Raw genomic sequence first — 288,358 nt, 5'->3', positions numbered from 1 at the left:
ATACCTCATTGGCTAGCCTGGGTCAGGTGTCCTGTCTCTCCTTCCTCCCGGACTCCCCTCCTCCACCTGGCTGGAAAAAAACCTTGAACAAAAACACCCTCAAAACATGCTCAAACCATGACAGGGACGTTTCTTACATTTAGTCACTATGAAAGGGACAATATCATATTAACCAAACTGAGAAACTGAAAAGACTGAATGTTTTGAATCATGGTATCTCAGATCATATAAACTTTTCACCTTGTAGGTACCAGAAACGGTTACATGTGTATACATAGGTCATGCTCCAATGAAATGTCCCCTAACTCTCTTCTGTGTTTGAAGAAGTTTAAACTTTAGCAATATTTGGATAGAGAAAAAAATCCCACTGGACTCTGCATCAGATGTTACTGAAGACTTTTAAATTCAAATTTTAATTCTGAAAAGTGCCTTTTTGGGTCACAGTAAGTAAAAAAGAAATAACTATTTATCAAAATAAACCAGGAGGGGCTTCCTAAACTGCATGTGGTCACAGATGATAAGAGTGTGTGGCCTTCTCTCCCAAAATGTTCTGCCATAGGTTTTCTTGAAGTGCATATATGGTTATCTGCAAAGCTTTTCAGGGAATCACATTATAGCACAGGGAGAGATCATAGACTCATTAAATACCATGTTGGAAGGGACCCCAAGGATCATCTGGTCTAACCTTTCTTGGCAAAAGCATGATCTAGACTGGATGTCCTGGCACCCTGTCCAGATGAATCGTAAGTGTCCAGTTTTGTGGAGTCTACCACTTCCCTGGGGAGATTGTTCCAACTGCTGATCATTCATGTTGCAAAAAATTTGTCTCTTATGTCCAGCTGAAATCTCCACAGAGTAACTTGTACCCATTACTCCACATCTTTTACATCTTTTCTGAAGACACCCTTTAAATACTGGAACATAGTGATCTTCCCCAAGCCTCCTTTTCTCAAGTCTGAACAAACCCAGCTCTTTCAACTTTTCCTCACACAGCAAGCTTCCCAGTTCTTGAATCCTGTTTGTGGCTCCTCTCTGAACACTTTTGAGCATTCTACATCTTTTTTTGTATTGCAGGGACCAAAAGTGAATACAGTATTCCAGATGTGGCCTGGCAAAGGCTGAGCAGAGTGGTTTAATGACTTCTTTATCTCTGCTGGTGATGCCCTTGTTGAGGTAGCATGGCTGCTGGCTTTCTTAGCCACAGCTGCACACTGTTCACTTATATTGAGCTTGACAAGTTAAGATGTGCCAGTGAAAACAACCTCCCTATGGACCAGGATGGACCAAGACCTGGCCAAGATCTTGACCCCAGTGTGGACCCAGCTTGGCAGGGTCACATGGCAGTGTGGTGGTGGGACCTGTAGCTCAGGTAGACCCAGGTGAGAGCCTCTCTGAAAGCTGACCCTGACTAAGGCCACCTTGAAACACCCAAGGAGCCTCTCTCCACTTTATCAGTTGTGTCTCCTTGGCCCTAGCCCTTGGGGGACAAACCCCTGGGAGCTGGGTTGTTCTCAGGTCCATTACAGTTACTACTGAGCAAACTTCCCAGCTTTTATAAGAGTTAAGAACGCCTCTTAAAAGAAGAACATTCATATTTCATTATCTCCTGTTCTTTTTATAGTTCCACCTGCAAAGTAGGAATTGATTTAGTTGAGTGTCACTGACTTCAGTACCATCAGCCTTTCTGAGTCAAGAAAAGAGTTGTTGGAGTAAAACTGCTAAGAAATGAAACATCAGCCTAGGTTTCTCTGAGATATTAATAAAGTGCCAGCCTGGGGTCTCGGAGCACTTTCTCTTGTACTGACTGTTCCCTCTCGTCTGGTCAGATCCTTCCTTCACTGTATCTCAGTTTCATTGTGCTCCCTTGGGATTCAATATCATTTTCTTCCCTGACAATGTCTATCTTCCCTGAAATCCTTGCAGTTACAGTTCAGGGTGAAATAAAGTCAAGTCTACTTGAAAACAAAGACAAGAAAAAGTCACAAATAAATAACATCTAAACAAGCAGAGCATTACAACAGCTGCCAGAACGGCTAGACAGGTTTCTGAGATGATCGTTTGCACCTGCCCAGGTCCAGAGCATGTAATTCACCCAGTGGTCCACATTTCACATTCTCCTGCCTTGTTCCTGTGTCACACACTGCTGTAGTAAGGCTGCAGCTGCTTTCCTGGTCTGGTCTCCATATGCTAGTCATGATCTGGCATGTGAGGCAGAAGAGAAGCCACTGCATTGCACCTGAGGTGTTCTCTAACCTCTTTATGCAATGCAGAGTCTGCCGCAAAGCACACTGCATCCGTGAGATACTGTCTTCCAAAACAACTCAGAATACCTACTGGTCACTTAGCACTGTTATGCTCCTACATATTTTTCTTTGGATTGCATTTCTTTATTGCATTCTGTCATGTTTTTTGTCTATTTTTTCTCCTGTCTCCCAATTTGCTTCCTTTGTAGTTAATACTTGTTGAACCTTTAATAGCTATACTCTCACTTCTCTATTTTCCCATTCTTTTGCTACTCTACTCTCACACCTGTGACATTGCTCTCAGAATAATCCTTAGTTCTTCAGACACTCCACTACTGCTTATTCTTGTAAATCTCTTATTGAATAACTGTCTTTCCAAATAGGTACACAAAGCTGTTCCAACCAGAAATCTAAGCAGACCTCAGATAGGATCCTCGCTCCATCTTAAGAGGTCTCATTGAGCTGCTGCAAACACCTCTTCTCAACTTGTCACTCTATTTTGTACTACAAAACACTTTTCTATTTGTTATTTAAAATCTGCCAAATTCCAAAGTGCAGTGTTAAAAAAATTACTTTATCTCTACCACAAAGGCATTGTTCTGAGCAGCTAAGGGCTCAGAGATCAACTGAATATTTTCCATGCAATTCAGTGTTAAAAAGATTGACCTCAACAAAATATAAGCTGTGATAATATGAAAGTCTTATACAGCAGACTCATCCTTTTTCTTTGCTGCTGTCATCTTCTTCATTATCTTCATTGATCTGTTAGAATTTTTCTAGGGTTTTTTTCATTTCTTTCAGCATTCCTGACAAATGAACACACTGTCTGAGAAATCAGAGCACAAGAAATAAACACACTGGACATGTACAACTGTTTTAAAGCAGAAGAAGATGGGATACACACTCCAGTACTCTTCGGGCAGTGTATTTCTTCCAGCTTATTTGCTTTCACATTAACTCTACAAATCATGTCTTCTAAGCCTGAGCACAATAGATAATGTTAGGAAGGGTAAAGAACATCTGAGATGACCTAGCTTGTTGTTAGTTTTTGTAATCTTATTTTTTAAAATACATTTAACAAGGAATATTAATACATAGATCCAAAACTCTGTCAGTGAATGTATGCTAAACAACTTGCTCACATCATTGTTTTCAGCAATTTTTTTACATGTGGATGACATCTGACAGCTTCAGTTTCAGTAATTTTAAAATCCAGTATAGTACCCCTGTCTCCATCAATACTTACTTACTAGCACTGGTAGAATACTCTGTTCTAATATTAGAATTTCAGAAAAAAATGTGACGGACATGGAAAAGATAAGACACAAATAGTGAAACTGGCTATCTGATGTAAGGCCTTATATAGGAGAAAAGTTAAAATCAAAGAAGATTTTTTTCCAACAGGAGAAAAGTTAAAATCTACTGCACTCAGACATGGATGCAAATTAATTAAAGTGAACTTCACTAAAGCGTGAAAATAAAGTTGGCTTTGTGCATGTCCATTCCTAATTTAAGAAAAAAGGATATTCAGTTAAACTAAAACCATATCTAAAAGCAATAAATGAAAATGCTTTGTTACAGTGTGCATAATTCAGCTATGGTACTTACTGTCAAAAGTTAATAGTCAACACTAGGCAGATGGCTAAAGATGCAAATTAGCTCTGTAAAATTCTAGAAATTCAATTTGGTATGAAGACTGAGAATATTTACAACTGTGGATACTAAGTAGGATAAAATAATGGGAATTCAAGGCTTCATGTCTCAGGGCATAAACCAATGACTAGTTAAATATGATATGAAGAAAATGGTCTTCTAAACACATTTTTTTATAATTGTCTATTAAAGTATTTCTTGTATTCGGTAGACTCCGCTGTTGAAGGTAGAATACTATAGCTGACAGATCCAGAAAGCGTATTCAATATGATACTCTTAGGATTTATTTGAGCTTATCTTGTTTTCATTTATTTAAATTACCTTAGTACTAGACAGCTCTTGCAGCTCTCTCACCTATAAAAATTCAGGTCAGCAAGCTTTTGAAAAGTTTAAAATGGTTCTAATTTTTATTGCCAGTTTTGTTAATGTTGATGTTTTAAGCAGTGGGACACTTTTCAGTTGACTGATTTTTTCCACACATATATTTGTTTTACCATTATAGAGAACTTTATAAAAGCAGATAGTTGCTACTAATTATGCAACATCTTTGCATAATTACATTTCTCATCTGCAGAATAAATCCCTTAAATAATTAATATGAGTTCTTCAAAATGTATGATGAATCTTATATCAAAGGCAGATCTGCAGATCTGTTTTAATGTTGTTTGCCTCTCCAATATAATACTGATCTTAACATAAAAGGCCACATCTTCTCTCCACCGAGAGGATTTGTTTTTTCTTAGCTGGAAGTCTTTGTTCTGAATGCTTTATCATGGTGAAATGTACAGTAATGAATATAGCATTTCAGCATGGCTATTACACAGCACATTACCCATTGTCTTCAAGTTGCTAAAAGTCCAAGAATCACATTGTTCAAAGCATTCAAAATGACATCTGCATGTTTTTTTTAATGAGCTGTGTTCCCTTTTAATTTGTTATACATTTATTACAGTGACGTGCATGTACATTGGTGCTTGCTTTTGATTTAGTAAGTCTTCAGATATGGAAGTCACATTTCTCAATGAAGTTTTCCTCATTTAATATTTTAGTAAAAAGGAAACAAAACCAAAAAACAAACCTCTTTGCTTGCTAAAATGTTATGGTGTTTATTTTAAAAACTTTCATATTAGTTTAAAATATTACACAAAGTGTATAAGTCCTAGGAAATTTAAAAGGGAGATATTAACCTTTCGGGTCCAGGCTGCAAATTGTGTTTTGCTAGTTTTTAATAGAGATAAACTATTGACCTGTTCAGTTTAAGCTTCAGTTATAAATGCACTTATTGCCAAATGGTTGCTAACTACAATGCCACCCATGTTTCCAAATACCAGTTGTTTGACAAAACTGAAAGTCCTATAGAACCCGTTTTTTTTTTTTCCCCAGACTTGGAGAAAGGAAGACCTTCCCACTAGGGTCAAAAAATCAGACCAAAATCCCAAGGTTTCCCTTGTTCTTTTTGCCATTTTTTTTCTTCACTATACCAGCTCTGCATGCACAGATTTGGTGTCTATGAAAGCTGTTGTGACTAAATCTCTGGAGAATTAAGTCCTTTTATATAGTCACAAAGAAAACAAAGTGCAAGCAGCACTCTTTCTGGCGCACTTCAACACTGACCTGATGAAATGCAGCTCTAGAGGTGATAAAATACCACTCCCTATTATCCTCTGAGGTGATCTTGCTCCATTGCAATTTATAGGACAGACGCAAATCGGGTCACCTTAGCAAAAGACACACCCCTACAAGCTTAGAAAATAATCAGACACAGTTAGCAACTCTGAAAAAGGAAATCCTATGTCCAGACAGGAAGTGCAGAGAGCTCAGTAGACAAAATATTCACAACACATTCTCTTTACTTAAATATATGATCTTAATATTCTCTGTTCTAATCTTTTATGAACTGCTTATACAGCTCTTCAGAAAGATTTCATACAACATAAATGAAGAACTTAATCTGATTTTTCCTTAGCACTCACCTGGCCTCATCAGGAAAATAACCAAGACCTTCAAACCCCTGGTGTAATTAGCTACAGAAGCACTTCTACAAATAGAGAACTGTGGTTATCATCATACTGTAGCCAGAGAGTTAGTTACAGACAAGGATCTAGGCAACAGGAGTGGGTCCCTGTTAGACTGGGCACCACACCAAGCTAATGTGTTTACAAAGCTGATTATTTCTGAGGAAGTTCATTTGAATAAGAAGACGAATCTTTAAACGGCAATGACGTCTTGTGTAAACATGCTCACTTTCTGCATGTGCAATGGAGTCTACAGAAAACCTATAGCTGTGAGTCTTTCATTATTTCATATCTTACCCTGGCCTCCCATCATATTGACATCATTTGTATTTCCAAAGCAGCACTGTAGATCCTCAAACAAAAAGGACCAGTGCTCCTCAAGAAGAGGATGTTAACTGTGGTCTCTCTCAAGCAGGGTAGCAAGGCAAATGGTCCAAATAAGTTCTCCCACAGTATCCATAGCTGGATAAGATGTGATCCAGTGTGACTAAATACCCCCCTGCATGTATAGGAGAAAGCTGTTTCTCTTCCTTTACAAAAAAAAAAAAAAAAATTCTATTTGTACTATTGTAAGAAATCACTGTATTCATCAATATCCTTCTTGGAGCTACAAACCAAATCCACAAACAAAACAAAACAAACAAAAAAAAACAGACAAAAAGAAAAAAAATACCCAAAACCAACCCAACAAACACAAACCATAATCTTTATTTTTCTTTTGCAGTTTTTAAGAGTCTTCCATTATTTTTGAGGTTTCTCAGAATGTAGGAAATTCTACAGAAGAATTAAGGGTATTTTAATGTTTAAGAATATACAATTGATTATCCTCAAATAATTTAATATACAGTTATATTGAATTCAATTAATATGTTCATATGTTTGTGACTGTAACAAAAAATAGCTGAGCAACGGATTTAGAATTGTGTACTGCTTCCATCAGTGGATTTCCCAAGGATATCATTTGGATTTGATGTCTATGCAGAGACAGAAAAAGATCAACCTCAGCTCAGCCTCTAAGACTAAGCTGTTTGCATGTTACATTTCTCTCTTGACAGTTTTCTGTAGAAGGAAAGGTTTGAACAAATGTCAATATATGCCACTTACATAGGCCAGTGGTAATATTCTACTTTCTTCCCAAGGAACAGTGGACACTGTATTTAAGGTATAATGCACTTCAAACACTAGGCTTTATTCAGAGTTAAGCTCACACTTCAGTTTTTACCTCAATAAAATTGGTGATGCAGTACAAACTGGATGAGCAACTGGAACTCATCTGTCACGGCTCTAATCGGCAGTAAGAAAAATACAGCTTTGGAGAAAAGAATCAGAATAGTATTAGCTTGCAAAACCCACTAGGATATTGAACTGGACAGGACCTCTCAGGTCAGCAAATACTATTCCCTGACATGTTCCAAAAACTTGAGCAGAAATATAGCAAATTTTACCTTAAAGTCAGCTTTTTCTAAGTCTACATCTTTTTACAGTGGTAATTAAAACATTCTAATACTTCTGCCATATATTTATCTTGGTTAGTATGTGTCATTTGTTTTCATACAAACATGTATTTTTTTCATTTTTCTCTCCTCAATATCTCACATGATATTGATCACATGAAAAGTGATGATGTTTCATTTCAGCCTTCACTGAAAATTAAGCAGACCAAGACCTAGCAAGAGAGATGCTCTCCACTGCATCAGCTAAGCTGGATTGCTTCTGTCCTTTAAATATAATCTTTCAACTTGACTGCTCAGATTTGAGCTCAGCATTTTGGTAAGGTGCCTCTATCTCCTTATGTATTAATTCTTCCTTATAGATAGTAGCATACTTAGAAAGTATTCCTTGGAACATTGGAAATACCCCAAAGACTGCATTGGATGTTTTGATAATTGCATCAAACTGCTGCACCTATTTTCATAGTCTAAATGACTAATACTATACTATTTTCCAAAGATGACTTCTAAAAGTAACAGTCAGCATAACTGGCATAATATCCTAATCCTCTTTCTTATCATAAACAAGGCCATACAATATGCCAGTTCCCTCTTCAGCCAACTTTTCCCAACCTTTCTATTTATCCTCTCCACATTTGCTAGTCTTTTTCTCCAGTAACACGACTTCTATCACTTTGCTGAGTTCCAGATAAATGAGATTTGCCATAGTTCCCATGTCTAATAAGTTCAGGTGCCCCATAAGACTATCTAATTAGCTAATAAAGATAGCTCACATTTCATATTTTATTCCAATTAGTACTTTTTTCTCAGCATTTGTTGAAATTTCTATAATGTTTCTGTCTGATAATGTCCTTCCTCACTGTTCAGAAAAGGATGTTAATGCACAGGATAGGATCCTGACATAGTGTAAAACCTGTCAAAACTTGAGTTCTTTGGAGCTTGGTTTGGTCAGTTTTTTATTTTTATACTTCTAGCAACTATTTTGTAGCTTATGTTGCACATAAGGAGCTATTGAACTGAAACAGTGTGTGCAAAAAAAGGATGATATCAGGAAAGTAAGGCAGGAAAGTAAGTCTTTAGATTCAGAGTGGCAGAAAGAGATGAGCTGTGTGAAAACAGATGAGCAAATGCAGGACTACCTGCGGACATGTCAGCAGCAAAGACCATGTGCTAAGTATATAAAGCAGAAGAAAGAACAAAAAATGGAAGGGAGTAGGAAAGAGACTGGGAAATAGAAAATTGAAAAACTGGAACAGAACTCAAAACTTCTTTTTTTTTAGAATCCCAGAATCCCAGGGGTTGGAAGGGACCTCGAAAGATCATCTAGTCCAACCCCCCTGCAAGAGCAGGGTAACCTAGAGTACATCACACAGGAACTTGTCCAGGTGAGCCTTGAATATCTCCAACGTAGGAGACTCCACAACCCCCCTGGGCAACCTGTTCTAGTGCTCTGTCTCTCTAACAGTAAAGAAGTTCTTCCTGATGTTCACATGGAACCCCCTGTGCTCCAGTTTACACCCATTGCCCCTCAGCTTCAATCAGCTGCTAAGGGAAGTCTCATGAGAAAGGGTACTAGGTGGTAAAGGGGCTCAAGATAGTTGGTCAGCACTCAAGGACCACTTCTTCCAAGCTCAGGATCAGAGTGTCCCAATGGGTAGGAAATCAAGTAAGGGAGCTAGGAGACCAGCGTGGTTAAACAAGGAACTGCTGGGCAAACTCATGTGGAAAAAGAGAATCTATGGACTATGGAAGGAGGGGCTGGCCACCTGGGAGGAATATAGGACAGTTGTTAGAGGATGTAGGGAGGCAATTAGGACAGCTAAGGCCTCCTTGGAACTTAATCTTGCTAGTCAGGTTAAGGACAATAGAAAGGGCTTCTTCAAATACATAGTGAATAAAACTTAACACAAGAGGTTGAACGAGGTGGGTGCCCTGGAGACAGAGGATATAAAGAAGGCAGAGGTGCTGAATGCCTTCTTTGCCTCTGTCTTTACTCCTGCAGACTCTCCCCAGGGTCCCCAGATTCCTATAGCCCCAGAAGGAATCAGGACAAAGGAGGAGTTTGCTTTGGTAGATGAGGATTGGGTTAGGGATCAGCTATGCAATCTGGACATCTATAAATCAATGGGTCCGGATGGAATACACCCATGGGTGCTGAGGGAGCTGGTGGAGGTCATTGCTAGGTCACTCTCCATCATCTTTGGTAAGTTGTGGGAAACAGGCAAGGTGCCTGAGGATTGGAGGATGGCAAATGTCACGCCAGTCTATTAGAAGGGCAAGAAGGAGGACTCTGGTAATTATAGATCAGTCAGGCTTACCTCCATCCCTGGAAGGGTGATGGAACAACTTATTCTTGACACCATCTCTAGACATATCCAGGATGAGGGGGTCATTAAGAACAGCCAACATGGTTTTATGAGGGGGAAGTCATGTTTGACCAACCTTACAGCCTTCTATGAGGAAGTAACTAATAAAGACTTGGAAGGAAAAAAAAATAGATAAAGTTTAACATGAAACAGGCAATGTAATATGACATGGGGAGATGCCAGAAAAGGAAAAAATAAATAAAGAGAGAAGTACATAGGAAAACTAAAGACCCCAGAACTAAGGAGTTTGTTCACTGAAATGTAGTGCTTAAACAAGATAAATGAGCTGGATAACATTCAAGTGAGAAATTTTGAGCAACCCACAAAAGTCAGTAACTTTCTTTGCTCTACCAATGTGTGTTAAATAAAATTAACAGGGGTCCCAGTGCTTCTAATGAATTAAGGAGAGTTGTTGAACATTCGGAAAGATGTTTCCCAAGTGATTCATGGCTGCAACTGCAGCCAGTAGCTTGTTCAACACTCCTAAATGATAATGAATTCGGCAGCAGCTGAAGACACTTGGCAACTCATTGGACTAGGCTTTATAGCCTGCAGCAATGGTCATTTTTAGAGCAGTTTCTTTATCAGGAAGTTATAGATCCCTGATAACAAGCACAATATTAAGCATTTGCTTGTTGTGGAGAGACTATGGTTTCTGGCAGCCAAAACCATAACATGTGTGTTCCACCATTTTGCAATAGGAAATGGGACCTCATTTTGCCCTTTGATACTAAAATGTTCACTTTCTCATATAGGTAACTGACCCTTCTATAGGACAGTTACTAAAAAGAGACTAGAGTAATTTAATCGAACACATACTACCATTTGTTGTTTGCTATTCTGTTTAATGCTTTACTTTGACACAGCCACATACTCTAATTCAGAGAGAAGTTAAAATGACCTGCAAAGAATGGCATTGATTTTTCTAAGATTTGGAGGTGTACAGCATTTTGGAAGTGTATGTCCTGAAAAAGGAAATTTCTCAGAACTAGGCTGGGACAGAGGAGGTGGTAAAAATAAGACTAATTCAGTGTTAAGGCTGTGTCTCTAAAATTTCCAAGCTGCTGTGAAATTGAGACATTTTAAGAGAAAGAAACCCTTGGAACTTGCATATAGCTACAATATTTTCCAATATAAGTGTGAGATGACAATTTCTAGCCAGGACTGTATTATGCATATAATCTGAACATAAACATTTAAGGAAACACATATTTTGACAAAGAAAAAGAAAATCCTATGTTTATATAAGGTAGCTGAGATAACAGCATTGCTGGAAAAGTATTTCCTATTTTTAAGCTATTCCAGTTAAAGTCTTACTACTGTATAAAAGCAATCTTAAAATATGGGTTCTTGCTTTAAGATAAAGATGGAAAAAATAAAACATCTGCATTTAATACATCCAATGCTTCAGTTTTCAATTTGGCTTTGAGATAGGACAGTTCATTACATAACAAGTTGGAGGAAACCTTTTGATTATTACAGTTCACAGAAAGTATTTTCTATTCTTGAATTTTAAATCAGCTTGAATTGTTTCTTCTATCTATAGCAATAGCCTATTGCCACCAGATATACGATAACATTTTCACTTGTGTGGAAGATGTTATATACAGTTCAGGAGGAGCTGATGTGTTAGGATGACCTTTGCTGTGTTTGCCCAGGACCATAGGAAGACACAGCTCATGGACATGTACTAACAATAGGTATGTCTCTGCCATAGGGAACTTTGAGTCTAGTTAGATAGAGCAAAGAAAAAGGTTGACAAGGGACAAGCACACGAGGAATAGGAACAAGTGGATAAAGTGGTATTGTGGTTCCTTAGTCTTGCTGGGGAACACTTACTACTGACTCATCTCACTGATAACACTTGTATAATGCATCTGCAGTGTAAAATGGGGTTTCTTGATTTGGCACCAACTCAAACAGTGATCAAAAAGAAGCTATTTTTCTCCTGAAAAATATGGCTTATCTTACTAAAAGAAACAAAACAAGCTACCTTAGGATTTGTCATTCAGCTAACTGAATGGCTTTTTCTGTCTTATCGCTCCATATTTAAGGGCAGAAAAAAGATGCAAACACTCATCACTTCTGGCAGATATAAATAACTACAAAAATAACACATCTTGAGAAGAAGGACAGAACTCTAGAGTAAGTAGAATAATATTAAGAAAATCCAGGAAAATATAACATAAATCTATGGAAACATAGACACCTAAAGCGCACATTTTTTTTTAACTTAGGAGGTTTGGGTGGCATAAGATGAACTTCCTGCTTTAATGAACTTTGATACTTATCATTACTCATATATGTCTCTTATGATTTAATAAATTAGAAATTAAAAATTATTATTAAAGAAATTAGGCAATTGTGCGATGCAATAAGAAAATGCAGCACAAAGCTGACACTTTTGTCACTTTTATAATCATAGAATCATGGAATAGTTAGAGTTGGAAATGGCCTTAAGATCATCTAGTTCTAATCCCCAGATCATCTAGTTCCAAGCCCTGACTTTTGCATTAACAGGAAAATTTAGATAAGCATCAAGACATAAATATTTGATGATGGTTGTAAAACAAGAGGGATGTTATTGCTCTCAAATGTTAACATTTCTGGTAATAAAGTCACTTTTTCTATTATATAAAACTTTTTTTCTACATGTAGTTTTGCTGCCAAGCTCATGTAATAAATAGGTCAAGAAAAGTACTGTTAAATATATGACTATGCTTAGTTACTTTATTAATGTCTTTAATCATTCATTCATTAACTTGTCCAGAGTGTCCATTTTTATAAAGAGTATAAAATGCTATCCCTGACAGTATCCTGCTTCATAAAATACTGCTGCTAACAATTCTATGCAGAAATCCCATGATACATGTTTCTATGAAGTTTTCCCTTGGGTCTGGATCAACAAATCATGCTGTTAGAAGTAGAGAAGCCATTCTCATTATCAGATTTTATTCAGCTTATTAATAACAATATTTCCACATGTTCTTGTGGAACCTTTGCACTAATTTCTTAATTGACAGCAGTGGAGTCATACATCATTATACTGGATTATGTTACACCGAAAGTGGTCCTGTGATAAAATTACTACCACATTTCAGATCTTCTCTCCCTCCTTAATGCTTGCAAGAAAGCCCATGCTAACATTCTCAAATATAGTCCCTTCTCTACATCCTGTAAACTTGTGCCACCTGTGCACAATGTTGAAGTGTAAGTGGAGGTCTTCTACCAAAGCATTTGTACTTTATACATGTGAATTAATAGCATAAACAGTTAGCTGGCCTTTCTTTCTGGAGAATTACAGTTACAATAAACTTTTGAGCATTGGTTTGTAAGCCAGCAAACACATTCTGTCATTAAGATCCACTTATATACATGGTTTATTGTTGACATTAATTTAGCGTATGTTAACTGATCTAATATTGTGTTGGCATAAATGAAAGTCACAGTCCTTGAAACAGGGCTTCTGTCATCATTATCCATGAGGATCACATCTTTGCAGAAACAAATTATGCAATAATCTTTGCATCTTCAGTATTTTTGTTAAATGTTCTAAAGCACAGATAAGTCCTTTTAATAATTTCCAAGTATTGAGCTAACATAATTCCAGCAGTTAATCAACTATTGTAATTAAATTGCATCATTTAGATTTTTGTCTTTACCAGTGGCTGATTCAAACATCTCTGACTGTAGTCTTAGCCTACAAATTAGTAATAGTACTTTCAAATATCTCCCACCTCCTGCCTTATTTTGTTTATGGCATCTTATACTCTTAAACTTTACTTTCAGATCTATGCTTACACATACACTATTGAGCTGCATTCAACTTTACAGAAGAAAACACAATCTAGTATTTTCTTATTTCTTCTTGGTTATATTTCTTTAATTTTCCAAGAAATTGACATCTTGACTGAGAGGTATTACATAGAGGCTTACTAGAACATTGTCTTTTATTTTACCTTCACGCTTGAATTTTATCTTCAAGTTGTTTTTTTCCTCTTTAATTTAATTGCTTATGAGATACTTTTTCTTTATATTTCAAGGCACCAAATTCTAACTGGTCTGAGCAAGGCCGCCTCTGCTGAAATCCTGATCCATTACTGCTAAGGTCAACATGTGGCATTTTATGATGTACTTAATGGCTTCTGATGACAGCACATTTCAATCTAATGTGATCTGGAGAGAAATAAACAGTGTTGCACTGTGGCAGACTGCAAAACAGGGAATACTCAAACGTATGCATTATTTCAGTAGAGGTCAAAGTTTTATGTATCCTAACTCAGAAGTACAAATAATCAACCTTATTTCCAGGAGTCAGCTCAAACACAAGTTAGAGGACGCATTATGTGGATATGCGGAAGATCAGTAACAGAAAGACATAATTAGTACAAATAGGAAGAGCATTTCCCAGAATATGTTTTCTTTGGACATGCTGATAGTTGAGTTTCCTCTTTGTTCATTCTGTGCATGACATCTCCTGCTGAGTAACTAATTCATCCTGTACAATAAGGACCTGTTGTGTGGACACTGTCTCAGAATGTCTAGTTTTCAGAAGGAATCCTGTTTCCCGGAGCTTCACACAGCACTCACATAGAACTGGTAATGATTGTATGATACAACAAGAACTACCATTTCACTCCATTATTTTTGTTGCTGTGAGCACTGTGAATTGTCAGACTTGTCACTACTCATGTTTAAAAATACATTCCTTTCAGATCCTACAAATTTCCATTCTCTCACATACTTTTCAATCCTGTTCATCCAACAGAAGTGAGTATTAAAGTACTTCAAGGTAACTCACATTGGTATTTTCTCATAAAAAGATAGCTGAGTATCAGGATAAACCTGCTTCCATGCAGCTCCCCCACGATACACAAGGAATACCTGCCCTTCCATGGAGTGCCTCCTCTCTGTCTTCCTTCTCCAGCACTGGTGTTTCTCAAAACTTTTTTTCCCTCTTCCTCTGCCTGCTGTGGTATTCCCTTTTCTTAAATACACTTTCCCAGCTGTACCACCATCTTGGCTGAGGGGCTTGGCTCTGCCCTGTGGTGGCTTCATTGGAGCCAGATGGAATTGGCTGTGTCCAGCAAAGGGGCAGCCTCTGGCCTCTTCTCACAGAGGTCACCCAAATGGGTCTATCCAGAAGAAAGACACTGTAAAGAGGATATGTTAATACAAGTTGTTGCAGACAGTATTATTTCCCTATCCTTTGTAATGATAACACAGAATTTCTTGATAGGAAGGAACCAGAACAGAAATATATGCTCAGTATCTTTACTCAACACCTCCAAAAGCAAAGGAAATGGTGGGTTGCTTCCCAGATTTCTGTTCATTTTCGTATAAAACCTTTCTGGCAAACACTGGAGAAACAGAAGTTCCACATTAGTTCTGTGTGCAAGAAAGGGAGAGGCAGAATCTGGAACATTTAAATTTTCTATCAGCCCAGACACCAATAGTATAAAAATCAAACCACAAAGTATGACAGGAAGAGGAGGGATAGGAAAAAAATAAAGTTAAGATTGATGTGATATCTGTTTTTCTCACTCTTGCTCTGAACGGGAATGAAATACAACGAAATCTACATAGCATAGTGTAAAAGTCATTCCTCAGCAGAAGGAAGCAATGTAACTCATAATTGTAAAGGACATAGCCAAGCTGTCTGGCTGGGTTTGGCATTTGGGAACAGTATAAATGGCTATTAAAATATGGGTTTCATTCAAATTCCTATGCAGAGCAATACAACATTACAAGGTCAGGTCATGCCAAATTTCATGGTAGACTTAAGTCTAGCAAGCCAATCAATCATCCAATGCATTTAATATTTTAACTAAACTAAGTTTGAACTAGAGGTCCACAATTGTATCAAAGACAAATGCATGAACAAGTGTTGAAACAAATCATGGAGGAAAAAAGTTACCTATTTTGGCTCCAAAACATTACCAGTTTATTTCAGTAAGAGTAGCCTTGGGAAAGTCAGGCTTCAATACATTTTCACTGCACAAATATCAAATAATAAACACCTGCTAAAAGAATATTTAGCTTATTTTATTTTCTTCATATGTTGTGCACTGCATTGGGTAAGAACTGCTTTGGGCACACAGTTTCTCGGATTAAGTGTGTGAAAAACAGAACTCCAGAAAGGCAAAATTATCAAAAAGGAAGAAAAAATTATTAATGACGACAGTTTGTTTTAAAATTATGCTTATGTATTACACTGAACGTTATGTAAGGATATTGTTTCTAACTAGAACATTTGTAAGCTTTACTGATGCCACCTGTACTCAATTTACTCTATGAAAAATATGAAAAAAAGATTTTAAGATATTTTGTTTGACCTGTATCTCATCCATTTTGTTTTGGTTTTATTTTTTTTTTCTGTAACACAAGAACTGACAACACTGACTGTTTTAAGCCCATGGTGGGCCACAGAGAACAACTTATATGAGGATGCCAGTGTGGTGGGAAGGCTTTCTTCCCATGCATTTGTCTTATAATGCAAATGGCTGTGGCTCTGCCTCAGGCAGATGACAGATGAGAAACTCTTCTGCTGGAGGCTGTGAACACAAGATATTCCTGTTAACATTTTTTTGAGTCTCAGAACTTGAACTTTGGAGACTCTGACAGCTCCGTGCAATCTAGAACTGGATGAATACACAGTTAATATTTTAATTATATGCAATAATATATAATAATAAATTAATAATTATCCTTCCTTGACCTCTTTTTCTCTATTGTCTCTGAAAAGTTTCTGATTTATATTTTTTTTATTTAGCTCCTGATTCATGATTGGCTTGCCTACATATCTTATCTTTGACTAAATGTTCCTTGAAAACCTTTATTGTTTGAAGCCCTCAAATCTATTTCTTCCACTCCATGATAGGATTGTTGGGGTGCCTTTTAGCCACAGGTCAGACCAGCAGAAAAACAGATCTTGTACACATTTCCTGTCTCTGCTTCTGGCTGCAGTGGACTCAGCCCTATTGAAATTAGCTAGGTCTCTCCTTAGAAAGACAAAGGAATGAAAAAAGTCATGTTGATCTACAAATAAGCTAACCCCTCCAAGTCGTGCTTGTTCTCCTGATGAAGACTACTTGCAGGTTATGGGACACATCTCTGTGTACTCTATAACCAGTGTGCACAAGGATATTTTTGGAAGAGAGACTTCCTGACAAACATAAGGATTCTTCTTCATCTGTTAGCAATAATAGCCACATGCCAGAATATTGTTGTTGATTATGAATTGTTATTCTTTCATTGGTTTGTAGTTAGATCATAATAAACAAGGAAGATCCCAAAGAGCTGCTCCTTTCCAAGACAAATGCTATTGTTTTGGTTTTTTACTTAGTTACTGGCTGTTATAATAGTAGAGCTTCTGCTACAGAATGCCTAATTAGGTAATTTGCAGAGTTTTTATTATATGTTGTTCTTTATCAAATGACAGCAGCTACGGAGATTAATAAAGCTGTCAGCTGTGGATAAATTCATAAGTTATCATTTCATTTTTTTATTCTCAAGTGATCCTTATTAGCATATTGTCTTTTTTATTGAGAGAACTGTAATGGATAGATTGAGTAGAATTATCTCTTTAACATGAGGTATCTCAGGTTTTGTTGAATATTGTCTTCCCTAGAGGAAGCTCCAATAGCAGTAGAATTTTAACTAACTGGTAGGCAAAAGGTTATTATTAGTATGGACTACATATGTAGCTGGCAATAAGGAGCATCATAAAGCACACAGAAAAAGAAAGGAGCAGCAATTTTCAAGTATACTTAGGCTAAATATTTGACCAAAATTGAGTCTTTGGCTTCTTACAGCATATAATTAGAAAAGTGGCAGAATTAATTTAATTATTAATATACTTTTAATGACAAGTAAAACGTCGTAAATATATACTATATTATATAATGTATTCCCTTAATGGAAGATTGCAAGCTACAAGTATTTAACTGAAAATGCTCAGTGAATTTATAAACATCTTTTCAAAAAGAATTGCATGATCATACCAAGTGACAGAACAGCACTGGAATTCTTATTGTTGATTCCAATGTTGTTCATCACCGTTGATTCATCTTATCTGTCTGCCTCCATCCTAATGGTCTCTTGTTGGATACTTCTTAATCAGAGGACAGAGACCTCACAATTAAAGGTCTTTATCACAGATTAGATTCATATTTTTGTTTTAAAATATGATTAGCAATTATTGGAAAAACTGAGTTTAATCCCCTTAAAACACTACATGAAGCACTGCTGCAGGATATGCATCTTTTTTTAAATAAAAAATATCATACAATAAAGTCATACAATAAAAAAGTCATGCATTCACCTACTTAAATACAAAACAGAGTATCATATCTTTGTAACATAATACAAACCAAATGTTTACATACTACTGAAGACAATGATTTATCTACTTTATGTACACACACTACATGCATTTCGATTACCTGAAATGCAATAAATAGTTGTCTTGCATGTTATACTTTTTAGATGACAAAACCCACCAAGAATTGCAACAGGCCATTTCTTTCCTTGAAAATAAAAACTTTAGTTCTTTCTTTCAAGTCTCAAAACTTATATTTGGAAGTAGTACCTTATAAAAGTGTTAATTGTGATGACAAGCTTTTTCTCTATACTTTCTTTTTTAAAAAAACTCAGATGATTTAACAATTATTATTATAATAATGAATTAGTTTCCATTACAACAATCACTCAAAAATTAGCTTAAATTCCAGCCACTGAGACTGGTGTACAAGTTTCATCCTACAGTCACAAAAAAAAAGAGAAGATGTTCTCTGGACAATCACTTTAACATTAACATCATTAAATCTTGTACCACAGACCTTGCAGACAACTTGTTAGAGATGCATTTAAAAATAACCCACAGTCAATTAATAAAGAATTTAATAGGAAATTAAACAGTCAACATTTACAGAAAATAGTCTGCTAAACAAATTAGCTTTTAACAAAACTGTAATACATTTCACCACATCTGGATCAAAAGTAAGTATGTTTTTAAAATGTGAATTGTTTAAATATATGGAAGACAGCAAGATAGGTTGATTAGAAAGTTGGAACATGTCGCTGACCAAAAATTTTCTGGTAGGTATAAAAAAAGTAGGTGTAAAGACTAGTGTAGCATAATAAGTGATGAAATGGTATGAACTCAACAATGACAAATAAAAAGGACTTAAGTAAACAGAAAAATACCTATCAGAGCTTTCTGGAAAACTAAGTCCAGATGTAATACCAACAATTCTAGAAATACGTTAATAAGTTAGGAAAAGTATTATTTGAACGGCCACTTGAGAATGATCAGAGGACTGGAAAACATGCCAGCTATGTAGCAAGAAATTCTACGATCTAAATATGTTTAACTTGATGGAGACAGTTAAGTCATAATTTGATTGTTATAAAAATTTCCCATAAACAGTGCTTTATCCAAATTAACTTTATTTACAAATGATTAATAATTTGAGAGACAATAAGCAAAGCAGCACTGGGTGCGCAGGGGAGTCTCCGCTCCACCAACGATGCACGAATGTTCTCCTGGTTTCCATTCTTTTATACACTCTTGTATCCGGTCCACATCCTGTATACGTGTCCTTTCATGGTATCGTTTGAGTCTGTGCCATCCTGTTGCTAGGGGTTTTATTCTGCCTTCTTGAAGGTTCCTCAATGTTCTTTCTCATTCCATGACCTTTAAGCAGCGAACCATATCTTTGCAGCAGTGCTAAGCTTGCACAGGCATTGTCTACATTGCCGGATATCTGCGGTTAGCATAAGACTTAGTTCCACACCTGCAGTTAGTGTAAGGCTTAGTTCCATATGCCCATATGTCCTTATTTAGGAATTACATACTTGTGATTACAATCTTGCATAAGCACATATTAATCTTTTTACACCTAAATAACTGACACGAATCAAAAGTCATTTTCTTCACATGATCAAAGTTTATAAATACTCACTTAGGGAATAGAAAAATGATGATGGAGCACCCCTTAGCCTAGCATGTAAAGGAATAACAAAATCCAAAGACTAAACAAATTTTAGGATAGCAACAAAATGTAAATTTTTATCACTGAGTGCAAGAAGGGGAACATTTCAAAACTGGTTGTAGTGAATTTTCAATCCATTGTACTTCAAAGAAACTTTACATGACATGGTCTGCACTATGCTAGGATTTGAATTCAAATCATCATGACTTTCCCCAAGCCAATACAAGGAACTACATTCTGAATCTACATTAGCAAGTAGGAATGAGAATACAGGTGGCATTTTCATGTTATATATATGAAGCAAAACAAAGACAGAATAATCTACCCTTAAAAATATGCCTACACTTGGAGAAAAGCAATTCATAATTTCTAACAAGTATTTTCTTAAAGCTTTTTAAACTTGCATAAGGTTTAAAGCATTAAAAGATATATTACAGCAAAAATCATTTTTGAGTCATTTTAGAATGTTCCACTTGCCGTTAGGGAGCAAATAACTACTTGAAAGAGCTTCATAGTAAGTGCTTTTTTTGTAATTCAGAGTTGTCCTATATAAATTTGTTTCTTCTTCCCTTCCTCTTTTCACACAAGCCAAAAGCAAAAAAACATTTTCCTTTATCTGAGGCCTTTCCTTCCCTCTTTTATATTGATTTTAGCACTCAGAAGATGAATTTTTAAAAATAGGTCTTATATTAGAGACTATACAAATATCACTGCAGTATCGTGAGCAGGGACATTATCCTACCATCTTTCTTTCCAATAGGCATTGTAAACATTTTAATGTTTGTTTTCATACCTATGAGACTAATAGGCTTTCCTTCATAAGTGTTATTTATACAACTTTGAATACTATACCAATAACATCAGGTATAATTAGTTTTAGCTGGTAGCTGATCTGGCCTATAAATTCTTGTGGCAAACCACTGACAAGGTAGAGCACAAATACTTTTTTTACCACTTAAAAGGAATCTATAAAGCTAGATACAATATTTTTTAAGCCTCTGGAATGAGTAATTGCTAAAGTTGTGGTACTTTTATAGTCTTTGAAAAATGAGTATACAAGTAATTTTTAACATAAATCACAATATGAATCTGAATTATGTCAGCAGGATAAACAGAATTCTCTTGTCCTCTCTGAAAGTACAAAATATTTTTTGTAGAGCTGATCAGGATATGTGTATCGTGTATTTGGAATCACATGCTGTAGATTTAGGAGCCCTGTGGCGTTGTTTTCCATCTTCCATCAGCTAGTAGATCAGAAAAAAATTTCCTGGATTTGAACCATTTGTTGAATCAGTTTCATGAATTCCTTAAAAATGAAGCTATCATACTCACTAGAACAATCAAAGACTGCCTTTCCCATGTATATGTTGTGTGAATGGAGACTTTAAATATAAATTGAAATATTTAATTCCAAATAAATAAGCAGCATAGTAAGCTTTAGAGTTTCAAAATGAAGAAAAAAACTCACCATAACAAAATACTTTGAGGCATTGACCTTAACCATGATATGGCAGAATCCTAAAAACTGAAAATAGTACTCTGACTTGAATTTTATTTAATCCTGATCTGACAGATCCATGTGGGAAGTTAAATGATCCCACGACATAGTCAGCTTGTTTATATATTCAGGCCATCCCTCTGACTACTATCAACTTTATTCTACAAGTGGATTAGAAACAGAAACACATCAAAAAAAGAAGACAATATCATCCCTTCATCTCCAAAAGTATGTGAATAATATCTTTGGCATCTTTACTTTCAGACATTTACTATTTTGATCTGTTAACCCTCATGCTGACAGCCACCAGATGTAATGACCAAAACTTTCATACACTTTTTGGTAGGAATTACAGTAGATTATGTCTATTTTAATACATCTCCATGATGCTAAAACTAAGTCAAAGATATCCTCCTGCTTTCTGTTATCATACTGGTGGGAGAGGTGGGATTCCAACCCCAGAGCAGATCATCAGACTGACTTCTATCTAGTGCCCTAATTAACACAAATCACATATTACTAAAACAGATAAAGAACTTGATTCAGATAAGGTGAATGAAGTCATAGAATCGTGGAATCATTTAGGTTGGAAAAAAACTTTAAGATCATCAAGTCCAACCACTAACCCAGCATCTCAATGTCTTTGACTGAACAAAAACTGAATACAGAAGTGGCCATGATGTCACTGTCCTTCTTGGCCACCTGGGCACAAGCTGGATCACAGCTGGTTGGCTGTCAGCCAACACTCCTAGGTCTTTTTCTGCCAGGCAGCTTTCCAGCCACACTGCCCCAAGCCTGTAGCATTGCATGGGGTTGTCATGATTCAAGTGCAGGACCTGACACTTTGCCTTGTTGAACCAGTTATCATTGGCCTCGGCTCATCAATCCAGCCTATCCAGATCCCTCTGTAGAGCCTTCCTTCCCTCCAGCAGATCAACACTCCTGCACAACTTGATGTTGTAAATGTACCAGGGGCACACTGGATCCACTTGTCCAGATCACTGATAAAAATGTTCCAAAACAATTGGCCAAAGTTTTTATCTGAATAAAACAAATTATATCCATCTCTCTGTAGAGACATAATAACTGTAGAAGATAGAAAGCTTTTTGAAAAGAAGAAGCTCACATACATAGTCCCTACTTTTCCCATTCCCATTTTCCAGACTGGTAATTAAACCTAGTTAAGTTTGCTGTCAACTGTAATAGTTGATAGAATTGTTGAAGCTTAGCAGCCCAGAGCCCTAGTGCATATCTTCAGGCAGCCTTGGAGTTCACACTCAAGTACACCAAGGTTCACACTCAAGTACACCAGGGGGAACACTTAAGTGCTCTACTACAAACGTTTGCCTTGTAGACCTTTGACAAGAAATGTGGTTTGTAGGTTTGATTAATTAGCATTTGTGTCTAACAGTAAGCTAATGAAAAGAACTCAATTACCTGTAGATCTGCAGAAAACTCACTGAAATTCTGCTGTTACTACAACTACAAATAAGGCTGGACTGTATAAATAACAAAGAACAACTTAGAATTCTGGGCTGCCTGTTATGAGACTTTTATTAACTCACTTAGGAGGTCAACTGACTCACTTATGGAAGAGAATTGACCTGGTATACATTTGAGTTTATCTTGCTTCAAATTATTTTCAGATCCTGATTTTCTTAAGGATATTAATTTAGGAGAGAATACATTATTTATAATCAGAATTGTCAAACACATTGGAAGGTTTTGCCTCATTTTTACTCAGTTTTATTTAGGATATTCCATTATGGCCCTTTGTCTCTTCTATACTGATCTGTGATTATGGTTTATACTGTCCTATTAAATATCTGAAGCTTTGAAATGAACAAAAGAAGCATACTTCTCCACACAGCTCATAAACCTGTGGAACTCATTGCCATGAGATGCTGTGGAAGTCAAAACTATAAATGCTTGCAAAGACAGTTACACAAATCATGGATGAAAAGTGTGCTAAGGACTGTTACACAAAACATGCAGCAACAGCTTTCACCTCAGGAAATACATGCACTACAGCTTCTCCAAAGTGAGAGCATTTATCAAGGGAAATACCACTCTATATGAAGCCTTTCCTTATCATCTTTTTCTAGATATGGGTCCTACCAAAGACATGATTCTGAGCTGAAGGGTCATTTATTCTGTTCCAGACACAGCAATTTTTCTTGCTGTTCCTAAGCTGTCTATGGGATCTAGCACCATAGCCACATTTGAATGACTGTAGCTCAAAGGTAAGTGCTCTTCCAAAGCTACTGAAGCAGCTACTGTATCCAAGAAACCCTCCTCAGCAATCAGCAAAATGAGACATCTGTCCAAGATGCCCTGTACTAATCTTTGCTTATGCTTTATACCTCCTATTAAATAAGCATGTGTACGGCAGAAATGTAAAGCACAAAAATCAAGATAAACAATAAACAACATTAAAAGGACATGGAACTGTTAGAACAAGTCCAGAGGAGGGCCACGAGGATGATCAGGGGACTGGAGCACCTCCCATATGAAGACAGGCTGAGAAAGTTGGGGCTGTTCAGCCTGGAGAAGAGAAGGCTGCGTGGAGACCTCGTAGCAGCCTTCCAGTATCTGAAGGGCACCTACAGGGATGCTGGGGAGGGACTATTCATTAGGGACTGTAGTGATAGGACAAGGGGTAACAGGTTGAAACTTAAACAGCAGAGGTTTAGACTGGATATAAGGAAGAAATTCTTTCCTGTTAGGGTGGTGAGGTACTGGAATGGGTTGCCCAGGGAGGTTGTGAATGCTCCATCCCTGGCAGTGTTCAAGACCAGGTTGGACGAAGCCTTGGGTGGTATGGTTTAGTGTGAGGTGTCCCTGCCCATGGCAGGGGGGCTGGAACTAGATGATCTTAAGGGCCTTTCCTACCCTAACTATTCTATGATTCTAAGAAAGTTTCTGACACACAGACAATAAAACTGCTATTGTTCTCTCTCCTAGTTCACTACAAACCTACTGTGCTCAGGTGACGTGTACTGTGATGCTAGGGTGACGTTTAAGTTGTGCTCGTCACATAAAAGATGGCTTTGAGAACTGTTTTAAGTAGAAACAGATTTGGACATGTAAAAAGCTTCTGTGATTTCAGTGAGCCTCTGTGTGAATGAAAGCACCCTCCTGGAGGATGCCTGGGAGAGGCACTGTAAAAGCTTTTCTTACACAGTCAGTCATCTGAGACACAGCAACAGTGTCTGTCCCTTCATGCTAACATGGAAAGGCACTTGCCTTTGTGCAAGTAAGGAAGGAGTTGCTGTTGCTGAATGGCTGGCATTTGCCACTTCTCAGTGGCAAACCAGTCTCCCAGTCCAGAATTAACATAGATTTCAATATGTGGTAGCATAAATTTCTGCAGTTCCCAATTTCAGAGACCTTTTTTTAATAAATCTTCCTGATATGATTTTCAGAAATTAGAATTATCTGGCACTGATCCCTGTTCAAAACATTCAAATTATTTCTCTCAGAATAATTTAGGTTATAGGAACTTGACAGAAAACAGTCTATTCATAAATTCAGCAATACTTGTAAGAAAATAATTCATTTTGTATCAGGACAAAAGTAAACAGTGGTATTTGGGTCAATCCAGTGTCAGTAAAGCAGATACAAAAATTGTTACTTCTTGCAGGTCTGACAGAAACCTGGGTATGAATAAGCTTTAATACCTAAATGCTTACTATGAAATCAAAGCCAGGCAGCAGCCCTCCTTTTAATACCCTTATATATTTTATTGCAATCCCATCCATCCAATATTCACTGAGACCCAAGATACTTAGAATACCTACTTAAATATCAAATAGAAAAATCTACCTAAAGCAGCATCAATAAAAGACATTTAAAGCTATTAACACTATAAACAGTTAAAATTAATCTTTGTAGCCAGGAAACTCAGTCTACTCAGAACACAGTTAATTATCTTTGCTTCATTAAAGCTCTATTTGTGGAAAAGCTCACCTAATTTAAAGCAGTGCTGCTGCAGATATAGCACTGCTGCATTTCTTAGCTTACATCCTTAGCTGGACTTTGGATTTTAATACAAAGTTTCTTATCAGCCCCCGAAGTAATAATATTATGCACATACTATTTACACTTCTAAATGTTCATAAATAAGTAATCCTTTAGTAAGGAACAAAACTCGTTGATTTCTTTAGTTCTGGCTGAGTGATTCCATGGCAGTTCATTTAAGAATAAACTACATTTAGTGAGGTACTGACCTTTACCAGTGTCCATGTACCTTTAAAGCTATCTCTAAAACACAATTCTCCAGGTAGCCAAAGGAACAGGAACATAATTTAATTTTCCCCTTTCTAATCTTGAGGCTCTTTCTCATGCTGCAAAATGGTAAATAAATGTCAACTCAAGAAGCAGCAGCAATTTATATTCTTGTACACTAGAAAGTCAGTTCCAAGCTCTTAAATTTATTTTGCTTTTGCAACTCTTAGATCATACTGCCTTTTTGGTATTTTTAGGATTAAAAAATAGTTCCCAAGGGTCTAGGTTTCTTTGTATCATATTAACAGTTTGCACCATTCACTCCTCAAATTTATCTCTTTGTCTTTTTAAAGATTCCATATTCTGAGCATTAAATATAGAAGAAAATTTTAGTTATGAACCATAAATTACTGACAACAAAGTGGTATTCAAGCCTTGTTCAAAGTCATTTTTTCCCATATGACACTAAAATCAGTGCCATTAAATTCAAAGTGATTTTGAAATTTTAAAACAGATTGATATTTCTCTTTTAAAACAGAAAGACAATTTTAAATGGGTTTCCAGAGCTTCTAGTTGTACAAGAATAGAATACATATTTGTTTCCACAGACATCACAGCTATTGTGTATCGAACATGTAAAAGCATACCTCTTGTGTAGTACCACTGTGACCTGGGTTCAGCAGTAGCAGTCATTTTTCTCCTTAGTAGCTGGTGCAGTGCTGTGGTTTTGACTTTCTGTTGACGCAGGAGTCACGGACAACGCGGAGACAATGTGATCAAGCAATTGCCAAACTTTATCCAGATACAGTGCTCTTCTTATACTCTTACACCCTTATGTAACAGCCTTGGATACTTAGCTCTAATTGGTTAGTCTAGAGGTTACTACTGTTTACAAAGCTAATGTTTATAACTTATTATAATTGCGATTAAATACCTTACTCTAAAAATACAGTGGGAAACTACAACCTTCGCAGAGATCATTCTCTGCATGTGTTCAGTGGAAAATTACAGAGGCCTAACAAGACAATTGACCTTGCTCATGCCTGCCAAGAATCTTCTTAATTTACAGTAACAAGGCTCAGGGTATCGGGATCGCTCACTACGTGGCCTTGGCTCTTTAAGAATTCCCACAACTTTCAGCCTGGGAACAGCACTGATAATACCAATGTTTTTTGTTGTTGCTCAGTAATGTTTACTCTGACCAAGGACTTTCTGAGTCTCATGCTCTGCCAGGGAGGAGGGGAAGTTGAGAAGAAGCAGAGACAGGACACCTGACCCAAACTAGCCAAAGGGGTATTCCATACCACAGCACATCATGCCCACTATATAAACTGTGGGCAGTTACCTGGAAGGGCTAGATCACTGCTCAAGTCGGCAGGTGGTGAGCGGCTGTATTCTCTTCCTTTGTTATTTCCCTTATCATTATTATTATAGGTGGTAGCAGCAGTGGTTTGTGTTATACTTTAGTTACTGGACTGTTCTTATCTCAACCTGTTGGAATTACATTCTTTTGATTCTCCTCCCCATCCCTCCAGGAACCGGGGGAGGAAGAAGAGAGGGAGTGAGCGAGTGTGGTTCTGAGTTACCACCTGGGTTTAAACCATGACACATTGTGAAGAGGATCTTGCCAGCCTCCCTAGGCTTACTCTGCAGGAAGACAAATTGCCCATGCTATAAATATGTACAGAAAGCTTCACTTTCACTGAGAATGAGTTTGTATAGAGTTGCCATCAACTGAAATCAGAAAACAGCTTAGGCTGGTTTCTTCGAAGTCTGACTTTCATTTATTAAAGCACTTATAGAGCATATGAAATGCTCTGGATATGTTCTTACATTTATTTCATACTACTAGAAAGAATCCCAAACAAAAGTGCAGTTCTTCGTTGACGTCAGTCACACATCCTTATTTCATTAGACTACCACTTTCTCCTTCAAAGGAGAAATCCATTCCAGAGGATGATCTCTGAACCAGAGTTGGTCCATAGGGCCAGATGGTGCAGTCTGTAGCTGACTCATGCATTGTGTCAAATTGTGTTTCATTTATAATAGTGAGAAGAATGCATGTGTGGGTGCATGGAGGATTTTGACGAACTTTGGACTTTGCTCTGAGTATTTGGGTATCTCTATTGGGGACATCTAGAAGATACTAATGAATGAATGAATGAATGAAAGTACTTCTTTAAATTGTCACTAATATTTGCCAAAATCACTCACACAGGTTAGTTTTCAAGGAAAAGCTTTTCAATTGATTGAAAGCTTAATTTTCTTCTCCAACAGTCAGATGATACAGATGGGAATCCATCTTACAATTAGTGAGAAGACAGGTATCTATAGGAACAGAAGACCACAATACTATGCTGTTATGGTCCCTACCCAGCTCTACCTATGGGTTTCCTCACCCCAACCATAGCCCAGGACCCCATTCCAGCACCCCTGCCCCAGAGATGCTGCAGCATGACCAGTCTCCAGATCCACACAGCCTTGCCCTGCCCAGCCATGGGCGCCACCAAGCCAGGCTCACCCCTGTGCCCAGATCCCAGACCAATTTCAACTCATCCCAGTTGCCTGGGGCTGTCCCTGTGCCCCCATCTTTCATCCTGGGGTAGGACAGGCCCTGGCTGGTGAAGTCCCTGACCAACTGGCCCATATCAGCCACCCCTGTGGCTCCTGATCACCATCTCCAGAGAACCTCCAGTCCCAAGGTACCCTGACAGTACAATTAGATAACTGGCATAAAATCAAATGTTTTGCATCCTTCTTTATTCTTTCTTCACCTTTTCTTTCCAAATATCCATGTTTTCTAGAATGCAGCAGCCTGTAACTGCTTGTCAGCCCTGACCATCAAAAATGCATCACTCTCATCTCTGCTTTCAGTGCTGGCCCTCAGGTGAACACAATTTGAAGCTCAGTGTTTCATCCTGATCTTGAAAGGCCAGCATGTGACTGGCCTTGGCAACCTAAAGCACGATCTCAGTCTCCCCAGTCACCACTTCCCATGACAACTGCTATCGTTCAGGGATCTGGAAATGACAGACATCAAAGTAAGACTCATGAGCATGGCAGACAGTTTTCTCAGCAGCTGGCTTGTGACTAAGAAATTCACTGTGACAGAGATCAGAGTGACCACAAACAAAATGTAAAGCTCAGATGTTTGACCTAGCTTTCCCAACATCATGGTAAAAGGAAAAACATCCACTGACAAGTGAATGAAGAGGTACATTAAGACCGATCCTCAACTGCTGTAAAGATGTAGTTTGGATATACCCAAAGGAGATGAGGATCCTTAAGCTATGGGTCCTCACATGTACATTACTGTTGCTAGGAAAAGTTCTGTTGGAATATCTGCTTAGTAGAAAATGATGACTTGATGAAATTGAAGGTTTTTGCCAGAGAATATTAATTACTTTTTTTTTAAAGTACGATAAATAACAGAAGTAGCATATTCTGCTGTTGTTAATATGTTTTATTCTGACTCTTTGAAACGTTTTTTAGTTATATGAAGTAAAACCATGTCAACTTTTATGTTAATCTGATGTACTGCAATGGTTAAACCATGTCAACTAGCACGTTATGTTAAGTCAAAGTAATGCAAAGAAATAAAATATGACACTTGCTGTCATAACATCATATTTCCTGGCATGCTTTGATATATTCTATTATTGACATCACAGTCCTAAAATAGAGTAAATTTGAAGTAACATTTTAATTGTTCTTTCACAATGCAACTATTTCAATTTCTAACCCAATTACCAATAAAAACATTTCATCAGTTCCATACAGTCACAATATAAATTCTAGTGTTTCCAGCAGAACAGAAGTTTCAAAATTTTAAACTTTTCTCACATTTGCTTAGATGATCAAATTCTTCAGCGGCAAGTATCACACAAACTCTTGTTTGTGCCATAAACAGCCTTAGCTATTTAGAATGACTGCCAGTGTTTAATCCTTCAAAGATGTTCAGGTGCTAAAATGTATTTAGAAAAGCAAACAAACCAATGGATATATTTTACTCACAGAGGAATGTAACAGTTTTTCCTCTGTAGTTTAAGTGTATATATCTCCCAATTTTCTCTCTTTACAACATGCAGATGATGAAAAATAGCCTTATCACCCTAGGTGATTTTAGATATTCATCATTAAATCTGCATTTATTATACACAGAATCCAGAAGGAGGATTTGTCTCTGTGGTAAAGGCCTGGGTTTTGTAAGGGTTGCAGTAACATCTGTGCAACAGATACACCTGATACACTCTTTACAGTGGCACACAGGCCTGCATGGCAGAATTGTGTTGAGCACTAGGCATTTCAAATAAGACCTGCAATAGTAGGTAAGTGATGTATATAAAAGCTTTGTCTGATCCACTATCCTTTACAGTAGTGACATTATTCTTAATACTTTACCATGAATTAGAGAACACCAGAGACAGTGACATTCTTAGATTCTGGTTAATGAAAAGGCTCTGTTGAAGTGAGCAGCTCAAAGCACATTATAAGCCAGATTTGCAATTGAAGTTCATGTAAGAAGTTCAGAGAAGACATCAAAGGAGGGAGCTTATGTAGGATGGAAGAAGCAATTTACCTCTGCTCTGAGGCTCTTTATCACCAGCTTCACCCACAGGCAAAACTGATGCAGTTATACTCTATATAGTGTAATACTCCAAAGGTGTTACATATAAGCCTACGCTTTACAAGCCCTAGTATCCTTAGAGAAAGAAGACAGCATTCACAGCTTTAATGCTATGTGACTTCATACAGACTTAAGCACTATCTCAGGGTTTACTTGAAAAACTGAGTGTCTCACAGAAGAACAGATTCCAAACCTCTGGTCAATACAGATATGTCTTGCTGGACTAGAGTATTAGAATCAGAGAAATACAAGATAGGGAGAAACTTCCTGGCTTAGGGAATAGTAACCTGCTATCATATCAGTTCTTTTCCTAAATATAATCCTTAATAGCAAAGGTACAATAACCACCTGAAGTACTTGCACAGCAAGAAAAGAATGGGAATTTTAAAAGCATAATTTGAGAATTTAATAAGGTCTTGTAATCTATTGTACTATCAGTATCTTGACATTGATAAGAAAATTAAGGTCTTGATAACATCTTTTTAAAAAATAGTTTAAAACCTTAAAGACAACATCTTGGATCTCCTCCCAGATGAGCCCTCATCCAGTAATTTGAAGAAAACTTTCTAATTTTCGTTACTTGAAGCTGCTAAAAATTACAAGCGAGCATTCTTCTTTACATGTTTTGCTGATGATAAGAGACAGTCAAAAGTTTAGTAATACAGGAAAACCTTGTGCACCTACCTGTTTGCGTCTTGAAAGCTCCTGAAAGTACTCAGAGAAACACTCTTCCCATAGATTGAGGAAAACTTCCTCGTTGACTTTACTGGAAGCATGTCAAAAAACATAAGTGATATCTCCAAGAACTCTTTAATGATAAAGTCTGCTCCTTCCCTATGGCTGCAGCACGCATGATAAAAATAATCTCTACCTTAAGCTATACACTTGAGGTTTTGGGCTGTTTGAGGCTTTTGGTAAAGGACTGAGAGGGTAAGAGACAAAAAGCAGCTGCTCTGTAACCTGAAAGCATACTTTCCCCTTTTCCAGATTTTGAAGATCAGAGAGCAATGTTTGGTGCTTTGGGCTACATGAGACTTGTTCGGCCTCCACAGCTTCTTTTCTTTGCTAAGAGCTACTTCTTAAAACACCTGGAAAACAATCACTGTAACTTATTTATTAAAAAAAAACTGTAACTTCATATGAAATCAATATTTATACAATCTGAAAATAAAAGTAAGAAAAAAGTGTTATGTTCTTATGTGGACAGGAGGCTGGCTTCAATAACCAAACATGTCTGGAGGGGTGCAGGAAATCGTGTTAGGATATAAATTTCCTGCTATTCCATTTCCCACCATGGGGTTTTGCAGCAGGGAGAATAGGAGGTTGGAGGTTTGTAGTCTTGTTTAGCTAACAAAGCTGGCAAAAGTGGTAAGACAATGTGGACTTAAGTACAAGAGGGACCAGACAACTCACAGTTTCACTCATCATTGATTGCCAACTGCCTTGCATGTCTTTAACTACTTAACTGATAAAATAACTTTGCAGATTTTCCTAGCCAGGTTGCAGTTCTTTAGTCTGAGCATTTACTCCACAGTCAGTCTGTTCAAGGAGTTTCCTATCAACATTAAGTTCTTATATAGCAACAAGATTCATGAACATACAAAGCAAAACCATGACTAGGACCACTTAGCATGTTTTTTAACAGTACAATATCTCTTTAGTTATCAAAGCTACAGCAAAAATATGTGTCTTACTACTCTATTCACTGGTTTCTCATGGAAAAGGTCTGGTCTACAAAGTGCCCATTGGCCTGGACTCAGTAATCTAAAAGACCGCTAATGCTTTGGCATGAAATCTGTAATCAGCATCTTTCTAATGAGAAAGAAAGGGGAAAAAAAAAAGAAAGTCAATTGCTGCAGAAGACAATTCTCTCAGGGTCTCAGGCAGAGCTAAGAGTCTCAAAGGCTCATGCAAGTATCAACATTCTCTGACAAAAAGTATCAGGTGAATTTCTGTGACTTTGTTTCTTTTAATAAAAGTCACTCAATGTTGCATCCGTAACAACAACATAAACATACAAATCAAAACAAATACCAAAATAGTGTCCCATAGTCATAATACTTCTTTATGAAGTAATAAGAAGAAAAGACTAAATTGCACATGATGGGAACCAGTGACGTTATTTCATTTACTAGTTTAAGGTACTCACAGACACTAGCAAGGCATCAACAATGTAACAACCAAGACACACCAGGAAAGTCATTCCCACTTGATTAGCTTTCACAGATACTTCCTGTTAGCACACAAGTGCTTCTGCCAGACTATAACTGCTAAGTAATGTTACTATCTCAGGCATATTGGAGGTTTTTGCCCTAAGAAGTTTACAGTATAATTAAAAATAACATGGGGGATATATAGATATATATGTATATGTATATAACATATATATAACTGTATATATATGTATCTATTTCCTGGGTTCAGCTGTAACAGTTATTTATGCAGGTAGCATTTCTTACAAACAAATCTTCAGCTAGAGCATATTAAAAGCCTAATACTTGTATTCAGCATCCAGCTACGCATTAGGACTATGAGATGTTTGAGTACTCTGAGGTATAAACTACAACAGTTCCACACCTGGGGTAGTCAAACAGGCTGCCCAGAGAGTTTCTGGCAGCTCCATCCTTGGAGGTATTGAAAATCCCACTGTACAGAGCCCTGGGCAACCTGCTTTAGGCTGCCTTGCTTGAGCAGGAAGGCTGGACATGACAAATTCCTGCAGTGGTCCCTGCAACATGGGGGGCTTTTCTGTGCCCTTGTGATCTGTTTAGCACTATTGTTACCATCAGCAAAGGGCAGGCTGGGGAGCTGGGAGCCACAAGGCTCAGGGCCAGCAGGACAGAGCCCATCCTGCTCTGCCAGGGCAGGCAGGGAAGCCCAAACTCTACATCCAGGGACTGGGCATCTCCCTGGAGACAGGGACGGGCTGAGAACTCATGGCATACAGGAGTCTCTCCCAGGGCCACCCTCAGCAGCATCAGCTCTGAGCTTCCCCCAAGTCCTGGCAGCCAAGCCCCCTCCATCTGTAAGGTAGGATAGGTCTCCTGGTGCACCCTGAGTTGGTATTACAGAGAATAATCAAGATACACATCCATTTTCCCAGTAGCTAAGTGCCACTTATGCTCCTGAATGCCCATCTCTGCAGTCCCTGAGAAACTGCAGTTCTCAGCCAAGAACAGTAATGGGAATTCACAAGTAATACAAATGTGCTGCAGAAATGAGAAAAAGAGATGGGCTGAAAGAGGGTGAGAGACAGTTCAAGGGTATTATATACTTGACTAGGCAGGTCAGGCTGAGACAGAGGAGTCCCTTAAGTAAAGAAACAAAACCTAACGTGTTTCCTTTCAGTGATAAAGGGCATTTGAAGGAATTGCTCGGGGACACTGAGTGGGCCTGCCTATATACACTTTGGGAAAGGGTAACTGCAATGAAATGAATTCAAATCACTGTGCTTTATGCTCAAAGGTCATATAAGTCAATGCCACAACTTCAAACAGGACTGCAGTTTTTGACTAGAGAAATAATTTCAACATGTATCTTGCTAAGCTTCAAATAGCACATACATAAAATCAAATGTCAAATTGATATGTAAAATGTCAAATGGTAGCAGTGGGCTACACTTACCATTCCAGGCATATATTTTTTTTACTTTTTCCTTTGGAGAAAGATGGCTCCAAAAATAAACAAACAGCAGCAACTATCACTTTATATGCATTTGGAAGAGGTTGCATAGCAACCGGTTCAGAGTTATCTTTCTTCTTCTTGGAAATTTATTACCGTCAGGGTGACTGGTTGGATTAATTACCTGGTTTGCTACCTTTTGTCTTTTATGTACTTTGGAACTCATTTCTGGAAAAAATGGGATTTTTCAAAAAATGTTTTCCATTGCTCTAAAATAATCAGACTTACCCCACTAAATAAAAAGTAGAACACTTATTAGATGTAGATGCCACAAGTGCCACTCTCCACTGATGATTGTAACAGCCAACTCGAACATACAACACTTAGCTCAAGTCCCTGCCATAAGCCTATGACTTTTCCAAATCAGACTAAATTCAATTGACTATTGAATTAGTATAAGAAGGAATATAATTTCCCACAAATGATGCATATGCTACTCATTACTGTTTACACTGTTATGCTATTGTACTTCTGAGTAATATGGAACAGATGTCTCTCACTAAGATTTTCAGCTGAGAAAGCAACCTATCAAAACTGGGAAACAGATTCCATTAATAACTTCAGTTTCAACAAGTTTACAGGTCTTGTGGAAAAAAAACATAATAATTCACTGAAAATTCTTGTCTACTTATTACTGAAGATTCATTCCCAGACTACAGCTGATATTAATCTTCAGTAAACAGAGTGTATATGTGCTTAGCATGGAAAATAAGAGTTTGTTTCTTAATTTCTGGACTGGAACACCAAACAAGTGAATTTATGTTTCTATTGCATTACGTCTATTCCGTTGCAACCACCATAAGAGGAAGATCAACGACGGAGTTTGGGGACTTTAGATCTCCGTTCACATATTGTTCACATGTAGGCATTATTGAAAATAGCTTGTTTATTGACTACAGGAGTTACTGAGAGATACTTAGTTATCTAAAACAAAGAACATCCTTAGGTATACTTAGCAAGACTCAACTTCATCATTCTCAGGCACAACCCTTTGGGAGGGTTTTGTTGTACAGTGCAGAGATTCCTGTGTTAGGTTAGGCCTAACAAGGTAAGTTTTTCTATGAACTATTCTTTATGCCATAGAAAATCCCATGCTCTGGACAGCAATCAATGCACAAAGGATTTGGCCTTTGGTGCTATGCTTAATTGGTTTATTCTCTTTATGTGAATTTTTAATACACAACAGACACAGGAATAAATATTTAATCTTCAGTATCTTTGTATTCAATGATTTTTTTAAAAAGATTGGAGGAAATAAGCTACATATTATGATAATCCATTCATTTTTAAGGACAGACTCACATATGAAGAGAAGCAAAATAAAAAATGAAGGATTAAATCGTGTTTATTAAAACATAGAATTTCAGCTCTAGCCAAGTAATTTTTTTTGTTAGAACCATAATTTGTTGCTGTTGTTCAATAAAGAAAGCTTTATATGCAGCCATCTAGGGCTGTCCCATGAAAGTAAAATATTCCTGATGTAAAGAATCCAGAGACACTGTCAGTCTCCCAGAATTGTATTTTATAAGTTTTCTGCTGTGGGTTGCTAAGGTATGAAAGGCAAACCAATCTCTGTGATTTATTTGGAATAATCCTTCCTACTTTTGCAAGATCAACAACATCATCTATCCATGTCCTGGCTGGTCAGCCACTTGATCCTTTGACTAGTCAAAAGTATATCATTTGTCTGAATCTTCTTGCTTTCACCATTTTTCAAACCAAGCTCTAACACACAGGTTTTGCTTTAACAAGCTTTTCAATGTCATTTCTTAGGCAAGTGTTATCTTACTGCTGACTCCATTCAATACATCTTCTAGGATACTGTTTTCATATTAAAAAGTTCCTCCTGAAGTTACTTCACAGTTCCTTTTTAAATTGTTTTCAGCTAAATACAACTGCACTCTAAATACAGTGCTGTATATCCCTAAGTGCATAGACGGTGGATCAAAGACACAAACTCAGTAGATATTTTCTAACATAACTTTCAAGAAGAGGAAAAGTCTAATTTAGAAAGAAACTACTATATGTATCTGGAAAGGAGCAGTCCTTGTAATGTGGGCAAAGATGCGACAAAATTACACTCAGCTGCAAAAGATAACATAATGAACTGCTTATCCCCCAATACCTTTGAAATTATGTGAAAAGAATGCTGACATTTTCAAAATCTTAAATTAGATTTACAAGTTTTAAATCAGTTTGCATGCAACATATTTGTGTTACCCTTTACGTTTATTTCTTCTATTCTTACAGATCTGCAAGGTTTTATAAGCTAAATAAATTGTGTTTCCTCTCCACAATAGCACTGGAGAACTGACATGGGCAATGTTTAAATGAATAACTTACATTTATAAGTTTCAAAATATGACAGATCTTTCTGATGCATGTCAGTGCCCAGAGTTTGGTGGTTTTTTCCTCAAACTAAACTTTCAGAATTAGGTTAGTGCTGTCACTTACACATTCTGATTAAAAACCTTGTAAATATTCTGTATTGTCACAACTAATCAGAACACTGTCATTAAAAAAACACCGAAAAACCCCAGTAAAAATGGTCTAGTACAATAAAAGTGGTTAGTGGACAAACTGTGAAAGGGTTCATATACTTGGTCTTTCAAATCTTACAAAATTAAGTATGGGAGAAAAGCTGTTTGCAGGATGAGTCTGAAATATGCTTCAAACAAGAACTTTGAGCATTCACACCGCATTGTTCTTTTATATTCAGAGTGACCTGTGAAATGTTGAGAATGCAGGAAAACGAGTTAACATGTTAACCAAAAGATACTGTGGGATAAGCAATGCAGCACTGTCTGATGTGAATAACAGCATACTGCTTCATGCCTGGCATGCTGTTGAGGACAAGTGCCATTGGTGCAATGGAATTCACACACAGAGGTGACTTATTGCAATTATGATTTTATGTTGTAAAGTGTGATTTCAGAAAAATAGTTGTGTATGTTAAGAAATAGGGTTCATAATTACAGCTAATTCTTATGATCACTCATTTTCTACTGTCTATCTTTAATGACAAGCATGTCTGATTAAAATAATACATAGACAGGTCTTCTAAATGTCTTTAAAGAGTATTGTGAATTTTCTTTCCATTTCAATGATAATTTTCCCCTTTTCAAATTGTTTCTTTGTAATATTTTAAAGATTATTTAAAATAATTTCGTGTAGTTTGATTTATAGTCAATTTAAGGCATTATTGTCATTTTGAATTACTTTCGTCTAAGCAGTGGCATTGAGACAGATTATGTCTCCATTCTTCTATGACTACATGTATGTAAACATAGGATATTTAGGCTCAGACTTGAGGTGGTCACCTTCCCTAAGCCATTGAAGCCAACCTTTCTTATTAACCTTGTAACCTTTATCCACACCAAACAGACTCATATTGTGCTTCTTATTTCTTGAGCCTGACTCTGAGCTCTGCCTCAAGTTTCCTTGCAGAGTTTTCCACGTATTAATCTACAAAATACTCACCCTATGTCCCTCCAGATTTCTTTCTGCTCATAGGCAGGAGAAAGAAAAAGAGAAGCACAAAGGGATGCAACTCAAAATAGACAAATTCCTGCAAACCAATTTTTTGTGCTTGAAGACTACTCTCTATCTCTGTAATCTCCAGACATTCTAGAGAGGGAAGGTTTGGGACTAAGCAGTAAGAAGCCAGGCTTATGTTAGAGAGTTCAGCAAAGCCTGAAGGCTCTGAGAAAACTGTCACTGGAGATAATGGTCAAAAATTTAAAAGTCACACTTGAAGGCAAGCTTTATATAAAATGTGGCCTGTATAACATCCTATGGGAGGTGCCTTTATGGCTCACCCCTGACAGATGGCCTGTATATTATGTGGTATGTATATGGGTGCAGACAGTGGATGAATCAAATACAGCTGTTTGCATCTTCCAGAAAGATCATGGAAGAGAAGGAAAGGAAAGAGAAAAAGATACTACTTGAAAAGCAGTATAAAAGAAACATGAAGATCCCCTGTGAGGAGGGATGGAGAGCCAGAGCACTCATGTCTGCCTGGGGGTGTAAGGGTCACCTGCACAGCAATGGGGAGACAGGGGATACAGGTGCCTCTGTGGGTGTGAGCTGTGGGAAGCTGTAAATTGGGTGGATTAGCTACAGAAGGGTGTTCAGAAATGTTTGTGTGCCTAGTACTGCAGTTTGTTTGTGTGAGTTTTTGTTTATCCTGAACGTATAGTTCCGAGTCTCACATAACTATGTCATAAAAAAATCAAATGGTTTTAATCCTCACTTGATATAACTACATCAATTGGGCCACTTTGCCCTGCAACACAGTATATAGTGTGAATCTGTACATATAACCAAACTGAACATGCATTACTTCTGTCAGACTAGCCTGACAGCTGTGTCATCCACATCAGATAACCAGAGGCTTAGCATGCAAACATGATGAGACTGCTAAGCACTGCATCTCAGCCCGTGAGGATTAAAGAAGAGGAAAATAATACATGCTAGAAGGATAGCTGGGAGGAAAGGGGAATTGGGAGTGAATTAGAAGACTGAAAGGAAGGAGAATATATGTGCCTAGGAAGGATTGCAGGGTGGAGGACAAAGAGATGAATGAAAGGCTGTAACAAGAAAGGAAAACAACAGCACTGTAGTAAAAAAAGGAATACACAAAGGGTACTCATCAGCTGTCACTCTAAATGGCTCATGTACTCCCTGAACAAGGCATTCTTACAATAATTATGAATCTGAGGAAGCCAATATATTCAGTCTTTACTACAACTAAGCAGATTTGGCTCAAATGTCTTGTTTCCAAAGAGCTGAACATCCCTTTCTTTTCTGCCCTCTGAAGAATTCCAGAGAAAGGGCTCATGGCTCATTTTCAGAGAAACCCCAAGCTTACTGGTCCAGGGAATCACTATGATATCTGGTGAAATATACTGCTATTGGTTTCCTTGATAGGAATTGTTAAAAGTGTGTGAAAATACATGAGTACTTGATGCTTTCCACTGGTGATGAAGTACTGCTATCACAACCATAGTTTGCTTATTCATGTCATCCACAGACAAAATGCAGTAGGGTAATTATAGATAATGTGCAGAATTTTACTAAGACAGAACTTGCATTCCAGATTCATGTCAGTTGAGATATTGCTTGACTTCATAAGAATGTGTGTCTTACTAGATTAAGCTCAGTTTTGCACATAAAAGGGGATTTCCTTTGGGATATTTAATTAGTTTGAGTATTACTTGAATTACAATAAAAAGTAGGGCAAAATTATTTAGTTATTATATATTATATAGTTATTCAGTTCTATTTCTAGTGTTCTCACAATTCCACCCTGATCCATGAGGTCTACACTGAAATACTCTTGGGCCTGGGACTATGAGTACAGTTTCACTGAATTATAGGTAGAAATATGTGTTTGAATTTATAAAATACACATCTGGCTAGAAAAAGTTCTTTCTGAAACTATGTCTTTATAAACCTTGGAAGGACTCATGAGGACCATTCAGCTGCTTCATGACAACAACTACTTAGCATATTTCTCTACAGATGGAAATTTATGCACTAGCTTGAGTCAAAATTACAAGAGAGACCCCTGGGATGTTCTTTGGAATAGATCTGAATTGCACAGTTACATCAAGCTTTGCATTTAGATCAGAATGATTACTAAACAAGGCATATTTTGTGCATCCAACATAGCAAATCCGTTTTAGATTGCGTCATGAATGCTAAATTTATTGATCCAAAAACTTTGGTAAATAGTACAGTCCCACATAAATTCCATTTTCTTCTATTATTCCTATTACAAAGGGGAGATAAAGAACTGCTTTGAATAAAAGTGATAGAGTATAAATGAAGCAGAATTACACTTAGGCTAATACTATTTTGATTACCCAGAACTAAAACATGAAATATTTCATTTAATGTACAACAGATATGACAAGCCCCTCATGCTTCTACCTCAAAAGCAAACAGGGTGAATTTGTATGTCAGGGGATTTTATACATTCACCTAATTTTAAATGCATAGCACTGGAAAAAAATGAGTATCTAAAAGTCTTCTGAGGAAAATTCCTGGTACTTTAGTCTGCCTACTCATTCTTTAATTCTCATGCAGCTTAAATGAGAGGAGGGATGTTCTTATGTAAATTTAGTTTAATTATATTGCAGACTTTTGACTATCTTTGGTCTTTGTCCAAGGAATTGATGGCCATTACCAAAAGGGTTAGATACAATAATAGCTGTTATTTATTTGAATTGTGAAACTGCAGTTAGTGCCTCATTTCTGCACTAGTGAGGTGTTTTTCCAAAGTGTATGTGTACACACACACACATGCATATATATATATACACATGCAACACTTCAGCTTTCCACAAATACTTACTGCTATTTGCAGTCCTAAAAATGTATATTTATTACCAAAGGAAAATCAATCTATGTAATTAGAAGGTGGTTTAAATAAATCAACCAACACTGGGGGAGTCCACCACTTCTCTGGGGAGAAATAAGACCACTTACATATTTGGCATACCTAATAATACTTGAAGTTTGGGAAATTAGCATTTTTATAAGATCCAATGAATAAAACTTGCTTTCACAGGGTCCTTGTTTTCCTTTCCAATCTTCAGTTTCTTCAATAAGATAATATTTAACAACTCAAAACTTATGGCAAAAAAATAAATGTGCTACTTTCTTTGAAGTTTGATCTAATGTTTGAAGCAATTAAAACAATACATGAATCTTGCTAATTACAGTGTACAGTGTATACATTTAGCTAACAGGTAAATGCTTTGCTGCACATCAAAGCAATATTCATTTTCAGACAAAAAGTAGGATAGCCTGATAGATGCACACACATTTTAATTCCAGTTAATCCATTTGTCCACAGACTTATTCACTGTTAACTCACCATACATAATAAAACATTTTTAACAGCTAGATTGTGAATCCTGGTAGCTGTCCAAGTAAATTAATTTCTCTGTCAACACATCTTAATGAAGAGTGTGACTAGACTTTACTTAAACTTATCAAGTGTGTATTAAACATTGATCTCATGCTGTGCTGGAGCAGATCATGTGCTCATTTAATCAGTTATTAGATTAGCTCTTTATTTTAGGATTAATTTTTTGGACCACTTGAATATGAACTTCACTGTAACTAAGCCATTTGTAAGTTTAGTTTTAAATGGAAGATCAGGCAGCAATATTCTATTGTTAGAGTTCTAAATTATACAACTGTTCTTTATGTACATTTGCACATTTGTGTATGTTGCACATAATCGCAAAAGCACATAATAATATGATGTGTAAAAAAATACTTTGGGATGTAATTGAAGGATCCCATGCTTAAGAATCAGGACTAGCTTAGTGTCAAGACCTTGCTAAGCACACTGAGCATCTGACAAAGGAAAAATAGAAAACTTTCCACAGAAGAGCTCTTACTGTCACAGGGATCATGAAGTATGCCTTAAAAGCTATCTGCAAATAAAGACTCACAGGACTGAGCCTGGGGCTGTTCCGTTGTGTCTGACCAAGCTCTCATCTCCAAGTGCATGTCTTCTGAGGGCTGCTTCTCCCTCTCCCCAAAAGCAGGACGTTTGTGGCAAAAAAATCATCCTACTGGCAGAAGCCTCCATCCAAACTTGAATCTGGAAATCTACTCCCTATTCCTTTCACTTTTCCCCATCACTTTCCCTGCATATTAGAGAATACAAATTGCTGGTTTCCTGGCCTTGAGTGAACTGCCACACTGCACAACTGAGCTGGGTGATACTGGAAGGACAGCACATTGATTAGAGTACTGTAACAAATATGAAATGTTCTTGTTATAAACAACTGGACAGGTATGAAGTATTTTCTGTGGGCTTTGCAATGTAGTCTACTTTAGACTGTTCCAAATTTTTTTGCTGATCATACCACATGGTTACCATATTCATATTTTGTAGCTATTACTTTCTTACTAATTTTCAAATTTATTGCTCAAATCTAACCAATGGGATAGAGGTTTCAAAGATTATAACCCCTTACAAACGAATAAATGCAAAAGACTACTGCTGTCCCCAGTGGAGAAAAATGCTAATGATCTCATTCAGGCCTATGACACTCCACAAAGAGAATTTTCAGTGGTCCTGTTCTTCACAGTACGCCTGTACTTCTCTCAGTTCTCACAGAGTTATTTTTGTTTACCACTCAGGGGGGAAGAAATAAAAAAGGCAGCTCAAGGCTTAAAAACCTTCTTATATGGTATTGTAGCTGTAGATTTAAAGCATCTAATTGGACATCTTCTAAAAGAATGTATTAAACCAGCACTTCAGGAGCCAAAGAGCTTTACCATCTTTTATACCTTCTTGACAGTGGCCTTAAAGAAAGAATCAATGGACTCAAGGAACTAATGGACCTGCTTGAACATCTCTAAGAACCATGATATAGATAAGTGACCAAAGATAATGAAAAGAGTGAAAAACAAAGGCACCAGAGAGAAGAGACCAAAATCTCTTCTGAAGTATTTTAACATTTTCCTTTCTCTTTTTCTGTGTTGTTTATCTGCCTTTGTTTCTTGACTATTAGTTGTAATTCAAACCATTTACCACAATTAACAGAGGTTCCTATAAACTGTGGAACAATCAAGCTTTTTTTTCTCAAGCTCTTGTGCTCAATGAGGGAACTATATTTTTAAGCTGAAAGGCACGGCAATGAAAGTATTTCTTGTGGTTTAACCCTGTGGGCAACCAAACACTGCAGAGCCACTCAACTCACTCCTCCCCAGTGCAATGGAGGAGACAATTAAAAGGGTGAAAAAAAGTGAAAAAAAAAAGGTGGGTTGAGATAGAGACAATTTAAATAAATGGTTTGTGTGCAAGCAGTGCAAAATCAGGAATTAATTCACCACTTCACATTGGCAGGCATATTGTTCAGTCATCTTCAGGACAGCAGGGTTCCATCATACATTAACAGTTATTTGAAAAGGCAAACACCATAACTGTGGCTATTTGCCCTTCTTTCCCCAGCTTTTATTGCTAAGCATGAGGCCAGGTTAGACAGAGCCTTGTGTGACATGGTTTACTGTAAGGTGTACCTGCCCATGACAGGGGGGCTGGAACTAGATGATCTTAAGGTCCTTTCCAACCCTATATATTCGATGATTCTATGATTCTAGACACTGCAGCATTTCCCCCAGCTTGAGGAGCAGCACAAGAAGCCTTGGTCAGCGTTGGTGCAGGCTGGGCCCAATGGCAGCAGCCAGCCAGGGGTCCTACAGCCACAGAGGGGTCGGTGCAACCACCCACATCTTTGGTCCCTTGCCTGTGCCCAGCCCTGCCCGAAGATGCAGGGAGCCTGGAAGAGCCACTCTGCCAGCACAGGGAGACCATGCGAGGACAGGTGGGGGGCCCCAGCACCCAGTGCCAGCATCCCCTGACCCCTCCAGCCCTGGGAACCTGGAGCAAGTGGAAACCACTTGTCTGCCAGGGCCTTGTGTGTGCTCACAGCAAATACAAAGAGAGACTGGATCAAGAAAGCATTGAGAAATTTATTTTCAGAACAAAAGAACAGAAAAGAACAAAACAACAAATCACAACTCTTCTACTTAAAAGTACAACTATTCTATGAAAAAAACCAACAATCTTCTGCAAAAAAAAACAACAATCTTCTGTGAAATAAAACAACTCTTCTATATAAAACTCTTCCACCACCACAAAACCGTCATCTGCATCATCCCTGGAAACAAGCAGCACAAGGTCATTTCAGTGAGGCTCCTGATGGGTCACTGTGTTTGACACAGCCCTGGGACATGCTGGGAAGAGCGGGATTCTGCCATGAGGCTCAGTCCTGGCTGGGGCTGGGAGCCAGGCTCTATGTGATCAGACTTGGCTCTCGTGGCCCCAAGGCAGTGCAGGGCAGCGCAGTGGTGGCACTTGTGCTGCCAGGATGAGACCACCGGGCACCGTGTCCCTGCAGCGGGGCTGTCGCACACAGCTCCAGCCCCAGCGTGGCAGCAGCCGAGCCAACCTCACTGCTGGCAGTGGATGGGGGGCACGTGCTGCCTTACCACTCCTTAGTCCATCTCCATATCCTCCATCTCCTCTACCTCCACATCAACTTCCATGGCCTCCTCCACCTCCAGAGCCATCTCAACCTCCATGGGCTCCTGCTGCAGCCCCCCTTGGGTCCTGCTGGCAGCCTCCTCCTCCTCCAGCTCTCGAATGTGTTGGAACAGCCTAAGGCAAAAGCCAAGCAGAAGAGTTCACTGGTACTGCCCTGGGCAGCAGAGCAGAGCTGTGGGATGAGGCTCTGGGCACCCAGCCCCCTCTCGCTGCCCAGGCAGAGCCATGGGGCGCTGGGGCTCTGGGCACATCTCCAGTGGGAACTGGCAAGAGGCCGGGGGCTCCTTGTCCAGCAGCACCCACCAGCTCTGACAGGCTGGCACTTGAAGCTGGAGGAGCCTGCGCCTTCTGAGCTTCAGCACCTTGCGGGGCGGTGGTGCCTTGAGGACCTGCAGATCAGAGAGGACGGGTGAGCGACCGTGCTCCCTGCCTATGGGACCCGGGCACAGACCCGGCCCCGCGCCTGCCTCAGCAGCCACGGGCTCCTTACTCTGCAGATGTAGGTGCTGGTCTCCTCGCTCCCGCAAGGGCTGCGCTCGGCTGCCAGCAGGACAAGTACAGGCTTCTTAGGGGCCTGCATGGGGGTACAGCGACAGGACCGTGGATCAGGGAAAAGGAGACTGGGGCAGGCAGTAGGTTAGAAGGGTTGGGAGTCAGGCAGCAGGGGTCCAGCAAGGGTCAGAGGGAGCAGAGGACAAGAGCAGGGTGCAGGGGTAAAGGTGTCTCTCTTGTGTGTCTCTCTGGTAACGGGCAGTTGCTGGTGGAACAGGGGCTGCAACACCACAGCTCTGTGACACTGGAGTTCCATAACAGCTGGGGATGAGGACGAGCCCCGAAGGGGCTGCAGCTTCGTGGGGAACATGGGGCAATCCTAACTTTACCTCTTGAGATGACTGAAATACACCCTTGTGCTTAAATAGACAATAAACTGGTTGAATGCTGTGCTGGCTGGCCAATTGCACAGGGCCAGGACCATCTCAATGTCTCTTTCACTGTTCCACCATCACCTTGAGATCAGTCTGAGCAGTGCTGATGTGCTGCAGTTGGCATGCAAAATTATGTGTGAAAAGCATTTGACACTGTCCCACACAACATCCTTGTCTCTAAATTGGAAAGACATCAGTTCGATAGATGGACCATTCAGTGGATAAAGAACTGGATGGATGGCAGCACGAAAAGAGCTGTGGTCAATGGCTCAATGTGACTCTGGAGACCAGTAACGAGTGGTGTTCCTCAAGGATCAGAGTTGGGACCGGTCTTGTTTAACATCTTTGTAGGTGACATGGACAGTGGGATTGAGTGCGCCCTCAGCAAGTTTGCCAATGACACCAAGCTGTGTGGTTCAGTTGATACTCTAGAGGGAAGGAATGCCATTCAGAGGGACCTTGACACGCTTGTGAGGTGGGCTGATGCCAACCTCATGAAGTTACCCATGACAAGTAGCAGGTCCCACACCTGGGTTGGAGCAATCCCAGGCACAGCTACAGGTTGGGCAGAGAAGAAATTCAGAGCAGCCCTGAGGAGAAGGACTTGGGGGTGATGGTCAATGAGAAAATGAACCAAGATGAGGAATTGCTCAAGAAAGTTGTGAATGCTCCATCGCTGGCAATGCTCAAGGCCAGGTCGTACAAAGCCTTGGGCGACATGGTCTAGGGTGTGGTGTCCCTGTCAGAAGGTTGGAACTAGGTGATCGTAAGGTTGTTTCCAACCCTAACTATCCTATGATTCCCAGATTCTATGTGCTATGGAATATCCCTTGGGTCTGTTTGGGTCAACTATCCCATCTTTGTTCCCCCAAACTCCTTGTGCATCCCCAGCTGAAACACAAAAGACCTTGACACTGTGTAAGCAGTACTCAGCAATATTGCCCAGCAATGGCTGAAACACTGGTGTCTTGGCCACATCTTTTTGGTCAGAAATTCAAAACATAGCACCATATAAGCTACTATAAGAAATCCTTGAATCTTTCATCAAGATAAAATGACTTATAGGCCTTCTAGCATTTAGACTTTAATGTCAGGCATAATTTTGTCTACAGAGAAAGAAGAGTGCACTTGTGTTCTCATTCTCTGTTCACAGTAGTTGGATGGAAGTCCAAAACAACACTTGCCTTATAATTAACAGTGACCTATAAGAAGGAAGCTTTTTGCAGAAAATGTGCACCTTATACATTTAGTAAATAGAAGAAACTTTAGCAGTGCAATTTTCAACACTGCCATGTCTTTGTTACTTGTGTTAGTGAATGCTTTAGTGATGGACTTGCATCATCTTCTCTGAAAGGCATTGCTTAAAGTACACTGTACTTCAGGCAAATAAAATGGCATTTTCTGCACTCCAGGAAGCTGCCAACAAAGTAAAGGAACTCAAGCCACAGACAGATTATTTCTGTCACAGGAAAAACAAATCAGCAAAGTAACAACAATCCTGCCAAGATAGAGAAATGCACACTTAGTTATTTCCTTTTTTTATCCACTGAAGAACCTGTCACTACAAATCTTTCTTTCTGGTCTCAGTTGTCATTATCTTATCATTAGCAATGAAGTGCAGCTAAAACATATTCTTGATTAGTTTTAGAATTTGGTCTCTATTAAATACCAGAATATGAAGAGATCATTGTTATTTCTACTCTGATACTCTGTACATTTTAGAACTTTCAGAAGATAAACCCCTTCTCATCTGTATCATCAACTGATCTGAGTTAGATTCAAAGAAAACTTTATTTCTTTTAGATAGCCCTGCACATGCCTTGATTGCATAAAATAGAGTTTCAGGGAAGGAAACACCTTCAAAAAGGCAAACTTTGTACACCTGTCTGCTTTGAATTGGTTTTCCTTTTACACTTCTCAGGCTTCTTTGTAATGATGTCAGGCTAATTGGATTATTTGCTTCCTTGCATCATTCTAACTCTCTCCATGTTATGATTCCAGTATGCAGTCTGTACTGCTGCACAGAACAGAGTACTGCATTCTGCTCATCTGTGAATGTCTCAGGATTTCTACCTGACCTTTTTGCCTTATGTATACATATAACAGAATCAAATCAGACAAAAGATGATAGGATATTATTTCTATTGATAGATTATCTGTACCTTCGAATTTCATTAGTCACAGGACAGAAGACAAACTTGGAGAGCAATAGTAAATGAAATAGGAAAATGGAAAATTACATGTATGGAGCATGTGTAACTGAAAGCAGTAAACTGACATACCTGTGGCAAAACAGGACTAATAGAAATGCAGGCAGGGTATGAGATGGACTTGGCACACCAAATAGAAATTTATCACATAGGAGGAGAGGTTAGAAATAACAAGGGTAAATTTTATTAGACTACCAGCAAAGTGATGGGGGGAGAGAGTGGGAGAGGGAAAATAATGGGTTGAGGTAAAAAGCTAAAATTGTAAACAAAGGACTAAATAAGAAGGAATGAATAGAAATCAGACTGCAACATGAAAAGGCCAAGGACAAAAGCTGACTGGGAGATAGAAGTTAAACTACAAAATATATAATGGGCAAGTAAAAACTAGTAAGAAGAATATGTCTTGTGGGACAGTTAGATAATAAGAGATCTTAAGAAAAAGACAGAGAATGATGCAAAAGAAGGAAATGTTTTTTACCAAAATGAGGGGATGCTAAATATTCTAGGTATTACCTAGGTGTTACACTCTCACCACTTAATGCAGCAATATTCAGACAACATGGATTTGGGGCAAAGCAGAAGACAATTGGGACTAAACATCCAAAAACCACTGAAACAGAAGGTAATGAACATGAATATCCATCTGAGGGAAGTAACTCTAGGAAATTTCCTCCTCTGTCAGGTGTTGATTCAACAATAGGGAATAGAAGGAAAGGGGAAATAAGCTAGAATAGCTGCTAGAAAGGTATTCATATATCTCTTCAGATATGCGAATCACAGATCTTGAAGCTCTAGGGAAACTGGAAATTTTCCTCTTCATACAGGTTTGGGTTATAGCAATGCATTCCATGTATAGGGCATCTGTCAGGCAAAGTCCTTTCATCTTGAAGGCGATCTGAGAATGTAATAGTTACCTACAAGCAGAGGGAAGAGAGCAGACCAGTGCCATACCAATTATATCTTTTCTCAGAGGGATCCATTACAAGTACTTGAACTCCTTCAATTCTGATTCATAAAGGCAGCCTGTGTTAAAAAGCCACTGGTTGAATTCTGAGCTGCAGATCTTCATTCTCAAGGATTTGGAAGAGTGGAATGTGAGTGATGCCTTCCATAGTGATAAAGAATCTTCTTTGAAATATTAACAATCATGCTGCATATCTCATTTTTCTCTATTTGTCCACAATTCATATGCAACATATCTATATGATGGATAAAATATGCAGGGAGAAACAGCTATAGTTATATTTTTTTCCTTCAAAAAAAAAAAAAGAAAAAAGAAAATTCAACTAAAATGTTTTTATACTTCATTTTGAATTTAAATTGGTTTCTCACCCTCCCTGGATTGTGCTCATTAATAGTGATAACTATCTGTCAAAAATTAGGTCTTCATAAACTTTCACATGTCGTTCAACTTAAGGCAAAGTACCACTGGGAATTTTATGTGGGATAATAATCAGTCCTTAGGGGGGGAAGAATCCACTCTGAGGTAGGTAGTAAGACCCCTATTCTGTTATTTCTATTTTCTCTGGAAAGAGATGAAGAGGCCACACCATAGCAGAATAATTTAGGCTAGAGTGGACTTCTGGAGGTCATCTCATCCAAACCCTTGCTCAAAGCAGGGTCAGCTTCAAAATTCAATCACTTTGCTAAGGGCTGTCAAGTTACTCTCTGGACATATCTGAAGATAAGAGTCTCCACAGCCTTGGGCAAGATCTTCCACAGCTTAACCATTCTCTTTGTGAATATTTCTTTCCTTCCTTGAGCTGGATTTTAGCTTGTTACAGCTTGTGCTCACTTCCTCTTGTCCTTTTAGTGTGCAACTCTGAGCCAAGGCTGCCTCCATCTTCTCTTTAATGTCCCTTCAAAAGTTAGGGACAGCAGTCAGGTCTTCCCTTAGCCTTGTCTTTTTCAGGCTGAAAAGAGTCAGTCTTTGTGCATCACATGCTCACCTAAGTATATTGGTAGCCCTCCATCTGAACTGTGTCAGTATCATTCTTGTATGGGGGAGCTCAGAACTGGACACAGCACTCCAGTGGGAAGTTCTCAATACATGAATCCTGTATATGCTCTGGCTACCTGTCTCACTGACACACTACCTTCACATTGGGGTGGGATGATCTGGATATATGCTTTTTCCATGCAGAAAGCTAGAAACAACAATACTTATAAAAAGAACAGTGGTATGGCAACTTTGTCTTGACAAAGGAGACCAAAACCAAGAAAAACCTTCCCCAACATTTAGGCTCTCAAAAATTCATGGCAGGATATTATGCTGTTCTGCTAAAGCTTGGGTCCTGGATTTGGGATTCATATGAAAAAGTTGTAGGGGAGAGTAAGAGCTAAGAAAGGAGAGAACAAGAATGAATTTGAAAGGAATGCAAAAGCTGAAGTGCAGATGCATTACTGAGAGGACACTAAGTGACATGAGGGCTCAATGGTGATAAAATTTGTGTGTGAGGCTCAATGGAGCAGATAAGCTGCTGGGAGATGCACCCAAGCAAGTTAGAACATCTGCCAGTACTAAAGGTCCAGGAGAAGATTTTCAAACACAGTACTTTCCTACAATAGATTATTAAACTTTGCTTCTGGTTTCAGGAATCTTCCAAATTCCCTTTTGCAGAATGTATTGCATTTCAAGGAAAGTCTGCTTAGCTGAAAGGAGAGATGTTTCTTTGACTGTTTGACTGAAAGCAAGGAGAAAGGAGGAATTCATTTTAGCTGCAAGAGTAAGAAGTTATGTTATTTTCCCTTTTTATTCACTGATTATCTCAGTGACATACCTGTCTGTGCCTGAGGAGACACTTTGCATTTCTTCAGGCACAGACCTCTGCTCCAGAATATTGATTGATTGATTGATTGATTGATTGATGGCTTGGCTTTGCAAGCAAAGATTTTGGGAAGGGCTTTAACCAAACTTACTTCAAGCACGAAGATATCGTCTTATACCAATCCAAGTTCTCCAAAGAGCCCTGGCTTGCTATTATTTTCCCTAAGTGCTACCACTGACTATTAAGTAATTGCCCTTGCTCAGACCAGAACCTGCCTTCGCCTGCTGTCAAATTGTGCTGCTTCCTTGAGCCTGTCAACATAGCACTGTGAATGTCCATAGAAATCAGAGACATTACTCTCTTTCCACCAAATTTAGCTTGTGCTCACTGCAGCATCTACCGATCTTTTTCCTCAGCAAGAGAGAGATGCCTTCATCAATATATTTCTTCACTAATTAAAAGCCTAGATTAATGCCAAGTAATAAAATTATTTACCAGGAAAAGCTGCAGGGAACACTTCATTTTTTATGTTCTGTTTATAATTAGTGCCAGAAAGCAAGGGGCCTGGTAGCAGAGAACAGAAATCAACGAGTACCTGAGGCACCACTCTAAATTGCATGCAAATTGATAGAATAAGAATTAAGAGGATGCAGTCATGCTAATATTTTAACAGAGCAACCAATCTATATGGAACTCTATTCTCTATTCTCAGGTGTTGTAGTTCTCACCTCTAGATATCAGCTCTATGTACTTTGCTAACTTTGAGCAGCAGACAAAAACCCCAAAATCTGTTCCTTTGTTACAGACAAAAGCTGCTTGGAAGACAAATAGCTTTATTATACCACACTGAAAAGAGGAGAGCCTGCTTTCCGTATTTTTTTTAACTAACCGCTGTTTAAAATTATTCTTCAAGTGATTTCTTTACTTCTCCATACATAGAAACCTCATGGAGATTTGCTTATCAAAAAACAGTTTTTGCTAAACAATTGACAACAATCACAGTTAAATTTAACCTGCAATTTCAAGTAACTCAAATTATGCCCCAAAGCTCTGTGGCACATTCACTGCTGCTCCATCAAGTCTCATTCCTCATCAAACCTTAAAGTTTTCATTCCCCTTGGACTGCATTTTCCTTTCTGTCTTTTATTGCTATGAACACTTCCAGCACCACAGAAGTAAATAATTTGTCCATTAATCAGCTTCCTCTGAATATCAACATTGTTTCATTATTTCTCTTCTATCTTGCCAAGACAGGATGTTTACTGTCTTTGTTAAAATGCATTTACCTTGCAAATATTTAAAATCAGTTTTGCTGTTCTGTTTTCTGGTCTCACTTTTACATGGTGATACTTCTTGTTGAATAACATGACTGCAATTTCCATAATGAAAATATAAAGACAAATTAAGTGTAATGTGTTAAACATATGCAATATGGCAGCATCCTGCTGACACCACTGCAAAGATGTGGAAGCAATTTAATTATCAAGATGTTATTCTCTCTGTAATTATTGAAAACAGCTAAGAAGTAAGACATACAAAATACTTGAGGAAAGTTCTTTCCTTTCTATTTCACCTTCACAAAAATCACATGCATTTAAAGATTATAAACTTGCAACACACACCAAAAAAGCTTATTCAGCCCTTTGCTAATATAAGTGTTCCATCATGGTGTTAGGAGTGTTATAGGGAAAAAAAAAAATATCTCTTTTTATTCACTAGTTATAATTTCATCAAAAATTAGTTTCCAAATCAAGTTATAAACTCAATAGAAACATTCTTTTTCAATAAAGGGCATACATGAAGTTCAGGAATTATCTCCTGAAAAAGTGAAATCACATTTGTACATTGATCAGGCTGGACGTTAAAGATGAGATCCTAGAGACAAGAAAATATGCAATGCTACTTCTGGCCTGTGACTTACCTAAATGTTCTCAAAAACAGAAGGGAAAAGGTGCAAAGAGTATGCCTACAGATAGTTTTCATTCAGAGAATTTTTTCATCTACCATTTATAGATACGAAATATAGAATAGAATAGATCAGAATAGTTAGGGTTGGAAAGGACTTTAAGATCGTTTAGTTACAACCCCCCTGCCATGGGCAGGGACACCTCACACTAAAACATGTCACCCAAGGCTTCATCCAACCTGGTCTTGAACACTGCCAGGGATGGAGCATTCACAGCCTCCCTGGGCAACCCATTCCAGTACCTCACCACCTTAACAGTAAAGAATTTCTTCCTTACATCCAATCTAAACTGCTCATTTAAGTTTGAACCCGTTACCCCTTGTCCTGTCACTACAGTCCTTAATGAAGTGTCCCTCACCAGCATCCCTATAACCCCCCTTCAGATACTGGAAGAGCGCTAGCATGTCTCCACGCAGCCTTCTCTTCTCCAGGCTGAACAGCCCCAACTTTCTCAGCCTGTCTTCATACGGGAGGTGTTCCAGTCCCCTGATCATCCTCTTGGCCCTCCTCTGGACTTGTTCCAACAGTTCCATGTCCTTTTTATGTTGAGGACACCAGAACTGCACACAATACTCCAAGTGAGGTCTCATGAGAGCAGAGTAGAGGAGCAGGATCACCTCCTTTGACCTGCTGGTCATGCTCCTTTTGATGCAGCCCAGGATACGGTTGGCTTTCTGGGCTATAAGCGCACACTGAAGCTGGCTCTTGTTCATTTTCTCATTGACCAACACCCCCAAGTCCTTCTCCTCAGGGCTGCTCTGAATTTCTTCTCTGCCCAACCTGTAGCTGTGCCTGGGATTGCTCCGACCCAGGTATAGGACCTTGCACTTGGCATGGTTAAACACCATGAGGCTAGCATTGGCCCACCTCAGAAGCACATCAAAGTCCCTCTGTATGGGCCTTAGCTTTACTAAGCTGGTCCCTATCATCCCAGAGAACATATCTGTATTCTTCCCAGGCCACCTGTCCTTGCTTCCACATTTTATAAGCCTCTTTTTTCCTGTGATTTTTTTATCAGCAGCTCCTTATCCATCCAAGCAGGTCTCCTGGCCCTCCTGTTGCACTTCCTTCTACTTGGGTTGCAACACTCCTGAGCTTGTAGCAGGTGATCCTTGAATATCAACCAATAGTCTTGGGCCCCCCTGCCCTCTAGGGCTATATCCCATGGAACCTTACTAAGCAGGTTCCTGAAGAGCCCAAAGTCTGCTCTCTTGAAGTCCAGGGCAGTGAGCTTACTGCGCGCTCTTCTCACTGCCTGAGGATCTCGAATTCGGCCATCTCATGATTGCTGCATCCAGGACTTCCCTGAAGTGTCACATTTCCAATGAGCCCTTCCCTGTTGTTGAGCACGAGGTCAAGCAGGGCACCTCACCTTGTCAGCTCCTTTATTACTTGCAGAAAGAAGTTGTCTTCCATGCAATCAAGAAGCCTCCTGGATTGCTTGTGCCGGGCCGTACCGTTGCCCCAACAGATGTCAAGGTGGTTGAAGCCCCCCATGAGAACAAGGGCCTGCAAGTGTGAGGCTTTTCCTATTTGTCTGCAGAATTCTTCATCCACAAGTTCATCTTTATCAGGTGGCCTGTAACAGATCCCCACAGTAATGTCTCCCATCACTGTTTTCCCCTTAACCCTGACCTACAAACTTTCTGTTAATTGATCACCTGTCCCCAGACAGAGTTCCATACTCTTCAGCCTATCCCTAACATAAAGGGCAACTCCCCCTCCCCTCCTACCGGGCCTGTCTTTTCTAAAAAGCCTGTAAACTTCCATTCCAACACTCCAGTCACAGGAGCCATTCCACCATGTTTCTGTGATGCCTATTATATCATACCCCTGTAGACGTGCACATATCTCTAATTCTTCTTGTTTGTTCCGCATGCTACAGGCTTTTGTATAGAGGCATCTGAGCCGAGCTCCAAATGAAGCCAGGTCATTGCCTGGAGCAGCCGGAATATCACTACATTGCTCAGAGTATTTATTATAGGTGCTGGCTACTGATTGGGTGTGTTGGGATGGAATGATGCAACCCCCCCCCCCCACCCTAACACATCTAGTTTAAAGCATCCTTGAAGATATATAATGAAGATGTACAAGAAAATAATGTCTTCTTACACTACAACAAACATATTTTGGGGAAAAAGCCAATACTCCTAGTTACATTATGATATACAAAACCAGCTTCCTCAGAAAGCTGACTCATATGATTCTTTGTGAGTACAGTTTAAACTAGTTTTGCATTCTTGCTGTCTCCAAAGTCCTGAAGCCAGTCACGCAACATCCATATCATGAAACGGCAGTGATAAAGTAGTAGGTACTGATTCTCTACAACCTTCTGGCCAGCTCCCATTGTTAAGACTATGAAACATCACTGCAAGTTAAAGCTGGCTTCCTACTGTTTGCTAAATGAGATCAATTGGAGCGATATGGATGCTGGATTGGGAAGCTTTTACGCAGTGCACCTCAGGTCTGATTTGGTTGTACACTAGATACAATTAGAGGAAGGTGCTGCCCTCTTTCATCAGTTCTCATGCAATATATCAAGCAAAGGCAAGCAGAAAAGTGTCTGAGAAAAGCATTGCTGAAAAAGAGAATACAGATTTGTGTACATTAACTGACGTGTTACAGGGGCCGACCTTCCACTGGCATTTCAGCCGCATGAACTTTCAATAGCACTATAACAAATTACTTGAGTTCATGATGTACCCCATGATGTTAATACCTGACAACCAGAGAAAAGTGGATTAAAATATGATCAAAGGCATACAGACTCCTAAATCTCTATACAGGTGACTTTAAGTTTAAGCTCAAATTTCCTCATGTGTTTTATCTTCACTTATTTCAAGCACCGCATTTAAAAACAACAAAACATTGCTTAACTGAGATTTTGAATCAATATGGTTATCCAGTTATACTGTAACACAATATACTAAAGAGTTATCTACTTGCCTTTCAAAAAGAAATTCTATCTTTGTTTAAAACTGAAAATATTTTGTAACTGTTAGCTTTTCACACTATATATTATAGAATCATAGAATGGGTTGGATTGGAAAGGACCTTAAAGATATATAGTTCCAACACCCCTGACAAAGGCAAGGATCTCTTCCACTAGACCAGGTTGCTCCAAGCTCTGTCCAACCTGGCCTTGAACATTTCCAGGGATGGGGCAGCCACAGCTTCTCTGGGAAACCTGTGCCAGTGCCTCACCACCCTCATAGTGAAGAATTTTTTTCCTAATATCTAATCTAAATCTATCCTTTATCAGCTTGAAGCCATTTTTCCTTGTCTTAGTAAAAAGTCCCTCTCCAAATTTCTAGTACACCCCCTTTAGGTACTGGAAGGCTGCTATACATAAACATATAAGATGTTTACATTGTACTTGAAGTTTGCTTTTTTTCACTTGAGGATTTTATGTATAAAACTTCAACTATGAATTGCATAAACTTTCAGTACATATCTATAACTATTTGTGATGATACAGTACCAATATTGTATCAATAGTCTAGATATCATACTTGAAGTGTAAACTTTCACATATGAATGGTGTTAACACATAGATTCACAAAACAGAAAAGTACACAGTGGAGGTAAGTGGTTAAAACCAAAACAATTTGCATAAATAACATTTAAATAATGCCTGCAAATTCAAAGCTCTTTCCCCTCCAGAATCCCAACAGCAGTATTTAACACTTGTAAATATATCCTGGTCACTGACTGAAGTAATGTACACCTTTATCTAAGATTTTTTCCATTAGGATATTTCAGAGTTTAAAAACAGACAAAGAACCAACAACAGTAAAAAAACATAGATGGTATTTGAGCTCAAGCAGTTTCTAGCATACCTGTTTTCAAAACGCAGTAAAGTCATAATAAAGTCTTCTCAACCTCCTTGATGAATCCAAGTACCCATCAGAAACCATATTCTTGCATATTTCCCACTCTTTACGCTGTATATAAACAAAACAATACTTTCCTGAAATGGTGTGAAACCTACAGCAGGAGATTGGTTAAATAAGCCAAGTTATCAAGCTAGATATTCAACTGAATCCTTCTTGTGTAATCCTTATTTAAAAGTCAGATTTTTTATCAAAATCTGATCAAGAAATTGCACAGAAAAGTATTCATGATCAGAGAATTAAAACATAGCTTAATTTCATGAAGAGGTAAACTGATTGAAACATAAAATATGAGAAAATCTGACACAATTCAGTCATTAAGCGTGACTCTAAAGTCATGTGGCTGGAGAGAAGTACAGGTGCAAAAAATGCAGAGCTGCAAAGAACAGTGTTTTTCTAAATGTACCTGGAATAAACTTGATTTGAATAATCTGCCCATTACAAGGTATGATATTGAATTTTGACAGATTTCTCACTATGTGACATTACTGGATGCCATGCTAATACTTTAAGGCACAAAGGCTTAAACTCAGCATTTTTCTAGGAAGCATATAGTAGGCTTCAGGAAAATCAAGATTAGATGATATAAGGAAGCAGAGAGATCAGCTACAGTCCCACTATAAGAAAACCTTTCTGGCTAATTATATTTAAGAAAAGGGTGAGAAACTCTGTCTCAATAATGAAACTATGGAAAAAAAATCAAATAGCAAGTCAAAACCATATATTAACCTTTTTTTCCCACTCCTTTGTGAATTAAGTCACTGTATTGACTAAGTTAGAATAATAGTTTTCAAATATATTCTATATATCAGCTGAACTTAGCTTTTGTTTGAACAGGATGCAAATTTTCTTCCACTTGAATCCTCACTTTTAAAATAAATCTGCAGCAGAATTGTGCTCAAATCTAAACTGCTGAGAGATTCATACCTCCTATTATTAACAAAAGTGCCTTATAGTGTAATTCATACATTTATTTTGGAGTCAGAAAAGAATTATTAGTATGTAATTTATATCTGAATTTTACAATTCATCTGAAAACAATTAAGAGAATCTTTGTTTTATTGCATAGTGTCAATAATGAAATGGAAAAGTTATTGGGCTTTTCTCTTTTGCAGTCTTATTTTGGCTCATATGCTAGGAAAATCTGAAAATATGGTCTTTTTATTTAGATAACCTATATTTCCACAACAATGCTTAGTAAAAGTGATGATAATGTTCTTGGTCTGCTTTTTCCAGAGAAAAAAAAGAAGTCTGATATTTCAGTACATACCAAAAAATGGCCTTGGGAAACTGACTGTTTTGGCATGCATCAGAATAAGAGTCATACATCTTTATGCTGGAAAGTCTATTAAATACACAGGTGTAATTAAAAAAAAAAATAAAAGACACCAGTTTGTTAAAGGTTTCAGCACTGGCTTTCTGAAGGGTATATATAGCATCATCAAGCAAATTACAGCAAGATCCGTTTTCACAAATGGATATATTCAAAGCTAATTGCATTTCACAAATGTATTTTTAAATATATTCCATGATTTCATAAAATGTGTCACTCCAGTTCTGAGCTTCTACAATGATGTATCTTATGAAATGTTCAATAACATTTTCTTATGAAGAAACTATGCTTACACAATTCCACGGTTACCAGCTGGAATATCAAGAACCCAAGACAGCTACCTTTTCAGACTGGATCTGGTAATTACTAATTAGAAAATGAAGGAAGACATAACATTTACATTTAGCTCTGGGAGAATTTGGACCTGTATGTAGTCTCAGTGCACACTTTTCATTGCTGAAACTTCCTTGCAACCCTAGTGCCGTGGTCTAAGCCCAGCTGTCAACCCAGAACCACGCAGCCACTCGCTCACTCCCCCCCCCCCCCCTTACTCCTCTGCTCCTAGAGGAATGGGGAGGAGAAGCGGAAGAATGTAACTTTCACAGACTGAGATAAGAGCACTCTAGTAAGTAAGGTATAACACAAACCACTACTTCTGCCATCAATAATAATAATGATAATGGGAATAACAAGGGAAGGGAATACAACAGCCACCCACCAACAGATACGTAGCCTGATCCAAGCAGTGATCTAGCCCTTCCGGGTAACTGCCCCCAGTTTATATACTGGGCATGACATGCTGTGGTATGGAATACCTCTTTAGCTAGTTTGGGTCAGGTGTCCTGTCTCTGCTTCCTCCCAGCTTCCCCTCCCCCCCAGCACAACATGAGACTTAGAAAGTCCTTGGTCAGAGTAAACATTACATAGCAACAACTAAAAACATCGGTGTTATCAGCGCTGTTCCCAGGCTGAAAGTCAAAAACAAAGCACTGCACCAGCTACTAAGAAGGAGAAAAAAAATTGCTGCTGCTTAACCCAGGACACCTAGTGATGGAGTTTAGACAGGAAACTCCAGAGGGACCACCAGGGACTCTCTCTGTCTTGTGTCACTTCCTTTAGCCTTGCTGGGAAACAAACAACTGGTGGAAGTCTGTATCATACATGCACAGGCTACAAAAGTGAAAACAGTGATCTTATTTGTGTTATCTAGATAGTGAAATCAGGGTCTTACAGAAGTTAAATCATTGTGTGCCATCAGCCTCCATCACATATGATTCCATATTAGCAGACAGTGTGGCCTTTACTGAGATCAAAATGAAATTGTATGGAAGTGCGTGGGCAATTTATTGGGCAAAATTCTTGCATGTTCATTTAATTTTTTTGCACGTGAACAGCTCCACTAAACTAAGGTGGGAGGGGGAGAACACAGTACTCATGTTTAAGAGGTTAAGTATAGGTGTAAAATTTGCAGAACCTTTGTCTAAATGCTTTACATATTTTGCCGTTTCAAATGGTCACATTACTGAATATTCTCCAGTTATTCAGAATAATGAAGTATGTATAGTAAATGTAATAAACTTATGACATAAATAATTTCAAGGAGTGTTAAAAAACTTTTAGAGCATAAAATGTTAAAATTTTGTGACTTTCTCACTTTTCTGTAATTAAACTAGAGCTAATTCAAAACACTGCCCAAAAACTGACCTCTGGACTGATAATATGAATGCCAAGTTTAAACCCAAAGAGATTAGAATGAGATTTGATAATGGAAACACTGTCAGATCTTTAACAATAGGAGAGCTTCCAGGCATAGCAATAATACTAGCAGCAGTTGTTTGCAGATGTTCTTGTCATTTTAATCATCCAGTTAACAGAATTAGCAATGATCCACAGTTGCCTTTAGTATTCTGCTTGCAAACTATTACATTGTGAAAAGATGAGGGGAGTCATGACAGCTTAATAGAAAAACATGAGGTCTTTTTAAAATTTATCACGGTATTTAAGCGTGGAGTGCTCCTAAAACTATTAAAACTTTTATTTTAGGAACACTTCCCATACTATTTTTACTGCTGTTTTTATCTAAACCAAAGTGAGACTACTTACCTTCTGTAACTGTTCCTGCTAGATATTCCTGCATAGTAATGCCCATGTAGCACATAATACTAGGTTATCCATTATATGTATTTCAGCCATTGCCTCTGGTGTTATCAATTATGTATCAAGCATATCTTAAAAGCCTTATCAAGATGTAGTTGAGGAACAAAAATAGCCTTCAGAGACTTAAAGAACAGACAAGAAACGGATTCTTGTAAACCCAGATTTTGTTTCTTCAGTAGTTCTATTCTTCAGTTCTGCCTAGACATTTTCTAGCTAGTTTTGCTCTAGATAGGATCAAGTACCAACAGATTCAGTTGCAACAGCTATGAAAGACAAGCGTAAGGTGTCAGCTGAACATTGAAAGCCCCAATTATCATGGCTAAATTGTTGTTTGTCCCCAGGCAAGCTAGTTTTAAAGCAGAGTTGGCATGTTTACACATGGTACAGTCAAGCTGCTAGACTGAAACACAAACACATTAAAGTTGTGCTGTAAGTGAACAGAGAGATCATATAGCCTAAGAATTATGTCCATACTTTCATGCTTCAAGACATCTTCTAAAATGCTTATTATTATTAAAACAGTGCTTGCAGTCCAGCCAAGAATCAGACTCCCTGTTGTGTGAACCACAGTGTAACCACAGAATAGGACTGGATGCTCCTTGAGGCAGGATTTGACAAAGTCTCTGAGTTTATACATGATACTAAACTCAATTTTGTCCAATGGCAGTAACAAGGCACTCCAGAAGGATAACACAAAAGCGAGTGAGCAAAATGTGACATCAGATTATCTTCACTGTAGATGAATATAAGGTTGGGAAAAATAATCTAAACCATGCCTACACAATGTTACTTCAGAGGCAGCAGCTGCAATTCAGGAAAGAGATGCTGGGTTCATCAACAGTTCACTGAAATCCTCAGTTTTGTAAGCAATGGCAGCCAAAAAAAACAACAAGATATTGGGAAGAATATTGAGAACAAGGCAAATATATCATTTTGGTGTCATACAAAACCAAGAAGTGCCCACATCCTGAACAGGGTGTTGCTCTGGTCTCTGCATGTCAAGGAGGACATAGCAATGTTAGACATCAGCTTAAATGCTAAAAGCAATAAAGCAGCTGTCTTACAAGGAGAGACTAAAAAGCCTGAGACACTTCGACTTGGAGAGCAGAGGGATAGAAGATATGATTGGTGTTTACAAAACTCAATGTGGCAATGTTCAAGACAAGTACCAAACAAAATTCTCGGTACAAGAATAGAGGCTGCTTGATAAAAATAGTAGGAATTTAATTTCAAACAGATAAAAGAAAATTTCTTTACACAGAATGTAAAAATGTAAGTCATGTTTCTTTCCAAACTGTAGCAAATTTCTGGGATGAGCTGCCACAGGAGGTTTTGAAAGCAGACAGCATCAGCAGTTTCAGAAAGGGCTTAAAAAAATTCATGAGCAGCAAATCCATAAACAGATACAGGTAAGGAATGGTAAGGGATACATCCCCTTTCATCTCTAACATGACAGCTATAGGTGTCAAATGCCTACATGGAGAACAGACTACAGAGTGAGGCTGATGCTCTTCCTAAATAGCTTGTCTTTTTGCTACTTTTTTCCCCAGTTCTCAAAGCACTACAATCAATATGAACTCAGATACAGACAACACAAAGCTAGCTTTCAGTCCCAGACCCAAATATGTATCTAATATATAGTTCCCAAACCAAAAAATATCAAACTGGCAATAGTAAATTGAAGGCTAGATTGATTAGGTTGTTATTTTTAGTATTCTTAGACAAGGCTGAAGCCACAACTTATTCATACCTCTTAACTAAGCCATTTCTTAGGCTCCCAGTCTTCAGTACTATATAACTCCCTGTTTGGCTAATTCAGTACCTCCATTCTGAATGACAATATTCCCTTCTTTTATGGCTCCATTCCTTCTGGACTATACCCTTATATAGCAGCTGGCGAAGAAAGTTAACAGCAGCTAGTGGAGAAGATTAAGTTCTTCATTTCCAGGCTTGTCTCAACTAACTTAATGCTGGTGCTCCAAACAGAATGCTTGAACAAACACCCATACCCCAGTCACCACTGGGAACTCAGGGAAAGCTGTATCTACACATAAACACAAGCTGATGAAAGTATTCTGCTGTGCTTTGTGGAGTAGGTTAGCTTAGGATTTATCTTGTACAGAACCAACCACAAGCAGCTCAAGAAAAATTTCCAGCAGGAGTTGGAACTGGCTGATTAAGCAACATCTTGTTTACATGTTCATAACTAATATATATTCATTCTTCCTGGTAGGAGACTTTGCAGTAACATTGTGCAGGGACATACTGTTCCTGTGTAAAGCAGTGATTTGTAGCTTCTCACACAATGGGGTAATAATATTTATCTCAGGCATTGTCTGTCATTAGATACTACTACATTTATCTCAGTGTACATTGTTAATTGCAGAAAAAAGTCTTCCATAGGTGTCTGGCTTCAAATCTGCAAGGCTGGTGAATTTAAAACCTGACTATGCATCTTCAACTTACCAGTGTATTGCAACTGAAGCCCTACATGGTTAAAATCTTTGACAAGGTGCAGTTGTAGCTGTATATGTAAACTCCCTGACTTAGCTGTGTATGTAAACTCCCTGACTTTGCTGGGATTTCTCATGTGCTTAGATCCTTTTTTGAAGTGAAGCTTTAGCCTAGTAGCAGCCAACTATCTGAAGCTTTGAATATTTGGAAAGAAACACTGTAATCTCTTTATGTTGTTATACACTTGATCTGGTAGAGGGTTTACAAAGGAAAAGTGTAGATCCTACATTACACTGGAACAAAATCTGTGATTTTTTTTCTATTCCTTCAAAGAAGTATAGAAAAAAGAGGGATTCTTTACACTTTCATTCCCTATGAAGATGGGCCAATGTGCCAAAATCAGCCCAAAACATAGGCAGAATCTTAATTATACGAACTCTGCTTGAAATATACATACTTGGTCAACTGCTGCAAGTACATCAGGTACTCACACAAAATATTTCTCCTTTTTTTACCCTTTAATACAGCAACCCAGGCAGCATACCACTACTTCATTATTTTAAATATATATTCTGAAGGTCACTGTAACCAGTGTTCTTAGTATCCAGGAAAGCAAAACATGCTGGAAGAATGACCTCTTCATTTCACTAATTTTAATCGGCACCTTGCATAGGCTAAAATATAGCCATACCGTTACTTCCTTCGAGGAAGCTATATTCCTTTCCTTCAACTTCTGCATTTTGGGCAACCAGGTAAAGGGTCCTTGAAAACTTATTGTACCTCTAGGTAGTACGCATTCATGCTTCAAAGTGGCATAAAATGTGATTGGTGCTACTGTTTCTCTATTCTGGGTAGTGTGCTTCATCCCTGAGTAGAGGTGAGCACAGGTGTGTGCTGCAGAATGTGAGGAAGCCAAACATTTACTGGTACTGTATTTCTTCATGTCTTCTTCAACCACTTTTCAATTGCCTTAAAAAACACAGAGGGAACCATTTTCTCATATAAAGAAGCTTTTTACTTTCTTTTGGCCTACCTATAAGCAATTTCACACCAAGTACTTCTGGTTTTCTCTTTGCAGAAAGATTTGCTAGCAAGCCAATATCCTTGCTAGCACTGCTGGTAAGTAATGCCAATACTAAAGTTTTCCAAGAAATCAAATTTTTTATTACTTACTAGGTTCAAGGGATTCTTTTTTTTTCTAAGTCTGTGTGCTTTATTATAGTTTCTTGAATAGCATTTCTGAAAAGTTCAGTGTATGCACTGGAGTGGGAAATCCCTGTATATTAGGAAGTTATAGGAACAAGATGGCATCTTCAGAACTTCTTTTAGCAGAAAAGAACAAAAAGACATGTTCCTTGGGTAAAAGAGGGTCCTTTATAATAAAAGTCTATATGATCTTAATTTTATTTCATTTTTTAGGATTCTTCGCTGTCCTAACTTCCTTTCTGAGCTGAAGCAAGTAGCATCCACCACCTTAGGCAGCTTATTTGAAGACTAGTTTCCCTCTCACTATTACAATGGTTCTTGAAGACCTCACTGTGCTTTGCTGTATGTAAGTATGTTAATTCTTTAGCCAAAGCATTGACAAATTCAACAAATGAAAAACAGTTGAAAGATGGGAAAAGAAAATACTGTGTTGAAGATGAGAAGATGGCACAGGGTAATTTTCAGCAAGCCAGATTCTCACTAAAATCAAAGGAGTTAATGAGAAATATCAGTCTCCTCTATGCCCCTGTGACATGCCTTAACCAGAAAGTCAGTTTGAATCTTGGTTTACAGATGAGAGAAACCCGACCTAATAGCTTATTTCTGAGTACACCAATTTCCCTTATAATTATTCTAATTCATAAAAAAGCACAAATCTCTGTCTAGTTGACAGAAAAACTGTCTTTGGTACTACTAATGAAGTAAACTAATGAATAGTGGTTTTATTATTATCAAAAACCTGAGTAGAATAAATCTAAAATATTCATAGTGTGGTGAAGGTACCTCTTTGGGGAAAAAAAAAATGTGTAATTAGGTAAGGAACTGTTCAATGGTCACTGATCGAAACTGAAATTTCAAGTACAATGAAGATTTTGGATTTGTACAGTGGGATTTTGGATTTGATTTAGCTTTTCAAAAATTACACATATTGAGCTATTACACAACAAAGAAATCAGCCACATCAAACACACCAGACATCAGTCTAAGACATGCAGCATCTTATTTTTTAAAAGACTACCCATCCAGAGATACTGTTTTTAAAATAATCCAAAATAACTTTCAAAAAGTTTCCATCACTTACCAAATACTGAACAAATACAACACTCTGGAGCATTCACAAATGACTAACACCTGATGAGTTCCTTGCATCCTGAGCCAGACAAATAGACTGGAGAGCTGCCTAGACTTTAAAGGATTTTTAGTTGCCTACAATCAAAATTTGTCAGAACTTGCATAGACTGGATCCCACATATCGTGTGTTTGCAGTCAGCTTCAATGCAAATGAAGACACACACTGAAATACACAAATGGATTATCTGACGTTTACTTCTTGTTTACCGTAAAATATTTGTCCCCTTTACGCAGAAAAAGTTGAACCAACCTGGAGCTAAACAAGAAAGGACAGAATGAAAATAGTTCATTTGCTCTCACATTCAAAACCAAGTTTCATACACCAATAGCTGAACATCATTTGAATGGTTTCATTTCTTTTAAACTTGTTGGAGCATTGATACTTGTGGCTGCTTTAAGGATTGCTCGACCAAAATCCAGCCTGCAAGTGTCCTTAATCTCTTTTTTTTTTGTTCTCTTCTGATTTTGCCATTTAAGAGAAAATCTATAACAAACCATTCATTCAAGTTATACTAAAAGTAACATGTTATCTCCAAAAAGAAGAGATGAGTTAAAATGGTTTTGTACAGAGAAGCTTATTCAAAACAGAATTTTAAAAGCCTCCTAGTCTCAGAATAATAAATTTAAGTAATCTTTATTTGTATCATTCTGTATGCAAAAAGGTATGCATCAAATTGCCTTGTGGTATGAGCTTCTTATGTGAAAATGATAGGAAGATACATCATAAATTAAAAGAAATACAGGCAAATGAGAAGACTTTTTAAACACTATTTTTGCCTGTAATGCCAATACATCATAAACTTTAGCAAGCAGCAGGTTTCTTCTTATCTTTCCAGGATAATCAGTAAATTGCTTGCATTGTGTATCTGTCAGCTTTGCCATGGCTCTTCCATGTCTGTTGATATTTCATACTCTCTGAGAGTCTTTAGTGCAGTTCAGTCTCCTGACAGCTATTACAGTCTTTTCTCATCACCTCTACTTTAGCAGTTTTCAAAATCACGGAAGTCAGAGCTTTTATTTAAATTTATTTTTATTTAAATTACCCTTTAGGCAATTAAATATTTTTTTCTTAGGAAGTTTGAAGATTTACTGGAAAAGCCTAGTGCATTTTTTTGGTTTGGGGGTTGTATGGATTTTTTTATGATGCAAAGCTAGTATGACAATCTAACTAAAGATGTTTGTTTCTTCTAGCAAAAGAAATGACAAAAGGCTAGAAGCACAGCAGCATGAAGTGCTGATGCATGTTGAGATGTTGAAAAGTAAGGGAAGAATTACAGTCCCTTGCAGGGGAAAAGAGGCTTCCATGTAAAATCACACCTTTGCCTCAACAACAAGTCCAGGTTACAATTGCCCAGTGTTGTGGTTTAATCCCAGCCAGTAACTCAGAACCACGCATCTGCTCGCTCATCCCCCCCGCTTCCTTCCCCCGCTCCTTCTCAATTCTGAATTCTGAAATGAGGCATTATGCAACAGTTTTTGTCTACATACTCCAAATTGAAGCATAACTACTTATTGAAAAGACACATTATGAGGTTAATTATGAGATGAGTTTTCACTGAAAAAAAGAAATCTTATAATATGCTTTTATCTCTTTAACTCTTTTTCTTTATTACAGGAAAAAGTAAACTACCCACCTAAAAACATTATTTATGGTTTTATACACTATTTTTTATCAAAGAATTATTACTAAAAACTACTTTAAAGATAAAGTGGCTTTATGACATCTGGATTGAGGACAAAATTATTAATAACTATTCATAATCATATTTTTCAATAAAACTACTGAGCATATTATAGCTAACCAATGTAGGAAAGGAGAAATATTTTCAAAAAGGCTACCTCTCTTAATAAGTATTAATGTGCAACTTTCCAGCAACTCTTTCTATTGCTTCAAACAATCATACCACAAACAGAAATCTTCTAATCAATATCTAAATAATATAGTGTACTAAACAGCAGTGCATGGATGGCAAGGTTAGACTAAACATGCACTAAACATTCTTAATGCAAATCATTCATCCTTATAACAGTTTATGTCTAATAATAAAATCTACATTGTCCACATATGTGATTTACAGGATTGCAACAGCAAATAGTAGAGTGCATACTATTTGGGTAACTGAAGGGTTATTAGTTTCTGTCTGGTTTGGCCACAATGTATTACCATTACATTAAATAATGACAAAAACTAAAAATTAAAATAGTTTTGAGGTATGTCAGATTATGAATACCTGATATCTGTTTATTATTAAATTAAATTTTATTGGCTACAGAAGATTAATGGCCATATAAAACAAAGCCATGCCTTTTAATGCAGGAGACTTCTTTACAATCAGAAGACCTGCATTTGCCCAACAACAGAAAACAATAGAAAACACTGAGTTGGGTGTGAAATGACAACAAATTCTTTTGAAAAGCGAGTTCCCACTCTGATAACTGAGTAACTTCTTAAACAGAAGAAATCTCTCTTCCTTCTCCAGTCCATTTCCAGTCATCTTCTTCATTTTCATTATGAACCACCCTATTCCTTCCTTTTAGCCTATTAACCCTAGTTCAGTTTTCATTTTTTAATTTTGAATACTACTCTGACTCCACCTCCACTGCCTGCAGGGTCTAGGATGAAAGTCAGCAGAACAGGTACTCTGCTATTTTTGCTGCAGAAAACAGAACAAAGACAGTTCAGTTACCAGGGCATTAGCCTGCTTTACTATAAAGTCTCTAAAGCCATGTCAAAATGACAGAGCAAATGCACTTTCTGACGCCTCTGTCATTCTGGGAGGGTGGAAGACTGAAGGAACCGTTCTAGCTTATCACTGTTCTCTTTCAGCACTTTTTCTGGCTTTTATTTCCTGTATAGGAGACAGCAGGATGTGATTGCTGTAAGAGTGTGGGGCTGTGCATCTGTGCCACAAGAGCAAGTGTGATGCTATGTATGATTCATTTTACATTGTATAATAGACATTCCCATTTCAAACTTCAACTTTTGCAAACACGTATGACTTCTGCAAATTATTTTCATGCACACCATTCTAATAAATTAAGAAAAATTAGTAAATTAAGATGGATCAACCAAAGTAATTTTAAATGTATCGTCATGCATTTTTCTGTGCATTCATAAGAGAAAAATGCACTGAAATGTTAATGGTTTAGTGTATGATGTTTGCTAATAATTTTTCAGAACACAGTTCATCATCCTAAGAACATGAAAACTTGTAAGTAGCTGCCTCCAAGCCCAGCATTCAGTATTCCCTTTCCATAAATAAATGGACTAATTAGATTATACAGAGGGCTCAAATAATGGGAAATTACTTTGCACTTGATTCTCATTTGTGGTTTTAACAGTTCCACTGTGTTTCTCTCTGAGCTGTTTTACAGCTCTGTGTCCTCAACACAGCAAAGATTTTGCTGGTGCCACCAAATGTCACCAGCTTTTCAAATGTCACTCTTCATTTCTGACAAACTATTCTTCTTTTGATAAGTTCTATATGCAGCAGGATGTAGTTATTACATTGATATTAAGTTTCTCATTTTGTTTTACTTATATAAACAAAACATTTTCATGACTATTTGAATAAAGTTCTAAGCAGAACTTCTTACACTGAAACAATTTCTCAGTCTCTTGTCAATCATCTGAGTATGTGTCGTAATATACTGGAATGCTCACCTTTCCTTTTAAAAATATAGGACAAAGACATCCCAGGTTCTCATCAACAAAGTGATCAAATGCTTTTGAGATGACAATCAGAGATCTCAGTGGAAAATAATTATAACCCACATATTTTAAAATATTAAAATATTACTTTAGATATTATTTTAAAAACCCAGATAATTATTTCTCTTTTGAAGGCACCCTTTCTTTTTTGCTGAAACAAAAGCTAGCTCAAACTACAATGGTGCTGTAATTTACAACCATGGCTGGATCATTAGGCAAAAAGACTGCCTTGATGAATTCTTACAGGCAGTGAACTAGTCCACAATTACTCCTAGACCCTGTTTTATTCCACCTAAATGAGCAGATCTGTTAAAAATTCTACTACCACTTTTTTTTTCCTGAACATTAAACATCTGGTTATGGAAGCGGTTGAGACATCAATGCCTTGCAAATGGTGCCAATTGGTCATCTAGAACACATTCAGGTGAGAGGTATCTATTATATATGTGTGTGGAGACCAAAATCTTTTTCTACTACAGTCCAGATTGGGCGTTTAATTTCACAATTGAAGCATGGTCACAAAGAACAGCATTTCTTAAACGGACTGCTATTTAAAAGCCATAAAATGTTCAAAAGACCAAACTCACAACTGATGTAATTGCATTTTATTTGTTTATCAGAGAATTATTTTAGAAAAAATCTGGTCTACTAAGAAGTTATATTAAGGTGTTATAGCAAATGAACTGGATGTTCCCCTAATAATCCATTTTTATTCTATTGGACACTAATTTTTAAGTAAAAAATATCTCCTGAAACAAAGAAGCAAAATTCATCAGCAAAATCGTTTTTCATTTCATCAAAGTTTCTAACCCTCCATTATAAACTGATTTTTGTTATATCATGCAGTACCATTAGGATTCTCTCAGAACAGAAGTGTTAAATTAGGTCCCGTACGCTTGGGATAGCCTGCTAACTTTGTTCAGCCATGAAATCATAAAGCCTTGTAAAACATGAATAATAAGCATGCTCCCTTTCTGCACAAATACTTTTAGCTGAAGAAAAATTTACTTCTCTATGGGACTTGACTCAATGCAAATAAATTGTGCTCTGCTAAGATGTGAGTATGTGCTATTCTCATGATTTATTCCTGTGCTTGACTAGCATTATTTTTATACTTTAATATCTATTGCAATAACTTAGGTTCAGTTCATTCCCCTAAGAACTCCGTGTAAAAGACATTAGAGACCAGAAATGGAACAGACTTGGCAAGAGAAGCTGGTATATATCTTAATCCTCCAGCTCCTGCACAGGGAACTGTAAATACCCAAGAAAGTGCATGCAACCAAAAACCATGGGCAGGCCAGGAGGTAGCCTTCAAGTAAAGCAAGACTTGTAGCATCTCATGACCTATTTCACAGGAAAAAAAATATTGCTTTCTTCCCATTTATATCTTAATGTCTTCTTTAAACCATGTCAGATTCGAGGTCTTGGATCAACTGCTGTCACCAGTCAGTAAAGTTCATCTGACACACTGCTCACACAGAGCACAAGATGCTCAGTAGACGGAGAAAATGTGAAGTCAAAGAGCCGTCATAGGGATGCCCTGGCCTCCCAACAGCTTTGAGAGTTCTTGGAGGCAGTACCTGCAATTGTTCTCCAGCAGAACAAACCTTTTACTTGTTAATGGAATGAAAGGGAGAAAAGCTTCCCAAGAGGAAATGCAGGGACAGTTCCCACTTTACGTTGTTCTCTCAATTTTTCCTCACAATAGGAAAGATCTGTCCCCATGTTTCCCAAAGACCTCAAACATGAAAGAAGATACTCACTAAAGTTGTTGGCACATAGTTTTTCCATTATGAAAAGGGAAAATTTTAATGGTGCATGATGCATTTCAAGCTATACAATTACAGCAAGTCTTCCTTCCTAATTTTGTTATCTTCTTCAAAGTGCTGCTTAGCTCTTCTAAGGTGGATGAGTGTATTTAGTGATTTTATGTATATTCACTATGATTTTAAATAATGGAAATCTCACAATTGTAGTCAATTTTAAAACAGGAAAAATTAGGCCATGTATTTAATAAGGCTGCTTAGAAAAATCTGTGGAATTTAATTCACTGACATGCTGAGAAGAGTGGGAATAAATGACACAGCAGAGACAGAATTAATATTGCAAAGCAAATGTTCAACAAGTATCTGTCTAGCTTTGGTTTTTGCCTTAGCAAACAAGAATTCACAACTGGTATGCAGATTTTTCTGTAAGAGAATCCCACCTGTGTATAAAATAACTCTTTAGTTTTTACTCAACAACATTGTTATATATTGAAGGATAGATGAATCATCTCATTGCTGCTCCTTGTTTCCCATCATATTTTTGGTTATACTCCAAGTTGCATGTCAGATAATATATCAAGAAAATTCTCATTCTAATATTCCTGCAAAGGCTGCATTAGGTTTTAGTCCAAACAAAATCAAATGGATTTACCTGGAGTAGTTCCAACAGTGCTTTTGGATTTGTCTGATCGTAAGCTAGTGCAAGAGCTAGACAAGTTAGCCTTTAATTTGCTTCAGATAATCATAGTCAATCATCTGTAAGTACTGGCAATCCCGCAGGAGGTAGTTGTCATTCTTAAGACCTCAAAGAAGGGGATAAATGGAATATATAAGTACTGTGTAATGCAACGTGGAATGCTCTGGCTTATAACAAAAGAAGAAGGAATCAAACTTCTCATTTGCAAAAAAAAATTTGCTCTAATGAGAATCCCTGTAACGTGAAATAAGGAACACCCACACAGATTGGTATAACATACATTGGTATATAGTCAGACCTAATGGGATATGAAGTCCCTCTGGAGCAAATAAAGGGAGAGAATTACAGCCCAACCCAACAACCAGACCAGTACACTGACTCCCACTACTGAACAAATGCAGGCTAAAATAAGTGTGTTTTTATCAAGCTCTCTAAAGCAATGGTTCTTTAATAAGCAATGATATCTTCTTAAATATTAGTAATGCAGGATTCAGTCTCAAGATGGTCTATCAACAATGCAACAGTGCCATCTATCAGATTTCATTAGAATTATATTTTTCCCTATGGCAACATGAATATGTTGCTTCCTAATGTTAAACAATTGCAAAATTTGAACTACAGACAGTGTATGAAGGACTAAACACTGATAATTCATATATTAAATTAATGCATGCAGGATTCTAACTAATAATAAAGCTATCAGGATGGAGGCCAAAAAGAAAAAAAAAAACAAGATTAGCTTATTTTTTAAAAATGTTATATGTATTTATTACACAGCATCAGTTAAATTATTTTTCAGCAATTTCTCATGTGACTGTTAAGTGATCTTCTGGAGTTAGAAATTTGAAATTCTCTCTGAAACTTACCATCTAGTTCTCTTATGAGTACAGTCTGTATCATCAAAAATAATGAAATAAGAAGTAGTTCCATGAACACAATTATTTTTACAACATAGTATCTGAAAAATTATCATTAGCAGAGAATGTCTCTTCTCCTGAAGAGTCAGCAGACAGGACAAGTAAAAGTTATCCTAGCATAAAATTCAGAAAGTCACGTTGTGTTTTAACTGCAATTAGAAATTCAGAAGTACAAACAGCTGCTTGGTACTTAACTTTCAATTTATCATGTAAGTTTTAGTTTCCTCTTCCTTCAGTTAATAAAACTACATTGTGTGAACTCAAAGTAATGTAAATAAAGGAAATGTGCAGGTGAGTGGGCAATACCCCAACACATAAGGCTCAGGCAGCAAAAGGTGGATGTCACCTGTACAATCAAATAAGATTGTTTCTTCTTAAAATACATCAGGGAATGGTGCGATGGTACTTTTCAGAATTCAAGTAGAAATGCTTTCTATTAACCCAGGCTTGGAACTGACCCCTTGTCACTGTGTAGGAGTAAACACGAAAGAGGGTAAAAATCACCCGTTTAATAAGTCTGTAAGTTCTACAATGCTCAAGGGAGAAGTGGGTAGATCCCCCTCTTCCTGACTATATCTACTCAACTGCAATTAGTGTCAGCTGTACAGTAGTATACAATGGCAGTTCTATCCCCAGCCCAGTAATCAGTATAGATCTACCACACAAAGACATGCAGATCTAAGTCCTTCTGTGATGAAGTTGGACTTAGATGGGTTTGGTCTTGAATTTATGGGATGAGCTCTACTACAGCCCATAGCTATCAGTATCAGATTAAATACCACTTGAAAATTTCTATGAAATTCACTACATAAATAATTCAGTAATATTTTTCTGACTTCTGCCAAATTTATAGAGAAAGTAGAACAATTAGTAAATTATTCAGATGAATCTCTTATCCAGTCCATTGGCACTAAAAGATTCTAGATTGTATGCAGAATATCATATTCATTAGCAAAATACACAAAGTTATTTGTAAATTAAACTATCATCTGAAATTTTTGATGAATCATTTACTTTTAAATTGACGATATCATAAAGCAGATTCCTGCAACTCAAAATGTCAAGATTATCAGAACATAAATCTTTCTTTTACAATGAAAGATTAAATCTTTCATTAAATCTTCAATGATTAATTGTGTCTTCTGTTCTTTGCTGGACAATCTCGTTAGGAAGATCTGTCGTGAATAGTCTACTGGCTGGCATTGACTTGGACACCTAATTTTTAGACATCTAATATAGGGTGAGAAAAATTTCATCAGATTCTTTGGAATCACTGAGCTGCAGAAACCTATAATTAAATCAATAGTCTTCATTAAGAACAATCCAATAGTATCTTAAAAATCCATATAAAGTGAGATTTTCAAAAGCCCACAGCAATGGCCTAGCTCTGCCCCCATTAGCATCAATGAGAGTTTTATCACTGACTTATGAAAGCACTAAAGAAGCCAAAGGGGAGTAATTTGAAAGCAGCTAATGCGGCAAAACTGGCAACATTAGCTCAGGACTGAGTGCCTTAAAAAGTCTTACGCTAAACTTATATTATTAGCTATTTCCATGCATTTACAAAGTATGAAAGCAAGTTGCATAGGTAAAATTACTTTGAATCCATGTTTATTTTGAGATATTTGAGATAGCTACAAGCTAAATAAAAAAGCTATGTTTCCCCAACAACAATGCCTATTCAAGAAACTCTTTGTTAGAACAAGATTTAAAAGATCCTGCAACATTACACTGCACTATTTTAGCTGACATTAGAGCTTAAATCCTGTAGACTAAATTCATGCAACGTGCATGCTTTGATGCTAGTTTAACACCACTGCGAGCCTGTATTCAGAGCAGAAAGGACTGTACAAATTGCCTCATGTGTGGATTATTCCAACCAGGGCAAGACTAATGTATCTGTGATGAAGGACAATGAAGTCACAGAAGCTATTGTTGGATCCAACAAATACATTTTGATCTGAAACATTTTCTGTTTTAGCTGGAAATGTTCATGAATCCTATCATATATTTATTTAATTTCTACCATATTCTCTCATATGGCATGTTCTATCATAATGAGCATGAATTCTGTCATTTTTGGGGAGACTGAAACATGGGCATTCAAACTCTACCCTTAGAATTCCTCTGTTCAAATTCAGCATAATAGCCATGCATCTAGCCACAATATATAACCAGAAATGGACCTTCTGTGTTAGCTTGTCTCCAGGAAAAAAATACAGTTCTGCAGCAGCAACTGATAAAAAGACAGTACTCTTTTGTCTAAATGACAAATTCCTCTGCAAATACAAATATGCAACAACAACAGTTCTAGCCCTGTGTAGCAGTCCCCTGTTTCGAACCAAATACATTGACATTCAATAAACAGTGCTGCATAAAATTTCATCTCCCTGTAGGGAAAATTTAAACTTACTCTATTATTCCATTAGAATATTTTAAATGAGAAAAAAATGAAGATAAACTGCAGTTGACCCTAGGCATTATAAATGCCATTAAGGCTCTCGCTCTGTTAGGCCCATCTGTTGCTTTTCAGGCCAGCTATTCATTAACCTTATTAGCACCAGCCCCTATAGCCTTGAGTTGACATTTCCCTGGTTAATTTGGAAGGCCCATTTCCTAGCACACATGAAGAGGCTGATTAAAGAATTTGTATGAATTGTCTAATAGATGCAGCAGGATACAGAAACAACTGATCTGTTTTTCCAAATTGAGGACAAAATTCCTTTCTGTGGGCTTCGAGGGGACTGCAGTGGTCTTACATATTGATATGCAGCTTTGCACTGCCACTGTCCTAATCACATCAGCAGAAAATCAGTCTTCCTGGCATCAGTAATAATATCTATCTGTTGCAGCAATATAAATCCAACTGGTATCCTACCAGATTTTTGTACTAGATTTACTGATGAGTTGAAAAAACAACAGCAAATATATCATTCAACTGATATACCCAGCAGCTCAAAATGATGTGAATACAAAAACTGTTTATCATTTTTAACCCATTCATAGGAAGTCACAGTAAGGTGAAGTGTTTGGTATTTAATCCCAGTCCTTCTTCATACTGGTCATTCATGCAATTTTTTTACCCCCACAGAGAATATTGTGAGCAATTTAATTTGCAGAATGAATTTAGAGGAAATGTTTTTCTCTCTCCATTTACATTAGGTATTGCAAGCATAAACAGAATTCCATTTATTTCTAAACCTGCATGCACTAAACCAAATGTTTCAGAAAGCAAATAATATGATTTCCATCCATATCATCGATTTGGTGACAAAAGCTGATGTTATTTCACATACTAAAAGGAATTATGAACTCTTTGCTTTTGTCAAGAGGTTTTTTAATTTTTTTTCTGAAAAGCCTAAAAGGGAGTGTAAACAACCTAATGGGTTAAACTAGACAGGGACAGTTCAGCAACCTTTCTCAGCATCCCTTTTGGCACTTCTGATTCTTCTTATACCTGTGACAATACAAGATAATTTACAGATTTCTTTTTTCCCATAAGTGGAGTGTCAGGATTATTTATAGAGGTAACCTATTATTTATAGAGGTAACCTATTATTTAGTTAGGAGTAAGCCTTTTAAGGTTTTAAGGCTAAACTTTAGACTGTCCTTCCTAAAACACCCAATTCAGCAATTCAGCAATGTAATTAATTAAAAATAAAACCTGACCTACAGAAACAACTACAATTACTGTAGATAGAATGAACTGGAAAATATACAGCTGCCCAAATCTCTCTTACTTCAAGAACCTATTCATCAAGTATTCTACCTCTGTTGATCACTGTGTCTTTTCTTGTAAACTTATCTGTCTCTACCATACCTGCCCTAAGCCTGTGATAAGATAGAGACTCTCTTTTCACATTTGAGTCTTTCACAACCATCAACAGTGCCGCATTAGTTGAATTGGGGTGGGGGGGGAAGGATGATAGTCATAAATGGTACAGAACCCAGTGAAATCAATGGAAAGAGTTGTAGAAACTTTGCATGGTTTTGAAACATACAGAGACTACTGAGTATCTTGCATAAGGGCATGTGTCACTGACAATATTACGTACGTACACCTCCTGTCGTCATCTCTGGGAAAATCTCTCTCAGCTCAGTGTCTTCACTTATACACACCTGAGGACTGAGCCTGCATGCTTATTCCCATGAAGAAATGCTGATACTTACAAGTGTTAAGTAACCAAACTATCACATCAGAGTTGCTGTTTAAAAATGGTGCTTTAACACAAATAAAGCAGTTTCTATTGGGATTTCATACAATAACAGATAAATCTTAAAGATGCAGTTCAAGTCTGATAAGCACCTCAAAATTTGGATGTCTATCTTAATGTTACAGACTAAAAAATCTGAATTATTTGCATCTGCTCAGTTTAGCTGAGAAGTTTAGGAAAGAATCTGTTTCTTGAGGCACAGCTACTAGATATAACTGTGACACTCAAAGATAATCATTAAGCTTAAGGTCTGAAAAAAGAAAAATAAGAAAAAAAACTAAATTTCTACCAACCTCTAAAACATGTTTACTTCAGATTTGATCCAGGAAATATGTTAAGAAATGGACCAACTCATTTTGTTTACATCATCACTTTTAGTTGTTAATACTGAAAGAAAAACCTCTACAGCATTTTAGAATTGCTTAGCACTTCAGTGAGACACAGGAGACAAAAAAACAGCTTCTGTTTGCTCCTCTGCCTTCACTCCTCTGCAGTGTGCTGAGCTGCAAGCTCAAGTTCTGTATTAGAAAAACTTTCCCAGTTCTGGTGCAACAGATGTTTTCACAAGTGCTTCAAGTCTCAGAGAAGCAAGGCTGGAGATAACTTTATCAGCTCCCTCATCTTAACAGAACAGCACCTTACTGAGCAATCACAAAGCAGTCTTTATGTGAGGTATCATACAAAAATACAAGGTTCCAAAAGAAGTTATTTCATACCTAAGAAACAGCTTTGTTGGGTTTTTTTAAATGTAATTCATTCTTTTCTTTCTGAATATGCAGCTCTTCCAGCTTATGTGGCTGCGACAGTACATTATTAATTTACTGGCTGAAAGTCTGTGCTTTCCCTTAACTGGCATAATGCTGCCTCACTATTCAGTTCCCATTTCAAAACAAGATTTCTTTAGCAAAGGCCTGTACGTACAGAAGAAAAGGCTCTGTGCCTTATCCGCTGTAACTGAACAAAGATAAAACGTAGAAAGTGTGAGAAAAATAGACATTGACATTTTTAGATGAAATTGCCTTCGTGTTCTTCTGCAGTCCTTTGTTCTCCACCAGTTAGGCCAACAACAAAATACCACCCAAGCAATTCTTGTTAGTGCTGTTAATATTTGCCTAGGTAAGTATTAAAGAAGACTATGGCATGTGGGAGAGGGAGAGTCCCAGACAATTAGAAGAATAAGTAATCTGCTAATTTCTACCAGCAAATGAAAGACAAAAATGAGATCATGGTTCCATTTCAAAACAATTGTTCACAGAGTTTTGACAGTACTGGAATACAGATATTTTCCTTGGGGCATTGGAAATTCATCTCACACCCATCAGAAATGTATATTTATTTCTCAAATAATCTATTTGAAGGCATATTATTCAAATATCAGATTTATATCATCTGGTAAAAGAGAAGGGCATGTCACTAATATGAACTGAAGAGACAGACTATCAAGTCTTTAAATGTGCAGGGAGCAGGTGAGTTTGTGCTGCTGATAGCGAAAAGCAACCTAATAACAACTGTAAAGCCTTTCTTGTGAGCTAAGTTATGTAAATTGAAGAATGCCCTTACTGTCAGCAGGTATATTATTTCGAAGAAGATAGACAACTGTGTTAATCTCCCTTCTGCTTAATCCCTGCCTCTCTACAAATCATCATGTCGACAGTTTAAACAGATTTAGATGTGACCAAAATAAAAAAGAGGAGATAGTCTCAGGATGCTGGGGCTGATGCAGGCCTCCAAGAGGTAATTTTGTTTGTGGTACAGAGAGAGCGCAGGAGAGGGAGTAAATCTAACAAATCTAACAAAGCAGCCCTCTGGCCCAGCCCTGAGGATCAAATCCAATTCTACCAAGATATACATTAAGCCCTGTCTATCACAGCTTTGTCCTTGAAAAGACAAATAATGATGAGATTCACCCCGTTGTGCTTGTCTCTGGAGAGCGGAGACAGAAGACATTTAATGAACCTACATTACTGCCCCTCTTGGATACCTTTTATTATTTAATTCTTATTAACTTAGAGCAGGGATTAAAAAAAAAACAGTTAATTCTGTTAGTTTAACCACTTGCTGTCCCTTAAGGATGAAGTGATAACCACTAAAGTAATAGAAGCAGTCAATAATAAAGTGGTGTGTTTCATGCATTATGCACCTTGACCAAATTATTTGTTGCAAACTGCAGCTTTTGTACTTCTTTTAGGTGAAAAAGACAAATTTCTACTTGCTGTTCTACTGAAAATCATTGTGGGCATTCTCAAAAAACTGCTATGAAGTAAAAAAAAAAAAAACCAACAAAACCCAAAAACCAAACCAGTACAACTTTGAATATTTCATTATAGTAAATATATAAGTATATATAAGTATACATATATAGGTATATATAAGTACATATAAGTAAGTAGATATTTTCTAATAGTAAGGAAGCTAGATTCACTCATAGATTCATGCCTTGCATGCCTGGACTGTGTCAAAAACAGTCCTTTAGCGCTGTCTTTCAGTAATTAATAGTCAGGTTTTAGATGAAAGAAGTCCTTTTTCAATGAGGATTACTAGCATGCCACTCTTGAAGTTTTTAAAGCAGAAATCCTATCATTTAATCACTTCAGCTTTAACTCTTATTAACTCACATTAGCATTTGCAAGACTACACCTAAAATAACAAAAAACAATCTTTGGAATAATCTTCAATGCCAAGAAAATTATAATTACCTAGGTGGTCTGCATGATCACAGCTTGCGATTCCGTGTCTGATGAGAAAACCAGAAAACTAATTAGTTAATGTTAGTGATACTCTTTGAACACAAATAGCTATATGAAAATGTTGAGAATTATTACAGTTATTAGCACAATTAAGCGCTACTCACAATTTAAAAAAGTGAAGTAATTTAACTGAAGGGGCTGTTTGCAATTCCTTGGACCAGCTCCCTTGGGTATAGCTGACAAGAAGGTGGCAAAACAAAATCTGGGCAGACCATGAGCAAACAAAACTGCAGGGCCCTTTGGGAATGGCCAAAAGGGTGCAGGCTTCTGCATCCAGCAGCAGCCAGCGCCATTCTTCAGTTGGGGACTACAAGAGAAAAATTCTCCTTGCCCCTTTCTGCTAACAAGTACTGTTTCCCTTACTGATCCCTGTTGTAGGGTCTCTCCTACTTGAAGAGAGGCACATAGGGAGAAGAGGTGGGAACATCTCACACTACAGGAAATGGAGCTTATGTTTGTATTCCCTTTGGAACATTTGTAGTCTCCTCTGAAACCTTCCTACTGAACTTTAGCTGAAATTATTTCTGAGAAAGACTTCTAGTTTTGACAAATTAGCTTTTTAATGTCAAAAGACTGTGTCAAAATGGCTCTGACCTATTCTGGATGCAGTAGTTCACTCCCTGGACCTTGAAGGTGCCTCTTTTGGCAGGCACTGCTTCTTTACAGACAGTTATGCTGTATTTTAGCACTTTTATCTGTTTGTAGCTGTCCATTCACTGTGTCCTTTGGAATATGTTTTTATGTTATTCAAACATAGTACGGTGTGGCAACTGTCACCTAAAAATTTATTTTACGTGGTTTAAATTGAGTTTACAACATCTGCTGTAGATTTCATTCCCAGACAAGTTTTTTCACTTCATGAAATACAATCTTTAATTTCTTAAATGCTTTTAAATCATAGAAAGAGCTAAAGAAGTACGAGATGTAATATTCAAATTACATATCATAACGTTAGCATATAGTTCAGTGAGAAAAAATTGACAAATTTACATCCTCCTTCTGCATTGTGAACCACCTTTCCTGGAACTATTCATAATTCAGACATATTAGAAGAGTCCTTAACTGTGGTGTTTTATGGACTGTTGAATATTCATAATCTAAACTATACATTTTCTTAAGATTGCTCAAAGGAGCTACACAGTGAAATTTCTGTTCACTGATTGCTTCATTGTTCATGAAGAATTGCTTGTGTTTGCAAAATCAGAAATGAGCTTTTAGTAGTACTTTCTCATCACTTTTTAAATTTGTTTAACAAAAACACATTGTTCGGCGAACTACTCTGCCAGGGATACCAGCAGTAATGCTCCAACATTATTGGGGAGGTGAAATGCGATTCATGACAGCATGTTGCCATTAAGCTAATTCTTTGTCAGGCCCACCTTGAACTTTTACTGATTATTTTGTGTAAATAATTGATAGGAGTTTATAGGTTTTGAATTGGATTTCCTTCCAAAAGTGTAAAAGCTATGAATGACTGCATGTGTTCAGTGGACCAATGTTTCAGTCACTGCATGCACAAAGGGCACTGAAAGTCAGTAATGAGCAAAGCTGCAGACTGCTTAAAATGAAAAAAAGAAAATCACCCTGGCAAGGGGACTGAGGTTTGCAAAGATCCTGAAAATACAGTGATAATTTAACACAGTAAGGGGAACAGTCTCAAAGTTAATTGTATAATTGGAAAACACAGAAGAAAGCTGTGACAGCTTTCTTGCACTGAGCTATATCTCTGACACAGTCATTTCTACAAAGATACCCAGTGCTCTGTACTGTGCTGGGGAAAGATTAAGGGTGGTGGCCACCTTATATTGCCTGTGGTAAAGGCAACTTCTTTAGACACTGAAGAACAGAGAGGTGGATGTCTGCAGTGGTTGAGCCCTCAGGAGCATTAAAGCACCAAACAGCTACACTGTATAATGGTAGTGCTAGACAAGAATGCCCTCTTAGGGTCATTAGCCATCTTTTTTCCCAGATGCTACATTTATAATTGTATGCCCGTGTGAAAAGATTAATAATGCATCTTTCCAAAAGCAAATAATAAAGGGGCTGTCTCTAGCTCAGGGCTGCGCTGCAAAAGCACAGCACTATCATGAAAGCTGATCAGCCACTTGTTAATGCTGCTTGTTCAGCCCTGAAAACTGGTCTCCATGAGAGCGAGCACAAGGGCTGTGACAAGGGGAAGGTATATACTCAGGATTACCTTGTGGCACCGTCAGACCTATTCCACGTAGCAATAAGAAATTGTGAACTATTCTGCTAACCTTTATGATAGGCTAACAAATCACTGCATTCACTGAAGAAGGAAATGGCCTGAAAGGTAAAAAAACATTTTAATCAGCTTGCTTAAATATCGATAATATTTACATGTCACCCAGGTGAGATCACAACCAAATAATACACATCACAAACTTCATTTCATGACTGTACATTATTAGATATTCCAGCACAGTTCTAGGCCAAGAGGTAAGAACAAAGAAAGGCAGTAGGCTGGATACTGCAGTATTAAGCCTTGCAGTCCAATTCCCTACTACTGCACTTGCCTAGCACTGACTTCTTGGGGCAGTTATATTTTATGTACTAAGTGGAACTATGTCCTAGCTGAAATACAGCTTGTAATGCCTTGGGCCTGGATTGCTTGCTTATAGCTGTCTTATTTCATTTTTTAATTAAACATTTTCCTAGAAAAACTTTTATTCTTTCAGTGTGCCACTTTCAGTATTCAATCTTTTTAAATAACCTCCTTGAACTAAAAGAAATACAGTCTTTTTGGCTTTTTCCCTTTCCTCATATTTCTAAGTTTTATTTCTCTGTTCTCCTATCTACATAGTGCTGAGAGACAAAAAGAATCATCTTAAAGCTTTTCTGGTTCATTGGATTTTTGGCTGGACTTTTTTATGATGTTTCTATTGTTCGTTCTTGTTCTGGTTATACAAATATCTTTATATTGTCAAATTTCAATGAAAGCAAGCCTGTTTCCAGTATCTCTGTGGAGTCTTCATGCTTTTATTCATTATGCCATAGTGCCTGGGAGAAAAAGAAGACAGTGCTATCAAGAAAGTCAAGTACAGTGTGCAACATGTATGCCACACTTTACTGTGTAGGGGTTTCTGGTTTTGACGGGTGACACAACTAATTGTCACCCTCTCCACTCCCATCAAAGTCCAGATGCTCAACTTAAACAATTCAAACTGCAGAGAAGTCAAAACAAACTTCACAGAAGTCACCACTGCTTTTGAGCTGCACAGACAAATATGACCAAAACATACACGTGCTCCAGGAAGATACTTGGTGTAGCATGTTCCTTTGGCATTTGAAAATCTAATCCAAGATTATGCACACAAACCCTTTTCCTGAGAAGTCAACTTATGTTACAGATGGGAAAAATTATGCCAACATGTTCCTATGCAATAACATTCCCCAGAAGAAACAGAACCTGAATGGAAGATAAATATGACTTATACTCTAAGAAGTGTTCAAAATAGGAATTTTCAAGTTTCCTTTGCCTAATCCTTCCAGCAGTTCTCAAGCACTGCACTGAAAAATGTGCTCACTATCATGCCACAGGTGGGAAAGGAAGCTTACGTCCCGAGACTATCCCATTAACCTAGGTTTTCTGCACTAACCACAGTATGTATATCAATGGCCCAGTTCAGTTTCATAGAGTTAATGAGTTTAAGGAGAAAGGGGTCTTTCTCTTGTGTATGACAGCAAAAACCTAACTCAATATTTTTAGGATCACATTGCAGCTGATTAGTGTGTTCTTGATATAATGTTCTTTGAGCACAGTAAGGCCTTTAACACATTTTGCTTACAGAATTAGAGCAACACAAAGCCAATATGAAACCTGTCAAAGGATTAAAACTGGCTGATAGCTTCATAAATGGGTATGAGCTTCTCCCACCTTCAACGATCTACTTTACCTGCTACTTGTTTGGTACCCTTGGTTCCTTCGTTCCAACAGCCAGCAAGAAACTTCTTCAGAGGGCAAAAACATAACTTGCATGCTCAGAAACAGCCTTGCAAGAATCCACTACCACAATTCTGTAAGGAAGTTTGGGAGACAGGTAACTGAGATAACTAAAGTTGCAATGCCCTAGACAGAAAAGGTAAAATAAATATCACCAATTGCATCTGCAGTTAGTTTTTGAACATATGCATTTAGTATGGCCAAATGCAGCAAGGCTTACAGAACAGAACAATCTATATCCTATTGCTTATCTGAGGTCATAGACATTAAGAGGCCTACTCAGCAAAACACAGCCTTGAAATGAAACAGCATAGTCAAAACCAGTCACATAAACCCTGTCTGGATAAAAAGAATGTTTAGTGGGAATGTATAAGATTATCTGTATTGCTGTACTTAGCAGTGGTGCAAACAGGTACTGGGATATTGCATGTCCAGCTGCAAGGCTTGAAATACTGGCAAGGGTTTAATAATGTAGAAAATACTTATAGAAGATCTATTGATCAGGAAATGCTTCTCACAATGCATGTCCTTCAGTAACTTGTTCATTCAGTCTACCTTAACAAAGGGAAGGTTAGGGGTTGCATTCCCAAAGTGTCTGTACCTACATGACAAACAGGCAACTCATAATAAAAGATTCATCAGTCCAGCAGGTAATTCTGTAATGAGGTCATATGATTTTGATGAAGCAAGCCAAATTCAGAAAGAGTATAAAGCACTAAAGACTAATAAAACATTAAAATTATTTGCTACTGATTATGGCAGACATCTCTGGAAACACTTTCAACAAGATTGGTTATTTTTCTAAATGGAGCACTCTAGTTCATATGAGAATTAATTCAAAAATTTTCAATGCACTGTGTTATGCAGGAGGTCACAGTAAATGATCACAATGGTTCCTTCTTGCTTTTATAACCTATGAATCTCTTAACTTGGTTCAATAAAGTGAGTACAGCTCCCTAGCTGCAGGCACACCAGATAATGGCCTGAGCTTTCTCCTCTTCCCACCATGGTTTCTACTCTTCCCACCACTGATATGTAAGCTCACATTCAAAACTCCCATCAAACAGTCCACTAAAATAAATTAACATTCCTCTTGATACAGATGACTGGTGTATTAATCTGAAAAACCTATGTTCATCGCTTTTTGTTTAGGCATCTGGGGCCAGAATTAAAAGAGGCAGTCTTGAGGTACAGGACACAACTCACCAATGACTGGTAGTTGGTTCTAAGCCCAAAAAAATGCACATAAACTCTCTCTATATTCAGATGAAAAGTGTGGGCACCCCAAGTGAGGTGAATGCAAATCCCAAGCTAGGAGCTCAGGAGGTTGGAATTATTCACTGCCTGAGGGTGCCTTTTTCCCTTGCTGCCTATGGTGTACAATAAATGCCTTGCATAGACTAAATACACAACTTGCAGACAGATAGGTACCCTCAATGGCTGCCTAACACTGATGTTCCAACCAAAAGTATGCGTATGTATACCAGCCAGAAAATTAGAGATCACTGATCACTGTTATAGAGGCATTTAAAAGACTGATAAATGCCTCTTCATTTCAAACTTCAAAACAACACTTAACTAGGTTGCTGCTCATTAACAATACACATTCTCAGTGTACATATTCAAAACATTCAGTCCTTGACAGGCATATACTAAATTAGCTGTGACTGCACAGTGCCACTGAGCTGACTCAGTACAGTCAGCTGTAGGCCTTGAGAGATGCAGCATCTAGACTGGGATGACCAGGCCTTCAATAAATAGCTCTTTAATAAATAGTATCTATGATGAATTTATTACACATAAGGCTTAAGAGCTAGCAAAAAGTACTAAATTAAAAGCACATAACCCAGAAAATTTGTAAAAAAATAAAAGTTACTTATTGTAATGTTAAGTTTTACTTTTGCAACAGTCAAAATATCCATATGTGCAAAAATGAGATACCACTCATAGGTGGAGCCAAAAATTTGGCTAAATAAAACCATAACATGTTTTTATAACATGTCGATTGTGGTGACAGGAGCCCTTGCTCCTCAGCTGTATCGAGGTAGACGCAATTTTACCATCCCTAGTTAAAGGGCCACAGGCTGTTCCCTGAGCTGGGAGCGCAGCCATCGAGCTCGGCTGGGCTTGGTGTCTGTGTCTTTGGACGCACAGGAAGCTGACCTGTAACCACGCTGCTGTTCACAGGAGCAACCAAAGGCCCTCCAGAGGTGGAAAAACGAAACAACATTAATTTTACTGTAAACTTCCCTAGAACTGTGTCAGGAGGAAATAAAGTCTTGGCAGGTTCTTATAAAAGACACGAACTAGAGGAAGAAAAGGAGTATGGAAATACAACAGAGAAATAAGCTCACTGCCGCGTGGATCCAGCGATTTCTTCTCTGTCAGCGAGTGAAATCCTTTCAGCTGTGGCCCTGTGGTCAGTGTCTCCGCTGTGGTCCATGGCGGAGGGGTGCCCACCACACGCTGAAGGATGGTTTTGCCTGTTTCTAGGGCCAGGAGCCCTTGGAACCCTCCCGCAGGTCAGACCCATCCGCAGGAGATCTGCTGAGTGCCAGACCCGGTTCACTCTGTGCCCTGACGGGCACCGCAGGGTCTGTCGCTGTGTCCAGACAGTTTGTTGCCAGGGCAGTTGATCTTCACGGCCTCAGAGCAGACAGCACAGGAAAGCATCCCCCACCTTGATTGAACATAAGAGGAGTGCCCTGCAAAGCAGCCATCATTAAACAGAGAACAGCAGTTTTGTTCAGTGCCTGAGACAGCACTGCTTTATACCATCTAGGCAGTTCCAGTCAGTTTGTTTTTCTCCCACGCATGTTTCTTGATTTGTAGATAAATTTATTTACAATGCAAATGTAAATTAAAGTACTGGGTTAAGGCCTATTAAAGTTATTAGACTTTCTACTGATTCCATTACCTTTGATTTACTCCTTAGTATGTGACGACTCTATGTACAAAGGACACCAGACCCAAGAGGTTATTTAACCAGATGTTCCAGCTTTCTGCAGTTACTACATGGCATTGCTTTATGTTGAGCCAGATAAGAAAAATTTTCCGAATAGATGGCGTGCATGTACAGCACAGGTGCTATCACCAATGCATTCCTGCTCACCTAAAGATCTGGCTGTAGGAATGAAATTCCTTTTAGGTGCAATTTGGATGTCAGCAATCACACAGCTCTCTGCTGAACAGCAAGGTGCCTCATTTCTGCAATACATGTAAGAGTCAGGGAAGATAAACCTTGGAGAGCAATGAAAGTTGTGGTGTACTGCACACCTTAAATTCAAAACTATAAACCTCAAGCCTATCCTGTACTTTCTGATGTGTCCCTGCAGCAATCAAATGAGAACTCAAGAATGGGTCTTTGAAGGTTATGGAAGGACAACAGTGTATGAGTACGGATGTGTGCTGCAACTTTGCTGCTGAGTTAGAAGACAGTTGTTCACATGATGAAAGTAAGGAGCAGCCAGGTGAACTAGAGGAAAGGGAGAAATCCACTCAGCATTTATCATATCAACATCATAATGACAGCTGATGCTGAAGGATATGTTGTCAAGATAAACAGGAAAACATCTGGTTATCACAAAAAAGAAAGCATAAGAAAAAGAATGGGTAAAGACATATCCTCCCCCAAAAAAAATACACACCTTAAGTGATAATCTTGAGGTTCAATTTTGAGTACAAATAACCTGAGAAATCATAGAAACACTTTAGCAACTAGTAGATTAAAAATCTCTGGGCACTAATTCAAAATTTAAATTACATACTGGTTGCCAAATCCTTTCAGTTCTGGTCACTTTTCACAGACTTAGCTACAAAACAAACAGAATCAACCTTTCACATTCACTTTTCTAATGATCTTGGGTCACTGGTGAGAAAAAGTAAAATCTGAAAACTGTAAAAAGTCTATTGCATTTACTTTACTATAAGAAGCTGCTCGTAAACTGGATGAGTGAATGGGTGAGTGGATAGATGAATGGGTGGAAGGATGGAAAGAGAAAGAAAGATAATGTATGTTTGCATAAGAATATGCACACAGAGAGCCTTCATGTATATAGAGGGAGGTATGTGTGTGTGTATACCAAAAACTGCATTCACTATAGACAAAGTCTTGTTTAGGCAGACCCTCGGGGTTTTCAAGAAGAAAATGGGAAAAAAAAAGTGCTCCAAGGAGAAAGCTTCTGAGCACCCTGTACTTAGCTGACAAACCTCCATTTAAATAAATTCAAACACTGCAGCATGCAAGAATGGTAGACGGTTGTGAAAAAAGAAACAGTTTGCATTAGTAAGAAAATCTGATGCTGTGTAGTAGCTAAGGTAACATTTTGGATTTTAAGAATCAAAACAAAGAACCTAAAAAACCAGAAGCAAAATAGATGCAGTACAATATACACAGCTTATTAACTCAGCCGCAACATTGCCATTTTATGCTTCTATTTTAACCACAGACTTCTGATTTTTAAACAACGCTCCTGATCCCATGCAGGGTTAGCCTAGATTTTAAATTCTGATAGAAGCTGTTTTATATATTAGAGAAACTTAATAGATGGAAAATACATTGTTTTTCTTCAGTGATTATTTTATTCCACAGATCACGGAGTTGCTAAAGGCAGTGGGACACTCCCCTGTGGTGCCTTTTGCTTGATATTTGTCAAGTGAGTTGCAGAACTGTTCATCCAGTACTAATAAACAATCTCATTAATGCTGTCTGAACCCTGCTGCCTGCTCCAGCAAATCTGTCCAAACCTTCATAGACTAGTCACCTTTACTGCAACACACTCTCCCCCTGTGTGCAGAAAGAACTCCTCTCTGCTGCATTCCTTATCTTCCTGATATCTCTTCGTAGTCCCAGTCATTAAATTAACACAGAAAGAATGATGTAGAGAAACTAACACACCAATTTAACGGGTGTATATTGCTTTCACAAATTACAATACACTGAGCAATACAAACTATGTGATCCAGGGGACTGATAACTTTAACCCCCTATATTATTCATGGACCTTTTTTACTCACTGCAAACATTAAAACTAGAGAGAAAGCTGTTTCACAAGTAAGGCTTCAAATCCCACTAAAGGGTACCTCAGATCTCAGTCTTCTAGGAAAATCACATTAATTTGCTCTGCTAGAGCTTAGAGTCCCTCCAAAAGCAAATGAAGTCTCAGGACTCATTCCTATTGTCTGATTAGACACTCCTCAACCTGGCTGAAACCTTGCCTATGTGGATTACATTTATGTGGTGGGTCCCTAGGAATTTCTACTCCAGGTAGAAGGAAGGTGAAATAATGAATACTTTTCTGGAGAAGGTCCCTCAAGTACAGAAGCACTTAAGGATTTTTGTATCTCTAAATAAAGAGGTAGGTAGATAAGTCAGCTCTGTTTTTTTAGGATAAACCTTTTTACTTTGAGAGTTTAAACCTTTAGATCGGCTTTTTCTTATTCAGTTATCGTTTTTGTTGTATATATAAAGTCTTTAGAGTATTTGTGCAATAGGCTTACAGTTCAAAAAGATATTTTTCTGAGTTATGAGAAGAGGAACCATTAACAACAAAACGACAAGCCAGACTACCTTTATAGGAGAAGGTCTGCAGATGTAAAGGCATTAAAAAAGTATTCAGAGCATCTATACAATGTAAATATAAGATCTGAAGGCTCTGAATCCTCCAGAGTGAATAAACTCAATGAAAGAAACATGGAAATAACAAGAGGTCATTACAGAGAATGTTTCTATACTGCCAGAAATCTCAGCTTCTGTTTTGAGAGCTGACCTACACACAAAACATTCAGGCAACAGATTTCTTTGGGATCAGGGGAAGGCATATGTCATATCATCCTTCTGCTTAGCCTATTTGGGTACTGAAATTTCACGATCACTCTAAAAATAGTGATGACAGATAGTCACTCCTTTCTGACTGAGCTGCAGTGAATTCACAAAAAGTGATAGATCTTTCTAAAGGAATAGGAAAATAACTGCTTAATGAGAAGCTGGGTAGAATAGTTTTCCCTTCAAACCTTGCTCACAGCATCCAGGGCATCTGGATTTTTGCAGTCTTACCCAGAATTATTCATGCACATCAAGAAATCTCATTTGTTTTATTTTTTGTGAAATATGCTTGGCAGTTTACTAATGTCAAAAAGGGGAAAGGAAGATGAGTCTTTACCTTCTGCGTTCAGATCTGCAAAGCAGAGATTTAAAAGTGGGCTGAGTTCCATTAATGCCATTTCATAAACTTTCTTCCTGAATTCTCATCTGCATTTCTGTATCCTGTCCATCACAGCAAACCAAACAGCTGGCATATGAGAGTGACACTTAGGGACTGCCGTGCCTAGATCCACCATTGAAGGTGGGTGAAATAGGAAAGGTCTCATATTCTACTGTCTCTGCTTTCTATCAATTTTAACTAAAAATATACAAAACATGATCATTTTTTTTCAATACAGTTATGTTGTAAAGGGGTAATCACAAATGTAAATGCTTTTAATAATTAGTTCTTAATGAATATATGTCTCGTTAACATAAAAGGAGTTTTAGTGAAATCTGAAATAGTTCTTCTCATTTATCACGAGTTGAATTCACTTGCAGAAAAAGTCCATGAAACACATGATGAACCCCTGGAAAGCAATCCAATGCATCCCAGATTTCTAACTGAGTTAGATATTTCTGGTAGAATTTGCTGATCAGCTGACTACCTTTTTTGCTACACACATACATCACCAAATCACGGAACACAATGAAGATTTTACTATCTAGAAAACAAAAAATAAATATAACTTTCAAAAGTTTTCCTTCAAGCTGTTTCAAATTGTCTCTATGTGCAAAACAGAACCTTACAGAAGAGATTAATAAAACACAGATCTGCATTTCATTTTATAGACTTATTAGCCATCAAGATGAAATAATCCAATGTATGATTATACTGAATAATCAGAAAGTCAGATAAGCCATTTCAATAAAGTCTAACCCATAACACTATCAAAATGAGACAGAAATTAATAAACAGATCATCAAATAAAACCATTTTATTCCTCACACAATATTCTTGTTATTGCCATTGTCCATTCTGTCTCTCAATGTTCCTGCTCATTTTGCCAAATCCAATTATGCTTTATTTCATTTCTTCTTCTATTTTCATGTTTTGTCTTTTCTATTTATTTTCACCCTTTTTATAATATCATCCCTATTATCTCTTTTTTTTTTCTTTTTTCTTTGTGATTCCAGTCTAAAGGACTTCATATATTCTTCATCTCTTTTCCACTCAGTCTTGTATTCTGGACATGAACTTAAAGTATTTATTTTCCACTTTTGTTTTTAACTGAATTGTATTCACCCATACCCTGTTATGTTGTTCTGCATCCTAATTTTACATGCCAATAGGTATTAGCAATGTACCACAAATTTATTGAGGTGTCAACAATTTCCTAACTAAACCCCCCCCCCAAAAAAAAACCAAAAAACATTCTCAGAGAAGGAAATCAGACATTTGATATGACTAATATTAATGTTTTCTGCATGACTGAGCAACTCAGGGAGGGATTCCAGACTTTCCTATTAAATATCAGCAGTGTAGAAAAACATTGTATTCTTTACTTACACATATGTGCAACTGCTTGCATTTCATTCAGTTCTGAATGTACACATACATGATCTTGACAACTTTGAAAGATGCAGGCTTACACTGCAGATCAGTGCCCAACATGTAGCTCCCTGGGTGTGCAGTGACTGCCACATTTCAGTGACGTGACATGCAGGCAAACCAGCTCAGCTCTGGAAGCAGTATGACTTCTGGGCAGTGCTTCATCTGACTAAATAAGCCCCATCTCCTGTGCATTGAGATACAGAATAATACAGCACTTCACTTCTTTTGGGTGCCAGAATTCCATACAATCTCTATTACACTGCTAGAAAGCTTTCCTAAGCCAAGTGTCACTGTACTCATGAGGCAGTTGGGCTCTTCTAATAAGAAAGAACATTCATTCTTGTGGTCTTCTTTGGAAGCATGGCTGATGGGCTTTTGTAACCTGAAAAGAAGCAAATTTGAAATTTGAATCCATACCAATATCATTGCTGTAATTTTGCAATATTTTATTAATATTTAATTAGCTGTGGAGTACATATATATGTATGTATTTATATATATACAACTCTGTAACGTGAATTTCCAGGACCCTGAGAAATATGTGAACCCTAAAATAAGCATGTCTATGTGATAAGGAACATACCAGAACTGTACTGAATTCCATCTGGAAGAGCATCACTAAGACACCGATACTTGAAGAATGTCTTAAAGAAACTGTATCGGCAGAAAATTCACTAAGTTATCCTGATAAATACCTAAAAAGCTTAAACTGCCTATGAAAGCTGACCTGCAGACAAGCAGCATATCACATTAATGCAAGCAGGAATCTTTGGCAGCAAAAACAGCTAAGTGTTTTGACAGTATAGGTGAAATCACCTCAGAGTTTTATATGCAGGACTGCAGCAAACACTGCAGAAATGTGCAGGAACCCCTTTTCTTCAAAACGGTCTGTGCAGAACTGATTAGTGGGATGTGCAGTACTGCACTGCTGCTTATGTTAAGTATTGCCTTACCATATAAGTCTTGTATTTTGATCTCCACTGTTCAGTCAGTCTGATTATCTGTCCTGGAGGCTTAGTTGTAAAATTTTAATGCAGAAGACTGATCTCTTTCTGGGTAATATTTAAAACTTCTGTGTCTCAGTGTCAAGACTCATCAACTCTATCCAAGGGAGGTAGTATAACTTGCAGCATCCTTCTACATCAGGAAGCTAATCTAGGACATCAAACACAGGATTACCTCCCAGGCATGTGTTTACCACAGTGCTGACTATCATGTAGTGCTTATCCAAGGATAATTCAACACAACACTGCCGCACAGGACAGGGGAATATCCCTAATTCAGTACTGACTCATGTAACAGCTGTCTCCATACTCACAATGAAGAAGCACAATTACAGAAATATTCCTGTGTATGTAGGACAACGTGCAGCCCAGGTACATGTGTCTGATATATATGTCTATGTGAATCCAGCATTCCTGCAACTGCAGCCCTTTGCAGCCTCTACTGTGTTGTTGTGGGGGGTTGACTTTGGCTGGCTGTCAGATGCCCACCCATCCGCTCTCTCATTTCTCATCTTTAACAGGGAGAAGGGGGAGAAATAAGATGAAAAGCTCATGGGTTGAGATAAAGACAGGGAGATCACTTACCAGTAACAGTCATGAGCAAAACAGATTTACCTTGAAGAAAACTAGTTTAATTTATTGCCAATTAAAATAGGTTTGGAAAACAGGAAACAAAGACAGATTAAAATAATACTTCCTTTCTGTCCCCAACACTTTTCCACAGGCTCATCTTCACTCCTTTATTTCCAATTTTTCTACCCACTCCCAGCCCCCACATGCTGCAGGTGGACATGGAATGAGGGTTGTGGTAAGTCTATAAGAGCTCCTTTCTGCTGCTCCTTCCTCCTCACACCTTTACTTGCTCCACTGCGGGTCCTTCTGTGGGCTGCATTCCTTCAGGATAAACCTGCTCACCATCAATTTCTGCTCTGGCACCTGGAGCACCTCCTTGGCTTCTATTTCTCTGACCTTGGTGCTCATGGGGCTGTTTCTGACACTTTTTCCCTCACTTCTTGCAGCCATGCATCATTTTGTCCTTCCTTTAATTATGTTTTCTCAGAGACATCTCCACCATGGCTGCTGGACTCAGCTGTGCCCTGTGGTGGCTCTATTGGATCCGGCGGGAGCGTGCTCTGTGTTAATATCCATATTTGAAAACAAAGACACAGGTTAAGTGAGTTGCCCCAGCTCTCAACTTGAGTGTGTGACAGAGCAGGTGACCATAGCTTGTTGTCAGGCAGAAACCTCTGCAGGGTCTCAGATGATGTTGTTTACACTGGCCATGGTTGCGGACTGTGAGCATCAGCTGTGTTATCCACAAACATCACTGAGCAGAATTTTCTTGACACTTATTTAAGCGTCTTTAGATGTTGGTGCCATTTTGCCCATGACCAGAGAGACACACTTATTACCTGAAATGCTGCATTTTTTACATTTTTATTCCTTTCCTTTGTTGAGCTTGCTACAAGGTCAGTAGGATGTTTTAGCTCAGTGCTGTTTCTTAGATCAAAACTATACTAGGCATATTCTGACAAATATACAATCCAAATTCTTGTCACTTTCTTTATCTTAATATCCAAATGCCTTGCAGAACTGATGGCATTTACACTATTTTATATTTTAACATAGGCCATATACTTTATTCACTTTTAAGAGTGTTTTAGGGACTGTTATGTAGATCCAGAAAGAATTTGATCTGTAGGAGTCTCTAGTAGGCCCATGCGTATCAATGCACTCTTCAACAGCTCTGACTTCAGTAAGTGTTTTGCTTCACGTGCTCCCATGAAGATTTTACATAATAAGTCAAAGGCGGAAAAAAAAAAAAAGAAACAAAAATAGTAATATATTTAGATGAGTTGAAAAAAAATGAGGAGAGGAGAGACAAAATACAAAAGAGCAGCTGACTGTGTTGGGATTTTATACAGAAGGGGAAGAACAATTGAAATGCCCATTTACCCAACCAGAAGAAAAATCCTCAATTATAACAAAACCTGCTTCATATGTATTTTTTAAAAACTCTCATTGTTTATATTTACATCTGTTTTGCATAGGTTTATCAGGTGAAAAGGTGAGTTAGGTGTGCAACAGATCATCATAATTGCCCCTGGTCTTCACCAAAAAAGGTGGGACAAGTATGGCTTCAGACCACTGCAAGCCTTCTTCACCAATGGCTGACAGAAGGACACAGGGAAGTTAGTACAATGTAAAGCAACTTTACTCCTGATTTGCTCCAGCCCATCCTCTGGATTGTAGGACCACCAGTGACTGGAAAGTACTGTACCCTCTCATACAGTTTCTTTGTACTCCATCAGATCACCTCTGCTACAGCAGACTCTTAGGTACTTACATAAGGAGCATTTTGTCACTTTGAACTGCTCTGAGAAAAGATCAAAAGCTAATCTAGGCTATTAAAAAATGTCTATTTGCTTGCCCTTTGAAACTATCATCAGGCACATAAACATGGAGAGGTATTTGCAGGGTACTAGAATGGTTGAGAAATGTATTGTGGTTGAAGTAAGTCCTTGTGATGGATCATAGTCCTTGTAATACATATTCAAGGGTGATATACCACAGCCCACTACATCTTCAGTGGACTGTATTGATGATAACGATGATTTTGAGAGCAGGAATTTTGTGCAGTTGCCTTTTCGAATATTTTAGTTTGTTTTCCTCATCTAAGATTTACAAAAAGCATAACAAAAAAACCCCAAAAAAACAACAACCAAATAGAATCCTAGAGCAGGTTTCCCACTGCTGAAGTTCTTTGACTAAACCTGAATATTGAATAAGTTGACATTCAATGTTAGAGGATCACAAAAGGTCTTCCCTGAACACAGCAACCTTCAAATGTCTGTATAATACTTAAACTGCCCTTAATTTAGTAGCTGGGCTGAACTAATTATTGTGAACATCAAAAGGTTTCCAGAAATACAGTCATTAAATATTTTTCCTTTCCCTACCATTAAAAAGCAAATCCTGACTTTATTAGCAGTTTTCTCTTTAATTGGGTGCTAATGATGGTGGTTTTTCAAGGATTTTCTCAGCTAGTACCTTGGGGTAAGTAAACATATAAATAGGTCTGGTAAGCTTTAGGGCTGAAATCTCAGGTTAACAGCATCATTAGAAAGAAGATATACAATTACAAACTTAAGTATTTCCTTAAATTAGCTTTGTGGGTTTACATCTTAAAATGACTCATAACATGGCCAAAGTCACTAATATATGCCCAACCATTAAAAAAATAAATAGTGATTTTATATTGATATAAATTCATTCATACTTTATAATCTGCTTAATATATTTAACATTTTCTTCATTGAATGAAAAAATGAGGATTATTACTTTATTTCTTATCAAAAACTTCAATGAAATAAATAAATCAATCTGAAGCATCAAAGAGAGATGAGGCTATGAGAGATGACTGCTGTCTCTCAACACACCATTATTTGCTCAGAGGCAGGGGAGTACTCCGTGTGGACATGGCCTGAAATAAAGGCAGCCTTCATCAGAAAAAACAGAATGAGAATCTCTTTGCACTGTCTTGTCTTGGCATTTCCAGAGGCCATTGCAGTGTATTTCCTCTGCTGCTGAATCACAGATGTGGTATGCGAACTGATTCCCTGTCCTGTGCAACCTTTTTCTTTTTGTACCCCATAAGCCATGCAAATTTAGATTCGGAACAATTCTTGCAGGACATGTTCCTAATATTCCTGTGGAACTATTAACACTGGGAGGAGTATTACCTCCCAGTGCTGAAAATCTTCACATTCTAAAGATTTTCTAAAGACAAAATAATTGCAAATTCTAATAATTTTAATAAAAAACCTCAAATTGAGCTTTTTTAGTTTTTGGTGGTGGTGTTTTTTTTGTGTGTTGAAACAAGGTAACATTTCATTGTGGCTGAAAAAAAACTATTTCAAACCAATTTCCCTCTGTCTTCAAATACAGTATAACTGCAATTTGGTATACCAGACTGAGGCCTGCGTCTCAACCACCAAAAAGTTTGCTCACTGTGTCTTTGTGCTTTTAGCCATGTGAACAGATCACCTTCTTTAATAATGCCCTCTGGTCAGCTGGCTTTCTGCACTAGGCATCCAGCTCCAGACAGATGTGGGGAATATTAATCATGCCTGTGTTTTACCTCCTGCTGCCCTGACATTCACTGGGGAAAGCAAAGATCTCATAAATAGCGTATCTGAAGGAGCAGATTAATTCAGGATGAGTACTCTTCATTTTGGGCCAGATCCCAATCCAGAATCAATCTAAAGACTCTGCTGAAGCCAACAGAAATATGTTACTGAAACCAGTTGAATATCTTTTGCCACAGCAGACTCTGCATCCCTCAGGAAAAATTTTTTTTCAGTTGGTTCTAGGTTGCCAGAAATATTAGAAACACTAACGTGAGTATATCCATGTTATACATAAACAGTACAATTCAGGTTCTTTAGGAGTCAAACTATCATGATTGGAACCTTGCTAATTTATCTATAAATGATAATTAAGTTCATTCTTGCAGGCTATTTCTCAGATACTTTTTCAGGTATCATCTTCTTAGAATTGTTGGGGGGTTTTCAGCACCTCACTGGAACAATATTGTGACTATATGAAAATACCCAGTCTTGATTTCTCAGTTTCAAGGAAGGTGCTAGCCTTTAGAGCCACAGCAAAAAAAAAAAAAAAAAACCAAAAAAAAAAACAAAAAAAAAACAAACCAAAAAAACAAAAAGCAAAATGAACAAAACAAACCAATCAAAAAGCAAAAAACAAAACCAAGACCAAACTCAAAATATGTCCTTAGTACTTTAATGGCATAAAAAATCTACATTAAAAAAAAAAAAAGAAAAAATAACCCCAAAACTTTGAATATTGAAAACAAGCTGGTAATGTTCTGGAATGCTGTTCATCATATTTCAGCTTTGGAAAATGGCAATGCAGCTGGGAGTCCCATTTCACAAATGAAGAAATTGAAGTAGGGTTTTGGATTAATTGGGGTAAGCTGCTTTTGAAAATGAGCCAAATGTTAGGATTCAGAGGCGGGAGGGAGCACTGAGCTTCCCAAAAGCCCCAGGTAAAAGCTCCAACTGCTTTCATCTACCTGTTATTCTACCATCATGTAACAAGCTAGTGCCTCAGAGAAAACTAATCAGTCTTTGTCCTTTCAGGGTCACCGTAGTGACAGGCTTTATTGTGGGAAGCCAAAGACCCAAGCCTGAAACCTTGGTGCAGTTCTCCAGGCCATGTAACCCAGTGCGACATCATAGCAACAGCTGATTAGCCAAATTTGTAGGAAAGTAACGCAATTTATTCCGGTTTAAAGTATGTAACAAATCCTCACAGATTATTTAACTAAGCATGATACTGGAAGTTGGCAAGAAGCCATTCTGACAGGACTAAAATAAACCCTTTTAATTGGAAAGTGTATTAACAGCCCCTATTCTTACAAGGAATAAATGTCCATGAGACTTTCCATGTCAGTAATTCATAACTTCCTCCAAAAGCCAGCAGAGCTAGGGCAGCAGCTGAACAAGCTGGCCCACTGAGGAGTCTGAGCCTTGTTGTAAAGGAATAGCTGTGCCAGTGGCAGGAGGTCGATGAAACTGATGTATGGTTTGGGAGAAGGGCAGCATGACTGACCAGGATAGTCACTTCTCAAGACAAAGGAGCATCTCCTGTCTGGGACTGACTCATGCATTGGCATGAGCTAACACCCACCATCAGAGGGGCTCTGGGAGCTGCCAGGAGCAGCTCCCGTGCTGCTTGGGAGTGAAAGGGGTTCCAGCTTCTACCCTCGCTGTTTGATGAGAATGCCACCAGACCCTGACTCAGCTGCATCCTGCAAGGGAGCTGCTTCTCTGTTTCCATATGGTGAACACATCACATTTACACTCTCCAGGGTCTGCAGATTGTTAGAGGTAAGAATACCAAACCTGAGTAAGGTAACTCCAACTGCAGGGCAGCTCAGCTCTGTGGGATGAGGCAAATTGCAGGAAAGGTCTGAACTTAAAGAACTACCACAGACCCTCAGGGTCCACGTGTGGCTGTGGCTGCCACCATGGGGGCTGACAGCTCCCTAGGGAAAATCTCTCTGAGGATGGCCCAAGCACAGGCCCTCTGTGGGCTCAGTCCCTGTGCTGGCTGGGAGCTGCAGTGGAGACACACATCAGTGACTGCAACACCCATCTGGCAAACAAATATGGGCCAGGCATCAAAGAGCCTTTTGGACACAGCCTGCTTTTTTAATTAGTTCTACTTTGGGAAGACAGAAACAAAAAGCTTTGAGAGAAGGGAAAAAAAACTACAAAAACCTATGACTGTTTTCTTTCACCCTCCCCCACTTCCTCCTTGCCTTGAGAAATTTCTCACAGCACAAGAGCAGGAACCAAGGTGCTGTAGGGAAGAATTGCCAAGGGACACTTGGAGCAGCAGCACAGGATGAACATCCAGCTGCATCCAGCTCTGCTTCCCTCAAAGGAAAACAAAGTGGTATTACAGTTTGGGTTGAGAAGAACAAATGTTTTCCACGCTGTTCTTACACAAATCTCAGTTTGCAATACAAATGGGCTTTTACATAGTAGTTAATTTTTGAAAACAACCTGAACACTTCCATCAGCGTTGCCTCCATACAATTCTAAGCATCCATTGGACTGACATGTGTCAAACGTTGCTGTCCTTGAACAGGCAGGGGTCACCAGTATTGAGGCCATATTGCTGAAATCGCAGCTGTGCTGGGCAGGGCACGTCTCTGGGATGAAGGATCATTGCCTTCCTAAGATTGTGATTTACGATGAACTTGCCACCGGCTGCCGCAAGTGAAGTGCGCCAAAGAGGAGATATAAGCACTCCCTGAAACAACACCTCAGCCTTGGCCATGTTGACTAACATCAGTGGTCCACCTTGGCCTCCAATCAGGAGACTTGGAGACACACCATATATAACTCTGTTGTCTCCTTTGAGAACACATGCAGAATAGTCTCGAGGAGAAAAGACGACGTAGAAAGAATCGTGCCTCGCCTATCCCACCCAAGGAGACCTTTCGTTGTGCTTTTTGCAACCGGATTTGCCTATCCCACATTGGCCTTTTTAGTCATCAGCACAATTGTAGTAAGCGTGGGTAAAGCCCTTCCCAAATCTTCGTTCACAAAGTCAAGCCATGAATTCTTGAAAAGCTTAAAAAAATATGCTTTCTATAATAGTTTTATTGTGATCATCTACAAATCCAAACAGTCAGTTAGAATGTTCATGCCCTCTGAAGTAATTTCTCTTTTAATTTGTTTTAATTTTAAGGATAATTCATCTTTTGCTTCTTAGTGTGTGCAATAAATAAAAAGATAATATTGATCATGCGTGTTTACTGCAGAGAAACATTCTTGATTTAATTATTCTGCAAATAACACAGCTTTAAATATAGAAATACAGACTAGCAGTGTACACAACATAACCAGAAATGGAAAAGAAAGAAGAAACTCTGTTCCTGCAGGCACACTATAATGTTTCATCAGGCAGTTTGGAGTAAAAAGCAGCTCCTGCTGGGACATTCAAAGAAGAAAAGCAATTAATACAAATAACTGTTGACTTCTCACATTCTCAGGTTCTGATCTCTCTCTCATTAAAAGCCATTGAGAAACTCCCCATTATGTAACAAGACTTAGATGAGACCTTTTAACTTGTCTGCCACCTTTCTACACTATGATGTGTGGTGTTCTTTTGCTGGCATTAGAGGTAAAATGGGAAATTAAATGGATAGGTTTCCTTAGTGTTTAGATTACCTTCTTTTATGAGCTTCATACATAGCTGTGAGGATCAGGTCTAACCTTCCTTACCAGCATCTCTGAATCATATAGTTCTTTAATAAGCCTGAGATACTAAGGGAGAATTATTGTAGACTATTCTAAATTCATTTCAAAATCAACTCTGTCAGTGGAAGACACTATAATCCAGAAATATTGGATTCTGGTAAGCTCCTTTTTTCCCAGAAATACTGGCTGAAATGTGCAAAATACAATTTTTCTTATATATGCATAATCAAAATAATATTGCAGGTGATGAATAGAGGTGAGAGAGATTTATTAAAACACTTCGTGTAATGTCTCATAAAACCTTAGTATCTCCAGAATTAATTTCAATTGGAATAGTAATAAACAGAGTTGTACAAAGTGGAAACTATCTGAATAACCATAAATATACATCAGTGATAAATATCAGTTTTGATATGTGGGCAAAGGTACTGAAGATCCAGTTTTGTTTAAAGGGTCCTGACAGATCTGGAAAGTAGGAGGAAAACATGATGCTAAGAGAAGGAAGTTTGAGATAACCAAAGGAATCTGGAGAAATTAGAAATGTGATATCAAAAAGCAGTACACCTTGAGGAAGAACAGTCTTGTACCTCTGAGCAGGGCTAACGTGGATCAAAACTTGAAAGGAGAAGAAACCACAAAAGCAGTTACATCAAAGGCAATTTCCTATAGCTGTGAGACAGCATCTGCTCCTGCCAGGCTGCCTACACCTCTATTTACTGGACAAAGCCAAGACTGTAGTTGCTCAGATGAGCTCTTGTCCATTTGCACAGCAAATGAACATAGGGTCAGAGGAAAGCTTCAGCTAACACAGTTTTCTATAGCTACCTTTGCTTTTGTCCCGTTTCCTAAAGTTCATAGAAGAGCTGTATTGCTTCTTTATAGTTCCTACCAATGTTTATTCTTTTAACTAAGTCTGATGAGAAAGAAATCCTAATGGTCTCTGTATACCTTATGCTTTTTAAAGGTAAAAAAAAAAAAGGTAGTAACACTTTGTTTTGATCTTCAGAAGCTTTCAGTAACTCAGAAAATATAACCCAAATCTAATGTAAGAAAAGAGAAAGTTGTTTATCTTATTTTTGATGGCTTTTTTTCCAGACAATTTCATATTTAATTCTGGAATTTTGTCATTTTAGGGACAATACATAGCTGTGACACTTATGCTCTACACAGCCTCCTCCAAACACCTTCTGAAGGCCTCCTGCTTCCCATTTGTGAAATGATTTACAGGAAGGCTGAACTGTCCCCTAGGACTGTACTACCAACCACACTGTATTAAATAGCCTAATCTTAAAACTGGTATAATGCCTTTAAATCTTTGGGTGCTCTATGAGACTGGGGTACCATCCTGTACACCCAGCTCCTTCTGGGGTGTACACCATGGTGATAATGCTGAATTCAGTGGAGCCACACTAGTTCACAAAGCTGAGAAGCTGCAACTGTGGTGATTAGCTGACACCAATGGTCTCATGTCAAATCAGTACAGCTCTACTGCAGACTTACAACTCTGGTTAGTCCAAAAGGGCATCCTAAGTGAAGCTTAGGGGCAGTGACTTTTCAGGCATTTCTTCCCTTGCTCCTTCTGAGAAACAAAAAGAGCTGTACATGGTGTAAGTCTGAAAAATCCGCTGTCTCCATATGGCTGTCTGCTGAGAGAAAGACCACATGTAAAGAGAAGCAACAGTGCTACCAAACCCATGAATTGCTGAGAGGATATGTATCTTTAAAAGATTTTCAGAGGGTTTAATGCTGTGGAAGGGGGGGGGGGAGGGAGGGGTAACTCAGCAGATAATGTGCAGTATACAGCTGTGTTTGAGGCTTTTGTTTGCATTAAACCTACAGAAGCCATTAAGGGGTATTCATACTGCCAAACAGCCTCTGTACTTTAAAACAGTTTGTTTCAGAACTGGCTGCTTAAATTTGAGTCAGCATCGCTAGACACTGGTTAGAGCAAAGGAGCAAGTTTGTGCCTTGCTGGAGTTGCCAGTTCGGCGGGTAGTGTGTCCTACATGGATGTGCCGGGGGCCGCTCGCAGAGCAGCCCCAGCCGTAAGCACAGCAAGCTTCAGATCTGAGCCCGGAGCTGGGAACCGCCGCGGGACTATTAACTGGGTAATTCGAGGAGGCACTCTCAGTCCAAGATTGCCATCTCGTGGGCTGTGCTTTCAGCAGGGAATGTTCAACAACTAGGCTTATCAGATAGCTTGAGACGAGTGATGGCAAATTCTGTCTCGTTTATTGCGCTCAAAACAAATAAAGGATCATTTTTTTGAAGACTCTTTAATGACTCTTTAAAAGCAAAGAAAGGAAATTAAGCACTCCTGAAACAATCAGAGATAGCAGTTTACAAAACAATAATAACTAATAACAAATATTTCACAGCTGCTGTGTTTTACAAGAATGGTTTTATGTAGAAGAGTTTTTAGTATAATTTAATCCCAGTGTTGATACTGGCTGGGGCATATGAGGGTTGACAGCAGCCCTGTGGAGAAGGACTTGGGGGTGTTGGTGGATGAGAAAATGAACAAGACCCGGCTTCAGTGTGCACTTGCAGACCAGAAAGCCAACCATATCCTGGGCTGCATCAAAAGGAGTGTGACCAGCAGGTCAAAGGAGGTGATCCTGCTCCTCTACTCTGCTCTCATGAGACCTCACTTGGAGTACTGTGCGCAGTTCTGGTGTCCTCAATACAAAAAGGACATGGAACTGTTGGAACAAGTCCAGAGGAGGGCCACGAGGATGATCAGGGGACTGGAACACCTCCCGTATGAAGACAGGCTGAGAAAGTTGGGGCTGTTCAGCCTGGAGAAGAGAAGGCTGCGTGGAGACCTGCTAGCACTCTTCCAGTATCTGAAGGGGGGCTATAGGGATGCTGGTGAGGGACTCTTCATTAAGGACTGTAGTGACAGGACAAGGGGTAACGGGTTCAAACTTAAATGAGCAAAGTTTAGATTGGATGTAAGGAAGAAATTCTTTACTGTTAAGGTGGTGAGGCACTGGAATGGGTTGCCCAGGGAGGTAGTGAATGCTCCATCCCTGGCAGTGTTCAAGACCAGGTTGGATGAAGCCTTGGGTGACATGTTTTAGTGTGAGGTGTCCCTGCCCATGGCAGGGGGGTTGTAACTAAACGATCTTAAAGTCCTTTCCAACCCTAACTATTCTGATCTATTCTATTCTATATTTCGTATCTATAAATGGTAGATGAAAAAATTCTCTGAATGAAAACTATCTGTAGGCATACTCTTTGCACCTTTTCCCTTCTGTTTTTGAGAACATTTAGGTAAGTCACAGGCCAGAAGTAGCATTACATGTTTTCTTGTCTCTAGGATCTCATCTTTAATGTCCAGCCTGATCAATGTACAAATGTGATTTCACTTTTTCAGGAGACAATTCCTGAACTTCATATATGCCCTTTATTGGAAAGGAATGTTTCCATTGAGTTTATAACTTGATTTGGAAACTAATTTTTGATGAGATTATAACTAGTGAATAAAAATAGATATTTTTTTCCCTATAACACTCCTAACCCAATAATAACTCCCTGTCCGAAGATGCAGGGAGCCTGGAAGAGCCACTCTGCCAGCACAGGGAGACCATGCGAGGACAGGTGGGGGGCCCCAGCACCCAGTGCCAGCATCCCCTGACCCCTCCAGCCCTGGGAACCTGGAGCAAGTGGAAACCACTTGTCCGCCAGGGCCTTGTGTGTGCTCACAGCAAATACAAAGAGAGACTAGATCAAGAAAGCATTGAGAAATTTATTTTCAGGACAAAAGAACAGAACAAACAAAACAACAAATCACAACTCTTCTACTTAAAGTACAACTATTCTGTGAAAAAAACAACAATCTTCTGCAAAAAAAAACAACAATCTTCTGTGAAATAAAACAACTCTTCCATATAAAACTCTTCCACCACCACAAAACCTTCATCTGGATCATTCCTGGAAACAAGCAGCACAAGGTCATTTCAGTGAGGCTCCTGATGGGTCATTGTGTTTGCCACAGCCCTGGGACACGCTGGGAAGAGCGGGATTCTGCCATGAGGCTCGGTCCTGGCTGGGGCTGGGAGCCAGGCTCTATGTGATCAGACTTGGCTCTCATGGCCCCAAGGCAGTGCAGGGCAGCACAGTGGTGGAACTTGTGCTGTCAGGACGAGACCACCGGGCACCGTGTCCCTGCAGCGGGGCTGTCGCACACAGGCCCAGCCCCAGCGTGGCAGCAGCCTAGCCAACCTCACTGCTGGCAGTGGATGGGGGGGCACGTGCTGCCTTACCACTCTTCAGTCCACCTCCATATCCTCCATCTCCTCCACCTCCACATCAACTTCCATGGGCTCCTCAGGCAGCCCCCCTTGGGTCCTGCTGGCAGCCTCCTCCTCCTCCAGCTCTCGAATGTGTTGGAACAGCCTAAGGCAAAAGCCAAGCAGAAGAGTTCATTGGTACTGCCCTGGGCAGCGGAGCAGAGCTGTGGGATGAGGCTCTGGGCACCCGGCCCCCTCTCGCTGCCCAGGCAGAGCCATGGGGCGCTGGGGCTCTGGGCACATCTCCAGTGGGAACTGGCAAGAGGCCGGGGGCTCCTTGTCCAGCAGCACCCACCAGCTCTGACAGGCTGGCACTTGAAGCTGGAGGAGCCTGCGCCTTCTGAGCTTCAGCACCTTGCGGGGCGGTGATGCCTTGAGGACCTGCAGAGCAGAGAGGACAGGGGTGAGCGACCGTGCTCCCTGCCTGCAGGACCCAGGCACAGACCTGGCCCAGCTCCTGCCTCGGCACCCACGGGCTCCTTACTCTGCAGATGTAGGTGCTGGTCTCCTCGCTCCCGCAAGGGCTGCGCTCGGCTGCCAGCAGGACAAGTATGGGCTTCTTAGGGGGCTGCATGGGGGTATCAGGAGAGGAAAAGGAGACTGGGGCAGGCAGTAGGTTAGAAGGGTTGGGAGTCAGGCAGCAGGGGTCCAGCAAGGGTCAGAGGGAGCAGAGGACAAGAGCAGGGTGCAGGGGTAAAGGTGTCTCTGTTGTGTGTCTCTCTAGTAACGGGCATTTGCTGGTGGAACAGGGGCTGCAACATCACAGCTCCGTGACACTGGAGTTCCAGAACAGCTGCGCAGCAGGGGATGAGGACGAGCCCTGAAGGGGCTTCATCTTTGTGGGGAACATGGGGCAATCCTAACTTTACCTCTTGAGACGACTGAAATACACCCTTGTGCTTAAATAGACAATAAACTGGTTGAATGCTGTGCTGGCTGGCCAATTGCACAGGGCCAGGACCATCTCAATGTCTCTTTCACTGTTCCACCATCACCTTGAGATCAGTCTGAGCAGTGCTGATGTGCTGCAGTTGGCATGCAAAATTATGTGTGAAAAGCATTTGACACTGTCCCACACAACATCCTTGTCTCTAAATTGGAGAGACATCAGTTTGATAGATGGACCATTCAGTGGATAAAGAACTGGATGGATGGCAGCACGAAAAGAGCTGTGGTCAATGGCTCAATGTGAGTGGTGTTCCTCAGGGATCAGAGTTGGGACCGGTCTTGTTTAACATCTTTGTAGGTGACATGGACAGTGGGATTGAGTGTGCCCTCAGCAAGTTTGCCAATGACACCAAGCTGTGTGGTTCGGTTGATACACTAAAGGGAAGGAATGCCATTCAGAGGGACCTTGACATACTTGTGAGGTGGGCTGATGCCAACCTCATGAAGTTTACCCATGACAAGTAGCAGGTCCCACACCTGGGTCGGAGCAATCCCAGGCACAGCTACAGGTTGGGCAGAGAAGAAATTCAGAGCAACCCTGAGGAGAAGGACTTGGGGGTGTTGGTCAATGAGAAAATGAACAAGACCCGGCTTCAGTGTGTGCTTGCAGCGCAGAAAGCCAACCATATCCTGGGCTGCATCAAAAGAAGCTTGACCAGCAGGTCAAAGGTGGTGATCCTGCCCCTCTACTCTGCTCTTATGAGACCTCACTTGGAGTATTGTGTGCAGTTCTGGTGTCCTCAACATAAAAAGGACATGGTGCTGTTGGAACAAGTCCAGAAGAGGGCCACGAGGATGATCAGGGGACTAGAACACCTCCCATATGAAGAGAGACTGAGAAAGTTGGGGCTGTTCAGCCTGGAGAAGAGAAGGCTGCGTGCACACTTCAGAGCATCCTTCCAGTACTTAAAGGGGGCATGTAAGAAAGATGGGGACAGACTTTTTTAGTATGGCCTCCTGTGACAGGACAAGGATTAATGGTTTTAAACTAAAAACAGTAGGTTCAGATCAGCTATAAGGAAGACATTTTTTAGGATTATGGTGGTGAAACACTGTCACAGGTTGCCCAAAGGTGTGGTAGATGCCCCATCCCTGGAAGCATTCAAGGCCCAGCTGGACAGGGCTCTGAGCAGCCTGGTCTAGTTGAAGGGTGGTTGGAATGAGATGAGCTTTAAGGTCTCTTCCTACCCAAACCATTCTGTGATTCTATAACTCTACGAGTCCATAATTAATGATTTATAAATTCAGACATAAAAATTTAATTAAATCTTTTACCGGGAGAGTCATTTGGTAAAAAATCTGCTTTCCTAACAGATGTTAGCTAGGAAAGCAGCTTTAATGCAGGAAAACTGCTCTGCTATCGAGTTACACAGGCAAGTGTGGTTTCTTTAAAGAGTTTAATGGGCATAAAGTATGTTATTTACTCAATATTTTGATCTAAGATATTTTAATATATCTGCATCCTAGTTACAGTTATTTTAGAAAGTTGAAGGTGTTTTAAAAAATCATTCAGTCCTCAGGGAAAGACAAGTGTAATAAAGGAAAATATTAGGCACCATTATGTGGATCAGACAGCATATATCCAATATACATATACGAAGCAGCACTGTGTGTATGATTTACTTGGTTTTAGCATTGCCACACTTTTTCTCACTGCTGTCTTTGTAAACACACTGTCCTCCTGGAGTATGATTGCTGGGCTTGGAAATCTAAGGCAATCAGATGCCCCCAACAGCAGGGCACATCTGGAAAATGCAGGTTCATTATGGGGAATGACGAGCCCTGCTCCCTGCTCTGTCATCTGCTATCAAGGAGACTATTTCATCCAAAGATAAAAGCCAGGAGTATTGTTTTATGTTTTCCAAGACCCTGCAGTGTGTGTAGCTCCTTCTTTGTATGGCTAATATGTAGCTTACAATGAGACCTCAAAATGCCAAATTAATTTGGGAACCCAATAAGCATGTGTAAAAACAGCACCTTGATCAATATTAACAATATATTTGGGATACATTAAATAGAGGGCATCAAACTGGGACATTATTAAAGACATAATATTTTTCTTTCTACCGCTTCAGAGATACAAATGACAAACAATAACAACTTTGAAATCTAATCACATAGTGACAATCCACTAATAATCAATTACTATCAGCCTCATTTGCATTTCATTTACAGGTTCATTTTCTTAAATTAAGCATTTCTTTTAATATTTTCTACTGTATTGCAGTAATTTCTAACTATATGCTAAATATATAATATCAGCTGGTTAACTGTAAGAGTTCTGGTGTAATATTCTATAGTACCTTATATAATAATCACTCATTCCCAGTTAACTTTGTCTCTGCTCTATTTACTCTGCAATGCATTTGGTGTAGTAACACGCAGAAGAGATTCTAAGTTACTGCACACAACTTCTATCACAAAAGTTGAAAAAAAATGCAAATGTATTCAACCATTGGCATCCATAATCGATTAATTTGAACAGTGAGCATTCTTTTTGACTGTCCAACTTGAAATTTTTCATAACTGGCTTTTGGAAGCTCCTAACTTTCTTCTGTCTAAATTAAATGGATAGGAGTTTTGCTCCACTTTTGATAAAAAGAATCATGAATGTCTTGAATGGAGCCTGCAAGAAAGTTTGTTGTGTTCGAAGACATACAACATAACTCCTCAGTGAGTATCAGAGCATGTCTAAAAGGCCCAGGTCTATAATAAGATGGTCATGGCACTGTCTAAAGCAAAGAACAGGGTAGAATATTTCAGTCCTTTAAAACAAGACAGACAAGCAACAGTCCAGCTCCCTTCCACCAGACACTAAGGCATGGATTAGGTTAACAAAAGGCACTCCCATGCTACGTAATTGTACCTTTGAAAAATAAAAGTCACAGACCTCCATTCAGCTGTTATGGAGGCTGTAAACACAGAACAGACAGGCATAATCAGAGATTAGACAAAACCAACACCCATTTCTTTGCTGTTTGTAGTAAGCTTGACAGTTTTATTACTTTATCTTTTGTTCAAATTCTGCAACTTTGCAAATTTTCACTATTATCAAATCTCTCATATGAAGTATGTGAGAAGAAACAAATATTTTGAGTCACAACAAATATACATCTCCTCATGTGATACATTTTGACATGTTTACATTACCACCTTTCTGTTAAATCACAGTGTTCAAGAAAACATCAGATGGGACACCAGACATCACAAAATGGAAAATATAATTTTACCTATGGAGGATAACTGAATATGGGTGGCTGGAGTCCATCTATTCTTTAATGTCCCTGGATATATCAGGTAAAAAAGTAAAAAATATTGAAAGTGACTTCTAACACTGAAGACAGAAACATTTAATCTGTTCCAATGTTAATTACTACTGTAATATCAAATGTTTCTTTCAACGTGAACCATTGAGCTATTTAAAGAGTTATATAATGCAACACTGCTACACATAGACGAGTGTTTCCACTGGGAAGAACATAAAGAAATAAATACAGTGACCTCCTGAAATATGGCTACTAGCTTGTACCTTGTATTTTATGTTATGGCCCAGAAAGACACAAGGACACAGAAAATTCCACACTACATGAAAATGGTGGCCCTTCTGCCTGCTGCTGCAAAGAGAAATACATACGGAATCCTGCTGAGGACCACACCTGACAATTCCTCAATTAAATTAATAGGAAAATAAGGGCAGAATTACTGTTTTCACGTGTGAAAAGTAACCTGTAAATGTCAGGATTTTAAACTGTTACCAGAAAACCACTTAGGTGGGATTTACTCCTTTGGAAAAATTCAATCATCAATAGAAGTTATTTAGACATGTGTATCTAGGGCAGCAACAACACACACCTATTTTACCTTTCAAGCACAGGCTAAACTTCTCCAGACTGAAATCAATAAGGTTAATGCTAAGGCTGTGCACATCAACAGCTACAGCTTTCTGGGGCCAACACACTTTATTCATGCAAACTGAGTTTTACTTTTTTTAATGATTTTAGCACAGAATATTGCTTGTTGCTTGCTGGGACTCGTTTTCATCTACCAGAGCAGCAGGGATTTCTTGGGAATTCCTGTATGCACATATTAATCATCTGCTGGCCCATATGTTTGCTGCAGCCATGTGCTGAAATTCACTTAGAAATTTCCATTGATTAAAAAAGTCACAGCTGTTTCTCAGGAATCTACTTTTCTGAGAAGTCAAACTTGGTCTGCTTCACTTGGTTTAACAGAGCCTCCGCATTTACAAGGACACTGAACCCTCATTGTGCAGAAGCCAATGGAGCAAAATGTCTTTAAAAAACAATCTTTAAGTTTTAGTGGGTTGAGAATAGGCTTGAAAAAAGACATTTCTATACCAGGATACAAGACTTAAAGACACAAAGGGTCTTATGTATCCACACCTGCTATGAAGGAATGTATTTACAGTCAGTCTCATGTCATGTTGAAAATTAAGCACAGACATTTTTGTACCTACATTCTCTACCTGTGCAACCAGATAATCTCAGTGGAAATACAATGATAATCTTCAACAGATGCACAAAATGGGCCTTGCCATTATTACCCATAGGTCTACCAGATTATGGGAACTCTCTGCTGGACAATATATAGCCATATATATTATATATATATATATATATATACACATTTTTATAACTAATTTGCTGGGATTTTTTGGGGGAACAAGATTCTGGGCTGATCTTGATTGCTGTAAGCCACAGAGGAAAGAAGTTAAAGCTGTTATTTTCCATCATCCTTCTCAGGTCAATAATGTGAGTAAGATGAGCAGAGTCCTAAGGAAAGTGACTTCTGTCATAGCAATGGTATCAGCTGTGTTCCACAGAACTAACCAGCACAGGAGGTCTTGGTCTGCTCCCAGAGACCCTGTTTCTGCTGAAGGGACCAGCTGAAGGATGAGGAGCTGCTGCAGCACCTGTGAAAGACTGCATGAAACAGCAAGGTGTGATTACAGCAAGACACATGTGCTGCTGCCAGTTGAACAGGGCTGAGATGGAGGGACTCACTGTCCCTGAATCAATGCTGCTGCAGAAGAGAGGTTTTGTCTGTGCTCTGTGCATGATGGATGCAGGTGCATGTAGTACACTGTTCCAAAACAGCAGAAACTTTGCCCCCAGAAAAGAGGCAAAACCACAGCATAATGCGATATCATCAAAATCTGCTGCTTTTGCCATAAACAGCCCAAGTTCTGTCCTCAGCACTTTGCATTTGCACAAAAAGAAAATTAATTTCAAAGCCCAAGTAAAGCGCCTTTGAAAGGTGGGCAGTGATTTTATGCCAAAAGAACCCAGTTCCATCTTATCTTAATGTTTTCAACAAACGTTTTCAGAGATCTCTGAGAAGAGCTGACCATCTGTCATGAATAAGGAGAAATCCCTCCAGATCTTGTTTTGGACAGGAGGCTGCGTTAACCACCTGTCTGTACATATGTCTATAGGGACATCAGGGACCAGCTCAGTATGACCTCTGTGTTCTTTTAGATTTATTTTAACAGGCAATATGTTAAGTTAAAACAAAACTGTCCCTGTGGCATCATCCATCAAAGAGAATACCTGCAGCATAAAGAGCAGGCCTTCACAGGGGAAAACACACAATTCTATTCAAAGTTGTCAATATTTGTGAGTTTTATGCAAGTAATAGTTGGAATTTTCTCTTGTTAAAAGTTGGGTAGAGTTAGAATGTCCATTAAAGGGATTAAAATGAGATCTGGATATGAAGTTTGATCAAGACTGACATAGGAAAAAAACCACAAATTACTACATTGCTTTCATTCCTGGTACCAGAGGAATCTACTAGATTTAAGATATGGATGCTAAGATATAAGAAACTCACTATGAAGAAAATGGTTTGATAAGGTTTTGGTGACATCCAAAATAGATATGTAGGATATTTTGGCTCTCCTTTCTGTAAGCCTCCAAAATGTTTCTGGGCATATTTTTTATCATATTGATAGCAAGAATTACATTATCAAGTTAGTGTGAAAAGATTTACGCCTCAACCACATACAGCTTTCCTGTTCAGGGCACTTTTGTGAGAGTTCAGGTGATAGAAAACCCATAATGAAATAATTTTCTATTAAAATTATAATAAAGTGCACTATACGATGTCATTGCAGAACAATGATGTTCTGAAACTTTCAACTACTCTATTAATTTCAGTATTGTTAACTCTAATGCTGATAATGTTATTTTAAATGTCAGTGCTGTTAAGTATTTCACAATTAAAAGGCTAAAAATGTGATGAGACTCATTGTAAATCCTTATATTGATATTATAAATATGGATAGCATCAGGCACAGGCAATAACTGTTCAAATTAAAACACATTTGTGATTAATAGGAAACGTGAAACATCTCAAGCATGAATAAGTGCAGTTTCAACAGACTAATTTAGCTTTGCTATTCTCATTTTTTTAATACACAAAAGAACCCTAGCAAAAATAAGAAAATTACTTGAGTAACACTTCCCAGATTACTGAAAACATCCATAAAATTATTCGTCTTTTGGTTTACAACAAAAAATATTGGTGAACCCCTATAGATTGAAATTTCAGCCAGAAAATGTCAAAACCTTTGAACCATTTTTAACCTATGCCATTTCAGTTTTCCATTTGGAAGCATTTTACTTCAGAAACTTTCCCCTGAAAGTGGGGAAAAAGTAAAAATTGTTTACATGGGATGTAAAAGTTTGAATCACAATGAAATTTGCAGGAAAAGGGGCTGAAATATTGCTATAGATAAAGAAAAATAATACAAATTCATTCACTATGAAATAGTTCCTCTGTTAAGGCAACAAATTGCAAAAATTCCACAAAATCCATCAGCCATCTAAACCTGAGCTGTGAAATTGTTACTATTAGGGAGCTTTTTCCCTAATGTCAAGCCTAAAGCACCTTGACTGCAATTAAGCCTATTATTTCTTTTTCTACACAGAAGTTGTTGCAGAAGAAGTGTTCCTTTTTTAAGCTACTTTTTGCATGTTGAAGGTTCACTTTTCCCTTCTCAGGATTAACCACCAGCAGCAGTGTTACCAGGTAGTTCTCTTTCTCTTGAAAAGGAAATCTTTTCCATTGTCTGAGAATAGGTCCAGCTTCACGGTGCATGAAACCATCCAAACGATGAAGATAGTGGGGTTTATGCTGCTTTATCTGTGCCTGTTGTTGCTGTTAGGAGAACTAAGAACAGGAAAGAGACAGGAAAGAAAGGACTAGATGAGTAACATCAGGAAAATAAATCAGTCTTTGGAGAGTCCTGGATCAAACAGAAGCCACCCCTGCAGCCCCCCACTGCCAAAACTTTGCTATGCAAACCCAATACAAGGGGTTCATTAAAAGGTCTGTCTTGGACACCAGAATATTAATTTACAAAATCAGTGTTAAAATTTCTCTATTTCAGGGAAGCCCAAGGTTCAGCAAACTGATTCTGTTTTGGTAAAATAAACTTTTTAAAATGGAAAAGTTGTTGAATACTTATGTCCTAGAGATTTATCCTTTGCCAGCATATCTTCCTGGAGTACAAGCCAGGATTTAAGTCTTTTCACACCCTAGGGCTTCCCACAATCTTCTAGTTAACTTTCATAATGTAGTCTTTGAACATTATCAGCTTTCTCTGCCAAAGGCCAATTGACATTCCTATCATCTATATGATCCTTCAACATCATTAGCAGTAAGTCCACTCTGTGATTTCAGTTAAAGTTGAAGGGCACTGCAGACTGCCTCTCATTTCTGGACTGCATGAATTAAACCATGGCAAATAGTAATATATTGAAAGATTACTGATTTTACGTATTATATTTTCATACAAGTGTTCCATAATACAGGAAGAGGTGTTAACTTAATTTGCCAAAACAAACTGAACATGAATCTGTTCTACTTTGCAGTATTCAGGCATATTTATTGAATAATGTTTTAATTACCTTTACATCATTTGTGTGTATTTGTCCTGCTTGAACAGCTAGTTGTAGCATATTGTCTGGAAGTCAGCATCTTTCCAGACTTGTATTTGTCTGTAGTATGTATGTATGTATGGGTCTTAAAAAGTTAATACAACAAACTCAACCATACAGCTACTGATGCAGTTCTAAATGCTTTGGCATTAGTCTTAAAACTCAAGACTGCTTCCTTCAGCTGGCATGCTGGGGTGTACAGAGCAGGAGCTAGATAAACTGTCTGTTTTGCACCTTCTTAATCTCACATTGCGCAGTGGCGACAGTCCTGTGCTGAAGATTTGCTCAGTTTGTTCACCTCCTTCAGCGTTAGCATTCTAATTCCCTCTCTCAAACTGGAGGAGAAAGAAAATCAACCAAGGGGAAACCTGAAAATGCCTGTTAAGAACAGACCCGTAAGTAATCTGGAGAATGAAGGAAGATAAGAAAACGGAAGGCAGTGTGAAGTCCTCTTCATCTCTGCCTCCAGGTGATTACTTTTCAGTTCCACTCTTGAGAAAGATTGTCAGAAATTATAAGGGATATGTCTTTTGTTGTCAAAAATTTTGGCCCATGGCTGTAATTTTTCAGTAATAATATATGAATTTTAGCCTAAATTTATATTTGGTCTAAATTCAGCCTGTGAAGGTATTTATGTCTTACCTCTGAGGAAGAACTACTTAACTAAGGTTATACTCATTTAGGGAAAATTAATCATGTTTGTGAAAGATATATAAGCTGTTTATAATTTTACTGTGTTAGTACAATAAGCTGATCTTGATAAGAAAAGCTTTCCTTAAGAAAAATTATGCCTACCATAGTTCTACATCTTTCTAGTACATTTGTACTAAACAAGGGGCTCATCCATCAGAATGAAGTACTCAAATCCCTTAGAGACCATTTTGCTAGTTTAGTGTTATCACGTGATTAATATTCAATGCTTCTTCTTTTCCTAAATAAAGGATTTCTCCCCTCACACATCTCTTTATTATTTTAACATACATTTCAGGAATCACACTTGACAATGTCATTATTTTGCCTAGGGAGCTAGCAGCATAAAATGAACTTACATAGAAAGTTAAAACATTCATATTCCAATGAGCACATAAAGAAATGGAAATACGGTTTCTAAATTAAGAAGCAGAGAGTTGTAAAACCCCTTAACACAGCACAGATCAATTTAAACCCTTTAACTACTTGCACTAATTGTTTGTTTTGGTAGTCACCAAATGCATTCCCAGGAGGCACAGAACTTTTATTTATTTCAGTCCTTTCAAGGCATACCTGCATAGACTTTATACTGGGAACAGCTTGTACCAGCAGTCAATATAGCAATAAATAGATTAGGATCAATTAGTATCTGTCTTATAAAAAATGTTTATATTGTGCCTCACATCTGCAGCACAGGAGTAGAGATACTCAAGATTTATGCATAGGTAAGAGGCTGAGATAAATAACTGTTCTGATGAGAAAGTTGTCAATAAAATTACTGGTTTTGTAACAATTTTTATTTCTCATTGAGCACATTCATTTCAACAAGGCTTGCTTTAGAAAGCTTTCTATTTACAGGATGAATGGTTGGGGTAACAGGAGCCCAAGTTCACTGTCCACAGGATGTAAATGGGACACGGAGGATTCACAAGTAGGTACCCAAGTTCAAAGTGGGGCCTTAAATCTGAGTCTCCCATATCCCATGCAATTGCTCTGACTACAGCATTATTGACTATTCTGACACAAAGTTAGAGGAATTCCTTGCATAGCAAAGTTTTGGCAGTGGGGGGCTGCAGGGGTGGCTCCTGTTTGATCCAGGACTCTCCAAAGACTAATTTATTTTCCTGATGTTACTCATCTAGTCCTTTCTTTCCTGTCTCTTTACTGCTTTTAAGAGGTTTATCATAACAAGACCTTTGATGCAGATGCAAGATGAAATCAAACTGAAAAAACTCCAGCTTTTTGGGTTTGGCTGGAGTTAACTTTCTTGACAACAGCCCATACAGTGCTGTGTTTTGGATTTGTGACTAAAACAGCATTGATAACACACCAGTGTTTTGGCTGCTGCTGAGCAGTGATTCACAGCATCAAGGTATTCTCAGGTTTTCACTCTACCCCTTCAAGTGAGTAAGCTGGGGCTGGGCAAGAGGCTGGGAGGGGGCACAGCCAAGACAGTTGACCTGAACTGTCCAAAGGCATATTCCGTATTCACTTATTAAACTGTCTTTAGCTTAACCCACAAGATTGCCCACTTTGACTCTTCTTGTGCCCTCCCCTATCCCACAGGGAGCAGGTTGTGCTGGTGCTTCCCTGCTGGCTGGGGTCAGCCCACCACACTTCTTTTCCTAATAGAATTCACTGAGTGGCTGAGTCAAGACTGATTAAGTTTCTAATTCATCAGCTGATTAAAAAAGCAGCCTTAATTTGGCAGTTGAGGCCGGAGTGTGTTCAGTTCCTTAGAGAGGTCACCGAGTTTCTGCTTCACTCCCTTATCTGTTAGTCAGAGATAACAACACTTCCTATTATGTTCTGCTCCATCTAAAGTAGAGCCAAGCTCCCAGAAGGGTGTGGGGCACAGGACAGTACAAGCTGAAACAAGGGGAACACAAAATCACAAAATGGAATGTATAAACTTTTAGAATTAGTTTTAAGCAATGTTAAGTTTGATGGCTTTGTAACAGTAGCAGTGGAAAATTACTGAGGTGCATAATACACAGAAAAAAAATAGAGCACAGATAGAGAACATACTGGCACAAGATAAATTGTTATAGTTGATGTAGTCTTAAGAAAAACAGTCTAGAAAAACAGGACACATGGATAAGGAGTACCTGGAAATGGCAGGTGTCCAGGATAGGCTACGGGTAAACTAACTGATAAGTAGGAGGATAGGAGGGTTATTATGTCTCTGGTGCTAATGAACCAATTAAACTGGTGCAAGCATCTACTGCGTGTACATCAAAGGCTGCCAGAAGTGATGAAGATTGTTGGAAGAAGTAAACAACCCTCAGAGACCACCACCACAATTCTGTATGCATGCAGGGAGCTTTCTGGAAAGTGATGTAATCCATACGTAGCCTCATGAATACGTATGTATGCCCAGGGACTATATAAGGATGGCTTGTGTAGCAATAGAGAGACACACATTAGGAGGAGCTATCCCCTGTGTCTCCTGGCGCCGCAATAAGGAATACCTGCTTGTCAGCTTGAAAACTTTGTTGGCAAGTTTGTTCCTGGAGTTTTCTCTGAATCAAAGCAGGAGATCAGAAGCCCAGGCAGCAGGGTAAGCAATACCATACAAAACTGAGCACAAGCAGTGGAAATGCATTTCCCTTTAACAATCATTTATGGTGAGCACACACCTTATGACTGGGGCCTGGTCTGGGAGCTCTGCCCTGGCTGCCCCCGTGGTGGCCAGTGTAGGCACCAAGACAGAGCTGGTAAGAGGGGAGGTTGCAGTGCAGAGCTTGGATGTAGAGAGTGCCTGCACTGGTCTGGTGAGGGGAGGATGCACAATGGGCAGGGCTGCGCTCGCTGCTCCCTGATGGAGGTCCTCCTCCAGCAGGTGGCTGAGCTACGGGATGCTGTCAGTAAGCTGCAAGATGTCAGGAAAGCTGAGAGGAAGCAGGACTGCTTGCTCCAGGCCCAAACTGTGCAGGGGCCTCAAGCTTCCCCTCTGACTCATGGAGGAAAGAAGGAGGCTGTTGATCAGGGAAGCTGGGAATTAGTAACAAAAAAAAGAAACCAAAAAAAAAGGAGGAAGAGGACAATTAAAAGCAAGAGGCTTCCTCCTAAATCTGTTGTCCTCTCTCAGAACTGCTTTGCTGTTCTGCAGGGGGCCAATGAGGAAACACCCACACCAGAAACAACCGGCTGGTGCACTGGTACAGGAGATCTCTAGTGGTGCTGCCAGCAAAAAGCGGCAGGTGGTAGTAGTAGGGGACTCTGCCTTGAAAGGGACAGAAGCACTCATCTGTCGGCCTGACCCGGTCTCAAGGAAGGTGTGTTGCCATTGACTGTTGCCCACTTTGAGTGATCCATGTGGGGGCTAAGGATATAGATAGCAGTAGCCCAGATGTGGAACAATGGCTGATGGAGCGTGGGCATGTGAATTATGAAGTGCTGAATAATCCCTGATTTTGACTTGCGCAACCCAGGCTTGAAACTGAGTGAATGACAGTGAACTGTTGTGGACTGGCTGCAAAGCAGTGGGCAGCTTGTGCCCAATCCCAACATCTTAGCATTAGAAAATGGTGTTTATGGAGAGTGCAGGCCACAATCCTAAGCCAGCAAGTGCCTACATGAAGCCTGACATGAACCGAGGATGAAGAAAGCTGGGGGTAAAGAAGCAAAAGCATCAGAACAAGCAAGATGAGAGGAAACTCGGATGTGTTAAGACACAATAGTGAACTGTTAGCAAGTTTTTGAGACCAGGCTCTCATTCACTTAATGTAACTAATTGTATCTTAGTTGCTGTGTACTACACTGTACATGTATCCACTAATACAGCAAGCTATTATGTATCCAATCTTAATACAGCCAGTTATTGTGTATGTGTCAGAGTATAATACACTGAGCCATTGTAAGCAGACACAGAGACTAACATGGAAATTCTAGCTTAGCCAATAACTATGTATAGATAGGCAGGTGGACAAAGTAATGTAACCCATGAAAGAATGTTTAATAGCGCATGGGCTATCAGTAACTGTATAAATATAGGCGATCGAGATCAATAAAGTGGAACAAGATGTGTAACGCATTTTGAGTTGTCCTCTTCATTCTCAGTTCCTCCGACACCCAAATAGCATAAAGAAGGATTACAGAGCCCTTGAAGAGGTGGTTAGAGGCTCTGGAGCTCAGATTGTCTTTTTGTCAGTTCTCCAGGATACAGGGAGGGACCTTAAAAAGGCCAGGAGGATTGGCCAGGTTAATAAACGGTTAGAAGGGTGGTGTCATAGTCAGGGGGTCAGGTATCTAGAACATGGGACTCAGTTTAGGAGGCCAGATCTGCTGGGGGCTGGTGGAGCTGGTCTGACAAAGAAGGGAAAGAGTGGTTTTGGTAGGAGGCTTGCCAGACTGGTCAAGTATGCCTTAAACTAGATGTGTTAGGGGAGCAGGGCATCATTCCATCCCACCACACTCAGTCAGTTGCCAGCACCTATAATAAACATTTGGAGTAATGTAGAGATATTCCGGCTGCTCCAGGCAATGAGCTGGCTTCATTTGGAGCTCGGCTCAGATGCCTGTATACAAACGCCCGTAGCAAGGGGAACAAACAAGAGGAATTAGAAGATGTGTGCACATCTATATGGGTATGATATAATAGGCATCACAGAAACATGGTGGGACTGTTCCTATGGTTGGAGAGTTGGAATGGAAGTTTACAGGCATTTTAGAAAAGACAGGCCCAGTAGGAGGGGAGGGGGAGTTGCCCTTTATGTTAGGGATAGGCTGAAGAGTATGGAACTCTGTCTGGGGACAGGTGATCAGTTAACAGAAAGTTTGTGGGTCAGGGTTAAGGGGAAAACAGTGATGGGAGACATTACTGTGGGGATATGTTACAGACCGCCTGATCAAGAGGAACCTGTGGATGAAGAACTCTGCAGACAAATAGGAACAGCCTCACGCTCACATGCCCTTGCTCTCACGGGGGGCTTCAACCACCCTGACATCTGTTGGGGTGACGGTACGGCCTGGCACAAGCAATCCAGGAGGTTTCTCAATTGTGTGGAAGACAACTTCCTTCTGCAAGCAATAAAGGAGCTGACAAGGAGAGGTGCCCTGCTTGACTTTGTGCTCAACAACAGGGAAGGGCTCATTGGAAATGTGACTCTCCAGGGAAGTCTTGGATGCAGTGATCACGAGATGGTTGAATTTGAGGTCCTCAAGACAGTGAGAAGAGCGTGCAGTAAGCTCACTGCTGTGGACTTCAAGAGAGAAGACTTTGGGCTCTTCAGGAGCCTGCTTAGGAAGGTTCCATGGGATATAGCCCTAGAGGGCAAGGGGGCCCAAGACTCTTGGTTAATACTCAAGGATCACCTGCTACAAGCTCAGGAGTGTTGCATCCCGACTAGAAGAAAGTGCATCAGGAGGGCCAGGAGACCTCCTTGGATGGATAAGGAGATGCTGAGAATAATTCAAAGAAAACAAGAGGCTTATAAAAGGTGGAAGCAAGGACAGGTGGCGTGAGATGAATACAGAGATGTTGTCCAGGAAGTTAGGGACCAGGATCAGAAAACTAAGTTTGAGTTAGAATTAAACTGGGTTGGGTATGTGAAAGATAACAGGAAGAGAATTTATAGGCATGTAGCAAATAAAAGACAGACTAGGGACAACGTAGGCCCCCTCCGGAAACTTTCAAGAGAACTGGCTACACAGGATTTGGAGAAGGCTGAGGTTCTGAATGACTTCTTTGCCTTGGTCTTCACTGGCAAAGGCCCTGACCACACCACCCAAGTCTTGGAAGGTGGACACAGGGACTGTGAAAATCTAGACCTTGGACCCACTGTACATGAGGATCTGGTTCGAGACCATCTTAAGAACCTGAATGTACACAAGTCCATGGGACCTGATGAAATCCATCCGCGGGTCCTGAAGGAGCTGGCAAATGAAGTTGCAAAGCCACTGGCCATCATATTTGAAAAATCATGGCAGTCACGTGAAGTTCCCAATGACTGGAAAAAGGGAAATATAACCCCCATTTTCAAGAAGGGGAAAATGGATGACCCAGGGAATTACAGACTAGTCAGTCTCACCTCTGTGTCTGGCAAAATCTGGGAGCAGATTCTCTTGGAAGGCATGCTAGAGCACATGAAAAACAGCAAGGTGCTTGGTGACAGCCAGCATGGCTTTACTAGGGGAAAATCCTGCCTGACCAATTTGGTGGCCTTCTATGACAAGGCTACGGAACTGCTGGAAAGGCGTAAAGCAGTTGATATCATCTACCTGGACTTGTGCAAAGTGTTCGATACTGTCACACACAATATCCTTGTCTCTAAATTGGAGAGACATCAATTTGATAGGTGGGCCACTCAGTGGATAAAGAACTGTCTGGATGGCTACATGCAGAGTTGTGGTCAACAGTTCAATGTCCAGCTAGAGACCAGTAACAAGTGGTGTCCCTCAGGGATCGGTGTTGGGACTGGTCTCGTTCAAAATCTTTGTCGGTGACATGGACAGTGGGATTGAGTGCGCCCTCAGCAAATTTGCTGATGACACCAAGCTGTGTGGTTCAGTTAATACGCTAGAGGGAAGGAATGCCATTCAGAGGGACCTTGACACACTTGTGAGGTGGGCTGATGCCAACTTCATGAAGTTTAACCATGACAAGTGCAAGGTCCTACACCTGGGTCAGAGCAATCCAGGCACAGCTACAGGTTGGGCAGAGAGGAAATTCAGAGCAGCCCTGAAGAGAAGGACTTGGGGGTGTTGGTCAATGAGAAAATGAACATGAGCTGGCTTCAGTGTGCGCTCGCAGCCCAGAAAGCCAACCGTATTCTGGGCTGCAACAAAAGGAGCATGACCATCAGGTCAAAGGAGGTGATCCTGCCCCTCTACTCTGCTCTCGTGAGACCTCACTTGGAGCACTGTGTGCAGTTCTGGTGTCCTCAACATAGAAAGGACATGGTGCTGTTAGGACAAGTCCAGAGTAGGGGCCACGAGGATGATCAGGGGACTGGAGCACCTCCCATATGAAGAGAGACTGAGAAAGTTGGGGCTGTTCAGCCTGGAGAAGAGAAGGCTACATGGACACCTCCTAGCAGCCTTCCAGTATCTGAAGGGGGCCTGCAGGGATGCTGGGGATGGACTCTTCATTAGGGACTGTAGTGACAGGGCAAGGGGTAAGGGAGTTAAAACTTGAACAGAGAAAGCTTAGACTGGATATAAGGAAGAAGTTCTTTACTATAAGGGTGGTGAGGTACTGGAATGGGTTCCCCAGGGAAGCTGTGAATACTCCATCCCTGGCGGTATTCAAGGCCAGGTTGGATGAAGCCTTGGGTGATAGGGTTTAGTGTGAGGTGCCCCTGCCCATGGCAAGGGGGTTGGAACTAGATGATCTTAAGGTCCTTTCCAACCCTAACTATTCTATGATTCTTTGATTTGATGAATCATCAAAAATACCTTCACATATACCTCCCTCCTGCAAGTACCTTCAGATTACCAGGCACACACACATCTGTCTAGGCACACATCAAGTACACATGATAATCTGTTGATTAGTTCTCCATGCCTCACACAATTATGGGACCACCCCAGCTAATGTTTTTTTGTTGGAGACTTACACACAGGATGTAAAGAAGCTTTCACCTGTGCTGTCAGCTATGGGCAGCATCCATAGGTTGTTGCACAGTTCAGTATGTGGCCAACACATGGCCACCTGATCCCAATGATAAGATTTTCCCTAAGAAATTTCCCCAAGGTTTTTTTTCCTCTTGCCCTTTAAGATACATAGTTTTCTTCAATCTTTTAAACTAAAAGATTTCCCCCCCATTCCAGTTTAAACCCTGCCAGCAACTAGGTACCGATAATTAACTCTATCCCAAACAAAACCAGGACACAACCAACAGGAGGTTTCTATTTTTACCCCAGCTAACTTAAGTCAGCTGCAGCAATACTAAGCCATGTAGTGCCTTGTCTTGCTCTGTAGATGTTTTCCCTCCAGTTCGCATTCAAATTAACGAAAAAGTAGCCATCTAAACTTAGAGCCATGCAGTGTCTGGATTAATTTTGTAGCAGACCCCATGAAGATCAGAAAAGACAGTGGTAACTCAAGTGTGCTTGAGTGGACTGCACAGATGTCACACCATCTCTTGCTGCAAATGAGACAGCTAAGCAGTCTCATCTTCAGCTTTGTAACTGTTTTTTGACTTTCCAAGGCTGATTGTGCTTTAGCTGGTTATTGTACACATATGGCTAACTTTAAAGAAACACCTGAATACAAGAGTCAATATGAACTTCAGACTTGTGTAGTTTGTTAACCATACCTAACCCTAGGACTGAATACATCACTGTCAACAATAGTAACCTTTACATAGAAGATAGTGTCATACTAAGATTACTGAAAATACTGAATGTTAAGTGCAAAACAAGACTGGAGTTTTCAGAGCAACCTTTTATTACTGAGGTGTTAAAATGCTAGTGGTTTATTTTATGCAAGTAACTTATATGAAGCATGGAATATTTGATAGACACTTTGAGCAATTGCAGTAATGAGACAGCAGCATGAGTAGGACCTTTGGCATACAAGGCTCTGGAGGAGGTGTCATGAGACTGCTTGCTGCTATTGCCTTTCACCTTATTTTTTCTTATTATTTTTCTGACTCTGAGAACTCTGCCCTCATTTTTCGTGCAGCCTTCACTTCCTTGCCTAGAGATCAGGACTTCTTCAATAACAACTGGTATATGTCTGCATAAAGGCAGTTTTATTTGACTTTCCTGTATTTCCTGGTTAACAAACATAGTGTCTGATAAATCAAGTAATTCAGTAACATCTCTAAGTGTTAACAGTTCTCTGTTACTGCTTATATTGATGAGAAGTGTTTTTCACTCCATGGCAGAAGACCTTCTGAAAAATAGAAAAAAATACAATATTGGTTTATATATATTTTATTAATCTGAAATATCATTAATTTTAATAAATCAGAGCTTTATAACTCTTAAGGATACTCCTTGTGTAAACACCACCATGACTACTCTTGGAGGAATGCAAAATATTATGAAGTAATAAGCAGAATTTTAGAGTAAGTAAACAAAAGGAGAGTAAAAGCCCCAGCATGCTTTCTTTTCTCATCTTGGGAACCACTATTTTTGATTACCTATTCTGGCTTTATTTTAACCCATGAACTGGAAGGGAAAGGAGGAAAATCATTAATAGTAAAATTAGACTTATGAAAATTAGTATAAAAGACGAAACTAAGTCATGTTTGCCCATCATGGGGCAGCTTAACAATTAGGAAGTAGCCTCTACCCTTACTGCTTCAATGAGAAGCCTGTTCTGATCCAGATGAATTTGCCAGCTGAGTAAGATCCGAGAACAATCACGAGGAAAGAAGTAGTCTGGGATGGATTCACTTAAAGGGATGCCTTTATGCATTGTGGGAGTATGAAAGTATTTGGTGAAAGTATTACTCTTTTCCTCAGAACAACCATAAAGAATCTGGGTGAAACACATTGTGTACAGGAAGCCATGCACAGGGCTGCTCCATTCCACTTAGTATCAAACACTATAAACATTCCATTACCTATTACAGACCGTCTAAAACTGTAATTTATTTACATACACCTCAACATTTTTACAGCAGTTGAAGTATTAAATAATTACTAATATAATACATTCAAGATAAACACAGGAATTTTAAAAGATACCATAAAGTAGTCTGTTTAAAGTTCTTTTATTGAAAAGAGATCAGTGGAAACTTGGAGAAAAATGTACCAGTTTGTGAGTTTCTAGAATACAACGAAAACTGGATAAGCACATTTCTTCTTCCAGTCAGACACTACCAAAATCCTTTCTCTACACTGCAGAAATCCCCTTTCAGAGCAACATTCTCACTACAAGTTAGGACTTCTTTCTAATGTAATCAACAACACAACCAAGCCCCATATTTTTCTCAGCTGGAAACACCTGCTGACAAGTACTGTATGAGACATTTCTGAAAAAATAAACATCTGTGGAAAGGAGCAATTATGCAACAGATCAGATGAGCTTGGTTCTAAATAGCTGATGAAGCTGATTTGGAAAACTGATCTTCCTGCTTCATCACCATCTTACTGGCATCTTGTATACATTCTCCTCACAATCATCACCTGTCAGAAGAGCAGAATAACTTCAATTTCATTTTTCTTCTAAACTATATAAATTAAGGTCTACTCAGTTTCACCATCATAAATATGGAAGTTACAGAGAAGACATAAAATTTAGATTGATAGTTACATTCATGTATAACCTGCCTGTAGTTTTACTTGCTTTCTGCTTATCTTGTAGAAGTCATTTTCATTTTGCAGTGATGACTATTTCCACTGAAAGGAAAGAAAAAATAAAGACACTTCTAATGCAGGTATTCAACCTCTGAAGGAAATGCTGCCCAAATACATAATATATTGTCCTGGTTTGAACAAATTACATCTCTTTATTTCCAAGTTCCCACTGTGCTGGAGGAAAAAACCCACCTACTGGTATTCAAGCACCAGTTTTTATGGCTACTACAGGGAAGTCTACAGGTCAGCCTATAAGGAAACTTATTTTGGGATGCCCATATCATAGAAAAGTCACACCAAATAGGAAGCCAGTATGAGCCAATGAACTACTGAAGCAAAATGTGAGTTCATTCAAATCACAGATAAAAATAATAAAAATTCTAGACCAGAAGAGTTTTGAAGTGCTATTTAGCATGAAAATATTAAATACTATTCAGTAATGTGCAGCCCCAAAAGGTGGACTAATGAAATTGTTCCTCAAGTTTCACATCAAACCCACTGACAGTTATCCTGTGAACTGCAACAGTTTTCCAAAAATCTGTTTGTTCCAGATGATATTTTCTTGTTTGCCTAAGAAAGCAACTGGAGAACTTCAAAAGCATTAGTGACGTCAAATATAATTCCAAGTGTTACTTCCCCTTTTATCCATGATTAGAACTGTTATCCTATCCTACACAAGCAATATTTTGAAGTTAACTAAAAATTAAGTTCTCCACAACCTTTAATTGGTTACAAATCCATATAATTGGTATCTTTCCAAGTAGAAAAGGAGAAAAATACTGTTGCCCTCTCTCTGCCTATCCCTCAGCTATTACTTTTCCACCTAAATTGCACCCACCATTGCTACTCTCGCCATATCCTTGCAGTGCCTTTTTCTTCAGCAAAACTGGTGGAAAGTTCTCCAAATACTTGTTTAAATGAGAATGCTACTTTACCACATCTCCAGTTCTTTCAGAAAGCCCCAAAGTCCTTCATGAGTCCACGGCAAAAACTGCTAATGTTTTTCCTATAGTTACTCATTGATTATTGGCAGAAGTTGCTAACATAGCCCTCCATCACCTTGAGCATGAACATCAAGCTAGTACAGCTCTAAAGAATTAGAAAGATACTATCAACTTATTTTTATCAAGGACTAACTGTATGAAAAAATTAACTGTCAATCTCAAAACAACTCTCTGTGAAGAACGAAGCAAAGAAATCAAAACTCTAATCCCTCATCATCATCATTGTATCATCTATTAGCAACTGTTTTCTCATGAAAATGAGGCATACATTTCCCTTTGTCCTTGCATTTTCCATGCATTTAGATAAAATTTTTCTGTTTTATGCTCTAAGAATGTGTAAATTCCCATGCTCATAGAGCAAAGTGTGAAGAAGTGCAGGACACGATAACTGAACACAGATGAGGAAGATATGTGAGCTCTCCTAATCCACCATCTTAGACTAAAACAAATTATTTGTTACTGGGGGCTGTTGGCAGGGAAATTGAACAGAGAGCAAGTTTCTCAAAGTGAAGCCCTTCAAACTGGAAAATGGCTCCAGACAGCTTAGGAAAGACCAAAAATATGCTAAAAAGCAGATTAATGGGAGAGATGGGAAGTAGGATCAATATTTATGCTCACTGTATAAAGAGGAGCAAAGACCATATAAGGAACCTATTCACATTAGCCCAGACCTCTTGTACTCAGATATTAAATCAGGAAGCTGAGACTCCCCTTGTCTGCTGCCAGTGCTGACCTGTTGCGGCAAAGACATCAAAACACATAAATAAAACTGAGCTGAGTCTGGAGGAATGGTGAAAACAATCAACAGAGGCAGGAAAGCAGTAGTTTGACCAGAGGACTCTTTCCTAAACCACACAGTATCACCAGGTTTAATGTTAGAATTTTATGGTTTAACTTTAAATTAAAAAGAAAAAACAAAAACCCACCCCCAAACACCTTATCCTGTCCCCTCTCTCCACATAGTACCAGCATAAGATAGAACAGGGTGACTGCTGTGTTAGATTTTTAACACTATGGAAACAATGGAAAAGGATCTTAGAACCTTGCAGTTAAAAGTACAGCTGCTGGCATCTCACATTTTCCTCCGACTGGCAGAGATTTGACAGCAGCTTCTGTGCGCAATTAATAAAAGAAAGCTGGAAAACCAGGCAGATAAAAATATATTTACAGTCCCTTCCCACCAAATACTCATTTCCAAAAAGATTTAAAACAATCTTATTTATCAATTTCATCGTATTTTGAAAGCATATTTCATTAGACTGAATTTACTCTTTTCTACCTTGTAAGAATTTTAGAAAAAAATAAATCTTTCAAGGAAGAACTGACAAACAGGTAAGCCATAACTGAATCATTTTATACAGAGATGTAAACAAGCTGACCAGAGGTGGTAAGTAGAATGTGGATGGTAAATGCTTCCTCCATCTGCATTTCTCTTCTGTATTTGTGTTACAATCACACATAAGTTTATTCAATTCACCAAGTTTATTCAATTTCCTTGTGCTTGCTCTCAAGACATCCTTCCTTCACCAGCCTGCAGAGTAAGAAACTGTCACATCTCAAACCCTCACCTCCAGACCTGAGTATTTTTGGTGGTAATTGCTGTGTGCCTTGACATGCACCATGTTTCTAGCAGCAAGCAGCTCGGAGTCATTTTCTAACACTACCAAATGCAGCCATAGAATACAACCTGTGGAAAGAAAATGAACAGCTGAATGAGACAGTGTAAAAACTTACCTGTCAGTAGCAATTAGATGCAAAGATAGCTGGAAAATCCAGAGTTGTTGTTCCAGGCATTAGCTCCAGAGCTAAAAATAAGTATCCCCCAAAGGGCCCACTTGCAGATACAGTGTCAGAGAATGCTACTTTTGATTGATTACAAATACTAGAAGCAGATAAAACTGTTTGGCAGCAAAAAATTTTAATAGTAGCACTTTGAAAAGAAAGTATGAAGTATTTATTTTGTGAATGTTGACGGTCTGTGTGTATTGCGCCCTCTAGTGTAAAAATACAAAATCACAATCAGTAAACATTCAAAAATAAGTAAGTTTGGTAACAGGTATAAACCTTTGCAGGTTTTGCTTTTCATTCTCTACCAACACTTTTTCTAAATATTTATAACATGATTTCTCACATTTTAATACAAGAGATGACAGATTTTAACTTAAGTTTCAGCTTCTGATCCATGTCTCTGATACTTCATTAGCAGGATTAATATACCAGAATGGAATAGTGCATATGCAAATCTACACCGTGTAGTTACTGCTGTAACACTTCCCAAGAAATCAGCAAGGTACGACGTGGTGTTGCCCCCTTTTTTTTTCTTGCCGTCACTAAAATAGTAACTTCCAATCCATGATTGTTTTACAGTTATTAATGGTGTCATAGAAGAGCTTGGTCTAAGAATGCAGTGAAGCACATTCTGATATACATGCATTCATTCTACTTGTACCTGGTTAGGACCTAGAATTTGGAAATAAAGCAGTTTTGGAGCTTGGATTTCCTTGCCAAATAGGAAAGAAATTCCTTAAAACCACACAGGTCACACTGAAAACTGACAATTTTGAGAAATCATTTTAGACTTTACCTAACCTGGAGAGATTCAGCACGAGACAGCATGACAATAGCCATAGCTACTGCTGCAAGCTCCTCTCAGACAGCATCTGGGAGGACTTCCCAGGACAGTTAATATCACATACATGAAAGAAAAACAACATAGCTTTTCATGCCAGTTTCATCAAAAGAACATGCAGTCTGGTTTGTCAGGATGAGTAATAGATTCTTTTAATCAGTAAAGTTTTCCAGCTCAGAATTCTCTGAAGTGCACCTGTAAGATCAAGGCAGCAAATTCACCTTCTCTAAGAACTGATGGAGCTATCTCTAAAGATAAAAGCCAGAAAATGAAACTGGCAAGTCAGAGCAAAATTCAAACGAAAGCTTATCCCAAGATTTGATTAAACAACCTGTTACAGAATAATATAATTAATGCTCTGCTCGTTTTCAAAAAAGGACATAGTTTTTCCCTCTCCTGTTGCTATCATCAGAAGCAGCTGAGAACTTTGGAAGCCTTCTAAAGGATCATTTTGCAGCTGTGTGTACAATCAACTGTGATTTTATATTTGAGAGGTATCAAAATTCTCATCATACAAGTACCAAATCTTCTTCCAACTCCTACTGTAAATGCAATTTTAGCTTTGTAAGGCATGACAGATCCAAAAAAAAAACAAACAATTTTTTCTGCCTGCCAGAATGAGGCTGTGAGTCATTATTGAGTTTCACACACACCAAATTTGAGTATATTTGGTGGAATAAGTCTGAAATAAAATCTGATGCTGGCTATTTTTTTGAAGACTCTTAACAGGCAGTCCTAACAGATGACAAATGGTTCTACTGTCCCAGTATCACACAAACTAAGCTCCATTCCTTTCAAAGATGAGCATGGTTATCTGACAGATACTTAAAGTCATTACACAGATATTCTACCTCAGGCAAACCACAAAACTCGCTTTTTCTTTCTGAGATGGCTCTTGCTTCCATCACAGAAGCATGCCCCAATGACCGTCCTTACAGGATACCTGCCATCACTACTCCCCATAAGCTGTACTTACTGTCAAGGCTATGAAAACTATTTGCTTGATCATTTGTGAAATGTATCCAACTAATATGATACAACATCCTCTAATTATAAGAGGAGTCCATTATAGGGAACTGGTCTCAGCTAATGCAGCTAGCTACAATACCTACCATGCAGAAGGCTCATCAAGGATGATACCGCATGCCACAGCAAGAAAACAATCAGGTCTTGAACTAGTGCCTCTGTACCAGCTCAGTCACGGAGTAAGAAAATGGGAAATACAGCAAAATCTCAGGGGCTAAATTCAGGACAAAATTAACAGTTGAGAAAGAAATTTTATTTCAAGCTTCTAAGGGGGTATTACAAACAATAGAGAATAAAAACATTAAAAACTATTTAAAAAGTAATTGTCCCTTTAAAATAAAGATTCAAGCAGGTTTAACAATGAAGTATGCTATTCAATGAAGTTTTAAAAAAAGATTTAAAAAGTACTGGTTTTGCTGTATTTGCTAATCCTTTATAAAAAAGCTGGGCATAAATACTTCGTGCATTCATATGCATTATATTTGGTGTTTCATATTATATAACTTGGTACAGTATTTAAGATATCACTGCAAAAGAGTTCAAACACAGTGCATTTATAAATAATGGAGTCATTATAAATTGCAAACATACCTTGCCATTTTCATTGTTACAAATTCAGTATCTCAGTGAAGGTAGGAATAAAGTAGCTACAACAATCAATATCTTGACTTTTTTTCTTTTTAATATAAAAATGCAGTTCTGGAAACCCACCCTCCTTCTTCCCCTTGCCCAAACATAATGCTTTACTTCTTAAAAATAAAAATAAAGTACTAATTCTATATACATCACATGTACCATACAAAAATGTATCCAAAGTTTCTATTGCTACCAAAGTGTTCTAAATTAAAAGTTACATAAATCCCCTCATTGGAAACAGAAGATTACAAGTTACCAAAAAAACCGAATTACACACAAACTATTGAGTTTTTATACAATTTCCAATACATTTTTCACCCAAACCAAGTTGTCTTCTCATGTGCCGTATAAAAATGCATATCAATATATTTGTCAATTTTATTTTTCATTATAAAGCAAATTAATACATTTTCTACAATAAATAAAACACAGGGAGGCACAAATATCAACAAAATTAAACCAATGGGAGATAAATGGGATACGGTTTTGAAAGAAATAATGTGCTTGCAGGCTTTAAGCCACGTTTGTTTAAAACAAAAACAATCAAGTTATTTTGGGCAACAATGGAGTGTTTTTGGTGATTTGCAAGTGATGTACATAGTATATTTTTTATGCCTTTCTCACAAAGTACCCTCCAAAATAATGCAACTTCCTTTCTTAAAATACATATTTGTAATTGTAAATTTACATCAATCTTAAATATGTGGTACTTTGTGCAAAGAGCAACGATTTACACAAACATTCAGAAGTCTTTTTCAGAAGCTACAGACCAAGGAAGAAATGATACAAAGCAGCACCATATTGTATATGATTTAGGCAAACATACATTGGATGCCATTTTGATATTAGGCTTGAAGATTCACTAAACACCTTCAGCTGGAAGATGGTGCTTAGGTAACTTAACCTCAGAAAGAAAGTAAAAAGCACAGAAACAAAAAACAACTCCCTCCCCAGCAAAATTAAAAAAGGAATTAAAGAGCTACTTCTAAAATCAGAATAAGTTAAGTGTTGAATATACATTTATGTACAATTATGAACACTATGAACAAGACATTTTAACAGGTTTAGTGGAAAATCCTCCAAACTACAACACGGTAAAATCATTAATCAATATGGCAATGGTGATTTAGGAGATTTACTCAACTATTTCAAGTTTGCAGAACTCAGTCACTGAACCAAGAATTAAGGGGTTGTATCTTCAGTACATTCTTTTAGACAAAGAGGTTCATTAGTAGAGTTCAAGTCTGTGTGGTATGTCTTACGCCTTGGTAGAATCTCTGTTAGTCAATATCACTGAAGTCACTGACTGGTTCTCCATGGACTCTACTTAGGTGATTCATAGCACGATCAAAAGCAATTCTTACTGCCTTTCGTATGCTTGAGTTACGTCCTTCCATCATTTTTAACTTGTCTATGGTCTCATCTATTCCAAGGGGAACCATTTTGGATTTGGGAAGCCACTGCCTGTAAGAAAGGGTAAAATAAGTATGTTAAATATGGAGTAAAAGAAAAAAAGTTTGTCCAGAAATGTCAGGGCTGCTATATTGCATTTTTGATATCACAGATCACCTTTTACCATCTTCAATAAAGTTATAAAATTCCTTTTAAAGATAGTACTTGCTTGCCTTAAGTATTTTAAGAACACGAGATATTAAGCCTCTTCCATAAAACAACTAATATACCGCAATTCAATGATAGTTAATGATTGCTATTAAGTGTGAACTGAAAAAAAATAGCATGAAATACTGATGCAGTTTAAGTACAGCAGAAGGATGTAACAATGAACAAAGCACAAGACTAACTTGACACAGTATTATGTTCATTCTGTCACTTCCATTATTACCAGGAATTTGCGATGATTAATGTTTGTCTTTTTGCCTTAAGACATCTCAATTTGGATTTATGATGAAAGCTGAACTGTCAAAGAAGTTCTGTTCAGTATACTTTTACCTGCATCATGAAATCCAACTAATTTTTAATTTAATGCAGAGTACTTTCCTGGTTTAAGCTCTGTGAATATCACTAATTATTGGGCATAGAGAAGTGATAATAAAAAAATCTCTGTACTCTATTCTTCTAGTTAAAGGAAAAGCTTTCTAAATGTTTAATCAAAAAGTATGAAGTAAATTTACTTCCATTTCCATAAATGTTTATTTTAACCCTATTTTCTTAAAAAAAAAAAAATTAGGTATACTAATGAGTATCTATTACAAGTATGTTATTGTAGCCTGCAATTGCAACCTTGCAAATGGCATAAACAGTGTTTCTGTTCAAAACCTTCAGTTTGGGAGTCCATTTGGAGGCAAACAAACTGCAAATGAGACGGTAAAGTCTGATATAAAACATGTCATTCAAAGAGTTTGCTCTTTTTTTACCCAATAAAACTGTCTCTTGAAATAATATTTTTTAGTAAAGCACTCTAAACTACAACCCTATTGTACTGAGCACACATGCTGAAAGCAAAATAACGTAAAGAGTCAGTACAAGGATACAGACAGAACAGTAAAGAACAGTAACATCAGCATGGTAACCAGCAGTCTAACCATATAAGTTTTGCTACAGATCAGAAGGAAGTTTTAAAGAAGGTATTTTTAACAGAAAGCTTGGCAATCCTTCAGATGCACGTGTCAAAGAAACAAATATGACTATTTGAAAAAGTAATCCATAGGTGATAGAAGCTGGTATCATGGACTGAAGATGACCCTGCAAGTGAATGAAAATCATACAAGTGGGTTCAGGAGTAAGAGAGACGAAACATGAGTTAAGATTGATGAGTGCAAAAATGGCCAAAATAGTGAGACTAAAAGAACCATTACCAAAAAAAGTAGTGGGAAGGGAAAAGGTAAAAGGGGCTGGAAGAGTATTTAGCCTTTCCTGTCCGTCTATGCTGGGTATTCATTAGAGACAGCTCTGCATAGCATTTGCAAGATTTAGAACCACCTACATATGGCAGTGAATCAGACAGGTTTAAGGTGCAGAGAACTCCCAAGATCAAGTAGCAAACACAGCAATCATTAAAAACATGGCTAGGGGAGAGCATGCATTACACTTGTGATACCAGCAAGAGAATAATGAGAAACAGAATACTAAATATCTTTAAGTTTGGATGATCTCCATGAACAAAGGGAGAAGAATGAAGAATCTCACGGAATCCTGCACAACTGAACAAGAAAGATCAGGAAAAAGTACTAATTAACAAAAAAATTGAAGAACAAGGCAAAGAATAGTGATTATGCCAAATGCCCTCTGCGGACAGAAAAGCAAACCTCAGGCAAGAAATTATTTAGGCATTAGAGTACTGGGATGGAGAGAGTCAGGGAAACAGCAGCATTACTAGACATTACATCAGCTAAAGAGGAAGATGGTTCTTTGAAGTTGTAAACAAATTCAAGAATAAAATTGAGATACAAAAAGATTTAAAGCTAGCTTAATCTGCGAGGAAACACAGAGAGAAGAGAGATTAAGAACACAGGAATGAAATATTTAATTTGATAAAGGGAAGTAAAGAGAGGTAGTTAATGAAAATCTTCAAAATCTGGAGGGGGAAAAAACTAACCCAATAAACCCAAACAAACACACTCAAAAACCAAAACAGCAGCAACAAAAAAGAAAAGCTAGCACAAGTTAAAGGATATTTTATTGTCTAAATTATCCCTTCAGGCTTCACACAGCATATTCCTGACAGTGAAAAAAATTGAAGAAGGAAAGGTTTCAAGAAAAAAATTAAAAAGGGTCAAGAACTTCAAATGAGAGTGTTAATAAAGGACTTTAGAGGTTAAGAATTTAAAGAAAATGCACTTGAGCAGACTGCGGGGAAAAAAAGTGGTGTCATTTGGGAAGTAGTGATGAATACTGATACAGATAAATACTTTTACCCTTAAAAAACCTGTTTAGCCAAAGAAGCAATTTTATTGGGTCAATAAGTGAAAACAGCTTGTGTATCAAACCAAAAGACTATTTAACAACTTATATTATTTTCTTCCAAACTGACCACAGAAAGGTACCTTTCATTAATTATGTACCTTGGTCCAAAACCATACTCAAATATGAAATTATTACTTTACAGTTGTTATTTCTGTAGGAAAGATATCCATGGAATGATAATGTCTCAATTCTTTCAGGACAAAGGTACAGGCTTTTAAAATTTTAAGTCACTACATCAAACAATACATTTCAATAACATACCAACTTCTTTTATTGTCAAAAAATAGCACTAAGAATAGTTTCTCATCAGATTTGGTCTGCATTTGTTCTCCAATTTTCAGTACATCCAGAGGTGGCACTGGTATAGTAACACCGTTGTGATGGCCAGCAACACGAGGCATCTTAGGGTCAATAATCTATGAAAGAGAATAAATGACAGTTCCTGATTTTTTAAACATCATTTATTTTAAGGAGATATTACAAATAGTTAAGGGGAAAATAATCATAAACTGAGCAGCTACTGCATATAAACTGGCTTTGTTTTACGCACATAACTTTTTCACATACACTGAACAAGCATACTGGAGGCACAGAGGTAGATTTAACTGAAAAACCTGTCTCTACAGCATTTTTCACCCATATTAGTTCTTCTTAAAGTCATTCTGAATTTCACATACTACAACGGACTGACAAGCAGGTTTCAGAATGAGGAAGTTGAACCAGGATTTTTAAAAGCCGTAACTGTTCTTAAATTTGGGCATTTGAATTTCAGGTACCTTAAAGAAACAAGCTATGTTAAGGTACAAATATTTGTTTCTGCAAAGTACAAGCCCTACACTCAAAAAAGGAGCAAAACACCCTTAAAAAGGGAAACATGCCCCGCCCCCCAAAAGATACCTGAAGTCACTTCTAAATATCTTGCATATCCAATTTAATAACTCAATTTTTAGCAAAACATAGAGTTACAGTCACAAATTCTTTCTAAACAAAGGTTAGGGGAGGGTGGAAGATGCCACTAACATTGAAGTAATAATCATGCTAATGAAAAAACTCCTTTGTAGGCAGATTACAGCATAATCAAGTGCTCAGCTTCCACCAAAGAGGAGCTATATTACTCCACATTTGTTCCACCCACCTCCTACTCTCTAAACTTCTTTTTTTCTATCATCCAAACTGGCACCAATCTTAAAACCACGGTAAACTGATTATGGGAATTAAAACAACAGAAAGCTAATACTGTGGAGAGTTTGTAGAAATCAGGAGAACTTTCTTCTCTTGACTGAGCTTTAATTCCCTGATCAACTCATCACACACTCAAGAGAAACACCAGTGCTGACATAAAGGAGTAGGCAGAAAAGGAGACCTTCAGTCATGATCAACTAAAATCTAATACTAAAGTGCTAACACCATTCAAGAAACAACCAAATCATTAAATTTTCAGCATGACCCAAGAGTGTTTGAGTCACCCACTGAGAGGACTTAAGTGCTCCAAATCTCACCTCCACAAGTTTTAACCTGACTCTGTACATTTCCTGATGTTCCCAGCACACACACATTAAAAGTTGTAACTGTCCAGTCTATTAGAGAAATCATGCCAGTGTATGCACTGTTTCTGTAACTCCAAACACCTGAAGCCAAACACTTTATCAACATTTAACCACAAGCTTTAATGTAACTCTATTTCTCCTAAAATAACACAGGCACAACAGCTTTCGGTTTCCAGCATGACATTCACAACTGGATACAATAATTCAATTTATTCCAAAGATAACAAGCTTTCTGTTTCTTTAATGAACTACAAAATCAGAGTATTCCTATACTCATTTTGCAACAGAAAATATCTTACAGCTCCAACACCAACAAGATGTCTGTCAAATGCTTATTCAGTAGACACTTTAAAACAGTAATATATACTGCAGAAACAAACAACGTGTGCTACTTTTGGCTGGAGTTAATTTTCTTCATAGTGGCTGGTACGGGTCTCTTGTTTTGGATCTGTGCTGTAAACAGTGTTGATAACACAAGAATGTTTTCGTTGCTGCTGAGCAATGCCTACACAAAGCCAAGACCTCTTCTGCTCCTCACACCGGCCCTCCCATGAGCAGGCTGGGGGTGCACAAGGAGCTGGGAAGGGACACCACCAGGACAGCTGACCCCAACTGACCAAAAGGATATCCCACACCATATGGTGTCATGCTCAGCATATAAAGCTGGGGGACAAGAAGGAAGGATAGGACATTGGGAGTGATGGTGTTTTTCTTCCCAAGTAACCATTATGTGTGATGGAGCCCTGCTGTCCTGGAGATGGCTGAACACCTGCCATGGGAAGTGGTGAATGAATGCCTTGTTTTGCTTTGCTTGTGCACACAGCTTTTGCTTTATCTGTTAAATTGTCTTTGTCTTAACACATGAGTTTCCTCACTTCTACACTTCCAATTCTCTCCAGCATCCCACCAAGGGAGGGAGTGAACAAGCGCCTGTGTGAGGCTTAGCTGCTGACTAGGGTTAAACCACAACAGGCATCATGCATCTCAGATGATGGGTAGGGAAGTAATTATTGACTCAACATCTCATATTGCAACAATTTTATAAATTATGCACAGCTAAGAGGGCAGAATAATCTACCTTTATTCAACCTGAATGGGAATTTATCAACCGGCTTAAGTTCACACATCACTGTTTCCAGACCAGAAATAGTATCACTAGTGTACTGATGAGAAGCAGTGTACTTACCAGAGCTGGGTAAGAGGGATATCCACTGCATTTGGCCCATACTACTTTGAGAGGCTCAAGAACAGATGTTGCAGCATCAGTTGAAATCCACATACTGCTATGCCCAACTTCTAAGAACAAATAATAATTAAATATATTAAAATGTTAAAGAATGAAACCTCTGACCAATCTTCTGCACTTGATCATTAGAATCCAAATATCAACATCACTTTCCATGCACATATAAAATAGCAATAAAAAGAAGATACATTCAAAATAGCTCTTTAAATGATACTAATACTTTAATCCAAGCCTAAAGATAAAGAACTAAGTTTTCAGACACTTCTGGAAACAGCGTATCTTAAACCACCTTAATTTTCAGAAAGCCAGTGTTTGCCAAATTCTAATAATCATTTCCCTTTGAAAAAAGCTCAAAAGAAAACATAAAGTTGCAGTACTTCAAACAACCAGTGTCTTTTGAAACTATAATGACAATCCTGTCAAAGCCGTGATGGTACTGAAGATTCAAGTTGCATAGTGTGTTTCCAAAGTGTTGGATGCCATTAACAGGACTAGCACCTGGTAACTTACAATGCCTGTCTGGTATACCTTTCTACTCTTATGCAGAAGTTCCATTCTGCATTTTAATTTTTATTCATTTATTTATATTTAATTGGCCTGTCTCTTTGCCCAGCCCTTTCCTGCAGCAAAGTTAGAAAGACAAACAGGGTGGCAAGGAATCAGCTGCTGGTTTCTTCATTAGAATAGTTATGGTTGGAAAGGACCTTCTCAGGAGGCAACAGAAAACTGAGTGTATATTACTTCTTGCTTCTACCAGAATCCTCCATTTTCTTCTCCGTTATCACCACTGGACTGAAGCATGAGAGAGGTTGAAGACTTTCAGTCAACCGGAACTGCAATTGGCCTCTACACACATAGTGATATGGTCAAGAGATTGGGTGGAAGACAGCAAGTTATCCCCTCAAGATGTAACTGGGGTGGAAAAAGTAGGAAGAAGGCACAGAAGTTCACAGGCTGTAAAGATGAGGTGACACTCCTTGTATAGGGAAACGTGGTACTGAGATACAGTTCAAAGGTGGCAGTCGCAGGTTTTTTTTTTTTAGCAATAAGGCAATACTTGATAGAAGTAGCTCTCTACTTGTCAAAATATGATTTCTTCCTCAATTCTTCCCCATCTGCTCCTATTTAAAATGGGCAATGCTTATTTACAGTGAAATGGGGCATGCAGGTAAGTTCTGCCTCAACATCACAAAAAAAAAGGTACACGAAAAAAAGTGGTTTCAGACCTTTTAAGAGCAGAAATAGCAAGGAAAAGGTGCTTTAGGTGATTATAAAAAAAAGATCAGTCATTCTCCATAATACATATTCTAGGACAATTCTGAGCCACAGGCTAAATCAATTCAATTACAATTTATTTTTGATCTATAATCATGGATTGGTTTTGGCTGGAATAGAGATAATTTTCTTCACAGTAGCTAGTATGGGGCTGTGTTGTTAAATATCATCTGCTCTTCCTTATAGGTGGCTACAGAATGTACCTGAGAACAGAATTAAGAGAGATCAAGAATTCTGAAAACAACAGGTATAGGAATTCTAAGTGGAAAGTACTAAATGTAAGAATACCCAGGACAGAAAGTAGAAAAGGTAAAGTCCTGTGTAAGAGATTACCATACAGATAATAAAGATCCTAAAAGTGAGAGTAATAAAACAGTAGCTGAAAACAGATTAGCTGCAAGAAAGAAAAACAAAACTGATCATTTGGGGTCGAAAGAACAGACTAAAGCAAACAGAGTCAGACAAAACCACTAGAAACACACAGAAGAGTCCTTGAACAAGGAACACCCAGCATGGCGGGTGAAGGGTTGTAAGGTCAGAAACTAAAGACAGGCCTGCTACATGCTAGACGCTACAAGGCTGACACCTAACTTCAGCGTGGGAGCATTGCAATACACAAAGACAGTTCCACTTATGGAAGAGACGACCTACTTAAGTCCTATCATGCAATTAAAATACCAAAACAGGTGGAAAACATACCAACAGAATGTAGTTATTTCCCTAAAATGTGGTAACTTACTATCCTCTACATTGCTAGAAATTTACACTACTTTCCAATTTCAACTTTTCCTGAATCAAAGCACACTATGTCTTACCTGTCTGTCAACACATTTATGCAGAACAGTATCTGAAGACTAAACCTTACACCAAACATTCTAATAAAGAAAATTATTGAGAGAACCATGAACAGTACTTCAGGTAAGATTTTGCTTGTATTACTAAAGGAGCTTGATCACTTTAAATGCCACTTATTAATAATAAAAATAATAAAAAAAACAGGTACTATTTTTCCTTCAAAATCTTTAAAGAGTCAAAAGCAGAAATCAGTAATTTCTGGCAATGCTATCAACACCACTTTCAGAATGCTCAATGTACTTCACCAGCAAAAATCAGAATGTTGGAATCTGTCAAATAAATGGACAGAATTATTATTATACAATATTACAAAGAATACAGTTATTTATAGTTACCAGCTGCAATTCTTGCTGCTTTGGCATAGTTTCCATTTTCAATGCATGATATTAATTCACTTCGGTCTTCCAGTGTGTGCCTTCGGATAAGTGCAGGTTTACCTTTACCACACTTTGGTAGGCTGAAACTACAAAAGTATTACTATTAAAACTATTACTTGATAATTAACATGGCTCACTATAACTCAAGACTTTGAAGAAGCATTAAAAATCCATCAATACATAGTAAAATCCCAGCAGCAAGCTGTAACAAATGTTATGTAACAAAACCAACATAAAAGCCACAATCCCAGATTATTTTCATACACAGAATTGCCTGGTTAACAGCAAAAGACAAACAGTATGCAACTGCACCTCAGCTGCTGTACAGGTTATACATGCACAAGTAAGATAAGCTGTTTTGTCTCTAGTGTTGAGAGTGGATACTGGCCAAATGAAAACATATTCCCTTTGCTTGGAGCAAACAGTTCCGCTATATAGGAAACGTGACTATTTTCTCTTTCATTTTTCACTACAAATTCATGTCTTTCAATTGTAGAGTACCTATACATAAAACTGGAAATGTTATATGCACACTTGAGTTTTCTCTAAGACATCACAGAATCTGAACAGAAATCAATCTACTAGATCAGATCCTCAATGTACCACATTTATAAGAGATACAGTATTAAATTTTCTTTGTTTCTGAAAGCCTGTTTAACATGAGTGAGCTAACACCCTTAAACAATTCAATACCAATCTTGAACACATGAATAAACCCTTCCTTTTCCCCCCTGCCTAACAGATTGACCCTGTACTCCTGTTATGTCCCATTCCTCATAGCCCAGGACTAGAGATCGTTACTACCTTTCATGCACAGATCAGTGTGCTTTTGGAAGATATGGATATCATCATTGGTGATGGAGAAAAATTTCATCAGTGGTGGCAGAGGTGACCATTTTGACAGTTCTGTCTTTACCAACAGACTTCACAGAGAGAGTCAATAGTTGGTATACAGCTACTATCACCACTGCAGTAAATAGCCAGTATTCCAAACCAGAGACTGATAAACTGCAGTTCCACAGCTATTGAATCTACATTCCCTATGTACAAGACTCTGCTTTGGAAATTGATTCTCACCTCCCCTCACTGAAATAAACACACCTATTTTCAGTGATTGGGATTAGGAAGGTAAAACAAGACACTATATGCACAAACATGTATGTATCTATACAGAGCAAGAGAAGAGCAGTCAAGTATAAAGTGTTAACTGCCTAAATCTGCAATAAGGGGAGTTCAACAGAAGAATCCCAGAAAGCCTGAAAGGTGCCTCAGATTTGACACACAACTGAGAAAATGGACATGTACTCCTTTTTTCTAAGATTTATGCAATCCTCCAATGTGGGTCACAAGCAGTACAGAAAACTGGTATTTTCAATCTCAAATAGTATTTTGAATTTACAGTTTTACCTTGAGTTACACAAAAGACTGTTACTAGATGAAATACTAGATTCTGATGCACAGCGGCGACGAGGTTCAACTTTTCTTCCAGGAGTATCATCTAATGCTCTCTCTTTACTTCCATCTCCAAAACCATTTGACAGACCTACAGTGTAACACAAAAATAAACTGCATCAAACTAGAAACCACACTATTTTCATTAAAACTTTTCTGTATTCACACATTGCATCATTATTGTTCTATACTTCAAGAATTTCGATGTGAAGAAATAACATAAGCATTCACCAAACATTTCATTTCAGAACACAGTATTATAAATAGGAGGTTCCTGTAATCCAGGTTTTAAAGACAGGATGAAAATAGGTAAAATTAAAAGAGTGAAATCATAATATGTGAAATGCCAAATTGAGTACCAAATTAGTGTCTGTATGTCACGTTTCCAACTACTGAGATAGGCTGCAGAAGCTGAGTAGAAATAAAAACCAAAACCCAAGGGGAAAAAAAGTTACAAACCAGTCAGATTTACCAAGTCAAGACCAGACTGCTTTGAATACAATGCTACAACCATAATAAGTCAAGAAATACTGAAAATCCATTTCAAACACTGGAAGTAAAGAGTGGTAGGGATTCCCTCCTGATGCTATGTACTTCTTGGAAGTCCTTCAATTTTTGCAAATTCAAACTGACATTACGTCTTTTTTCCTGTGATTAACAACCAATAATGTGTACATTACTATTTTTGACTATCCTTCCCCGGCACAAGCTTAGGTACATCCAAGGCTACTGTATTTTAGTTTCATAGTTGTAATGAAAACGTAAAAATAAGGCTTTTATAATTACAAGATACAGATTTCATGGGCTGCCACCAATCCTGCTCTGGGCTTGCAAATTCACAGACAGTACAGTTCTTAAGCTATTTCCATATCTGGTTAAAGAGACATATTAAGAGGTTTAAGATCACATTCTGAAGACTTTCCAAGGAGGAGAAGAAGAAGTGTGGACATCAGAATTGAAAAAAAAGAAAGAATCCAACACAGACTTGAGAGTATTAACAGAAATGAACTGTAATAAAGGCAACGGCAGTAGCCTGCAGTCAGCTATTGCAAGCTGTGGACTGCAAAGAGGACAAAATTTTAAGAAGAATTCTCAGCACATTTGTTTCCTTATAACAAGTAAGTTTTTACTTAAGGCTATGACCAGCAGCATGCTATTAGAGTACTGGAATAAAGAGCAACCCATCCCAGATACCCTATTATCAGAGTCTTAAAGGTCATAATGATCACTGTTCATTCAGACACAGTCAAGTGAGCTTATGTAACTTCATGTGTCTTTCCGTAGGGCATTATATTATAAAACAATTATGGCAGAACTCCCTTTATTAAGTTCTAATTCTTCCAGTCTGTCTGCTAGGAAGACCTCCGCAAAGAACACTGACAACTAAGCAACATGAGCTTAGCAAGTTAATTTGTATGATCTAGGCATATTTCAGGGCTTTTCCATACAGTGATTCAAGGGATTTCCCACTAACACCTTAGGAGATCTTCCACTTGGTTTATGAACGCAGTATTAGATTTTTAAGAGAAAAGGGAGAAACTATACAACAGTCTGAAAGATTTACAGAGAAGCACTCTCTTTTACTGTCATTTAGCTGACACTGAAAACATTTATTTGTCTGATTTGTAACTCCTGTATTTGCTTTTCATTTCCTATGCAAGAAAGAAAATGATAAAGCTAGCTTTGTCTTGAGTGTTCAAACCTCCAACTACGTGGTATTGATTAATCTTGTTCTCATTCTCAGCAAGTCAGTACAAATAGCTGTAGATTGAGGAGTTCAGCCCTAGACTATGCTGAAAGACTGTCAGAACAGATTTTGCTTTCTGAGAAAGCTTAAATTCACCTACAAACTATCACAGTACACTTCATAACACATCTGAAATGAAAAGCTGAAAAAAACATTCTGCTAATATAAAAAGAAATCTCCTGGGTCTCTGCAAATAACTATTTCTTATTCTCAGATAGCCTGTCAGACCTATTTTTCAAGTGAGGTGTAGAAACTGCTCTGTTTTCAGCCTGATACAGGCCAGAGACACGTTACTCAAGTTTCCATTCGGCTCTTAGCTAATATAAATCAACTATCAGCAGAAACAACTTACATCAGAGATTAAATTTTAAAGACAGATCAAACAATTACTGCTACCAGAACGAGAGCACAGTACATGTTTCCAAAGGACTGAGGAAGTAGAAAGAAATACCTGTTCATTCTTGTAAGAGGATGTATAAAAAGCCATAGGTATGCCAAATATGACATGGGTACATGTCTCTATGTACACTGCTCTGTATGTATATCCAGAGGAAAATAAATAAATTTAAGGACTAGCTTCACACTTTGATTGCTTCTATCAGTTTGACTGTGCTGCTGCTGAAAAGGACATTCTGGCATTCTCAGACCCCTGCAATGGTTTCTTCTCGTCCTCACCATGTCAGTACTAAGAAATATGTATTCATGGGAATTAACTAGTTTTCAGCAATGCACTGGGAAATGCAACCATGTGGTTGCTTTGATTGCTGATGTTGAGGAACAAGTGATGCAACAGAAACATGCAACTATAGCAATGGAGACGCTACTCTCCAGTGGTAATCCAGTCTTACATTAGTTTAAAAATAACTTATGAGTGTAATTATTTCACTAATGTAGGATTTTAAGATTACAGTAAGCAAAGTTTTTTCAGTCTGTAAAATGGTTACTAACAGTGGTGTCCTGGTTTTGGCTGGGATAGTTAATTTTCCTTCCAGAAACTACTGCAGTGCTATGTTTTGGATTTAGTACAGAAATAATGTCAATCTCACATCAATGTTTTAGTTGTTACTAAGTAATGCTTACCCTAAATTAAGACTTCTGAATCTCTCATGCTCTGCCAGTAAGGAGGAGCGTAAGAAGCTAGGAGAAAGAGGAGACAGGACACCTGATGCAAAGTAGTCAAAGGGGCATCCCATACCACAGCACATCATGACCACTGTACAAACCGCTGAGAGCTATCTGGGAGCCACAGACAGCTGCCTGGGGACAGGCTGGGCATCAGTCAATGGGTGGCAGACCACTGTACTGTGAATTACTTGTCTTTCTTGGGTTTTATTCCTCTCTGTTATCTCCCCTTTCACACAATTATTATCATATTTTACTTAATTTCAACTATTAAACCGTTCTTACCTCAAGCCACAGGTTTTACCTTTTTCTGATTCTCCTCCATATCCCACAGGGGGAGAAAGGTGGGCCAGTGGCTGCATGGTACTTAAGTTGTCAGCTGGAGTTAAACCATGATAAATGGGGTTAAAAATCCCCAACTTTTCTGACAAATAAGGAATATTAAAATGAAAAAGGATTTAGAGCTGCTCAGACACATTTCTCTCTTGCTTGTGGAATTATGAAAAACAAAGAACATGCAGGCTGACCAGCAGGAGTAATTTTTGTCAACAGCAAGCCCTGAATAACATGAGCTTATGCAATGCACGTGACTCAAGTTTATACAGTCCATTTTTCAGAAATTATAAGCAACAGGCACTATTTTAAGAAAGAAAGATCTCAATGCTTATTTTAAGCAAAACACACTCATATCCACTCACAGATGCAACAGCTCCCAAGTAACCACACAATGAAATACAAGTGCTTTATGTCATCACCAATGTGCAAAAAAAGAAAAACCCAAATATATTACACTTATATGCTAGAACTGGCAATTTGTTTTTTGGTTTTTTAGATCATTAAAAACCTCTTCTTCCCATGAATCACGAAACACCAAATCTCCTGTAGCTACTTGAATAAATGAGATTAAAGAAGACCTCCATGTGCTTTACAGAATTTGCATTTTATTGTCTCAGAAGTTATTACTATTAAGGTCAAACAAAGAAAATCTGTATTAGAACTAACTCATCCTGGTTTTGCAGACTAGTAGCCTGGGTAAGCTTGCAACAAACCTCTATGAGCCATATCCATTTTCCAAAAGCTCATGATTTTTATATCTAATGAGCTTTCATTGCAGTTGTGAGAGAAACTTTATTAGGCCAAGTACAGAATTTCTTACACATACACAAAATCCTTGACTGAGAACAACTTCCATCAAAAAAACAACCCCAAACATCAAACTTTTTCATTGTTTCAAATAGCAGTCTGCTATCAATCTTAAATGCAGGGTTACTGCCATTTCCAATCTTCGGCTCTAGACTGCAATTTACATAGCAAGTTTCCTGCCATATCAATCATGGAATATAACACACATAACCATTTTAAAAATAAAGAAACACTAACAAACCCCTGTAAACTTAGGAAAAAAAGTACATCAAAGATGATCACCTTGATGCCTTCTCACAGGTTTCTCACTGCCCTGAAAACAGTATTTACTGGGGAAAGTTTCAACTTTTTCTCAACAGAATCAGTTTGTTCTTAAACTGCAATTAGAACTTTCACTGATTCCCTACCAAGCCAGTTAGAATCTTGTTGCCCACAGCAAATTAAAGAAAACAGGAAAAGGAAGAAAGACAGCAGAAGTTTGGGAAAAAAATGACTGAGGAACAAAACTCAGGACAGTCCAAGGAGCAGCGTGCCCCATGAAAACATAAAATGCTGCCACAGAACACAGAATTGTGCACTGCAGACTGTAACTGCATCTTGCAGTTCTGCTGAAACAAAAAATAAAGCACAACTGTGTAAAACTATTCTAAAGCAATTAAAACTTTATTATGTGTAGCTTGATGTAAAACTAAGTACATCCAAATGTCAGATGAAGTGATATATTAAAACCACAGCTGAAGAGCTGAGAAGTAATGAAAACCCTTATATAATTTCAACCACTAGAAAAGTGGGAGCATTCAAAAATGACTGCACACAGCACACCAGCACTCACATAACACTGTTTAGGTTTATTTTTCCAAGCAAGGACTAACCAAGTCTGGCTTACCCAGCACCAGTGACATTAGTCTTCATTAAAATATATATATATATATATATATGTATATATAAAAAATGAAATTTCTTAGAACTACATAAATGCATAAAAATAGTTGAAACATTTTTTTGTACGCTTCTCCAAGGAAGATTAAACTGCTTTTTGGGGAAGGGAAGAGGATGTAGATGGAACATTCTTTACTAATTTGCTCTCACAGAGCAAGCTCTGGGAATAAGAACACTGGGACTGGTAAAAATCTGCGACCAATTTGTCACATATACTACAATATGTATAACTTCATAACTTACGGAAATAGGGCAATATATTGAATGAAGAGCATAGTTTCATATATGTCAAAGACTTCCTCCAACAGTGTTCATATTTTTTTGTTTTGTTTTAAGGATGGCTGGTGTCTCCAACATGATCCAAAATAATTACTTCAAATGTAATTGTCTTTCTGCGCTCCAAAATGATCATTTAATTGAATTCCACTCCATGTTGAGGATAACAGAAAATAATTAGGATCCAAAGAGATAAATACCCAGCATGATATTAGTTAATATGAGAACCTGGAAGACAGTGAAAAAGCCATTAAGTCTCTCTGAAAGGAAACAGAGATTTCAAATCAATAAGCCATCCTTATAGCAGTGTCCAGTGACAGTAAGAACGACACAAGTGTTCCATGTATTCTAAACCTCGTACTCAGGAAGTTTCAAAAGCTGATTAAAAGTTTCACTGTGACTCAGCCCTCTTTCTTGAAAAGGAAAATACATGCAAGTCACTGAAAGTATAGAATACAACTTCCATGGGCACGATATGCATCAAGATCATGGTTTTGAAATGTATCTGAAAATCCCTCCAACAAGAGTAAGGAGGAGGATGACCCTAATTTAAGAGGACTTATATATATAGGTATGCACAGACAGGACAAAGGAATACTCTAAGGTAATAAATAATCAGAAGTAAATGTATTCTTAAATATGCAAACCTTTGAATGGGCATACTGCAGCAATAAAAAGGCACATGCAAAGTTTATAAAAAGTGAACCTTGGTGTAACCCTATAAATGTCTACTTCCAACAGTAAATTCTGGAGTGCAGTAAGAACATTAGACACAAACCTTTTCAGAATACACAGATGAATATCTGAGCACATAAAAGTTTATAGTTCTTAAAACAGTCTTCAATACGCAGACAAAACAGGAGGCAGTTAGTCACAAAGACATAAAAGTTTGGTGTGAAGAGCTCCTTTGGAAATAAAGTTTTTAAAGCCTGCTCAAAATGTGGTCATGGACAAGGATAGCAAAGAAAACAGCACGAGCCCACAACGTGGCACCTACACACTAAACAGCATCAGCTTTCAAGATACTAAAAAAAAAACCTTCATCTTTGTTTGTTCAAGTAACACATAATTAATGCAGTTTGGTGGCTCAAAAAATAGTCAGCTTGATATATTTCAACAGAATGCTTAAGAATTCACACTGTAACTATTAACTGTTCTTAAAAATCTGGGAATAAGAAGTGTCTCTGGCTAATGAGATAAGTCTGTTAAAACAGCTGAATCTGAATTGTACAACAGAAAGGAAAACCAATCAACATGAAATAGCTACAGCTTCCACAAGATAAGGAAAGTCTGCTCCAAAAAAAAGGATCACTGTATTCCGACAACTGTTCCGAGACATTTTAGAATATACAAGTGGGAGGCAACACCAGTGGAAGAGTTAGAAAATATTCCAGAAATATCTGAAGGGGAAAGAAGTACATACAAGCAGAAATATTTCTCAAAAAATCCCTACAAAAATCCCCACAACTTCTTCCAGAGCACCAGCTGTTCTGGTGGTACAGAAAAGACTGATTACAATAGCAGTATAGAAGAAATTGTCATTAAAAAGTGCAAGAACAAAACCTGAGGAATCTAAAACTAGCTTTACAAATTGAATTCTTCAGTCAGCCCTAGTTTGTATGGTTTATGACATGTAAACCACACACAGGTGATTGTAAAATACAAGACTGACATGCCTGCATCGAGATCAGTGGTGTCATTGAGGTTCCAAGGAATATAACTACTACAGAATGTCAGTAATACTTAGGACCATTTATTTCTAATTATCTTGTCAAAGACTACTGTTTTCCCAAAACATTTTTCCTAAACCATGCAGTGACACAAGCAGTGAAGATCCTTTAAAAGAATACTTTTACATTTTCCATTTGAAGATGTCTATTTTCTCACCCACCAAAACCTAATATAAATTGAAAGAAAACTTTATGAGTTATTAAAAACTTAAATCAGTAAAGACTTTTTGCTCTCAACTTACATAATGAAAAGGCATGATAATTATCTATTATTGCATCAAAACCCTAGTGCCAAGCAGTCTTTCAGAGCAGCCCAGCAGGCTCTACAAAGGCAGGCTACTCCATTTCCTAAAGAGAACTAATTTCTTTTTCTTAGTTTCCCTGTATTTGTGAGAACACACATACTGGGCATGGTATCTGAAAGAAAAGGAAACAGATAGAAAGGTGAACTTCAGAGCTCTTTCATATAAACACATCCGGCAATCCTACTCTCCGAAACAGGAAACAAATAATTTACCATTTGCCTTTTACAGCTATTTAGAAAAATTGTTTTTTTATTTGTGCCTCATTCTAGGACAGAGAATAGAAATGGAAACTGAAATTGCCAGCTGAAAGAAAGATTAAGGAGATCTACCACTGTCGAGATGACATTCAGGACAACACAGTAAAGGGCAAGTCCTTGAATTAGCAAGGACTGTAAATACAACTGCATTTTTTACCAAATTTTCCAGACCCTTCATACGATGAGAGATGTTTCATATGAGAGATTAAAACTTCAAATAATTCAGTATAAAAGATCCAGTTCTTACTACAGCCATGGAACAGCCTCCTTTTATGACAGCTTGCACTGTACTTAAGGAAGTGCACGATCTGACTCCTTTTAGTGACTGTAACATCACACTAAATATTCATACCAGCCTAGCAAAAATTAACAGTGCTTACAGTCTTAAGACTGTCTTCCTGGATTCAACAAAAAGAATTGCAAAGACAAAACAAGATGTTTCACTGCTCATGCAGTCAACCTGCCAGTGCTTGAAGTGTTGTCAAACGAAGATAATCAAGAGCTATTAAACACCAGCCTGGCTTTGCTACTTCTAGGCAGCACTGAGCACACTTAAAATAAGGCTGACTTTCATAGTCACATCTTCGTGGCTAATCAGATGAATCCGTAAGAGGGTTTGGTGAGGTTTTTTTCCCTTCAGACCTAAGATATTTATATCTTCAATAACAGCAACAAAAAAAGAATTAGTCCTTAGTATCTGCTTTTGTCTCCATTTTTTCCAATTACATGCTGTTAGAAAGTAATTTCTGAGTAAGAGCTCTATTATTATAGCTTTGAAGGCAGGAGAAAAGGGAAAAGGAAGAAAAAAGAAAAAAAAGGAGGAAAGGAAAATGAAAGCAAGGTTAGGATAGCATGACCTGAGAGTCCATGTGGCAGCATGACCAACAAACACTGTTTAGGCGGCAACAAAATAAAAGCAACTTCTTTCAAGTATTTTACCAATTCCTGGCTAATAGATGTTTCTTTATATGGGACACCTTAATGTTCATATTTCCTCTACGCAAACTGAAGAAACTATGTCTGGGTACTACAATGGAAAACACAGAAGAAAGCTATTGAATGTCCTGAAATATTGGACTGCACGTATGATACAGTAAAAGAACACATACTACCATAGTTATTTCTTATAGAGGACCTCCCTCTAAACATGTAACTACATAATCTATTCTCATCTACTCATAGCAGAATGAGCCCTACGTCACCTGTACTTTTGATTGTCAGGTTCAGTGCTTGCAGTTAGCATTGGAGTCACTGTATCATTTTTACAATCATTCACCTCTTAAATCAGATTGGTGGATGATTATGTGGGGGTGGTACTAGATGACCTTTAAAGATCCATTCCAACCCAAACTCTTTTATGACTCCATGATATTCTAAACAGGGCAAACATAAGGGTGATCTGATCAACCCTGGTTCCTTATGTACTGGATACAAGGGTCTTCATGATAGCTAAGCCTGTGAATTTGAAGGTAGGTCATCTACACTCAGTCCCAACACCACAACAAGGGTGTTCTTAATTCATAAGCATAGCATGGATCTCCTATTTCACTGCTTTTTTTAATACACTCAATAAATCCCACAGTTCTGTTTACCATATGTACCACACAGAAAAGTTAGTGATAAATGTCACAGATGAAACAAACAGGGGAATCTGACATTTTGTATTTTAGAAAGCCAAACCTGGGCCAAGAAATCAGCTAAGCATTCAAAAAAGTGAAATGCCAATGAAATGCCAGTAACAGGCTTCACAATTCCTACAGATTCCAGGATATGGTTGGCTTTCTGGGCTGCAAGTGCACACTGAAGCCGACTCATGTTCATTTTCTCATCAACCAACACCCTCAAGTCCTTGTCTGCAGGGCTGCTCTGAATCTCTTCTCTGCCCAGCCTGTAGCTGTGCCTGGGACTGCTCCCACCCAGGTGTAGGACCTTGCACTTAGCATGGTTAAACTCCATGATGTTGGCATCAGCCCACCTCACAAGCGTGTCAAGGTCCTTCTGGATGGCATTCCTTCCCTCTAGAGTATCAACAGAACCACACAGCTTGGTGTCATTAGCAAACTTGCTGAGGGCGCACTCAATCCCACTGTCCATGTCACCGACAAAGATGTTGAACGAGACCGGTCCCAACACCGATTCCTGAGGGACACCACTTGTTACTGGTCTCCGGCTGGACACTGAGCCATTGACCACGACATTTTGCGTGTGCCCATGAGTCAGTTCTTCAAGAATCATACATCAATCTCTGATGTGACCAAAATTTTCTCAGAAAAAACAACCTGTCTTCTTTTTGTAATTCCTAGATACCATATAATGCAAAAGAAAAGATGTGCTATATATGTAATAATGTAGTAGAACATTATAAAATTAGATTTTAAGGTTACATTACACTACTGCTTCATATGTTTTAAGCAAAAATTCATATATAAAGGGAGGTCAGAGTATTAAAGTGAACTGCTTTTGGTCCTCTAGAAGGTTAAAGTCATGTTGTGGCATAGTCCCTTATTTGGAAAAAAAAAAAAAAACCACCAAAACCCAAAGAACCCCACTCCCCCTCCACTGCAAAAAAAAAAAAAACAACCATTCCCCCCCCAGGAAAAAAAAAACCTCCAAAAATCAACCACCACCAAAACACGAAAACCAACCAACCAACCAAAAAAATCCCTAACCCCAAAACCAAACCCTAGTATTTCAATAACCAGTACCATACAGGATACCATACCTACAAAGTAGTGTGCCGATGTATCACATACGTGTATTTCTCTAAGCTTAACTGGCGAGCACATCAATCTCAAACGTAATTCAAGTGAGTATAATAAAAGGCAGTCTGTAAGAATAAAGAAGTACTGACAAACTAGGTATGCTTTAGTCTTCGAATTTCTTCAGATAAGAATACGTATGAGTGACATGAAAGGTGGAATCATTAAGAAGACTGAGTAAGGTGAGGGACAAATCAACCAGGCATCCTTGAGTAACAGCAAACCCCCACACTAGTTATGAATAGGTAAGGAAATAAAAAAGATGTGAGAGAGCAGCTCTTGACCACTTTGAAATTTCAATGCTTTGCCTATTAAGCAAAGTTATTTTTTCCCTATTCCATTAGAATTGACAATACTTAGCATTCATACAAGTTAAAGAAAACAGCAATAATAATTCATTGTCAGCTTCAGTGATTGCTCATGAAGCTGCTAACTCACAAGAACACACCTAAGAAGGCTGAAGCATGCCTTTTCCATCATGGTACTGCTTAGGAGGGAAAAGTGCATGTCTGCTGAATTATTCTGAATAAAACAATTTTTTTTACCAGCAGAATGAAATTAAAATTTTCTGAATATAACCAAATGGGAATAAATGTATTACTGTATACATAATTCAATTTATTTTTCTCACAATACAGATGTCTGCATGAACTGACACCAGCTTGCATAGGCAAAAGCAAAACAATTGGTTTTAAATCTTAGAAAGCGCTTGCCGTTTGTGCTGATTTCCTGCTGAATAGTAGCTCAAAATAGCTGCCAACTGCAAAACGCTTGAGCTCAAATTGCTTGAACAAGTCTGAAAATAACACGTAGAATAAAATCTCCAATGTGAAAGCAAGATGTCCGGCTGCAAATGGAAAAAGAACCATGGGAATAAGCTTGATAACCTGACACATCTGTATAAATCATATATGCCTAAACTCCCACAAATAACTAGAACACTTTCAGAAGAATGTAATTTGCCAAACCTTTCGATTCACGTACGGAGTGTCTTCTGAACAGACAAATACAAACACCCTGTATTACTTCTATATAAATTTAATTCTGTTCTCAACTGGTCTCAGGAAGAGGCTACAGAATTTTAATCAAAACAAATTTTTCAACTTATTGGATTTTATTCCTACATAATAGAGCCCCGCCCCCCCCGAAAAACAAAAGCCTAGAAATTCTAAAATGGGAAAATACTAAAATTAGAAGGAACTATCCATAAGTTTGGTTTGTTTTTCTGTTGTTTTTCTGAAGATAATAAAAAACATATTTGACCCACATATGCCAATCCCACAGACAGAAAAAGAACAAAATGACAGATTTTAAATGTATTCAGAAATCTGGTGGGTTTTGGGGGTTTTGTCAAAAAGTCAGGTTTCCTGTATAGTAAAACACTTTTTGCCCAAATAACCAATTCACACTGCTTAAGATAAAAAATTCAAGAAATTAGTACTAATTCCTGGTGTGATCTACCACAAAATGATTCACAGTGTGTGTGATAAAATGCAACATGTATACAAGTACAGAATGTGAGTCTAATGAAATCATCTAGGTAAAGACTCACAAATTGGAATTCCAAAGCTTTTTATATCATGAATGAAGAATAACTTATTTCTATCATCACGCTACGTTCACATGATACCTACTTAAGACCTAAAGTACCAGACTAAATTCACGTGCTCTTTCCAAGCTGTTAGGAAAAGGAATGGGAACTGGGGTTTTCCAATGAGGTGAAAGAAACTGAAAGTAATCAGCAAACTTACTGAGGGTACACTCAATCCCACTGTTCATGTCACTGACAAAGATGTTGAAAAAGATCAACCCCAACACTGACCATGCCCATGGCAGGGAGGTTGAAACTACATGATCTTAAGGTCCTTTCCAACCTGAACCATTCTATGATATGAAAGAAGACACCCCCCCCCCCCTCCGCCTTACCTATAATTTTCTTATGCTACGATACCAGCATTAGAATAATCTTCCTCCTCACATGATCATTACAAAACCCCAACCAAGCAAACAAAAAATAAACCAAACAAAAAACCCCAACCAAACAATATAACCCTAAGCCAACCACCCCACCACCTTCCAATTCAAACCACAAAAATCAGCACAAGCACCACAAACAGCTTTTGGACCACATTTTCACAATTTATCTTTCATTCAAAGACACAAAACCCCATATGCTCTTCCAACACTTGCAGATGGGTTATCAACACAACAGTGAAACAGTCAAAGATAATATAAAAGTCATAGCAATGTCCATGGATAATGTTAAGGAAACGTACTTAAGGAATTTCCTTATGCTGTTGTTTTTCCTCAAAGAGAATTTTATTCAAACTTCTCCAATAAACAGAACTATGGTTCACTAGTAAAAGGTGTAATTAATGTCTTCAGCTGTCCTACAGCAATGTACCAAGATAACCTTTTTTTTGTTTGGCTTTTTTTGGAGAAGTCTCATTAAGAGTATAATCTTACCATTATATAATTCAACTTTATTTAAAATGCACAGACTAAAAACCAAAGAAACACAAGAAATGTCATTATACTCTTGGAATTTAACACTTCCATAAAATACATTGGTATACAAAGCATCTTGTACACAGTCATCAATTTCATAACAAGAAAATATGCTTGGAGTAACACTACAGCAAAATGAAGTCAGGCACGGAACAAGTTATTTTCCATGTTCCTCCTTACAAGAGTTCTAGTTTTGGCAACATATATGAAGTTTCCATGTAACTTAACAGGGCATTTCCAAAAAGCAGCTGATTCACCTTTCCTACTGGTTTTAACATAAGTAGAAAGCAGTTTAAGAGAAAAATCACCTACCCATACATGTAAATAGAAGATTTCATAGTTTAAGTGTAAACTATGAAAAAGCACAACTTGGCTCACTAGATCTAATTGTATAGGGCCAACAAAAATGAATCAGTAATTTTCTGAACTGTAACTACTCAACTATGAGGGAAAGCTGTTCAGGTGCTAGAATCTGAAGATTTACAATGATGTCAAAATATTAACAGGTATGTTAAATTTTGAGAGGCATCCATTCAAGTAAGTTTTGTAACATTTACCTGTATCCAAGCGCTTTACAGGGGACTCATCATCAACCTCAGAATCTCCACATGCACTCCTTGATCTTTTCCTTGGGTGCAGAAGTGTCTCCAACCTTGGAAGGACTACAGACAAAAAGGTTTTGGTCCCTAGCTGTGGAGAAGTTGGCTGGGTTTCAGTGTTCTTTGCAGACTTTTGGGGGCTTATACTTTTCGATTTGCAGAAGAGAATGGATGTACGTCTGTTTACATCAGTTGATGACTCAGCTACAGCAGAAACAGTCGACTCATTGAGATTACTGTCAAGTAAGTGTTCTGGAGTGTGTCCATTTATTTCTTTCTGAATGGAAGTGCTATATAATTCATTATCAAATTTTACTCTTTTGTAAAGCTTACTCTGCTCTGGATTGAGTTCTACTGGTTTGAGGGTTGGTGGTTCTGAATTAGTCTCCAAGTTTGAAGGAAGAGGTAATGCATCTGATGGTTCAAGTTTAGGGGGAGATTTATCTCCTGAAAAAATTATAAATAGAGTGTGATTTTTGAAAACCTGTAGTTATAAAGTCTATTATAAAACTCACTACAAATGTGCAGCCCACCAAATAAATTGTTGTTTGGAAACAAAGCAAAACATTTTAAAAACAAACCTTGTCTAGCAACAATCTGTCCTAGTTAGTAGTTTCTACTTTTATACTGGGAATGTAACAGGGAGAGAAAAGTAGGTGTTTATAGTTGGTGTTAAGAGTTTACACCTAGATACTTTTTTTACTTCTCATGCAGTTATGTTAGTTTCATTAACTAAAAACTAAGAAACCTCTTTTTTTCACTAGAAAGCTGGGGTTGTGGATGGTTATCTGTTAAATGCAATTATACTGCCATTCAAGTACATTTTAATATACATCTTCATCTATTTCACCTTACCAATATTCACTTTACCTGCCTAAGACACATTTTTATCAGATGAGCATAAACTCCGCACCGTATCTGTAACCTGATCTATGAGAATGAGCTAAAATGCATCATAAAATCTCCAGAAAGACAAGACTTGAAGAGCTTTTCTACAGTTGTGGTTAGATGTTTTATCTATCAAAAAGAAGGGGAAGAAAGGGGAGGAAAAAAAACACCACCTCCAAAGTCTTGCAGCTTGACTAGCCACTACTTGGTAACTTGACAATGCAGATTTGCTAGAAGAAGTCAGAAAAACCACCCTCTACCATTATTTCTTCTTCCTTCCCCCCCCCCCCGCCCCCCCCTTTTTTTTAACATGATCATTGCCCGGTCAATTCCAGGATTTCTATGCTGGATAAAGAGAATGGAGATATAACTGAGTGTATAAAACTTGTTTCAGTTTTCCATCACAACCGATGGGAGGGCAAATAAACATTCTACTGTTGTAGCAGTCCCAGACACAAGTTAAAGGGCTTCCTAAACTGTAATTACCAACTCAAAAAGATGTTACAACCTTCTTTCTAGCTTCCAAAAGAACCTTCTAAAATATAGATTGAGAAAGAAGATGCTTATTCTAAAGTAACTTTATGAGACCAATGTAATATTTATGCCATCACATAAAATTTTAAAATTTAGTTCATTTTTCTATGTCACATGAAAAAAAAGGTGTAAAAACCCCAAGGGCTTAAGCCCTGTATCTGTAGTGGATTAAATATTATCTCTGTATTGCTTTGCATTTGGCTCAGCAATGCTTACTTGAAATCTATGACTAAGCGCAGAAAAGCCTCTGCCCCATTGCTTTAAGGTCTAATCAAACAAGAGCATAGTTCCTATTAAAAAGAATATTGTTAAAATGAAGTATTAACCATGCTCACGTTTTGAAGGAACCTAAGTATTAGAATTGGTAAATAATATTTCAGGAAGGCATTCAGAATGAAATTTACAGTCAGGTAAACAAATTTAAATACCACAAATTAAAAAAGCATGTAGTTTAGAATGTCCCAGGTGACTCTCTTTGTGAACAAATTCTAATGTTCTCAAAATTAATTAGGAAATAGTCACAAAAATATTTAGGCATTCAAAACTAATTTGTGATTAAACCCTAAATTTCATGGGGCTATTCTGGTACCAAATTTTTCACAGAATTGCAACTGAAAACGTAATTGTTAGAGGGAAATTCACAGCTCTTCTAAAGTCAGCTTCTGTAGAGATCTTAGGCACAGGAATCTACTTCTTTCCTCATCTTTCTTTTTGGCAATGTGTTTTCTTTACTCCTTTAAGTACTTTGCACTTTCCAATCGGGATTTGAACTAATGACTGTTCCTCTTCCTAGATCAGAACTGTAACAGCAATGCCAATCAACTCTGGATCATACTTTTCTGTTTTAAAAAAGCATACTGTGAATGTAAGAGAACAGGTACTGCTCATTTTTGGAGTGTATCTTGCACAACAGCTGCAGTGAAAGGCTCTGTCATAGAAAAACTAGAAGCAAAAACTTCAGTTATCTGCCTGAAACTCCATTCCTAAAGAACTACATTCAGTAGCATCATCACTTGAAGATTAAAAATAAAATATAAATTAAAAAAAATCATTAAATGTTTTAAGAATCCTTAATGGCCTCAAGAACAAGATAAGTGTGTTGATTCACATACACTTTTTCTACTGTTGTCATTCAAATCTCAAGCAACTTTTATGTTTGAGAAGCATTCTCTTAGTCGCACTAAGAATTAAAATCCAAGTTGCTGTTTGAATGGCAGTTAAGGACAGTCATTTTATTGACTTGGCCTTTCAGAAATTTTGAGAACATCAAGCTGTACCAGACACAGACTGTTTTCTTTATTACCATGCTTCCATTTTCCCTTGAGCTCTTTCCTCCTCCCATTCAACGCACTTGAAATTCAATGCAAAATGAAACATGTTTCTAACTCTCCTAAAGAAAAATCAATTAGCTTTTTAGAGGCAAGCTGATCATGCAACAAACTCAAAAGAACTTCCTTTTTTTTTGAGACTAATTTTCTTGGCAACATTTAACAGTTAGCAATAAAGATCTCAGTAACTGATTTAAAACCTAAAAGTACAAATATAATATTCAACTAAACTATAAAGTTAGGCCTTTCTAGTATACTGCCCACACTGAAATAAATGGGAATTAGCCAAGAGTAGGTGCAGCTTCAAGACCAGTATTTTAAGGAGGAAGAAAAGCGTAAGGGGAAGGACTGGTTAGATATGGCTGACTTGATTCTACAACATTAAGTTTGTTAAGTCCTAACAATAGCTAGATTAAAAAAAAAACAACCCAACAAAAAACACTACCCCCAAAAAACCAAACCCAAACCAAACAAAATTAACAACCCAAAACCTACCCTCCATTGTCCCCAAAGTATGAAGCAGAGAGTAAGAACAGCTACAAAAGACAGCACAATGGTCAGAGTTTGCAGCATCACTGACTTAGGCTCACATGATCCCCAACACACATTTTGCTACTTAAGTGGATTTCTTAAAGTACAAAGATACTTTCCACTTGGGCATTTCCAATTTCTTCTTGTATGAGATTGTCTGTACTTTCGTTTCTGAACACCTAGATTTTTAAAAAGCCTTGCTACTTTGAAATATAATGGAGGGAGACTTTGTTTAAAAATATTCTCATACTCTTCAAATATTTGTTGCGATTCAGTGGCTATTTGTCCATTGAAAAATTAAATACTTGTTTAATACATTTTAATAAACACTATTAAAGCACCTGACTGAAGAAGTTCAGAACAGTTTAAAACATGGTTTAAATTCTTACCTTCCTCTTCTCCATCTTGTTCTAATGCTGTACTTTCTTCTTCAAAACTTCCAATACCTGATTCTATTTGAGGAGCTTGGTTGTGTTGCTGACTAATTTTGTTGCGAATAATGCTGATTTCTTTCTTTAACAGCTTTGCTCTTTTGCTCCTTGACCCACTGGATTTCATTGCACAGGTCAAATCAAGTTTTTCTAGCAACTCTCTCAGCTGTTCTTCCAAGGACATGTGCACTCTGTTTGCAGGATTCAGTAACCTATCCACTAAAGTGAAAATACATATGATTGAAAAGATGTTAGTGTTTTCCAGAATGGTTCCCAGAACAGTAATACTAAAAGGAAATTCACTTGCCAGAACTAAAAACATCATAAAAAGCTACTTAGATTACAGTCTTAGTATCTCCACCATCACACCAGTGATGTTGAAATGAATTCCTACTACATTATTACTACTCTTGATCAGCATTTTGCTCAAGAAAGCTAAATAGCAGAGCAAAGAATTAAAACGTCAGAAGGAAGACAGAATTAATCCTTCCCACCCTAACAGACTATTTTCTTCTTGTCAAAGAGAAGGGCAAGATTATGGTCATAAAAGAAACGTGTTAATTATTCTCCTTTATTGCCAAAACCTCAGAAAACTAATGTATGTCAAAATAAGCTATTTCAATTCCTAGTATTACAAACACATTTGATTTTAGTTCAGCAGTTTCTCTAAGAATGTGCTTAAGTGTGTGGGTGTACTGGTGGTCGTTTTTCATGACTTACAAACACATACTATCGGGTGAAAGAAAGCACTCAATTTAAAAACTTTTTTCATCTTGTTAAATTAGCCTCTCGTATTATCAAAATCAGAAACTGGACAATGGTTTTTAATAACAGATCTAGTAGAATAGAAACACTTGTATCATTCAAGCCATTTTTTAGCTGGGGGGAAGCAACTACTCAGCAAACTGAACAGCAACAATCTTAAATAATCTGTATGCAATATACACACTGTGTGTAATGGAAAATGCAACTTTTAAAGATAATCCAAAAACATCTTACCATCTTCCCAAGAGAAAGGCTGGGGTGACTCAAGTTTAGGCCGTTCAGGTAAGTGCATTCCAGTTTCATTATTGTAACCGATTCCTTCAGCATCTCGCCTAGCTTGCCTGAGAACTACACCTCCTTGATCTCGTAACCGCACTGCCGCTCTATAGAATATCGTATCTTTTGCATTGTATTTCATACAGTTATCTATGATAAGATTGAAGTCTTCTTCAAACTCACTGAGGTTTTTATAGCCTTGAGCCTCCAACCGTTTTCTCATGGTAGAGAAATCCATAGGATGTTTAATATGATCCAAATAGTCTGGAACCTTTGAATAAACATTCAAAACACAAATGGGTAAAATTATCTTACTACAGACAAAGTAACATTAGCTATTAAATGATCCACATTTTTAAACATATTTTGCAACACTTCTAATAAAGAGCTTTGAAGTGTAGCTTATATATGCACATCTTGATACTGCAAGCATTCGCATACAAGCAAAAGTTCACATATTACAAGTTTCTGCATCTTAGGTGACAAGTTAGAGCTCTATTAACAGATGCTGAATCTAAACGTTATTGTAATTCTATGGTTGTGTGTGTGTGTATTATACATGTGTTTATACATATACACATACTTATAAATGCATACATACATATAATATACAGCTGCATGTAGCCTATGCACACATATATGTATACACAAATTAAACAGACATGTATACATGTCTACATGTTATTTATGCACATGTATAGAAGTATTGTATATGTACCTATACACACACCTACATTCTATCTAGCTTCCCAGTGAATGGAATTTTACCTGAAAATAAGAATGCAGTATCCACATTTCTATTATGAGTTTGCTTTATCAAATAACCTTATCACAGAAGATCAGAATAAACCATGTTATTCCATACATGTATGTCCTAGAAATTATTTTGGTATATGAGAATAAATATGACTTCCTGCTATGAAAGTCTAAATCATAATGCAAATTAATCAGACTAGAGATTAAAAGGTGTCCTGGGTTCAGCTTGTTTTTCTCCTTCCTAGCAGCTGGTGCAGTGCTGTGTTTTCAGGTTTAGTCTGAGAACGACGCTGATAACACACCGATGTTTTCAGTCGTTGCTAAGTAATGTTTACACCGATCAAGGACTTTTCAGTCTCATGCTCTGCCAGTGAGGAAGGGCACAAGAAGCTGGGAGGAGGCAGAGAGAGGACATCTCACCCAAACTAGTCAAAGGGGTATGCCATACAACAGCACATCATGCCCAGTATATAAACTGGGGGCAGTTACCTGGAAGGGCTAGATCACTGCTCAGGTCGGGCTGGGTATCAGTCAGTGGGTGGTGAAAAACTGTATTGTGCATCACTTGCATTTACTGTTTTCTGTTCCTTTTCCCCTTTTGGTTTTATATTCTCTCCCCCCTGTTATTTCCCTTATCATTATTACTGGTGGTAGCAGTACTGGGTTTGTGTTATACCTTAGTTACTGGACTGTTCTTATCTCAACCCATGGGATTTACATTCTTTTGATTCTCCTCCCCATCCCTAAGGGGAAGCAGGGGGAGGATGAAGGAGAGGACTGAGTGAGCAGCTGCGTGGTTCTGAGTTACCAGCTGGGCTTACACCACAGAAAGCAATGCTGCTTCCACCTCTGCATGCAGTGATTTGTTTCTTTTATTTAAGTGCCACGAAGTCCTACATAAACACAAGGAAATACAGCTTAAACCATACCTCCTTAAGGTTCACTGGCTGAGCAAATATCCGAGCAGAATCCTTTTCCTGCAGCTGATCCAGAACTGATCGCAGAAGTACAGTAAATGGAGTAAGCTGAAGTTCCATAGCAACCTGCTCAATCTTGACCTACAGAAGTAGTAATTATCCAATTAAGCATTATTCCTTAAGATACAATTTTAAAGTTGCTTTGCAGCAATGCTATAGTGCTTCAGATAAGAAACACCACAAATATATTTAACTACATGAGTTCAATGCTACTTTTAATACCATCAGTGCACATTTGTCTGACACCTATTTTCAGGTAATGACTCTGTAGAAAAAAATATTCTCATCCCTTCATTGTAGGCTCAACTTCAGCTTCTCAGAACTGAAATTTGTATTTTACCTATAAATCTATTTTGTTCCCATTTTTAACTGTATTTCTTTTGTTTGAAAAGATGTTACACAAGAACAGCTTCCTATTTTGTCAACAATGCCAAGAATGACTATTGTAATTGTAATAATTTTGTAATACAGTTGTAATAACAAGAATTTAAAGGTAACATGTTTAAAATTAAATTTCAGTTGCAGTGCCATGTTCAAAATGTAAAAGAGAATTTGCTGAACATCTGTAAGTTACACCAGACCAAAACAAAGAGTAATTTCAAAGATGAAGTGCTGTATAAATTCCAAGAAAAAAAAAATTAGATAAACAGAATCAACATCTTCAAATACTTGTTCATGCTTCAGAACATTCGTTATTTTTTACAATATTACAACGCCTCTCCAGTTTTATTTTTAGACCATTTAAAAGGTTATCAACATTGAAGCAGTTTAGTTACAGCAAAAGTAAACTCTTAACCATGTCTGTGTACACATAAAATAGAAATATGTAAACAAAGTATACACCTACAAACACATGCATAAAATACATGTTCATAAATAACACATAATACATACGTATTGCAAGTGGTATGTGGATGTTCAAGAATGATGCATGGAATTTCAGAAAGCACTCAAGAATTACAAACTACATTAGCTTGCAAAGAATGTGTACAGCTTGCAAACAGTAAAAATGAAATGGTGTTTTTATAAGGACAATTAAAGACTTATAAGTGCAAACATCTTGCTTTCACGGTTCTATATAAAATACTATCTTTCTGTACCACCACTTCCTCAAATCTCTTCTCCCAGCAATGTTAACTATAGAATGTTGTAGGACATAGATGCAGGTTTAGGGGTTTTTTTTTTTCCACTCTTTTAGTGACAGAAGAATGGAAGTGCTACTCAGTACAGGCACATGTATTAGAAAAACATAAAGAGATGAAATTTTCTACACTTCTTCAGAAACCATATTTTCAAGTCTAACAAAATGGCCTGTTAAACAATTTCTCTACACAAATGCACACAGCACAGGCAACAAGCAGGAGAAACTGGATGCCACTGTAATGCTAGAAAGCTATGACCTAGTTGTTACTGAAAAATGCTGGGATGAATCCCATAGCTGGAGTGTGACTACCAATGGCTACAGGCTGTTCACAAGGGACACTGCCCTGTTGTGTAGTGATGGGGTCAGCAAGGCAAGGGTCAAAGAGTAATAAGAAGGGCTTCTACAGGTTTGTCAACTAGAAAAACAAAGTCAAAGAAAGCATACTCCCCAGGAATGTGACTGGCAAACTGATAACAACGGATGAAGAGAAAGCTGAGGTACCCAACAACTTTCTTGCCTCAGTCTTCACAGGCGCTCTCTCTTTCCACACCTCTCAAGTAGATAGATCTTGAGGAAAGGACTGGGGAAGCGAAGTCCCTCCCACTGCAAGAGATCAGGTTCATGACCATTTGAAGAACCTGAATACATGTAAGTCTATAGGAGCTGATGAGATGCACCTCAGAGTCCTGAGGGAATTGGCTGATGTAGTTGCCAAGGCACTCCCAAGATATTTGGAAGTCATGATGGTCAGGTGCAGTTCTCAGAGACTGGAAAAGGGAATCACTGAACCCATTTTTAAAAAGGGTAGAAAGGAGGACCCCCTGGAACTACCGACTTGCCAGCCTCTCCTCTGTACCTGGGCAAGAAATGGAACAGATCATCCTAGAAGCCGTATTAAGGCCCTGCAGAAAAGGACTTGGGCGAACTAGTGGATGAAAACCTCGACACAGGCTGGCAGTGTGTGCCCATTCCTGAAAGGCCAACTATAGACTTGGCAGCTTTCAAAGAAGTGTGACCAGCAGGTTAAGCAAGGTGATTCTGCTCTTCTCTGCTCTCGTGAGACCCAACTTGAAGTGCTGTGGACAGTTCTAGGGCCTCCAACACAGAAAAGACATGGACCTGTTGGAGAAGGTCCAGAGGAGGACCAGAAAAATGATCAGAGGGTTAGAACACCTCTCCTACAAAGAAAACTAGGGTTGCTCAGGCTGGAGAAGAGAAGGCTTCAAGGGAACTTTACTGAACCTTTCAGTACTTAATGGGGGTTCATTAAAAAATATGGGGACAAACTTTTTAGTACAGCCTCTTGTAACAGGACAAAAGATAATGGTTGTAAACTAAACTAGGGTAGGTTTATGCTACGTGTAAGTAAGAAATTTTTTATAGTGATGGTGGTGAAATATTGGAGCAGGTTGCCCAGAGAAATAACAGATGTCACATCCCCGGAAACATTCAAGGTCAGGTTGGACAGAGCTCTGAACAATATGATCTAGTTCAAGATGTCCTCATTGACTGCAGAGGCATTGGACCAAGAAGGTCCCTTCCAACTCAAACCATTCTGTGATTCTATGATAATTTTATGTATCTTAAAACAGGTTGCATGAGTGGGCACATGCACTTTTCTTGATCCTGTGTGAGGATTAGAAGACAAACACTGCAATCTTTCTATTGCAAAAACCATGTGTGAGAATACTTAAACTATCTTTTCTTCAGAAAAGTTTCACCAAATTAAAAATTCCCTTTACCTGTTCTCTTTTTAATTTTTCACGCTTACGTATAAGTTCAATCAACAAACGTGCTCTTTCAAGATCATGGCGCAGCCTTTGCCAGTACTTCAATTTTTCTTTTAAGGCTTGCATTTCTTCATCATCTTCTCTCTAAGAAAAGAATCAAAAGGCTTTCATGACATAAGGAACACTAACATGTTTTTATAAGTTGTGCTTTATGTAATTACAGAATGTATTTCCAGGAAAAGAGAAACTGCTGTCTAATAGCTACAGTACTTGACCACAAGCTTCATACTGCAACAAAAGAAAATATCTTCCAGAGTTTCTCAACCATCTAGCTGAAAACAAAACCTATAAAAACCAGGAAGCAATCCTATGGTAAAGACTATTCACATTAGAAAAAGCAATTCAGCAAATAGCAACACAGCAATATAACAAGCTGTAAGATAAGATTCAGTATTTTTACATCAAAATCCAAACCATGTGAAGATCATCAGCTTCTTCAGAAACTCAAGCCTGTTAGAAACAAATTCTTCTTGTGCTCAACACAGTCCACCTCCCCCGCACCCAGAATTCACGCACACTTTTAAAAGAACAAAATCACTACAACGTCTGAGGACAGGAAATAAAAAGTAGTTTATAGTAACTTTATGTGGTATGCAGTAAACACAACCTTTCAGTGAACTTATGAAACAGTTCACATATTTTTAGGAAGAAGTAGTATTTGAACACTTGCAATATTTAGTTTGATTTATACATACAGAAAACAGAGCCTTTTTTTTTAATATTCTTCATAAGGAAAAGGAAGATATTGGAATACTACCTATTCAAACAGTATTGGTAATTCATCAGAAACAAGGCCATAACAAAATGGAAGTCCTCATATTAATATCAAGAACACACAAAAAAACATCTGTTTTGGAAAATTATTACATTTAAAATGAATGTTTTATAAAAGAATCTCAGAAATAGACTTAAAAATGTGTATGTTTGCCTGTAACTAGCGTAATGCAATATTCACTTGATAAGTAATCATCAGGTATTTTTTAAAACTAAAGCAAACAAAAAGTTCTCTGAGTTATAAGAAATAGAAGAACAAAGATGTCTGAGCAGATGAACAAAACCCAACATCACAAACTGTTACACTTGAAGGAGAAACCTCCTTAACAGAAGGATAATTTAGAAATACTATAGGCACTTTAAAGGAAGCTTGTGCCATTTTTTAGACAAAAGTTTCCCAAAAATAGAACCGCAAAAAGTAGCAGTTAAAAAAAGAATACTGAATAGCTTTGTAAGCGCTATGATTCTATGATCTGCATCAATTTTTATTGCTTTATACACTTTGTAAAACAAAGGCAAGTATTCGTGGAAGCTGTAAGTTAGATTATTCAAATCTCTGACTTTAGTGAAGTTGAAAATCCTTAGCTATCAACTATCTCTGTATTACAATACAGCAACCTGGAAACAGCAGTTTGTTCCTCTTTAAAAAAAAGTTTGAAAAACTGTAGCTAGAAAATTCTAGTTTCCTTTTCTGATGACAATTACTAATGACAGTTATAATTTCTCTTGAGTTTTGACTTTGACGCATAATTTAACTGTTGATGGTCAGAACAGTTCAAAGTAAATTCTGACAGAAAAAAATAATACCCATATTTTCAATTCCTTAACATTCTCAGACTGACTGAATTAGAAAGTCTACAGTGTCACTAATTGCTGTTCTCCTACACCCCTTCAGTTCTGAGTATAAGTCCCATGTGTGGAAAAGCAACCTAACCGTTAACTGACATTGCTATACAATTTTTCCATAGCTTTATTTTTCAGGACCAGAATTAAGTTGTGGTTATTGCTAGAAGACTTGCCCTTTGCTTGCAGCCACTCAGAGTCTACTCCTTTGCCCTATGTAATTGCACAGTTCATGAAACTTGGGAACTGACTCTGCTCAAAGCTAAGTCAACAAAACCATGCTAGTTTTAGGGTGAGTCAGGAAACTTAAACAAGCAAGGGAAAAAAAAAGTTACTTTGTTACAGCAAGCCTTGGGGTAGTTCACTTGAGACTTCAGGATCTGACTAAATTTGAAGGTATAACTGTATTTAAAAAAAATAATGAAAAGAAAAATCATTCCTTCAGTTGAATGAAATTAACCAATTTCATTCCATAAAATAGGCAGGCAGGTGCCAATGTGCAGATGTGACTACTAAGAGCACCTTGCTTGCTTTCTTGTTGTGTGCACATATACTCTCGTCTTAAATGTCATTCCAGCTTGGAGATTAATAGTAAACCTCCAATTTTCTGATACTTCTATCCAAATTGGTGTTGGCAGACACAGTTACAAGTGCTGAGACAAACCCTCTTCATCCTAACCTATGTATTATATATAGTTTAGTCAGATTAAAAGATCCAGGGAAACTGAAGAGAGCTTCCAGTATCTAACCAGTAAAAACTTGGATTAAAATAGTTTCTTTTAAAATTTTTAGTTTTCATAAGCTTTTTGGCAAGGAAAGTTTCTATTAACTTTCCTGGTAAAGAGTTCTTCCAAATATTTCTTTCTATAACAAAGCCAGGAAGTTTCCTATGGCAGACAACACAAGAAAAGTTTAGAAAGAAACTGTGGTATCTTCTGACTGACTCAGCTCTTTCTGAACACCAAGTATTACCTAGGAAAAAAAAGCTAAAACTGTCATATTTATTAATACTGAGGGAAGAGGAAAATACTTCTACATCTACACACAGAACATGGATCAACTGAGAACTGGTCTTCAGCTCCAGCTCCCCCCATGAGTAAGCTACCAGTCTCTGCCTACTAGTAGGAATACTGACAGGGCGCTAACAGATCACCCCTTCCCCTAGATGTGAGTACATGGGGACAGCCTCACTCTCTACATGGACTGTAACTGATATGAGCCAAACAAAAATATAACTGGAAATTCTATTTGCAATAGTGACAAAATTGGATCTTGATCAATACAATTAGTTTTATGAAGACGCTCTGCTGGCACCTGGATGCATATCAGTCAAAACCATTCAGTGGGTGCAACTTGTGTTCTTACTGAAATCTTCAGTGCTGATATGACCTTAGTCACCAGCACCTTCTACGTTGTTTCTCTCACAGTTTATTATATACTATAGTAACAGCAGCTTTAAAATCAATCTCACTACAGCAGCAACAAGCTACTATACTTAGATTGCATACCTTACTTTTAGTCAACCATTCTTTAATTACAGAAAAAAATGGGGATATAAATTTATTAGCGCATTTCCCATAGCCTTCCTGAATTTTAGGTGGAGAGAGAAGTGACAGTATAAACCATTCTTTCAGATGGTTCCTTTCTCCTGCAGATGGTGAGGTAGCATATAAGCCAAGATCTTCTTGCCTGGTTTAGAACTTTTAGTTGATAAAACATCACCTCCAAAAGTGTATCACGATGAAGATCTGAAAGACGTTCATTAGGAAGCAACCATAAATCATGAACTCTTCTCCCCCTGACAGATTTGTTTTAGTAAATTATATTTAAAGAGGGATCAAAGCTAACCTCCACTAGCTATCCTGAAACCATTTTCAGGGTTTTGGTTCCTCACCCTAATATTTCTTTTCAGTTTAAATAAAAAAGCAAATAAATAAATAAAAATATTCTCTGAATCTGTATTACATCAGTGTTTATGTTCCCCTGACTGATTGAAAACCTATTCAGGTTTCTTGATGTTTTGACCTCTCACATAAAATGAGGTCAACAGAATTTTCCCATCTAGACTGAAATGAATTACCATCTATATTTCAAAAACTTTGACACATTCTCAAAACAGCCATGGCACTGCTGTTTGTTAAAGTCTTCATTCTGGTTTGGTTTATACTTCGAATAATGAAAATGACTAATGCATCAAATGCTTTACAGTTATGACTACTTTAATAGGCATTCCAAATACTTACTGAAGATGGTATGGGCAATGTCATACAATCCTGCCATGTCACAGGATACTCACTACTCACTGAAAAGTGCTACCATCTACATATTTTTCATCAACAGAATCATTTAATACTCAGTTCTGCTTGAAGATCGCTTTTTCTTTACAAACGTCAAAGTTAATACAGGTTTTTACAAATAAAATTTCAGAACTACCCTCATTTTTAATAACCCAGTATAAATAGTTTCCAATTAATTGAGAAAATATTTTCTACGAAATAGTCCATAGCTCTGAAAAGAAATAAATAGTGTTTGCACAGGAGTGCAAAAAGGCAAACAGATTCTAAACGGTTCCTAACCCTTACTATAGAATCACAGAATCATAATCCAACTACAATAATAATATTTTCTTTTGGTAGCCACCGTTTGAATATTTAGAAATGTCACAGTCTCATTAAGCCATCTCAACAGGAAAAGTACTTCCCAACTACCAACCATTAAGTGTATTTTTTCAGACACTAACTATAGCCTAGGTCTATACTGCCACGTAACCCTTAGACTTTGGTGCTTGATTTTGTTATTTTTAAGGACTCAAGCTCATTAAAAAAAAAAACAACTCAACAGTCTACTATCTGAATAAAATAATTTCTGCTATTATTAGGTAACTGCCAGGCACAACTCTTCAGAATAGAATCTTCTCATAAAGGATTAGAAGATTAGAAATTTGAAGTAGAATACAAAATATTTTACATAAGTAACAGCACCCCAAAATAATATTAAAATGGAGTAATATAGAAGCAATGAAAGAAAGGTGAACAAGTGGCCAATTTATATTCAAACTTAATGCCATCTAAAAGGCATACAACTAAAATCCATGAAAAGGAATTTGAGTATCTCAGCTCTGAGAAAACACTGAGAGAGCTGGGACCATTTCGCCTGGAGAAGAGGAGGCTCAGGGGGCATCTCACCAATGCATATAAACATCTGAAGGAAAGGTGCAAAGAGGATGGAGTCAGGCTCTTTTCATGTTGCCTGTGACAGGACCAGAGGCAGCACAAAGTGAGAAACAACAGGATCTCTCCAAACATTAGAAAGCACCAAGTGGGATCAAGCACTGGCACAGGTTGCCCAGGGAGGCTGTGGAGTCTGCACCCTTGGAAAAACTCCAAAGCTGTCTGGATACAGTCCTAGGCAACCTAAGTAGCCCTGCTTGAGCAGCAGGTTGGACCAGATGGCCTCCAAAGGTACCTGCCAATCTCAATTATTTTGGGAATTATTAATTGGGTTTTTTTTTTGTTGTTTTGTGTTTTTCCTCATGAAAACTAAGAAAAGAAACACAAAAAAATGACAGATCAAATAATTAGTAGTGTTGAGCATGATGTTTTTATGACTACGATAATTAATGATTTATTCAGCAAATAGCAATGCAACTCAAACAAAATAATTGTTCAGCTTTAAAAGGCACGGGGGGGGGAGAAGCTCAATTTAATACAAGTAAATGATTATAAAATGCATTAAGTTCTAGAGGCTATTTAACAGAAACAGTTCCACTGGAAGATAAACACCTGGAGAATGAAAGGAACCAAAACAATAAAAGACCAGCCAAAATCTCTAATGTCTTTGAATAGCTGCTTGTTTTACAAAAATGGGAAGCAGAGGTGTATCACTTTCTGCATGACACACATCTGGAATGCCTGTTTCATTGTTTTTCAGCAATTCTGGCTGATAAATGCATACAACTTTAACCAGCCTAGACGTATTTTAGCTAAAATGAGTTTTACCTGAACAAAACACCAACAAAAATTTACACTTGTCTATAATTCCACTTAACTATGTAAAAACTAAGAGTGGAAACTGGTCTTTGTACTTCATCAATAACTTGCTCTTTATTCTGTTACTACTGAACAAGGTGGGTAATGAGGATCTGAATTTGAAGACTGTAAACTGGAACGCCTAGCCTCTACTCTGCAAAAATCCCTAGTTTTCTGAGCTATAAGCGTCAAAAGATTACATTCACTTTGCACTTTTTCATGTATTTAATACTAGATTTATTTTTATCTTAATAACTCACAGCACATTGATACGTGATTTCCAAAAAACTACAATACTAATCAATGAACACTGGTATCAGGATAGTTTAAGTGACCGTGTTTTTGTGAAACATTTAAGCAAAACCAAAAAGAAAAAACAATCACACACAAAAACAAACAACAAAAAAACCCTGCAGAAATATTCTTCTTTTCACAACTCAAATTAAAAAGGATTAGATAATGCCCCATTTCCAATATGGGACATACTATTTAAAAATAAGGTGAAGAATTTACTCAGTCCTGAATAAGAGAAAGTCTTCACTCTGCTACATTCCCTGGTTAGTTTTTTTTACTCTTTAAAATAAAGATTTTCTGATTTCTTCTTAGTAAAAAGTGTATCACATACCTGTTGTGTGTTTCTTTGTGACTGTAAACTGGACTGCAGCCTTCTCAACAGAGGAACACCATTCCTAGACAGTCTTTTAAGCAACCAGTAACTGTGCACTCGTTCAACAAATTGCTTCTTCCGCTGAATGGCCACCTGATTCATAATCTTATTTAATCTAAAATATGGAAAAACTGATATTGTATTTTACACAGCAAAGCATAAAATGTATTTGTCTATGGAAATTAAACATCAGATATAACATGAATGCATAACATCAGTGATCACCGTATTACTAATTTCTTTCAACGACGACCCTTTCAGTACAATTATATCTGAGCAGTCAATTACAATCAAATGCATCTGCTTAACACTTCAATTTCTAAGTACATTACTTTATAAAGCTAAAGTGTATTTTTTCATTATCATTATCCAAGAGCAATCCCAGATTAGGGCTGAGAACAAAGCTTTATGTAAGTTTCATAATAGTTTTCCTATTATAATCAGAAATAAAACTCTAAATCCCTACAAAAGTTTTCAGATCATTCCTTGCTATCTTCACACAAAATTAGTAGTTTATCTTAACGACAATATAACTTCAAACATTTTACAAAAAAGCATGCAACAAAAAGCTTGTATTATTCATTTACAAATATTAATTTTTTGGTAAAGTAAAAAAAAATAATTGTAAACCAGAAAAACTCTTATTATTTTACTCCACATACAAAGAAAATATCCACACAGAGATGCAAGAGAGGATCATACAAACAGTTAAGCACTGTATACAGATTAAATAACCAGTATTTTCTCCAAAGTTATTTTTTAAAAGATGCAAATATTGTTTACATATACTGTTTACAAATACTTTAGTGAAATACTAATTCATAACAACCTTGACTCTTAAACAATGACACACTGAATGACTAAGCCACACACAACACTACTATCCCAAGACTTGTACTAAAAAATATGTTTATCTGAAAAGGATCTTCAACCCTGTGCCTGCAGTGTCTTGAAATGACATAAAAGAGTAATAATAATAAAAAAAAAGTTAATGGTTGTAGAATGAAATGGTTTTGGTTTTGTACGATATTGCAGGATTTGTCACTGTTGGCAGCCTTTGCAAAATTAACACAAGATATCCTAAGACACAAACCCCCTGTTACTGTCAGGGGAATTGTTCATTCATTTTGGGGCAGGGGTGAGCTATAGAGAGAAAGGGATTTTTCTGAGCTGGACCTAAAAACCGTTAAAGAAAAGATAATGTCAACAAACAGAATCTGTTAGTTCTTCGCTCAGTGCCCATAGCAAAACTCTACAATGGACAGCATACTTATCAGAGATTCTCCAATAAAATTTAATATCAAAATAGGAAAAATTGAATTCAAGAAGGATCTAATTTGCACTGCACTACCACAAGGCATTTAAATAAAAATCACAAACATATACGCATATTAGTATTGTTCTGCTTTTTCCCTCTTAATATTAGGAATAACAGAGTTTCACAGGTAAATGGTAGAAGCCGTCAAACACCTAAACAGAATGTAATGCTAGAAGTAAACCTTAGCTATAATGCACTGTATTAATACCTGAAAAACTTGAATGACATTTTTTCAGACAGACACACAAGTGAGTTCATCCCAAGTTCAGAGTTCACCTAGGCCTGGTTGTTTTTTTGGGGCTGCATAGAAGGTACAGTGCAGTAGGTCTTCTCAGTGTTATGCTAACTAGCCACAGTGCTTTCAGCCATCACAGGGTAAGGCAGAGCAAACACAGGTTTTCTTCAAAATACAGTGCCATTGTGTCTCTTGGTTCTTTGGTGGCATTATTTTTCAATTAGCAACTAAGCCAGTTAGGCATTTTACCTTAACTTAAAGCTTAGAAAGTCTGCAGATGAATTTAGGACTGTCTTGTCTTTCACTTAAGAGCAGAGGAGGACTCCACAAAGATTTACTCAATGCAAAACAGACCTTGACATGACCATATTAAACTTCAAACACGACAGAATTACAATTAATTACAGAATGCAATCAAACTCAAATAATTAATTTCACATCTCTCTCTTGGAAACAGCAAAACCTACCGAACCGAGCCAAAAAAGCACAGCCAAATATACAACTATTTGGAAAGATCAGAGAATCATAACTTGACAGGAAGAAAGGTGCCTTGGCTTCATGCTCATCAGATGTGGCAAGACTAAACAATATCTTTAATTACAGCTTTAAGTACATTTGCCCATTCACATTACAAACAATTCTATTCATAGATAATTATATTAGTAAAGTGCAAGAATAAGCTTAGCAAAGATATTCACAGAAGGTATTTTCAAACTCTCAAAATACAAACAAGAAGAAGGTAATTTGGAGTGCAGAAATTACCTTACAAGGGGTAGGAATCTACTGCTCCCTCTAAATAAAACCAAATACTGGCTGCTAATATTTCATTTAGAAGTCAGATTTTGGTAGTGGCAATATAGCACTAATCACCCCTTAATTTCTCAAGATGGAGAGGTCAGAGGCTTTTCACAAGGCAAGTTATGTAGAGAGCCTCCACACTATGATCTTAGTGATAGAATAAGGATGTCATATCTGCTACTAGCCCCTGAGAACCCACTAACTATAGTGCAGTTCTTTAAACACCTTTTTACTTAGCCAGATACTCCCGTGTCGACTTTCACTGTTTGGAAAGCTTGATATTTTGACAGACAATACAATCATTTTGGAGAAATACAACATGATTCATCTGCTGCTGTAGAACCCTTGAGGTAGCACAGACAGGGTATTGATTTGATGCTCCCACTTTTGGTAGTGCTACCACATCAGGAAAGTGGTTCTCACTCACAAAGATTCACTCAGATGCAGGGAAGCTAACACAAGCATGAAATAAGGCACAAAGGTATGCACCAGTCTTGAGCAAACTCCTTTCTGCTTCCTTAGCTTGAACTAGATTTGTAAATGATGCAACTAAATTCTCTGAGGTCTTAGAAGAGTTTGCTGCACATTCCACTTCCTTTTTTTCAAGAGATGTAATTAAAATAAAAAATTGAACTGTAAAAAAAAAACAAAAAGGTGCGTATTTATATATTTGAGGCAGGTAATGGAGAGCTGTTCAAAAACTTTATAGTTTTGCAATCCAGGATCTGACTTGCACAAGACACAATTAACCGCTACACTACACCACCAAATCCCCCACACAGAGGCAAGGTTTACACAACCTTGACCACATCCCAAACTACACAAAACACCTCAGCAAAGGTAATGTTTTGCTAAATTTTGTCCACCTTTCAACATTTGTTAAGACAAACTTCCCAGGAAGCATCCTGAAATGGACCATGCTAAGTGTTAAATGTTTTTCTCTCAAAGCATTTAAGCATTTAACACAATTAAGCTAAACCTGTAGCAGAACAATTCTTATGCTGTCAGGTGCTGCATCCTGAACCCTTATTCTGAGGCCTTAAAATAGAGCTCAGCGTGTCTCACAGAATGTTGTTTTCCCCCCATCTTACCAGTTATTTAAAATAAACTGAAAGAACTAAAAAATTCTTAAAAAGGTGGCCATGCTCTCATGAAATTCAGCAGCTGCTGTACGTATCTGGTCCCATGAAAGAAGCATTAGGCTTCAGGCTCATGACCACTGCACCCTTTTGATGTTTTGGCACCACCAGTCATGCTTCCTCTTTTTTTTTCACTTTTTTTAGGCTACACTCCAAGACTACACAGATGTCAAAACATTTTTCATAACCATTTTATTTGTGCCACAGGCAAGTGAGGAAGCCAGTACTACTTCCCTTCCTCAGCTCCACTGGTATCCAACTGTAAACCACTGTGACACCCACTACAAACACCATATGGAGGCACCATACAATTCCATGCTTGTATTTAAACAGGCAGAGATCCCTCTTCAGCTGAACCTTTCAAATAGCACCTGCAGTGCCCAGCCTCAAACTTTAGTTCAGGCAAAAGTGTAAATTACAGCCTTAAAACAACACTGGATTTACAAAAGCAACAGAAGGATGAGGAAACTGGTTCTTCTTGAAAGAGTCAGACAGATTCAAATAATTAAACTTAAAAAGAAAGTTAACATGCAACAGCTTTGGTAAGAAACTTTTTATCAGCTGCTCTAAGCTAACCCTCTCCTCAGAGACTTTTGATGGATAATCTACCCTGCAAAGAGTAATACTCCCAATGCACTGGTCACAGCATTCAGAAAAAGCTGTTATTCCCTCATCTTTAGATAAATACATAAAATAATTTTCACCAACATGAAGAGATGTGCTCGTCATATTAGCAATCTCACAGCTTCCTCATTCCTCCTCACAATCCCCTTCCTCCCCCAGTTTCAGTTATATGTCACTGTGGCAAATACAGCAACTGGTTGCAAGAGAAGTGAAAACAGTATTTCTGGGGACTAAGCTATGCGGCAGTTTAACGTCGGAAAGCCAGTGAAATATAATGAGCCACTTTTCTATTAATCATCACTAACTACTCCATAAATCCCATGTGCTTTTTAACCCCACAGATATCATTTCAGTATTACACTGTATCAAGATTTCTACAGCACCTCTCCATTCACAGGTTCTTGAAATATAAACTGGAGAGAAAACTTCCTTAAGCAAATACATAATTCTGCTAGTATTACAATAGTAATTTAGGCAGAAAGAACGGAATATGAGCATCTTAGATTAAGCAAGACCAAATGCCCACTAAACCAAATAAATTTTTAAACATGAACCAAACATAGTTTAATTACTGTACTCGTCCTGAGCCTCCACTTTCATCAATTCCTTATTTTGCATCTTCCTATACCAATACAGCTGTATTAAAAGTACATGTAAAAGACTAGAAAAATTAAAATATACTTTGTAAGATGTTATTTAGTATCACTGAAGTTCCAGTTTCTCTTGACCTATAATAATATACATGATCAAATGATGTTCCACTTCCCTGGGCAAATAAAATATCCCTATTTTCCCCACACAAAGACTGTAGGTAAGTTTCTAAAACCTGCAGGAACAAAACAAAACAACAAAACCAAACTGAACAAATTGTAACAAAATACACTATATTTCAAGAACATTGTAATGCTCAAGCCCTGCTCAGCAAAATTTCACAGAACATACAGAGATTCATAGAAAGCAAGAAAGACAAAAAGTACCTACAAATAATTACAGCAATTCCAATGAGTAACTGTAAGAGAGTAAGAAGGAAAAAAAAATACAACCAACCAACCAAAACCCCAAACCCTAAAAAACCAACCCAGAATAAAAAGCTATAGAAGTATCTATTTTGGGAAATGGAATTAACCTGGGGCCTTGGCAACTATTTCTCCTAGTTCTGTATCCAAAAACTTTAGCTTTCAAAGATGAGAAAGCCTGCTTGGACAGATGAAACTCTACTCATCCCCCACTGATCCTTTGGCAGGGGCTGCTTATCAAACAGCATGTGTAAGACTCACCTTTCAATACAGTTTGGGTTTTTTTAAGCAGTGGACAGTTTTGTTGCTGTACATGTTTTTGTTATTCCCTCCTTCAATAAAAATACTCAGTTTACTGTATGATTTGTTAATTAAAAAAAAAACAACAAATAAACCAACCCCAAACAAACCATTTCCATCAGTTTTAAAGGCAACACCAGCAGATGAATAACTATATAAAACTGGAGTACATTTGCATATCTTTAGTTCCTTTTGACAAAGGGTAATGGTAAGGTTTCTTTTATAACTAGCCAAAGTCAGTGGTGTACACAGCAGGGTACATATCAAATACTGAAAAGGCTGACAGTGATTTCATTTAAATTTCTAAGCAACAGTCTGCAGAATCCCTGTGTGACAAATACACACTTTCCTAATTGTAACTGCTTTCCAGATTTTGAAGCTTTGAAAAAAATAGGAATGCCCCATTCCTGAATCCCTTCCCTCACTAGTCAAAAGCAATGTTTAAAACATCTTGCAGCTCCTCCTTTTAAGTAGTGTGTTTTAAAGTTCTAGCTGTTGAATTTGCTTTTCTCTGCTATGCTGAGAATCCAACAGTATATATTTTATCTACTGATTCATCTTCTGAAGCCTGAGAGTCTCTCTAGGTCCCTGCTTTTTCTTCTACATTTACTAGTATTGCTATAGTATTCGATTTTGACTGAACATATAGAAAGTACTTTTTCTTACTTCACATGACTGTGACATCAGGCATCTATTTTTCACTGGATCAAGCAGCTTGTAAGATTTTTCTTGGATAGGAAAATAGAACACTGAACTTCAGAGTTAAGAAAACGCTGTTATTTCAGTTGGTTCTCCGTTAGTTATAACAAGTGACTTTGTTCCTATTTTAGCAACTGAGTTTGTGGTCTTCCAAAACTTTGGATAAGGAAAAAAGAAAATCAAAATAAAAAACAGCAACACCCCCCCCCCCAAAAAAAACCAAAACAAAAAACAAAACAACCAAATAATTAAAAAAAAAAAAAAAAACAAACAAAAAAAAAAACACTTAATCACACTGGAAAACCTGCTTAGTCTTATAACAAAAATCACACACATAGAGTTACTTCTGCCACTTTCTATATATAATACTGAGTCATAACTTTTCCTTAAAATTACTCAAAAGATATCTGTTTTTTTTTGCAGCACAGTCATACCCCATGCGATTCTGAAATGTCATCTCAAAAGGCTAAGTGCTCATCAGCAGAAGATAAAAGAAAGATTGCCTTTCTATCTGTTACATATATATCAATATATCTCAGTATTTATCTACTAATTTTTGTGCACTCTTAACTTGAATAAGAAACTACCAGGGACAGTTCTTCAGACAATGCATTCTGAAATGTTTTTTTTGGTACAACCCAAGATGCCACACCCTCTAACTGACAAATCTAATGAAAGTTCACATAACTAGTGAAACTCAGAAGTACTGAGAAATAGGAACGTGAATTTTTATCTTCATAACTGCATAATTTCATATATAATTATTGTGGACTGAAACCCTGAGAGTACACACAAAAATACTCATGGTGTACCTTACAGAAGTAAGTACTAATTTCTGTTTTAAGCTTCTTTGACCTATATATGCAAAATAAACAGCACACAGGGAGGAAAAAAAACCAAAAATGTACAGCATATTCCTATACCCATTTTGTAAAAAGGGCATATTTAAATAAGAGACAGCACTTCCATGCTCTTTTTCAGGCACAGGGGGGCAAAGAGGGGACGAATCATCATCGGACATCCATCAACTTGTGGCTTTTACTACCAGATATACAAACATCTTCCCCATTATTTTTACTCAGAATCAAAATCTACTTTTACAACTTACCTAGTAAGTCTCACTTTCTTAAACACATTCTTATTAAATAAGCCAGTGTCAAGGCACACTAGCTTGAAAATAAAGCTCTAAAGCTACCTTTATTTTCAAAAAATACCACCGAGGCAATGTTAGTGAACACTGTAGTCACTCCTATCTTGGTTTAGGCAAAACTGCTTTTTTATTTAAGCAAATAGGGCAGGATGACAGTATTAATATCCACATGTAGCAGAAAGGTCTCAAAGTCAATCTTACAAGAAACATCAGTAGATGATGACTGCTAGCATCCCCTTCCACTTTACCTAGGTGATTCCACCATCTAATTATTAGGTATAGCCAGCAGGAAAACCTACATTATGTACTCCTGCAATTAAATGTATTTCCACGATTTTGTGAAAGTATACATACATTTATATCCAAGGATAAACAGCTAACAACATTAGTCTGGCTTTATATAGCTTTCAGTTTTCCTTGCAATACTGGCTCTTGTAGTATTTTTCAATGGCATTTTAATGCTGAATTTTAAGCAGCACTTCTTAGTCTCTCCCCTGACTTAAAAACTTTCTGAAGGCATTAGGCATTCAAAAAAAGTCAGTATCCTAAAAACCATTAAAATAAATTCCCAAAAGAGACACGCAAGCCACATAAATGAGTAAGAAGCATCATCTGTGAATGCATTCTAGAAGAGTCTCAAAGGCCTTGTAAATATTCCTTTCCACTCATACTGTGTTTCATCACTTTTCTGTTTATTTATTTTTCTGATCCATACTTCATTTTAAATGTAATCAAGGTCCCTGTGTTGAGATAACAAGACTGTAATTATTTGGCAAGAAAGTTCAGGATAATTCAATTGGGTAAGTGATGAAAAAAAAGGCAATACTGGTTCTGCCTTAAGGAGACACAGGAACAGAAATCCAGTTTATTACCAGGAGCAATATACACTTTCTAATAAAAAGGTCAACACAGAAAAAACAGGTAATGTGCAGCACATCTGATTTCTAAAGAAGCTGGAAATATTCCAAGTATCTCAGCAATTTTTGCTCTCAGTTATCTACTCACTACTTACCTACTTTCATAAGAACCTTTAAATTCTTTCAATATGATGCAACACAACTGATGCATACAACATGGTAAACAAGTATAACACCGCAGTCTTATTTTTTCTGAAAGTGAAGCTTTGCTTATTTTCTTTTTGCTCTTTGTACAAGTATTGCATTTCAAATGCTTTTTTAAAAAACGTTTCAGACACTACAAATATACCATGCAGAAACCGAAAATGAAGATGAAAGGGAGTATTTATACTTTAGATTATTTGCTTCCACTTAACAGAGCTATACTTCCATGGATGGTATTTCAATCAAGCAGATTACACTATCTCAGTATATATTTTGAAAATATTGAAAATTAAATATTCTACATCACATTCAATTTACCCTAAGTATATAGCCACAATAGCCTAGTTTCACACAATCTTTAAAGAACATGAATATTGGCACTGGCTTTGTTTTTCATCAAGCAGACACATTTTAAATGCCTCTTTTGACACAGAAGATGAAGAGATTACAGCAGAACCGTAATATTTGTATTAAAGAATCAAATACAAGAAAACAGTTTCCACAGCCAACACTGCAATTCTTCTCCTGTGTGTATCCACCCTATTCAATGGCTAAGGCAGCTGTTATAGAGGACAAGGATGAACAGCAGCAAAGGGGAAAAAATAAATCCACAAGGAACTGATCACAGAGCCAGTACACGATACCTAACAGAGAAACTAGATTTAGATTGTCAAGTCAGTCCCTAAGAGCTGGAATTTCATAGCTTGGAAATTCTGGGCCTGCAATCTAAATAACATAGTTCTAGTATTTTATTATGGGGGGGAAAAAAATTATATACTAGGCAAAATTCAACCATCACACATCATCAGTGGAGTATGAACACTGCAAGAACAAATGTACCACTGTCTTCAGAAAAACTAACTGGTGGCAGCAGGTCACTTTTCAGATGATCATTTGTTAAGATGTGCAGGTGCCCCCTTGTCCCTCCCAGAAGTACAGTTTGAGTGTCATTTCCCAGTCACAACCCCAACATAACATGGGGTCTCTGGCACTTCCCAGAGACACAGAACTTTCAGTCTAGAACTCATTTCTGCTTAAAAAAAAAAAAAAAAGAAAAAAGGGCAAGCTGATGGCTGATGAATACAAGCAGTGCAATGTAAGCAATCTTCAACAGTTTTATATTTCAAGAAATATTAAGTCGAATTTCCTAGTATTACCTAGAGGTAATGCACTCTCTGATGCAAATTCATATATACCTAAGCAGCTCCCCCGTGGTCCCCCATATTATCTTAAGCGCAAAGCGAGTTATTAAGAAATCAGCACCAACAATACTGGAAACTGAAGTCACCCTAGGGCTCTAACATCACCTACTGCACCTTTGGAAGTGGATACTTACGGACAGACTTTCTAAAAGATAGAGAGGTGACTGGCATTAAAAGATAGATAGATAGATAGATAGATACATAGACAGATAGATAGATAGATAGATAGAAAAAAAAAGAGACAGGAAGCAAGCGCCCATCTCCTATAATCAGTGGTTAACAACTTCTGATCCTACAGTCTTGAATCAGTAATTCACAGATGATAGCCTGAGAAGCCATATAATTAGTTTACACATGACCTACAGAATGACAGTATCTGTGTAGTTTAACAGCAAAAAGCTTGGAGTATAACATCTGTGTAAGAAACTCAGATAACTGAAAAGTGCAGAGCTCTCAAAATCGGTGGTGTAGTGACCTGACCTACAGATACAAAATTAATGAGCTACAAGAGTTGCAATTAAGTAAACCAAACACTTCCACGCATGCCTTTGTTTCCAGAGATGTTGAAAACACATTAATTTCAAATTCTCCAGGAAAACAGCACTAGTGTTCAAATACTGAGCATATATGTTTCTTCTCTGATAATTTAAATAGCTTAATTGCTCTTCTTTACGATGTCTGGAAAGGCAAATTATGTTTCAACTCCAAGGGAAAAAAAGCACTGAAAAACAGATTAAAGGGATCATTTAAATGAAGACTGCTATGAAATGGTCCACATCACTTATGGGTATATGGGTATTTAACTCGCACATACACTTCACACATGACTTCTGCTCATGCTAAAACGAACAGCCAAAGAAAATCAAAACAACTGAGATATGGGTCTGCAGCACAATCCCTTCTATTCTGCTTTTAATTCAGGTATTGGTTTTCCAAGACTAAGCACATTCACACTACAAAGAGTACTTAAGCAATGTCTTTCTCAGCTAAAGACAACCAGTTTATAATAAAGCCCAACTCAGAACAGCCTTAAACTGTGCCTTTTTTTTTTTTTTCACTTCTGACATAGAATACAGGAACTATACTTGTGTCCAGCGAACAGGAAACTGAGCATAAACAGAAGCTGAATCTCTCTGCAGCCTTGAAAAGAAATGTAATCATTACTTAAAAAAAATAAAAGGAAAAAAAGGCCTTTATATTTCTGTTCCTGGCATCTAATGACACCTTAAAAAAATAAAGCCAATTACATTACCCTTTTAGGATCTGGGTTTTTTAATGAAAGTTACCAATGGAAAGAACATACATTCCGATCCTCAACTCTCACGTAGGTCATATTCTTTCTTACTTGGTCTTAAAAAAGCAAAAACAGAACAAAAAACACACTACACCCACCAATCACCACTGTCTTAATTAAGACAATGCCACATTCTTTAATATCAACTCCCCCCTCCCATACACAACAGTACCTATTTAGAAAACAGTATTAGTTGCTTACTATTAATGTCAGCTTTTCTGCAGTGCACCACTAAACAAGAATACCATTTTACCAAGTAAATCATAACAGAGAACAGTCAATCAATCTTATGTTTGTAAACACCACTGACAACTAAAGGCTATTTGTCAAAGTCAGTCAGTAAGTAGCTACTTACATTAACAAAACTTACTATGGGAAAGAACTGCAGTCTCAAGATATGCATTTACTTAGATTAATTTAACCAGCTGTAATTCTCCAGTACTTGAGACTTGGGAGTCAGCTTTCAAAAAAGCATCCTTTGTGTTAAGAGCCCTCACTGCCTTAGCCTTCAGAGTCTTGTCAATCCAGTGAACCTGCACATGGAAGCAGCTCCTGTTTTGAGGAACTTTCTAAACTACTGTTCTTAAATCAGTAGTTGAATTCAACGGGTACACAAACATACTGATGTTTTAAATGCTGCGAACTAAACAAATACTCCATAAGGACAAACTTGGCTTTAATCCCAATAATCCAATTCTGCACTTCATAGCCCAGTATATTATGTCCCAAAGGCTCAGCAAAGTCAAAACTGTATCTTTCTACCACAGAGCTTTCCACCATTGCTCAAATCCCAGAAACTGTTCAAATGCATCTCAGATTAACTGAAAGAAATCTGAAGAGATGCTACTGTTCTTTTAAATTAAGATAGAGCTAAAATAATAGAAGCTAATGCTGAGCTTTTAAACTCTTGAAATAAAGATATTAAGAATCTTCATTTTGCTCCAATTCTGTTATTACTTAGGAAAACATCATTTGAAACAGCACTGCTTTCTGATGTATCACTTCACTAGCCTCACCAGATCTAGAGCCATCCACCAGCCCCCCAGTCACCATTGCTAAAATTCAATAATAATGGCATGTTACATGTAAAGAGCAATTTCAGTTCTGGTGCCCATGCTTTAAATTTGCACTCATGTAACAAAAGCTCCTGCTGTGAAAGACACACTAATATAAAAATCATATTAAACAGAACGTCTTATAAAGTATAACTCTTTGTAAGCAAATACAGATTAGGACTAAAACTCTTTATCACATGCATTAATTCATTTTGCTCTAACATAAACATTTTACTGGTTATTGGGCAGATATGTGATAGCCCTGTAACTATTTCATTTATTTCAGGCTCTAACGTGACACTAAGCAACTAATTTACAATCACTTACTTGCTATCTTTTCAAAAAAAGTCTGCAAGACACCAAATTCACCCAAGCCTTGGTCAGCACTACTGCATTTGCAAAAGGAAAAATGCAGATTCAGAAAAAAACTTCTGAAAAGTTTCCGTGCCCAACAAGGGCAATACTTGATGTAACAATTTTTTGTACTACTTACAGTAAAAGTTTAAACTTAACTTAGGTGAGATCGACACGATTCATATCTTACATATGCAAACTTCATTTTCATTTGGGGGCTCTCAAACTTAAAAGTTCAGATTCCCAAATTATGAATACAGATAACCTTGAGCTTGGCTGTTTTTTCGTTCTGTTTTTTATCTGAAGGTCAACTCCACATGCCATTCTGAATTAACTGGTTAATTCTCAACATACAGTGATGACAACAACTGAACACACAACATGATTTGGTCTGACAAAAAATACAATAAAACGGTTTCCAAGGACATGACAGACCATTTGAGCACTTACTGATTTCTCTGGGGATTATACTGTATTTTTAATGCAATTTGACAAAAAATAAAATGTATGCAATAAACATTACTCCTCCCAGTATGGCCTTTAAGGAAAGCATATAAGTAACGCACAGAAACTTCAAATTGTTTTGTGAAAGCATTGGTTTAAAATTAAATAGGTAATTAAGTAAGGGTTTCTCTCACTTGGATGGTTTGCTTACCTCTGGGGGGGAATATAAGGAGCAGATACCGTTGGCATAACTGTACAGGGTTCAACCACGGTTTTCTTGGCTTTTTTTGTCTTTTTTCTGACTTTTGATGTAGACCTAGCAGTTCTGATCGATCCCTCCTTTCTACAAACACCATTTTTTATTTCAGCTTCTCCATAAATATTTAGAGGTCTCCGTGTGCAACCTGGTGGAGTATGTACATCGCAATAGGCAGTCTTTTTTACAGAGAATGTTGTCCCACTGCCAGTTAGTTCTTTCACAGGTTCCATTTTCATATACAGACCGGCCTTTTGAGCACACGTCACATGGAATGCAGTATAGCAGTTTGCTTTGTGGCACTGGATGCAGGCACCAACACCTTTCTGTTTACAGAGGTAGCATGTTAACTTCCATCTGGCTGGGGGAATGTTCCTGACACCATCAATTGGCTCAATAAAAACTGTATTGGCAAATCCAACTTCTGGAATCCACAAAGCACACACCACGTGTCCCCAACGATCATCATCTGTCTTTTTAAAGGCACCTCCCTTGTTTGGGCACAGCACACAGTCTACAGGCCGCGAACGGGACTGCAGACAGTGTCTGCAGAGCCACTGGCCCTCAGGTATATATGGCACCCCATAGCATTCCTGATGTACTGCTAAATTACACATATCACAAAACAGGATTACATTGCTGTTCTGACATTCACCATCCATGCATATACAACACACCGCATCTTCATCAATTAAAGATTGATGATCACCCTGTTTTTGGTTCTCACAATAAGACTCTTTTTCAAACCTATCCATAAGGAATTCAAACATATTTTGTGAAACAACTGACACTCCATCACTTTTCCGCTTCTCATTTATTATTTCTAACCACGCATAATCTTCTTCATCCATATCATACTCAACTTCATTATCAAGTTCTTCTGCTGACTTCTCAATGAATTTGTAATAAACTGGAGGTCTCCGAGGAGCCGAAGGGGGACTGTACTCAACAATCCGTACTTTTGGTTCTGGAAGAGGAGTTGTTGGAGCAGGTATACCGTGTGAACTCGGGAGAGCTTCATTTTTCTTTTTCACTTTGTTATTTTTATGCCGTTTGCTTCTTAGACATACTGGTGGTCTTTCACTATTTTCTTTATTGCTGTTGCATTCACTCATCTCCTGGGCTGTAAGATCATCTTCTAATATAATCTCTAAAGGATCAAAGATACTGATCCTATGCAGGCGACCTTCAATTTCTATTTCAACCATTCTTTGAGCTTGAGCGTATGTCAAGGTTTCTCGTGTGGGGGAGTGCTTAATACTGCATGGGGAAGAAGAATGCCTTGCTGCCGATACCCGATGACATCTTCCTTTTCTCCTCATTTGGTAATGTTTACCTAAAATTAGAGCAGCAGTTAATATTATGAACTCTAAACAATCATATTAAAATACTATTTTTTATAGCGAGGAAAAAAACCTTTGGTTCTATAGACCCAACTTATTTACTCATTAAAAATAAAAAAGCTGTTACCCTTAATAAGACTGCTCACACTGTTTTGTCCAAATTTAACCTAATGATAAACAGTTCTCACTAATAACACCTTCTATAAGTAAACACAGCTACACAAAACCCTTCATGCAAAACTCCTACAGGAGACCTATCACTAAGGCCTCTGCAAAAGAAAAAAACATTTCAGAAGTGCTACACAAAAAAGTTCACATTAGGTACATTGTAAGAAAAACTTAAATATAATCATTCCTAATACCTTAAGTGTGTCTGCAGTCTGATTTTTTTTCCCCAACAGCAACAGATTACTTTCTCCAGATGCCCCCCAAAGCAAGTGACATAATTGTAAAAAGAACAAGTCTTCCCGTCATTTTTTTTTAGTGCAATCTGAAACAGTCACATTAACAACTCAGTTCCTACAGCGATACTTAAAGCTAGAAAAATGGGCATACTTCCAAATTTGGCAAGTATGCAGTTTGATAGCTCTTTACTTTTTCACTTTCCTCAATTCTTAGCCAGCCTGTCATTCACTACAGAATGACAAGAACATAATTAACATGCAATGCACCGTAACTTCAACTAGGAAATATTCCACCTGTAAAATAGACTGGACTACAGCGAAAACACACTCCTGCACGTCACTGTGCGTGTACATGCACCTTTCTCCTTTAAGAAATTCTTCAAGAGTTCTGCTTCTCAGAGGAACTGGAGCAGATAAAAATTTCCATGTCTTTCCAGCTCTTTAATGTAATTTTAAAGTTTATCACCTACTGGAAAAAGATCATTCCACTACCATACAAAAAGACAGCTCTCATACCCAAAGTAACATAACTAGGACAAGTATGTATTTGGATCACAAAATCTTCCATATTTATGTATTTTGGCATTTTAAAGTTGTTTGTTGGTTTGTTTGTTCCTTCCTATGAAGGCTGAAAATATTGTCAAACCAATATCAACTGATAAGGTCAAGTTTAGAAGTTCTATTTCTTTCCTCCTTTCTTCCTAACAAATCAATAAGCAGCAAAATTCAGTGTCAGCCACAGAACAATATTCTTGATCTTTAATCATGAGCCTCAAGTATTATTAGGGCTTCACCGTTTCAATCCTGCACTTCAAGTCAGTGTCATGTGTTGTCACAATAATGCAGCTAGTGTTAGCATGTATTGCCAAAATAGCAGAGAAAAAGAGATCAAAACACAACTACTATTGAAGACTAGGGTATCTGTTTCAGGAAGAAATAGCAAGGACTGGAACAATTATACATAAACTACTCCATGTAGCCTGCCTTTTGTTTAGTCTGTGATGCCAGTTTCTAAAGGTGCACCTTCAAAGTGCTGAAGGAACTCTTTTTACAGGAAGACTAAATAATTCAGGCAGTTGGTGTAAAGACTAATTCTCGAGAGGTTCCTATCTTGTTTGCTTCCACAAACTGAGCTTGTTTTCCCAATCTAAAATGTTTTTATTATTCATGTGAGAATTGTGCTGCTCACAGATCTGACTTTTACACCCTTAACTCTTATTACTTGTTTTTATGGCACAAGCACAAACAGTCGGTGTTTAATCATGACAGACCTCTGATCTGCTCCATATAAGCAACAGATGAATAAAAAAGGCTCCACTTCTTCAAGCAAGTTTGAAAAAAATATTTAATAATTTAATCCTGTAAAACAACATACTAATTTCTTAACTGCAGAGAAATTTTAAACCACTAACACTGCTACAGAAGGTCCAATGACTAGAAAAAAGGTATACTAATAGTTTAACTTAAATTAAAAGTTAGTTCCTAGTTTCACAACACATTTTACAATTCAGAGGCCAAAGATAACACAATGGCCCTGATTTCTGTTTTATTGTTGTGAACAAATAATGAGGCACAGATGAGAGATAACCCTCAGAAATCAAAAAACCATGTGCAACTTGTCAGCACTTCACTATTGAACTTAACCCAGTACCACAGAAACACACATTAATGCTAGGTTTCCAAGCTCTTCATCCCCCCTCTGCTCAAAGAGATTCTCAAGCATGGCTGCAAGCAGGCAATGAGAAGAGGGAGAAAATATTCAGAAGCAAAAGTATTCTTGCTTAAGGATTTAGGACTTCAAACTGTTCCATCAAGAATGATAAAAATTGATAAGCTAACATCTAAGCATCTCCCTTATAATACTTATCTGTTAATAAAGCTATATTAGGAAGCAATTTACAGTCACCGTTAAGCACAGAACGGATACCCTACAAATACGATGCAATGTACAGCTATGACTGGTAGCACTCTGACCGAATTTCATAGAAACGTAGTGCAAATACCTTAAATGCTTGGAAAGCCAAAGTACTGTTTTGTTTTCTTTCTGTAAAATTCTTCTGTTTGCAAGCGTTCTATACAAATTCTGGGTGAAGACAGGATTTCTGCATAACATATTTATGACTGGCAATTGGTTTGCTTTTCGTAGTTAATGATCAAGTATCTTTCTTCCCTGCAGTACCTTGTAGATCGACAGGAATGAAGACCATGGATCCAGGTTTGGAAAAGGGTAAACTGAGACAATTTCCATACAGCATGAAAATGATACCACACTAACACCAAAACAAAATTACTTTAATGTACTTTTCTGCCTCTTAAAAGAACTCAAAAGGCTGCAGGACATAAACTGGTAAAGTTATCCACAGCTTTCCTCTAGGAATTACATCAGCTGCTTGGGAAGAAAGTCACCAGCACATGCTTCCCCTCACAACAAAAGTACACCAAAACAGCTGCTTGTGTGGAATACATAGCATGAGGCAAAAATTACTTTGTACCAAGGAGTAAGGAAACTAACCCCAACAGGAAAAGTGTGACGACGTGTACTTTTTGATTACAAATTCCCTTCACAAGCTGTCCTAGTTACCTTCCTCCTTTTCAAATAAACTGCCTTTGGTCCCTGTATCTCCAGCTCAATGGAAAAGGGAATTCCATTCTCAATGGACACTTTATGCAAACCATTAAAAAGAGAAAGACACAGGAATGCTCTTTAGTCCCAAACAATGAGAGGGGTGAGCAAACAGTGCTTACAAGCAGGCGAGGGGGACACCACCCACAACTTCAGCCGCGGGGCAGCATAAATCCCCTCAAGGCAATGCCAGGAGCTGGGGCGCACGCGGCATCACCTGAGCCGAGCCGGCCCGAGCCCCTCCCGCTACCGGCGCGGCCCCCGCCCAGCACGGAGCCCGCCTGCGGCCTCGGGCCCGCCCTCTCCGGTCCTGCGCGAGCACTTCCTGCCCACGCCCAGGGAGCCTACAGCGCGCTCACACCCCTGCGCGCCAATGGTTCCTGCCCGGCCCCGGCGTGCCCCCCTGCCGGCCCCCCGGAGGATGGTTCCTGCCCGGGCCCATCATCTCCAGCCCTTCCCAGCAGTCACCTCCCTCCCCTCCGCGAAAATACTCAGCCCACAATATGGCGGCTGACAAAACAGCTCGAGCGGCGCCCTGCCCCCGACCGCCGCGCTCCGCTCCCCCCCGCGCAGCCTCCGCGCCCGCCTCGCTCCTCGACCTCCTCTCCCCCAACCGCCGCCGTGCCCAGTCCTCCCTGCCCTTCCCTTTCTTCCGCCGGTCTCCCGTTTCGCCGCGACGGGACCTACCGGCTCCCGGCCCCGCAGCCCCCCACCCGCCCGCCGGACCCCGCCGCCTGCCCGGCTTCACTCACGCTGTAGGAGCCGCCGAAGCGCGGCTGACAGATCTCCTTCTCCGCCGCTGCGGCCGACGCTGCGGCCGGTTTAATGGCGGAGGTCCCGCCGGCGCTGCCGCCTGGTCCCGCGTCCGGCAGCCGCGGGCGGCCGAGCGGGCGCTGAGGGAGCCGCGCTGCCGGCGGCAGCGGCGACCCGGCGCTGGGTGCAGGGCTGCTGGTGCAGCCGGGCGCAGCGCATTCGTGAGGCGCGGCGCAGGTCGCGGTCCGGCTGCGGGCTCGGCGCTCAGCTCCCGGGGCTGAGAAGCTCCCCTCCCCCCTCGGCACAAACAATGCGGCTTCACCACAGCGCTGCGCCGACGGGGGGGAGGGAGAGAGGGAGGGAGGAGAGGAGGGAGGGAGGAAAGGATGGAGTGAAGGGACGTGAGGGCGCCAGGCACCGCCCAGCCCCGCCGCCGCCGCGGGGCGGGGCCTGCGCACAGCCGCTCCTCCGGCCCCGAATGGCGGAGCGCTGCATGGGGCGCTGCGGCGCGGCCAGCAGGGCCTCACCTCGGGGGACAGGGCGAGAACGCGGCGGCCGGAGCGGCGCGTTCCCGCCCACGGCTGGCCGGGCAGCATCCCCCCCGCAGCGAGAGCACTGAAACGGCCCAGCGCGGGAAGCGGCGCGGGGAGGGGCGGCGGGGCGGGACGGGACGCGGCCGGTTACAAAACCACGGCTCAGAACTCCAAGCGATGGTATTTATTATTTCTTTGGGGTAGGTCCAAGCTCGAGGTTCGCACACGGAAAATCTGCTTGAAAGTTAGCTCTTGCGCGCCCTCGGGGTCAGGCGGCTGCTAGTAAACTCACCGGTAAGAGCCGTGCGTTTTGCCAAAAGCAAGACAAGTTATTTCTGTCTCTCCCTGAGAAGGACACCCTTTGTTATATATTATTTTTAGACAGCCATTACGGCCGTACTCGAGATGTGGAGGATTTTGCTGCAACACAGCGCGAGGCAGCTGCACCCACATGCTTAAAAGCAACTTCCAGCCAGCCCAGCCCAAGACAAACACTTGCCTTCGCCAATTATGCTGAACAAGTCCTGGGTGCAGTAAGCAGCGAAGTGTCAGAAGCAGGTATGATTATCTTTGCCCATCTGTAATAGCTGTAAACTAAGTGAAGCTTTCTTCAGAACAGCTTACCAAATTAATTTTTACATTTTCTCTAGTACTACTGTGCTGCTAGTCTTAAACAGCAGTTGTCCTATAAAAAAAATTACTAGAAAATCAGAAATAGATACATGTCATTACTTGTAAAAAGTGAGTGTTCAGAAATCTTAAGTAATTTTGTTAATGAAATCCTGTAGAATGGGCACTTTCCAACTCCTTTTTCCCCATCAGGGACTATCCAGCACACTGACCTCTTAACAAACCAGAAGCTATTAAAACCTGAGTGCAGTGCACTCAGTGTAGAAACTGACCTTTAGGATCAGATAGGCCCAGTAACTTCAAATTCCAATATAAAAAAAGACTATATGAACTGCAGAGGCCATCTGGTCATTTGTGTAGTTGCCTATGAGGAATTACTCTCTGACAGTATCACTTAAGTGATTCTACCACCAGTTTCAGAAGTCAGATTTAAGTTACCAGTGTTGCTCTGCAATTCAGCTCAATGGCAGAAAATATTAAAGATGGAGCAGCATACTAAATCATATACCTTTAGTTAGCAAAGTATAAAAATTACTAGAAATTATGAATGTTGTCAAGAAGCTAATATCTCATTTATGATAGCAAACATATTATCTTTTAAGTGATAATCCATGTGTGTATCTGCCCTGCAGCTGTACAAATGCTTTAGAACTAGAGACGGGTTTTCCTCAGAGCACTTGATGGTGGCCATACTCTCACATGTCTGATGCACAACTAAGTCTGGTGCCTTTCCAGTTCCTTTTTTTCTGCCAGGTGGACTACAGGACTCTGTTCTGAAGCTGGACATTCCTCTGATAATGCAGTGTTCCTTACTGGTATTTGCATTATTTAAACATCTTTATGTAGTTTAAATTTGTTATTTATTCTCTCTAGTAAGCTCTACTTACATGACTTTTTCTTGAGATTCACCTTCCAGCTCTGCCTGCCTTGTGCACAAGGCACATGTGGCAAAAGCACTCCATCCATAAGGTGTAAGGTCTTGACCTTCATGCCGATAAAACCAGGAAGTGGCAGTTCCAAAATTATTTCATTGAAAAGACAGTGGCTGCATCATTGATTCCCACAACCTATTGTCCAAGGACTCATAGCACAGCCTGAATCAATCACAGCAGCATGGTACAGTGCCAGAACCTGACCTCCTAACAAATTTGAGATGAAAAGTTTCTGATCCACATCAGCCTCCCTGCTCCTCAGATTCTCTACAGAGCTTCAAAGAACTGCTGAACTTCATTTCCTGGTTCCCATACTAAAGATGGTGTCTCCACCTCAGATTATTAACATGTAGGCAGTGTTAATCAGTGTTCTATATCCTCTCAATTATTCTCAGTAAAAAGGAGTTTTTGCTACAGATGGTTCAGGCTCTGGCACAAAACAGATGTCACGTCTTGATATGGAACTTCAGACCAATGGTACAAAGATCAGGTCAGGCTCAACAGGTAGTTCTGTATCAGGAACCTTACATTTTCAAATAATTTCTCATTGACCTTATGACAGACTACCAGATTATGATCCTCAACCTCTCCTCATTAAATATTAGTATGTTAGTCTGAATTATTTCAAAATTTCAGAATGTAGTAGCATCTGGGACATCTTACCAGTCCTCAGCAGACACTTCCAAAATCTGAAGGATACATTTACTTTGCCTTCTCCATCTCACACATAAGACATGGTGCCTTGAAATAGAGTTCTACTTTTGGTCAAGGAAGAAATAATTCTGTTGGGATACCATACAATTTCAAGCAAAAAATAACTGTCCCTCTGAACCACAGTTTGCTGGCAGCAGAACCCTCACTACCTTTTGTGGCATGAATTCAACATGAGCATGTGGCTTCAGGCCCTGTCCATCAGAATCTTCTCACCCCTACTTGGTAGAGTCAAGTTTTCAATCAAGCTGCCACTGCTGATTCACCCTGCATGGAAAACTTCTACAGAAGGATAATCTTCTTCCTACCAGCTTTCACTTGCACTAGCTATCAAATTCTCATGCCTCAAGCCAGTCTATTTTCAAGTCACTGAACATTTTACACCTTCGAACTCCTCTATGCATGATTATATTCCCCTCCAGAACACTGTCTCATGATATAGAACATTACCATGGTCCTTTCATCCTGCAAGGGGATGCTTTTTGATCTCACCTCGTCAGTTGTGATATATGGCACTGGTGAAGTACTCGCAGGCATGACTCTGCAAGGCTGTTTGTTCTCAAAAGACAGGCTGTTCCCAAACCTCACAGAAGCCAGAACAGCTTGCACTGTGGAAAAGATGCTGCAACCCTATCAAAATACACATTAGAGCAGTATGTTGACAAACAAAATCACAGCTGTTTATCTTCACCCTGTGAAGTGGTGTAGTGTCTCTCCACCTCTTTTGGCTCATCTTTGTGAACTACTGTATTTAAAGACAAATCCATGTATCATTGATCAATCTCCTAGTTATCATGTGTACTCTGGCAGAAAGGCTGACTTCTTTTTCATACTAGACTGAGTGGGATACATGGTTCAAAGTCCTAGATGACAAGTCCAGAACAGGAATCAACATTCCTGGGCTGCATCAAAAGAAGCGTGACCAGCAGGTCGAAGGAGGTGATCCTGCTTTTCTGCTCATGAGACCTCACTTGGAGTATTGTGTGCAGTTCTGGTGTCCTCAACATAAAAGGGACATGGAGCTGTTGGAACAAGTCCAGAGGAGGGCCATGAGGATGATCAGGGGACTGGAGCACCTCCCCTATGAAGATAGGCTGAGAAAGTTGGGGCTGTTCAGCCTGAAGAAGAGAAGGCTGCGTGGAGACTTCATAGCAGCCTTCCAGTATTTGAAGGGGCCTATAAGGATGCTGGGGAGTGACTCTTCATTAGGGACTGTAGTGATAGGACAAAGGGTAATGGGTTAAAACTTAAAACAGGGGAAGTTTAGATTGGATTTAAGGAAGAAATTCTTTACTGTGAGGGTGGTGAGGCACTGTAATGGTTTGCCCAGGGAGGTTGTAAATTCTCCATCCCTGGCAATGTTCAAGGCCAGGTTGGATGAAGCCTTGCGTGACATACTTTAGTGTGAGGTGTCCCTGCCCATGGCAGGGGTATTGGAACTAGATGATCTTAAGGTCCTTTCCAACCCTAACTATTCTATGATTCTATGATTTTGGCTTCTAATATGGAAGAAAAGTGTTAGCACTTTTTACCCTTACACATTTACTAAATATTTCCCTTGTTCTCTGGTTAGAAAGAATGGTCTGCATTTTCCTTTTCATTCCTCTGATCCTGGACTTTTAGCCATATTATGGCAAAAGGGTGATTATCAGTGTTCATCCATGTTCACCAGCTGCTAATTAATCAAAGATCTTTGCTTCATAGCCTCACTCTTACTTCCTGCATGTGTCATCTTTCTCATCGTCAGAATCAAAGTGTTTCTACAAGATGACCTTTTAGATCTCCAAAACCAGCTCCTGTTGTTTCAAACAAAGGGTCTTCACTGAAAGAGGAGTTTTGAAATAGACTGCAGGCTGTGTCAATGCCTTTTATGGTACTGATAAAGACAGGGCCCTTTTATTACCAGAACTCCACGAGAAGTCAAGCAACATCAGTGTGCTAGCTAAGAAATACCTCTGTGAGTTGCATCTGCTAAGCAGTCCTGTGGAATGTTATCTATAGATAATACTTAAAGATCATTTGACAGAGTAGTCTTCAAGCTGTACAGCTGCTACACAAAGCCCTCACCCCATTTCCATTTAAGCATTTGTGGCAATTACTTCTTGGAGTCACATACTGCAAGAAGAGGTATGTGGACTGTCACTTGCAGACAGAAAGATAACATTAAGCACATCTCTGAGATACACAATTGACAGGAAACTTACTTCCTGCCTTACTTACCCTTCCACTATCAAGCTTGAATCCTTTTAGCATCATGTAGCTTTGGGATTCTGCAGTTAAAAGACGCTCTCAATTAGATGTGCTCCTAAGTGTTGCATAATGGAATGCAAGGCTTGAGCTCACTCCTATGGACACTGCAAAGATTAAAAAAAAAAAAATAAATAATGAAAACCTTCAGTACTATGGTATGTATGAAAGCATATGTAAACTACAGTTCGACACAATCCCCAAATTACAAAATGCTGCAACAAAAGCACAAAATTTGCCCATATACTCACCTGCAGATCTTCTAAATAGCAAAATTGTTATTTAGAAAACTACTGGAGATTATGTTATCACACACAAACCCTTGGAGCAGAGTTATTTGCACTCCTATGTGTAATAACATTGCTGTTTACAGAAGAGCAGAAAGACATAAACAAGGGAACAGTATTCCCCTTCTCTCCTGTCATTGCCTCTTTGGCATTAATTATTCAATTCCTAGTGTTTACAGTTTGGCACCTTTATTACATTCTGCACAGTAACTCCACCTGCAAAGGTCTTTATGGGATGCTATTTCTGCCAAATGGTAACTGCTATCAGCATAACCCTTCATTAACAAGTCACCAAGTTTCTGTTTAGCTCCCAGAACTGCCTCCCTTCACAATCAGATGAAAACGACTGCCAGCACCAGAAAGGCATCAGGAAAATAAATCCAGGGTTTGGGAGTGCCCTTTCAGCATCCCTAGTTATTCACCATCATTAGTTTAGCTGACAGAAGAAGACACATGCTCAGAATTGGAATGTCTGTCAATTTACATAGCATAACTAACTGAGACAAGTTATGGGCAAAGACAAAATGTCAGGGATAATGGGTAGGAATCAAGAAGCAGAACAGTAATTGTTATGTGAAAAGCTCTAAAAATATCATACTTGCCTAGCAAAGAATTACAAAACACTGTGTCTAAACAATTTACATTGGATTTTGACTTCTTTTTATGCAAGACACTGCCAAAACTTTAGTAGCAGATAAAGACTGAATTTATAAAAAGTTAATGCAACAAATAAAAGCAGCTATATGAAATGAAAATTTTTGCCAAAGGCAGCCACAGCAAGGGGAAACCAAAGTGCTCTCTATACAAATATTACAATACATTTCTCAAATCAAACATCCATTTCAGTATTTTTACTTCCAGTTTCTCCCTTTGGTTATCCTCATCAGGTCTGGATTCATTTAGTACAAACATAGGTAACTGCTTAAGCCAACATAACCCATGAAAACAAAATTATTGCAAATGCATTATTACTCTTTCAGCTAATCCTTTTCTACTCCCTTATCCTTTCCTCTTCACTGGAAAAGATCCCCTACACAGCCTTTATCCAAGCCAAGAAAAGTTACTCACCATCTTCATGAAGCTGAACAATAGATAAGTCTTATTTTATTTATTAAATCTCTTTGAGAGATTTCTCTATTCTCAATTCCTTGTTGTCAATATCAAAACTCACAAGTGTAATATGATGAAGTATAAACTCAGAGTGAAGTTATTTTCCTAGTTAGGTCACTCACAAATATGTACCTCCAAGAAATGATCTCCAATGTTTACCATGAGTTAATACTTCAGCCTTAGTATAATTAAGTTAAAATTCAATCAGCAATGAGACACAAATCCAGTCTTAATTACTTTACTACCTCATCCTCATTCATTCTAGAGGACAAACCTGGTCTGCAGATGATTAAGGCAGTATGCAATGGAGGAAGCTTTGCTGTTAGAATCCCTAGTCATTTACTGCAAAAAAAAAATCCCCAAATAGATGGGCTCATTCAGAACTAAAACCTCATTTACACGGAGAAAGACTACATATCAAGGTGACATCAAAATCAGGGAAGGAAGAGCAGAGTGAAAAAGTAAGTCAGAAGCAAGATACAATACATGACATCCACAAAAAAAAAACCCAAAACAAGAGAATTGGACACAGCTTGTAGCTTCCTCTGTTCAGAGACCCAACTCATATGTATCATTTAACAAACAGTAATGAGCTCTACACGTTTTCTTTGCTTTGTCTCAGACATGTCTACCACCTCAGCCAGTGCTTGATGCTGGCTAAAAACAAAAAAAAAAAGAGATCTTCCAAGCTCACACATAGGGAGATCAGTTCTGATACATAATTTGGCTTCATAATGCAGACAGAATCTCAACTGGCTCAAAAAATGCTAGAACAGGAACTTCAAACTGAGCATTCCTGTAAGACATATTCCAGCACCATCCTTGCTCCACATAAAGTAAGTCCTGTGAACATGCTATCATATGCTCAATTCCAAGTCAAAAAACAACAATGTACACCTCTGATGTGCTATAAATCTAGGACTATAAAGATATTAGACACAATTGTGTTTGTAACAAATGAGATAATTATGTAAAAGTACAAAGGCATCATGGTTTTGGCAGTGAATGCTGCTTAAAGTTGCTCATAACTACTGCGTAATTGCTCATTCTTTATTTGAGTACCCAACTTGACACCTTGGATCTGATGAGCAGAGCCAAGGGCCTGCTGAAGTTAATAGGGTATGTATGCTAAATATGTAACTACTTGCCTTTGTTAAGCATTCTTAGAAATAATACCACTCTGATACTGAATTCAACATCCAAATTTAGTACTTCTGATCTCTATTTTAAAATTTTGACTATTAAGTTGGCTGTGTCTAGATAGGGTCCCGGAAAAGGCTGAAGTCTATATGAGGAGGAAAAGACATCATTTTAACTATATCACCTCAGATTATACAAAAGGCAGCAATTCTTTGTGCTTGACTTAAGAACTACTAGTTCTTGATATAGTCTTTGTCTTCATGATTTCATATGGAAAATGCACCGCTGATGCTGAAGTTGCTAGAGGTGAAGCCAAAGGTTTTAGTGATTCAGTAAAGAAAATAAGCTTCTCAGAGCAGGTTTGGAGACAAAGAGCAGCAAAATGGTTAGTACTGGTAGTATCAATATTCCATTGTAACATTTAATGTTTCCAAAGATATACAAATTCAAAAAGACAGGACTACATCAATTTATGAATGCAATATCTGTGTTACCTTTACTATCAAGAAAGAAATGGATGGAAGGAAGCAAAAAAAATCAGATTAAAATGTGACTCAGTGACTAAAGACACTTTGGGACCTCAGAACACAAAGTTCTGTCTGCATCAGCTAAGCATCTACAATAATCACATAATATTGACAGAGAAATAGGTATATTTAAGGCACATTTTAAGTTCTGTCACACTAGAAGGGATACAAGAATTTAATCTAGTTTCCAACTGGTTTTAATATATCCTCCCTGGGAGCCTTCCAAGTTTAGTGCAGACACCAATAATGAGAATGACAGAAAGTTGGTTACTTACAGTTATTGCAGTGACATTTCCTTCTTCTCTGAACCTTTAACACCTATTCTTCAGGGAACTCAGTTTCTTTAGGAGCATGCTCTTAGCTTTACAATAATCTACAAAGCATAATGGGCTGTAGGGTGTGTTATCCCTGTCCATGGCATGGGATTGGAACTAGATGACCTTAAGGTTCCTTTCCAATGCTAACTATTCTATGATTATACGACCCACATACTGGAAGTTTGCTCCAGAGACTGGAGTGAGAAGTCACTTTGTTATATTCATTTAATATCATATCACTTTTAATTCATACCGGTTTCAGTTAAACGTGCAAATAAAGATGTTATCTGTTCAGATATTGTGAATAAACAAGTTTATAAACGTGTAAATGGGAAAAAAAACCCCAGAAAAAAAAATTACTCTTCTGAATTTAAATAGAAAACATTTTTGTTTCTTTCTGTCAAGATGCCTTGCACAAACTTTCCTAGGATTTATCTTGCCAAATGACTACGTTCTTTCACATGCATACACTTCAGACTGCATGCTTTCTGGAGAATATGTATCTTTAGACCATTCCTACACCACTGTTGCTACATTTACCACAAGCCGGCAGTCTGGAGCCTTCTCTAGGAACTGCAGTTACTCTTTCCATTGCCTGTCACCAGATTAACATCAGCTCGTGAGTTTATTCTTCATACTACTTGGGTGTTTGTGAGAAGACATTCTGGTCCCAAATTTACTCAGATTTTTAAGACGTAGTTTCAAAGTTTCCAGTATATTTTTGCAAAATAAAGTTCCATCTATTTCATTGAATTGTGATATAAAGCTATAGATTATATACTGAATCACTGATTGTTTTTCAAGCCACTTAGAAGAACACTTACAGAAATATTCAGCTTTCCTTAATTTCAAATATCACTAACCGTTAAAGAAATTTTCAGAGTAAGATGTATGAAAAAATTAAGAGGTACAGAGAGGTGCATACAGAGAAAACAACGTGCAGTGGGAAAGCACAAAGTGAATTTCCAGGCATTTTTAATTTGCTGTAAATTTTTCAACCACAAATTGGACAACTCTTTCAAAGCACAGCTGTTAAAAAAGGGCAGTTAATAGAGCTATATATTCTAATATCACCAAGTTTCTGTGGTGTGGTAAGTGTAACCATGCCATTCCAGGTAAAAGTCAACATAATTGCTACAATTTTAACGTTCTCTGAAAGATGCTTTATGAGATTATATATTTCTATTTATTATTATTATTGCACGTTAAATAAGCACCATAATTTCCTGTGAACAGACTGGTGATAGAGGTTTCTTAACTAAGCTATCACAGCTCTATTAGAGTCTAGTTGGTAGATCTGGCCAAGATCAAACTTCGTTTTGAGGTAGTTGTAATCATATAAATGCACTTTCTAACAGTGGAAACTGATCAAGTCATAGAATCATGGACTGATTTGGGTTGGAAGGGACCTTAAAGATCATCCAGTTCTAACCACCATGCCACAGGCAAGGACACCTCACACTGGACAAGGTTGCTCAAAAATCCAACCTGGCATTCAACACTGCCACGGATGGGGCAGCCACAGCTTCTCTGGGCAGCCTGTGCCAGTGCCTCAGTAACATGCTCAGGAAAAAAAAACCCAACCAAAAACCAACTACTTGACATGAGATTTTCAAAGGAAGCATTAACCATAATACATCACTTACTTTATGGTAACTGGCACCAACCATGTAGAAGATCACACCAGTAGTATATAAGTACAAACATACAAATACTATAGAAGAATGTTCAAGAGCTCTGTTAATCAAAACCAATCAACTGACTTCTTCAGGTACTGCCACATATCAACTAAATTTGTTCAGTTAAAAAATCAATTACCTGATGAAAACAATTCAGATCAAAACACAAGTATACTTACTTCAGCTCTATTTCTCTCTTTAAACACTGTCCTAGTCTAATGCTCAGCATTGCTTCCAAAACACTGCTGTTGTAAAATGCAAGTCAGTATGACCAGCAGCTGCTACTGGGAATTATACGTGTCAAAGTCTCACCAGAACACGTCTTTACCCAGCTTTCTGTGGAAATCACATACATTAAAAAAAAAAATCCTCCCCCCAAAAAAACTAAATCCACCCCACTTTACCCCCACCACCCAAAAAGCCTGAGAAACATGACTAATCTTTCTCAAAGGAAGTTACCAACCTATCCCTGAGCATAAAAAGTGGAGGAGCTTTATCCAGAACTACTACAACATCTCAAGCATACAGTGAGTCACTGCTTTTCTAAACTGACACAATACACATCTTTCACCCCAAAACGACCTTCCCCGCGATGGCTACTCAGATCCAAATGTCCCACGAAGCACCTGTTCCAAAGCAGATGGTGGCTGCAAATACAGTGAAACAGCACCCAGAACCAAACCTAGCGCGCATTAGACCGCAAATACATAGCAAGGTGGATGCCTTAAAACCAAATAGGCATAATGGAAGTTAAATTCCTGAGACGGTGAGGGCTGTTCTCGGAGCAGGGGCATGCCCACGCCCCAGTACCTATGAAGGCCTCTTCTGCAGGCCTCGGCCGGGGAAGGCTGCGGCACCTCCTGAAGCGAGGGCCCCGCCCCCCGCCATCCCCCAACTCCAAGCACTGCGTGCCCGCCAGCCCCGCTGCGAAAACGAGCACGGCCGCTCCTCCCACGGCCTCCCTATGAAGGCACTGTCGCCCATAGAGACCTCGGCAGTCCCTCACGGCCTGGGGTGTCGCAGGAACCCCCAGGACGGCGTCGCCAGCTCCCTCAGCCGCCCCAGAAGCGAAGCGGGCGGAGCTACCACCTGCCACGTCGCGCCTGTGCAGCGAAAGCTCGCTTCTCACCCCAGCCCCGCCGGGGGGGGCAGCACAGCAGGACACCCGGCCACTCGCAGCCATCCGCGACCGCCCCGGTCCGGGCACGGAACCGCCCCACCACCCCCTGTACTTCGCGGTCCGGAGGCAGCCATTTTGCGGCCTACTGTCGGATGACATGTTGTGCGTCGTGCGTGCGGCCGCTCATTAGCGCCGCCCCCAGCGCTTGGCGCCTGCGCAGGACGCCGCGCGTTGGACCGAGCCGGGACAGGCTGCTCAGCGCCGCGGCGACGGCGGCGGCCGTAGACAAAGCGCCCGGCTAATGAATGGGACGGTCTTGCTCGGCCTTTCCTTTTAACCCCTTCGGGCCCGGCCGGGCGGCGACGATCTCCTGCTTCTCTTGCGGCGGCCGCCCAGGGAGGTGAGTGGCATCGTTCCGGCACCGGGAAGGGGCCGGGCAGGGCGGTCTGGCTCGCTCTCCTCCGATCCTCGTCGTCCCCTTCTCACCCGCCGCTGCTGGGTTCTGCTTCAGTGGCACCGGTGCCTACGCGGCCGTGGCCCTGTGCCCTGGGCCAGGCGGTGTCCCGTCCCGCCCGGGACCGCCCGCGGGACAGCGCCGCCAGGCCGGGGAGGGGGCGTGTGGCGGTGGGGCGGTGCAGGAAGCCGGGGACTAGGCCCACGGTGCTGGCTCCATTGTCTGCGGGGCCCCGGGAGGGGACCCGGTCGGCCCCAGGAGCGGGGGTCGCCGGTCCCTGGGGGCTCAGCGCTGGTCTGGACCGCTCGGCAAGCTCTGCTGTCCGCCGCCTGTAGGGGTGGCCGCGGAGCCACCGGCCGCGCCCCGAGCTCGCCTGGCATTGTGCGCGGGCCGGGTCGGCGGGACCCGCTGGGCTCCGTGCCCGCTCCCACCTGGCGGGAGCAGTAACCATGTGGCCGCTGCCATCCCGAGCGGAGGTGGGTCGGACAGCCCGGGGTGGGGGGGAGGGCCCGCCGCCCCACGCAGCTGGCTGCCAAGGCTTCGCGCAGGGGACGCGGTGTGGGCCGAGGTGCGCGGGGAGCGGCGGGCCGGAGGGTTCCCTGGGCACAGGCTGGCTAGTCGAGCACCGGTGCTGAAAAGCCAAGGGAAGTCTAAAAAGCGTTTCCTTCCGAAAACGCGGGACACGAGAGGAGCAGGCGGCTAATACTGCATCCGTTATTGCGTGGGGTGAAGTGCCTAGCCCAGTCCCTTTTGGGCTGAGGTGCTCAGGAAACTTGCTTGTGGAAAAACTGTGGAGTTTGGCATTTGTGGATTGCTTCTCTTGGTTCCTGCTTGGGATTCGGTATTTTGCTTTAAAATGTCTTCTGTAACTTCTAGAGCCCCACTGAGACGGCTGCTGATGATGGCTGCGTTATAATGTTGGATTTCAGAGTGTCCAATACAGTTAAAGTTGTCTGCTGCACATACGGTTTGCTATGTATAAAAGCGTGTATTAATGCTTTGAAAGGTGAAAGGCTTCTTTTGCATTAGTGGTAACTCCACTTACACCAGTAAGTCTAGCAATGTTTGTCTTTGTAGTGTAGAAAGAAGTCCTCTTTCCCTAATCTTTCTCCCTAGTGCTTATGTGTTAGAAGCAGCCATGTCTTGTTTCTGGGGGGTATCTTTGAGAGATTTCGCTAACCCAGTGTAAGCTGTCACACTATGCCTGTAAATACAAGCAGAGAAAGTCTTTCAAACCCCCATAACATAAGCGTACCTCTCAGCGTTGTCTGTATGGCCCACTACATATGTGCATGCCCTCTGCTTTTCAAGAGGGTGAGCGCAGTTATTTTTTTCCAAAGGTTATCTTAAGTGATGCAGTGTTTGACTTTAGGCATGGATGTGCACCCTTGGGAGGATGTTCTTGGTGTGCATACTGGGGGTAGTGAAGTGTGGAAGAGCTATCAAGCATCCCCAAGATATGCTGCAGCTGGAAAGCCTGTATTTGTGCAAGTGCTGGGTAGGAGCATTCTGGTTATTATTTAGTGTAGAGATGGGTGGAGAAAAAAAAATCTTGCAGTTCTTCACTGTATATTAAAAGCAGCAGAAATTCTTTTGTGGGCACTAGTAATTTGCTGTCTGCTAGATGTAAGACCAACAGGCAGTGTGCAGAAAGCTTTTATTTGGCTGGATGTCTCTACTTTTCATACTTGTATTGCTAGTACCTTCTGACTTGAACAGATATTTAGAAATTTTTTCTGTAGAAGTTCTCCAGAGTGGACAAATACAAGAATATTGACTGAGGATACATGAAATGAAAGACCCGAACTGAGCATCTCAGAGAAGTTTTGTAAACATTTGTATTTTTGAATAAACATAACTCTTACAGTGTTACTCTGTATACAGTAAAACTGTGACAGTATAGCATCCTTAATGATAATGTAAAAGGCAAAGTATGTAATAGTGGAAGGCTAGACAGGTGGTGCTTTTACAGTAATGCTTATTTTCTTCTTGTTACCTTGTCTGCTATGGCCTCTCCCTCTGGCTGTGTTTCCACCTATCCTGGCTCATTTTAAACCTAGACTGCAAATGTCCTGAGCAAGAAGCGTTTTTGCAAAACAGCTTGTGTCACAGGGTCTTGGATGGTTATTGCAGAGGGCATCTGCTTCTGTACACATAAGACATCACTAAGGCTTATAACATACTTTGGAAACACAGGAGGGCAACTGAATTTCACATATTCGTTTAAAATTGTCTATACACATGATGTAGAGTATCTTCTGTCAATGATATGTAAGAACTAGCTATTACAGATGGAAGTCCAGGAAAACTCTAAGTCATAGGAGATAGCTACTGGTTTGTGTGGCTTTTGAGCTTATCTTCTACTTCTCCCCTTTTTCTTGGAATTTGTTCTCTTCTGATTTTTAGAACCCTAAATGCAATAATTTCTTAGAGATTTTTGTTTTGTGGCTCCGAGAAAGTTTGAGCTGAAGAACACAGATTTATCACCCAACACCTTGCTGTATTATACCGCCATTCGCAGTGAAGACGCCGTATGAGAGGATTTTGTAAATTCTGTCTTTTGAATGCTCATTTTCAATTTGTAGGAGTTCTCATCTTCAAAATGAGCATATTATGCTGTGGGGTTGCTGTTGTAATATACAGTTAAAATAATTGTCTCTCTGTCGTTAGGTGTATTACAGAAAGTTTAGTTGGAGATTTTGCACAATGTAGATCATCACTCATCAGCATGACTGGTGCCTTTTTTATTAAGTAGGGGAAATCTATGTATTTTGGTAATATAGACATAAATGAATGTCATTTACATAGTGTTATCTGTTTAAGTGTACACTTTCAAAACAGGTTGCACAGAAAGCTGTTCTCTTGCATCTGGCAAATGTGCATTGTTTTCTGTACAACTTTGGCTGTTTGTTTTACATTTGCTACTGGCATCATCAATACCTGTCCATTCACAACTATGGAATTGTTTGATTTGAACCAAATATGAAAAAAAGAGTAGTTTCTGTGGCCTAAAGGTTATTTTCATGTGAAATTTAGGGTTTAAAAGCACATAGTAAAAGTAAGAATGACTAAGGCTTTTACTGTTTCCTCCCCACAGTGGAGGAACTTTTATCCTAAGTTAGTGTGATACATAGTTTAACCATGAAGGATTGTTGTGGGGTTTCTTTTGGAGAGAGGGGATGATTTTTGCGAAAGCAACAGGGAAATATTTTAAGGCTGTTATTTTCATTCAAGTGTGATAGAACAAATTGTTAATTTTCTTACACTAAACAGCATACTGGAAGATTAAGTATCTGTCTTTCCCATAACCTGTATAAGACTGGTTTTCTATGGATATTGACATAAGAAATATTACGATACTACCATAATCTTTATTTAAACTTGCAGCCTGTGTGCTCCGTTTAGTTATTACTGCACACTTGCCTCCCTTCCCTTTCTCACCTCTTTCCCTTCCCCCTTTCCTTTGTAATGACATGTAGGGTTGGACAATCTCTGGGGTTTGTTAGGGTTATAGGGTTACTAGTGCATTGTTATAGCTGCCCGAGAGCTTGTTGGGTTTTATTTTTCTCTTTCTTTTTGAGTTTGCTGGTTTACATTCACGAGGGTCATACAGATTTATTTTCCCTTGGTGTGTTAGAGTAATTTTTTCACTGAGTGCTTACATTCTCTGTATGTTTAATAGAAAAGGCAGTTCTGGAGTTCAGAAGTCAATAGCTTGAAAATTATGCCTGAAAATAGGCTTGGTTTAACAGCTGTGACATATTTTAGCAATACTCTCTTGCAATTCTTTACAAAATGTATGGAAAAAGGTATTTAAGATTAATAATATGTTTGTCTCATATGACAGTGATCAAATAATTTGTTTGTTTTGCCCCAAATGCATTCTTTTAAGTAACATTTCAGTAATTACACTGTTTTCCTGTTGCTGTAACTTTGTATGCTATTTTTTTGAATCAGTATTTCCCTCTAAATAAAATTAGCTCAGATCCAGCTAAAATGACTTCTGTATTATTCTTCTCACTAAAACAGTCAAGAAAATACAAACATTAATTTGAATTGAATGAAATGTTTGGCCCAACTTGAAACTATTTTATAGTCAACTTTAACAAATGAAAGAGTGGTAAAATGGGAATGGCAGGGTTCTGGGGTTTTGAGGTTGTGGTTTTTTTTTAAGGCTTTGGGAGGATAAATGCATTATTTGTACTCTGTCTTACCTGTAGTCTGGTGGCTCTGGCACTTGTAAGGAATGTGGGAGATCCAGGTTCACTTCCCTGCTTTGCCTGAGGAGCTGAATCCAGATCTCAGGAGAGTTCCGTAACTGCTCCTGCTGAGAACCCTGTATCGGGTGGGTCTCTGTCTCCTTTGCTGACACCTTCCTTTTTGTATACATTATTTAAATGTTCGGTGTAAAAGGGATGGCTGAAATGTCTCACTTAACAGTCAAAGCAGCCAGCTGCACAGTTCTGGAGATGTTTTCACTTGCTTAAGAGAGAGTATGGAAGTATTTTTAAATAAAATGTCAGTAAAAGAAATATATAATTCATTCCATAATGCACAGGAAGCCAATAGTCAGGACTTTCCACCCTCTGAGAGGTGCTCTCTTTCTCAAGGAAAAAAGCGTGTATATGTGTGTGTGCATCTTATATAAGTCACCATCTTTCAATCTGAGTAACAACAATAAGCACTGACTTGATGGGGAGAATGCTTTGCTGATTTAATCTCTGTTGATGCTTGAGCTATATGAAGTTTGGAAAAGAGACCAAAGCAGCATCCTGACCATAAAGCACTGCAGAATCCAGCATTTTCTGCATTCAGATTTGAAGTCAAAGTTCACTCTCCAGATTTTCTAAGATGGCAAAAAAAAAATTCTGGTTGGTTGGATTTTTTTTTTTAGTATACTGAGGCAGTGAGACAGCTAGTGCCTGCACAATGACATGGCATCCTAGGGTGCATTAGAAAGGGTGTGGTTAGTAGGGCAAGAGAGATTCTCCTCCCTCTCTACTCTGCCTTGGTGAGGCCGCATCTGGAATATTGCGTCCAGTTCTGGGCCCCTCAGTTCAAGGACAGGGAAGTGCTTGAAAGAGTCCAGCGCAGAGCCACAAAGATGATGAAGGGAGTGGAACACCTCCCTTATGAGGAGAGGCTGAGGGAGCTGGGTCTCTAGCTTGGAGAAGAGGAGACTGAGGGGTGACCTCATCTGTGTTTACAAATAGGTAAAGGGTGGGTGTCAGGATGATGGAGCTAGGCTTTTTTCAGTGATACCCAGTGGTAGGACAAGGGGCAATGGGTGTAAATTGGAGCATAGGAGGTTTCACGTGAACATCAGGAAGAACTTCTTTAGTGTAAGAGTGACAGAGCACTGGAACAGGTTGCCCAAGGGGGGTTGTGGAGTCTCCTGTGTTGGAGATATTCAAGGCCCGCCTGTGTGATGTCCTTTAGGTTACCCTGCTCTTGCAGGGGGGTTGGACTAAATGATCTTTCTTTCAATGATCTTTCTAACCTTTGGGATTCTGTGATTCTGTGTAATGGTCAGTGGGACTGAAAATGTAAAACTCCAGAAGAATGTCCTGTGATACACTATTTTGTTGCTAAGTCAATTTGTCTGACCTAATATGCTCCACTTGCAAAAGTTCCATTCTCATACGTGGAGAATGATAAACTTGTGTCAATCCAATGCTGTTGTGTGTTGATTAATACACATGGTAGGTGCAGTGTGTAATCAGTATGCTGAGCTAATAAAGAGGTGTAACAAACTGCCAGCTGAATCCTGTGGTGCATTGAAAGGTGTTGGCAAGTGCCTTTGAGATCTTGTATATAGCATAGGCTTGGTTTAATTCATGAGAGGTGATGATCCCTAAGCATAAAAAAATGGAGCAGTATCAAGACAAGTACAAAAATTTTACTTTGAAATCCTTATAGTACTCATTGGGGGTAGGGGGCCGTATTTAGAGGTTTTTTCCTCTGGAGTTCTAGGATTTTACATGTCCATTTATTCTTGAATATTTCAGTTATGAGGGCTCGGGATTTTGAAGAAGGTGAGAGATAGTCATGCAAGTGCAACTGCTGGAGCTGTCACCTAAAGAGAAATTTGAGACGTCCCTTGACTTGCTGTGACAGTTAACAAGACTAAAAAATATATTAAAAGGAATTACTTTCTTCTTTTCCTTAGATACAATCATCATCACTAAGTTTGAGTAGCAAGTATTTAACCTCAAATGAAGCCGCCTGCATGCAGTGGATCAGATGTGTAAGTTTTTTTTTGTTTGGGGTTTTGTTTTGTTTTTCTCAATAAACTAGTGGGCAGCTTGTTTGTTTTGGATCTTGGATTGTTGTTGTTAATTTAGAATAAGCCAATAAATAAAGGCAATGAATAATTGTATGCCTGTGTGTTGATCTGAAAAGAGCTTAATAATTTAGGAGGAGGTTATTGTGAATGCCTGAGACTTAAAAATTAAGTTTGGAAACTTGGATATCTTTACAGTGTTATGGTAATGGTAACTACTTCATGATTTACGGGGCACTTCTTACTGTGTGCTAACAGCTGGCATATATCTCCTTACCCTGCAGTTTACCTCTTAAAAAGGGGGAGGTAGTTTACATGCGATGTTCAACCTATAGTCAGATTGCACTCATCTTACTCAGATTTTCGTGTCACCGATGAAGCAAATTTTAATATTTTCTTCTAGGGTTTTCTCTAAAATATTTATTTATTTATTTAATGTATTCAATGTGAGCTGTTGAGTAGATATTTTGGAAGCCTGAGATTCCCAATTAAGGTGCAATAGTAAAAAATTGTTCATATGCAGATCAGCATTTACATGTAGATTTACAATATATGTTGTGTTTGTATAGTGCTGCAGAAGTTTCTGTTTATTTTTTCTACCCCTCCCTGAAACAGTTCATTTTTGAGATGCCTGGGTTATTGCTTAACATGCATGTTGGCAACAGATGGACAAAATGTTTAGGATAAATAAAATGTTGAGCTAGGAAGTCTTGGTTGGGTGATAGAATCATAGAATCATAAGATCATCTAGTTCCAACCCCCCTGCCATGGGCAGGGACAACTCACACTAAACCATGTCACCCAAGGCTTCATCCAACCTGGCCTTGAACACTGCCAGGGATGGAGCATTCACAACCTCCCTGGGCAACCCATTCTAGTACCTCACCACCCTTACAGTAAAGAATTTCTTCCTTATATCCAATCTAAACCTCTGCTGTTTAAGTTTCAACCCGTTACCCCTTGTCCTATCACTACAGTCTCTAATGAATAGTCCCTCACCAGCAATCGCGTAGGCCCCTTTCAAATACTCAAATAATTTGTGTTGTAAGGAACTTTCAAAACTCATCTAGTCCAGCCCTGCCTGCGATGAGCAGGGACATTAACTGGATCAGGTTGCCCAGAACCACATCCAGCCTGCCCTTGAATGTCTCCAGGGATGGCACATCCACCACCTTTCTCGGCAACTTGTTCCAGTGTTTCAGCACCCTCGTTGTAAATGATTTTCTCCTCATGTCCAGCCTGTATCTCCCCTCTTTTAGTTCAAAACCATTACCCCTTGTCTTATCACAATAAGCCGTACTGAAAAGTTTTCCCCCATCTTTCTTATAAGCCCCTTTTAAGTACTGAAAGGCCACAATAAGGTCTGCCTGAAGCCTTCTCCAGGCTGAACAACCCCAGCTCTCTTAAGCCTTTCCTTATAAGACTGGCCTCCATAGGAAAAGAAGAATAAAAATACAGTTCAGATTCATTTATTGGAGTTAAGTTTTCCTAGGTGACACATACAGAAGGTGTGGGGGATTTTATTACATACCAAATCTGCTTGTGGATTGTTCTTCATCAGAGTCTAAGCAAAAATAAACGGCTCATTCTTTCCAAATATATAGCATAGCCAAAGAGCAGGAAAGAGTAATTGTCATTTGCAGCAGTCTTTTGAGTCACTTCTAGGCCACTGTAAAGAAATCTGATAAAAAGGGACAATGTTGCTTTTGCTTCACTATCCAAAAGCTCATTTTCATGTATTTAATGCTGAATTTTAGCATACTTATCTTGGGGTCACTATGCTTTGCACCACTTCATTGCATGACATAGAGCACTGTAGCATTTTATAGTGCCTTTCTAATGTGACTTTCAAGGTTAAAAGCTTTCAGTCAAAATACCTGCTTCAGTACTACCTGTCTACTGAGAATGAGTATCTAGTCTTAGTAGCTTCAAAAACTAGTTCTTGAATTGTTGTCCCAGATGAAATAACTGTTAACTGCAAGTTCAGTTGCTCTGATAGATAATAAAATCTGTAAGTGGTTAGTGTTAAAGACATGAAATGCCAATATGAACTCCAGCAGAAAAATTTATGCATTTTATCACCTGTTTTTTTATCATATTCATGTTCTTCATTGAAATTCAGGTCTGGAATAGAACTTAGATTATTTTAGCCAGCCTAGAAAATGCATTCATAGAAGGTATTTCTAATTCCTTGTGCCTTTTTTTTTTGTTAACTGTTTTGTTAAGGTTTCATAGAACACGGTCACTTTTACATGTTTCTTTTGGGAAATATGAAATGTGAGGAATATATAAAATACATAATCTTTTAAGTTACCTCATACTGTTTATTGCTGGTGTGTTTTTCCTTCATGGCATGGTAGTTAAAGGCTGACTTTGTTTTTCCTCTGTGTTTCAGTGTATCAATATATACAATATGTGATTCATTCACATACAGATTGCATCATGTAGAAGTTACAGAATCATAGAATAGTTTGGATTAGAAGGGACCTTCAAAGCTCATCTAGTTCAACCCTCTGCAATGAGCAGGGACATATTCACCTATATCAGGTTGCTCAGAAACACATACAGCCTGTCCTTGAATGTCTCCATTATTGCATACTAACCCCTGGAGTCCAAGCACTGCGGTCCAGAGAGCTGGCATTTTGCAAACGTTCCTTCTGTCCATAGTGCTTTCTTCATTTGTGATTAAGAAGGTGCTCTTTTGAGAATGGGTACCCTAAGAACAGGTACCTATATGAGGCTGAGAACAAAGATGGGAATATTCTGCTGTCCAGATTCTATTATCTTCTCTGTTAAAATTTTAAATTTTGTTAGATAAAAAATATACAGACCTACATCCTTTAGCATCCACTGTAAGAATTAATGTGCATATGGTATGCGGTAGCTTTTATGTGCAGTTTAGGTGGTTGAAGAAAATCTAGTTCCTGATTAAAGGGATCTGGTAGTGTTAGATATGCAGTGAGGAGGTGGAAGAGGAAAGAGTAGTGTGGAAACTGCTTTCTCTTTATAACTCCCACCCAACTACTGGCTCCCAGCTCACATGAGCTTTCCTTATTTAGGATTTGGGACCACAAATCCTTGCTAAAATGACATAGATAATGGCAGCCATATCATATTTTCTATTTTTACTGTGTGGTTCCCCTTCTTTCTTTTGCATTAAAAGTGGGAATGTGATATGCTAATAACTGTGGGAGCATATATACAGATGGGAGGGAGAGGGGGAACAGCCAGAAGACAGCAGATAGTACCCATTACATGAGAGGTTTTCACTTGTGGCTTGGATTAGTAGCTGCTGAAACAGTAGGAAGGTCACTTGCAGAGAGCCAGTGTGCAGATTGTTCTGGTGGCAGCATCTTTGCTTTTGACACTGGGAAATGGGAGGAATGGAGTTCTTTTCATTTCCTAGTGATGATTTGTCCTCTGTGGCATACTGTGCTGTGGGGAGACCATAATCTCTTTGTGAGAGGAAATACAGTGATGCTTATAAAGAACAAGGGGATTCCTGATCCTTCTTTTTTCTCTAAATATTTTTTTTATTTCCTTTTTTTATACCTGACAAATTATTAGGTTGAAATAAATATTTTGGCTTCTGTAAAACAATAGAAATCAAGTAAATGGAACAGCAAGGGCTATCCTTTTCTTTATCTTGTACTAAAAATATTGTGGATCCTGCTCTGAATAAAACCCTGTGTAACCTTATTCTGTAAAATGTATTTAAGTTATGTGTTACGTTACATGAATTAAATCTCATGAACTGCACTGGTTAGAGTAGGTGCTACAAAAAGCTTTATTCTTAATTAAAATTCTTGGTGTATTTTTAGTTAGCTCCTTGAGCAAAACCTTATTTGCTCAAATTAAAATCTGTGTCTATGGCAGCAGGATGGTTCTCTTTTAAACCGTTTCTTTTGTGGGAAGGTGACCTAGCTATTTGTTTGTTAGGGACAGAAGTATCTCTTTGTACCTCCTGCTAATGTTCAGTGGGGTGCTAGTGGAAATACTGTGAGCTTTTCTGTGTCAGCTGGGTCTTTGCTTCAGTCTCACCTTGCCTTGAAGGCAAAGAGAGTGTCTCTGAAATCTGTTGAGAGGGAGAAGACCCCTTGTCATGGAGGCTGGGGACAGGCTTCTTGACAAGTGAATGGGGAGATCCAACACTCCCTCTACCCTGTTTATAAGTAGGAATGCTTGTTTTGTGAGGGACAGAGTTGAGGTAATTTTTTTTTTTAGGCTGAGATATTGGGTGAAAATGTCAGATGAATATACAATTAGCTTTGAAAATACCAAGTGACAAAAAATACTAGAAGGGGGCATAAGAAGTTCACTTTTAGCATGAGCATTCCTCTGTGCATGGTATGGAAGCTTGGCTTTAAAGTTACCTAGCTACCTGGTTGTTTTTGTTTTAGTTCTTGTGCTTGTTTTCAGGATAAACCAGAGTATTTCTGAAGTCCGTAAAAATAATTTTGGATGGCATTGTGAATGTTATTTTCTGTTACATTTAATATACTTAGTAAAAAGATGGTATTTTCCTTGCTTCAAGTAAAATCTAGCCTTACTTCTTCAAATGATGAAGAAAGAATACTTGGTACAGAGAAGAAACTGATCTACTTGGGAAATCATTTGCAGCTGAGTGTGTCTTCTGACTTCAGTATTTGTGACAATAGAACAATTAAGCTTCACTGTAAAAAGTCACTTTAAAGAAGATAAACTACTGTTTATCCGCTTGAAAATGTTTTTTGGTCTTTTCAGGGGCTATGAGCTCCATTTTCTTTCTAACCTACCTTTATGTGCACAAGCATTACAGTATACATAAGCATAGTACTATGTCATTTCACATGTATATGACTGACATATGTAAATCATGGGAAACCTGTCCATAGAACAAGTGAAACTGAGGATGTGTAACTAACTGACATCAATATGAACACAGAATTGGATTAATGGGTATCTGTGAAGGGCTTTTAAAATAGACCTCTTCAGATTTGATCTGTTTAGGAGCAAAATAGATATTAATATATGATAGTCTTGGCAGCTCAACAGGTATCATTCAATTTTTAATTTTTTTCTTTATTTTAGAAAAATTATAGCTGAAACAGATCAGCATAATACTCCATTCTGTAAAGGGCCCTGTTGACGTTTTGTGAGATTTTGTTCACTCTATGCTTACGCTGGTGTTTTCATTAAGAGTTCCAGAACGACTTACTGTACACAAGACATGATGTGCCTCTCCTAACTGCATTTTCATTCTTTGTCATCCTACCTATTCAGCTTTGTAACCCTCAGCTTTCTTCTTTATAGGTGTCTAATTCTTAACTGTTTAAAATCGTCCTTAAAGTCCTTAAGTTTCCACTCCTACTGAGTTTAGAGATAGGCATTTAAAGTAAAAAACAAAGCCAAACCCACAAAAGCATTGTCTAGTGTATCACAAGCTAAGAAGGTGGACTCATCAGGGGAGGAATCTTCCTGTCTTTGAGCCTGTCCCGTTTACATTACTCAGCTGGAAACTGAAAGGGTAGTGGGCTAGGGAGAGGAACTGATCACTTGAGAAGTGTGAGAAGAGCTTTGCTTTCAATTTCCTGGTGCTTTTCTGAAAGCAGGAGTATATGTTTTGCATTTCATTTTTTTGGAACATACCTGTTGATACTGTGTTTTTGTTTGTGTGTTGTTTCCTCTTCCATGATAATACTGATGCATCTTCCCTACTCTATTCCTATTTTAACTTTCTGCATTTTACCCACCTGTTGTTACTGCAACCTTAATTCATCTCCCCTCAGCCCCAAATTGTACAGCATGAGATGCTACAAGCAGCTTTGAAGTCCTGCACTAAAAATTCTATAAGCCAAACAATACATACTTTAGCTGTTTATAAAAATCTAATTTTGTTTCTTAAGAAAACCACCTTATCTCTTGTAACATTAAGAACTACTCCATCATATTAGCATATGTCAAAATACCGAAATTAAGAGTATTATTTCCTGTAGCTTTCTCTCGGAGCAACATTGAATTGATGTGTAAGATGCAGAGAAGATCCTGTTCAAAGTTTTAATGAAATTGTTGCTTAAAACATCAGCATTTTAGCTAATGACAGATCTGACTTTTAAGTGTGAACAGATACATATCCTGCAAGTGTTGCTTCAGCAGTATCATACCTGATAATGAGAAGAAGCTTCAACACTTAAGAGGCAATTTGGATCCTAGTCAAATGTTGACTGAATTTATTTATTGTGACAGATCTGCTTTTTACGAGTGATTTCTTGATAAGAGCTGGGACAGAAATGATGAGTGATATTGTTTTGGCTGAAGTGATCTTTCTGTTGTTGTTTTAGCTTTGCGTTTTTATTCTGCTTTTAGGATAAATGCTGTTTGTGTGGAATGGAGATTTCTTTGCTATGTACTTTATAGTGTATAGCAGTGCTGCTTAAGCCTAGGTGGTGGTGGATGATGTTTTAAATAGATACGTGCTTAATAAATTGCCAAATAAATTGTGAAGACTGACTTCTCCAGAAATAAGCTTGAGTTTTGCCTCCCTACTCTGTATACAAACACCTGCTTTACTCTCTATCAGATACCTGCTTTATTCATAAACATGCTGAGTAATCAGCCTGTATCTTTGGGGTCTGATGAAATGTTTGTGCACTGGGCATGTTTAGCAAATCTGTGTGGACACTAAATAGGAATGGCAGAACTGAATGTCAGCCAGATGTGAATAATCCACATGCTAGCAAAATGTCTTTATTTATAGCAGGTTTCAAAAATAATATATGTATTTAAAAAGCATTATCTCAATCTTTTAAGGAAGTTTTATGGTTGAGGATTATACTGGTATAAAAGCTGAATTAAGAACCAGATCCTCTATAAAAAAGCAAACAAGCAAAAATAAACAAAACCTCTCCCAAAACCCCAAATAGTAAATTTTTAAAATGAAATCTTGCTTCATTTCTACTTTGTGTGTATTTTAAAGTATTTTTTTAATGATGCTAATCCATAAATCTTGCCGTTTCTCAGCAGTTTTGCCATTGTTATGAATTATTCCTTTTACAAATACATTGTTATGAATTATTCCTTTTACAAATCAGTTTAAGAGCCAGCGTAGTTTTGGGGGAGGGACCTAGTGCACATTCTTTCTTCCATGCACTGTGATGCAGATGGTTTAGTGTTTGGGATAGAGGTATTTGCACAAAGCTGAGGCTTCCAATTCTTGAATCTTTCCTGAGGTTTTAGGGATCATCTGAAAATGATCAATAAGCAGAGACTTTTTTAATGTTTACAGTAGTAAGAGGAGAAAACAGATTTACAAAATAGCCGTCTTTTAAGAGGACAAGTTTGAGTTTGAGGAATTTGAGTTTCTGCAGTGTTAGGTGTTTTCTATGTGCTGTCTAGATTTTAACTGGACACTGTCCCCTTAACAGTAGTCTAAACCTGCCTCTTCTGACCTGTGCTGTTGATTGTTATCTTCCTACATCATTGTTAAGTTACTGGTGGTGGTGAACCTAGAAGACACAAACATCCAGAGACCCCTAAACCAAAGATACCTAATTTGGCACCAGCAGGTCTGTTTTACTGCCTACTATGAGATAGCTCATGTTCACAGTAAAATTATTTGATGTTTTGAGGAACAGGAGGCAAGAAAGGGGGAAATATTTACATTTAGCTGGTAGTGTTTTTAACTTTTCAGGCTCTGCTTTAGCTAAATTCCTGCATTTGCAATTAGGGTTGAGTAGCCAGAGTGATGATAGTTACAGCTATAATACTCATCTCTCCACACCTTGATTTTTCTGTTTGGAATGACTGATTTAGGCCCACCTCACACCACAGTTTTCAGCAACGTGAAGAGGCATGAATGATCTATGTACTTGGATAAATCGGAGGTCTCTGTGTCATGTCCTGGCAGGTCGTGTGTGCTCACCAGGGAGCTCACATACCTTTCTTGGGGGAGCTCTCATTCTTCCTGCTTTGTCTCCCAAGCCTCTGAGCAAGTACCTTTGTCCCATCACTTTCCAAAGCACGTTTTCCTTCTTTATGCATTACTCTGGATATGTTATGTTCTCTTTGGAATTTTTCTTGGCTTCTCTGCAGGGATGAGGGAGTTGAGGGCATTACCTAAGCTCTGCCAGGATGCTGCTACATTTCTTAAGCAGCTGAAGCCAAACACCTTGAGGTACCCTTGAGAGCTACCTGGTTTCTGCCTCCAGCCTGTCAAGGTCCCACATGTGGCATCCTGCTTGTCTGGCCACACATCTGTGAAATGCTCCAGCCTTGGAGAAAATAATCTCCCCCATTTTTCTTTCCTTCCCACCACCAGCCCTAGTCTGAGAGCTGAATTCTTTTTTCATGTTTACACAAACACAAAATGTGTTCATGGATGTTCCCTGTTTGTAAATCAGGATTTTTCTAAAAGTTTGTCTCGCCCCAAAATGAAATTTAAAAAATAATTACAGAAGCATTTTTTCATTCTGCAAGTATTTGAGATGCTGTTAGGAGCCTTAGTGAGGGTAGGACCTTGGATAAGCCACATAGTGAAATGACCCTGCAGAATTAATTGCAGAATAGATAGAACAAAAACAAAAGATAAAAGATAAAATATAACAACTCTCCTAATTGGGAGGGGGTGAGGGGGGGAGAAATTTAGACTTCTGCAAGACAATATCTTCTGACAGAAGAGCTGACATAGATACTGTTTCTCCGCCAGCATTAAAAAAGGTTCTATTTCTGTTACTTCTGTATGATGCTTTTTTAAGCTAGAAGCAGGGGAAAAAAGCGTACTAAACAATTGAAATTTTCAATAAAAATACTTTGTTTCTAACATCAGGACTTTTTTCTACAGTAAAAGAGAGTAGTTATAAAAGCAATAGTTTGTCTTTTTTTCCCCCAGTGTATGTGCTTTTACATATTTTCTGAGAAGTACACAAATCTCTATAAACTTCAACTCTTTCATATAAAATTAATTAAAATGTCTAGTATTACTTGTCCTAATTGTTACATCATTCTCTTCCAGTATTCAATCAGGGTGAAGACTGTTCCTCTCATTGAGGAGCAGTGTACAGTATTGTTGGTGCTGCTTCCACACTTCACTTTTTGAGGGGTTGGTTTGTTTTTTTTTTTTTGTCCGGATGGATCATTTATGTGTACATGAGAGGGTATTTTTCAAGTTGGAAAGAACACCTTTGTAAAACCACAGCAGTTAGTGGTTAATGTAAAATCTGCCTTCTAGGTGACTGGAAAAGTAATGGAATAGTAAAGGTGGCTTTACCTTCCTCCTCTCTCCCGTTGTTCCTCTACATGCACTAGGTCATGCTTACACATTGTGCAGTCCTGTGAGCTTCAGTGAGACTCAAGCCTAGGACCCACCTCGTTTCAGAGCGTGACTAACATGATAAATGTGCATACTCTTCTAATACCATGTTTTAATGCTCAGTATCCTGCAAATGTATGTTGTTTTTTATGGGTAAACTGATACTTTGTTATAGGAAATTTGTATAGAGAGAAATATGTGACTGTTCTTAGTTTGCCTTCTTGGAAGGATTTATAACTCTGAAAAGAGAAGTTTATCTAGGCTGTTGGGTTGGCTTCCTTTTTTTAAGCAAATATTCCTCGGTTAGCATAGTACCTGCCATTGAAGTAGAAGCTAATAATAATTTCTTAGAATGTCTCTCCCTTATTCCTTGTACTTCTTGGTTTTAGGGATTTATCTTTTTCCTTGATGTTTTTAATGATGCCTGTACATTTCAAAAAATAAAAAAGATAGCACTGTTTATAACTGGCACCTGCTTGTGCAAGTTGCTTTTAATGTGCTTTTATGTACCTCCTGCACTCAGAATCTTATCACTAGTCTGGATTTTTTTTTTTCAAGGCAAGAAATGGTTTTGCTTTCACTTTGTCTCCACATTTTGCATCCTTCTTGAAACAAGCACTCTTGCATTTTGCAGGTGTGTTTGTATTTACACTATATGCACTTGTATAATAAAGTAGTCATTGGGTTTTTTTTTTTTGTGGTTTAAACTACTTTTTCTAGACCATTATTGGCTCTAAGATTTCTTAGTATAATCAAGTTCATTATTATTATTGCTTGACTATTCAACCTGAAATTGTTTAAAGCTGACCACCCACTATCTGCTTTACAAACAATCTCTTCATGGCTCAGTGTTCTTGCATACTTTTCATACTTTTCTGTTTTTATGTCTGTCTCTGCAATGCCAAGACACCACTGTTTTCTCTTTATTTTACCCCCTTCCTTCAGCAGTGATTTCTCCTGGTCATGGTAGTCAGCTGTGGCACTCTTAGCATCAGTGACATTCTCCTGACATCTCTTGTCAACCACCATACATTTTCAGTAATCCCATTTTGAATGGAAAATCCTATAAAATGTTTCTGCAGGCTTACTTACCAGAGCAAATCACTGTCTGTCTACAGCCACTCAGGAGCTAATAGAGTAGTACATTTAGGTAATCGTTCTCTAGTCTAGTTCCATTTATTTTCTTTGAATATTTTTATTGCAAGGTGACTCTTCATTCTCTTTGTTTCACTGCTTGTCTGTTCCTGAGGAGATTCCAAAGGCATAAGTAACTTGAGTTTTTATCTGACTGCCTGTAGCCTTTTGTACTTTTGAAGACACTTCCCATCTCATTGAATAGCCTGTTTGTGTAGCATTAGTCTTTATCTTTGAGTAGGTCGCATCCCAGGGTAAGTAAGTTATATACAGGTGGTCATAACCAAATCCATGCTTTGTTCTAGATTACTGTAAAATTTTAAAATAGGATGGAGTATTCTGTTTTTCTGTTGTGTTTTTCTGTTTTAAACAGATTGACTTACATAGAGGTGGTGTGGGAGAGGGTGATGGAAAACACATCTATTTTTCAAGCCCTGAGCACTTTGGGGACTTTATTCTAAAAAAAAAAAAATCTGTTTTGAATCCTCAAAGGTGTTTGAAGGGAGGGAGTTTGACTTAATTTTATGGTATGATGTAGTAACAGCACTCAAAGCAGTAGAGATTATGCTTGGAAGTTTTGGGGGGAGGGGGGGAGATGACAGGACACAGTACATGGGAAAACCATCTGCAAAATCTTGTAAAGGGCATCCTACTTTGGGGATTTCCCAGGAAGTGATCTATCAGCCCTCACAAGTCTTCTCTGAGAATCTCAGTTATTCTGCATTACTAGAAGGCAGCAACAATGCCCAGAAAAAAGGTAATGTGTAGACGGAGACCTGTTACAGCCATAAAGTGGACAAGATATAATTAATGTTTTCTTGTCTTAAACTCAGTCTTGAGTTACACATGAAGTAGTGTAACTGGCCACAGGATATATTCTTAATGATCAGAGGGGGGGAATGCCTCCACTATGCTGGAAGGCTAAGAGAGCTGGTGTTGTTCAGCCTGGAGAGGAGAAGAGTCTGGGGAGACCTGATTATAGCCTTTCAGGACTTAAAAGGGGCATGTAAGAAAAGTGGTGAGGGACTTTTAACAAGGCCTGTTGCGATAGGATGAGGGGCTTTAAGTTTTAGTTTTAAACTAAAAACTAAAACTTTAGTTTTAAACTAAAAGAGGGGAGATTTGGGCAGGATGTGACCAAAAAATCTGTACAATGAAGGTGATGAAATACTGGAACAGGCTGCTCAGAGAGGTGGTAGATGTGCCATCCCTGGAGGCATTCAAGGCCAGCCTGGATGTGGTTCTGAGCAACCTGATCCAGTTGATGTCCCTGTTTATTGCAGGGGTTTGGACTAGATGAGCTTTGAAGGTCCCTTCTAATCCAAAATATTTATGATCAATTTCTATGATACCATAAGTACTTTGTAACACTGCTAATAGCATAACCCTCCTAACAGCATAGAAGAATTTTATTCCACAGCTGAGAGCAGGTATAGAAATAAGACATAGCTGCAAATCTAGACTATTTTTAATTACACACATGGGGGACAGAGAAATATATGAATCAATTAAAGTAGTGAAATCTGCAAGCAAAACAAAGGATGCAGAAAAGCAGGAAAGATTTCTGGTGGAACAAGAACAGTTTATGGTCTTAAAAAAAAGAAGGTAAATAATGTCAGGAGCAGATGAGGTTGCTTCCCACACCCTTTTTCAGTGGAGGAGATAATGAGCATTGAAACCACACAACAGCATCAAGGAGAAGCAGGGAAGAAAGAAGTCTGCCTCTGAGTTTCCTGCTTCAGAGTCTGAACAGCTGCCTCACCTTTTCACCTCAGCTTCAGCAGCTAAGACCATCAAGGACCATAGCCATCAGTATTTAACTGGTGGCATCAACTCGGTGTTGTTGTGTGCTCAATGCTAATCTAGGAAAAGATGATTAGGGCATAACTATTTGAATATGTACTGATAATGGCTGATAATGGTTAGGAACTTAACCATTGTCAGTGTGTACAGTTAATCAATGTCAGTATACTTAAGTGTTGTTAAGAAGTTTGCAACTTGCAAATTTATCAGTTTTCCAAATCTTCCCATCCAAGCTGCCTTACGCTTAGCTGTGTTAAGCAGTAACTGCTTATCAGGACAGGGACAAGTGAATCATCTCCATGGATTTTTGTTAGAAGCCTAGAACTGGTTTTGCATAGAAAAAATTACAGGAATTACAGGCTAGAGATGCGATCACCTGTTTTGAGGAAAAGAAATTGTACACAACTTTATCTGAACCTGATGCGAGTGGATGCATGCATGTATTTTGTGTGAATCTAGCTAGGAATCTGTAATGTGCTTACTGTAACTAGGCACTTACGTGCATAATTTATGTACTGTAAGCTCTGAATGGAGTCACTTGCTTGTGAGTCTTTCTATTCTGTGATCCTAAGTCACAACAGCTTATTTATACGTTATTGCTTTTCCTTTTTGCAGTACAAGCTCCAAAATCACAGATTAGATCAAAATAAAGATGAAAAAAAATCTATTGAAAACGTTGATTATCTTACACTTTCTTGCTTATCCCAGAGCCACATGCTTCTATTTCAGTACGTGTGTGATCACTAAGTTGTGATCACTCTGTTGCCAGAGTTCTTAGATGGGATTTCACAAATGCATGGAAAGTACAGCATAGTGCTTAAATTTCTTTTGCTTTTGTTCAAGCCTCTCCCTTTATTACAGCTGATGTTCTTATGCTCAAACCTCTTGTCTTTTGGTGTCTGAAAATGCTTTTTTTTTTCTCCTAAGAGGGAGAAAGGCAGAGCACAAATACTAAAACTTTCACAGAAAGAGAACCAGAGTTACTGCCCTCCTCTTAGCAAGTTCTGACTTAAAATAGTTGCAATAAGCTGGTTGCACCTCCTTCCCCTGCACTGGAAAAGAAAGTTATTGCCATTATAGGCTTTTCAGAAACCTGAAATCCACAGGAAACAAGTGTTTCTGGTCACCTTTGCAAACAGACCTCAGAGAAATATCAATTAAAGTAGGTTTGAGTGGTAATACAGCATTGATCTTGAAACAGGGGAAATGGCTGTGTGTGTACAACTTAGACTTTTCTGTGAGTGTGTTTTCTAGCTAATTTCACCTTTTCCCTGCTGAAATTCTTCTTGTCTTTTGAGTAGCATGAAAATTGTGTGATAAGTTCTTAAAAAAACTGTTTCAAGTTTGTGTTTTGTCTTCAGCTAGAGAGAAGGCCATAAAAGCCAGTGTGCACAAATTGGAGTGCACAGTGTAGCATCACCTGTGTGGTCAAAACATGTTTGTTATCTTGAATGAAGGTACCAATAACTACGTGAATGACACAAGAGAATAAGTCAGAAGGGGTTTGGCAAAATTTAGGATTCTGATAGAACTGTAGTAAAAAACAGTGCCTGACAAATGTAGACAGTTTCTTCTGGGGGAGGAGGTGTCTGTTTTTGAGGCTGTTGTTGCTTGTGATGTATATGCAACCATAATTAAAAAACTTACCCTTTGTACTGAAATTGTTTATGGGAGAAATCTTTACCCATGAGGTAAATTAGCTATCTCAGTGTAAATGGATTTCCTAGCATAACCCTCGGATAGGTGAGGAGCTTAAACTGGCAGTGCTGCACTATGCACCATCACACGCAGCTGTATGTATCTTCAAGTGATGTTGTTGTGCTTTTGGGATACCTCACTGCATATATGGCATATGCATAGCCCAGTTAGCCTACATTAAGCATTTCAAGGCTTAATCTTCAAACTCCAAAAGTAGCTTTTTTTTTTTTCTATAGCATATTGTCGCCTCAGAAGAATATGGCACAAATATAACCATGTGAGACTATGGTCAGAGGAAGAGAGGTTAGTGTGACAACACTGGACACCCTTAGAGAGGTTTCTTGTAAAATGCTGTAGGTTTAAGTGTACAGGAGTATAATTTAACATCTGGGGTTTAGTGCATATTTCTCTGGTAACATGATTAAATGCCTCCTTGTCTTCATATACATCTGTAGGTAGTTACCTATATAATACACATTTGTATATGTATGATTATGCAGTTGTTGAATTGGGATGTAGGATGAGGCATAGGTATGTCCAAGCAAATACAAAAGTGATTCTTGGACTCTAGATTTTGTCAAAGCTGAACCAGAGCTGTGTGTGTAGACGCGTATTTGCCCACAATGAGTGTATTGAGTAAAAGTGGCGGTTTTCATCTTTTCAGTAGTACATTGGATTATTCATATATATATATATATATATATATAGCACACAACAGAACATTTAGTGCATGGTTTTAGTTCACCTTTACTGTAGTTATTTTTAAGTGTGGTAATCAACTTTGTCTTCTGATTTTTGTTTTTTATTTCTAGATGATGCAAAAGAATTGCAGTTGCTCAATCAAGATGAACAGAATGGCTTCCTTCAATAAGAAAATAGAACATTCATTTTTTAGGATTATGTCTACAACATGAAGCATCTAACAGTAGCTGTCTTTGAGAACATTCATCTATGACCTGAAATGTCCTGATCCTGGGAAAAAAAAAAAATCCATTAATTAAGTCTATAATTTTAAAATGCAGTTTTATGTCTAATCATATTTGCGTACGCACAACACAGATACAGAATTCACAAACCAGAGATTTTAACGCATACACACATTTGTTTTTTGCGTTCAGTATACAAGTTGCATCATTTAAATCAAATTTTAAGTAATCTTTTAAGTTATATGTATTTATTGCTAAATGAAGACTTGGCAAGAAGAATTTGTCATTCACGGACAAGAGTAAAGCAGGTTTTCCCAGAATGGATGGCAGTTTTGTATTGGGTAAAATCAATACTTTAAAAGTAGAGCAAGAAGAAGACGGCATTAACTGTACTTTAGAAAGAATGGATATAAAGACAGAACAAGATGATTTCAAACACGTGGACAGCAGTGATGAACAGGAGGACAAGGAAAAGAACTTCATAACCAACAACCCTGGCAAATATTTATCTACAGAAAATGAAGATGACTATGGATCTCTTTTTTCTCAATATAGTAGTACGCTGTATGATGTAGCAATGGAAGCTGTGACACAAAGCCTCCTTTCTAGCAGAAACATAAACTCCAGAAAAAAATCACCCGCTTGGAACCATTTTTTTATATCTCCTAGAGACAGCACTAAAGCAATATGTATGTACTGTATGAAAGAATTTAGCAGGGGTAAGAATGAAAAGGACCTGAGTACAAGCTGTCTCATGAGGCATGTGAGGAGAGCCCATCCCACTGTGCTAATTCAGGAGAATGGAAGTGTGCCAGGTATCTCCTCCTTTTCTTCATCTACATTGTTACTGGCACCTCAGCCTGCAGATGTTGGAGATCTGAGTTCTATATTATCCCCCATAAAACTGGTCAAGAAAATGGCTTCTAAAATACCATCTCCAGATCAAATAATTGAGGAATCTGTTTCTATTGTTTCTACTGAGGAAATACCAGATCTTTCTGTTTCTGAGAAATGCAGCAAAGAAGAAGTCATGGTTGGGTCATCTCCACAACTACCCAACAACCAGTATGATGACACTGTAGAGAATGTAGCAGAAAAAGCTGTTGTAATTCCAAAGAGCACATCAGGTTCCAGGAGAAGATCTGCTGTCTGGAAACACTTCTATTTGTCACCTCTAGATAATTCTAAAGCTGTTTGTATCCACTGCATGAATGAGTTCAGTAGAGGAAAAAATGGAAAAGACCTGGGAACAAGTTGTTTAATAAGACACATGTGGAGAGCCCATCGTTCCATTGTCCTGCAAGAGAATGGGGTTGGTACCAGCATACCACCTCTCTACACTGCACCTCCAACTCTGTTGCCTACTTTATTACCCTCAGATAATGATCTGAATTCTATGTCATCTTCTCCTGGAAAACAAATGAAAGAATCAACTTCTGTTTCTTCTTCTCCAGACAGAATCTCTGAGGAGATCCATACCACTCTCTCTTCTGGAGATGCCCTAGTGGAAGACTCAATGCTATCATCATCCGATGATATAGGTGAAGTCTCCTTTGTTTCCTCTCCTGAGAAACAGTGTGAGGGACTAGGTCCACTAATATTTGAACCTACTGCTGTATTTCAGCAAAATAAAAGGATTATGAAAAGGCTTAAATCAGAAGTTTGGCACCACTTTTCACTATCGCCTGCAGACAGTCTAAAAGCAGTATGTAGATACTGTAGTTGTATGATAAGTCGTGGTAAGAAGGGAGATGTGGGCACAAGCTGCTTGATGAGACATCTATATAGACGCCATCCTGATGTAATTAGAAACCAAAAGAGCTTTCTTGATGTGAGCTTGGCAAATTCTCCTTATGCCACTTTGGCTTCTGCAGAATGTTCATCCTCAAAGTTGACTGACTTGCCTACAATGGTTACACACGATAATCAAATTATATTTCCTGTTAACAGTAAGAAGACCTCAAAACTGTGGAATCACTTTTCAATTTGTTCTGCAGATTCAACAAAAGTAGTATGCATGCACTGTGGACGTACAATAAGTAGGGGGAAAAAGCCAACAAATCTAGGCACGAGTTGCCTTCTAAGACATTTGCAGCGGTTTCATAACAATGTTTTGAAAACTGATGTCTCAGAGACAGTATTGTCCTCATCGACGGATAATCACATGCCACTGAGCACTGAATTATTAGGGTCTTCAAATTTTGATGAAACCAATGACAAGTTTTGTGACTCTCACCCAGTTGCCAAAAAAATCACAAGTCTTGTAGCTGAAATGATTGCACTTGACCTTCAGCCATATTCTTTTGTAGACAACATTGGCTTTAACAGGCTGCTTGAATATTTGCAACCTCAGTATTCTTTACCTTCTCCGTCTTACTTTTCTAGGACAGCAATTCCAGATATGTATGATAATGTAAAACAAATAATTATTTCTCATCTTAAAGAAGCTGAAAGTGGAGTGATCCATTTTACATCTGGAATATGGATGAGCAACCAAACACGAGAATATCTGACTCTAACAGCTCACTGGGTAACATTTGAGTCTTCATTTCGACCACAGTGTGAGGATTACCATTGTTCAGCCCTATTAAATGTATCACAGATTGATTGCGATTACAATGGAATTAGTATTCAAAAGCAGTTAGAGTACTGGTGGGAAACATGGATTACTTCCATTGGCCTGCAGATTGGGATTACTGTCACTGATAATCAGAGCATAGAGAAAACTTTAAATGAAGGTGATCATTCAAGTGTACAATGTTTTAGTCACACTGTTAATGTCATTGTAAATGAAGCTATTAAAAGCCAGAGAATGGTTCAGAATTTGCTTAGTATTGCAAGAAAGATCTGTGAGCGTGTCCATCGGTCAGCAAAAGCAAAGGAGAAGTTAGCTGAGTTGCAAAAAGAATATGAGTTGCCTCAGCATCAGCTAATACAAGATGTCCCATCGAAGTGGAATACATCATTTCATATGCTTGAACGTCTTATCGAACAGAAGAGAGCAATTGATGAAATGTCAATAGAGTGCAGCTTTCGGGAGCTGATAAGTTGTGATCAGTGGGAAGTCATGCAGTCAGTGTGTCATGCTCTCAAACCTTTTGAAGCTGCAAGCAGGGAGATGAGTACACACATGTCTACTCTAAGTCAAGTGATTCCAATGATTCATATACTTAACAGGAAAATAGAAATGCTATTTGAGGAAACAATGGGCATAGATACTATGCTAAAATCCTTGAAAGAAGCTATGGTGAGTAGATTGTCCTCCACACTTCATGATCCAAGGTACATTTTTGCTACACTTCTGGATCCCCGGTATAAAACATCGTTATTCACAGAGGAGGAGGCTGAACAATATAAACAGGACTTAATCAGGGAGCTGGAAATAATGAGTTCTACCTCAGATGATGATAAACCTGTTTCCAATGGATGCAATTCAGGTTCACCATCTACAAATTCATATGGGGAAGATAATCTTTGGTCACTCATGGGTGACATGAAGAAAACAAAAGACCCGAAAGAAAGAGCAAAGTTACCAGAGGAAATGGTGCTTTCTTACTTGGAGGAAGAAGTGCTTGAGCATAACTGTGATCCTCTAACTTACTGGAACTTTAAGAAGTCATCTTGGCCAGTATTGTCAAAACTGGCTGTCAGGTTCTTGGGTTGTCCCCCAAGCATTGTTCCTTCAGAGAGATTGTTCAGTACATCCAATGAAAGCAACAACTTTAGTCAGTCAAGGTTAATGATTGAACATTTTGAAAAGCTTATCTTTTTGAAAGTGAATCTTCCTTTAATATACTTCCAGTATTGAAACTAATGAACAAACTGCTAGACTAAATCTTGTTGCTCACTGGATATTAACTAAAACTCGTATTTTTAAATTGCTCCAATGGGGCCATGTATGACATCAAATCAGTTGACTGTAATTCCAAATTTTAGTTTCATTTTTTTCAGCTTTCGATATGTCTACATGTGCCTTATTCATAGTACTTCAGGCCAGGTATTGTATATATGTTTTTTAAAAATTCACCCTAGAGATAGCCTGTCTTGTCAAATTATACAAAATTATGTAGGTTTTAATCCATAATTGTAAATGAACTTTAAAGAAACTCAGTCATTTGTTATAATAGAATGGTAAAAAAAAACAAACAGAAAAGGAAAAAAAAAAGATGTACACAGTTCTATTCTGTAGTTTTTTATTCAATTATTATGTAAAAAATATAAACCAGGTACTGTATTTTAGTTGAACATCGCTTTAATTGCAAAGAAACAGCTTTTGTAGTTGTCAGAAGAAAGCTGTATGCTAAAGATGGGGTTCAAGCTGTCTTTTTATCATGTGGTGTTTCTAACTGCAAGCCCTAAAGTACTTAAAGGATTAAGAAGATCTGTTGAGGAAGATGTATTTACAGGAGACTATTGACTTAGTATCTGAAAATAAATCTTAAATTTGAGCTTATATGGAATGCCAGTTTTACAGGATTTGGTAGTAAAACTTCCCATTCTGGGTTCTCCTGTTCAGGTTTTATATTTTAACTGAACTACAGAAATACTCTGGGTATTTATAAAAGTCCTTTGGAAGTCTTATAAGAGTTTGTGAATTAATGCTTGTTATTTAATGCCATGTACAAAGAAAAAAAGGCAAGAAACTTACCATGAAGACTCTAGTGTCATTCTAAAGCCTTTTCTAATCTTTAGTGCATCAAAATTATAAGGTTCCCTATTGTAAAAATTGAGCCCTTACTCCTAATGTAATTTCAGTTGTGTAGAACAGCCTGTCCTAAAACTCCTAGTACAGAAATAAAGGATCTTCTGATTTTCAGTAATAGCCTTATGGATATGGTGCACTGCTTAGAATTTTATGTAGTAGGGTTGATTCTTAACTGTTGGTGTCCATCAGGCAAATGGGATACAGAGTTCAAGATGAAAAAAAAAAAAAAAGCCAGCATTTTAATTTGAAAGGACCGTTCTCCATGATTTAACTCTAGAAAGATTAATTTTCTCATTTCAGTTTTCATCCAATATGTTTTGGGAAACAAGTCATCATTTGCCTATGACCTTTTAGAAAAGTTGTAGCTTTGTTAAAATACTGTACCTATGCCTAATCTAATTTTGCATTTACTATGTTTTAGTGTATTTATAAATGGTGAACTTGGTTTCTGAAATTAAACATTTTATTTGCAATTTTCTAGTGGTAGTCAACACTGCCTTTTATTTCCAGATGGATTTAAGACAACACTTGAATAAAAATTAATTGATACAATTGTAATTGTCATAAATGTACCACAGAACTTGCTATGTGACAAGACTGGATTTCCTCTTTGGACTTGAGCCTGGATTCTGGTGCTTTCCTTTTCACTCAAGCTATTCAACCTCAGGGAGATGTGTTGAATTCTGTCCCACATGGCTTTGGTTTCCACATGCCATTTCTATAAACATATTATGGCTTTAGGTATTTCAATTGTTATTCCATGAGTTATGTTTACACCTGTACTATTTAAGTAAATTATTATTCAGTGTAATTGGGGAAAACTAATACCGCATTTTGTCTCCAGTATTTTAAAAGATAACTTTCAATTCTGTCAACCGTCAGCATTTCTGTATTCTTCTGGGGTTAAATGAGAACAGCATGTGTGGTTTTTTTTTTTTTTCTGCAGTAATAAACCAATTTGTTCTATTTTATGTATAGTTCGAAGTAGGTGAGTTTGAAGCAGCTTATTGGGAAACATGTTTAAGTGGTTACTGGTTAATTATTATCTCAATTTTTTCCCTACATTTTAACTGTGAATATATAACCTTGACCTCTGTAAAGGAGATGTTTGATCCCCCCCAAACCGGTAGCAGGGAGGAGATGATGAAGAATTGTTTTTCTTTTTGAACAAGTGATATAATTTTTCCTCAAGGGTAGAGTGTAAATATGGCCTTTGGCTGAAAGCACTGCAGAGCTACAGCATCCCAGCAGGAATGCTGGCAGCCAACCAGCTTACCTGAGGATCCCAGTTCCCCGGAAACAAAGCCTCTTGGCTCTTCTGAAGGCCGCCTTTGCTGTAGCTCCTACGGAAATCTGAAGAGATGGCACTTCGTAGCCCCCAGTCTGCATCTTATTCCTATGGGTACATAACTGCATGGTCATGCTTTTCATCAAAACTTTTCCTGAAAGCACAAGAGCTAATCACAATTTTTAGAAGTAAAATTTTATCAGTTTGTCTACTTTTATTTGTACCTGCAGTTTGATTTTGTTTTTGAAAGGCTCAGTTCTTAAGACCATGCTGTTTCAGTGTCAGTTTGGGTAAGAATTTGTAATAGGTTTGAGTTAGAATATTTTAAAAATGAAGCCCAAAAGGCTTTAAAGTAGGAACACACAATTCTTAAAGAAAAATAGGAGAGACTGAAAGCATGAAGTTGATGGTTTTAGTTGTAAGCCTTGATCCTTCTGTAGGAGTTACAGGAGCATCTCTACCTCCAGGTCAGGCACTGCTGCCTTTGAGGAAACAGTGACTTCAAAAGGAGGGCTGAAAGCTTTCAGTTAAGTATTGAGGTAAGTCATTGAGTGGCTGGGGTTTGTGTTGGGTTTACTTTACTATTTTTAATATAAGTATTAGGGATTGCTAAAAGTCTTGGTTCTTCCAACCCTCCTCATATCTGTAATGCCAAGGAAACTCCTGTATTCTCACTTTACTCTCTCTTTGACTGCAGTAAAGCACAAGCTGTTAACGGGGGGGTTTCATCATGCTGTTTTGTGCTGCACCAGCCCCTGCAGCAGCAGACAGCTCCCTGATGCATAATGATGTCCTGCAACAGTGATACTTATTCCATTTAAACCGTTCATTTCAGCACAACTTTAGGAATAAATTTAGTAAGCAGATGTTTTTCCTCTTAGTGTAGATGACACTAAAGATGGTACTTGGTGTCCCATAAAGGATCTTGCAGATCTTGTTTCCAAGAGTAGGCAGGTGTAACTAATTACACACTAAAGAGGCATATTTTATAGTACTGAAGGTAGGAAGGGGAAGAAGTAGAGATCTGCAACAGCCTCTTCAACAAGCTCAAGTCTTGTGAAGACAATATTATGGAAGGTATCCTCTGGGAGCTGTGTTAGGCTCTGGTAACTTGTGTTAATGCTCCTCTGGCATTGCCCCCTTCCTTTTGGCCTCCTTCCCTACTCACGGAGTAAAAGTGAAGGAAACCTGCTGGACTACATTAACTAGGAATGCTCCTGGCTTCTCCTTGCTTCCCAGGTATTGATTCTGAATTTACAAAAACCTGAAAAAAAACATGTAGAGCAGCTTATATTCCAGCACAAGTATGTGATTGATTAAATGTCTAGATAACAAGCTCAAAGTACTTGCTTATAGTTGGTGAGAGATCTGTGCCGTAAAGTAGCATATTCTGCCACTACACAGAGCTGACTATAACGAACTTGCATTTAGTTATCTCCAAACACAGGGAAATTATATATAACGTATATATATATAACATATAATTAGCAAATAACAGTAAATTATTACAGATTAATAATTACAGATTATTTAGATTTTATAAATTAAGCATTTTAGTCTTCCATGAATATATTAATCCTTTGCTTTAGTCTTGGTGACAAAGTTTTAAAAAGATGGGTTCTATTTCAGACAGCATTTTTACCTTACACTTGACATATCTGGACACAGATCAAGCCTTGGTACAAAACCAAGGACACTTGCAGCTGAAATAAAGCAGAATTGGTGAAAGACTGCCCATGACAGTAAGATGCAGAATTTCAGAAGCAACACTGGTCTTCCTATCACAAAGGTCTGAAACAACCAAAAGTGGTTGTAGTTGCTCATGTTTAGATAAAGAGCTGATCTAAAATAAGCAGTTGCATGCAGAATGGATTAATTATGTTTAAGAATCACACCTATTTAAATAAAAACTGAAGAAAACCTTCACGGAGGTGTTCTTCGTCATTTAACTTCAGGAATTTCTGCCACCACCCTTTTAATCACCTGTGCGGAGTGTTAAGTAGAAAGATACATTTCTTTGAGACACTAAGTAGCTAACTGTGAAGGCTGTGGCTGAACAGTCCTGCTCATGTCAGTGACTAACTCACCCTGTGGTGTTATTTCCTTGCAAAGAGAAAGTGAAGTCATATACAAGGCAGACTCAATACTAAGTTGCAAGGAAAGCCCTGAGGGGAGAGAGGACTCTAAGCCTGAGCACAGGTAGCAAAACAAATAAAGCAACAGAAGCACTAGACTTGTGTATAATTGTTATTTATGGGCAAAATGCTCTGGGGTGCAAGGGAACGCACACTGCTGCACTGAAATCGAGATACAGTAAGCAAGGGCTTCAGTCTTATATTACAAGCTCCTTAGTGTTATGGAGAGAAGGAGGAGTACTCGGGTAGATGGGAATGGTCCTAGAGCAGCTGTAACCAAGTTAGGAGAGAGAGAGCATAATCACAGCCTTGTTTGCCTGAATGTGTAACCTGTCTCACTAAGGGGATGGGTGCAAGGGACAGGAACAAAGAAGGGGTGTGTCGCTGCCTCAGTGTTTATTACCTTGTTACATTGTATTGAAGCTGCATTCCGATGGCTGGAGTGAAAGGATGGCAAAGAGAAGACCCTCAACAAGTTCTGGCTTTTCCTAGCGCTACAAATATTTTTATGTTGGATATTTTATGTTTGTTTGTAATTAGTCAAAACAAAAGATTTTTTTCTTTTAATAACTTCAGTAGTCATCAGAAATTTAGTACTTTAACCTCACTTCTGAAATTCTAAATAAGTTTTCAGTGTCTCTCTTACCTGCACCCATCAGCTATGTGCATCTGACATGCAGGAAGATTAAACTCCTCAAATGCCTAATGGTCACATACTTTGTGCCACTCCAGACATTAGCTCTAGCTGCCAGTGTTACAAGCATAATAGCCCTAAGTGTTCTCTGTGTTTGCAGAGGGTTTCTGACAACTCAAGATTTGGAAAGCTGGAGTAACTATACACCTAACTGTGGGAGTGCAGGCATCTGTCTGCGCTTGGGCAGGCTAAATTTTAGTGTAGGTTCTTGAGTTATGGATTAGAGTGTGGGAAAGTCACATAAAGACAATGATTAGATTTAACATAAGGGCCTACATCCTTATTTAAAAGTTTCCTTTTGTTTCGTTCCAAATTCTCAGCTATTTGCACATGTACTTCCTTCTGTCTCATGTGAACTGTTTGATGTTCATATTGGTTCTGGAAGAAGCTGAGTTTCCTTCCAAAGGCAAGTCAAATAGATAATACTTGAGTGATTTCAGTTTCTAGAGCAGCCAGAGACTGGACCAACAAGTTCTGCAGGTTACTTTTGCCACATCTGCTCCACTTGAGGAAGCCTGCACAACAGCTACAGCCACTCACAGGGAGCAGGCTCCACCCCACAGATCCCATCCTCTGCTACATCATCTAGAGGATAAAAGGAACACATAGTCCTAAGAAATTAAATATACAAATGGGTAAAGGTAATTCCTGAATGAACCCACTTTATTCAACAATTTTTTTTTATTCAGGTTTTCAGCCAGCAACAAATAGTTTCCTGCCCATGTTTATTTCAGCAATACTGATTTTTACATGAATGAAGCTGCCGTCATATTACAACCAGCCCTAACCAAAATTCCAACTTTTTATCCTTAGTTTACCCCTTAGCAAACATTCTTAATAAAAACATCTAATAGAGAAGATACTACAGAGCATGCTATTTTATTCTAGTTTACAGAATGCAACACACAGCACATAAGATTATGCCTTTCCAAAGGGACTACTTAATAAAAGGAAAAGAGTACCTATCTTCTAGAAGTGTATTCAAGAGAGTATTTTCATAGGTTAATTCTTGCACTGCAAATTAAGATATCATTGCAGCAAAAGAGGGAAGCTTCAGTTTTAGTTCTTTTTCTTGTGAAAACCAAGTTGCTGCTTCTTTATGAGCTCTTGGAATACAGATAACCATCCTCAAATCTGTTACTAGACAGTGCTTGTGAAAAGGTCCAACTGCGTTTTAAGTCAGTCTTTCACTTTAATTAGTTTGGTAGCCTACAGGGCACAATTAGGTATTGTGATGAAGCTACAATGAATATGGCTTTCCTATGTTGATAGCATCATAAGTTTCACACAGGCAATCTGACAATGAGGGGTTTACAATCTTGCAGATACATCACGTAATATATCTTTGCACACATAGATTACATATCAAATTATTGCCGTAGCACAAACCTGTGCCATTATGTATCTTATCTAGGACAATTAGGACATACCTGTGCTATGCTATGAAACAGGCAGCTACCCAAATGAAGTAGACAGGTTTTATTTAATACTACTAAACTTGTAGGTAGCATCTCTCAAACATATCTAACAATACAATTCAGTGTTCAAGTATGTACTGACTAGGAATGCACTGTAATGTTCATGTAAGAAACAGGACGGAGCTAAATACCAACTGGTACAAAGATTTTTCTGTGCCTTTCCACAGAAGCTGAACTGCAGTGCTGGAATGACAGTTTGCTGCATCTTAGATTATTCAGTCATCAGCAAAATTACATCAAAAGACTTACTTAAAATTCACAGTCAGGATGATAGAGGAAGTTTTTCCAACAGTACTAATTTTGGTTTCAAGTTTAAAGTAAAAGGAGGTAGTGCAGTAAAGTTCAACCCAATTTTACTGATGCCAGGTATATTTGCCAGTGGCCTGTGGGTTGTCTTGTAATGTGATATCTGAAGAGGGTTTGTTTCCATTAGTATGTGTGTGTAAGAAAACATCAGCTGGTCTCCTGGTTTCACATCTTCTCTTTTGTCATACCTGTAAAGAACAGAGATGAATTATTTACATTCCTCTCTTTACATATTAAACATCTCAATTACTGCAAGATGAAACACAAAAGCAAATGTAACATTTCCAGCTATGCCTCTTAATTCAGTAACTTGTACTGGAGGGGGAAATAGAGTTTAGGGAGTCAGTCATTCCACACAAGCCTTTCTGCTGCTACTGTGATATGAACCAGGACTCCCAGTAAATTTCTCAGTAGTCCTCTATCAGAGTTCTTTAAAGAAAGGATACCAAGGCCTAAGACTGTAGAAAACTGGACTCATTTTTTAGTCAAACTGCAATTTGTGTAGAGTAACTGTGGGTAAGGGATTTGTTTTGTATGAAAACAAACAGAATAAAATAGAATAAAATAAAATAAGGCACTTCAGCAGAAACCTTCCGTGCCTGGTAGTCAAAGTAGAAACCTCAGAGAATCACACAGAAAAGACCTTGAACACTGTAGGAAAGAAAGAATAGCCTGGCAATTACAGCATTAACTTTGCACTTATTATTTATGGGTTCGGTTCCATGATCTATATGTTTGGGTACGTCACTTTGTGTCACCTTCATAAAACTGTTTAGGTACCTAAATATATCTAAATTATTTATCTAAAATACATATAAAGTAACTAATTAGTTCCAAAACTGTTTAACAACTACAGATATTTCTTAAAAGGAGTTACATTCAGTCTACCTGCAACAGAAATTTACAAGATGAGAAAACAAGTAACTTAAGCATTTGGCAGGGATGTAAAAGATCTAGATTCAGCCATTCTCCATCTGATCTAAGCCCAGAACTGGTTCATTGCCTCACAGAGCTGTATGAACCTCTCTAATTTTCTAGAAATTGAGAGAGGTCTCTCTTGCTGTCTCATGAAGACAATTGTACTTCACAATAGTTATTCATTCACTGAAGGTACGTGCAATTTATAGCCCAAGGGTTAGGATGCTTAATTTGGATATGGCAGCCTGATTGAGTCTTTAATCCAGCAACGTCAAAGGGGAATAATATGATTACTCAAAAAACCTCTGTAGACCACTGTTAAACTAACTTCCAAAAGTGGGAAAGCTGGATTCAAACATTTGCTCTGCATTACAGAAGAATGCCCTACACTAATGCTGGGTAACAGTCCAGAAGACAGAGGTTAAGATGAAGGTTACTTCCTTTAGTTTGTTTATGACAAGACAGTCTCAGGTATCTAGCCATAAACGAGTCAATGCTCTGTAATCCAGGTGAAGAGCATTCAACCCCTTCTGTTGCCCTTCTCTTCGAGCTGTCATCTACCAGTCTTCTACTCCTGTTCTTAGGCACCTTATTCCTCCCACAGATTTCACAAGCAACTTAGTCAAGGCCATGGCTTAACTTAGAGGCATAGACACTGGAAGGGAAATGCAATCCCAAGCCTTCATGAAGCCAGGAGCAAACCCAGGCTGCACCTTCACCATGTCTGTCTTTGCAAGCCTGGCCTCATGTGCCACAATTCTCTGTGAAAAACTGGAAACCATCTCAATCTGTATTTTCACAACACTCCCTGACATAGCAGTGATTAACATTTAAGGTCCTTTCCAACCCTAACTATTCTATGTTTCTAAGATATTTAAAGCAAGGCATTTACAGCAAACTAGAGGGTTAGTGTGGATTGTTAACTAAATTTTGTTAACAAGAGAAAACAGACCCCAGGCTGACAGAAGCCAGGGGGTCAATAAATACATCATATAATGCGGAATTAGACTTTGCACACTAACAAGTGCTTTCTTCCCCTCAAAACAATAATAATGATAAAAAAATGGCATGACAATTCCATCTAGTATTTCCAGAAAGATCACAGTACCACTCAGGACGGTACGTGCATCCAACTGGCAGGAATGGCATACTTTGTAACAACTCCACCAACTACTAATTTTGCATTTTCTTCATCAGCACATAAAGGGCCTTTCATCTTGCTGCAAGCATGTCTGAATTTTATTGTTTTTAAATACTTGAAGCTTGCACAGCACATTTATTCCCGCTTCAAAGAGACAGCAGTAATTGAAGACGAGATTGTAACACCTGTCCTGTGTCAGAATCTGCATCAAGCTTCTTTCAGTTACCCTTTGAAGAAAAATAATGGATCACTTGCATTTTTCTTGAGGCAAATAGATCTAATCTGAGCATGCCACTGAAAGCTGTTAACTTTAAGACACTTTTATTTATGGATCATATTTATAGAATCATAGAATAGTTAGGGTTGGAAAGGACCTTAAGTTTATCTAGTTCCAACCCCCCTGCCATTGGCGGGGACACCTCACACTAAACCATATCACCCAAGGCTTCATCCAGCCTGGCCTTGAACACTGCTAGGGATGAAGCATTCAAAACCTCCCTGGGCAACCCATTCCAGTACCTCACCACCCTAACAGTAAAGAATTTCTTCCTTATATCCAATCTAAACCTCCCCTGTTTAACTTTTAACCCATGACCCCTTGTCCTATCACTACAGTCCCTAATGAAGAGTCCCTCACCAGCATCCTTATAGGCCCCCTTCAGATACTGGAAGGCTGCTATGAGGTCTCCACGCAGCCTTCTCTTCTCCAGGCTGAACAGCCCCAACTTTCTCAGCCTGTCTTCATACGGGAGGTGCTCCAGTCCCCTGATCATCCTCGTGGCCCTCCTCTGGACTTGTTCCAACAGTTCCATATCCTTTTTATGTTGAGGACACCAGAACCGCACAAAATATTCCAGGTGAGTTCTCACAAGAGCAGAGTAGAGGGGCAGGATCACCTCCTTCGACCTGCTGGTCACGCTCCTTTTGATGCAGCCCAGGATACAGTTGGCTTTCTGGGCTTTGAGTGCACACTGAAGCTGGCTCATGTTCATTTTCTCATCAACCAACACCCCCAAGTCCTTCTCTGCAGTGCTGCTCTGAATCTCTTCTCTACCCAACCTGTAGTTGTGCCTGGGATTACTCCGACCCAAGTGTAGGACCTTGCACTTGGCATGGTTAAACTTCATGAGGTTGGCATCAGCCCACCTCACAAGTGTGTCTAGGTCCCTCTGGATGGCATTCCTTCCATCCAGTGTATCAACAGAACCACACAGCTTGGTGTCATCAGCACACTTGCTGAAGGTGCACTCAATCCCACTGTCCATGTCACCAACTAACATGTTTAACAAGACCAGTCCCAACACCGACCCCTGAGGGACACCACTCATTACTGGTCTCTAGCTGGACACTGAGACATTGACCACAGCTCTGCACGCAGCCATCCAGCCAGCTCTTTATCCACAGTCTCTCAAATTTAGAGACAATGATGTCGTGCAGGCCAGTGTTGAATGCTTTGCAGATCCTTAAATCTGTTTTCTCCTGTTGTACAGAGTCTATGAAGACAGCAAGTTAGTTCTCATCACTTGGATATCACCTTGCATATCACCTTGGATAAAAGGAAATGGACAGCTGGTACCACTAAACTTTGCACTACTGTGCTGTCAGACAAAGTGACAGTCCTGTGTATGATGCTCAGCTGTGGATTTTGCCAGATTTTTTTAATGTGAAGCTCTATCATAAACCAGCCCTCCCTTGCGGCTTCATTATGAAGAGTAAAGATAAAACTGCTCTGTAGTAGCAATTCTATGAAACATCAATCCATCAGTGACAAGGAAGTCATTTGTTCTGTCTCACCACACTACAGCCTTGCAAGCCCAAAACAGTCCAAAACCCACCACCTCCAAAAAGTTAATTGAAATTAAGCACTCTATTTAGAGAGTAGAGTTCTATTTAGAGTAGCATGTGTACTTAAGTGTGTTCGAAAAACAAAGATTTGAACATTTTAGCTATCACTAACAACAACTATACCATATTCTATCACTTTTAGTTTAATATCTCCTCCCAAGTGCTTATGGCTTGAGACTTTCTCTAAATTGAACATGCAAAAACCAGTTTGAAATAAATGTTGGATTCCTAATTGTGAAGGTAATTCAGCTTCAAACTGTCCGTACCATCACAATGTTATCAGAGAGCACAAAAATAAAATAAGCCATAGCAAGCGCAGTGATTTTTGTAATTTCCCCAGAAGCATGTTTTTATCTTCACCCTCTTGACTTCCAAAATATTTTTATATCTAAATGTAAAAAAAATTATTTTTGTTCATCTGATCCTGAAGGCTGTAGATGGAGATAAAAAACCAAACAACTCCATACTCAGATTACTTTTTAAACCAAAATCTGCTTGTATTGCTTTTGTTTGGTGCAAGTATGAAGTGAGGCTTTGTGTCACTTTCTGCTGAATCATTTCCATTAAGATAATATTTTGAATGGGAAACCTGCACTTCAGCTGAAGAGGAAGGTCTAAGAAACAGAAAGGTGCCTTTTTTTGGTCTGCATCCTGCAAAGCAACCAAAGCTATCCTACAAACATCTCTCCTACTATTCATTTCAATATTCATGTTTGTAGCTCACTGCTGGCCATGGTAACAAAGCACTCAACTGCTTTGTCTCAAACCTAAAGGACATGACCAACAGCCCAACCACGGCAGCTTCAATGTCATCTATGTGAAGGATGTTCCGCATAAAAGTAGACTTATTAATACATGCAGAAGCCTCACCTTGCTACACATCATTCAAAAGCAAACCAACCCCCACAGTTATATACTGCTCTGCCAAGAGCAGGAAAGTGTTCACCTACAGCTCTCTTACAAGGTGTCGTGAGATATCAAATGTAGCTACACTAAAGACATTGGTGTTTTAGTAAGCTTATGATTTGCTGCGCTATTTCTGACTTCTTTAAAAGATTTTATACTACTCAGGCAAACCAGAACCAACTTACCCAATTAAACAATGCTGTGTTCTATTTCTGAAGTGGCAGCACTACATACATCAAAATTCTCTGAAGACTCACATTATTTTTGACCTGGCTTAATAAATATGCTGTACCAAACCCTGTATCTGTGATGCTTGCCTCTGTGCTTATACAAAAAGAAAAAAGCAGGCTCCTGTCTTCAGATCAAAATACCTTGTTCATAACATACCTCCAATCTGAATTGATTTCTAGAAACCGAGAAACTCCAGTTTGCGCTGCAGCCACATCAATATGGACTGAGACGTCTACATAAATAAGGAAAACAAAATACAGTTTCAATATTGTTTTAAGAACACTCTGATCAATAAATTAACAAAACAGTAACAGAAAAGATGCATGTAAATAGTGCGAGGAAGTAATACCCAATCAAAAGAAAAGAAAGATACACTAGCAAAAACCCCCTGCAATTAAAATTAGTTGGACATACCTCAAGCCAGCTTTACATACCTGCTGTTGAAGGCACCAACTCATGCAACTTCTGAATTGCCACACCTCCAGGGTAATTAAAATGTGAAACATACAAAGATGTTCCTGAATAAGCAGCATTAACTAGGAGATGCATGACAATAAAGAAAGATCCAAGTTTGTACAGCCAGGACTTCCGGTAGTTATTCAGACTGTCAAGGAAGGAAAGAATGAGTAAGAATAAACTGTTACTTTTCTTTCATATTGGTCACTGGCTACTGTGACAGAACTCATATGAAAACTCCACTGCTAGGTAATGAAAATTAATGCAAATGTTATTACAATCGTGTACGAAGTGCATTTATGATCCATTCCTAAAAGACTAGTTTCTAGTGACATTTAAATTAGAATAATCTCATTAATAAAGCTAATACAAGCTCATAAATAAAGCTAAGTATGTGTGTTTAAAACCTTTAGCTATGAATGTAGTCTCTTTCAAAGAAGTTCAGAGTTCAATTTGTTTACTCAATATACCCAAGCTTAACTATTTAACACAAACTCATGGTTCATGAGCCCCACCTATTTATTAAACTACCTCCTAAGGTAAGTTATGTTAACAACACAGTAGTACACTTGAATGTATCTTTCTCTGGTGGATAAAATAAACTGAACTGTAACAGCATAACAGTAAAATCAGGGTTCTATTCTTGACTCTATCTCAAACTTGCCAAATAGTCCTATCAAATTATTTGTCTCCATTGCCCTCATTAGTCAAATGGGTACAATGATACAGACCTCCTTTCTAAAGCATATGAAGATCTCAAGATAATTCAGATTCCAAGATGGAAAGAAGTACATAAAACCAGTAATAAGTTTTGCTTTTCTTTTGCATTTTTAGAGAGAGGAAAACCCCAACAACAACAAAAAAAAAAAAAACCATAGAATTTTGAACTTACATTCGTGAGCACATTTTAGCAGCCACTATGTTGAAGACAGGGAAAGTATATAAGATAAAACGCAGCTCTTTGTGCGGGAGAAATGAATACAAGAAAATAAAGCCCAGTGCTGGCAAGAGTAATATCCGAGTTCTCTTTTCTGCTACACCTAAAGGTACAAATATAATGCTGCATCCCAAAGCACGAGGTAGGGCTGAATAGAAATACCACAAGAAGGGAGAGGTCTTAAAGGTGAGAGTTAAGGATGTTTTCACTGCTAACAAGTAACTATTCTTTACAGTAGTACACACACATTTTGCAAATATGCAGTATGTTTTTTGTATATCACATTCTTCCAGGCATTTGGTTTCTTGCCTTATCCTTTGAGAAACAAAAGCAGTTGCCTAACTATATTCACATCACCCAAAAGAGGCACATCAAAAGGCTCTAATGATGGGCAACATGAAAAAACAAGGGAAGAAATTTGGCTTTACTTTGGTGGTACACAACAAAGCAAGAAGGAACAGTCAGCAGATTAAAGTTAAAATTTATAGATCTAAGAAACAGACATTGTCTCATAAGCTTCAAATACTGACATACTAAATGAAAAACAGAACTTAACACCATAACCAAGTCTCAGGAATAGGTCACATCAAATCTATGCTTTGGCTGGTATTGTTCAATGTATCTTTTTTCCTGGATGTTTCAAAGGATACTCCCCAGTTGGAACTTTTGTTTAAAACGGTGTTATACCAGAGCACTTTCCCCTCAGGCCACACAAGTTGCCTCCAAAATAGAGAATCCACAGCAACTGTCAGCCCTAAAAGAATTAAAGAAATATAAATCTGCATGAATTAAAAACTAGGGAAAAGCAAACTAACACACCCAAATTGCAAATTTATTGACGAGATCAACATAAACTGAAACATGCATTGTAAGCTTCACTCAAAGCCACAGAGAAAGTTGAATCTAACTTGTACTGGAAAAGCAGGGGAGGGAGGCACTTCTTAATAGAAGTCTTAGCAGAAGCATGTTAGATAGGAAACTGATCAAGAGTCGCTCCACTCCAACCCCAGGAGTGAAAAGCAGTGGTTTCACTGAAGTTCATTTTGAAAGAATATTAAAGCATTAAATGCAGAGAATGGTAAGAAACCCAGGTTAACTTCAAATGGTACTAAATATATATTTATTGTCAAGCTGGTAAATTAAGAAAAATTAATCTCTAGAAGTTTGCTACTATTTATTATATGGGAGGGAAGAAAGACAATAAGGGATGAAAGGCAAAAAGACAGGAAGAGCAGCAAATCCATCAACCCCATCTCCTTCACCCAGCTCTGCGAAAACTGCTCTGGTATTTATGAAGTTAGCCCAGAGTGGGAATGGGAGTACCAGTGACTAATTCCCACGGGACCTCCAAACATGCTGTGAGATGCCTCCAAACGCACGTCATGATTTTCTACTGTCTCTATTGCCCGTGCTGTGGAAGGGACAGCATACTACCAGAGGTCACTATCAGGCATCTGAAAACAGCATTTTTAATTAGTTAGGCTGGCAGAGAAGCCCTTCCAACCCAAACTATTCTAAGATTTTATGTGTATATGCACATAAGCCTTCCATGGATGAGCAGAGACATGGGGATTTTTCAAACTCTCCAGAACAGATAATCATTTAAGCTATTAAAATTAATGTAATAAAGAAACAGAGCTGAACTGTGACTGCCCACAACCCTCTCTCTTGATATCCCTGTCTGCCACACTGTTGTATCCTGGGATTCACTGATAATGCATGTGCAGCTACAACCAGGTACTAATTTTACAAAAGTCCATTTGCACACCTAAGCCTTTCTAAGATCAGGACATTGAATTGTAAGCATCTAAAGAAAGGGGTTACAGTACAGTATTTTTCTACTGCTCTGTGCACACCTATTTTCTCACAAAGAAATTTCCAAAGAAATAAATAACTGGCATATAGAGGGAAAAAAAAAAGAAAAAAAAAAAAAGGCCCAAAGGCCACGTCACCAGAGAATTCAGTCACATCTCCAGACTTCTGCTGAATTTAACACATGGCATTTGTTTTTTTCCAAACGAACACTTACCCAGACAAAAAATTCCAGCAGGAACAGCATGGGAAAGAACTTTGAAAATGGAGATTCGTTTAGTTAATAACGTCACCAGGAGCATGAGGCCTAAGAATATGCAGAGCTCTGATCTGAAGACTATAATTGCCAAAGCTGAGAACCAAATGAATGGCCTTTGCTTTTGCTGTATCCAAAACGTCAATGCCAGGAGCACTGCAAAAAAAAAAAAAAAAATAAAACATATTGTCCAACATGGTGAACTGTTCTTTTTCTAAAGAGCAACACTTTTCTTAACGCTAGCGTCTTGTTCCTCTAACTTCCCACCAACCCTCTCTTGGTCTTCCTACTGTTTCTAGTCCAGAAATTCTTCGTTTGTTAGAGAGATGTATTTTAGAATAACACACACCTTTCTGCTGCTGAGGCTTAAAGTCTAACCACAGAAGGAGCACATAGGAACTCTTCCTAGACAGTATGTTTAATAGATTTTTTGGGGGATGGGCAGGGAGGGAAAAAAGGTAAAAGTAAAAGCAAACTTTAGAGGAGTACTAAAAGCCTTTCAAACTATGGTTCATTATTATTATTGCTCAGTTTAGCTGAGGAGTTTATTCTCTTGGCTGAGTATATTCTGTATTCATGATAACAGCAACCCATCTCAAATACAAAAACAAGACTATGGACTACCTCTTGGGGGAAAGAACTATAAATCTATTTGCATGGTTAGCTGAAGACACATCTCTACATATTTCTTCACAGTTAAAATCACATTATAACACTATCTAGTAAAGTGGTCATGATCATAAGGAAAATATGTGAAATACTAATAGCACAAAGCCATGAAACAACTTTATTTTTACCAGCATAAATTATTTGAGAAGTTTATTACTACACAGCGTTTATCTGACAATTCAACCACTTTTTGTTTTTCAGTTCTGATCTATACAGGTTCTTAAACCAACCTCATGATTTTATTAGTTGAACAACTTGCATTGAAGCATTAAGTGATTCAGCTAATATCTGTCATGTGGTTAATCTTCCCTCTCGTCCATTCTGGGGAAAAACTGTATGTGTAGATGTGCAGAGTAAGATTTTGACTCTGATTTTTTTTCAAAACCTGCTACATTTGTAGATAACTTCAGAAGAGGAAGGTGCGATGTTGTGGTGGAGTTTGTTCCACAGTCTCATGAGAAAGCTGTTTCCTGTGTAGACTAAGTTCGCATGGTTGGGTGGTTTTTTTATACTGCCTTTTCATACTGTTTTATGCATCAGGTATGTGTACTCAAACCTCTAGTTAATCAAAACCATCTGACAAAATCCACACATATTCAGATTCAATAAAACTGGATTCTACAGTCATTGAAAGCACATACAAATAAAAAAAAAACAAAACAAAACAAAAAAAAACCCCAACAACCAAGAAATCACAACTGCTTCATTAATTCTAGTCTTCTTATACAATTTAATCAAGCACATCAACCCATTTGGTCTGACCACACATTTTCTGTGCTTTAACACACTGATATATTTGAGCATTTTTATATTTTAGAATTATTCCTAGGTGAATACTTACCAAAAGGAAGTGCAAACACATTAGGGAGGGTTCGTGTACAGTAAAACATCAAATGAAACTGAGTAACAGTGATGAGACAAAAGACTGTTGATGTAGTTGCTCCAAACTGCTTTCTAACTTCTTTCTGCAGCTTCCATAACGTGTAAATCACACTGAGACCCAAGCTTCCTCGGACTATTAGAAGAATAAAAATGGGAAATAAGAATAGTAATTGATGGATCACTGTTGAACAACCATGTGGCATAACAGAACAAGAAGATGTTATGAAGAATAATACTGAAGATAACACAATATAACCCACTTTGAAGAAAAAAAAAACCCAAACCAAACCAACAACTCAAAGCTTCCCCATTAGTTTACCTATTTTAATCCATCTTTAACTTATCTGACACTTTTGCACAAAGGTCAATGCTTCTATGCCCAAGTTAAACAATATTTTCTGAGGTGTACATGGAAGTACACATGGGAGTGTATTCACTGAAGACACTTTTTCCACACTGTCTGATATTTGTTACCACAGACTTTTGTGCTGTTAGTTACCCCAAAGAGGGGGTGTAATTACCATGCTAGCTCCAACTACCTACAGTTTGCAAAATCCCTCAATAATGAAAAGAGTATACTATTTTAAACATTGATCCAAACACTGAATGTTACAACAGTGTCACAAACACCACCCATTATTCCAGTAGTAAAAACTTCTCTATTCTGAGGATTTAAAGACCTCATACCTATCAGCTGGGAGTAAAACTTTGACATTCGTAGCACAGAGAGTATATATATAGCTGGGCTGGAAAGAGCAGCAATAAAAATTGGTCCAAGAAACGTTCTTGGGACAACTCCAGGAAATTCATGATGGTCATACTGCAAAAAGGAAAATCTAAGTAAAATAGACATATCAGAGACAAAGTAAAATGGGAATTAATCATAATCACATTGCACTTATCCAGCTCATATAGCAAGGAATCATAATCTTTAACAGCATCCAAGAAAGAAAACCTTCTTTCCAATTTACCTTATCCAAGTCCAGCTGGTGGTACACCACATCATGGATAGCTTGTAGGTTAAAGCTTTCCTCCACTTTTGTAAAAGGACAGACAGTTAAATGAACAAAGGCCACAACAATAATTAGCAGCAGCAATGGGAATGGCCGCCCACTAGAGCTTCTCCTCTGACCCATCTTGGGTTTGAATTTCACATATATTCTACTATTATTAAAAAGAAAAACAGAAGAAAATACATTAATAACATGGCAAGAAGTGTACAGAGATTGATAATACTATGAAAACATTTCACAGTAACAGAAAAGTTTAAACAAAAACTAATAAATCAAATAATCCATCCTTTTTTTTTTTTTTACTATATACAGTCAGTGCATTCAGTAGACAGACAAAACCATACACAGGCACCATTTCAGGATTTATACCACCTTCTCTAAATGTAATGGTTTCAGTTTTCACCTAAAAAAACAGACAACACAGATCCTACTTAAAATATTTCGCTTTGCATTCCATCGTGCCATGACTGCTGAGAGCGTCACCTCAGCTATGTCTGTGTTTTGTGGGTGAGACAGCTTTGTAGTATACTCATATTTTAATCATACACTGGATTTACATATGATCTTTAGAACATACTCTCTCATTTGTCTAGGACTCAGAAACTAGTGGGAGAGGAACCACAAGAAATTGCTCAGAACAGAGTACTCTGATCTTTTGAGTTTACCAGCTTGCCAGTGGCTAGATCTGGACTCGGCTAGTGCCTCACTACAGCATGAGATGGTCTGACTCCCATTCTTTGCACTCCTGTCCAGAAACAAAGGCCCTAGTGCTTAGTTTCACAGCATTATTGAGTCATTCTTATAGTGCTATATAAAAAAGACATGAAACTGTTAGAACAAGTCCAGAGGAGGGCCATGAGGATGATCAGGGGACTGGAGCACCTCCCATATGAAGACAGGCTGAGAAAGTTGGGACTGTTCAGCCTGGAGAAGAGAAGGCTGCGTGGAGACCTCATAGCAGCCTTCCAGTATCTGAAGGAGGCCTACAGAAGGAGGCTGGTGAGGGACTCTTCATTAGGGACTGTAGTGATAGGACAAGGGGTCATGGGTTAAAAGTGAAACAGCAGAGGTTTAGATTGGATATAAGGAAGAAATTCTTTACTGTTAGGGTGGTGAGGTACTGGAATGGGTTGCCCAGGGAGGTTGTGAATGCTCCATCCCTGGCAGTGTTCAAGGCCAGGCTGGATGAAGCCTTCGGTGATACGGTTTAGTGTGAGGTGTCCCTGCCCATGGCAGGGGGGTTGGAACTAGATGATCTTGAGGTCCTTTCCAGCCCTAAGTATTCTATGATTCTATGTGTCTAAGTGATGTCAGAACAAGTAAGAATAAGCAATGTCATGGGTAAACAGTTAATCTTTTTCTGGTTTCAGATTATAAAGCTGGGGAGAGAGGGGAGAAGAGGAATTATTTTCCATCACCATCTCCAGCAAAACCATGGTAATCTTTTTAAAGTTCCCACTTTTTGTAAGTTTACAACTTAATAAAAGAAATTTTGGTTACTGTTACTCTTGTTCTGTTCTCACAGACACAAAACTTTAAAAATAGCACCTTTAAGGTGCAACTGAGGCTTTGCTTAGAGATGTATTCTCCTGTGTTTTGGTCTAAACATGCCCATCAAACAGATTACAATAGTTGGCAGATTTCTAGGATCACTTAGCAACTGCCTCCTAGAACTGATGTCTGTCCTGCTCATTAGGAAAAATAGAGTGAGTTAATGTTATTTTCACAGACAACACCAATAAATCCCTAAATATGTGTACTTCTTGAAAATTGCAGGTATCTGCCTATCCCTCTGACTGCATCTCTTTCTCATGGTTGCTGGTTACAGACTGTAACTTAAGCTCCAACCCTGAGCTCAAAGACAAAGAGTTCTGTGGTATGTCCTTAAGATTTTTGGCTTGTCTTGCAATGTCAAGAGCCTAAATAAACACAACACCCCAGGAAGTGAGAAGTCTTTTTAACCTACACTTAGTATCACTTCTTTACGAGGATGGATAATGTGCTATGCTTTGACAGAACTCTTTTCCACAGCTGTAGTAAGAGGCACAGGACTGACACCCAGAACATTTCAAGAAGTGTTTGGCAGGAATTAAGCCTCTGCAGGGGGCAATTTATCTTATACAAATTCTTGTCTCTAGAAAGCTCTCTTGCTGAACTCTCCTAGTAAACACAAAGGCATCTCACATTTCTGGCCAAACTTACCCAGGCTAAAAAGGGACACTGAAGGATCAATCCACCATTGCATGGCATCGAGTAGCTTGTGCTACCCAATGCTTGTGCCCATCAACATGGGCATTGAGTAGCTTGTGCTACTCTGTCTGTGTGTAATGAAGCGGCAAGACAGGTGTTCCTCACTCCCAACTCACAGCTTCTTAACGTTTCAGGTATTTCAGGACCCGATGAAACCTTGTGAAAGGACCCAAATGCCAAGAAGCTCTATGTTTTCCTTCTTTATCAGTTGTTTAATAAAGAAATGCTACTTTCACCTATAAATACTTCGTTCATTAGACTCTGACCACTCTACAATATAGTCTGTTCCCGCTATTTTTAACTGATCATCACATAAATAATCAGTCCTCAGCCTCCTAAATCATCAGAATGACAGCGAAGCTACACATCCCATACACAGTTTATCACAAGGCTTTCTTTTAATCTTCTTGACTCCAATCCCTTTGTATGCCTGAAGAAAGTAAGCTTGCCAGCATATTCGTAGATTTGGAAGATAATTACATGCATTATACATACTGGGATTCCCTCAAGGGAAACATCCTAGGAGATAAAAAACCAAAGCATGAAGACAACACCTAGGATTCTGAGATAAAACCTAATAAATTTAGTGGTCTTGTCAAGACCCAAGATAACTTGGTCTGTTGAAAATTGATTCCGGCAAATCTCAAAGTTCAAGCAGAATCCTTGCAATTACAGATTTTATTTTTAAATGTCAAACCCACAGAAACAGATTTTGACTTAATAAAAACATTTTAATAATGAAGGTAAGAGGAACATCATAAGCGAATACAAATATTTTAATCCATCATTATCACTCCAACAACTTTAGAAGAATCTTCCTCAAGCCTGTACAACATAGCCACATTGACTCCCCCCAGGTCCTACACTGACTGAATTGTAGAAGAGCAGAATTTTTCAAAACAAAGATCTTATCTCTTCCTGGGATGAAACTGGGTGAAAATAAACTGCTTTTGTACATTAAAAAAAAAAAGCTGAAGCACTTAAAAACGGCTTATTCTTTTTCTACTGAAGTGTCATTAGTTCAAATAATGGACTTCTGACTCTTTCTATGGAAAATCCACCGTACTTAGCTCACATTTTTCAGATACGCTTCAGTATAAATGTTACAGTCTGGCAGCCAAAATGCATGTTGAATACATCTACAGAGGCTGAATTTCATTTCGTCACATGCTCTGTATGGAGGCATTTAAGTAGAAACATCATCAGCATCTCACCATGAGGTCCTCCCTCTTTGCCTTGGCCAAGCTTTGGTAAAACCTATCATGTTACCTTCAATCTTCATGTTTTGTTTTCCTATGCTTTAATAGCTCTTCCAACTTTGCTTTAAAGCTAACTTAAGCTAAGTCAGATTTAAAGCTTGCAGTTACTGGGACTACTTTTTCTCTTTTTCTAAGAGGGAACATGACAATTGCTATTCTTATATCATAGACTGGTTTCGGGTGGAAGGAACCTTAAAGCTCATCTAATTCCAAGCCTCCTGCCACAAGCAGGGACACCTTTCACTAGACCAGATTTCTCCAAGCCCAGTCCAACCTGGCCTTGAACACTGCTAAGGCTGGGGCAGCCACAGCTTCCCTGGGCACCCTGTGCGAGCACCTCACCTCCCTCAGAGAATTATCTCATGCAAATGTCTGATCTAAACCTATTCTCTTTCAGTTTAAAGTCACTACCCCTTGTCCTATATACATTTCCCCAGAAATCAAAACAGAAAAGGAAAAGCTTTGGCAGATGAAGCCTGAGACATCACCAGGCCGAAAGATACAATGAAGCTACGTACAAAGTATCACACATTGGGTTAGAAACACACAGAATGCTCTCGTTAAAAAAAAAACAAATCTAAACAACCCAACACCACATGCACACCCTCTCCTTCCTTCCGCTGCCCTCCGCTACCCCAGCACCCCTCCACCGGGGGCGCTGGAGATGGGGGTGAAGTTTCTCCCCCTCAGGTCACTCCGGTGCGGCCCTGGGGGGGAGCTCATAACGAGACCACAACACCGCCCACCGCCCCTGAGGACACCGCACCGCGCCCGCACAGCACCCCGCGGCGGAGGCCCGGCCGGGACAGGAGCCTCGCACCCCCTCAGGAAGCATCTGCCCCGCCCTGCCCTGCCCTCTCCCTCCCGCCGCGCCGCAGCTACCGTGCCCACTGGTGGGGGCCGCCTGGCAGCGCCTCCGCGGGGGATGGGGTTCCGGAGCCGCCCTCCGGCCGAGCTGCAGCAGGGTTGCGGCGAACGAACGGACCCTCCCCGCTGCCCCTCACACGACCGCTACTTCCCCCCGCTCGCCCCCTCCTTTCCCCGCCCGCACAGGCGTAACACCCTCCACACGGCCCGCACTCACCGACCGCGCGTCCACGTGGCCACCCCACGGAGGGCGCCGGCAGGAGGAGGCGGGAGGGGGGACACAGCCCGGTAGCCACGTGACCCCTCTCCGGCCAGCCATGTTAGGTGAGGGCAGAGCGCGGCCCCTGCAGCGAGAGGACTCCGAGGCTGACGCCAGGTAAAAATGGCGGGTGGAGCTGAAGCCCCAGCGGAGCTCGTGCCTGCCCGGTCTCATCATGGCGGCAGCAGAAGCCGGTGCACATCGCTTCCTCAGACAGCTCCCTACCTCGCCCCCCAACGAGCGTTCCGAGAACGCGGGGGGTTCCGATTGGTCCTGAGCGTGGCGGGGGCTGATTGGACCACGTTCCTTCGCTCCCCTGCCTCCACCAACGAGCGGCTGCGGCCGGAGCGTGCGTGGAGCTGACGCGGAAATCTGAATGGAGCTCGCGGGCCGGTTGTTACGGGGGCCGGGGCGGAGCGAGTGCTCTGTGCACGGCCGGTGCTGAGGAGGGCTCGGTGCCGTGGCTGTGGCGGCCCCGCTCCATCGCCATGAGGCCTGGTCCCGCGGCTCGCTCGGCTCGGGCGCTGCTGGCCGTGGCTCTCTGTGTTACCCTGCTGATGGTGCCTCCTGGCCTGTGCGCCGGGGAGCGGCGGCGCCTGGCGTGCTCCACCTGCCGGGGTATCGTGGACAGGTTCAACCAGGTGGGCGGTGGGGCTGGGGGGGCGGCGGGCGGAGACTCCCCTGTGAGGAGCTGGCTGCGGGCAAACTGAGGTGCAGCGGCACGGGGCAGCGCCCGGTCTGTGGCGGAGGGTGGCCGGCCCTGTGCGGGTCTGCGGCCCCGGGGCTGCTCGGCTCTCTGCCCCACAGCTCCTGCTGCCCCTCGGCCGGGCTCCGGGAGCGTTCCCGCTGGTGTTCCAGTACTGACAGCATCTGGCCAAGCCGGCACACGGCAGATTCCTACTCCCGGCTGCGGCTCTTTGCTGCAAAGGAGTTGTACTCCTTTTAGTCGCCTGGTTACATAGCTCCTCGAGCTTTGCTACCAAAAATGTTTTGGTGCTTCAGTGCAGCAAGATTTGTTGTGCTGGCCGTACCACACTTGGCACCATGAGGAGCCCCTAAAATTCTGTGTCTTGCCACTTTCAGTAGTGCTACAACACAGCACAGTAAATTCAGTGCAGGCAGCGAGGGGCTGCTTCAGCTTCTGACAGATACTTAAAGTCATAGAATGGTTTGGATTGGAAGGGACCTTAAAAATCATATAGTTCCAGCACCCCTGTCACAGGCAGGGACACCTCACACTAGATCAGGTTGCTCTAAGCCCTGTCCAGCCTGGCACCGAACACTTCCAGGGATGGGTCATGTTCTTTGTACATATATTTGCTGCTGTAGATCACTTTAACTATGGAGATTTAGTACAAATTATGATTTAATAGACATTGGCCTAGTAACTTGGAGAAGTTGTGCTGATTATTAGTTATCCTGTTGTATGGTTGTGTGTTTTAAGTTACAACATGGTCAAGTTGGTTCAAGTTGCTATATAAATTGAATGAAGTAGAGGCCCTGTTCAGTTGATTAATAAAGTTCCTGAGAACTTAAAGAACAAAGGTATAAATTTTCATGCTTGTATGTTTTTGATGTAAGTGAAGACTGTAACAAGGCCTTGTTAACGCATTATGAAAATTGAATCATGTTATGCTATCATTTACACTTTCTCACATTTCATGTCACTATCTGTTTCTTCCACTTAGCAATATGACCAGCAGCTTCTGAGCTTCACTGAGGTTTCTGCATGGCACTTTTTGCAATTTTCATACAAGCATTTACTATTACCCTTAATTTTTGTTAGAAACAAACTCTATATAACTTGCATTCTTTTGGTGATGTTTGTTTGTAGGGATTAGCAGATACAGCTAAAAAGAACTTTGGTGGTGGAAACACTGCTTGGGAAGAAAAGACGCTGTCAAAGTATGAGTCCAGGTAAGCTGTCTCAGAACTTCGGCTTTGGCTGTGTTTATTGTCCACTGTGTGTAACAAACACTGCAGTGGTGTTTGTCTGGAACTTAAAGTTGTACGTTGCAGCTAAAGCTTCACATGTCCGAGCCTTAAATTCATACTGATCAAAATGTAACATTGCTTTGTAATGTAAAGGTTACAGTAAAGACTGAAACCCCTTATTAATGCCTTTATTTACATAGTTTCAATTACAAAAAAAAGTGAATGCTGTCATTTATCATGGTAGGTTTTTCCCTATTATTAAAGTTGTAAAATAAGGATCTTAAATAATGCTCACTAGTCATAGAAGGTGTGGAGTACTGCAATACTCTTGTTTTGGAATTAAAGGAGTATCTCCTCCTAGAACTATCGCTATTTCAGTGCCAAATACAAAACTAGAAGAGGTGCAAATTACTGTTCCCTTTTCATAAATAGGTTTGGTTACTGAGCAAAATGATTATCTTTCTTCCAAATTTCAAATTCAGTCTTTAATCATAGTTGGGGCATTGAGATGTAAGGATGGGGTTTCTGAACCTCAGTTACTGTGAGCTTTGTGGGCTTGTATCAGATATTCACGATACATGAAACTTAATGTTTAATTTAGGAGAAAAATACTGCACTCAACGTTTTCTGGAAAGCTGAAAATCTATCAAACATATAATCTGCAGGTTTAATAAATGCAAGGAAGACAAAGTGGTTCTTGTGGTCATCCTTCTAGTTTCATTAGTTCTTCATTCTGATACTTGGTTTGTTTTGGAAGTAATTCAGAACACACTATAAACTGTTAAAGTATTCTAGGCTAAAGTCTAGCTTCTCTACCATATCTTGAGTGGTGCCAAATATTTAAATTAAACTTATTTAATTTGTATTTAATTTAAACTTATGATTTTCCTTCTCTGCTTGTAGTGAAATCCGTCTTGTAGAAATCATAGAGAAACTGTGCGACAGTAGTAACTTTGAATGTAACAACATGGTAGAAGAGCATGAAGAACACATAGAGAAATGGTGGTTCAAACTGTAAGTATCTTTTTTTTAATGGAGATATTTTTGTGGATAAATGATCTAAAAAGTTGAACAACTGATGTTAAATCTTGTGCCTGAACTGTAGCAGTACGGGTAATTCTTAATTATCCTTCAAGTGTTACCATTGTGTTCAGGCTGCCTTTTAATAGCGTATGCTGCTGTACTGTGTTCTTTTTATTTTCAGTTCCAGAAGTGTTGCACTAAAACAGTCTGGCTTCTCATTCACTGTCTACTTAGTTACCAGTGGGGTGTTGAGGCAAACTAACATAGGAAAACTTGAAGGTTTTACTTCTTTTGTTTTCCTTTGTCATAAAACTGCTTTCATCTCAAGTTGAAGGACTTCTAGAAATTTATTCCTGGAATAAGGTTGTCTTTAGAACGGAAAAAAAAGGTTCCTAATCTGTCACTTGCAATAGGTTTCTATACTGCATTGTTCAGGTTCAGTTGTGTGAGTTGGCTTTTAAATAATCATTATTCTTTTTCTGATAAATTAATGTCTTTCATATACAGAAAGAAGAAGTATCCTGATTTGTTTAAGTGGTTTTGTATAGAAACAATAGAAGTTTGCTGCCCTGCTGGAACATATGGACCAGATTGCCTTGGTAATTTTTCTTTTGAAAAATACAGTAGCAGATATGTTCTTTTTATGGGTTTTACCTTTCATGACATGGAAAAATATGTGAAGTAGAATATTTTGTGAGACACCAGCTGCTGTGTAGTACGTACCTGCCTGCTACCTTGTAGTTAAGTAGCTGCATTGTGAGCATCCTGCTTGAAAAAAAAGTCTTCTGAGCATGAAGTGACATACAAAACTGTCAAGGGTACTTAAATGTGCAGAATTAATCTGATCTGATCCTCACATCCACACTCCCTGTGGCATCAAGTCTGGTTTTAGGTGGCCTTTCAGAAGCTATGTAGACAGCAGTTCTTGACCAGTTTCAAGGGTAATATAGCCAGAACACACTTATGGATTAAATTAAAACAATTACAACTGAGGATTAATTAAAAAGGCAGTGGGAGAAACTGGACAAAAGTAAGTGGGAGACAACTGGATGAAAGCAAGGTTTTCAATGCAAATGTGATAAAAAGGATGTATTTTAGCCCCTGAAGCTTGTTTAATTTACAAATCTCTAAAACCTTGCACGTGGTTAGAGGTCAGCTTTGGCCTCTTATGTTGTGGTGATTCACAGTAATCTAAATGATTGCTAGTAGGTTTTTCCAACTGCAGTGTGAGCATTCTCAGAAGTCCAGAATAAATAAAGATAAAAATAGCCAGGAAGTTAGGAAAATAGATAGAATCCTAAGCCATGGTCTTTACCCAAAATTAAATTTATAACTGAACTTTCCTGGAGATTCTTCTCCTTTAGCATCTGATTTAAAAGTATTTTTGATCATTTTTAGCTTGTCATGGTGGATCGGAAAGACCTTGCCATGGGAATGGGCACTGTGACGGTGATGGTACCCGAGGTGGAGATGGCACATGTAGCTGTAACAAGGAATATACAGGAGACTTTTGTTTGGACTGTTCTAATGGTTACTACAGTACCTTGAGAAATGAGACACATTCTGTTTGTACAGGTAACAGAGTCTTTGACATGTGCTTAGATTTTTTTTGTCTTTTTCAGTTTTTGTAAAGAAAACTAGAAACAGTTTAAACTGATAGATATGAAAAAAGATAATTACAGTTTGGTTACTCAGTTTTAACCATAAATGACAAATGACGTATCAGTCAGTTGGGTGGAATTGTAAGGCTTTGCTGGGTCATCCTTCCACGCTGTCCTTTATTTATTTTTTCTTTTCCTTCTTTAAGAAGCAGAATTCATCAATGTCATGAGGGAGGCAGGAGGGAAGAGCAAGCTTTGCTGCCCCCATCCTTATACCCCCCCATCCCCCCCCCATCCCCCCCCCAAATAGTGTAAAAAAAATCTTGAGCTGAAATTGCTGCAGAGTGGACTGCTTTGAAAGCTGGGTTTTCCTCATGTCTCAGATAAGCTTTACTGGAATAAATGATCATGGAAGTAGCTGGTCTGTACTGTAGACCACATTGATTCCAGTTAAGTGTGTCTAAGCTTAATGTTGAAACCAAGTCACCTGATTTTACATCTTGAAGAAGATTTTTGCAGCAACTAAACCTTGACTATGGGTCTAATAAGACTGGTTTTCAACAGGAACTATGTTGTTGGTTTGTGTTTTGTTTTTTTTTTCCTGTTTTTTTATTTTTTTATCTGGCTGTATAGTAATTCTTCTGTATGATTTATTTTATTTTACAATATAACATGCGTATGTTATATTGTGTTAGATATACTCTCAGTATATATAAAATGCATATGCAACTGGATTTCAAGTATGCTTCTTTCTGAAGTTCTTCTGACTATTATCACTTCATAAATTGCTCTCAAAGCTCATAAGGTGCTCTCAAAGCAAGTGAAGTAGTCAGAGGATTCATTAGGTGAGAATGCTGAGTCTTGTGTTTAAAATCTTGTCCCAGTCCCAAGAGGCTGAGGAAAATTTACATTCTTGATCTCCTCTTCCCAAATATTTTTGGAAATTGGACCTGTCACTTCTAGTCACTAGAATTTCATGGCACTCTTTTAAGTGACGCATGTAACTGCAGTAACTAGGTTTGTCTGCCTAGGGTTTTTTTGGTGTTTTTTTGAGGGATGTTTTTGTAGGGTAGAGCTGCATTACTGTAAGTAATATCGCCATAAAGTCAAGATTTAATCTTGTGAATGGGAGGGTCAAGCTACTAAAATATCATACTTTCCAGTGAATCCTAAATAAGTTTTTTTTGAGAATGTGTGTGCCCAGACTTGTCTTAGAATCTCTCAGTAAAGCTCAGATTGTAGTTTTCTTTTATCTCAGCCTGCCACACTGCCTGTAAAACTTGTACTGGTTCAAGTAACAAGGACTGCCAAGACTGTAAAGAAGGCTGGATTAAAAACGAAGAAGCAGCTTGTGTGGGTGAGTAATGCTTGGTAGGCTTCAAACAGGCCTTATAGTAACGTTTGCTACTGAGATTAGATGATGTCACATAGAGTTTTATTGGTTTTTATGGAAGTGTTTTGTCAGTTTCAATTTTCTGTAGTTTCTAGTCTCTTTCTCCTTAACTTGTTTCATGTTGCAAGAAAGTAGCATTTCCTCTCCATTGATATCCGGGTGATTGTAGTTGTCTTTATCAAACTGTTCACTGTGTGTCTTTCTAATTTAGTGGAATATGTTTAGCAGCAAGTGGTGTGTTCCTTTTAAGGCATGGGTTTTGTGTTTATTTGAATGATAAACAGTGCCCTGCTCTCAATTTAAACTGTTTTGTCAACTACTGCAAACTTCCCATCAGCTTATCTACAAATTTTGTAGTAGTTATGCAATTGTCTTAACATTACTGTATGTTTATAAATGCTCAGCCCTAATAGAGTTCAGACATTTCACTAAAAGCCAGGGCATACTATTCCTGTTGTTGCAGAGAAATACTAGGACACAACAAGCTCAGTGCTTCCATTAATCTACTGCCTATTGCTCTTGGTTTACGAGGAGATACATATGAAACACTTAAGGAGAATTCCAAATACTAAAAATACAAGGGGGAGAGTAGTGCATTCCCTTTAACTGGTTGAATTTGACCCTTAACATGATATTTGGAAACAGTATCTTAGAAATTATGTGAATGCTGCTTCTTTTAAAAAGTGCTAATGAGAACTAGAATTTGAATTGCAGCTTCTGCAGTACCTGCTTAGATAACTGTTGAATACTCCAAGAGCATTTGTAAGATGCTCCAGTATTGTCTTTTGTACAGCTGTTTTTTTCCAATTTATCATTGCAGCTGATAAAGTATAAATTGAGTAATGAGTGTGTATGATGTCTACAGCAACATGATGAGATAGACAGCACAGGGACAGAAATAATCTGTTTCTGTGTGAATTTTTTAGCTGTGAGTACTTGTCGTGGTTTAAAACCAAGTCCGCACAGCTCATTCACTCACTCCCCACCTAGCTCCCCCAACTCCCGGAGAGTTAGGAAGGAGAATCCAAAGAATGTAGCCCCCACGGGTTAAGAACAGTTTAATAGCTACTACTACTACAAATAATAATGATAAAGCAAATAACGAGTGAAGAGAATACAACACCTCACCAGCCACCGACCCATAACTCACCCCACCCTGCCCGACTGAGCACCAACTGATACCTCCTCCATCCCCCCCAGAGCTCCAGCCCTTCCAGGTCTCTCCCGGTTACCTCCTGGGTATGATGTGCTATGGTATGGAATACCTCTTTGGCTAGCTTGGGTCAGGTGTCCTGTCTCTCCTTCCTCCCGGCCTCCCCTCCTCCCTGGCAGAGCATGAGCTCAGAAAAGGCCTTGGACAAACCAAACATTTGAACAGTAACTCAAAACATACTTGCTATCAGCAACTGTTCCCAGCCCGAAAGTCAAAACACAGCACTGCACCAGCTACCAAGAAGGAGAAAAAATGACTGATACTGCTCAAACCAGGACAGTATTGGTGTGCCCTTTCCTTGAAATAACCAGACTAGCATGTTTTAACTTCCCAGGTAGAACTGGTTTTCAGCTTGACTGGTCCTAACCATAACTTGGCTTTCTCCAATTTGCTTTATGCAAAAAAATAAAATAAACAGTGTATGTGTATGCATATGTGTAACTTAAAAAGTTCCATAGCTTGGCAGTATAGGGGTAGAGAAATCAACAGTATTCCAGAGGAGTAGTCTGTCTGCTTATTTGTTATGCTGTTTGCATAAAAAGCATAAATGCATGCAAAACACAGACTTGAAAATAGCAAGGATAGCAGGTGTTCTGGAATTCTTATTCAATTTGAGCTCCTGAATTTCTGAATGTTGGTTACTGTTATCACAAAACATCTTCTGAGGATCAGTTTTGATTTGTTAATGTCAAGCTGAACAAAACAGTGTATGTTACCATGTTACTTTTACATCTGACACGTTGCATATCTGATCCTGAACTCATTGTTAACAATACTCTCAATGCAGTTTATAGCTTCTGTGGGCCAGTTCTTACAAGATCTCAAAGCATAGCATTTAAGTATTAATCTGGCTATTTTAATCATTACTATTTTTGGTAACTTGACACCTTTTATCTTTCAGATATAGATGAGTGTGCTGCTTCTCCTTGCAAAGATCACCAATATTGTTTGAACACAGATGGATCTTTCTCATGCAAAGGTTTCTTTTTAATCTGTTGTTGCACCGTATCATCTTGTAACCTAATGTAATGCCAGACGTAGTGCTAGAAAGGATTTGGTACCAGCAAGCATTTAATACAATGTCATCTGGGCCTGACTGGGCATGGGGAGGATGAAGCAAGCAAGAGATTTCTGGTTATTTCTACTCTGTTTTTGTGAGACCCCACCTGGAGTACTGCATCCAGCTCTGGGGTCCCTAAACTAAGAATGACATTGACCTGTTGGATTGAGTCCAGAGGAGAGCTACGAATATGATCAGGAGTCTGGAGCACCTCTTCTTTGCAGACAGGCTGAGAGAGTTGTGGCTGTTCAGCCTGGAGAAGAGAAGGTTCCAGGAAAGCCTCAGAGCAGCCTTCCAGTACTGAAAGGGGGCCTACCAGGAATCCGGAGAGGGACTTTTTACAAGTGCATTGAGTGATAGGATGAGGAGGAATGGCTTTAAACTGAAAGAGGGCAGATTTAGGTTAGATATTAGGAAAACTTTACTGTGAGAGTGGTGAGAGACTGGAACAGGTTGCCCAGAGAAGTTGTGGATTCCCTATCCCTGGTAGTGTTCAAGGTTGGGTGGTGTGATGGCAAGTTGGATGGGGTTTTGAGCAACCTGGTCTAGTGGAATGTGTCCCTGCCCATGGCAGGTGGTTGGAACTAGATGATCTTAAGGTCCTTTCCAGTCCTAATTGTTTCATGATTCTATGACTCCTTGTGTTGGGAAACTAACTGGCTTTAAGGGTGACACTTTAAAACTCAGATATCTGAATTCTGTGCTTAAAATATTTTATCTTTAGCATGTGATGCCAGCTGCATAGGTTGCACAGGGGAAGGTTCTGACAAGTGTAAGACTTGCGCATCTGGGTACACGAAGGAAGATGAAAGATGTACAGGTTGGTGGATTTAGCACTTCACAGTTAGCTCACTCTTGGTTAGCCATACTGAGGAGCTGTTAACTGTGTTTGTGTTTTTCTGCTTCAGTTTTCAAGCCTATCAAAATGAACTTGGTTGTTGTGGTATTAGCAATAAAGACTTTCTTTATAACTTCTCTTATATTATTGAGCTAATATGCATGTCAAAGATTAAAGGTGGAATATTCCTAAAAAAGTAACAAAGTATTTTATAGTGTCTAGAGGAAACAAATACATGAGTCTCTTGTCAGTCATCTACCACTCTGTTAGCTGTGTGCATCTGTATTCATTTTGTAACAGAAAAGAAGCAACACAATGAGGGTTCTCTTGGCTTTCTGTTAATCCATTTATGTCCAAGTTCAAATGATGTTAATTCATAGTGAATTATAATGTACAAAATTATAGTAAAAAGAGTGAAATTAGAGTTTCTCTGTGGGGAAGAGCAAAAGGTACACATGATCTTAAGATGTTAACTATAGTGACATAGTATTTACATGCTTCCTTCCCTTTAGTTGTACTTTGTCATCAGTAGGAAATGACTATGGGAAATCTTCAGTAGGTTGAGTATTGTTGCTTATTTCTTCATATTGGGGTCTGCAAAACATAAAAAGACCCAGTAATCTTTGGATAAATTTGAAACTCAAGCTAAATAATGAAGAACTATAACAGATTATTTTAACAGAAGTTAAATCTGTTGCAACAGCATTCTACTCAGTGTTCCTTGTATTTGAACTGAATTTTATGTGATTGAACGACAAATATTTAACTTTTGCAACAAAATAACAGCAGTGGGCTCTTTCTTTCCCTATCCTATCTTTAGATATAGATGAATGTAATCTTCCTGAAAAGGTCTGCGTGAAAGAGAATCAAGATTGTGTTAATACTTCAGGTAGTTACAAGTGTGTATGTTCAGAAGGGTTTGAAGAGAAGGATGGAACATGTCTTCAAATGGTAAAATCAGGCAAGTGACTTTTTAATGACAGATTTTTTTTAAATATGCTGTATCAACAGCTTGGAGCTATATTTCTGTCTGAGGGTATAGTTGCTTGTAAACTCTTCTGTATAACTTCTCATCTTCCTACAACTGTGGTCTGTGTCAGGTAGTTTGTGGTGTAGACCATATTCTGCATGCATTTTTTCTTGCTTAAAGACAGTAGATTTTTTTTAACATCCTGTTCTTGTGTTTTTTGTTTTGTTTGGGTTTGTTTTGCTTAACTCAGGGTTGTATTTGTGGATCACTTTAAGTGTCTGTTTTCGTTACATAAAGTGAAGTAGGAAATTACTGCTATAATAGACAGGAGGTCTTCTTCTTCCCCACTTTTTTCCTTTATTATTAATTACAATGACTTAAGGATTTATCTGGTTGCATGCAAGCTGCTTCAACTAACTGAAATCTCATGAAATTGGATGAGTGAGCTGAATTTATTATCACAAAAGTGCCAGAAGTAACGTAAAGGTGAATATGGAGAAGATATCCATCTTTCAGTAGCAGAGAACTGATTAGCTTGACTTAAACTATGCCTTTAGTCAAGAAATGTGTGATTTGCTCTGTGGTGACACATAATGAACAACAGAGTTACATTCATTAGTGTTTCATTTTTTCACTTAGGCTTTTTTGCAATTCAAAAGTGAAATACAGGATTCTTTTGCAATAAAGATTGTAGAAGAGTAGATGAGAGATAATTTTGTAACTTTATTTTCTTTCTACTTCTTAGCTTGGTCTGTTTGTTTTTGTCTGCCCCACCATTGACTGCTTTTTCATCCTGTACTAAGTTGTAAAGATCTATGTAGTATTGCTACTTGGGGCCATTCAGTTCAGACCTTATATTCTCAGTACTCACTATTGTTAGTCCTTTAAAATCAGTTATGTTCTTTTCCTGCGCAGATACTTAAGATAGCAGTTACTATGATTTTTAATGTGGCCTGACATTTTATAAGAACAAAGGCAGAGTGAAAAGTTAACAAGTTGGTTAGCTCTTTTCTTAGATTAATGCTTTTACTAATATATAAAAATAAAATTCTCTGCTTTTTTTTAAAGGCTGTTTTAACAACTGAGCAAATTTTCTGTATAGAAAATAATTTTGAGTAATACTTGCTTTTTATTTACAAATACTGGAATTTCTTCTGACAAGTTATATGGAAAGGAGAAAGTTCACTGTCAATTGCTGAAAAAATAAGGTTAGAATAGAAATAGCTGTGCTGCTTTTTAATTCTACTAACAATATTGTATCAGCTTATTTGAAAAGCTTTGTTGCATCTAGAAAAACAATATGATAAGCTTAGACTAGAAGATGGTGCAAATAGCTTTTCTGTATGGCTTTATTGCTTCTTTCGTCTGATAAATATGTTGATTTGGGTTTCTCTTTAAAAAATTCTTAATGTCAAAAACTATATGGTATAATTAATAACACACTTGTATTCTATTTATGATACTTAATTTCACAGGAGACGAAGTAGAAAGTGAAACAACTCAGCCTTCACCTATTGGACATGATGACTTATGATCTGCATTCAGAACCAAAAGACATTCCTATCTAAAGTTTTAAATTATTGGACTGAGCCTCTGCAAGCTGACATTCTGTGGAAATGGTATTAAATATGCAGGTTGCCATTAAGTTTTTTTTTAATGGTGATAAATTTCTCTTTAAGCTGCATTTCTTTATTCTTAAATGACACTTTTTATATAATTCTTCAAGAACAACAGTCTAGGTGGGTTTTAGTATAAAATCTGAATTAACACTGTAGCCAGTCATTGTAAACCACTTACAGGCTTCTCATTCTAGTGCCTCCTGAAAACTGTCATCATTTGGAAGAACTTAGTTGCACTGTGATTCAAGAAGAATTTAGACTGAAGTTTGGTGTTTCTTGAGAAATATTTCTGTAACTGAAATACAGCTTTTAGAAATTGTCAAAGGGAATCTCTTTGGGCGGGGAAGCACTGTTCCCACAAATTAGAATGCCTAATACTGCATTCAATAAAAGTTTATTTTGTTGGAATGTGCCTTAAACATTTTTCAGATGTGAACACCTTGCTGTCTTGTCAAGTATGTTTTTCATTTAGACAGTGAAAAAAGGAAAACAAAGCAAAACAAAACCCACCCTGCCAAAAAAACCCCAACCAACCAACAAAACCAACCAAATGAAAACTCCCACAAACACCCAAATCCAGAGCCTTCTGAGCACTTGGTTGTGCTGTAATGTATGGGGGGGAGGGGGAAGGCGGGCACAAGGTGGGGACCAGCAACAAAATAAACACAAAAACTCAACAACAGAAACACAACAACCCCCAAGCCAATAAAAACAGCAGCCACCAACTGTCCTCTAGGTAGAATTATGTCAGACAAGTTTTCAAATGTAGGTAGACAAGTTTTTCTTCCATATACTTGCATTAAGTATGTAAGCTAGTTTATACAGTGATGAAAATTAAGTTTGGCTAACACCTGCATGCAGTGGCCCACAGTTGTTATATGAGCACTCTCCAGAACTGAAGAATACATGACTTTCACTACAGTCTACTGCCGTATGTAATGCCTTCCAGAGTGAGCATTCTACAATCAATTTTGTTGCCTCTTGTGCCATTTCAGAGGGAAAGCTAATATAGAATCATAGAATAGTTAGGGTTGTAAAGGACGTTAAGATTATCTAGTTTCAGCCCTCCTGCCATGGGCAGGGAAACCTCACACTAAAGTATGCCACACAAGGCTTTGTCCAGCCTGGCCTTGGACACTGCCAGGGATAGAGCATTCGCAACCTCCCTGGATTTAGCCTAGATGCAGCCTTTCTACATGCTGTCCCTAAGCTTCAAGGCAAGTATAAGAGTTAAAATAGGTATATTCTGCATGACCTTCACAGCCATGAATAAGCTAAGGACCATTAAAGTACTGTATTTGAAGCTGGTGGAAGCAAGCAAACAAAGCAAGGAATACATTGTGATGGTGGTTAAAGGGAGCAAAAAGAGGGATTACAGAATACAGCTAAAAAGAGCATAGGCTTGCACAGTTCTGTTTAGAAACTACCATTAACTCATACTCAGTGGAACTCTCCAGTATGTAGTTTTTCTTGTAGTATAAGGTAGCTTACATATTATGCATTTGTTTTGTTTTGTTTTTGTTTATTTGTTTTTCTACATTAAAAAAGGCTGCCCAGAAAAGGGATGTGTGAATAAGCTAACCAGGATTCTAAGAAGAGAGACTTTGTGGGTCATCTTATTCTTCCCTTGCCACTGTGGAATTATTCTCTCTCTGCCTTTTGGAAATGCAGTATCTAATGACAGAATTGCTGGGGTAGTATCTTTTCCATCATTTCCTATTATTTTATCTACTGGCACATATTGTCAGGTACTCATTTGCTAGTAATTCTTTTTAATGACTAGCACAATAAATAAGAACTCTCCTATGTGCAGCTGTGATCATGGTGCTTGTGGTAATGCACACACACAAAAGATGGTCCTTTGTGAGATCTTTGTCTTGCAAAAGGTGCAAGAGGAATAGTAATAGAACTGAGATTCATCACTGGCATTTCATAAAAAAAAATGCAGGTTTTCAGTTCGCTTTTAGATTGAAAAGAGGCAGTGTCACATTTTCAAGCGCTGAAGCAAAGAAGGACAGAAACTACCTTTTAAAAAAGTATAACAACAGCTGACATTTTCATATGAAATGCATTTAGGTAAAGGAAATAGCTAATCATAACTCTCAGTGGTAATGTAGTTGCTGTAGTTTTAAACAGGTAGTTTCAGTACCAAGATCAACTTTAACTTGTTCTGGGGGAAATTCAGAAGTTTTGCTGTATGAGTGGGTCCCCTCAGAGACTTTGTAAGGTGTAAGAAAGTTACTGTCTCATTTATTCATCAAGTAACAGCAAGGTTAGCTGTGGCTGCTCAGTATTGGCAAGTAGGTAACAGGTCACTGGGAATGGAGAAGAGGGAATGTGAGAAGTCATTAGGTGTATGAAGCAGCCACCAGAAAGGGGTGATGTGATATCCACCGTCAGTGGCAGCCTCTCAGAGCTCTTTAATATCTTTGTGCAAGAGCCTGGACTGAAGCAGCAGCTTCTCCTTGGTATTAAAGTTAGGAAATAAAGCATTGTGTCTCATCTGCATTTTTACATTTACTCATCTAAACATCGAAAAGCTTATGTTTATAAAGAAATACGTTCACAGATAGTTAAGAGACCTATAGTACACAACGACCTTTCAAATTAAGTACTTCATAACTTTGTATCTTTTTTATATTATACATTATAATATATGCAGTGATTAAAATATTTTTTCCTACCTGATGTCAACTCTGCAACAAGGAGTTTCATTGAAGCATGAGCTGTAGAAGCTGGATAAACTCTTCCCATGAGCTCACAAGAGAGGAAGATGAGTCATTAAGACACAAGCTGTGCTGTCTTTTAGGACATAATTCTGTTATCAATTCATTGCACACTGTTCATGTTCAAAACAGAGTGTCCCCAGAATAAGTTTTATTTTATGTTAAAGCTCTTCACACAGATGGCGTTTGACAGGCTATTTGACAAGACAGGCATCCTAAAGGGATGACAGCTCTGGAATTCCAGTTGTTTGGGAAAGAGCTCTATGGCAGGTGTGGTGCGATGTTGCTCCGGGCATTCCCTTTGTAGATGATAAATGTTACTGCACAGCTGTTTGCCCCATGCAGAAATGCACAGCTGTGCTGTGCTGGGAAAGCAGTCCATCTCTAATGTTGTTTCAGTAGGTTGTGCTGCAGATTTTCGCAACTGCCGCGTTATGCCAGCAGAGGGTACTCTTAAGCTTCCAAGAAGAAGTTACATTGGCTGCTTCAGGAGACCACTACCAGGAGACCAGTGTTGAGAGAAGGGGGAAAAAAAGCGATCTCTTTAATTATATGGCACTGATTGGACTTAAGTAAAGCTGATAATTAATAGGTGATATACTTAATTGAATAAATCTTCTACAATGCATTCTTTCCAAAAGCACGAACTACTGCTACCAGATAAAGTATACAGAGTCATATAAAGTAACATGATCTTAGAAACAGGAAAATTCAGGTTGGAAGGGACTTCAGGATGTCTCCTCCAGCCATCTGCTAAAGCAGGGTCAGCCATGAGATTTGAGTAGCTGCCTTACTCACTCTTGAAAACCTCTAAGGCTGGAGACTGCACAACCTTTTGGTGACTATCCTCACAATCATAATGTTTACCCGTTTATTCAGGCTGAACCTCTCTTGTTCCAACTGATACTTGCTGTCGCTTGCCCTCCTTCTATGCAGTGCTGTGAATCCTTGACCTGGCTGTGCTCCTGGTGATGCAGCCAGGAGGCCGGTGGCTCACTCTGCTGCCAGGGCAGATGCTCATCTCGATGCCCACCAGGACTCCAAGGGCTTTTTCCACAGAGCTGCCCTCCAGCTGACAGTCCCCAGCCTGTATCACTGCAAGGTGCTGTTATCACTGTGTTTCATAAAGTTTCTGTTAGGCCATTCTTCCAGCTTGGATAGATCCCAGTTTTCTTGTATTTTCTTGAATTCTTGTATTTACACTTCATTGTCATTCAAATCAGCAGTTTCACTGCCTTCAATAGAATGAATTACATGTATAAAGCCTAGAATTTTGTAGGCCTGTGGATTACAGATTTATACATAAAGTTGCTACAAGCAAAACCACAAAATTAGGTTGTGGATTTCTAACCTATTCAGCAAATAACAGAGGAACAGAGTTTTATATTTTCTTTGAAAAATAATACTTCAAGAAGAAGAATGGTCTTTTTTATGTAGCTTGCATATCTTGTGTGATGTGATAGGTAAAGTACAAGGCACAAATGCACAGTTAACTATAACTGACAGGATGATGTAAACTTCATTATAAGTAGGACCTTTATTTTCAAAGGCTCATAATCTTTCTCTAAACTCTCTATATATTTATGTCATTGCTCATCTGCACAAAGAGAGTTTATTTAAAACACAATTGTTGCTCCCTCATATGTTTTCAGTCTTTCCTTCTGCAGGTCAGCTCTATCACCAGTTGTTCCTGTTGCCTACAGCAGTATGTTTTCTGCAGGTTGGAAGCAGAGTAGTTGAGGCAGCCAGAAACACCTGGAACCCCTTCAGAACTCTAGCTGGCATATCTGGAGCTCCCAGGATCATCAGAGCACTGAGAATAATGGAACCACTTTTATGATCAGTTTGCAACTTGGCACCACCTGGACCAGATGAGTTTTAATGACAGTTTATGACTCATTTAGGCACAGTACAGCAGTGTTTTGTACAAGACCCTTGAATTGACACTACAGCCAATTGAATTCTACCCCTTTCTTTCCAAAACCTTGTGGAAACATTCTGGGGCAGTAAAAATGTATAGTTTTGAGAAGGTCTGGTGTCATTGCCCTTTTATTTATTTTTTGATGGTTTGAAAGTTAGAAAAAGCAAGAGATAGACAAGGAGGGAATTATGTACTGGAATAAACATAGACCAGACAGCTAGTATTCTTATTTCCTGAAGAAAGGTGAGGTCAGTCTTCTGCTCCTTAGAGCTCTTTTATTTTTGCAACCATCATCACTTTAATACTTTGTCACTACTATGAAGACCATAGAAACAGTGTGATGGAAATGCCACATATGTTAATTAGAAATGTCATTTTAGTTTGGCATGAGGAATACACATTGCTTCAAATATAAAATCCTGGTGTTTGTATTTTTAATCTGTCCATGTGGTTTTTATTTCACCTGGTTTGGGCACTCTTCAGAAGAAAGCAAATCCATGCAAATATACACATGTACATCCTTATACAGGAAAGTGTGTAAAGCTTAAGTAGAGAGTACTCAAAGCCAAACGTATACATAGTCCTCTAACTGTAAAGTTAGTGGGATTTAAGCAGAAGTTAACCAATTTGTTAAATCAAGTAGATCAGCGTGGATATGTGCTTAATGCTCTTAGAACAATAACATACACACTTCATCTTAAGGTTATGAGTAATCTCACTGTCTGTGACTGGTGCAATTAAGATTTAATACACATGTGAGAGAATTCGTCACTGGCCTGGAAGGTTCCAGCAGTACATTGTGCTGTTGAAGAGAGATAGATGCCTGATGTCTGGAATGTTTCAACCAGTGTCAAGGGTCAACAACATATGGCGTGAGTGCCAAAGGCTGGGGAGAGGTAGATACTGAATGTCACTCAGGTATAAAAAGCAGAGGCTACTGAGCCCTGACAAGACATTTGGTGGCCCTCCTGACTCCGAGTTCAGCGCTTAGATGTCTCTACCTCACAAAGAGTTGAAACAAATCAACTGCATCATCCTTTTCAGAGGCCATATTTCCTAGCTCCCACTGAGCTCCTTCCAGTGCACTTAGTTCTTGTTTGGGGAAGAAAAAGTAGTCTGGCACACTGCACTTAAGAAGATGCTGACCCCTGTTCTACATCTCACACTTTTGTGGGAAACATCCATGGTTGTTGAATTTAGCTACATCAGAGCATGTGTTCCAAATCCTGTGAATTATGCATCTGTTAACAGCAATTTAAAACCTGACGGTTTTGATAGTATTCTATAAACAACAATATTTAGTACTTCTGAAGAGTTACCTGCTATTATTCTGAAACAGTATGATATTTACCAGGGAAGTCATCAGCAGCAGTAGCACAAGTTGCCTATTGGCTTGCATTCTTTATCGTAATATTTGGGCTTCCCATAATGTGAAGTAAGAACATGGTGTTTACATGAGTTAGAAGCACAGTACTGGAAAGAAACAGCTATATGAGTTAATGTTCTCTGAATAGCAGTTGAATAAACTTCCATGGGAAATTTGTTTATTTCTGAACTTAAAATGGTTCCAGGAAATACTCGTGCTGTGACAAGTTTCACTATTCTCTGGGGTAGAGAGGGATTTTATCATGGGATCATGGCCTTCTGAGTTTGCCAGTAAGGGAATGGATGTACTTTACTTCTTATTCTGAGTTCTCATGTTTACAAATATAAAGAAAGAGAGAAGAAAATAAAACCATAATTCTGCAAACTGTGCTTGGCAGTTGTATTTGAGGTCCCAGGAAAACCTCATAAACCTTACAATTCCCAGTAGCAAGTTGAGGTAGAAGATGATAGGGATTTGTAAAAATAAGCAGTTTCAGAAACCAGTCCCTGCTGAGCTTTGTCACTGCAAACATTGCTTCTTCTAATGCTATTGTCCTCTATAATTAAGCAGTATGCCAAAGATTTTTACCACATCATCCAAACTGTAGGGAAGCTTCACAGCTACATTTAATAAAAAAAACAGTGGGACTATAGGAAAAAATAGATGTGACGGTATGTAGAGCAAAACATAGAACCTTCCAAAAACTAGAATAACCCTGCATATATGGTGAAGACGACGCTAGTGAAATGAAACAAGCGGACCCTTTTCACAGGAGTCGCCTTAGTATCACACTGGCATTTTACCTTGGTTCTTCCACAGGAGGAGCTGTGGAACACATCTCCAGAGCTTTTCAACTTACAGCTGTCAGAAAGGGCAGATTACTGATGAATTAAGATGTGTATACCGGTAGCATACCAAGGTGTCAGTCAGTTTCATCCTGCAAGATAACAATCAGATTGCTCTGATTTTTTCCAGGGATGGCTTTGAGGTACATTTTTAATAGCACAGGAGGTTCAAATAAACATCCATAAACAAATCCATGGGGAAGGACAGTCCGGTGGAGTTCAAACAGGGATGAGATTTCCAAGTTCTATGTCTAGCCTTGCTGCAAACTACCATCTGTTTTTTGGATCATTTGCTTTATTGAGCTTTATTTTTGGACAGGGCTGTACTTGACGGGCTGGCTTGAGGAGTGTTATCCCAGGGAGAGGTAGGAAGGAATTTCTCTTAATATAGAGAGTAAAACAACTCCAGTGCCTCCCACTGAATTTTAGAGGCCAGGCTCAGTAATTGAAAGCTTTGACCTTAATGAGGAAACTTAGTGGGCTTAGCAGCCACCAACAGTCACCATTACTCAGAGCATACTCATGGTTTCTTGACTTGCTTTGGAGAACCTGACAGGTCAGTGGCATCCTGGGCTTTGGATGAGCACAGCGGCATCTGGTGATCCTAGTGAACACAGGGATCAAAGTGATTTTGTGTTTTTTAGTGCTTTTGTGAAATTCATATCACCACAGAAGTGGGAAAAGCACTCAATACCCTGATGAGAAGTGTCTGAAATGACGAAGTAACTACAGCTTTGAACTGTGGAGTGTATCTCATACCAGTTCAAACAAAACTGAGAATTAATATATATTTTGTAAGGACAGGCAGCTGCACTTTTGGCAAGAACTCAAGCAAGATACAAGGAGGGAGAAAATGTTGGTTGCTACAGTCATAACTGGAACTTACACAGCCTCTTGTTCAGGGAATCAGCACTTTGCTGCATTCCCACAGCAATAATAAAATGGATGTACCGAGAAAATGACAAAATGCAATGTGATGAATACACACCGTCCCAAATCATTCTTTTTTTTCCAAATGGAAACTTCTGAATTTTTCATTTTTTCCCCTAAAAAGTACAAGTTCTAATAAAAGAAAAGCTTGTTAGATGATGGCATTAGCAGCAGGACAGAATATTCTTTCTTCTTAACAACTTTTCTTTTGAGAACGTGTCAAGAAATACTGAACTTTGTGAAACTTCTTTAACTTTTCATTTTTTCATAGCAAGTGATGTATCTCCCAGTGACAAATGATGAATGATTCTGTAGAATACTTGTTTCTGCTAGCAGGATGCACAACATATTTTCCAGGATAAAAGCTCTTATATACAGTGATTCTTATTTAAAGTACAAACTGATTTTCAGAATCTATACTGTAGAGAACATCCCCGACACCTGACAACTTTTCTAGTTGCAAATGCAGCTTAAGTTATTTTACTTGGATTGTCTTCTCCACCTCTGAACAAACACACAGCTAACTGGTAAAGTCATGCAGGCAGGCAGGCAGGAGAGAAGCTGAAGAATGCTTTCCAACACCAATCAAATTTTGGAAATGACTGGTGATACTGATTAAGTGATGCTAAGGATCACATTTCCTGGATAACTCCTTGTCTTTCTCCACCCCTCCCTTCCCCACCTGCTGCATTCCACTCCACTCCCTCCTTGCTTTTATCTGCAGTCTCTCCTTCCTCAGACCACAGCTGTCCAGAGGCCTCTACTTGATGCTTACATTTTTTCCACTCTCAGACTCAGCTTACCTCACTTCTGTTCACATCTATCTGCTACTTTTTCTCACCAGTAAAATCCCACATGATCCCTAGGGATTCAACACTGCAGAAGAGATGGGAGTATTCAGCATGTAACTAGCCTGAATTGTGCAGGCAGCCCTTTCATTCTAGGGTATCACTGCAAGTAAGGTGTGACCACTGGTGTCAGCAGGGGGAGGTTTGCTACAGCTTTTAGCTGTACCAGCACTGAGACCTTAGAGCACTGAAAATGAGTGAGAAAACCCAGAAACCTTTCTGTAACTGTTTGAAAGAGGTCTTTTGCAAGGAAAATACCCTGGTCATTGGGAACTGTGCTGTATTAGAGCAAATGATCTTTCAGAAAGGAATAAATACTCAAAATTGAAGAAAAATAGATTTTATCTGAATGCTAGGTTTAGAGTATTAGAGAAGAGTAACCGAGAAACTTTATTAGTTCTAGTTCTCTCACAAAGAAAAATCTAAAACTCAAATAAATGCAAGAACAAGGGTTCAACAAAGGAATAAATATCAACTATTGATTTTGCTTCTTATTACATGTAAGAAAAAACAAAGCATATTCATAAGCCAAACCCTCACACGTGACATTCTTGCAGATAAGGACAGAGTGTGACTGGCAGCAGGAGTTTGGATGCTGTTGGTAACTGCATCTCTGGGCCTGCAGGTGCCAAATGTCTCTGGAAAACTCCTCCCAAAGTACTGGGCTGGGTTGGCTGAAGATCTCTTGGTCTGCTGCCAGTCCACATTAGGTGCTTCACAGAGGTATTACGAGTTGTTTATTATGACTGTAGACTTTCTCTATGAGAGTTAAGCAGTATTGAGCAGGGCTGGCAGCTTGTTTATACACCTTAATGAAAGCCTGGAAGTCTGCTGAGTAAAATTGCTAATAAAAATATTTATGAAACAGTTGTCCAAGTAAAACAAAGATAATATTTTTGAACACAAAGGCTATTACCCATCAGTGAATAAAATGCTGCTATCATGATGATGATTTCTTGTTTTGGATGTGTCAGCAGCTTAATGCAAAGTCATTCATCTCCGATGAAGCTGAGAAAACAGAGTAAGTGACACTCGGCAAACAAAAGCAGTCCCTCCAATTTTAGAAATTTATAGTCTTTTGTCTCTTGGGGAGACTTATTTGGCTTGAATTAACAGAAATACCATTGTAATGGGTATGCAATGATGGAAATCAAGTCTGGCTCTGGGGTACTGGACGACTTTGAATGCAGGTTATCAAAGACTAAGGGTACAAATGAGGGTTGATTACAAAGGCACTAGGACTTCAGAATCAGCACCTATTTTTCAGGGCAGATCTGCATTGCAGTTTCACCATGGAAAAGAACAGAAAAATGTGTCCTCCTTTATTGGAAATAGTTCTTCTGGCAGACTAAACACTCCTCAGTCAACAGACAGATATATTTTATAAACTGTATTTTATCACATTGGTAAGAATTTATGTTTGCAGAAGTGTTATGGGATAGAGCAATGACAATTAATCCCAAATCCCATCAGTTGTATAGTAGTTTTAGTGCTATGCTGCTACTAATAAATTTCATGCCATTTCTCTAGGGTGAGGCTTCTTATGCAAGGAGTATATATTCAGTGTAAGATTCTATTGTTATGCTGGTTGAGTATGCCTATCAATTCAGTAAATTATACTTCTCAATCTAATTTTCCATTATTATTAATGAAATAATTTGCTATTCAATTATCATTGGTAATAATTGTCTGTGAAAGTCTGCTTTCTGTACCAATTTTATAGTTTCTCCAAAGATGTTAAGAAATGTAATTACGGGGGATGTCAAAAAAAGTAATTATGGGGGACAGTTTATGATAAGTCATCAGATGCATTAGGTACCAATCAGGACCAGACCTATTTGTTGCCATTAAATTATTTGGTATTTGTGATAACAAATCTTCAAAGTCTTCCAAAAGAAAGCATGGATTTGCTATGTGTCCAGTTTTGTGTATATGAAATTTGTGCTGTCTGGCAGTGGTAGCTTTTAGGGATACTCAGGAATTCTCTGCTCCTCTATCAAGTCTCTCCAAAAAAACCTTCCAAATGTTATTATCATAAATCTATTGTCATATATACCTTACTCCACAATATCTAGGCTGCCTTGTGTGATAAGTTGTCCATGTGGAGATAGCCTTACTGCCAGGGCTACTTTAAAGAGTCAAGAGATGCTGGGCATAATGTGCTCAGTGGCTCTTCAATGTAGATGCATTGACCCTGGATCAGCACTCATGTCCGGCATGGACCCACCCACATGCTGGCTGTGGGCTCCCTTCAGAGCAGGAGCATGGAGATCCCAAGTCAGCTTTGTCTGTGGGCAGCAGCTGAACTTGAGAAATCTTCACCTGGATGTTCAATGACCTGATTCAAAAATAAAGCCTTCAGATTCCAAAGCTGTACTGTCTGGGCTGAACTTAGCTCCAGGCTAAGTGGGTGTAGATTTATCCACCAGGGCATTCCCTTGGAACAGAAGCCATCAAAATGGATTTAATATGGTGTATCGGCAGGAGAAATTTGTTCCCTAATTGGAGACATAACTTTTGTGAACAGATCCCAGCCTGTTAAGTTTGAAGCAACCTATATGCTGTTATAAGCTCCTGTAAGAGTCACTTTGGCCTCTTGTTGGGCTGAAGATGATGGAGACAGAAAAGTATATTACTATTTCCTAAACACTCCCCAATGTGGCAAGACTACCCACTCATTAAAGCTGAACCTTTCCTTGTGAGGCCCCTGGTGCTCAATGTGTCAGTCAAAAACCATAAATGGCCCCTATCATTGCCTGCATGAGCATCTTCAGTCGGAAATAGACCTCTGTGTTACATAGGTAGGGTTAGGAATAGTTCAAGTAACAAAAGCCACCTGTGAGATGCTAGAGACTCATTGCTTATACCCAATTGCTTACATCCAATTACTTTCTTAGGATATAGTCTTTTCCTGGATTTACAGCTAGGAAAAACTACGGTATGAGGTGCCTGCTCAGTGAGACAAGAACTTGGTGAAATACAGGAGAAAAGCTGATTCTTAGTTTTCTTAGACTTCAGAGTAATTAAAGTATACTGGAAAAATGCTGCCTATATTAGTGTCATCCAGTACTTGCCTATCATTCATTGAAGAAAAAGGAAACAGAATGAAAAGCATACAGAAGACTGTTGGATTCTTGCAGAATATAGCAATTCATCAAACATAACCCACAAAAGTAACTGAAACCACCTGTTTCCGCTTCCTCCCTAAAAAAATGAGCACCACAATATAGAGCAGAGCAGTGAATGCACCAAGTCCTAAATTGCATCCTGGAGATGAACTGTGGTAAACACAGTCACACTGAACTTGTTTCTCAAGGAATGTTTATCAAGGAAGTGAAACCACTGGTTTCACTTCAAACCCAAGCATTTGTAGTCACTATCTTTTTACAGCTTCAGCCTACTAGAGAATAAACCTCACCTCCTAGAAACCTGGCCTCAGATTGCCTGCGCTGTAGAACTCTTATTAAATTTTGGGGCTGTTTCCAGGCTGTATATTAATGGAGTTGTGTTTAGTCTGGAATCTAATGATGAAAATGATCGTGGTTTCTCACTGAAGAGCATAAAATACATTTTATTCTCACTCCAGCTGAGGAGGTGATGAAAGCTGTCATTACAAAAACTTCAATTTCTTGTGGTCTCCTGCTTAGGTACAAACTTAATACCAGTGTGAAATGGTGCTTTACCCTGTGAGTTGCCTGTCAGTTCATGTTGACTTCATCTGTATACTCACTGAGTAATTCGTACCTCTGGCCAGCAGATGATGTATTAATTCTGTGTGGTCTCCCGATACTGAACTGCTTTGAAACTTCATTCCTCACATCCTTTAAAACACTATGAAGAACACTTTCAGGTATCGAATAGATAGCTGTCATTATTGCTGCTGCCTTTACCAAGACAGTTCAAACGCCTGTTCTCAGAAATGCCAGGTTCTATTGCTTCACATCATGCACAGCCTTTGCTTTATATACGATATGTGTTTCTACTAGCATGCTCCTAAAACTGCAGCTGATCACACTAATATTTGAAGCCACTATATCTCCAAATACAATGTCTTCATTATTTAGACCCTTTATGTTTTGTTACTTTAATTAATGCAATGAAATGCAATAAGATAAATTAAAACAGAAAAATCCTTGCAATTTCATTAATTAAATCCTTGCAAAATTTCATTGTAATTGGCCAGATCCTTGTCTGGCAAATCTTCAGCAAAGTTGCACCAGTGTATGGGGTGAGGCCTTCAGATGCAGGACAAATTACCTCTGAGAAGTCTGTATGATTTATATATTATGTATATAAATGATCTGCTGTACAATACCTGCTAACTAATCATTAAAAAAACAGCGTCAGCAATTCAGATATCATGAAGTATATTATACATTTGCACTTTCTGATCTTTCACATGCACTTATGACACCTTTTGATTAACATTTATGTTCTCAATATTTACTCTGCAGTGTGCATACTTAAATAAGCATTATGTTACAAAACCTGGTTTTAATATCTGCTTGGAAACCACAGTTATCCAGCCTGCTTTGTTACTGTATCATTTGCCTGCAGCAGAGATGGGAGAGCTTGATGTACTAGAGGAAAGAATGAATTTGTGATTTGATTTCCCAGAGCTGGTTTCCCTTCAGTTCTCCTGTAACATGACGGTGACTCAACAGTGTTGGTAGCCAGTGCAGCTATGCACACCGTGTTTGTTTGGTGTCTCTTTGCAGCTCTGTTCAAGTTTCCCTGGGGAGACAAAGCAGCTCGGGAACAATAGTGAGATGACACATGCTTAAACTAGGAGCACAAGGCATCTGTAAAACTTCCATCCTTAATGGCTTGGCAGTGGGTCATTTGGGAATTAGGGATGAAAGCAACAGATGTTATGCATTCAAGCACCTGGATAAAGAGATGAAACCTGAAAACTACATATATTATTTGGACAAAACAAAACGGTGAAACTTGCATTTGTCTGTGATGTCCCATCCTATTCAGATAAGGTGCTGTTTGTTTTTAAATGGAAATATGGCTTGGCATAACATGACAAAACCATAAAGGCCCTTGTGGCCATGTTACAGCTGGGTCAGATGCATTTGATGTTCTTACTTTGATCTCCTGTGTAGTCAGTGTGTTTTCAGCTTAGATCTTGAATCCATGTCTCTTGTAAACAAGAACAATTCCCAGACCTTTTGATCTGGAAAATGACTCATTCTTCCACAGCTATACTCCAGGACAGCAGAGAAGTGACTCCTGTTTCCAGGGATTTCTTTGGCATGCTCCTCCAATACATAAGAAGCTCTATCCCAAAAATCTTAAAGGAGTTAAGGTCTCTACTGGATCTCTTAGAGCTTTTTCTTTAATATTCTTCCCATGATTTCCCTTGGGACATTAAAAACTTGGATAAAGTTTAAATCCAGTCCAATGAAGGCTGGATTCATTGACTGCATTGCCTGGGTCTTGATAAGAAAACTGGGACTGTAAAGAAAGGAAATAATGGGTATCTTAGGGGCTGATAGATTGTGAAGGAAGCAAAGAAACTGTGGACAAAGACTGGGGCGGCACAATATAAGGTTGGACAGAAGGCAAACAGAGACTGCAGAAACAAGGAAATGGTGAAAGGAGGAGCTTTGAGACAGGCTTGTCCTTTGAGACAGGACAAGAGATTAAGACACCCAGGACAAGGGCAAGGAAGGAGAAATTAGAAATGTGAACTTCTGGGATCAAGACCTGTGCGTAGTAAGAAGTGATGGGAGATGAGTGAGAGGGGAGCCAGGCTGTGTGAGCGGTCCAGAGCAGGGGGAGTGGGCCTGGCGCAGGGGGGAAGAACGGGAGCAAGTCTTGGAGACAAGGATGTTGAAAAGACTGAAGGCATCCCAGAGGGAGAGGGTGACCTTGCAGAGCTGGGTGAGAAGTGGTGACCACTAAAAACCTACTCTTCTCCATATGACCATGCCCCTGACCTTCACCATTTATTCACACTTACCACTTCTTATGGTACAAACTGGCAAAATATGCTGTTTCTTTCAGAGCTGGTGAAAATCTTTCACTCCCTTCTATGAATTTAAAGGGTTAGATTTTATATTACTATCCCCCCCCCCCCCCCCCCCCCCCCCGCCATTAGCCTTATTATAAGTGTGAGGGTTCATTTCAGCTCAAAAAGGGACTTTTTTCTTTGAAAACTTACAACCATTCTGGAAAAATATTTTTTTCCCACCTGTCTCTATCTCATCCAACATAAGAGTACTAAATAAAATATGGATCTTGCTAAATATAGGATGAGATCATGTGAGGAAAGACAATGTCAGTGCATTTACAGAAGTCTGAATTGCAATAATCTTTTTTTGCATTTTGACTTTTCAAGTCACCTCTCATAAAACTGTTTTAAAACACACTTTTCCATTTCTAGATAGAAACATTTTAACCTAATATACTGAGGCATTACGCATGATTTCTATTTCTGTGTGCTTCCTCTATTGTGCTTTTTTTACATGATATACTCAGAATGTGGGCAGTAGCTGTGAGCTATTTTTGGTATGTAATACTATAGATGGGAACAATGGATCACATGTTAGAACGAAGGAAGATTCTGCAGAAGCTGTCTCATTAGGTGCTATTAAAAGTATATAGCTCACAAATAATGTGAAATGCAGCAGCCTTCCAGGACAGGAAAGACACAAAACCCATTTGCGAGTCAGTGAACAGAAGCAGAAAGCAGTGGTGTATTTTATCAACTGATGGGTGCCATCCACCTTCTAAACTTATTTTAACACAATGTCACTGCACAGGCACAAATCTTATCCTTCACCTTGGTTTCCCAGTTACATTTCTTTCTGTTTCTTGTCTTTTCTCAACTAGGGAGAAGACAAGTGTCCTTATCTCATTCTTTATTGTGTTTCTACCTGAGCAGCACTTACTGAGACCTATGTGCAAAGCTTGCTGCAATATGTTATCCTAGAGCATTTCAGTGCTGCGGATCTGGTGTCTGTTGCATTCGGGGGGAGTCACAGAAATCCAGGCTTATGAGTTTCCCTGGCATAGCTTTCACGTTGTGCAGAAACACATGCTTAAAATACACTGTGTGGGCCATGTCCAGGCACCCTCATTGCCCTTTCCCTTACCGAAGGTGCTGCTGGCTCATCGGGTCGTTTTTAGACTTTGGCTGGAAAAGCTGCTGGAGTTAACTGAGAAGTGTTGGGAGTTCCCTGGTGTTTTCCATTGGAGAAACCTACATCCTGTTACTGGGGCACTTCCTTTTCCCTTCACTAAGTGAAAGAGCTCCGGGAATGCTATGTTTATGTGTTTGGAACTCTTTCTGGCTCATGTCTGTCTACGAACAGCAAGTACCTAAACAAAAAAGGAAAAGCCATATAGTAGGGTGCAGAACGTCACTAAGAAATGTATATGTACATGTAAGTATATACATGTGTATAAATGTATTCAACACTGTGCAATTGACGCTAAAAATCCCATCCTTCAGGCTTAAATAATTTACGTTCTAACTGTAAATTCCTTACGTGTGCCTGTCTGTACCCATTTCTATACAGCATGTATGTGAGTATCTGTTCATGTCCCCGTGTTACAAAGACCCACCTGGCCGCGACCTTTGGTCTTCGTGAAGCGCCGGTCGGGTTTGGAGGATGTCAGCAGCCACTAGAGGGGACTGCGGCTCCGCAGAGGAGGCTGGACCGAGGGGTTTAAAGGAGCTCGGCTTTCTGTTGCTAACACGTGTTTGGCGTTCGGTTGCCAGGCCTGGCCTGCGTCTGTGTAAGGCAGGCGGCAGGTTGCGCCTGGAGCCTTGCCTTTCACCCAGTTGGGCCGCGGAGGGAAAGGGACCGTGCTTCTGGCAGCAGCTCTGCGGGGCAGGGGCTGGGTGGCGAGGGAGGCTGCTGCCCTGGGGATAATGTCTGACCATACCATAGAGGGACAATTGAAACCCCCGCTGCCCCCGGGTGTTTTATACTAGAGACTTACAGTGCCCAAGTGATGTGTTTGATGTGGGACTGCCAGATGCACAGGGAAACCTGCAAATGAAATCTGACCAGGCAAAAGTTTAATACATACACATCCCCAACCCCCATTTCCACAACCCCAAGACAGAAGTATGTGCACACTTGGCTGCACAAGAAACCCATTCAGTGACACTTCTTTAAATGGTTGCTATTTAGGTTTCTATGGAAAGGAGAAAGCTTAAAATATGTGTGCATTATGTGGATATATTCGGAATAAAGCAATCCTTTATTCAGTTATGATACTTATTCAGAAACAGTCAGTGGATAAAGTAAGCCTGGACAATAAGCATCCTGACAGAGCTGAGACAGCTGTTTCATGACCCCTGTTGTTTCCATGTCCCATTAAGTTTATTAGTGACATGTCACAGTGTACAAGAGTAACCCATGTTGATGAAATCCTCAGCTTCACTTGGGGCAAAGAGAAAGTCTCTAAGCTCAGAGATATGGTAGCCACAATACTAATACCTTTTCCATTTCTTTTCAGGCTAAATACTACCACCTTCTCCTTTTGTGGGAATTCCTATTACAGCTGAATACCATGCTAAGTCCCTGGCACATAGTCCAAATATGCCAGAAGCCTTCTCACCTTGCCTATTCCTCCCATCTTGCTTTACTTCACTTTAATGATAGCTTGTTCCCTTAAAGCTTTACAGAATTCTCAAATGCCTTGAAGAGTAGTAGGCTGGCTTGAAGATCAGTGAAGCCAATTAGGAATGTTTCACTGACTTTGGTTAATTTGGATAAACCTTTCATCTTGTTCTAAAACTTATTATCTTTGTCTTATGTTTTTCAAGCATTTGTGAGATGGAGAAATGTGCTGATAGCTTTAATTTATGTAACTACCTGAGCATGGCGTGGTTGATTCTCAAAGCCTCAGTTGAACAGCAAAGACAAGATCTAGGCTCCCAGAGCATGCTCCATGCTCCCAGAGCATCTTGGAGACTTGTTGGTTGATCCATGTGATGCATGAGGTGTATGACTGTGAAGCTTTCAAAGGGCCTGGCATAACTATGGGGGCATACGGTGTACAGTGGCACCAGATTGGACATTCCCAGCTGGGAGCTGGCAAGCTGGTACGAAGGAACCTCTCAGCTTGGCAAAGGGACACATAAGCAGGAGCACTAATTCTCTCTGGTTTGTGGATCTCTGCTCTGAGATATATTCAGAGAACCAAAGGTACTGGTGAAATCTGCAAGATCATGCAGTAGCTTCTCAGAAACCAGATGGTCAGAAACCAGAAAATCAACTGGAAATCCCTTTTCTTAAAAATAACAATAATTAAAAAAAAAAGGGCAGGCAATTGCAGGTCAAAAGTGCAGAGTCATTAGAGAGCAGCAAGTCCAGGAAGGGGAGAGTAAAGACAGCCTGGAAACAGCTCTTTTAAAAGCAATAGGAGAGGGAATCCCCTGAGCTCCAATTTATATGAGGAAATGTCAGGAGGCAGGAAACGAGCACTGTGGTTCAACCACAGTGAGAAATAGGGCTTTTGTGGCTTTCTGTGGTCACCCAGGGTCTCTGTGAGGTGACTTGATGTTTTGAACACTGATGGTGATTAAGGTGAATCACCACAGGTAAAAACAAAACCAAACCTCCACAGCCATGTGGACCCTGGCCTCCTAAATCCATCTGGAAATCTGCTACTCCTTGCACTTCCAGGCAGTCCCAGATACTCTTTCTGCTTCCTGACAGCCCCCAGAGGCATCATCAAGTGCGGTAGTAGCTTTAAGTTTTCACCAACCGCACTACAAACAACTTCTGTGTAACCAGGATATAGTAGAAAAGTTTCAACCCCTGGCTTTGAGCAGGTGATTAAGCGCTTTATAGCCTGTGCTGTGCACACCAGACCCCATACTACTCATAGCCACACTAAGCAACATGCATCATTTCCCTTTTTTCACTTATTTATCTTTGCATGTTTCTATTGGGGTGTTTCCACTGCTGCTTGGTTACAGGTTTGTGTTGAACCCTGAATAACTGCTTTGGTTGTTTTTTTCTCTCATTTGGCCTAACTGGTCTCACTGATTTAAAATAAAATAACCATAAAGAAATCCAAATGCATAGAAGAAAGCACCAAAGCAACTGCAGAGCAGGTTGTTTTTAATGTCCTCATTTTCACTTGCTGTTTGACTTTGGTCTGCTGTGAAGGGCCAGCCGTCAGTGTTTGTATCTGCACACGCACACGTACACACACACAGATAGAATGAGTTCTTTCATAGTCAGGCTTTACCAGTAAATGGAGAGTAATGTTGTGTGCCTGCTGTTCTCATGTTCATATAATTAGCTTGGATTTGATCATACACGCTTTTCAATGCTGCCTGTAAGGGGCTTTGTGGCCTCAGATGTCATACAACATCCCTCTCTCATCTACGGTTAAGTACCAAGCTGCTAGAGCCTCTCTGTGTGAAGTGGATTTCAGACTCTCTGAAAAAGATAGATACTTTTTATTCAAAAATTCCTTGTAAGTGTGCTCCAGTAAACCCTTCGGTTTAGACAAGGGTATAAAAGGCTTCACTTAACAGTATTACTGGAGTCATGTAGCAGTGAAAAATGTAGGAGTCCAAAAATTTGTTTATAGCAGCTTTTTTTAGCAGGTTGAAATTAAAAAGTATAAAAAAACCCAGTGCATATGAATACTCCTGTTTATAGGTTTTACAGTGCAAAAGTTTAAGAAAGGTAAAATTAAATACAAATTTTATTCTGTAGATGTTGTCAATTTATGAGCAACACTGTAGCCAAGTCATATCACTGTGGAAAGACAGGGGCTCTGTTGCTTACCATGTCTCTCCAAATTACCTGCAATGAGTTGTGCAGGCATGTATAAACAAATCCCCAACTAACAGATTTTTCAGTACATTGCAAAGACCAATTTTTATACCTGATAATCACAAAGGGCTTTGGAGTGAGAAAGAGACAGGATTAGTTGAGGACATAAATGTCAGGCACACTATCATACTAGTAAAATGTGTGTATGGAGTAGAATGATTTGAACTTGCGTATTTGGTGCTGTTTATTTTCTAGTTCCCTAAAGCATCAAGGATAGACACATCATATCAGCTGTACCTCATAAAATTGACTCCTACCTTGCACTGGCATGCTGTAAAACATGTCTTTTAAACCCTAGCAGCAGACTCCCTTCTGCTCGCTAAGTACAATGCCAGCTGCCGCTGGTCAGCTTGAACTTGCACACTTACAGAGGTCACTAAGCAGGAGGAAGGCTGTGCTGCTGAGCAGCAGCTGGGGTAAGCATGTGCCCACCCTGGAGCCAAGATGACATTGCTGTGAGGTTTTCAAAGTGTACAGCCTGATCTGGAGACTTGGACATGCACCTCCTGTTCATTCAAGGCACATACCGACTGTGTATATTTAATGCCTGTGAATCTAATGGCTGTAATCTTGTACCCTGCATCACCATTTGGGAACAGGAGATCACTGGTACTTAAAAATATGTGTGCAATGAGTGTAAAGTGATAAGAATATGCTGAGGAAATATATTAATTACATGGACAAATATGGTTAGAACAAAGTTCATCTTACAAAGTCATTTAAATCTATGGCGTCAAAGTTCAAGTTTGTTTCAGCCTACATTAGACTCATGCATCTGGATTCAGTTATCTAAATGCAGATCCTGTGTGATTTTAAATGCTTGTGAGAGACCCCACCTGCTGTTCCAACAAACTTCAAATCTTTTGCAAATTCAGTGTCATATGGCAACCCTGTGAGGATGCTTCGAGTGGCTCAGAGTACATAGGTACTCTAGAGTAGCACAAGACACCTACAGGTATCCCTTGAATACTTTGAGTGGTTTTGACACCAAAACCTAGTTGTCTTAATTCAGGGCTAAATCCCACTCCTAAAATTCAGTGACATCAATTCCAATAAACAGGCTTTAAAACTTCCGCTTGGCAAATGTCCATCAATATGCTTGTAGTAATAACTAGATGATCAGTATCACACTGATTTAGTAATGATGAAGGCTTTGGGCAGGAGTCACAGGCTTAAACTAAGATGAAAAACAGAGGATCTAATTATTATTCGTTGAAAATATGAAGGAGTTAGATTTTTGCTTCTTTAAATGACTCGGTGACAAAAGAGCCTCACAACTCTTCAAATCTGGAAACTAAAAAATATTGCTTTATGAATAACGATGAAGGGAAAAACACTCAGTGTTCTCACACTTAATAAGCTGTCATCAGTTACTGAATCCAATTTGGAAGCTGGAGATGTTCCTGTGGTCCTTTCTGGAACCTGTGTCATTTATGTAATGCAACATTTCATCCAGCCATGCTCCAAGGTCCCCTTGAGCCTCAAGTTTGTTCTGAAATACGGCAATTTGTGATGTTAGCAAGATGAAGGTTGAGACTTCCCCCCTGGGAATGGGACCATCTGCTGATATGATCTCATGGGTAATGAATGGCCTCTTGAATGAAGGAGTAAAGCCTTGCCTGAATGAGAGGTCCTCTCCTCCACAGCCATGTGGTAGGCACACCATAGCAAGGCACACTAGTGCAGATGCAGTGTGTTCTGAAGGGCAATATTTTTTAAGGGGAACTTCATACTTTTGCTCAGAGCAGTGCATCCCTTCTGTGTCTCCTCTCCTTTGGTGTGGCACTTGACTACATGCAGAGTTTAGTATGGTCTAGAAACTGGGATTTCACTGCACAGCTGCTTCTTTATTTCCTTGGTGAAGTTATTAGGTAAAAATAGTTACTGCGTCCACACCTGGGGATACTCCAGTGTTTTTTCCATCCTGTAAATGACACTTCAACCCTATTTTAGCTTTTAGGTAGTTTTTCTGTACTGCTGATTGTGTTATTACATATTGGTTGCTTCTGACCTTAACGGTCATATTTCCTTGGCAAGCACTACCTCTTGATGCCGTGTGAATGGCATGTAGCACAGGCCAACACTCCCCAGGCAGTCCCAATATCCTTTTTCATATTACTGTCAGATGGTCAGCTCCCATTAAAGGATTTTTAATGTTGTGCTGTAAAACTTTAATATTCTACAGGACTACCCAGACACAGGTCTCTGGGACACAGACATGGACTTTGCTTTCATTAGAACATACAAAGCAGAAAAGCACCTTATAACCTTCTTTTCCCCCAACGTGCACATGAATATGGCTCATTATTTTGTGATGACTATGGTGATTTCCAGCTTGAGCTAAATATTATCTATGTAATTTAATTTGTCAATAAATGTGGTGCTACTTCTCACCTCTGTATCACCACAGAATATCACAGCATCTGTTTTGTATGCTACATAGAACTGCAATGGAATATGCCTCATGGTGTCAGTTAAGCCATAACGTTTGCTTCTACTGCATTATTTGAACACTGATAACTCAAGGTCTTTGACATAAGAGGAGTCTTCGACCTTTATCACCAATCTTTTTGTTGTCTTGGGTTTTACCTGGATAATGTCAGGTAACTAATTATGGTTTCAGTACTGTGGCTGCTTTCTTGGGATGGGCTCCATTTGTATGCAAAAGGAACCACCCAGCCTCAGTGGAGCAGACCTATCATCTGAGAGCAGCCAAGCTTTAACAAAGCTCATTATTAGCTACTCCAGCCACACACACTGAAAGAGTATTTCACACCCAGTTTTAGATTTAGAGAGCACCTCATTGATGTTACCATTTTAGTTTAGACCATTTAGTCTGTAATAACTGATATGATTGTTTATATAGAATTAAACCTTTAACTTAAAAAAATGTGTTTCCAGCTAAGAAGTATAGGGTATGTATTTTTATTCTGCTTTGTGTGTTTTGTAGGAGGCAGTCTGTCTCTTCCTGTCAAGTGTTCCTGATTTATTATCATGGAAAAATTGCACCTCTAATTTTGCAAAATGGAGGATTTTTTATTTTATTTTTTACCTTGACAGAACTTAGGGATGGATGGAACAAGTCACCAAAGTGTTTTCAAAAATATTTCACTTTGGGACACAAGGTAGGAAGGGAAGATTTAGCCTATTGCAAAATGTGGGGATTTTTAACCCCTGCATAACTGTGTGCCCACATAGGCATAGTAATCAAAAAGCAGTATTCCCTAAGAAATCATAAGTGGTTTATATGCTTTCTAGCAATGCATCTGAGGTAGCTGCATGCCTCATTATCCAAATATCTACAAGCTTCACAATATGCAATGTTTTCTCTTACAACATTCCTACTAAGAAGAGAATGCCTCTGTTCTCCTTCAGCAGAGAACCAGAAGGCAGTTCAGAGCATTGCCTTAAAAAGACCGCTGCTCTGAACTCGAACATCTGAACTTGCTTCTGAACTTGTTGCTGAACTTGTTCCAGCACACAAACTGTTGTGGCACAGACCAGTGTGCTGCGCTTAACCTTCCTGCTGCAGGGAAAGGAAATGCCCACGAGAGAATGCATCTGTATATCACCCTCAGCAGTCATACAGATAGGCATAGCTATGCAGCTGTATAGCTCTGGTAATGCAGGCATCAGTCCTGGCTAATGCAAAACAATGGCAGTTGGTCCAAAGAAACTATAGGGACTGCAGAAGTTGAGCCAGGTTGTCCAGAGCATGTCTGGTGACATGCTCTGGTGACAGTGCTGTGCTTTGCACCACCACCCTCCTAGAACTTGCAGAGGTTGTCAAGGCTCTGTGGCTAGTGTGTCAACGCACTTGCTGCCATTGCTAGTGCAGCTTTCTGGCATCTATCTTAAACCTAAACCAATTTGGGAGCAAATTAGATCCATCTATCACATACTCTGGGTATTGAGTTCAGTGCAGAGTAAAGCAGTCTTTTCCAAACAGCTAAAGAAGACAGCACTGCAAGACTAGAGTTGTTAATCAAGAAGGGGGAGATCTGTTTTAATAGTCCTCTCATCCTGATGAGATTCAGATTGTCTTTCCCCAGAGACTGCATTCTTTCACAGTCTACTGATAAGCCTCTGGTGATAGGAGACTGACAGGAGCACAGAAAGCAGAAAAGAATCTAATTCTGTGGGCTACTATTTCTAGGTGCATCCTTGGCATGGAGAAAACTTTGATTCTGCTTCCTGCTTCCATGTTGGTCTCTGTGTTTAATCCAATGACCTTTACTGAGGTAAATTCGATACAACATTGCAAAGGTTTTATGTTGCATGAGGCAGTCATGGCAAAGTGTAGACTGGAGCAATGTTAATCAATAGTCACCTCGACTGGTAAATTGTTTCTCTCAGTCAGTGCTGAGATTGCTGCTAAATTATTGCCAGTAATCCCTTCTCCCATGGAAAGCAGCAGGGGGTGGGGAGAAGAAGTTTTAAGGCATACGAATGGGATGAGGTCAATAGGTTAGGAAATTGCCTGGCATGAAAGCAAGTGCTGAGAGTGCTGGAAGACAGAACTATTGCTGGTGGTGGCAGCGGCACAGGACAAATAGGAACTGAGAGCCAAGAAGGAGTTGTGTCGTGCAGGGTGTTTGCAGAGAGTTTGGGCTGTGCCAAAGTGAGGAACAGTATAATGGGGAATTCGTTTCATCGTTCCCAGTTTCTGTAAGTGAAAAATTACAACAACGATCTTTGCAGTTGTCTGAAGAGATGTGTAATCTTTCTTTTATGCAGTGGATATATACTTTTAATTGAGAGCCGCATGCCTCTGCAAAAAAAGGGAAGGATCTGGCTGCTATAGCTTTCTGGTGGTTTCCTGGCATTCAGGATCTCACACCAAGGCTGTTGCCACTGTTTCTGTCTGTCTTTGTACCCCCAGTCATTATGAAAACATGTGAGGAGATTCATTCATGTGCCAGGGACAGATGGGTGATTGGCACTGCCACAGAGCAGTGGGGTGGGCAGGTGAGCATCACCTGAGTGATTTTCAGCATGTAAAGCTGGATACTCCGTAGGGCTGCATGAACTCAAAGAATTTTTCATATTCAGGTTGAAGGATTTTTCTTGGGCTTGTCCACATTTTAGCATATATCAAAGTCCTTCAAAACAGATGGTAATCTTGAAGAGTTTTGAAGAGATTTCAGCAATTATAGCACATGATGTTTAAGGTTGTTTTCATACCAAGCCATGCTTACGGTGTTAATTGTCTTCTATTCCATGGGGCTCTGTTAAGAAAGTGGGGGGTGTCAGGGGTATAATATGAACTCATTAAGTTTCCTATTTGTTTTTCTTCAGGTTTTCTTCCCTTCTTCACTGGGACAGGAGAGGTATTCTTCAGTTTTAAATTTTAATTCTTAATTCTTTAAAGTCAGATTTCAAAGCTGCAGAAATCCAGGTCAATCTTTACAACTCTAGGCTATCAAAGAACAGAATGTTTGAGGCATGAAAGCAACCAAATCAGTCAATCAGTCAATCAAGCAGTTAGTGTCCTTCTGTGGTAGGCAAATAATCCATAACACATCATGTCAAATGCTATAAATGAATGGCCTCTCCTTAGTTCTGGGGACAGTGCAGGGTGTGCTGGAGTTTCTCTTTATACCAGGTAATATTGCTTGCCAGAATAGGAGACTTTGATGAAGAATTTTGGCAGTCTTGAGTTATAGTCACCTGTCACTTATTATCTACGATTATAACAGCATGACAATTTTTTCTTGGCACTTTAGACACTTTCAGAGGACATTAGAAAGATATTTAAGTTGGGTGAGAGATACAGTACCAAATGAGGGCAGGATTTTGAAATCTAGGGATTAAGAGATGTGTATGACGACTAGAAAGTTCCTGTCTCCAAAAAAATCAATGATTAGTTAAATAAAATTTAAACCACTTTTTTCCTGGTTGGTGGTCACTGAAGCCTGCTACAACACGATAATGGGTCATCCTGCCACTTATTCAAAATGGTATTGTATGAAAAGTGTAAAGCTGAAGTATTATGAAGCACTTTTCATTGGCCAGCATTTACATAAAGAATAAACAGGGCTGTTGGTGTAGGAAAGCTTATATAAACAATATTTTCCCTTACCACCACAGCTGGAACCAGTTACAATACTTCTGTTAAAATATGTCAGATCAATCATCTCAAATTGCTGAGTGACAGGATACATTGATTGGTATTCATTGTCTCAGGTAGCATCCTATGCCTGTTTCTTTACATTTTGTTTCTTAAATAGTCCATTATAAAACTTAATTATACTTCACAGTTTGCAAATAATTTAATACAAAGAAACACTAAATTTACTTCAGGATTGTTACCTCAGTTGTCAAAACTTACTAGGAAATTGAATTGCAGTATGTACTTTTTCCCTTCTCTATAAAAACTCTGTCTAATTGCAGAAAAAAACACTGTGGAAATAAAGCAAGTAGCTGTATAGTAGATCTGGTAGTGACCAGTGAATAGGTGAAGCAGTAAGTTAGATATCAACAGAGTCAACATTTAATTTTTGATCCTTGAGCTTTAGCCTGCCCCCACTAACGCGAGACTAAATTCTGTAATTGTACATGATCAAGAGCCCTAAGCTAGCCCTGATTAAAAGCTGTGTCTACAGCTGCACTATATGGAGATATTGGCTTTGTCCAGCCAACACTATATTGCTGCAAACACTGCTCTGCCTCTAGCTTGGGTTCAGGGCTGCACAACCATCACTGCCCTAGTGCACTCCTGGCTGCAAGGACCAGCTACACAACAGCTCTGTGCTGAGCGTCCTGATGCACTGCTAGCATGCCCCGGGTGTTCTGCTGGCCTCAGATCTTGCTTCTGCAGGTCTGCACAGCTCCACTTACCTCTTGGCTGTGGGCCAAAGAGAGATTTGCTGGGCTCTGTTGTGTTTTGTTACCAATGCTCTTTGAAGGTTTTGTAGACAATTCAGCCACAGCTTATGGTGAACAGTGGTGAATGACATCTCCATGACTCACTGGCTATGTGTTGGTACCTGACCTCCCTATATAGCTCTGCAGTGGACCCTCATTAGCACACTAGCTGTTCTCTCTTGCCTTACAATTTGGCTAGCCAAAGATTTTTTTAAATAGATCATCTTCATAACCGTGGTACATCAGAGGAGAGAAACAGCCTTTCTTCTTTCAACTTTGAATGAATCATGGACTTAATCACGGACACTTAGAAAGCTGTATTTCCAAATATCAGGCAGCTATTTAAAACCTGTGATCAGCTGTCATTGTGTCCTGATGAAGGCTGGATGGCTCTGAAATGTTGACAAATGCACTATTTGAAAATAAAAGCAAGTTATAACACACCAGACTGCAAGCATCTGTACTGTGAAGGCTGGATGAAAAGCTTAGAAAGGAATGTGGAGTGGGATTGCACACTGACAGTTCTCAGGCGTTCTTATTCAAAGCTTCATTTAGAATGATTTAAGACCTCCATGAGCAATGCCAACAAAATAAATATATAAATGCAGACAGGCTACAAGCATGCAGCTATCGTGGGAGAAGGACAAACAAATACCCACATATACTGTAATGGGGTCCCAGCTTGTCCACTGCCCTGGTTCTCTGGGTTTCTGAAATGTTACCAAAGCCACGCACTGACTCCTGATGGTGTACAGATGTGACATCCCTAAACACTTGCAGGTGTGTGCCTGTGTGCACACATGCAGGCGTGCTCATTGCCGTGCCTCTGTAACTCTGTGAGGACAACACCTTAACAGGAGAATAAACAACGCAGGAAACCACCTTGAGAGCTGAGGTGTCAGGGAAGGGAGAATGCACAAGACATATATGTTGTCTGCTTCCCTCTCCCTTGTCTCCTGCCCCAGGAGCCCTCTTTAGCTGTACTCTGTGCCCAGTTACCTTCCAGTGAGGTCAAAGTCAGCTTTATTGCAGTGAAGAGAACCACAGAGCTCCTCCTTTCTACCCTTCACAGCATAGCTTAGGTGCCTGAATCACTCTTCCACTGATGACCCAAAGACTGTACTAGCCTTCTTTGCTGTAGACTGCTGTAAGATTCCATGGACCATTCAGCTGATCTCTAGTCACACTGATCCTTCTGTAAGGGCACTTGAACGTCTTCATCTCACCTCAACAGAATCCCTTCATTATGTTATTGTGTCATAGTAAGAGAAGGTATAGAAACAGGAAAATTTTTCAGTGATAAATTTCAAAGTAATCTTCCATCCATCCAGGGTTTCCCCAGGATAGCCATAGTGTCTTTGTCTTTGTGAGCCCTTAATAGATTTTTGTTTCCTAAATTTCTCAAAATTATTTTGAATCCCATGTCAGCATTTAATATCTACTATAACCTGAGACAAACATAAAAAAGAAATCAAACCCCTGTATCTTACCTCTGCTCTGGGGGAAAGCATAACTTCTTGTGTTTGTTTTACACTGCCTTTGCTAATGCTGTGCTCTTCAGACATGGATCTCCATGAGAGAGCCTCACTGGCTGAGAGCATGAGCAGCATTCATTGTTTCGAGGGATGTAACTTTGTACAGGTCTCTGTTAATATAGGTTCTGAAAACAAATAAAGTGTTGAACAGCATCTAATAGTGGTATTATGGCACCTTTGAAAGATCCCAATCCAAGAGTGGGGATGCACTATGCTAAGTATTATACATACATATAAAAACATATGCAGACCTTTGGTACCAAGGGTGAGTCTTAGCTTTGAGCAGAGCTCTTCTGAAGGACAGTCAAACCCAGAATATTCTAAAGCTAATAGGACTTTATAATTCTGTGTGGGTGTTTACTTGTATTTATATGCTATATTAAGAAACCTTAGGAAAGGAAGATACAAAATTAGGAATAAAGGTATTATCTACATTTTACAGGTGAAGAAAGTACAGAAGAGTGCAGGTACTGCCTGGGGCCACCCAGGAGATGTTTGTGCTTCTGCTGACCTGTGGCTGTTGATGTGATAAACATGTGTCAAAACATTTTCAGCCTGGTAAGCTCTTGAAAAGGTGTGTCAGAATGCCAGGGACTGTGGGAGAACAGGCATTCACAACAGGGAATAAGCAGTCACGGCTTTCATACTGTCTGGTGGGACTCATATCTTGAGGGAAAACATGAAGGCAGAGGACTTGCAAGTTTGTGCAGAGCTAGAGAAAACAGCTGAAGCCTGGAGCTTGTAGGTCCAACATAACAAAATCAAAAGAGAGTGGGCAGATGCGTGTCTCAGAAAATGCTTTAAGAGGCTTATGACACATACCCCCTTTTCCCTTTCAGAGTCCCATGACATCCCTTTTATTTGAAACTGAATTTGTGTTCCCAAGATATTAAACACCAAATTTTATCAAAGTGGCTGCAACAATTTGACACTGATGAACTGATTTCTTTGTCTCAGTCTTCATTTCATTTTATGTGTGAAAAGTGATGCAAGATCTGTTAAGGAGGGAGGTAGAGGTTAGGAAAAATCAGGGGATTAATCCTCTAACCTGATGGATGAAACAGTCATCTGTGTATGTAAGAAATTTCTTCTGGTCTCTCCTCAGAGAAGTTTGTAAACACACAATACCACAGAAGCGGGTAAGAGAATCCCATGGCTTTATGCATTGGGAAAAGTCTCCTGGATGATTGAGATTTAAATATCAAGCACAGACTTGAACCTGCCATGACCTATGGATGTCCTAGTTGAGTATTATCTTTTGGCTTTTTGACAAAACTGCCATCATAGTATATTACGAATCTCAGCTCTTCCACTTTTTCCCAGCTGTCCTGGGTTCAGCAGTAGCAGTCATTTTTCCTCCTTCTTGGTAGCTGGTGCAGTGCTGTGTTTTGACTTTTGGGCTGGGAACGGTTGCTGATAGCAGGTATGTTTTGAGTTACTGCTCAAATGTTTGGTTTGTCCAAGGTCTTTTCTGAGCCTCATGCTCTGCCAGGGAGGAGGGGAAGCTAGGAGGAAGAGAGACAGGACACCTGACCCAGGCTAGCCAATGAGGTATTCCATACCATAGCACGTCATGCCCAGGATGTAACCGGGAGTTACCCAGAAGGGCTGGAGCTCTGGGGGGGATGGAGGAGGTATCGGTTGATGCTTGGTCAGGCAGGGTGGGGTGAGTTATGGGTTGGTGGCTGGTGACGTGTTGTATTCTCTTCACTTGTTATTTTCTTTATCATTATTATTATTATTGGTAGTAGCAGTAGTGATTTGTGTTATGCCTTAGTTATTAAACTGTTCTTATCTCAATGCATGGGGGCTACATTCTTTGGATTCTCCTTCCCAGCTCTCCGAGAGTTGCGGGAGCAAAGGGGGGGGGGGGAGTGAGTGCATGAGCTGTGCAGTTTGGTTTTAAACCACGACACCAACTGACAGTAATAAGCAATTCAACACAACCTGCAATATCTCCTGTCCTCAGATTAACCACTGCATAGGAGGACAGGCAGCACTAGTGTAAATGGTAGAACACATGTAGGTCGGTAATTGTAAAGGATGGACTATCAAGGTTTCAGTTTCTTTAACGATTTCTTTCTCATCATTATAATAACCATTAGGTTGGTATTAATGTATACTACAGCATCAGAACCAAGCTAAGTAGTTGTCATTTATATTGCAAGCCCTTGTGGTACTCAGCTGAAATCAGGACATCAGTCCTTCTGAAATAGGATACATAAGTGCAAGAGCTTTATTTGAGCTTATTAGCTCATCTTGTCTTATAGATGAGTTAAAAACTCAAAAAAATTACATTTTTAGCTAGGAAAAATTCAAGCCTGATCTTTTATATTTCTTGTTATTATAATAAACATGAGATTGGAGTGTATCTGTGACTTGTTACTTTAGATTTTCAACCTCTCTTCTTTGGCCTCTTCTTGTGTGTTCCTGCTGCTCCAAACTCTAAAACCAGATGGAAACTTGTTGGGTCAGGAGCCACATTTTCCTTTAAGAGTGTAGCACAGCGGCCCCTATGAGACACACATTACAAAGCATAGCTGTAATAATAGTTGACACTCCAGAAACTCAGCAGGAGTCAAACAGATTTACTTTTCCAGACATTTTCCTACTCTCCCAGTTTTTGCTTTTGAAGTGTTTGAGTTAATCCCTGACATAATGCAAAAAAAATCTTCTGGTTTGATAAGAGATTTCAGGATTTGTGAGAAAGTTGTGCAGTAATTTATAACAAATATTTTAGTAATGACCTCACCATACTTCTGCTCTTTGGCACTGTAAATATACAAGCTGTTTGTTTGCTTTACAGTAATCAGGGTTGCATGACTGTAATCATTTGAGTCTATACAGCTATAAGAGAAAAATACATCATTTGTCAGTCTTGGTCCCAGTGTGAAGAGAGAGTTTTTCAGTCAACTTACTTATAAATTGATTTATATAATCTGGGACTTGCTCCTTTTTGTAAAAACTTATCAATCTATCCCAGTGACTAAAATTAATATGCATCAAATAAATTTCTTCAAGCAGCATATAAGAATTACATAGATTTTAACTAAATCAGTTCAAAGGTTTTAGTTAAATTAGTGTAATCTCTGCACAGCCCTCGGTCACAGAGTGGATCTAGATGACTTTAATGAGAACTTTGGTTCATCTTGTATCTTTCTACAAAGCCAGTAAGCATTAGTGGTTGCACTGTGGGGGGACTCAACGAAAATAGTACAGTACTAATCAGTTGGAGCAAATCTTCATTTGCATAAATGTAAACACATTTCTGAAATAAGACAAACATAACATAAAGCTTCACTGGCCTCTTGCTCCCAAAGCACCCAGCCTTCTGTCACCAGAAGTGACAGTCTTCCTGCTGACTTTTCATGCATCTCTTCCTTCAAGAACATTCTGAAGACAAGGCAAAGAGAAGATGATGTTAACACTTATCCATAAGAAAACTCCAAAGTATCTGGTCCCAAATTAATGAATGGAAACTCAGTATTAGACAATGATTACCTATGTTAGCATGTGTACTGTAGCAGTATAGCTGAGTTAACTAACGTGGGCATCTGTCATGGTTTAAGCCCAGCTGGCAACCCAGAACCAGCACCTCATGCTGGTGCTGAACCCAGGACAGCACCTCATGGCATTACACTGTTGTGCTGGAGAGTGTTGCAGGTCTCTGATTTCAGGATACCAAATCCAGTGTAAGGCACAGCAGAATTCTTTAATCAGTACCTGTTAAAGAAAAAACCTGAGATTATCCTGATCATCCCTTTTGACATGTTTCAGATCCTAGCTCCCAAAGGCCAGGCAGCTGAGGGAAGACAGGCAGCAAAGGCAGGATTATTTCAGTTGTGGGAAGGTACATACCAGTGGAGGATTTTCCACAGCTAATCAGTGGCCTTTTATGACCACTTTCTCCTGAAAATGACTCACATGCCCCTCACTAAAAAAGGTACATGTATTTTAGATGACAAAGACAATGGAAAGAACAAAATATACTTAGTGAACTTCTTGTGTTGACTTCAGCTGTGTTTTGTGAGAGTACCCTGGCTCCTGGGATAAGAGCCTGCTATTTATATTTGAACTTGTTTTTG

The 288,358-nt window shown here is 38.8% G+C and overlaps 4 protein-coding genes across 12 annotated transcripts; 2 read left to right on the top strand and 2 right to left on the bottom strand.

Annotated features, from left to right (window-relative positions):
• Positions 1 to 127,373: 127,373 nt before the first annotated feature.
• On the bottom strand, positions 127,374 to 191,724 carry BRD1 (bromodomain containing 1). Of its 6 annotated transcripts, none has more exons than XM_005150044.4 (13): positions 190,666 to 191,724; positions 180,472 to 181,852; positions 167,530 to 167,686; positions 161,212 to 161,343; positions 158,278 to 158,406; positions 156,551 to 156,863; positions 155,510 to 155,770; positions 151,798 to 152,286; positions 138,410 to 138,545; positions 136,961 to 137,088; positions 134,436 to 134,545; positions 131,964 to 132,118; positions 127,374 to 129,242 (listed from the first exon to the last, which is right to left on the bottom strand). In XM_005150044.4, the coding sequence occupies exons 2-13, from the start codon at positions 181,836 to 181,838 to the stop codon at positions 129,059 to 129,061; spliced, it is 3,561 nt and encodes a 1,186-aa protein (XP_005150101.1). In that variant the 5' UTR covers positions 181,839 to 181,852; positions 190,666 to 191,724; the 3' UTR covers positions 127,374 to 129,058. The 6 variants fall into 6 exon arrangements, with proteins under 6 accessions (XP_005150101.1, XP_033919067.1, XP_033919066.1 ...); XM_034063176.1 differs by lacking the exon at positions 190,666 to 191,724 and adding an exon at positions 185,639 to 185,959 and having other exon boundaries at positions 134,436 to 134,542; XM_034063175.1 differs by lacking the exon at positions 190,666 to 191,724 and adding an exon at positions 185,639 to 185,958.
• A 5,384-nt stretch (positions 191,725 to 197,108) lies between these two features.
• ZBED4 (zinc finger BED-type containing 4) lies at positions 197,109 to 224,099 on the top strand. 2 transcript variants are annotated; one of them, XM_031049795.2, is made up of 3 exons: positions 197,109 to 197,272; positions 203,496 to 203,573; positions 218,343 to 224,099. In XM_031049795.2, exon 3 carries the CDS (start codon positions 218,776 to 218,778, stop codon positions 222,262 to 222,264), a length of 3,489 nt encoding a protein of 1,162 aa, XP_030905655.2. In that variant the 5' UTR covers positions 197,109 to 197,272; positions 203,496 to 203,573; positions 218,343 to 218,775; the 3' UTR covers positions 222,265 to 224,099. The 2 variants fall into 2 exon arrangements, with proteins under 2 accessions (XP_030905655.2, XP_012984759.2); XM_013129305.3 differs by lacking the exon at positions 203,496 to 203,573.
• A 3,824-nt stretch (positions 224,100 to 227,923) lies between these two features.
• Positions 227,924 to 244,893, bottom strand: ALG12 (ALG12 alpha-1,6-mannosyltransferase). 3 transcript variants are annotated; one of them, XM_031049777.2, is made up of 10 exons: positions 244,722 to 244,893; positions 240,087 to 240,279; positions 239,803 to 239,935; positions 239,075 to 239,248; positions 237,526 to 237,720; positions 236,147 to 236,250; positions 235,452 to 235,675; positions 234,538 to 234,707; positions 234,260 to 234,335; positions 227,924 to 229,250 (listed from the first exon to the last, which is right to left on the bottom strand). In XM_031049777.2, the coding sequence occupies exons 2-10, from the start codon at positions 240,249 to 240,251 to the stop codon at positions 229,019 to 229,021; spliced, it is 1,473 nt and encodes a 490-aa protein (XP_030905637.1). In that variant the 5' UTR covers positions 240,252 to 240,279; positions 244,722 to 244,893; the 3' UTR covers positions 227,924 to 229,018. The 3 variants fall into 3 exon arrangements, with proteins under 3 accessions (XP_030905637.1, XP_030905635.1, XP_005150100.1); XM_031049775.2 differs by having other exon boundaries at positions 240,087 to 240,276; positions 244,722 to 244,846; XM_005150043.3 differs by lacking the exon at positions 244,722 to 244,893 and adding an exon at positions 244,520 to 244,617.
• CRELD2 (cysteine rich with EGF like domains 2) lies at positions 244,563 to 256,827 on the top strand. Its single transcript, XM_005150141.3, is given in 11 exon segments — positions 244,563 to 244,792; positions 244,912 to 245,404; positions 246,598 to 246,680; positions 247,602 to 247,712; positions 248,229 to 248,320; positions 249,120 to 249,296; positions 250,581 to 250,679; positions 252,830 to 252,907; positions 253,713 to 253,808; positions 254,647 to 254,787; positions 256,272 to 256,827. Coding segments are annotated over 11 exon segments (1,659 nt in total). The 3' UTR covers positions 256,331 to 256,827.
• Positions 256,828 to 288,358: the final 31,531 nt, after the last annotated feature.

The sequence above is a fragment of the Melopsittacus undulatus genome, chromosome 5 (genome assembly GCF_012275295.1).
Source record: "Melopsittacus undulatus isolate bMelUnd1 chromosome 5, bMelUnd1.mat.Z, whole genome shotgun sequence".
NCBI lineage: Eukaryota > Metazoa > Chordata > Aves > Psittaciformes > Psittaculidae > Melopsittacus > Melopsittacus undulatus.
This window is presented reverse-complemented; position numbering and strand designations above follow the sequence as displayed.

Coding starts and splice junctions, on each gene's coding strand:
- BRD1 (XM_005150044.4), bottom strand. CDS start 181,838: ATGAGGAGAAAAGGAAGATGTCATCGGGTATCGGCAGCAAGGCATTCT. Junction 152,287..155,509: donor ACAAGATGGAGAAGAGGAAG/GTAAGAATTTAA, acceptor TAATTTTTTCAG/GAGATAAATCTCCCCCTAAA. Junction 138,546..151,797: donor TGTAAAGCGCTTGGATACAG/GTAAATGTTACA, acceptor GTTACACTGTAG/GTCTGTCAAATGGTTTTGGA.
- ZBED4 (XM_013129305.3), top strand. CDS start 218,776: ATGGATGGCAGTTTTGTATTGGGTAAAATCAATACTTTAAAAGTAGAG.
- ALG12 (XM_031049777.2), bottom strand. CDS start 240,251: ATGGGTCAGAGGAGAAGCTCTAGTGGGCGGCCATTCCCATTGCTGCTG. Junction 239,936..240,086: donor ACCAGCTGGACTTGGATAAG/GTAAATTGGAAA, acceptor TCCTTTTTGCAG/TATGACCATCATGAATTTCC. Junction 239,249..239,802: donor GTTTTACTCCCAGCTGATAG/GTATGAGGTCTT, acceptor TTCTTCTAATAG/TCCGAGGAAGCTTGGGTCTC.